The sequence below is a fragment of the Leptopilina heterotoma genome, unplaced genomic scaffold, assembly GCF_015476425.1.
Source record: "Leptopilina heterotoma isolate Lh14 unplaced genomic scaffold, ASM1547642v1 Lhet_8, whole genome shotgun sequence".
NCBI classification, from domain to species: Eukaryota; Metazoa; Arthropoda; class Insecta; order Hymenoptera; family Figitidae; genus Leptopilina; species Leptopilina heterotoma.
Genome location: NW_025111180.1, coordinates 183,467 through 467,890, shown reverse-complemented (window position 1 = coordinate 467,890; position 284,424 = coordinate 183,467). Strand labels below are relative to the sequence as shown.

At 28.6% G+C, this 284,424-nt stretch overlaps 7 protein-coding genes and 1 long non-coding RNA gene across 15 annotated transcripts; 3 read left to right on the top strand and 5 right to left on the bottom strand.

Annotated features, from left to right (window-relative positions):
* Positions 1–8,075: 8,075 nt before the first annotated feature.
* LOC122510981 (protein tramtrack, beta isoform-like) lies at positions 8,076–97,436 on the bottom strand. Of its 5 annotated transcripts, none has more exons than XM_043625946.1 (6): positions 97,016–97,436; positions 96,679–96,931; positions 95,791–95,910; positions 64,359–64,654; positions 61,113–61,457; positions 8,076–9,110 (listed from the first exon to the last, which is right to left on the bottom strand). In XM_043625946.1, exons 1-6 carry the CDS (start codon positions 97,079–97,081, stop codon positions 8,478–8,480), a joined length of 1,713 nt encoding a protein of 570 aa, XP_043481881.1. In that variant the 5' UTR covers positions 97,082–97,436; the 3' UTR covers positions 8,076–8,477. The 5 variants fall into 5 exon arrangements, with proteins under 5 accessions (XP_043481881.1, XP_043481885.1, XP_043481882.1 ...); XM_043625950.1 differs by lacking the exons at positions 95,791–95,910; positions 96,679–96,931; positions 97,016–97,436 and adding exons at positions 65,173–65,548; positions 93,893–94,094; positions 94,163–94,575; XM_043625947.1 differs by lacking the exons at positions 95,791–95,910; positions 96,679–96,931; positions 97,016–97,436 and adding exons at positions 65,173–65,582; positions 93,893–94,661.
* LOC122510983 lies at positions 9,780–15,214 on the top strand. Of its 2 annotated transcripts, none has more exons than XM_043625954.1 (3): positions 9,780–10,685; positions 14,356–14,409; positions 14,720–15,214. In XM_043625954.1, the coding sequence occupies exons 1-3, from the start codon at positions 10,596–10,598 to the stop codon at positions 15,149–15,151; spliced, it is 576 nt and encodes a 191-aa protein (XP_043481889.1). In that variant the 5' UTR covers positions 9,780–10,595; the 3' UTR covers positions 15,152–15,214. The 2 variants fall into 2 exon arrangements, with proteins under 2 accessions (XP_043481889.1, XP_043481887.1); XM_043625952.1 differs by having other exon boundaries at positions 14,356–14,607.
* Positions 73,771–76,709, bottom strand: LOC122510982 (tigger transposable element-derived protein 4-like). Its single transcript, XM_043625951.1, has 2 exons — positions 75,643–76,709; positions 73,771–75,321 (listed from the first exon to the last, which is right to left on the bottom strand). Exons 1-2 carry the CDS (start codon positions 76,325–76,327, stop codon positions 74,456–74,458), a joined length of 1,551 nt encoding a protein of 516 aa, XP_043481886.1. The 5' UTR covers positions 76,328–76,709; the 3' UTR covers positions 73,771–74,455.
* Positions 97,437–102,290: 4,854 nt separating the features above from the next.
* On the bottom strand, positions 102,291–218,068 carry LOC122510976 (putative fatty acyl-CoA reductase CG5065). 2 transcript variants are annotated; one of them, XM_043625938.1, is made up of 6 exons: positions 217,901–218,068; positions 140,518–141,086; positions 107,918–108,166; positions 106,762–107,111; positions 104,387–104,983; positions 102,291–103,345 (listed from the first exon to the last, which is right to left on the bottom strand). In XM_043625938.1, exons 2-6 carry the CDS (start codon positions 140,728–140,730, stop codon positions 103,204–103,206), a joined length of 1,551 nt encoding a protein of 516 aa, XP_043481873.1. In that variant the 5' UTR covers positions 140,731–141,086; positions 217,901–218,068; the 3' UTR covers positions 102,291–103,203. The 2 variants fall into 2 exon arrangements, with proteins under 2 accessions (XP_043481873.1, XP_043481874.1); XM_043625939.1 differs by lacking the exon at positions 217,901–218,068 and adding an exon at positions 156,284–156,483.
* A 15,614-nt stretch (positions 218,069–233,682) lies between these two features.
* On the top strand, positions 233,683–237,643 carry LOC122510978 (chitin synthase regulator 2-like). 2 transcript variants are annotated; one of them, XM_043625943.1, is made up of 5 exons: positions 233,683–234,170; positions 234,469–234,753; positions 235,088–235,303; positions 236,447–236,894; positions 237,556–237,643. In XM_043625943.1, exons 1-4 carry the CDS (start codon positions 233,898–233,900, stop codon positions 236,882–236,884), a joined length of 1,212 nt encoding a protein of 403 aa, XP_043481878.1. In that variant the 5' UTR covers positions 233,683–233,897; the 3' UTR covers positions 236,885–236,894; positions 237,556–237,643. The 2 variants fall into 2 exon arrangements, with proteins under 2 accessions (XP_043481878.1, XP_043481877.1); XM_043625942.1 differs by having other exon boundaries at positions 236,447–237,643.
* Positions 237,644–239,992: 2,349 nt separating this feature from the next.
* LOC122510979 (ADP-ribose pyrophosphatase, mitochondrial) lies at positions 239,993–241,651 on the bottom strand. Its single transcript, XM_043625945.1, has 2 exons — positions 240,878–241,651; positions 239,993–240,755 (listed from the first exon to the last, which is right to left on the bottom strand). The coding sequence occupies exons 1-2, from the start codon at positions 241,263–241,265 to the stop codon at positions 240,121–240,123; spliced, it is 1,023 nt and encodes a 340-aa protein (XP_043481880.1). The 5' UTR covers positions 241,266–241,651; the 3' UTR covers positions 239,993–240,120.
* A 20,877-nt stretch (positions 241,652–262,528) lies between these two features.
* On the bottom strand, positions 262,529–274,367 carry LOC122510980. The gene is made up of 3 exons (XR_006302480.1): positions 274,293–274,367; positions 273,205–273,314; positions 262,529–262,953 (listed from the first exon to the last, which is right to left on the bottom strand). It is a non-coding gene; the product is annotated as an uncharacterized LOC122510980 (long non-coding RNA).
* A 19-nt stretch (positions 274,368–274,386) lies between these two features.
* Positions 274,387–277,986, top strand: LOC122510977 (lysosomal Pro-X carboxypeptidase). The gene is made up of 7 exons (XM_043625941.1): positions 274,387–274,581; positions 274,942–275,082; positions 275,386–275,666; positions 276,363–276,520; positions 276,789–276,961; positions 277,207–277,556; positions 277,649–277,986. The coding sequence occupies exons 1-7, from the start codon at positions 274,438–274,440 to the stop codon at positions 277,884–277,886; spliced, it is 1,485 nt and encodes a 494-aa protein (XP_043481876.1). The 5' UTR covers positions 274,387–274,437; the 3' UTR covers positions 277,887–277,986.
* The last annotated feature ends 6,438 nt before the right edge of the window (positions 277,987–284,424 follow it).

Genomic DNA, 284,424 nt, shown 5'->3' with positions numbered 1-284,424 from the left:
CTTTTTCTATCTCTAAACAGTGGCGTCATCTAGCAACAAGTTGCGGTACTACAAGTAACTAAGTATCTTCGAACAAGTAAAATGAAATATAACTTTTGTTTTCCTCATTGCAAAATATAATCAGTTTCTATACCTTTCGACAATTTACTCAATACATTTGTAAAAAAACATTTAGTTTAAACATCCCTATATTAAAGAACCAGTAGAACCGGGTAGAATCAGGAGCCTACTTGCTTTGAGTTGGTTATTGTCACGTAAGTTCCAATTTCAAACCAGTAGATATGTATTTTCAGCTGGTTTGAATTCGGAATGTCGTCAAGTTCAAAATGAACTGGTTTCAGTTTGAACATTACAGTCAACCGGAAATTCCAAGTAGGTTACATTGTACAATATGAACTTGTTTCAACTTGGATATCGATTCATAATTGGAAATCTAAGGTGATTACAATTGAACAGATAGTTTTGAAAAAAAATATTTGTGGAAAAAATAATAAAAGATTCTTATGACCATTAATAACTTCATATTCTTAGCACACTCCAAACATACAAACATTTTCATTAAACTGGAAGAATTAAATTAAAACTTGTACCCTATGGGAATCGAACCCCGCACCTCCCTACTAAAAATCCCTGTATAAGATCTTGTACAAGAAAATGCACACGTTCAGCAGCTGAACTTGTACAAGTTCTGGTAAGAACATGTACAATTTCTTGTACCAGGATTTGGAACAAGTTCTTGTATTAGAACTTGTACAAGAAAATGTACGAGTACTTGTACAAGAAAATAAACTTGTACAAGATCTTGTACAAGTTCTAATACAAGTATTTGTACATGAACACGTTCATGTTCTTGCACAAGTATATTTATAAATAATTTTTTTTTAGAAAATTGGATCAAGTAAATTAATAAATAATTTTTTTTTTTTTAAATTGGCATTTCAATAACTTCCCAGTAAAAAAAAAAGTATTCAGAATAGAGAAAAAGTATTGGTGGAGACGTTCGGTGAATGCGTTTTCGCGACAAAACCGTATTGGTGGGTCACGGTGAATACATTTCGCTTACCGTGAATACTTTTTTTTTAAACTCTCGATTTAAAGATTCCTAAGCAAAGTTGAGAATATTTATAAAGAGCGTAAGTGATCTGAAGTATAAAAATGACGATTGCGAGAAGGAAATAAGAAATTTTGAGAAAAAACGAAAAATTAAATGTGACAAACCTACAACGTATGATGATGAAAAGGAACATTGACGATACCGACAGAAACTTGAGAAATCCAAGTAAATGTATGTGAAACAGTAAGTTCCGTCGGTAACGTCAAAGTTCCTTTTAATCATCATACGTTGTAGGCACAGAAAAGCATATGGTAATTGATCAACATTTGACAATCTGTTTGTCACATTTAATTTTTCGTTTTTTTTTTAAATTTCTTATTTCCTTCTCGCAATAGTCATTTTTATACTTCAGGTCACTTACGCTCTTTATAAATATTCTCAACTTTGCTTAGGAATCTTTAAATCGAAAGTTTTTAAAAAAAGTATTCACGGTAAGCGAAATGTATTCACCGTGACCCACCAATACGGTTTTGTCGCGAAAACGCATTCACCGAACGTCTCCACCAATACTTTTTCTCTATTCTGAATACTTTTTTTTTTACTGGGTTATAAGCATTAAGACTCTCCACTTTAGGCAAGCCAAAAACTATTGCGCAGCTCTAAAAGCTTATAAAAGCTACTGCGCAGCCTTTAATGTTTTTAATTTTTACAACTTAAAAATAATGTTTAAAGAAAATATACAAGTACTTGCACATGAACCCGTACAAGATCTTGTACAAAATCTTGTACGGGTTCATGTGCAAGTTTATTTTCTTGTACAAGTACTCGTACATTTTCTTGTACTAGTTCTAATACAAGAACTTGTTCCAAATCCTGGTACAAGAAATTGTACATTTTCTAACCAGAACTTGTACAAGTTCAGCTGCTGAACGTGTGCATTTTCTTGTACAAGATCTTATACAGGGATTTTTAGTAGGGCTATGACCTATCTATCTAAACGCTTAACGACCGCGGCTATCGAATCGACGTGAGAAATATTTTTCGACCTGTCTATATAAACTGCAACTTTGAAAAACGTAAGTTTATGTAAAATATTATACTTTTTGTAAGTACCTATAAAAATGCAAGCAGAATTTAAGATATTTATATAGATTTGCAATATATGCTATTATGTTAAAAATATTAATTAATCAAATATTTAATAAGTTTCTGCTCAAATGTCATTTGACCGCGTTGTAATTTTTTTGCAAAAATTTGCAAAAAATAACATTTAGCGAAATAAAAAACAGAACATTCATTACAATTAAAATGACTCAACTGTGTTAAAAAAATTCCATTGATTGTGAACTACAGATTTTCATAAAATTACAAAATTCACAAAATTACAAATAGCAATAGTAACAAATTCATAAAAATATCAATTCGAGAAATGCAAATTCGCAAAAATAAAATTTGCAAAACAACAATTAGCAGAAATAATGATTCACAATAAAGCAGTTTCGCAAAAAATAACAATTAGCAAAAGTATCTACCAATTTGTAAAACTGTCAATTGCGAAGAATGCAAGTTTGCAAAAATAAAATTTGCAAAATAACAGTTAACTAAAATAAATATTTGTAAAAATGTAAATTTGTAATAATAATTCTTTGCAAAAATAACAATTGGCGAAAATGACAATTTTATGAATTCCAATTAGCGATTAATCAAACTCTTTAAATTTGAACTTGAAATTCCAAATAGAATGCATCCCCGATTCAAATTAAACCAAGATGACATTAATCCTTCACTGTGCTATATAAATTTAGAGTTGGAAGTTCCAAACTCAAGCTTGTTGATTTTTAATTTGACAGGACAAGTGAAATGTAGTATTCGAGAATCCAAATTGAACCCAGTAGATACTTGAACTTAATTTTGTATTTGGAAATGCAAGCTGATACTTGTAGTACGTGCGAACTTGGAAATACAAGTAGAAATGATAAGATTGGAAATCCATGTTAAAACAAGTCAAAAAAAAATTGAAGAGGACAATTCAAGATAGAACCATTTCAATTTTATCTTGGATATCCGTTTCAGTTACATAAATAGGATTTACAAGTTAAAACCAGTAGAATTGCTACACGGAAAAGTTTTTCAATTTGGAAAGCAAGTTGACACCAGTAGATCCATGTTCAATTTCTACTAGTCTCAACTGGTTCTTTAATATAGGGAAAAAAAACTCGAAAAAGTCACTTTTTTTTTTTTTTTTTTTTTTTTTTCTTCACTCGAAAAAGTGAGGTTATGTTAAATAAAAAAATCAAGTTTTCAAAACATTTTTTGTTCCACTGTTGGTTAATGACAAAATTATATTATAAATATAATTAAAATTGCATTCGTGTAATTAATTTTTATTTTTGAGACCGAAAATTAATTTTATTAATTTTATAATTTAGAATAAATTACTACATATTTGTAAGTTTGTGTTAAAACTAAATTTTTGTTGATTCCTTTATACCTGGTGATTAAATTAATCTATTTGTATAAATAGTAATAATAGTAATCTATTGTTATTAATTACAGCTAATTTATTATCTGACGGGCCAAATAAACTACTTTTTTTATTTGGCCCGTCTTGAAATGTATGGAACTGGGGTGACGGGCCAAATAATAAAAGTAACGTATTTGGCCCGCTGACGGGCCAAATAGACACTCCGATAATTAACACCATTTTTACTGATTTAAGTCATTATTTTTTATGTAATTTTCTTCCTGTTCCTGACGAGGATGTGTTCCGTTTAAATGTCACTGAATCAGACACAAGAAAAAAAATTGTTGAAATTAATACCTTTTTATTAATTTATAATAAATCCTATGTCTAAATACATATTTTAATTGGAATAATTTTAATATTTTTCTAATTAAAATTAAAAAGTTATAAACAATGATTCTTGTTTAAAATAATGTACAATAATGGACAGTAATATCTGAATAATGGAAATGTCTTGAAAATGTTTTAGAATAATAATTTTATGGGAGTAGTTGACATTAATGCTTGAACAATAATAAGAATTTAATTAATATTTTGCTATTTAAATTTTTAAAAGGAAAAATATGTAGATATTTAGGTATATGTATTAAATAAAATAAATATGGAAGAAGAACGTTTTATCTCTTTCTTATTTTCTTTTTAATTCATAAATAATTGATTGTTGAAATTTTCGTGTCGAAGTTTTTTCGTATTTTTTTTTGTTTATAATTATCTTGTATAATTTTAATTATTAATCTTTTCTATTTTTATTTTCTTTAGTTTTACTAATTTTATTAATAATTGAAAAACTTGAACTATTAATTTTTGTTGCAAATGAATTTGTAATTTCCAATTTCAAAATAATTTTATTTGGCACAAAATTTTTTAAAGAAATATAAATAAGAATTCGGTTATGTTTTATTAAAATTTATAATAAATTATTTTCTAAAATTATAAAAAATCCTGTGAAACAATTCAATTTATTTCAATTTTTAATAAAATTTTTCGAAAGATTTCAATTATTTTCTATATTTTAATAAAATTTCTTAAATTAATTAAATTATTTTAGACAAATTGTAATAAAATTCTGAGAAGAATTTAATAATTTTCTAAAAATTTTAATAAAATTTAATAATTAAATTGTTTAATTTCAATTATTAAGAAACACGATTATTTTAAAAACTTGAAAGAAATTGTTCATAAAATTCAATTACTGTCATATTTTTTAATTAAAATTATTAAAGAAACTCCTTTAATTAAAAAAAATTGGAAGAAATTCTTTAAAAGAATTTAATTAGGATTTTCAAAAATTTTAATAAAATTCTAGTCAAGAATTCAATTATTTTCATAAATAATAAAATTCTTCGAAGAAATTCAATTATTCCCAAATTTTTTATAAAACTCTTTGCAAGAATTTAATTATTTTCATAAATAATAAAATTCTTCGAAGAAATTCAATTATTCTCAAATTTTTTGATAAAATTCTTTGCAAGAATTCAATGATTTTCAGTATATTAATTTTAAAATTGAAAATGCGTATTTAAAGAGAAAGATTATTTAAAAAGTTAGAAAACAAAGAAGCAAACAAAAACTAACTGCGATCAAATTAACGGAATACAACGATTGTTCATTATTAGAAAAGAATTAATTATACTTTTCGGTACTTACTCATTAGGATTTATCAAAGATGATCGAATGAAGATGATTCACCTCTTCGAATCTCATTTTTTTTCTGAACTCTCACGAAAGACTTCGATGCAGAAAAATGCGACACTTACAATAATTTCGTATTTTAAAAAGAAAAAGATAGATTAAATTTTAAATTTGTTTTAGTAGAAGCGTAAGGAATACAATTTCCAATAATGTAATCAATTAAAAGTTGCATTTGAATAAAAATTTAAATTTTCTAATAAGACAAACGAATACAATTTTGTTATTAAGAGATATTTTTTAGTTTACGTTACATAAATCGTTTCTTATTGTCAGAAAATTGTAATTTTTATTCAAATGCAACTTTCAGTTGTCTAAAATATTGAAAATTAAATTCTTTAACTTTCCACTAAATAGAATTTAGTGGGTTTAACTTTTTCTTGTACACTGAAAAAAAAAGTATTGAACCAAGAAAATTTTTCTTGGTTGAAGCAAATCGTGGGATTGAATACGGCCAAGACTATTAAAGTATTGATTCAAGAAAACGATTTTCTTGACATAGGATATTTGGGAGAAGAACATATATTCTTGATCCAAGAAAATATGGAATTTGACCAAGAAGTTAGTCTTCTTATACGAAGTATGAAATGTATTAAATGAATAAAATATTTTCTTGTTCTAAGAATATATATTTTGATTCATTCAATTTTTTGTAACATTCGTTCAAGTAATTCAAGATTTAAATGAAGAAAACATTTATTTTGTGAGAGAACGCAGATATTCTTGATCCAAGAAAATATGGAATTCGATCAAGAAATTAAGTAGCATGTAAGAAATGCAGAATATATTAATTCAAAATCATTTATGTATCAAATCAAGAAAGTATGTTCTCTGTCCGAGAAAATATTTTCTTGATTTGAGAAAATTTATAGATTTCAATCAAAAAAATACTTTCTCAATACAAGTAAATTATTTACTTAAACTAGCGCCTCAGACGGCCTTCGGCCGTCTTCGTTGCTTCTATTCCTTCTTCATTTTTGTTCAATTTTTAAAAGTTCTAATGTTCAGTTTTTTAATTTAATAATTTTTTATATAAAACCAGAGCCCTCGTCGACCGCTTGGCGGTCGACTTTGTTGCTGCTTTATTCTTAATTCTATTTTAATTTTTAATTAAATTCTATTTTATATTTTTAATTATTATATTTTTATTATTTGATATCCTTCTTTTTTATTTATGATTTCATTTTATTTATAAATAAAATCATTTTATTTATAAATTTTTCTTGAGATAAACCAGACAAACCTAAGACAGCTCCATCTATTTCGTTTACATTTAGAGTGTGAGGTGCGCTATCTATGTTCTTTTTTATTCTCTATGCTTATTTCTTGCTTCGATACTTTTCGAGTTCGACTTTTTTCAATTCGAGCTTTTTCTGCTTTGCATTTTTTTAGAAAGGATTACCCCTCCCCCCTTACCCCCATCCCATCTTTTCTAATACTTAGGTCAAACATTTTTATTATTTAATTAATTAACATTTATATTTTTTATTTAAATAATTAAATAATTGTTATTTTACATATGTATTTACATTTAATTATTACTTAACACAAATACAACAAATATACCTTGAAAGAAAATTTTCAACGGTCGGAGGAATTGAACTCGGGTTGCACGCACCAGAAGCCGTCACGCTACCACTATGCCATCCTAGCCTCAATGGACAGTTTTCGAAAACTGATATTTAAGTTGCATATACATTTGAAGAAAAATATTTTCTTGGATCAAGAACACTGGCATTGTGTTAAGTAAAAAAAAGTTTTAAAGCAAATAAATAAAATGATTCGATTCAAGAAACATGAATTCTCCACACAATACTTTATTATTTCGCTTAAGAACATGATATTCTAGATTCAATACTTTTTGGTACTTCGGAAAAGTAAAATATTTGGTTGAAATAATTACATATTGAGTTCTGCCAAATACTAAATTGTTAATTCAAGAATTCTGTTCAATGCTAATAATTACTTGACAAAAGAAAATGAATTTCTTTCTTCAAATAAATATGGGATTAATTGAATATAATTTTTAATCAACTTGAAACAAATATTTACTTATATTAACCTTCGTATTTTCTTAAATCAGGATTATATGAGCGTTGAATTAAGTAAAAACTTTTTTAAAGGAAACAAAAGAATGATTTAATTCAAGATCTTACACTTAATTGAATTGAATAAATAAAATATTTCATTCCAGAAAATATAACATTCTCGCAAGAAATTAATGATTTTGAAACATGAGAATATAGAAATGCTTCAAGTAAAAGTAATGCTTAGATTAATTAATATTTCTTTGAAACAAAATAATTTTTAATTGAGTTGAAACAATTATTAACTTGTATTAATCTTCCCATTTTCTTGGCTCAAGACTATGGGTGTTAGATGAAATAAATAGTTGCTTTAAAAGAAATAAAAAAATTATTTGACTCAAGATACCAAATGACTCAAGGTAAATTACTTGACGTGAGAAAATGATATTCTTGATTCAATACTTTTTCGAGACTTGGCGCATGTAAAACAGTTCGTTTGAAACAGTAAGATATTTACTTATGTCAAACCCATATTTTCTTATTTCAATAACTTTAATCAATGCTCAAAATTACTTGACACAAGAAAATAAATTTCTTCCAATAAGAAAATATGGGTTTGTTTCAAATAAATCAGGTCAAGAAAATGCATTTACTTGATTCAATGAACTTTTTTTTTCAGTGTATAAAATACGAAATTATGACATTTGACTAACTTTTGTTCCAATTCTTTGTAGAATACTTCCTAAATTCGAATATTTTCTCAATTATACACAAATTAGCGTTGTGTTCATAAGATATATTGCTTCTATATATATCATTACATTGTACATGTACTTTCTGATCATCAATGACGATAAACTTTTAGTTTTTCGAATTCTTTTTAACAGATCTGTATTATTATACATATTACAAGATTAAATTAAAACTTTTTATTTTATTTTGTTAATTACTTAAGTGAAATTTGCAACACTACACAGAAATTCTACACAATTCACTGCAAACGAATTCTCTTGAAATTGTACTTGGTACCTTAATACAAAATACCAAAAATAAAAAAAAATCCTTAGATGAAAAAAACTGAAAATGTTACTTTTCCTTTAAACTTAAAAGATGAAAAACTAAAACTAAAATTACATTTCTTGTGACAAATATTGTCACTTGTCCATTGCGAACAAAATTTCTATCACACTTCATCTTTTTTTATTATTAATTTCTCCGCCATTAGTTTATTGCTCTCCTCGAATTTAGCTCTTTTCTCAAATTTCACTTTATCGTCAATTTCATATTGATCGCAGTCTTCGCTATATCCTGATTTTCTCGATTCCTCATCGCGTTCACTTAAACACGCCTCGGGTTCAACATCCTCGACAATATCGTGTTCCTGATCCAAAAAATCCGAGGGCACAAATTCCATTTGATCATCGGCGTCCGTTAAATCCGAGGGACCGTCAATTGTACCAAAATTCATGTCACGATCGTCGTCATTGTCCTGAATACTCCCGCCGGGATCCTCCTCCTCATGAAGGTCACCCATGAGATTATTGTCCGAGAACATTCCTCCAGGACTCAATGGTATATCAAGTGGTTCGAGTTTAATTGTCGTATTTGGCGATTCCGGTGATGTGGGCCGTTGAAGACGTATTTTCGTGAAACCCTTTGGCGAATCCAGTTGATCGGTTAATTGTCGTTTTTGGGCGCGTTTTGGACTAGAAGGCGTTGTTCCGGACGATGTTGATGGACGATTTTCTTTGGTCTCGAGTAATCGCTGATTAACTGGTTGTTTTGTCGGTGGAAGTAGAAGAGGAGGTCGTGAATTCTGTAAAGAAAAAGAATTTTAAATTATTATTATTAACTATAATAATCGTCTTATTCTTTCTTTCATCCTGTTCACGCCTGAAGTTAGTCATGATTATTCTTTTGTTTTTGCTTCCTCGTGGAGGAAGCTTTGTAGTCGTTTAATTTACAAAATTATTAAAAATCCTTTTAACAAATTTTCTTCTAGGGTAACGGGTACAGTGACCGACACCCATTCCGTGAACGACACCCCCAATTAAAAATCATGTACAAATTGCAATAAATATAAAACAAAGCATTATTAATGTATATTTGAAAAATGTTAATATTATGGATAAAATTTCAAGTTCTATGGAGATAACCTCAAAATTCACTTTTTGAGGTTATCTTCACAGAAAGTAAAATGCTGTTAAAAATAAAAATAAATTAAATATTGCTACTACTTTAATAGCTTCCATTTATTGTATTTTATAATATTAATATTTTTAAAATATTCATTAACAATGTTTTGTTTTATATTTATTGCGATTTCTAATTGGGGGTGTCGTTCACTGAATGGGTGTCGGTCACTGTACCCGTTACCCTATATAGGATTATGTTATATAAGACCCTGAACAATTGTCCGGATGTGTGTGTGTGGATCCCGTTTTTTGTGAACACGATAACTCGAAGATGTTAACGAATTTGGCTAAAATTTACCAGGTATATTTATCATAAAAATATCTCGAAATGGATTATTAGACTTTAAAAAATCCTCAGAAAAAATTTTTTTTTATCCCTCAGGCACGAAAACGGCACTTTTTCATGCGTCAAAAAGGGCGTAAACTAACTCATTTTTCACTGACGGTGAAAAAAGATTCTTCTTCTCCCTAGGGAAAAAAAGCTGGGTAAAAATGAATGTTCTCGTCAAAAATGCTGCTTTTTTACCTCTGCGCATGTATTTTTGACCAGGACAATATCTGTTTTAGCAGGGACAAATAATGCTGAACGGGTAGTAGCTTCTCAATTCAAAGCAACCAATCGCCTCCGATTCACGTTACACGCTCGGGAGAATTCGAGTATTCTCGGATGAAACCGTATATAACGTGAATGAACGCTACTCGGAAAATTGCAAATGGCTGCTTCTGTATTCTGATTCCCAAGCGTCGCCGGTTATCGTCTTTAAAGTTAAACATGAGTGATAGTGAAAATTGTTTCGATGGTGTGCCACCTGAAATTGCAGAAATTGCTGATTCTGCATTGAATGAAATTCTGCCAGAAAAGTCAAGACAAATCTATGAAAACATTTACGATGTGTACGTTGAGTGGAAGAAATCAAAAAAAGTTGAAAAAACCAACGAACAAGTTATTTTGGCATGTTTTAAACATTTATCAGAGCATTACCAACCACCCACTTTGTTTTCACAATTTTCGATGTTAAAGGCGATGATAAACCTAAATGAAAAAATAGATATCCAGAAATATGTCGAAACTCAAGCGTTCATAAAGCAAAAAAACCGTGGCTACTATGCAAAAAAATCCAAAGTATTTTCTGCTAACGAAATACATACAAACTTTTCTCAACGATGCTCCCGATCTTCATGACTTGGATAAAAAGGTAAAATTGATAAAATTATACAAAAATTTACACTTATCAGTGAAATTCTATTATAATCATATTTTAATTCGCTTTCATTACATTTATTTAAAAAATATGATTTAAAATGTGTTCATAAAATATAAGATCTATGAAAATATAAAAATATCCTTATTAATAAAATCAGACTTTTGTCTGTACATTGCATAGAATTCAAAATTTCTATTATATTCCTTCTTTTTACACTCTAAGGAATGCGAAAATACTATTAAGAAAATTATGTGTGTATGTGTATATGTGTGTATGTGTGTATGTGTGTATGTATGTCCGCAAATTTTCGACCGCGTATCACGGAAAAACGGTTCGATCGTTTGAAGTGAAACTTGGCAGTCTTTTAGGCATTAGCCTAACTTAAAATCCTAGCGATAGTAGATTAAAAAATATTAATATAGACGAAAGTTATGCCATTTTTTCAAAAATTCGAAAATTCGAAATTTTTAGTTTTTTCATATACTTTAGTGAATTGTACTTAAACTTGGTACAGGGTTAATTTTAGTGTTTTTTATGAAGATTTAATCGTCAGAATAATAACATTTTGAATAACAAATAAAAAGTGTTAGATTTAAATATTGAAAAATTAAAAGTTTAAAAATTGAAATTTTTTTGTAATTAATTTTTATACGGTTGTATTTCTTAGGTCAACAATAAAAATTTGTTGTTGAAATCATAAGTTTACTTTCTTAAAAGAATTCTATTAGGTCAGAATATTAACAATATCCATATAATTAATATGAGACTTTTGTCAGTATGTTGCACAGAATTCAAAATTGCTAATATATTTTATTAATTAATGATCAAAAAATGAAAAACTCAAATTTCATTCTGATGACTAAATTGTAATAAAAAATACTAAAATTAACCCTGTATAAAATTTAAGTAAAATTAATGACAATAATTATTTCAAAAGATAAATTTTGAATTTTAAAAATTTTGAAAATATATAGCACTAGCTGTCATGTCGTACCCGTCTTCGACGGGTTTTAGTTTCTACCAATACATTTAACAATGTTTCTACCAATCTGCGGAAAATCAAAAATACCCGGGATAAATTAATTAATAATTAATAATTAATAATTAATAATTAATAATTAGTTAATTAATAATAATTAATAATTAGTTAATAATTAATTAATTAATAATTAGTTACCATTAGCTATTTCGGTAGTATAATTATACTATTTGAATAGTCTCCACCCTTTAGCAAAAAATCAAAAATTATCAAAAATTCGAGAAACCGAATTTCTTAAAATTTAACATTTTTTTCTTCTCTTTTATATCATTAAGCTTCATTATTTTTGTACTCTTCAAAAATACTTTACTTATATTTAATAGTCTCCACCCTTTGGTAAAAAAACTAAAATTATGGAAAATTAGCAAAAATTCATAAAACCGAATTTATTAAAATTCAACATTTTTTCTTCTCTTCTATGGCTTTTGGCTTCATTATTTTTGGGCTCTTCAAAAATACTTTACCTAATTTGTTATCTCCACCCTTTGGTAAAAAATCTAAAATTATGGAAAAATAGCAAAAATGCAAAAAAATGAATTTCTTAAAATTAAACATTTTTCCTTCTTTTTATGGCATTTAGCTTTATTATTTTTGTGCTCTTAAAAAATACTTTACCTAATTTGTTATCTCCACCCTTCGGTAAAAAATCTAAAATTATGGAAAATTATCAAAAATTCAAAAAACCGAATTTCTTAAAATTCAACATTTTTCCTTCTTTTTTATGGCATTTAGCTAATTATTTTTGTTTAATGTAGCAAATTTTTTACTTTACATACTGATCTTTAAATAAAAAACTTTAATAACTTTTCCTGAAAAGCTTGCTTAAAGATTAAAAATCACTATTTTCTTAGAAAAAAGTTGATCTAAAAAAACGAAAAAAAAATTTCAAAATACATCTTTTTTAAAAATTTTATCGTAGAAATGGGTTGTATTTATCTGAAAAAGTTAGCTAAGGATAGTTTTTTCATTCATTTTACAAAAGATAAAAAATTTGCATTTTTTTGTTTTTTTGAATTTTTTGGAAAAATGTCATAACTTTTGTTCAAGTTAATATTTTTTAATCGGATAAGGCTATGATTGTAAGTTACTTTAATACCTAATAGACTGCCAAATTTCACTTTAATTGGTTGAACCGTTTTCAATTGATGCGCGAACAAAGTTTTGCATACAGACAGAGACAGACAGACAGAAATTTTTTTTACATTTTTAGAATTCTAATGTTTCAAAACGAAAAAATATATAAAAATTTTCAAGTTTGGAGCAATGTACAGATAGTAATCTGATTTTATTAATATAGATAATGTTCGTTCACATTAATAACTTTTAGTTTACTATAGCTACACTAAAAAAAGTTATATGATTCAAGTAATTATAATTATTTGAAAAATAATATCTTATTTAAAAAGTTTTTATTTCGATCTAATAAGAATTTATTTCGTTTAAATAATTTTATTTAGTTGAATCAAATAAATCTTAATTGGATTAATTAAATAAATACTTGACTCTAATAAATAAATTTATTTAACACAAATCATTTCTAAATTTTATATTTTTTCATGGATTGCTTCTAAACTTTCTATAGTTGAGTATTACATGTTATTTAGTCACATTTTAGCATAATTTTTCAAAAATACTTTCTTATAACGAAGATGTAAGTATAAAAATGTTTTGAATATCAAAAAATTGAAAAAATTATAATTGATACCAATTGCTATGAAGCTTAATTCAGTAGTATTTGTGGGCTCTCTGATTTAACTTTTAGAGATATCTTGATCAATGTAAAGACAAAAGTTAAACACGGTGTTTATTTTGGTTTAAAACAATTTCCGGCTTTGTCCAAATTTTTCCTGGTTTACTGGACGGGTTTTTTTTAATAATACATTTAACAGGGTGTTTACCAAACAGAAAAGACGTAAAATATCAGGGAATTTAATGTAACCGAGAAAAACTGGATCTACTTGCTATACAATTAGTTCGAATTAGACTGTACTATAACTCAAAAAACTGGAGGAAATTTTAGATTTATTTTAATACATTATATTGATTGAAGTACTACAAATTGAGAAATATTGTTTTCTGCATTTGAATTAGTTAAAAATAACTAATTTGATAATAAAAAGTCGGTCACTGTTTCAAATGGTATTATTTTCCTAATGAAATAGACAATAGTAACTAATTATTATTTTTTCCCTGTCAAATCAAATTCCCGGCTATTTTCCGGTTTTCTAGGTTGGTAGATACACTGTTAAGTGCATTATCAGAAACTACAACCCGTCGAAGACGGGTACGACAGCTAGTAGTATATAAAAATAATTAATAAATAAATATATAGATATATAATGTGTAACATGCATAAAATATAAACACTAGTAAATATTATTTACGTGCAACTGAACAATAAAAAAAGATAAAATAGTTAAAAGTGCATTTAGTTATTTTGAAAATTATTTAAAACTACTAAATTAATATAAAGAAAATTATTTTAAATAATTATGTTTTTAATAATAATTAAAAAATTCTTTTTAATATTAAACAAATAATTATGTTTTTAATAATAATCTAATAAGTGTTTTTAATAATAAGTAAATAATTAGTTTTTTAATTTATAAACTATGTATTTAGGTCATTGCAATTTTTGGGATATTTGGAGCTCTTCGTGGAGATGAACTGGTCAAGGTAACTACCAAAGATGTTGAACGCCAAGGTTCCCTGTATTTAATCAAAGTTCGTGTAACGAAAAACTTGAATCCGCAATCGTTTGTTATTCCCGAGCAATTTAGCTCGTATTTAGAAAAATATATAAACCTCCGTCCGAAGAATGTCACTACCGACCGATTTTTTTTAAATTACCAATCAGGAAAATGTACTGTTCAGGTATAATATATTTTTTGCAATTATCTAAGAACTTAACTATCAAAAAATTAGTGGTTTTAAAAATAAGACAATAGTACATACTGCTACTTATATTATGTTTCATTGTTTATAGGTTATAGGCAAAAATAAAATTGCCAAAGTGCCGCAGAAAATTGCACAATTTTTAAAGCTGGAGGATTATAAAAATTACACTGGGCACAGCTTCAGGAGGAGCTCAGCTACGATATTGGTGGATGCAGGTGCAAATATGACAACCTTAAGACGGTTGGGAGGTTGGAAAAGTGATGCCGTGGCACAAGGCTACATAGAAGAATCTATGTATAATAAAACCGAGATCAGTAATATGTTTTCTAAAACGATTAACGGCCCGTCATCTTCCAAGCAAACACCGATTGATGTTTCATCTTCCAAACGTCTTAAAATTGACGATAAAAATACTGATGAGTCTGATGAACCATCAGAATTCTTGCCAAAGGACACTTCGCTTCAAGAGAAAAAATTTAAATTCGAAAACTGTAATATTACAATGCATTTTAATAATTGAAAAAATCACCTTCGTGTTGTTTTATGCACTTTAGTTTCTTTTACATTAATATTATATTTTGTTTAATAATTGGCTTTTTTGTCAATTCTACGTTTCTTTAGAGTTTTTTTATTTAAATATTTATATTATTTAGGACTTTTCTGTATTACACGTATAATTAAAAATAGTAAACAATTGTATGTGATATTCTACTAGGTCTAAGTGACATGTATAATTAAAAATAGTAAACAATTGTATGTGATTTTCTTCTAGTTTAAGTCTAACTAAGAAATGTTGGCACTTTATAGTTTATTCTAATGTTCTTGTACTGCTTAAACAATTGAAGACTGTTTACTGTATTATTTTTCTAATTAAAAATATTATAATCAGATTATTTTTTAATATAAAATATTATAATCAGATTATTCTTTAATAAAAAATTTTTTTCAAATAGTCTACTGTAATAATTTATTGTTTGCTTAATTTTTTTTGTTATTTGTAAAAGTAATTATTTTACCATCGATATTCATTTTCTAAAATCAACTTTAAAAAAAGTTTTAAAAATATCTTTAAAAGTTTAAAATAATCGTAAGCGCTACGTGGGTAAAGCCTATCATTTATTTTCGAGACTGATGTTTGCAGCACGAGTTGTAGGCGCCCTCGCCTACAACTCGTGCTGCAAACATCAGTCTCGAAAATAAATGATAGGCTTTACTCACTAGCTGCTTAATATACTATTATTGACTTTTTTCTAAAAAAAATTTTGAAAAAAATTTTTTTTAAGGTGGTTATTGAAGTTAATTTATAATGAAATCTTATTCTTTGCATCAAGACTAATCGATTGGTCGATACAAGGTATAAATTATATGAGAATTTATAGAGTTAATCACAATTATAACTGAAAAATTCGCATTTTTATAAAAAAATGAGTTCTTTCCGCAAATATATGTTTCTGTATAAGAAAATCTTACTCATTTATTTCCAAAATCTTATTCTTTGCACCAAGACGGATCGATTGGTATATATAAAGTATATATTGTATTTAAATTTTTAAATTTTAAATTAATTTAATTTATTTTTTTTTAAATTATTTTTTAATTTTAAATCTAAAATTTTTTTTTTGCTGTTCGTAAAGAGGAAGCAAAATGTTCATGTAATGAACATCTGGATTTACAACTTGTTTTTAATATGAAAAACTTTAATATGAAAAAGCAATTGCGCTTGACAAAATTTTGACTTCTTCCCTGACCCTAAAGAATATTCTGATCCATTCTAAAAATGATTAGATACTCCAAAAAATATTCTATAAATTTTAATCATTATTATTTTCCTACAGGAATCAATTATTTTTAATACTTTTCGAAGAAAGTTCTTTGAGAATTTTAAAATCCATTTGTTTATAAATCAATTTTACGAAATTTAAATTATTCAGAAATTCTTCAATTAAATACGAGTTAAAAAATAAACACTTTAAATAATTTCAGAAAAAACTTCAATTAAACTTTTTTAAAATAATTAATTCTTCAGAATTGTTAGTTATAAGTATGAAAAATACAAGATTGAAAACCATTTTAGAATTTAATTATTTATTAAAATTCATGCTATAATGCTTTTAATATTCAATTATTATGTAAAACTTTAACTCAAATTCATTTTTAAATAAATTTTTATTAGACAATTCAATAATTTGTATGCAAAAATAAATAATTTATTGAATAATTAAAATTTCTTAAAATTGAATTCTCATAAAGAATTTTATCAAAACATTTTTAAATAATTGTACATATTCTTTTAACGATTTTTCATAAAATTTTTAAGAACAATTACATTTTTTCGAGGAATTCGATTAAAATTGTATTAAAAATAATTAAAAGTCTGCGATGAGTTATATTAATGAAAGTAATTAAATTATGGAAAAAAAATTTATAAAAATTTTGTAAATAATAAATTTCATATAAAATTAAGGAAAATTTTTGAAAATAACAAACAAACAAGCAAACTTCCGTTTGTACACTCGGATCGAACAAACGCGTTATTTTTGCTTGTGACATTTTGTTCTGTTTTTCGAGATAATTTGTGCTCGGCGGTGATCAGATTGATACTCAACCAATACTAAGTTATCTTTTGAGATTTCATAGAGTATTTATATATTGCCTATATTTTTATCTTGTGCGCTCCCCACATAGCACAATAGTATGAGGTAAGGTTATGTTGAATACTAATCGTAAGGCTCATAAGGTTACACGATATTTCTGTGGTAGACCTAAGGTGAACTAAAAACTTCCGCCATGGAGGTAAGGTTACATGTTAGGGTGTGGTAAGTATATATGATAAGGCTATGGTAACCGTACACGTTAAGGTTGAGATAACCTTACACGTTAAGGTTGAGGTAACGTTATACATGTTAAGGTTGAGGTAAGGTTATATGTCAAGGTTGAGGTAAGGTAATTAATAAGTTGTAAGGTTAAGGTAAGGTTGTGATAAGTTTACCAGTTATGGAAAATATTGACAAAATAATTAATAATATAATTAATAAATAAATATTAAATTAAAAAGTTAGGTTTGTTACCTACTCTTCTCTATTTTGGAAACCTGACATGAAGCAGAAAATTTTGAAAACAAATTTGGGGGGACTGGGATTCGAACCCGGGATCGACGCGCATAAACCAATCATTCTAACTAACTGAGCTAAGTACAGAACTGTCAGAAGGAAAATCAATTTTGCCTTTAAGGTGAACCAAGAATATGATTAACTCCTTAAAGGCAAAATTAATTTTCTTGCTACCAGTTCTCCACTTAGCTCAGTTAGTTAGGATGTTAGGTTTATGCGCGTCGATCCCGGGTTCGAATCCCAGTCCCCCCAAATTTGTTTTCAAAATTTTCTGCTTCATGTCAGGTTTCCAAAATAGAGAAGAGCAACAAACTTAACTTTCTAATTTAATATTTATTTATTATATTATTAATTATTTTGTCAATATTTTCCATAACTGGTAAACTTATCACAACCTTACCTTAACCTTACCTCAACCTTACAACTTAATAATTACCTTACCTTAACCTTGACATATAACCTTAACTCAACCTTAACGTGTAACGTTACCTCAACCTTAACGTGTAACTTTACCTCAACCTTAACGTGTAAGGTTACCTCAACCTTAACGTGTAAGGTTACATCAACCTTAACGTGTAAGGTTACCATAGCCTTATCATATATACTTACCACACTCTAACATGTAACCTTACCTCCATGGCGGAAGTTTTTAGTTCACCTCAGGTCTACCACAGCAATATCGTGTAACCTTATGAGCCTTACGATTAGTATTCAACATAACCTTACCTCATACTATTGTGCTATGTGGGTCTCTTCTAGGTTAACGCCAGCCACCGGGCTGTGCGTGTTATACCGAAGCTTCTTCTTCTTCTTAAATGACTTGAGGCTTAGCCAACTGTCAGAACAAACACTTAAAAGAATAAGAATTAAGAATCAAAAGTGTCCATGAAATTGGTTAATGTGAACAAAAAAAATGGCGTCAATCGCAATTCGGTAAACTATATATAAATCTATGGCAGTTGATGAACATGTGTTGGGAGGTAAAGATGTGAATTAAATATTTATACTATTGCAAATATGAGTTTAAGTTAAAAAAAGTCAGTTTAGAATCATTTCCTCCGAATACTTGAAGTAAGACACTTTAAAAATACAAATAAGTCAAAATTAGAGAACTATAGACACTGTGAGGTAAATCCTCACTTAAATTGATGCTTGAGAACTGTACTTGGGTACGGTCAAAACCGAACTCCTGATACCGAAGCATGGACTCGGATACGTCCGATATGCTTATTGACGATATGAATGAACATACACACATTGATCTGGAAATGGAGAAAGCTGCGAAAGGTTTGCTTTTCATTCAATGTAACGGCAAAAACCGTAGAGATCGCGTCATAATTCAACGTCGTCAAATCCAGACCCCTTAGCAAAGCGGGTTTGCGATGCAAGCGATAAAATCAAGGTACAAACTATTTCGACAAATGCTTCCGATAAAGCCGACGGAAAAATTCGAAAACCTTCGAAATACGAGAACTCAAACAAGGGTAATTGTCCGATTTTTATTCAGCGTGATTCGAAATCACCAGATGCATCAAAAGATCTTAACCACGTGTCGGTTGGTAAGATGCTTGACACTCTTTACCCCAGTAAAATTGTAAGTATTCACCCGAGCGGTCGCGGTAAAGTTCGTGTCTTGTTGAACGGCGGTAGAGCAGCAAATCAAATCGTGTCTGACCCTTCTTTAAAATCAAAAGGCCTAATTGCCATAATTCCTTCTAGCTTTGTTACGTGTCAAGGAATTATTAACGGTATCAGAACAGACATTTCTATTGACGATATTCCCGAGAACGCGGAAATCTTGGGTCATATTAACAAAGATGGCAAAATTATCAACGCAATGAGATTTAATCGCAAAAAAATCGTAGAAGGAAAACCCACTTCCTACGAACCTTCGACTACCATCCTTCTCACTTTTCAGGGAGAAGTGATGACTCTCCCAGAGCGTGTTGCCATCTTTAAGGGCTCTAGCCTGGTTTGTCCGTACATTCCTGACCCTCGCATGTGTCTGAAATGCCTGCGTTTTGGGCACATTGCTAAACACTGCCGGTCCAAGACTAGATGCCGTGAATGCGGTAGCTTGACGCCACATGGCGATGTGAATCAATGCGCCAACGCATCAGGACCTCCCAAATGTGTGAACTGTAATGGCCCACACAAAGCGACTTCAAAACTATGCCCGGAATTTATTTTTCAAAAGGAAGTCCGCTATTACGCGACACTTCACAAAACCTCTTTCGATGAGGCCAAACAAATTCTGCGACCGAAGAAAAACTCGAATTTATCGGGTACCTTCAACTTCTCGAAATTTCCTGATCTAGGTGATTGTCCAACTCCTTCCAGACCCCAAACTGACAATCACGATTCTCAAAGACGTACGTTCTCACAAGTATCGTCTCAAAAGAACTACACACAATCATCTTCAAAAGATCATAGATCTTCAAAAAACGCGAAAAACACATCATCATCTTTTTTCGCCACCAACTGGAACAATGGCAGGTCGCCAAGTCTCTTACCCAATGGTTTAGCAATTTCCAACCCTGCAACTAGCTCTTCAACTCACACACCTCCTCCAGTTAGTCCTTCTCCCCCCTTAGAATCCCTCTACTCCTTCCTTTCTTGGTTGAACAACCATGTCACTAACCTTTCCTTCAAATTTCAGCAGGCTAATAAAGAAGAAGAAGATTAACCTTTCCTCCAACTCCTCTCCTGAAACTGCTAAATTCAAACAATTTACACTCAGGAGGATGTACTTGAGACCTTAGCTGTCTCAATAGAATCCTCTTTAGGTAAACTTTTAATAATCTCTATTTATAGTTCCAGGAAAGCAAACGCCTGTTAACTGTTGGAAATCTCTCTTCAATTCTATTAAAAATTCAGGCTTCAGATCTGTCTTCTTAGGAGGTGACTTTAATTGTCACAGTACTTCATTCTTTTAAATAACGGTTCCTTCACTCATATAGGCCGTCCTCCGAACCCTGGTTCGGCGTTAGACCTAACTTTTGTTACCTCAGATTTATACACACTTTCTTCCTTGTCTGTTCATGATGATGCATTGGGTAGTGATTACTTCCCAATTTTTACATCTCTAGGCATTTCAATACCAATCAAAAACGTGGACGTTTTCTTTGCATAAGTATAATCTTAAAGCGATAAAAGAAAATCTTCGTTTATCGATAAACTCTAATCCTGACATTTTAAACACTTCAGATCCAATCTCTGACCATAATAATTTCACAGACCTTGTCGACAATTCAATGAACAGTATTTGTCCTCAACGTAAACCTATTCATTCAACTCAGCGTAACAATACTCTACCCAAAAGGTCATTTGTCCCTGCGCCTCACAGTGGGGCAAAATGTAGTAAGAGGCGTCAAAATTCTCTAACCACGTCAATTTTTAATGAAAATGAATGCACTTTGGTGGCATGAAGCTTCAAGTGTCACAGAATTTGAAACCCTTGCCGCATTTACAAAATTAAAAATGGCGCCTGTGCTATAAGGGCCTACAGTTGGTTATTTTCGTATTTTTTAAAAGTTATGAACATTAAAACTGAATAAATTTGCACAAATAAATTCTAGAAATGTTGCTAAAGGTATATTTTGCGACTGAGGCCGAAACTCGTTAAGAATCTGCATTGCAACTTTCAAAATTCAAAATGGCTGATCCAATATGGACGATCAAACGACAAAAATTCTTATAAATGCATATTAAAAGGAATTATTTTCATGAAAGTCTATACTCCGAGGTTATTTTTGCCGCTGATTACGAATCTGAGGTCAGATTTTCAAAATGGCTGATCCAATATATCCAATATTTAACCAATGTCCGGTCAAAATTATGAAAAATTAGGCAAATCATTCTGATACTTAGTATGCTAACAGTTTTCCAGTCGCTGATTACGAATCTGCAGTCAGATTTTCAAAATGGCCGATCTAATATGTTTGTCGAAATTATGAAAAATTAGGCAAATGATTCTGATACTCAGTAATTACGAACTGACGATTAACAATTTTATTTAACTCTTTACCATGGTAACAAAATTAGTGTAAAAAATAATGTCTAGATAGATATTTTTTATTTGTACGAAACTTCATGTATTCAGACAGTCTTTTTTCTTAAATTTGAGTGGACTTCGTTGATGCTGTTGACGTTTTTAAATTTTATTCTCCATTTTCTCATTCATGCTATTTCTTAATAACAACCTATCTTCAATTATTTTTTGTTAATATTTATTACTTTGTTCCTTTACATCATATTATGTTCAGAATTATTTTATTTTGAAATTGAAGCTTCTCAATGTTTACTGCTTACTTTTTATTGTATCTATTTTGATTTTTAAATTAAAAATTAAAAATATCGAAAGATATTTTGAAGGAAAAATTAGAATATAAAATCATCTGTATACAGCTCTGAGAATTTTAAATCTATCATTTTTGTTATTCATACAACGAATAAAAATGATGTTCTCAAACAACTTAACAAAGATCAGCTCGACAACCTCCATTAGTGCAGAAACTGATTTTTAGAAACAAATATCAATAATCAACAAATCCTTCCTTCATGTTCTAACGACCATTTTGAATTTTGAAAGTCCGACCTCAGATTCGTAATCAGTGGCGAAAATAACCTTGGAGTATAGACTTTCATGAAAATAATTCCTTTTAATATGCATTTATAAGGATTTTTGTCGTTTGATCGTCCATATTGGATCGGCCATTTTGAATTTTGAAAGTAGCAATGCAGATTCTTAACAAGTTTAGGCCTGAGTCCCAAAATATACCTTTAGCAACATTTCTAGAATTTATTTGTGCAAATTGTTGCAGTTTAAATGTTCATAACTTTTAAAAAATACAAAAATAACCAGATTTAGGCCCTTAGAGCACAGACGCCATTTTAAATTTTGGAAATGCGGCAAGGGTTTCCAATTCTGTGATACTTGAAGCTTCATGCCACCAAAGTGCATTTATTTTCATTAAAAATTGACGTGGTTACAGAATTTTGACGCCTCTTACTACATTTTGCCCCACTGTGCGCCTTGGTGGGATAATAAATATGTGAAGAAGCAATCAAAAAACGTAAATTAGCATTATCAAATTATAAAAAGTCTTCCAATTACACAAATTTTCTTGAATACAAGAAATCGGAAGCAATAGTTAAGCGCACGATTAATGAAGCTAAATCATTTTGTGAAACTCTTAATAGACATACTTCTCTTTCAAAAATTTGGTCAGTTATCAAAAGCTTTAAGCATCGCTTTACTCAACCACCAATAGCTTCATTCTCGGCAGATAAGGAAGTAATAAATAAACTCCATTCCTTAATCGATGAACTCTACTCCCCAACGGTTTTCCATGACAATTTTCCTAGCAATTTTGCTCACAATCCCTTCTTAGAAGCTCCCTTTTCTTTAAAAGAACTTAAAATAGCAATTGCTTCAGCTAAAACCAAATCATCTCCGGGTCTCGACAAAATAGATTACAACATTATCAAATACTTCCCAGATGAAGCCCTTTCAGCCTTTTTATCAATTCTTAATAGAATCATTTGTAAGTCCAAAATTTCAAAAATTCATAACTAGAAAATTTGGACAATTAAAGAAAAATAAAAAAATACGTATCTGTTTTTTTCGATACATAATAGAAAAAAAAATATTTTTAGCCGATTTTAAGAGGTCAACTTAAATCTCACGTGGAATTGCCCATATATAAATATAGTTTTGTTTGATTTCAAAAAGATTTAATTAAATTTATTCTGAAATGTGAGAAATACATTCGGGTAAAGTAGGTCGCAATAAGTCGGGGTAAAGCCGATCACTTAGTTTTTAATTTAAAATTTGGAATAAAATAATTTCACGTATTATATTTTAACAATAATAAAATTTATAACTTCTTAAAAACAAAATTGTAACCACATTTCACATTCTCTTAATAAAATATAACATTATTTAAATCCATATTTGTAATTCATGAAACCTACCCCAGTAGCACGTAATGTTCCAGTAACATTGACAACATTGACGCAATATTGGTAATGTTAAGGCAGTGTTCTCAATATTGCTGTAATATTACGTGCTACTGGGGTATATTCATTATTTATTGTTTATACAACCTATAGTTTATCAATAACAGGCCGACAAATTTTCATCAATTGCATGTTGCTTAAGGACGCTGCACGGTGGGAAATATTTAAAAGTACGCATAGGCGTAGCGAGCGATTTCTCCTCAACTTCCACTCTTTTCCCCTGTTTTCACCTCTCTTGGTGCAATTTTTTGACTTTGATAATTAATTTTAAAAAATCCAGATTGAAAATGAAAAAAAACCGGACAAGTGCGAGTAGAACTCGTACTAAAACCGAGGGTTCCGTACACTGCAAAAACAGGTGTCTATATTTGAGACACTTTTGTCCTTATTTTTAAGACGTTTTGGGATGTCTTTTAGGAAGACATTAAAAGTGACTATTTTGGAGACGTTTAAAGTGTCTTCATCCAGATGAAATTTACTGCTTGAATCGATACATAACCTAAAAATGCATGTATGCATTGATATTGCGCGGGAAACTTTCATCGAGACGAAGCAAGACGAATATTACCGAAGATACTCGAATACACAAAATGTCTTTTATTCAAAGTGTCTTACTTCGAAAACGTCTTAAATTAGCAAAAATGACTTAAATATAGACACTTTTACCGTCTACATTACATGTCTTAAATTATAAGCACTGAAAGTGACTTGTTTACATTTGTAAGACGCAAGAAGTGTCTCAAATTTTTAGACACTTTGCATAAAAGACAGATGAATTAGTCATTTATTCCAGACTAGACGTTTTCAAAACGTCTAATGTCTTAAAATAAGACGTTTTGAAGACGCTAGTTTTTGCAGTGTACCCACGTTTAAAACTTCTACTTTTTTGCTGAAAAAATATAAAGATCAACTCCAATATTCGTTGCTGTATTTTTTCTGTAATCTACAGGTGAAAATAAATAAATAACCAATTTTCATCTCTTCAGATAAAAAACTGTGGGCGCTAGGGCTAATCATTTCTACTATATTTTTCCTGTAATCTACACGTGAAAATACAAAAGTGTACCAATTTTCAGCTGTCTAGGTAAAAAACTGTGAGCGCTAGGGTGAAATACACGCTTTTTTGACGAAATTTTTAAAAACTTTGAGTTTTTCGCTGAAAAAAATATGAAGATCAAATCCAATCATGTTCGCTATATTTTTCCTGAAATCTACACACGAAAACACATAAAATAAGCAAAACTGCAGTCCAATAGGCCAAGAACTGTGAAAACCAAGGGGGGGGGGGGTACACACTTTTTTTTAAAACGAAAATTTTTTTTAGTTTTTTGCAAAAAAAAATATGAAGATGAATTCCAATAATTTTTTCTGTATGTTTGTTGAAATCTGCACGAAAAAACAAATAAAAATTTATAACGCCAGTCCACTAAATTAAGAATTGAGAGAACCAGCAAGGGTTAAAGTCATAGAGTTATTAGAATAGAGTGCGCAAGCGACCAAAATGTTTCTTAGGCGCATAGACGGAGACAGCCATACGAAAAGAAGACCCCTTTCCTTTCTTTCTCTAATAACGCATGCGCGATAGTGAAACAGCTGATGCATCGAAACAACTGTTGCTTGCTTGCAATTATATTTTTCTTTTATTTACATGACAAATAAATAATTTAAAATAAATTTAAAATTAAAATAAAACATTTATAATATTTAAAACAATTTTTCATGCGATCTTTTAGACAAAAACCTAACCAAAAACTTTCATTCTTGCACATGCGCCAATAAACAAGGTAAGAAAAGGGGTCTACTTTCATGCTTTTGTCTCTTTCTATGCGCCTAAGAATGCCTCTCACGGTAAAAGGTATAACTCGCGCACTCTATTCTAATAACTCTATGGTTAAAGTATTTTCGAGCTTGCAAAAAGAGATTTTAGTTTTTTGATGAAAACACCATGAAAATAAATTCTAATCACTTCCGCTATATTTTTCCTGTAATCTATGCGTAAAAACGAATAAGTATGCCAATTTTCAGCTATCCAGGTAAAAAAATGTAGGCGCCAGGGGGGGGGTACATGGGTTTTTTTCGAAATTTTCAAAATTTTTGACTTTTTCGATAAAAACAGAATGAAGATCAATACTAAATGTGTTCGCTATATTTTTCCTTTAATCCATTTTTGAAAATACATATGCATACCAATTTTCAACTTTCTAGGTAAAAAACTGTGGGCGCTAGGGGAGGGGGGGTACATGCCTTTTTTTGCGAAAAATGGCCAAAATTTGATGTTTTTCGTCGAAAACTCTATGAAGATCAATCCCAATCACGTTCGCTATATTTTTCCTGTAATCTACGCGTGAAAATACATACGTGTACCAATTTTTAGCTCTCTAGGTGTAAAACTGTGAATTCTAGGGGGGGGGGTACATGGTCATTTTTGTAACCGTTCCAATAGGGTTCCTACCGGGTACGGAACCCTAAAAAAGGGGGCTATTTAAGGCCGCAGTCCCATGGCAGCGTTTTGCGTTGCGTTGTAATGAGAGAGAATGCAGCAAACGTATATTTGCGTCTTTTTCTCTCCCATTACGACGCAACGCAAAACGCTGTCATGGGACTCCACCCTAAGGAAAAATAATATTTAATAGTGAATATAAAACAAGTTTTCTTATGACGATTAGATGTTTCTATAGGCGTGAATATCAATCCGCGTTTTACAAAACATAGCAAACTGACAGCTCAATATGGGAGGTTAGTCATGGCCGACTATATCAGGTTGCACCGTTTGCGTAGTACAGTAGGAATGAACGTGAGGAACAAAAATATTAAATATCAATTACACTTATTGTTTACTATTATATTTATTATTTGTTTATTTATTTATTATTGTTATTATATCTTATTATTATTTATTATTATACTTACTTTTTAAAAATATTATTATGAAAAAGTATTAAAACAATAAAGGAAAATTTTTTATGAAAATATTATTAAACAAATAAAATTTCTAAACAAAAAAAAGTAAATAATAAAAAATTATGAAATGTATAATTTTAAAAATTTTTAATGGTTATTTTTATTATTGATATTTTTAAGTATATGAAAAATCTAATTTAAATATTCCACAAAATTAGTTTTAAAGTAATTTTTTATAAGGAATTCAACGGTCATAAAATAAAAGCGGACAGAAAATATTTTGACCCTTTTTCAATTATCATTTTTCTTAAAAATTGGTGGATTTCGAAACACACGCGTAATTTGGTAGAAAATATGTTTTTAAATCCATGAAAAGAATTCCAAATGAAATCGATGATTTTCATAATTACCTAAAAAAGTATTGTTTTGAAAAAAATCTTTGTTTTTAAACTGAAAATTCTAAAAATAACACTGTTATTCAATTTTTCTATATGGAAAATTATTTGTTTATTTATTTAATATCTGATCAAAAGTTGATGTTAATTTTTCTGTATTTTCTATTTTTCATGAATAAAAATTATGATATGAAATTATTTAGAAAAATAAATTTTAAAAAATGCCCTTTTTAATAAAAAAAAGCAGTAATGTGTTGAAAAAAGACGAAAATTTAATAATCGACTTCAAAAATTGTTAGAAAAAATTTGCAAACATCAACGTCGTTTTCTCAAGACAAAAATGGTTTTCGTAATTGGAAATAAATTCTGAGTACCTCTGTGTTTCGTAAAAAGGACTTTTTTCATAAAAAGATCCAATTTTATGACAAAAATTATGTTTAATAATATTTTCATAAAAAATTTACATTACTTTTTTTTATACTTTTCCATTATAACATTTCTAAAAAATAAGAATAATATTAAATAATAATAGATAAATAAACAAATAAATATAATTATTTATATAATATTAAATAATAAAAGTAATGACTTATTATTTTTGTTGATCATCTACGTCCCTACACTACCATAGCGTAAACACTTTCAACACAAAAACGGTGCAACCTGTTATGGTCGGCCATGTCCTACATCGAGCTGTTGCTTTGTTTTTTAAAACGCGGATTCATATTTACGCTCCTAAAAACATCTAATCGTCATAAGTAAGTTTGAATTATATTCTCTATTAAATATTATTTTTCCTTAAATCGCCCTTTTTTGCATTTTCTGTCTAAATTTTTAAAAATTAATTATCAAAGTCGAAAACTTCCCCTCTTTTGGTGTAATTTTTGACTTTGATAATTAATTTTTAAAAATCCAGACAGAAAATGAAAAAAGGGCGATTTAGGGAAAAATAATATTTAATAGAGAATATAAAACAAGCTTTCTTATGACGATTAGATGTTTCTATGGGCGTGAATATCAATCCGCGTTTTACGAAACATATCAAACCGATAGCTCAATATGAGAAGTTGGACATGGCGGACCATAACAGGTTGCTCCGTTTGCGTGGTACAGTAGGGATGAACGTGAGGAACAAAAATATTAAATGTCAATTACTCTTATTGTTTACTATTATATTTATTATTTGTTTATTTATTTATTATTGTTATTATATCTATTATTATTTATTATTATACTTACTTTTAAAAAAAAAATTTTTAAACAAAATTATTTCAAATACCAAGATTAATTTTTTTTATAGACAATAATAAGACGCATGCATATCCCTTAATCGCCAAGTCGTCGAATGATAAAATAGTCGAATGCCAAGTAATCGAATGGACAAAACGTTGAATGCTAAAAGCATCGAAGCATTTATAGTCGAATGGTAAAACATTGAATTGTCAATACGTCGAATGTTCAAAACGTCGAATTATCAATTCGTCAAAAGTTAAAAACATCGAATCATCAATACGATGAATGTTCAAAACGTCGAATGCTAAAAACGTCAAATGTTCAAAACGTCGAATCGTCATTTAGTCCAATGGTAAAACCATCGAATAGTCCATTCGTCGAATGCTTAAATAGTCGAAACACCAACTGTTCGAATTTTCCAGTAGTAGAATGGTAAAGTTGTCAAATGTTCAAAACGTCGAATCGTCATCTGTTCGAATTGCCAAGTAGTAGAATGGTAAAGTTGTCGAATGATGTTCAAAACATCGAATCGTCATTTAGTCGAATGCTAAAATCATCGAATCTTCATTTAATCGAATGCTAAAAACATCGAATTTTCCATTCGTCGAATGATCAAAACGTCGAATGCTAAAAACATCGAATCGGCATTTAGTCGAATGCTTAAAACATCGAATTGTCAATACGTCGAATGTTTAAAACGTCGAATTATCAATTCGTCGAATGTTAAAAATATCGAATCGTCAATATGACGAATGTTCAAAACGTCGAATTATCAATTCGTCGAATGTTAAAAACATCGAATTGTCAATACGTCGAATGATAAAAACGTCGAATGCTAAAAACATCGAATCGTCATGTAGTCGAATGCTGGAAATATCGAATCTTCAGTTAATCGAATGCTAAAAACATCGAATTCTCAATTCGTTGAATGTTCAAAACGTCGAATGCTCAAAACGTCGAATCGTCATTTAGTCCAATGGTAAAACCATCGAATAGTCCATTCGTCGAATGCTTAAATAGTCGAAACGCCATCTGTTCGAATTATCAAGTAGTAGAATGGTAAAGTTGTCGAATGTTCAAAACGTCGAATCGTCATCTGTTCAAATTATCAAGTAGTACACGGAAAAAAAAAATCAGCCTAATAATGCATGGAGTTTATTGGTTCGATTTTTACATGAGCCCATTTTGCAAATATCACACAGGAGTTTACTAAAAATGCATGGCATTTGTGACTTTTGCCACAGCACCATGCGAAAATAGGATGGATTCCAAGCTAATCACGCATGGTAGTGTGCGTGCAATATACACAACAGACGCTCAGGTGTTTTTAGCCTAGTATTTTTTTCCGTGTAGAATGGTAAAGTTGTCGAATGTTCAAAACGTCGAATCGTCATTTAGTCGAATGCTAAAAACATCGAATCTTCATTTAATCGAATGCTAAAAACATCGAATTCTCAATTCGTCGAATGTTTAAAACGTCGAATGATAAAAATGTCGAATGCTAAAAACATCGAATCGTCAACATGTCGAATGTTCAAAACGTCGAATTATCAATTTGTCGAATGCTCAAAATATCGAATTGTTAATTTATCGAATGCTTAAATCATCGAATTTTCCATTCGTCGAATGTTCAAAACGTCGAATGATCAAAACGTCGAATGCTAAAAACATCGAATTCTCAAATCGTCGAAACGCCATCTGTTCGAAATGTCAAGTAGTAGAATGGTAAAGTAGTCGAATGGTAAAGTAGTCGAAACGCCATCTGTTCGAATTGCCAAGTAGTAGAATGGTAAAGTAGTCGAATGTTCAAAACGTCGAATGATAAAAATGTCGAATGCTCAGAACATCGAACTGTTAATTCGTCGAATGCTCAAAACGTCGAATGATAAAAACGTCGAATGCTAAAAACATCGAATCGTCAAAAGTTCGAAAAAGTTCTTTGTTTTAAGTTAATGTCTACTGAAGACAAAGAACATTTTCGAACTTTTGACGATTCGATGTTTTTAGCATTCGACGTTTTTATCATTCGACGTTTTGAGGATTCGACGAATTAACAGTTCGATGTTCTGAGCATTCGACGTTATTATCATTCGACGTTTTGAACATTCGACTACTTTACCATTTTGCTACTTGGCAATTCGAACAGATGGCGTTTCGACTACTTTACCATTCGACTACTTTACCATTCTACTACTTGACATTTCGAACAGATGGCGTTTCGACTATTTGAGCATTCGACGATTTGAGAATTCGATGTTTTTAGCATTCGACGTTTTGATCATTCGACGTTTTGAACATTCGACGAATGGAAAATTCGATGATTTAAGCATTCGATGAATTAACAATTCGATGTTTTGAGCATTCGACAAATTGATAATTCGACGTTTTGAACATTCGACATGTTGACGATTCGATGTTTTTAGCATTCGACATTTTTATAGGCCTAAGCACAATAGGTTCGCGAAAGTCGTTTGCGAACGCAAAGCATGAGTTAGAAAATGACAGAGATATATTTGTGTCCTTGTCTGTCTCATGCGTCTCGTTCGCGAACGACTTTCGCGAACCTATTGTGCGTTGGACTTATCATTCGACGAATTGAGAATTCGATGTTTTTAGCATTCGATTAAATGAAGATTCGATGTTTTTAGCATTCGACTAAATGACGATTCGACGTTTTGAACATTCGACAACTTTACCATTCTACTAGTTGGCAATTCGAACAGATGACGATTCGACGTTTTGAACATTCGACAACTTTACCATTCTACTACTTGATAATTCGAACAGATGGCATTTCGACTATTTGAGCATTCGACGAATGGACTATTCGATGGTTTTACCATTCGACTAAATGACGATTCGACGTTTTGAACATTCGACGTATTGACAATTCGATGTTTTTAACATTCGACGAATTGATAATTCGACGTATTGACAATTCGACGTTTTGTCCATTCGATTACTTGGCATTTGATTATTTGATCATTCGACGACTTGGCGATTAGGGGATATGCATGCGTCTCACAATAATATATAATATTGACATATTTAGAAAAATTAAATTTTAATGGATAATTTTTTTCTTTATTCTTTATCAACTATTCCTAAAAAGATTATTTTTATAAAAAAAATTTGGTTTTTTTATTTCTAATGATTTAAATATATATTTAAAATAAAAGTACTTTATTTTAAGTTGCTGCGGACAAAATGATATCTAAATGCATATTATTTTGGCCTCAGAAATTGAAGGCGCTCGCACAGCTCTACTGCCTGCAGGTAGTCATGGTAACACATAAGAGTAAGAGAGTCAGAAAATTCAAATTGAATGTTTTTTCTCCCTTACTCTCATTGCTCCTGCCTGCCCCAGGCAGAAAAGTTGGAGATGTGCCAGCACTAACGACTGGCATGGTACCGAACCGGTTGTAAAGTCAGACTTATGCCGGTACCGGCAAAAAGGTACCGGGCCGGATATGAAATAAATACCGGCCCAGTGGTAAATGTGGATTTGTACCGGTACTGGAGTGTGTACCGGGCCGGTTGATAAAAAATATCTGGCCCAGCACCGGCCCGGTACTATAATTTACTTCTGTTTTTATACCGCCGAAGGAGATTTGCCGGTGATAATATTTTTACCGGCCCAGCACCGGCGTAGCACCGGGCCGGTACTGTCATTTCGTTCTGTTTTATACCGCCGGAGGAGATTTGCCGGTGATAATATTTTTACCGGCCCAGCACCGGCGTAGCACCGGCCCGGTACTGTCATTTCGCTCTGTTTTATACCGCCGGAGGAGATTTGCCGGTGATAATATTTTTACCGGCCTGGTACAGTCATTTCGCTCTGTTTTATACCGCCGAAGGAGATTTGCCGGTGATAATATTTTTACCGGCCCAGCACCGGCCCGGTACTGTCATTTCGCTCTGTTTTATACCGCCGGAGATTTGCCGGTGATAATATTTTTACCGGCCCAGCACCGGCGTAGCACCGGCCCGGTACTGTCATTTCGCTCTGTTTTATACCGCCGGAGGAGATTTGCCGGTGATAATATTTTTACCGGACCGGTACAGTCATTTCGCTCTGTTTTATACCGCCGGAGGAGATTTGCCGGTGATAATATATTTACTGGCCCAGCACCGGCCCGGTACTGTCATTTCGCTCTGTTTTATACCGCCGGAGATTTGCCGGTGATAATATTTTTACCGGCCCAGCACCGGCGTAGCACCGGCCCGGTACTCTCATTTCGCTCTGTTTTATACCGCCGGAGGAGATTTGCCGGTGATAATATTTTTACCGGACCAGCACCGGCCCGATACTATAATTTAGTTCTGTTTTTATACCGCCAAAGAAGATTTGCCGGTGATAATATTTGTACCGGCCCAGCACCGGCCCGGTACCACCATTTGGTTTTGTTTTTATACGAACGAAGGAGATTTGCCGGTGATAATATTTGAGCCAGCCCAGCATCCGCCCAGTACAAAAATTTACTTAATACTTTCTACTGGCCCGGTACCGCACCGGTTGAATATTAGTGCCGGCCCGGTACTGCTGCCAGGTGGAATGTCGGTTGGACTTTATAAGCTCACTTTGCATTTACTTTCCATATGCAGGTTTAGGTTAGCGGATGTGGTGTCGACTTTGCAGCCTCAGAGTCCTGAGTTCAATTCCTCGAGTCTTCAGATTTTTCTATAATTGTTTATGTTTCTCTGTTTTAGCATTTAATATATTTACTGTTTCCAATTTAAAATTAATAATAACATTGATAATAATAATAATAATTAAACAATTAATCAGACTGACATGTAATTTTTTTAACGGCCCGGTACCACACCGGTTGTTTTTTAGTGCCGGCCCGGTACTGTGTCAGATATTCATCAGTGCCGGCCCGGTACGGTTGCCGGATACCTACCGAAGTTATCATCCGGCAATTTACCGGTACTGCGCCGGTGGAATGAACAGATTTATGCCGGTACTGGACCAGTACCTAGCCGGTTGTGCAGCCGGTAATAAACCGGCACTAAATGCCTTCCTACAATAACCGGTGGACAATTCGGTACCGGCCCGGTACGTATGCCGGATACCTGCCGCAGTTATCATCCGGCAATTTGCCGGTACCGAGACGGTAAAAATTACGGTCTTATGCCGGTACCGCCCCGGCACTTATAATCCGCCGTTTGTACCAGGCCGGTACCATCCCGGTCGTCAATTTCTACCTGGGGCGCAGGCAGGCAGGCAGGCAGTAGAGGTGAGAGAGCAGAGCTGGGTAAAATGGTTTTTCATATCTATTTAAAATACAAAACGCCAAATAGGTTTATAAAACCTATTTAAAATAGATTAACATAAAATGCAAAATGGTTTTTTTAATTTTTATTATAAAATATGTATTATGTTGACAGTTTCAAAATAAAATACCGTACCACGGTCAAAATTGTAAGTCCATCCATTTTCAAGGAAATAAAAAAAGTTTTTAAAAATAAAATTTATGAAAACTAAAATTTGTTTCGACATATGGTTTAAAAGATGATAAAATTTTGAAAATAATAAGACCTTACAGAAGTAATTTGGCCAGTTTTTATTTAGATGTTTTTAAAAAATAATAATTTTCAATGATATGGTGTAGATTTTTTAAGAAAATTTAATAAAAAAATATGTTTGAATTTTATAAATTATTTTTCTGTTTAAAAGATTGTTTCAAATTTTTAAAAGTTTTTTGGTCTAACTTTGACGACCTGCATTTTCAAAGAAAAAAATTATACGTTAATGCATTAACGTATAATTTTTTTCTGATAATTCTGCAGAATGAATGAATGAATGAAAATACGAAGATTATTATATGTAATATTACTAGAAAATTTTACGCGCGGAACGTGATATTCAATTTATTATTGTTATGCAAATTACAAATATTTTTAATCTTCAAATATAAATTTTTAAAATAATTTCATAATCAAAATTTAAAAAATTCACTTATTAAACAAAATTAATTATTACTGTTCATATTTTCTAAAATTTTAATAAATCCTTCAAAAAAATTCAATTATTTTTATGAATAGTAAAATTCTTCACAAGAATTAAATTATTTTTAATCAAATTTAAATAAAATTACATGAGAGAATTAATTTAATTATTTTCAAAAATTTCCATAAAATGCAATTTCAACAAGAATTTAAAATTCTCTAAAAATAATTTAATTATTCTCAAAATATTTTAAAAAATTTTATATAAAAATTAAATTACTTTCAATGCAATTTTTAAATATATTCGTCAAAAAAATTGAAAGAATTTAATTATTTTCAAAAAAGTAATAAAATTCTTGTGATGAATTCAATGATTTTAAATATACATAATTTTAATAAAATTCTTTAAAGAAATTCCATTATTTTCGAAACAACTTTAATTGAATTTCTCGAAAAAATTTCATTATTTTAAAATATTTTTATAAAATTCTTCATAACTAACAATTTAATTATTTCTTAAAATTTTTAAAAATTCTCGCGAAACATTTTAATTATTTTTTATAAATAGTAAAATCTTTCTAAACAATATTCAATTATTTTTTTCAATAGTAAAGTCTTTACAAAAATCCATGATTTTTAAAACAATTTTAATTGAATTCCTCGGATGAATTCAAATATTTTTAAATATTTCCATAAATTTCAATTACGTCCAAAAATTTTAATAAATTCTTTGAAACAATTATTATAAATATTAGTAAAATTCTCCGCAAGAATTCAATTATTTTCAATTCACTTTTAATAAAATTCTTCTTCATATAATTCAAATGTTTTCAAAATTTTCAATTAAAATTATTAAAGAAACTCCATTAGCTTAAAAAAAAAAAATTCAAAGAAATTCTTCAAAAGAATTTAATTAGGATTTTAAAAAATTTGGATTAATAAAATTCTTTGTGAGAATTCAGTTATTTTCCTAAATAATAAAATTCTTTGAAGAAATTCTATTATCATCAAATTTTTTGATAAAATTCTTTGCAACAATTCGATGATTTTCAATATATTAATTTTAAAATTGAAAATATTTGAAAAGAAAAATTATAAAAAAGTTAATAATAATGCAATTTATGTTGCATTATTTTTTTTATGAATCACAATTTTTTTAACAAAATTATTATTTTGTTTTAGAAAAAGAAGAAAAATATTTGCAAAATTCCTATTTTTTAATCTTATTTTTGGAACAGGATTTTCCACAAGAATTAAGACATTCAAAAATTTCGAATTCAAACCTTTTTTAAATTAAACAACTTATAAAAGTATTTGTTAAAAAATATGAAGATATATCGATTGCTCCGAGTCAAAGACTCGGAGTGATCGATTTCTTCATTTTTTATAATAATTAAAGATGACCAAGTAATAAAATCATTATTTTATATTATTATAAGAATATTGTTACTGTAACTTTATCAAAATTATTTTCATCGTTTTAATTCAATTATTATTTTCTAGAATTTTAAATTATTTTTTATGAAAATAATTAAATTCTTTAAAAAAATTTATTATTTATAAAAATAATAATTGAATTCCTGTGAAATTTTTATTATTTATGAAAATAATTAAATGTTTGCATACAATTGTATTAAAATTTTTTTTAAATAATTGAATTTTTTTGGGAAATTTTATTAAAATAGTAGATATTGAAAATCATTGAAATTATAGAAAAATGCATTTTATTTTTGAAAATAATTGATATTAGGACAAGAATTTTTTTGACATTCAGGAAAATAATTAAACTTTGGAGAAGAATTTTGTTACTTATAAAGATAATTGGGATTTTTACAATTTTTTTTTTCAAATTTTGTACATAGTTGAATTTTATAAGAAGAATTTTATTTATTTTTTTTTAAATATTTGAATTTCTGCAATTATTTGTAATTTCTCCAAAATTGAATTTTTTTTAGTGTTTTCCACAAAAATTTGAATTAGAAAGTTTTCAAATTCTATTATTTTTAAAATTGTTAATTTTATTTAAAAAAGGCAGTAAGAAGTTAGCCGCGCGCTTTATTGCGCGAATTGTTGCTACCCGTGTGGAAATTGCCAAGGTTTGACAATATTGATTATTTATTGGGTCTATAATGGTCCTGGCTTGGAATGTACCTTAACCTGGCCCTAGCTTGATAATAGCTACACTGTTAAAAAAGATTGTAAATTTACAATACTTTAATACAAAAAGTGATTGAAAATTGACAAATATTGTATATGAAATAATTTCAAAAACGCGTGTTTGAAAGATTTGTAAATTTACAATATTTTCAAACAAAAGTGTTTGAAATTTTCAAAAATTTTTGTATGGATTAACTTCAAATACATATGTTTGAAAGATTTGTAAATTTACAATATTTTCAAACAAAAATGTTTGAAATTTTCAAAAATTTTTGTATGGATTAACTTCAAATACATAAGTTTGAAAAATATGTAAATTTACTACCTTTTCATAAAAAAGTGTTTGAAAAATTTATGTGTAAAGTAATTCAATGCACATATGTTTTAAAATATTGTAGGTAAATTTACAACTTTTTCATTGAAAAGTACTTAATTTAAATTTTTTTGAGTTTTTATACAAAATAGCTTCAAACATATGTGTTTAATAATTCTGTAAATTAGTTTAAAACAATATTTATAAGTAAATACATTTTCAAATGTTGAAATAACTAAAATTTTTTTTAATCAGTTTAATTAGTTAAATTTGACAAAACTTGTTAAGAGAAAAAACATTTTGGATGATATAATATAATTAATATAGTTAGTTATTTTGTACAGATTAAAATTTAAAAACTGCTGAATTAAATAGAAAAATATTTTTCCATAAAAAATCTTCTGTGTATAAAGTATTGTTTAAATATTTCTTAAACATCTTAATACATATATCATAAATTTAACAGAAACGTGAAGAGAAAAAAAGTAAAGAATACTATGAATCGGTTGGTGAAGAATTTTAAAGATATTGAATCTTTAGAAATTTAGAAGAAGTAAAAAAAAGGGAATGGTCCACATGTTTCTCACTACTGATACTTTGCAAGAGATTTTCATAGCCTCCCTTGGTCGAGCGCGTCTAGGCGCAGCTCCCAAGGTTGATGGCTCCATACAAGACACACTATACACAGACAACACTATATACGACTAAGGGTTCAAATCGTAGTGTCGCATTTCCGTAAAAATGCTAATGAAACTTTTTTTTAAATTAATTTACATTTATTGTAACATATCAAAACACAATATAAACAGTTTAGATTTTTTATTTAAATATTTAAATCGTTTTGGTATTTCAAACAGATTTGTTTGAAATTTCAAACAGTTTTGTTTTAAATTTCAAACAAAACTATTTGAAATTTCATTCAAACACTTTGTATTAATTTTACAAAGAAAAGTTTGAAAATTTTAAAGAAATGTGTTTTAAAATTTAATAAGAAAATTTGTATTAAATTTAAAAATGTGTGTTGTAGTTTTCCAAAATTGTATATGATAATTGCTTCAAACATTTTTGTATTAAATTTGTAACAAAAATTTTTAACAGTGTAGAGCTTCTTGTTAGATTATAAGTTATAAATATATTTAAAAATATGTATTAGTAATTGTTTATGTGTAATTTGAAGTAATATTTAAACATCTCATAGCAAGATTGAGACAATATTGAACTGAAATGTTTATACTTTTAACTTTTCATTTGTAAAATTTTACAGATTATCAGTAGAATTCTACTAATTGCTATTATCAGAATTGAGTTACTGATAACACTGGTCGACAAAATTAAGGTTTTTTTATGCTACAAGAATAAACGAAAGTGATTCTTACAGGATTTTTGACGTAGATTACGAATCTGAAAGTGAAATTGTCCCATCACGTCTCAATTTTGAGAAAAACGGGGTCAAAGTGCCAAAAAATGGCTTTTATGGCACTTTTTGAAGTACAATAAAAATAGAACGCGACGTGATAAAAAGCTCAAATATGGCTTAAATGAGAGCTCAAACCCTCAACTTTAACATCCAAAAGCAAAAAACCATGTAGAAATAATTCAAAATTGTGGGGAACAACTTTTCGCTAAAATCGCTAAAATATCACCAAAATAATAGCTGTTTTACGCGCATGCGGTAAACCGTTGTTCTCCACAATTTTGAATTATTTCTACATGGTTTTTTGCTTTTGGATGTTATTCTCATTTAAGCCATATTTGAGCTTTTTATCACGTCGCGTTCTTTTTTTATTGTACTTCAAAAAGTGCCATAAAAGCCATTTTTTGGCACTTTGACCCCGTTTTTATCAAAATTGAGACGTGATGGGACAATTTCACTTACAGATTCGTAATCTACGTCGAAAATCCTGTAAGAATCACCTTCGTTTATTCTTGTAGCAAAATTTTGTCGAACAGTGTAATTAGTATAGAAAGTTACTGATTCGATTAATAAAATATAAGTTACTGATTCAATCTGTTGTACAAAAATATGACATAGTCAAATTTACTAATTTATCAGTTGAATTTAAAGGTTATGTTGATTTCTCCTTGGCCACCAGTATATTTACAGCATATCCTTAGTTCCGAAGCTTATGAAAGTTAAAATAAATCTTTAAATGTCTGCAGTTTTTCAATGTTGGGCGCATAAGTTGACTAAACATTGCATGATGAATGTTTACGGATTACGTTCACGGATTTGTTAACTTTTGTTAAAATCATATTTTGTTGAATGAAACTGAAGTTTCCAACGTTTACGTCGACGAAATGAGATAAAAACTTCAATTTTTAAATAACAATTGACTTTCCCTCCCCGATTGGATAAAAAATCTATGCAGGATGTAATGAAAAGAACAATTAAGTTTTTTTATCAGAAATTATTTGCATCTTGATCTTTAAAAAAATTCTTTTCTCATTTTGCGTCAACGAAAATGTTACTGACTTCAGTTTTATTATTTTGAGGCATTTATAATGGAATAGTTCATATGACTTATGATGACAAGAATAACCTGAAGTATCATGCAACGCATCGTACCGAGCGAGCGTGGTTAAGTGGTTAGGTTATCGGTTTACGAATGTTAGGGTCGTGCGTTCAACTCCCAACGTGTGGGGATTTTTTCTCTGTTAGTATATAGGAATTAAGTATTATAAATTACATGATAACAAAAGTAGGTAAAAAAAGATGAAATAATGAATCTCAATAATAATAAATAAGAATAAATAATTTTTTTTAAATAGTTAATTAAACTGTTCCTTTTATTGGGCCTAACTAGATTCTCTAGGTAGAACCAGGCTAGAAGAGCGTGACGTTTCAACCTAGGGCCTACAAGGATAAACAAGCTAGGACCAAGTTAATAAAGGGGAAATCTAGGTAGAACCAATAAGGGGTCGTCCATATACCACGTGGACATTTTTTAGGCACTTTTTTACCCCCCCCCCTCCCCCTCGTGGACAATCGTGGATTTTTGACGAACCCCCCCTCCCCCTGATTGTCCGCGTGGACAATCGGGTTTTTTTATTTTAAAATAGTGAATAATAAACAGATATTTAATAAGAAATACAATTCAAAATTTTTTTTTATTTATAACAAATTTCTTTAAAATTGAATAAAGATTTAATTATCTTAAATTGTTATTAAATAGATAAATACCATTTTTAGTATTATAGACAGGACTTTGGCTGCAATACATTGCCGCGAAATTTGAAAGTTGAATAAAAAGAAAAAAAGATATAAAATTAAACTTTTGTGTCCACGTGGACATTTGTATTGACCCCCCCTCCCCCCTCGTGGACAATCGTGAATTTTTGGCGAACCCCCCTCCCCCCTAAACTGTCCACGTGGTATATGGACAAAAAATTTTTTTTCTAAAGGGCTATTAGAAAATTTCCACACGGGTAGTGGTATAAATTAACTTGGATTTAGAGAATAATTTTCTAGATTTTTACCGATCTGACAAAAAGTGAACGGGTTTACCCCAATCTCCCCTATTTTTATAAGTAAATTTTTTTAGCCATTTGTAAATTTATTTATGGTTAAAATTCAGTAAATTTAAATTTGATGAGGAAAGATAAACCGGGAAAAATTTGGACAAAGTCGGAAACTTTTTAACATCTAAGTTTTTACCCAGTAGCATAATTCTTGTATCGTATCACAGGTGACTTACAATTCTTGACATCCTGCAATATCATTTTAATCATAAAATATCTCCATTTTCAATATTTCTGAAGTTCTTGCAATTAAAGAATACATTATTAATTGGATAAAAAAATAATTGTGAATTGCATAATTTTGATGTCCAAATCTTAATCAGAGTCCCCAAAAATACTACTAAATTAAGCTTCATAGTAATTGATATCAATTATAATTTTTCGATTTTTTGATATTGAAAACATTTTTATTTTTACATTTTCGTTATGAATAGTATTTTTTGCAAAATTATGCTAAAATGTGACTTAATAACATGTAATATTCAATTGTAGAAAGTTTAAAAGATATCCATTTATAAATGTAAAATTTAGAAATTTTCGATTTTTTGAAAATATTTTTATATTTATCTTAGTTATATAGGATAGTATGTTTAACAAAATTATGTTAAAATGTGACTAAATAACATGTAATACTCATCTATAAAAAGTTTAAAAGCAATCCATAAAAAAATTGAATATCTCCCGTTCTAATTAATATTTTCTAAATCTGTAAATTTATAAACCTTCCTTGGGTGAATACTTAACGATCTGCAAAATTTCATTCAAATCGGTCCAGGCGTATTTTGTGTGATTGGCGCACAAACGCCAATCATGTATGTATGACAGCCATACATATACATGAAACTTTTTATGCACTTCTTTACATTTCTTGATGTCTAAAACAACTGTTTATACAGTAAACCCTCGTTAACGCGTACTCGGTTAACACGAATTCTCTCTTAACACGAACAAAAATTGCGGTCCCGGCAGAGATGCATATAAACTGTATAGAGACTTCCTCGGTTAACACGAAACTCGAATAGTTTTTGCGGTCCTTATTTCGTTTTTAGCTCTGTTAACGCGTACAAATTGGTACCATCACACTTAGAGTTCTTTGTTCCAAATATTTTTTCACCCCTTAAAATATTTTTGATAAATGTAATAATTCTATTAATCGTTTGATCAATTAGTATGAAAACGTATTTCCGTCAAATAATACAAGAAATAGTGTTTACATTACTATGAGTGAAAGAAAACAATCGAATATCGACCTAAAAGCAAAATTATTAATTATGGTACTTTATGTTATTTATTATAAATGCCTCGATAACACGAATTATTTTAACACGAACCGCTAATTTTTCGGTCCCGTCAAGTTCGTGTTAACGAGGGTTTACTGTATTATAATTTTCAAGTTTTAAGCAATGTACAGACAGAAATGCGATTTTATTTATAAGGATAAAGTAATGGACTTGGACAAGGGATACATAAAAACTAACACTATAGACGGCCGTCGGAGGCGCTAGTATTTTAAAAAATGAAGAATTTTCATTAAATTTCAAAAAGAAAATTTTTTAAAGCATGGGTAAAGAAAATTTCACGCGCGCTTGCGCGCGTGTAGTTTTACTACTACGTTTATGCAATTTTTAAAAATAATTAATTATTCTAGATATGAATTAGGTATTTATTGTTGTATTTAAATAATTGAATTCTGATAAGAATTGATTTAAAAAAGAATTTTAGTTAAAACTTTAGAAAATAATTATATTTCAAAAAGTTTTTAAATATATATGTCGTAGGCAGATAGCAGAATCCGGCAGTATGCAAACTACCTAGGCAGTTTGTAAACCGCGGGCAGTTAGTAAAATACCTAAATTTGAATGTATGAAAACAGGCAATATGCAAAATGCCTAGGCAGTTTACATACTGCCAAAGACGTTTCAGGCAAATAGAAGAATGTATTGAAAGTCGCAATACTCAATATTTAAAATATGAAAATATTATTGACAGTAACCGAAAATTGTAATTGATTAAGATTTATTAATATAGCATGTACAAAATAAACTAACATAATATTGATAGAATTTATTGAAAATAATACTATTGTTTCTTACATTTATATATTACTGAATTATTTGGGCCCTAATTATACTTTAGTTTGCAATTATCGTTCTTAGACTTCAGATTGTCTATCTATAATTTCTCAATTACGTTTATTCTTATTAACCATTTTTGAAAATGGAAGAAAGTGCAGTGAACGAGATGCAATTTCAAGAGAAATTAATATTAGCTTTTAAACAGCAAAGTGGAGCAAGAGCAATGTGGGATAGGGCACGGTTAGACAGTGTTAAATGCGGATCAAGATGTCACAAATCTATAAATTGTTGCAACAAGTAATAACAGGATAAAAGTTGTATTTCCTTTAGAATAAGTTATTCTAATTAAAAAAATTTGCGACTTTCAATACATTCTTCTATTTGCCTGAAACGTCTTTGGCAGTATGTAAACTGCCTAGGCATTTTGCATATTGCCTGTTTTCATACATTCAAATTTAGGTATTTTACTAACTGCCCGCGGTTTACAAACTGCCTAGGTAGTTTGCATACTGCCGGATTCTGCTATCTGCCTACGACATATATATATATATATATATATATATATATATATATATATTTCAATCTTTAAAATTCTAATAGCTATAAGAGTATCATAATATTTAAATATAAAAAATAATTAATTTGTTAGCTTCCTTAAAAACTACAAGTTTTGAATAATATTATTCATAAATTCTAAAAAAAATAATTGAATTTTGGAAGACTTGCAGTTTAAATTTTTATAAAAAATTTTTCCAATGGTTTTACATTAGGTCCATTCAAGTATTACGTAAGCATATTTTAGAGGTTTTAAGACCCCCCCTCCCCCATCGTAAGATTTTTTATATGCATTAGCGCCATTTACTTTAAGCAAATAAAGAATAATAAGTATTTATAATATTTTATATAATAATATACACTGTTAGAAATTTCTGTAATTTTACAGCAACTTTACAGTACAAACGTACTGTGAATTTACAGTTTTTGCTGTAATAACACATAAATAACACATAGTAAATTCACAAAAATGTTGTAATTTTTACAGTAAAACCTTACAAATACAGCAAAATTTCATTGTATTTGAATAATTCACAGCAAAAAAAAATTGTACTTTTTATTTACAGTAAATTGTTTGCGAAATCACAGTATAAAACTCAAAGAATTTTACAGATATTCATTTTGTGATTTTAGCTGAGGTTTTTTACATTATAACTATAGCATTGACTGAATTTTAACCTTATAAGAATATGATTTTAAGTCCTAAAAATATAGCTGAATCATTTTTTAAGCTTAAAAATAGTTTCAATAAAAACTATTTTTTAAGCTTAAAAATAGTTTCAATAAAAACTATTTTTTAAGCTTAAAAATAGTTTCAATAAAAACTATTTTTTAAGCTTAAAAATAGTTTCAATAAAAACTATTTTTTAAGCTTAAAAATAGTTTCAATAAAAACTATTTTTTAATTATATTGCATTTTAGTAGTGAATAATTTTAGACTGAAAAGAAGAATAGAGTATGGTACACATGTTTCTTATATTTGATACTGTAACAGATTTAGTTTATTTTTATTTTTTGTCTCATGCAAAATTTTAATTTAACTTTACTTTAGTTCGGAGATGTGTAATTTTAATAAATATAACATTAATTTTTATAATTTGACAAAAAGATAATATTTTATTTCTTATTAATTTGCGATTATTACATTAAATTAATTCATTTTTAACTGTCGATCGAAGAAAAGTCATTCAACATTCATATAATAAATAATTTGATTATTATAATGACTATTTCGCATCGGGACAATATATACATAATACTTTGCAAGAGACTTTCATAGCCTCCCTTGGTCGAGCGCGTCTAGGCGCAGCTCCCAAGGTTGATGGCTCCATACAAGATAGACAACACTACACAGAAAAAAATGCGAATGGTAAAAACAACCACATTTGTGTAGTTAGAAAAAAAGTAGTTAAAACTACCATATTGAGCAGCATTTTAACTACACTTCCTCAGTTAGTGGAACCAAAAAGAAGTAGCTGGTTTTATGTAGTTAAAATAACTACTTTACTTAGTTGAAATAACTAACAGATGCTTGTAAATGGCTCAACTATAGTGTAGTAGTAAAAACTATTATTAAAAATAGTTAATTTTACTATTGTGGTAGCAAAAATAACTATTTTGTATTAGTTGCAAACAAAATGAGACTTACTGTTTTTATATAGTAAATACAACCTCTGAAAGTTGTTACTTTTATGATTTATGTAGTTAAAACAACTATTTCTTACTATAGTTGCAGAGAAAGAAAGAAATTTACTGTTTTCATATAGTAAAATCAATTGTTGAAAATAGTTATTTTTACTATTTATGCAGTTGAAAAGATCATTTTTTTCTACAGAGAAAAAACGTGAGTGGTAAAAGCATCCACATATGTGCAGTTAAAAAAATATAGTTAAAACTAATATATTCAGCAGCATTTTAACTAAACTTCCATAGTTAGTGGAACTAAAATTGAATAGTAGGTTTTATGTAGTTAAAATTACTACTACACGTTATGATTGTGAATAACTCAACAATAGTGCAGTAGTTAAAAGTACTGTTAAAAATAGTTATTTTCGGAATTTCTGTAGTAGAAATATCCATTTCTTGCTATTTGCAAACACGGAGAGAAGAGTTATAGTGAGTTGTACTATTACGCATTTAGTAAGAAAATTTGAGTTGTGACAAATAAATATTAAGTAAAGGTTACAAAACAGCGTTCAATTTTTTTTTTTTGTCGATCGAACTAAACATAGTAGTAAGGATGAATGTCTGCTCAGTAAAGCAGACAAAACTAATTCTGTTTACATTTTTAATCTTATTATCAATTGAACTTTAAAAAAAATTTTAAAATTAATTAAAAAGCTACCTATTAAAAATTAAACGAAATCGAGAAAAAATATTATTTTTCAAAACTTTATTTGCAGTGTTATACTTATTATTTATGCTTGTTATTACAACAAATATTAGGTTATTGTTATCATAATAATTATAAAAAAAAGTTTAGCTGTTTATTCAAATATGCGACAAATATATTTTGTAAAGAAATAATTATAGCTCTTATAATTTTTTCTATTTAACTAAACAATTACAGAAATTATAATTTTTAAATTGATTTATTATTGTTACCTTAAATCACCGTCAGTGTATTTTTGTAAAATATTACTTGATTTTCTTCTCGTTCCCCATATATAATAAATTTTTGGAAAAATAATTAATTAATAATAATTATTTCTAAATAATTAATTATTTATAAAGTGTTAACTATTATATTAATTATTATAAAAGAGGTTAAATTTTATTTTGGTAAATTGTAAACAGAATCGCAGATATGACAATTTATATCGTAGACGATACTAATGAAGTTAGTAGTCTTAATAACTAAACGGCCGTTTAGTGAAGTTTACTTTTTGTTTTGTTGAACGAAAATGTCACCATATTGTTTAGTAACTATGACTCAGGGCTGAGTGAGATTGACTACTTTCTTCTCTCCGTGAAATGAATTAAAATTTACTGTTCCAAAGAGTAAGAACAACCGCTGGAATTTGTTATTTTTGTGTTTAATGTAGTTAAAAGAACCAATTTCTTACTAGCTTTTAATAATTTATCTCTATGGTGGTAAGAAACATTTATTTTTATAACTACAAAAGTCATAAAAGTAACAATTTTTATGTTATTTTTACTATATGAAAATAGTAAGTTTAATTTTTTTATAACTAGTAAAAAGTGGATAATTTTACTACAGAAATTCTGAAAATAACTATTTTCAACAGTACTTTTAACTACTGCAATATCGTTGAGTCATTTAAAATCATATGCTGGCTACATTTCAACTAAGTCCTTGAGCTTAAAAAATTAGTTACTGCAACTAAACGGAGTAGTTATTATGACTGAATCTAAGAAGAATGTCCTCAAGTACAATGCCAGTCATCGTAGCGTGCGAGCGTGGTTAGGTGGTTAGGTTATCGGTTTGCGAATTTTAGGGTCGTGCGTTCAATCCCCGGCGTTTGGGGATTTTTCTCTGTTAGGTGTATAAGAATTTAATATATAAATTATATATGAACAAAAATAGGTAAGAGAAAATGTAAAAAAATGGACCTCAATAATAATAAAAAACAAATAAATAATTTCATTTTACTACTTTAAATAGTTAATTTAACTATTTTTTACAGTTGTTACAACTACAATTTGTTACGGGCGCCTATAGGAACTATGAAAATTTAGTTACTGCAACTAAATGAAGCAGTTAGTATGACTAACAACAAATAGTTAAGATAACTGTTTTAGTAGTTAAATTTACTGTAAAAATGGTATTTATTACTACATTTTACAGTTAGACTAACTATTCTGTCATAGTTCATTTTACTAAATAATGTTACGGGCGCCTATAGGAACTACAGGAAATAGTAAAAAAGTAGTCAAATTTACCATATTTTTTTTTGTGTGTATATACGACTAAGGGTTCAAATCGTGGCGTCGCATTTCCGTAATAATGATAATAAAATGCTAATAAAACTTTTTTTTTAGTTAATTTACTTTTATTATAACATATCAGAAAACAATATAAACAGTTTTGATTTTTTATGTAAATATTCAAATGGTAGAATTTCCGAATTAATAGTAGGGAATATTTCCGAAATACATGGTATACTGTAAATTTACAGCACTTTAGTGAAGTAAAATTACATTATTATTTTGATGGATAATTGTTTCTTGTACTTTTGCTGTAAAATCACAACAGAATTTTCTAACAGTGTATATATAATAATATTTATAATAATAAAAATTTTATTTAAATAAGTATGTAGTATATGAAATTATGTAGGGGAGAGGTACAGATACAGATTTAGGTTATAATACCAAATAGTTTATTGGCATTTTGTTGTATCATTAATACCAAACTTTTTATTCAATAGAAGCGCGATAACTCCTGTTTTTTTCGGTAGAACTAGAGCAAACCAATTTTTTAGTTAAAAAGTGGTTTTCAGGATTTCTGTTTAGTGCATTTAGAGTATTTTTTAGTGTCAGAAAAAAGTGGGGATAACATGTACATTTCTGTTTAGTTTATTTAGAGTATTTTTTTGTGTCCGAAAAAAGTGCGGATAACATGTACATCTCAATTTTTGTTCTACTTTAATGTTCCGACGGAAATTTAGGCATATGTTAACATCTACCAATAATTTCAAAGCATTAAGAAAATAACAACTTGGTCTGCACTGACATGCTGTGGTACGCAGGTTGAGACGCTCACGGTGTGAAAATAGTATTATGTCATTAAAATTCATTTTGAATCCACAATTTTCAAGTGTTTTACATTTTCTGCACCTGTAAAAGTTGCGAAGATGAAGATTTTGATTAATTATTTTTGTTCAAGATAAAATTTTATTTTTTATTCCCTTCTTTAAGTTAATTTTTAAAGTTTTAATTTTTTTTCTTTGGGCTAAGACCAAATACGTCATTATTCATTTTGTCTCAATTTAAAATTGTTAGAGATTCAAATTCCGAACGTTGTGATCCAACCTCTAGTTTCCGGCGCTAGATGTAGTTCATCTCTCAATTGGCCTGTGACGCGCCGAGTCTGATTCGCGCGGTAAAACTCTCAAAATTCAAATTTCAATTGTGAATTTAATATACTTTAGAGTTAATTTTTAGAATTAAATTCTAAGCGGAATCCTCGACGATGAATGTTCGTTTTCCACAACAAAGAGCTAGGAAGCTCAACTCCCGCGGTGAAATATTTGATCTACTGTTTTATCAAATGAAAATGCAAGTTAAAATTAAGGATGATTTGTTTAAAATGAAACTTCTAAGTTCTTATAAATTTATCTTTATTATTATTATCTCAAAGTTAACGTTCTTCCAATTCCGAAGTCGAACAGTATCTGACTTCTCGTTTTCCTCCGAGACCCTACGGTCCCATCCTGGGGGCCTCCGCCCCCATCCCCGAGTGCCAGGAAGGAAGGCGAAAGTACGCCTCCTTTACTCTAATTCGTTAAAAAGAGGAAAAACCCAAAAAGGCGGAAAAAGAAGGTGTTTCAGATTTTTTCTAACTAGTCCATGCAGCAGGGATGACGAAACAAAAGCATCCCCTTTTTATTACTCAGGCAAAAAGGGTCTTGAAATTTTATGGTAACCAGATGAGCGATTTACTCGAATTTCTTTAAGAAGCAATATAACCATAAAAGTGAATTTCTAAAACGTGACAATTAAATAAAACGTGTATTTATTTTTGGTGTTATACCCAAAAATATTCCCAAAAATAATCCCAAAAATATTTATTGGGAAGGATTAAGTTTCGTCACCCTCTGTATCAGAGTTTATGATTTTTTCCACTTAAAGTTTTACTGTGGGAAAGTAATTTTTTGTCGATTTACCCATGTTGCTTGCCAATATATTTTAGTTAAGGAAAACCCAATAATTTGAATGTTTTATGTTAAATTATTATTTGAATCAAACCGCGCATTCAGTGCTGCCTCTATAGAGAGAGGAGCGTATCACACACATACGTCACACTTACGTGCGTGCCTAATGAACACTTTGTGTGTGGACTTTTTACGTTTAAACCTTTTATATCTTTCACTGTAGTTTCTTGAATATATAAACTTTAAGTAAAGTATCTAAATGTCTTTTCATTTGCCTGGATTTCCTCAACAAAAATAAATTGTTTATTATTGTCCAAAAAAATTATTTTCTTTTGCAATGTTGTAGCCCTGACAATACTTTTTAGAAAGCATATAGAATTTTTTGTTAAATTTTGTTTGTCTAAAAATATTACTAAAAAACAAAACCCGTCTCAACATGCGTACGTCTCCCCTAAAATTTTATATTTTAAAGAATTTTATTTTGTCATCTTTAAAAATTATCTATAAATATAATTGTATTTTTGAAAAAACATTATTTTATGAATTTACAAAAATTATTATATTTAAATAATTCAATTCTCGTCGTTGAATTATGTATAGGAATTGATTTTAAAAAAATTTCAGTTAAAATTTTAGAAAATAATTGAGTATTTAACCCATTAAGGACCAGACGGACGGAAAATTTCCATTGACTTTGAGGACCTCGTTTTTTAATAAAATGCATATAAAAAAATTTGCACATACCATTTAATGTAAAATTTACTCCTCTTTCAGATTCTGCTGCTAAAATTTGTTTTTACCGAATTGTTAAAAAGTTATAAACAATTTTTTCCAAAAAAACACGATTTTTCGAGAAAAATATTTCATTTCAGACATATTTTCACCGGAAAAAAGTAGAAAGATACTCTCAAAAGCTCCAAATATCGCGTCCATGGACCCTCAGCAACAAATCTCTGCAGCGATAAATTTTTTTTAAAAATGGCGGACACTGATATGGCGGCTAAAACTAAAAAAATGGCTCACATATGAAACATAGTGCTTCAACTTTTTCAAGTCACTGAAATTGCCTGAAACTCGTTACTCGGGGGTTCTTGGGGTCGCTAATTACAAATATGATGTCAGTTTTGAAAAATTCAAAATGGCGGATCCAATATGGCGGACGAGTTTTGTAAAAATTAATTGGACTCACCTGAAACTCTCTACTCGGGGGTTCTTGGGGTCGCTGATTACGAATATGATGTCCGTTTTGAAAAATCCAAAATGGCGGATCAGTTTTGTAATAAAATTTGGATTCACTTGAAACTCTCTACTCAGGGGTTTTTTGGAGGCGCTGATTACGAATATGATGTCAGTTTTTAAAAATTTAACCCTTAAAGCGCACCCTGGGTGTGCGACACTCATATTCTAGCTTTTTACTCATATATCTCGTTTAAATTCGTAAAAATTGAAAATGTATTGTTATTGGACGGTACATTTTACTTTATGTTCCGTGAGTGACATTATTGTCCCAAGTGTCTTTGTGTATTTGATAACTTTATGAAGTTGACGGGGAAAAATTTCTATGTGGCTGACGCCCAGTTATCGGTTTAAGGTAATTTCAGTAGTTTAAGAAATTTTTTTTGTAGATATTAAGATTAAATAAATTATTATGAAACCTATTTTTCTTCAAAATAGATGTACTGAGCTACAATAAATAATTTTTATAAAAGATAATATCCTATTTTAGCTTGAAGAACACACAGTAAAGTCCCCGGGTGTCGCACACCCAGGAGAAAAAACAAGGCTTTTCCCCGTGACTTCAATTCATGCCTTTTTTAGGTAGTAGTTTCACCGGATTTCGCGATGAATTTCTTGCGTTTAGCGGTTAGGCCACGCCTGAGCCCTTATTGGCCTAAGCTCGTTGCAAGAATCTCACCGGGAAAAACCGTGAGCGTCCTGCATTTGTACTGTGAGAAATGTTAAAATATCGAATTTGATCAAAACTCGTCACTCAAGGGTTTTTGGGGTCTGATTACAAATTCGGTGTTACTTCTTCAAAATTTTAAATACAGTTCCAATATGGCAGAATTTTTAAAAATTATCCCGATTGACCTAAAACTGTTTACTTCTAGATTTTGAAGATCACTGATTACAAATCTTATGTCAGTTTTCGAAAATTAAAAATGGCGGATCCAATATGGCGGACGAAAAAATTTTAATGTCGTCTATTTCACTGGATACTCGTCACTCTGGGGTTTTCGGAGTCGTTGATTTGGAAACTGACATTATATTCGTAATTAGCGACGCCAAAAACCCCAGAGTGACGAGTATCCAGTGAAATAGACGACATTAAAATTTTTCGTCCGCCACATTAGATCCGCCATTTTTAATTTTCGAAAACTGACATCATATTCGTATTTTAGCGCCCACAAATAATAGGCCAGTCGGTGAGTGCAAAAACTGCCCAAAAATGCAAACAGCAAAGTCTCAACGGTTTCTGGTAGTTTGGGGGCTCCTTATAAGAGCCCCACAGTTTGCCCTCGATTTCCGGGTGCGAAAAACAGTGTAAACAATCGCCAAAGTTTGTAAAACATGGTTTTTCGATGCTCGTTGCTTCCGGTTAAGTTTTAGGGGAAAAAGTTGTTATTGAAAGTTATAGAGCTTGGAAATACCTTTCAAATGATGGGTCATATGTTAAAAAAGGTTAATTAGTTTAGTTGCAAATGAATTTAAACCATTAAAAATAGCACTTCTTTAATTGTTTAATAACTTTGTTAATAATTATCGAATTTGTTCATAACTTACCAGGAATGTTCTCCTTGCGTAGCTGAATAAATCCAAAAAAAAATTAACTAGATCGGAGAAATAGTTTATGCATAATTCCATTTGTTAACTAAAAACATGTAATTTTTCAACGGAATTTCCCCACTTTTGGTACATCGAATTTCGATTTTTTTTTTTGGAAAGTACACTTAAGAAGTCAAACTTTCATCCTATTTAAATGGCCAATTGATTTTTTTTTATCTAAGTGCATAATAAAAAGGGTTAAAAAAGAGTGTGTTTTTTTGTCATAAACAAATGGAATTACTCAGCCAATTTTCACTTTATCAATTAGCTATAAACGGCATATAATTCCATTCCACAAAATATTAATAATTAACTTCTCAGGAATTTTTTTTAAAAAAAAAGTTAACTCCCCCCTCCCCTTCAAGTTAAGTCGGATTTTTTTTTTCAAAAGTTTTGTGGAAACAAATGGAATTATATGCCGTTTATAGCTAATTGATAAAGTGAAAATTGGCTGAGTAATTCCATTTGTTTATGACAAAAAAACACACTCTTTTTTAACCCTTTTTATTATGCACTTAGATAAAAAAAAATCAATTGGCCATTTAAATAGGATGAAAGTTTGACTTCTTAAGTGTACTTTCCAAAAAAAAAAATCGAAATTCGATGTACCAAAAGTGGGGAAATTCCGTTGAAAAATTACATGTTTTTAGTTAACAAATGGAATTATGCATAAACTATTTCTCCGATCTAGTTAATTTTTTTTGGGATTTATTCAGCTACGCAAGGAGAACATTCCTGGTAAGTTATGAACAAATTCGATAATTATTAACAAAGTTAATAAACAATTAAAGAAGTGCTATTTTTAGTGGTTTAAATTCATTTGCAACTAAACTAATTAACCTTTTTTAACATATGACCCATCATTTGAAAGGTATTTCCAAGCTCTATAACTTTCAATAACAACTTTTTCCCCTAAAACTTAACCGGAAGCAACGAGCATCGAAAAACCATGTTTTCCAAACTTTGGCGATTGTTTACACTGTTTTTCGCACCCGGAAATCGAGAGCAAACTGTGGGGCTCTTATAAGGAGCCCCCAAACTACCAGAAACCGTTGAGACTTTGCTGTTTGCATTTTTGGGCAGTTTTTGCACTCACCGACTGGCCTATAACCCCCAAGTAGAGAGTTTCTGGTAAATCCAAATAATTTTTACAAAACTCGTCCGCCATATTGGATCTGCCATTTTGAATTTTTGAAAACTGACATATTCGTAATCAGCGACCTCAAGAACCCCCAAGTAGAGAGTTTCAGGTGAATCTAATTAGTTTTTACAAAACTCGTCCGCCATATTAGATCCGCCATTTTGAATTTTTGAAAACTGACATCATATTCGTAATCAGCGACCCCAAGAACCTCCGAGTAACGAGTTTCAGGCGATTTCAGTGACTTGAAAAAGTTGGAGCACTATGTTTCATATGTGAGCCATTTTTTTAGTTTTAGCCGCCATATCAGTGTCCGCCATTTTTAAAAAAAATTTATCGCTGCAGGGATTTGTAGCTGAGGGTCCATGGACGCGATATTTGGAGCTTTTGAGAGTATCTTTCTACTTTTTTCCGGTGAAAATATGTCTGAAATGAAATATTTTTCTCGAAAAATCGTGTTTTTTTGGAAAAAATTGTTTATAACTTTTTAACAATTCGGTAAAAACAAATTTTAACAGCAGAATCTGAAATAGGAGTAAATTTTACATTAAAAATTGTATGTGCCAATTTTTTTATATGCATTTTAATAAAAAAACGAGGTCCTCAAAGTCAATTGGAATTTTTCGTCCGTCTGGTCCTTAATGAGTTAAAGCGTTATAACATAGAAATTTTAGGAATTAATTAAATTTTAAAAACATTTTTTTATAAAGTCTTTGAAAATTTAACCCTTTAATGGCCAGTGGTACACATACGTACCACCTACTTCAAAAAATCATAACTTTCCTAAAACTTCCCAGGCGCGAAAGACCAATGCTGACGATGGATTGAAGATTTATTGAGCCTTGAACGCCCAGCCTGGGTAACCCAGTGTTGAAGCAGTCTTTATACCACTGTCACTCAATGTTGATTCAGCATTGGACACCAATGTTCGTTCCATGCTCGATTCAAGACTCGGTCAATCTTCGTGAGTGAAGCTCGAACATCTGATCTTAATTCAAGCCTGAATCAATCTTGACAGTTTATTTATTGACATGTGCACTTAAAAATATTAAATATAAATATTTATAAATTAATTAATATTAAAATATTTTTTATGATAATTTTGTATACTATTTAAAAATTATTATTATTATTAAGATATCAAGTGGTAAATAAATATTAATATTTATTTAGTGTATAATATTTATATTAATTATTAATTTATTAATAATAATAATAATAATAATAATAATTATTATTATTATTATTAGGTATTATTATTATTATTATTATTATTATAAGAATAATAATAATTATTATTATTATATTATTTATTATTAGATATTATTAATTATATAAGATTCATATAAATAAAGTTAAATTATATATTATTTTTTTTCTTGCTCAGTGTCAAATTATTGTTTTCAAAGTCCAAGAGTTTCGTTTGTCTGAAAAATTTTCAGTAAAAAAATGTTCATTAGTGTGTAATAAATATTTATGCCTAGTAGTTGTACACTAGGATCAACTGTTTAGTAAATATTATCAAAAAACTATTTTTTGTCAAACGCGTGCGACTAAATGCAAATAACCTTGAGACTTTAGCATTGCCAACTCAAGAGTTGAGTTGGTAATGCTGGAGTTTCAAGGTTATTTGTGTTTAGCTGCGCGTGTTTGCTAAAAAATATTTTTTTGATAATATTTACTAAACAGTTAATCCTAGTGTAAAAACTACTAAGCATAAATATTTATCACTACCTAATGAACATTTTTTTCACTAATAATTTTTCAGATAAACAGTCATAATTTTTCAAAGATAAATATCTTTGAAAATAATAATTTGACACTGTACAAGAAAAAAAATAATATATATAATTTAACTTATAAAATTATCATAAAAAATATTTTAATATTAAAAAATTTATAAATATTTATATTTAATATTGTTCAGTGCACACGGTAATAAAAAGAAAGTGAATATTCTATCAAGATTGACCGAGTCTTTAATCGAGCATGGGACGAACATTGGTGTCCCATGCTGAACAAATATTGAGTGACGCGCCGTATATACAGAATATACGGCGCTGGCATTGAAATAGTAGATTAGGCGAGGTGCCTTCCAGCCTTCTGTGGCCGAGCGGTTTAAATGCGTGCGTTGAGAACTTCCGGTATGCGTTAGGGGCGGGGTACGTGAGTTTCGATCCCACATGCGAGCGAATATTTTTCATTCTTTGTTTTAAGCGTTTATATATAATAATAAATTTGTGTGTTGTGCTGTGAATAAAAAATGTGAATATGTTTGTAAATAATATTAAAAAGTCTGCTGAAAAATCGAGAAAAAAATGTACCGATTAACAGAAAAATTGTTTTCTTTTACTAAAATTATTTTTTTAATATTACTATTTTAAATGACATTTACTGTTAGTAATATATTATTTATATGAAAATGATATAATTATTATAATAGTAACTTAATGCCATTAAATTAACAAACGCATATAATATGAATAAAAATAATAACAATAATATTCATTACTATTATAATAATAATAATAATTATTATTATTATTAATATTATTATTAATATTATATACAATTCATATATTCGTATTATATTGAATGGGCGCGAGAGACGCGTAAATTTGGGAACAGTGGAAGCAGCCTTGTTTCAGTCCTGCATTAGGGTTCCGCAGCATTGATTGAACATTGAACGCGAATCTTCAACAAGGACTGGAGCGTCAGTCTTAAATAAGTGTTACATTATAGCTAGAAACAACCTTCGTTCCGCCGTCCCACCAAGGCTTGATCAATGTTGACCAAGCCTCAACGAAGGTTCCGTAAAGCCTGAATCCACCGTCAGTTCTCACCTGGGTTAACGGATCAAATCCGCAAAGGTCTCATTTTGAAGGGGTGAACGAGAGTAATTAATACATATGCTTCTCATTTTCCAAAAAACTACCCTTTCTGAAATACACCCCTTTAAAAAACGCGAAAAATGACAAAAATTGTAAAAAAGGTATAAAGGGCTTAGGGGGTTAAGTGTGCAAAAACTGCCCCCGCATCTATTTTTCTCAAATTTGGCCCATATATTACTATCCAGATGACTATAACTTTCTGCAATTTTGAACTCAAAATTCGCTTTTTTGGGGGAGTTATGGAGGGGGAAAGCAAAATCAAAAAACTTATTTTTCTCGAAAACTACTGAACCGATTTTAATGAAATTTTAAGAGGTTGTAAATATAGATAAGACGATTTTAGAAAAAAAAAATCAAAATTTTTTTTTCAAAAAAAATTTTTGAAAAAAATTTTTGAAATTTTCAAAATTTTTTTTTAGGGTTATTTTTTGAAGTGACCACTTTCTCTTTTGTTGTAAAAAGTACCTTATAATGTCCCCTTTAACATATATTTTTTCTAAATTTTTTAAAAATATAGTTTTTGAGTAAAATGTCAAAAACCATGGTCATGCTATTTGCCACGTACGGTAATGCACATATATATACATATGGGCAATTTCATGTGATAGGGTATAGCCAAATAAGTATGGAAAAAGTGACCCGAATATATTTTTCCCATTCATTCCTACCCACTTAAAAATAACTTTTTGAAATTTTTAACTCAAAATTTTGAGTTTTTTGGAACTTATGGAGAGGAAAAAAATCGAAAAACGCATTATTCTCAAAAACTACTGTATGCATTTTAATCAGCTTTGAATATGTTGAAAAGACAATTAAAGAGATTCCAAAAAAAAATTTCAAATTTTTTTTCAAAAAATTTTAAAAATCTTTTTTTTTTGAAAATTTTAAAATGAAAATTTTTTGAAATTTTCAAAAAAAAATTTTCTAGTTCTATTAAAGTGACATTTTTATGTATTTTCTCATTTCATTCTCTTATGTGATCTACTTAATAAAAAAATTTTGTCCGACATGATTTTAGGGTGTAAAATTTTATACAATATAAAAATGTACCGGGTATGTTTTTGAGTTATTTACCGTGACACACCCTAAAATCATGTCGGACAAAATTTTTTTATTAAGTAGATCACATAAGAGAATGAAATGAGAAAATACATAAAAATGTCACTTTAATAGAACTAGAAAATTTTTTTTTGAAAATTTCAAAAAATTTTCATTTTAAAATTTTCAAAAAAAAAAGATTTTTAAAATTTTTTGAAAAAAAAATTTGAAATTTTTTTTTGGAATCTCTTTAATTGTCTTTTCAACATATTCAAAGCTGATTAAAATGCATACAGTAGTTTTTGAGAATAATGCGTTTTTCGATTTTTTTCCTCTCCATAAGTTCCAAAAAACTCAAAATTTTGAGTTAAAAATTTCAAAAAGTTATTTTTAAGTGGGTAGGAATGAATGGGAAAAATATATTCGGGTCACTTTTTCCATACTTATTTGGCTATACCCTATCACATGAAATTGCCCATATGTATATATGTGCATTACCGTACGTGGCAAATAGCATGACCATGGTTTTTGACATTTTACTCAAAAACTATATTTTTAAAAAATTTAGAAAAAATATATGTTAAAGGGGACATTATAAGGTACTTTTTACAACAAAAGAGAAAGTGGTCACTTCAAAAAATAACCCTAAAAAAAAATTTTGAAAATTTCAAAAATTTTTTTCAAAAATTTTTTTTGAAAAAAAAATTTTGATTTTTTTTTTCTAAAATCGTCTTATCTATATTTACAACCTCTTAAAATTTCATTAAAATCGGTTCAGTAGTTTTCGAGAAAAATAAGTTTTTTGATTTTGCTTTCCCCCTCCATAACTCCCCCAAAAAAGCGAATTTTGAGTTCAAAATTGCAGAAAGTTATAGTCATCTGGATAGTAATATATGGGCCAAATTTGAGAAAAATAGATGGGGAGGCAGTTTTTGCACACTTAACCCCCTAAGCCCTTTAAGAAAAAAAAATTTTTTTTTCGCTTACGCAGTAACAAATGTTTAAAAATATTGTAATCTTTGTAAAAAAAAATTAATAACAAAAATTTTCCTCGGGGTAAAAAGAAAATTAATGAAAACTACCCCCAAAAAACAAAACAATTTAAAAATCTACCGAATTCGCCTAAAATTTATTACTCGGGGGTTTTCGAGCTCGCTGATTACGAATCTGATGTCAGTTTTCAAAAATTCAAAATGGCGGATCGAATATGGCGGCCAATAAATTAAAAATTCATCATATTCGCCTGAAACTTGTTACTCGGGGGTTTTCGGGGTCGCTGATTACGAATATGATGTCAGTTTTCAAAAATTCAAAATGGCGGATCCAATATGGCGGACAATAAATTAAAAATTCATCATATTTGCCGGAAACTTGTTACTCGGGGGTTTCCAATGAATCCTTTCAGTATGGAACGATAAAAGAAAAAAGGAGAAAGGAATAAAAATTGCAAAAGGTAAAATGTCGTAAATTGGTTAAAATAAATATAAATTATCTTTTTCCAGTTTTCAGAATCACAATTGTTCAACATTGATAAAAAAATATATCAAACCATTTACCCAATATACAAAGATAATAACAAATTTCTCCAATAAAACTATAATTGTATCTACGAACAGTTATTAAATAGGGGTGAGTTCTGAGGATGCTGTTTATTATTATTTTTATCTATAACTGTGTAATTCTGAAAAACATTTTATGATTTAAAATCAATTAGAATTAATAATTTTTAAAAATCTAATACAAAACTTTTTATCATGAAAGGGTGGCTATTTGACCTTAGGGTTATTTTTTTAAGGGTAGTTTATATTTACTATCATTACCCAGTCACCATAAAAATATTTTTTCGTATTTTCGAAACGTATAGAATTAATAAAAATGACTTTTTTAATTGTTCAAAACTATTGACAGTATGTAAGAATAATTATTAAATAGGGGTGAGTTCCAAGGGGGGGGGGGGTGATTAACATTATTATCCATATCTGTGGCACTTAGAAACATTTTTTTATAATTTAGATGCATTTAGAATCTATAGATTTTTTTTAAATATTCACAAAAATTAATATCGTCAAGAGGTGATTATTTGACTTTGAGGGTGATGTTCAAGTGGTTATTTATAATTCTTTTGCATTTTTTAACAACCAGAGAATATTTATAAATAATTATAAAGCTGACAGGAGCTTAAAAATATTTAATTTATTACTTAGATTAATTATCAATTTTTTAGGGTACTAATATACGTTAGGGGTGGTTTTAAGGGGTGGAACATGTTAAAAAAATTGTTTTTTCATATTGAATAATAGAATAATCGAATTTACTAAACATTATACGTTTATAATAACGGCAAAAAACTCGGCCATTAAAGGGTTATGGGAAGCAAAAGTATAAAAATATTAAAATTTTTATTTTAAAAAATTATTAATTACCTACATTATTTTTCTATAAAAATTCTTAAAGTTTTTTAAAAATCTTATTCAAAAATTCTAAAAGAGTAATTGGATTTTGGAAGAATTACAGTTGCAATTTTTAGAAATAATTAAATTTCATGAGGTGACAATTTTATTGTCAAATTTTATTTAGAAAAAAGTGTCTCAGTTTTAAAATTGTAAATTTTATTTAGAAAATATTAAGAAAACAAGTTGTTCATTTCATGACCATTTAGCTTCCTCAATATATAAATAGAAATTCGTGAGGTAATTCACGTACAAAATTTTGAAATTGAAATTCAAAAATTCAAAAATTTGAATTTTTTGTGAAAAAGAAAAATATTTATTAATTTTATAAATTTTAATAAAATATATACTTTGTATACATCAATCGATTCGTTTTCTTGTCAGGAATGTAATTTTAAGAATAATTAATAAAAATATTAACAAATAAAACAATTATTTCAAAAAATACAAAAAAAATTTTTTTCTGAATTTTAAAAAAATTGTATAAAAAAAAATTTTGGAGATATTTTCGAAAATCCTTGTGTCAGATTTTAGGTATTAATGACTGCAATAAACCTGCAAAATTTCAGGACAATCCATCAAAATTTGTCTGAGATAATTTGTACACAATTTTTGTGACATACCCACACACACACATACACACATGTGACGCGCTCCCAAGAAAGGTACCTAAGAAGAAAACGAATTCTAGGTTAGGTTCGTGTTACATTTATCTTGATTAAAAGTTTATTTTTAATTATTTGAATTTGAAACAAATTTTCATTGGATATTTTGGATATAATGAAGACTTGAAGATCAATAATTTTTAATTAATAATTGATTTTCTTTCTGTATTTTCACTCAAAAAATTAAAAACCTAACCTCAAATTTTTTGCTTCTTAGGTACCTTTCTTCGGAGCGCGACACACATACATCTGGATATTTGCTCAGAATTGAATATACATAGGGGAGAGTGGGGTAAAATGGGGTAGGCGGGTCAAATGGGGTACCTCTGTTTTTCTATGATAGGTACTTTTAAGTTTTTTATCCTCGACATATATCATTCATGTTGATAAGAAACTGTTATTAATTATGAAGACACTCCAAAGAAAATTTTTTTTTTAAAGTTATACAACTTTTAAGTTTTAAGCAAAAAAAATATGAATTTTTTTCAAAATTAAAGTGCTTACCAAACTTTTTGGGACAATGCATTTAATTTGGCAAGTGTGGGATCTTTTTCAGTACTTATTCTAGAGTAATTTTCAATAGAATAGATTGTTTAATTGTTTACAATAACTTATGAACATTGCATTTTGTTTTAATATGCAGTGTGGGGCAGAATGGGGTACCTAAGTGCGGGGCATGCCGGAAGCTATGCTGTTTCATTAAAACTATTTCAAAACATTATATTATGAATATTTAAAGGTTTCCTGTAGAAGAATCGATATTTTTGTTTCGAGGCATTTATGCTATCGATGTTTCACTATCGATATATCGATATTTTGCAATATCCATGTTTTTTTGTTAAATTCTAATAAATATTACTTGTTTTTCCATAATAATAAAGAATCCTACTTTTTGTTTGTATTTATAATCTCATACAACAAGAATTTAATGAATTTTGAAAAAAAATTCAATGTTTTGTACAGTTATTTGATGTCACCCCATTTTGCCCCACGGGTGGGGCAAAATGGGATTTTAGCACTTTCTCAGAAAATACGATATAAGTTCTTTCAAAAATTTTTTTCTCCGCTATTATCATAATTTCCTCAAAGCTAAGTGTACAAAGAAGAATTCTGAAGTTTAGCTGAATCGATTTATTCGTTTGGTTCTCTGTAAACAGCCAATTTCAAAAAGGTACCCCATTTTGCCCCACTCTCCCCTATGTTTTAGATGAAAATGAGTCCATATAACCTTGTTTTGAAAAATTGAAAATCGTCACGAATGCAAAGCTTCCTCATGAGGAAGCAAAAGAAATAGAAAAGAGATTTAATTCATTTAAGAGTCGATTTAATTAATTTAAATTTATAATATGTTAAAAATTAAAAATATTTTCTCTTCTTGTGGGTAAAAATTTTGAAATGTTACTTGTGAGGAAGGTCCGGCGAGTCCCTTGATTTGCAGTGCCTCCGCGGCATTTAGAAGTTGAGGTAATTTTTCATGAGCGACATTAACTTCGCCACGATACATGAATTTGACTAGTGCCTCGACCTCCCAGAATTTGAGGTCCTTCATCAGAATAATGGGATGCTGACAAGGATTCTCGCGCAGCAATTCCGCCAAGTAATCGCTGCAGGTCGAAAGAATCATTTTGTGACACTTTAGTGAACGACCCTCACAGGCAAGTGTCACGTCGACAAACTGTTCTGAATCCAAAAGCGATGGGAAACTATTTTGCATGTTACTGTGATAACTATTCCACCTCAAGCAAACCTGGAGAAATATTCAATTTTTATTATTATTTAATTCCTTGTAAATTCGACATATTTTTAAAATATTTTCCTATTTCTCTAACACATGGTGGCTACAAAAATTTAATGTTGTTTCTTTCTGACTTTTTTTTACTGATTTTCATAGACAACATTTTATTTAGTTTTTCTCATTTTTTATTCGGGAAATTTTATTAAATTTTATCAAAAATAATGGAAAAAAATCAAATTATTTTGGAATTACTAGGGGAGTGTTGTTAGAGTTAGGCATAGTTTTGACTTTTCTTCATAACTTCCCCTGTAGAACGAATTTCGCGATTTCGCGCATATTGTTGGAAAGATCAACTCAAATGCAATTAGAGCTGTGCAAAATAATTCGAACCGAACTGTTCGAATTTTTTCGCCTAGTTCGAATGTCGAAAGACCGACATTCGAGTTAGCCTAGTTCGAATGTCGAATATTCGACATTTCGGCGTCCCAAAACCGAACTAAACTCGGTTTGGTTCGAATTTTGCACAGCTCTAAATGCAATGTTTTTGCTGAACATTGTAAAAAAAATTTGACCAAAAGATTCAGAGTTATAAGCAATTTAAAAAAAAAATGTTTTCAGAGTTGAACATGGTTGCCAGAATTGGGCCACAGTAGAAAATCAATGAAATATTTAGGTAAATGTTTAAAAATGACCTTCAAATGATAGAATGACACTTGGGAATGAGGAAAGGAATCATGAAATTAAAATAAAATCCCATATTATGCATTTTCATATAACTTTAGATAATTTATTCCTCATAGACGAAATCCAAAATTAAAAAAATTAAAAAAGGTTATCAAAAAATTTTTTTCCCTCTTCTACATTTAGTTCTCTTTTTTTGACACCACAAAAAAGTTTTTGCTGAGCCTACATATATCACAAATTGGTACGCTGGTCAAGTATAGGTTCGTATACTTAACTGCGACTCATATGAAAAGATGGCTGACATTAGTAGCAAGAATTTTCGTAGAAAGATAGATGGCGCTAGTGCGATAAAACGAAATAAACGCGGTGGCCGCGGTGGCTCAACCCTAAACCCTGTCCAACTCTGACAACTCTCCCCTACAATTACAATTTCTGCTTTTTTTGGTATTCTAAAAATATTTTTGAAATATTTAAAAATCTTGAATTTTTCTTATCTTTCTTTTAGTTACAAACTTTTAAATCACAACGATTTTTAAAACAATACGTTCTAATTTTTTCTTGTTTCTCTAAATAATTAAATTCTAGAATAAATTTCTTAAAGTTAATAATTTTAATTAACTTCAAAAAAAAATTCAGTCAATAACAGTTGTAATTTTCAGAAATAATTGAATTCTAGAAGGTTTTAAACTAATATTTTCGAATATTGATCTGGATAAATTAAAAAAAATTAAATATTTATTTTAAAAATTATTTCAGTTTTTAATCATTTTATTTGAAAATCTCAAAAAAAACCTGTAAACAATTTTAATTCAATTGTTTAAAAAACATTGAATTTTAAAAAAAATTTTATCAAAGAATAATAATTTAATTTGAAATTTTGAAAAAAAGTTTCTAAAAATTGGAATTCAATTATTTATAAATACTTGAATTTATAAAAAAATGTTATTAAAAAATTATCAAATTAATTGAAATTTTGGGAAAGTTTATTGAAATTATTAAATTTATTTAAAGAAAAAATTTTAGAGAAAATTTCTAAATTAGAGATTTAATAAATCGAATTTTTAAAGAATTAAAGAATTTTTTTTAATTAACAATTAATAATTTTAAATAAATTTTACAAAGAGTGACAATTGAATGTATCTAAATAACAATAAAGTAAATAATAAATCATCTAAAATAATTTAATTATGAAAGATTTACAATTAAAATTTTCACTAATTACTAATTTAAAAAAGATTTAAATTCAAATTTCTTTTAAATAGAGTTTTCGAAACATTTTATTTAAAATTATGGAATTTTGGTTTTTCAAATATTTCAATACTGTTTTTTCGAAAGATAATTGACAGGGTTGCCACATGTCAGTAAAGTTAGGAAAATGTCAGGGAAACAAATTTTTTGTAAGTAAAGTAAGGGAAATGTCAGGAAAAAAAGTTTTTGGCACGAAAATTAAGAAAATTGCGACTTTTACGACTTTTCTTCCAAACATTGCAACAAAAAACAACAATTTTTAGTAAAAAAAAATGCAACTTATTTTGATTTTTATAATGCGAAAAATAACTATAAACAAATCTTTCAAAAATTGTTATTGAATCATTTTTTAACATAATTAAATTTTTCAAATATATCTATAATAGAAATCTTTTTGAATAGTTGAAATTTTGTAAGATTTAATTGAAAATAATTAATTTATTTCAAGTATTCATTTACAATTTTTCAAAAACAATTTTTGAAGAATTTTATTGTAAATTTTGAAAATAATTGAAATATCAAAATTTTTTATGAAAAATCTTTAAAGGTAAAAATAATTTTTTAAAATTCAATATTTTCAGTATTTTCAATTACATATTTCCAAAAATTAAAATACATACAAAAATAATAACATTTTGGAGAAAACAATTATGTTCAAAATTTTTAATTAAAATTAATCAAAAAATTAATTAGTTTTTATAAATTATTAATTAATAATTAATTGATTCAGAGATGAATTTTAGTTGAAAATTGTAGAAAATAATTGAATTCAGGAAGGGTTATAATTATAATTTTTAGAAATTATTAAAATTCATAAATTTTACTCATTTTTCGTAAACATTAATATTTTCCTGTAAAAAGAATTTTGTCAGGGAAAATAATCGAGGGAAGTTTGGAAAATTTGTAAAATTCGATAAATCGTTAAAGTTGGAAAAAAATGAAAGATATGGAAGAAATTAATTTAGAGAGGAAAAAACTCACTTCAGCTGGTTGTTGTGGAGCCTTAATTTGTTGAGTTGGTTGTGTTACTTGTCGAGGGGGCATTTTGATAGTAGTCGGCGCCACTTGCTTCACCTTCAAAGGAATCGTCTTCAGAACTAATGTCTTTGGTTGTTGTTGCTGCGACTGCTGCTGCTGTTGTTGTTGTTGACCCTGTTGAGTAGCCGAACTCGGTACGAAATTAGACGGTGAAATATTTTTCATCTTTCTCGAATAAGTTTGTATTGGCACTCTCGATTTTGTGGGAAATGAAGACTTCTCCCGTTGTTGCTGCAATACTATTTAACAAAAAAAAATTTAATTAGTTTTTTGTAATTTTTATTCTTAAAATAAAGAATTTTTCTTCTTCTTCAAAACAAAATTTTAATAGTCTTTTTTTATAATTTTAATTAGTGAATCTTTCTTCCATTTATATTTTAAAAGTAAAATACTATTATCTCAAGTGATGAGAATGAAAAATTTAATAAAGCAAATAAAATAAAAAAGATAAAATAGAAAGAATTAAAAATTAATAAAATAAAGAAAATAAAAAAAACAAATAAAATAAATGGAATAAAAAATAAAAACAAAAGAATAAAAGAAGAAAGGAGAAAAGAAATAAATGAAACAAAAATGAAAGAACCATTTTCTCAGAATTTTAAAACACATTATTTTCGTTTCTCGTTTTCAATTTCATTTTTGCGATTGCTTGTTGTTTTCACGGTGGAAGTAGGAGGAAATAAATTTTCTCCCCTTCTCGATTTGCTCTTTTTTGTTTTTACGTCGGGGAAAAAATGGAGATTGAAGGGCAATTTACCATGATATCTTCGTCCAATGAGCCTACCACCGTGATGAACTCTGAGATGTCGATGTAAATTGGTTGTGCCGCATTGTCGTGGATTGGCACCGCCACGTACAACAACGGCACCGCAAATTCGGCACTGAGCACGTAGGGGATCATTTGTGCATAAATCAAAGTGCGCCCACACTGCACTTGGATTGGCCATTGCTCGAAGACTTCGTGAATGAGAACGTACCCGATGACCCAGAGCACTTGGCGATGGTAGTTGTAGGCCTTCTTCTAAAATATCATCTTCTTCCTCTGGCTCTTGTTTCATTTTCAAGACGGACACTTTCAGACACCTTTTTCTCCACTCTTTCTCTCTCTCAAGCGAATGGAAGAAATTCCTCTTCTTGGTTAGAAAAACAAAATAATCCCCCTATTAACTAAATTTCTTTAAATAAACCTACATTTTTTTCCAAATCACAAGTTGGTGAAGTTCACAACGTTTATAAAAGATTTAATAGAAAACGTTTATTTTTAAAAACATTTATTCCAATTTTTGGCTAAAAAATTTTTCTAATAATATTTTTCTTGTCAGACATTCATAATAATTAAAATTTTGTCAACAAAAATATTTTTTTCGCCATAGACATGAAAAAGTGTCTTTTTGGGACCTGTTTTGGGCAAATAAAGTAGCACTTTTTCAAGCAGTTCTGGACAACTGCCGTAAAAAGACTTTTTATGGCAAAAAATTTTAAATAACTGATTTTTTCGACTAATTTTATGCAAATGTTAATTTAAATAATTAAATTCGTGAGAATTTCATAAATTACATTCATGAGAAATTTTTATTATTTACTAAAATAATTTAATTTTTACAAAGATTTTGACAAAAAAATGTTTAAAAAATTGAATTCAGTTTTAAAATTTTATGAAAATAGTAGATATTGAAAAACATTGAATTGCAAAAAGTTTTCAAAAATAATTAAATTTTACAAAGAATTCAATTAAAATTTTTGACAATAATTAAATTCTTGCAAATGATTTTATTGAAATTTTTTTAAATTATTGAATCTCCAAGAAGAAATTTATTTCTTTTAAAACTAATTGAATTCTTGCGATGAATTTTATGATTTATGAACAAAATTGAATTTTACAAAGAATTTTATTGAAATGTCTCAAATATTTGAATTTTCAGGAATAATTTTTTTAGTTATCGACATAATTGAATTCTTTAGAAGAATTGTTTACATAAATAATTGAATTCTTGGGAAGAATTTTATTACAATCTAAAAGAATAATTGAATTATTTCAGAGCAATTTACTGAGAATTGAATTTAAAAACATAGATTTCTTTTGAACAATTTTATTAAAATATTTTAAAATAATGGAATTCCTGTAAAAAATTTTAATACTTTTGTAAATAATTGAATTCTTTTAAAGAATTTAAAAAAAATATATTTTTTTAAATAATTGATTTTTCGAGGAATTGAAATTAAATTTTTATAAATAATTACATTTTTCTTATCAATTCCTGTAAAATAGAATTCCTGAGAAAAATGTTTTATTTTTGGAAATAATTGAATTCTTTATAAGAATTTTATAAACAGTGTTTTAAATATTTCAATAATTAATTAATTTTTTTTAGTATAGTTTTTTGATTTCTAGTGTTAGCGAATTTAAAGTAGTATTAATTCTAAAAAATAGAAATAATACAGGGTTGCCACAAAAAATTAATTTTGTTTTTCCCTGATTTCCAGACAAAATTTTAACTTTTTCCCTCACCATAAAGAATATTCTGATTCTCTAGAAAAATTATTAGATACTCAAAAAAAAAAACATTCTACTACATTTACTTACGAATTTCTTAAATTTTAAAATTATTCGCAAACATACCTAAATAACTAAATTTTAAAATAAGTATTTAATTATTATTTTTCCATAAGAATTAAAATTCTTCAAAACATTCAAATTCAAAAATTGTTTAAATTAAACAACTTACAAGAATATTATTATAAAACATGAAGATATCAATTACTTCGAGTCTTCCACTCGGAGTGATTGATATCTTCATGTTTTATAAAAATTTTAATTTCCATTAAATTTAAAAAAAAATTAAATTATTTACAAAAATTATAATAAAATTCGTTGCAAGAATTCAATTATTTTCATAAAATCATAAATAATATTAAAATTCTTCACATGGTTTCAATTATTTGTAATACAATTTTAAATAAATTTCTCGAAAAATAAAATTATCTTCAAAAATTTTTTGCAACAATTAAATTAGGTACACTTCACGAATATAATGAAATTCTTCGTTGAAATTCAAAATTTTTCAAAATTTACATTTTTAATACAAGTTTTCGAAAGAATATAATTATTTAAATAAAATGTAATAAAATTCGTTGAATAAATTCAATTATTTTTAAAAAGTAATAAAATTTTTCACATGAATTCAATTATTTAAAAAAAATTGATAAAATTCGTTGTCAGAATTCCATTATTTTCATAAATTATAAAATGTTTCTGAGGATTTCAATTATTTATAATACAATTCAAAGTAAATTCCTATAAAAATGGAATTATTCTCTTAATTTTTTTTGTAAGAATTTAAGTACATTTCACGAATATAATGAAATTCTTCGTTGAAATTCAAATATTTTCACAATCAACTTTTTTAATAAAAGATCTCAAAAGAATTAAATTATTTAAAAAAGTGTAATAAAATTCGATGCATAAATTCAATTATTTTCATAAATAATAAGATTCTTTACATTATTTCAATTATTTAAAACAAATTTGAAAAAATTCATTGCAAGAATTCAATTACTTTCATAAATTAATAAAATTCTTCACAGAATTTCAATTATTTTTAATACAATTTTAAGTAAATTCTTCAAAAAATGTCAATATTTTCAAAAATTTTGTTAAAATTCTTTGAAAGAATTCAATTATGTATTTTATCAATTATGTATTTTTAAAAGTTCATGCTATAATGCTTTTAATATTCAATTATTATCTTAAATTTTAACTAATATTCATTTTCAAATAAATTTTTATTAAAAAATTCTATAAGAATTCAATTATTTAAATACAAAAATATATAATTTACTGAATAAATAAATGTTTTTCGAAAGTAAATTATCATAAAGAATTTTATCAACAAATTTAAATTTTTTCGAGAAATTTTAATAAAATTTTCAAGAATAATTCAATTTTTCGAGGAATTCAATTTAAATTAAATTAAAAATATAACTGAAATACAATGATGAATTTAATTATTCATGAAAATAATTGAATTTTTGTGAAAAATGTTATTATTTATGAAAACAATTGAATTATTCCGTAATTTGCTTAGAATTTTATCAAAATTTTTTTTTTAATAATTGAATTCTTTTGAAAAATTTTATTAAAACTGTATAAATATTGAAATTCATTGAGTTGAGAAAAATTATTTGAAAATAGTTGAAAATTAGCAAAGAATTTTATTAAAATTTTTGAAAATAATTGAAATTTGGAGAAGAATTTTATTATTTTTAAAGATAATTGAATTTTTATGAGAATTTTTTTAAATTTTTGAACATAATTGAATTTTCGCGAAGAATTTTATTACTTTTGAAAATAAATGAATTTCTGCAATTATTTGTAACTTCTCTAAAATTCAGTTTTTTCCAGTTACTTAAATAAAAATCCCCGACTTTTCCCCGATTTCTCTGAGCAATTTTAATTTACCTGACTTTTCCCTGAATTGCCTGATTTCCTTGACCCGGTAAGAAGCGAGGAATTGAAAAGAATTCAGACGTTATTTTTTTTGAATGGACGAATTTCCAAAATAATCCAATTCCTCGGTGGAGCAAGGAAAAGTAGCAAAATCTATTATTCTTAATTGACTTCACCAAAATATGAAACGCGCATTCAAAAGAGTGAGAGAGTACAACAAATCAGTAGAAATTTCTATTCCACTGAATTGCTTTACTATCACTCAATATTTCACTTGAAAAAAGGTTAGGTTTTGAAAACTTGACGTTAAACATTGAACATTTGAAAATTTCGTTCATTTATGTCAATAAGAGAATTTTTTATTTTATCGTAAGCACTGTGCGTTTTTAACCATATTTTCACTAGTTTTAATATTTCATTTTAATAATTTAGCACTGAAATCACAATGAAATTCACACGACGCGAAAAATAGCTGTCACTGCGTTTTATTTTAAGACAATAACTAGAGGAGCTCCTACAAATAATTGGAAAGATTAGGCTTTTTCAAATTGTTTGTCAAAAGTTCTATTCCTTTTAATGCGTTTCTAAAATTCGGTAATGTCAAAGATTTTTGAAAAATTAGTACACAGAAGACTGGAGCACGAAATTGAATCCAGAGATCTTATCCCTCATCAGCAGTTCGGATTCCGTAAGGGTAGATCTGCTGTTGACTGTGTTGCCACCTTTGCTGCGGAAACTTCGGCCGGTTTTTTAGACTCCTTTAACACCCTTGCAATTTCAATCGATATCAAGGGAGCCTTTAATAACGTTAGACCGGACTTACTTCACGACATCTTGACTGACCTTGACATACACCCCTGCACAATTAACTTCATAAACCACATAACTTTTAATAGACATATTTACTTTGGCTCATCAACCTCCACTCCTAGGGAATGCGGGGTTGGTGTCCCTCAAGGAGGAGTACTCTCACCCTTACTTTTCAATCTATACTTACGAAACTTAGGACTTCATCTACCCGAAAACATCAAATACGTCATGTACGCGGACGATTTACTCCTCTACATAAAATTTAAAAAAGACGAAGACATTACGGACTTGGTTTCAGATGCGATTAGGGTCCTTTCTGACTGGTTGAAGTCCATGGGAATGTCTGTTGCTAAAACCACTAGCTGTGTATTCTCTAGATCTCGCACCAACTTTGAGAATCTACAGATTCTCGTGGATAACACACCAATGAATTGTACGACAACGATGAAACACCTGGGTATTATTCTTGACCGTAAATTCACCTGGCATGCACATATTAAATATATTGCTAACAAAGCTACTAAGGCATTAGGTATTCTTAGGATCATTTGTCGCGCCACCTGGGGAACTTCCCCTATACTCACGCTGATGGCCTAAAGGGGTCTCATTAGATCGATTCTTGATTGGGGATCACCCCTCTTTACTGACTCCTCAATGACCCTACTGAAAACTCTGGATCGAATCCAATCAGCAGCCTTAAGAACCTCTTTGGGATGCCTTAGGTCAACTCCCATCCCAGTTCTTTTGTCAGAAGCGAATGAGCCCCCTCTTGAACTTAGGAGAATACACCTCTCCAATTCTTTTATAGTCAGAAATGCTAAATGGCAGGACAACCCTCTTGCTCCTCTCCTTAAACTTCTAAAATGTAAAACAACAACTACGAGATTGAAATTTAATATTAAAAAGATCCCTCTCCTTGAATCCTTCTGCAGAATCTATCCCCTAACTAAAATCTGTTATATATTGGGAAAACCTGCATACTTTGACTGGAAACTGACTACACTTATAAAATCACCCAAATGTGACATTACCACCGGACACACACTTAAGAACTTAGATAATCCAGACCTTAAGTTACGCAATATTTTACAATCAGACTTTCAAGATTTTGTTCCCATTTATACAGATGGCTCCTAAAATTCTGATACAGGACTGGCAACATCGGCATTTCATGACGAATATAATGACTACACTCAAGCCATTCCTTTGCAACCTTACCAAAATTCATAATTCTCATCTTTCTCTTCATAGATTTTAGTTCTGACAGTCGGCTACGCCAAAAGTCATTTAAGAAGAAAAGAAAAGAAAAAAAGAATGAAGTTAGATGCTTTTCTTAACCCTCTGCCTACGCTGACTTATCCCCACTCTAGCGCTTTTGAATGTAATTCCCATAGTCCCCACCATGCGTCCAAATAGACGATTTTAGACGATAACGGTCACATGAGTAGGCAGAGGGTTAAATTGACAAATTGCATTGAAAAGCTTATTAAATTTCCAATAAAATTCCACTATTTTCATTTGTATTGCATAAATAGGAAGCGAGATATCATGTTATAAACACAAAAGAATAATTCTATTTTTTCCGCAATTTCTTACCCTGACTTTGACTCCTGGGAAAATTTAGAAAAGTTTATGAAAAAAATTGTTATTTTCACAGACTATTCCTTGTAATCTAAGCTTTAAATAGAGACCAAGAACAGCAAAAAATATTAACGGTTTCCCGAGATATTACAAAAAGAGTTGGACTGTGCGAAGCAAAATTTTTAACCATCGTTTTCTCTAACTCGTCGTTGAGTCAGTTGCGTGGCTGTGAAAAAAGTGTCGAAAATGAATTTTACCAAGTACATTAATAATATAATATTTTTTGCTGTTCTTGGTCTCTATTTAAAGCTTAGATTACAAGGAATAGTCTGTGAAAGTAACAATTTTTTCATCAACTTTTCTAAATTTTGCTAGGAGTCAAAGTCCTTTGTCAGGGTACACGGAAAAAAAAGTTCCCAGATGTTTCAGGAATTATTTCCTAAGGGTACAGTCCCATGTTGAACAGAAAACACAATGCAAAGCAGAATTTCGTGAGAGTGGAAAGGATAGTGATATCTGATTATCTCTCTTGCACTCACGAAATTCTGCTTTGCATTCTGTTTTCTGCTCAGCATGGGACTGCACCCTTACTCTCGGATACGTGGTAACAGCTGTGAACTAGCGACGAACATTCAATGGTAATCAATGAATGTTTGAAAGAAATTCGGGAACTGTATTAGAAAAAGCTATAAATAGTCCATTAGTCTCTTTTTCATTACTTTCTCATGTAAAGTTCATGGCGCTGGCCGCAACTGTTTCTGAAATTTTCGGGAACTCGTCAAGGAATCTTGGTGCGCAGAAACAGTGCGCACCAGTCTCAACAAGTCTCACAGTCAGTAAGACTTGCGTGTCTTATATATTTATTTTATGCTGAGGTATTTAACTCGCCTGTTTAGCTCAGCTGGATAAGACGCCGGACTTCTATTCTCGGGTACGCGAGTTCTGTTCCAGCCGCCGTCGATTTTTCTCTAATATGGTTTTTTCTATTTCAGAAACTTAATAAAAAATAAAAATTGTATGTGACCTTCAAGGATAAATGTGTATGTGTGTGTGTGTGTGTGCGGACGTGTCAAGGAGGGGAAGTGGGAGGGGGGAAGCAGAATCCATTTTTTCTTGCATTCGCCTAACTTTTCGATTTTCTTGAACAGTTCCCGACTTTTTCAAGAACAGTTTGCCGAGAAGTGGTGAAATAGTTATAATTTGTAGAGAAATAGTAAATGACATATTTAAACGACCCAATGGGAAATAGCCATTAGTTTACCATTGGTGCATTAATGGACCAATATTGGGAGCCATTGGTTTTCTCTAGGTTTATTATTGGCACCCAATAATGGACCACTAATGGTAAAATCGTGGGATGTCCACGCCGATGCCAATAATTGGCAACCATTATTGGTACATTATTGGCTGCCATTAAAAAACCATGAATAAAAAAAAATTTTTTTTATTAAATTTTATTAAATAATAAATGTATTTATTTAATAATTATTTCATTTATTATTTATTATTAAAATATTAATTTTTTTAATTAATTATTTTATAGAAATGGTTATTATTTTCTATCACATCGAAATGTGAATAACCCTTTCGTTCAGAGTCTAAAAATTATTTACCTCACATCCATCAGTGCAAAAATAGGAGAGGACGGGCAGAATAAAATTCCACAAATATTCGTGAGAATGCTGCCTCCTTATATACTTTTCAAGTTTCATGTTAGTTGCGAGAGAGTTTTAAGCAACACCTTCTATGGGGCGTTGAGCGAACTACATACAATTACTTACCGACGCTGCAGAAATTATCATGTAGTAAGTATGTAGTTCGCTCAACGCTCCGTAGGAGGTGTTGTTTCAAACTCTCTCGCAACTAACATGAAACTTGAAAAGTATATAAGGAGGCAGCATTCTCACGAATATTTGTGGAATTTTATTCTGCCCGTCCTCTCCTATTTTTGCACTGATGGATGTGAGGTAAATAATCTTTAGACTCTGAACGAAAGGGTTATTCACATTTCAATGTGATAGAAAATAATAACCATTTCTATAAAATAATTAATTAAAAAAATTAATATTTTTTATAATAATAATAATAATAATAATAATAATAATAATAATAATAATAAATGAAATAATTATTAAATAAATAAATTTATTATTTAATTAAAGTTAATAAAATTTTTTTTTTTATTAGAATGGTTTTTTAATGGCTTAATGGTTTTTTAATTATTGGCCCAATAATGGTTGCCAATTATTGGCATCGGCGTGGACATCCCACGATTTTACCATTAGTGATCCATTATTAAGTGCCAATAATGGGACAATAATGGAATGGTGTCTCCCATTATTGGGTTATTAATGCGCCAATGGTTTTTTTCCCATTGGGGAGGCAACATTTAGTTATCTGTGTACTACCCGCCGTATCCAAGAGTTAAGAACGAAGTTCCCGAATAATCCTCGAACTTTTTTTTCCGTGTAAGAAATTGCGAAAAAAATAGAATTATTCTTTTGTGTTTATAACATGATATCTCGCTTCCTATTTATGCAATACAAATGAAATAGTGGCATTTCATTGGAAATTTAATGAGCTTTCCAATGCAATTTAAAAAATCATCTAGCTTCATTTTTGACGGAGTTATCACTCTTTCTGTGCGCGTGTGTTTTTTAATAGCTCGAAGTGTTAGCGTCGCACAATTTCCGCCGGTAGATACTTTAGTACTGTACTATATACTTTAGTACAGTACTATATACTTCAGTACAGTACTATATATACTTTAGTACAATATAGTACAGTACTTTATAGTTCATTGATATCTCGTACACTACAGTACTAAATAGTACAGTACTGTATAGTATAGTACTTTATTGTATAGTAAAGTACTATATATTGTAGTATAGTATAATAATAAGTAATATAATATAATATAATATAATATAATATAATATAATAATAATATATAATATATAATATATAATATAATATAATTATAATACAGTCAAACCTGGATAAGCGAGAGTTCAAGGGACCGACAACTTTCTCTCGCTTATAGAGGTTTCTCACTTACCCAGTTTTCACTTACAGAGGTCTAAAAGCAAATTTTTCTCACTTACAGAGGTTTATGAAAAAATGTTATTCAAATTAATATTTTATTGTACATAATTATATAATTTATTAGTTATTTTCTTTTAGTTCACATTATCATTATCATTTATTTAAAATGCTTAAAAAAGTCAGTCATTTTCGTTTGTTTTTTTATTCTAATATTGTCAACTTCTTTCTCTAGAGCATAAATTTTATTGAAAACAGACTTATCAACATTTTTAGAAAATTCCAAGAAACGATGAACAGTCTCTAAAGCTTTTAAAGTTTCTTGTTTATTTGGAAAAAGTTCTTCTCTTTTAGTCAAATTTTTGTTTTCTTCATTATCATCTTCATTATCATCATCATCATCATCGTCATCATCATCATTTTTGGCCGTGGTTAAATTGGCTATTATGTCGTTATCCGTGAGTTCTCCTGTAACTGTCACATTGTCATCTACTCTAACAAAATCTTCGAAAGTTGGATTTTCAATGTTATGTTCACAAGGCAAGAGTGTATTCCAATCCTCGATACTAGGGACTTCAACATCATCTTCTTCTGTCTGGTTTCCCACGTCAGTGCAAAATCCAGCTTTTTTAAAGCAATTCTTGATGGTGACGTCGCTTATTGAGTACCATGCTTTGCTAGCGAACTTTATAGCCAGAAGTACGTTTATTTCAGGCTTCATATTTTTTTCTAAACATGTCAAAACATGCTTCACCACTTCTTTGCGATAATGTCTCTTAAAAGCATGAATTACTCCTTGATCTAATGGTTGCAAGTGGCTGGTAGTATTGGCAGGTAAAAAAATAACATTCACATTTGCGAGAGTTGGTAAATCTGTATGTGCAGTGCAATTGTCCATAAAAATAACAATTTTTTTTTTTTTGGTCTTCATATTTTTATCAATTTTCTGTAGCCACCCTTTAAATATTCCTCTTGTCATCCAAGCTTTTGAGTTGCTTTCATAATCTACAGGTAGGGTTTTTACACCTGCAAGTAAAAATTATGTATTGAATTTTAAGATAATAAAAGACTTGACTGGACTTAAAAGTAAAAATTACTCTCATCATTTTTTGACAGGTAAAATAGTTAAAAATAAGGTTTAAGACGAGTTTCAATTTTATCGTTTTAAAAGACTCAGTTTAAGTCAGCAAAAGGCTAAAAACTTGCAAAATCTTGCGAACCGTAGTTTTATAACTAAAAGAAATTTCAAACAAAAAAATTTTTATAATTTTAATAAAAAATTAATTTTTTTGTTACTTTTCAATTAAAATAGGAAATATAATACACAAGAACATATAAAAAACAAACCTTTAAAACATCGAGGTCGTTTTGATTTTCCAATGACGAGTAAAGGCAATTTATTTGTACCAGTCATATTTGCACATTGAAGAATAGTAATACGTTCCTTACTTTGTTTTCCTCCGTGGCACTTTTCTCCTTGAAAGGCAAATGTTTTGTTTGGTAAACACTTAAAAAACAAACCAGTCTCGTCTGCATTATAAATGTCCTCTGGGTCATATTCTGTTAAAAGATTCGGTAGATCTTTAGTCCACTGATTGCATACACGTACATCCACAGATTTGCTTTCTCCAGATAATGTCTTAAAAACTATATCATGCCGTCTTTTAAAACCCTCAAACCAGCCGTTACTAGCTGAGAAGTCTTGTATTCCTATTTTTGTCGCAAAATCTCTGGCTTTTTCTTTTAATAACGGGCCATCCATGGGAATATTTTTGTCGCGGATTTCTTTTATCCATTCTAACAGACAATTTTCAACGTCAGAAAATTCAATTTTTCGGTTTCTCTTAATGTTTCCATGTCCTTCAGCACATCGACTCTTTATTGAATCTTTTTCTTTTAAGATTTTATAAAAAGTAGACTCCGGCAAATTAAACTCACTCGCTATTTCTTTTCGTGATTTTCCGCGCTCGAATTCATTTATTATTTTAAGTTTATCACTCAGAGAAATCACGTTAATTTTTCGTTTGGGCATTATTAATTCACAAGAGACTCTCACTGCCAAGTTAACTATTCAAAATTCGTTTATTAACTGAAAAGAAAATTGTTTGCATTGTATACACTGGGTGTATATCTACGGTAATGGCTAATTATCTTTATTTTCATTTTAGAAAAGTAAGCAAATGCTATTAGAGACAAAAACAAAAGACATTTTGATAAAATTTTAGGAATATATACAGACAAGTCTCTCTCGCTTATAGAGGTCCGAGAGCGACTTCTCTCACTTATAGAGGTCCGGACGAGCAATGACTCTCGCTTACAGAATCTCACTTATAGAGGTTTTTACATGTAAAAATGAAGGGACCGAGAAATTTCTCTCGCTTATAGAGGTTTCTCGCTTATCCAGTTCTCGCTTATCCAGGTTCGACTGTATATATAATATAATAATAAGTAATATAATATTTTTTTAATATAATAATAATATAGTATAATTATACATAGTATAGTACAGTACGGTATAAGTACAGTACTAAATAATAGAGTATAGTAATTTTTCATACAATTGTTGGATCATCAGGGTTGCTACGCAACCTGGAAACCTGGTAATCCTAGAAATGTCAGGGAATTTTATAAACCTTAAAAAACCTGGAAAAGTCAGGGAATTTTGATCGAAGTCCTGGAAAATTGTTGTTTTCTAAAGTTATTGTGTTTATTCTTAAAATCTAATTTCACTTAAATATTTCAAAATTAATTCAATTTTAAAAGAATTGCGTTTACAATTTTCATAAGTAGATGAACTTCAAAAGACTTTGATTTAAAATTTTGTAAAATTTCAATTTTAAATGAATTTAATTAGAAATATAAAAAAAACTTAAATTTAAAAGAAAAATTAATAACTAAAATTGAGCCTCCGGAAATTATAACCACACATAAAATTCTGACCTCCATGCTAATTCAATGGGCGTCAGAATTTTATGTGTGGTTATACTTTCCGGAGGCTCAATTCTTCTGAAATTATTTAATTTTTTAATATATTTAATTAATAATTAAAAAATTGGACAAGTGCGAGTTGTACTCGCACTGCAATATCGGGTTCCGCACACAAATATTAAAACAATACTTGCAACATTGATCGGTAATTGGTAGAATTAAAATAAACAATTATAAAAATAATTAAGGAAGATTTCGACTATATCAGCAATTAGTGACATCTATTAGACGTCAATTGAACTCTTTGGTTTAGAGTCAGGTGTTATTCTTAAGATAATTATTCCGATATGGTTGTCGGTAAATAATTATATTTTTGAATTTAATTTTTGATCTGAAAAAATAAGCTGCGTGAACGACTGCACTGTGCATCTGTGAGGACTCGAACCCCAGTTAATAGCTGCCTTTCGCGGGACTAACGCCTACCAATGCACCATGCCAACACAGCCTGGACGTTCACGTTTCTTATAATCTCAGATCAAGCCCATACACTAGTCGAAGAGCTGTATAGTTAATGTAGGAAATTATTTGCTGATTGAGAATTTTAATTAAGGAAGATTTCGACTATATCAGCAATTAGTGACATCTATTAGACGTCAATTGAACTCTTTGGTTTAGAGTCAGGTGTTATTCTTAAGATAATTATTCCGAAAAAAAAAAAAAAAAAAAAAAAAAAAAAAAAAAAAAAAAAAAAAAAAAAAAAAAAATTAAATTCAAAAATATAATTATTTACCGACAACCATATCGGAATAATTATCTTAAGAATAACACCTGACTCTAAACCAAAGAGTTCAATTGACGTCTAATAGATGTCACTAATTGCTGATATAGTCGAAATCTTCCTTAATTAAAATTCTCAATCAGCAAATAATTTCCTACATTAACTATACAGCTCTTCGACTAGTGTATGGGCTTGATCTGAGATTATAAGAAACGTGAACGTCCAGGCTGTGTTGGCATGGTGCATTGGTAGGCGTTAGTCCCGCGAAAGGCAGCTATTAACTGGGGTTCGAGTCCTCACAGATGCACAGTGCAGTCGTTCACGCAGCTTATTTTTTCAGATCAAAAATTAAATTCAAAAATATAATTATTTACCGACAACCATATCGGAATAATTATCTTAAGAATAACACCTGACTCTAAACCAAAGAGTTCAATTGACGTCTAATAGATGTCACTAATTGCTGATATAGTCGAAATCTTCCTTAATTAAAATTCTCAATCAGCAAATAATTTCCTACATTAACTATACAGCTCTTCGACTAGTGTATGGGCTTGATCTGAGATTATAAGAAACGTGAACGTCCAGGCTGTGTTGGCATGGTGCATTGGTAGGCGTTAGTCCCGCGAAAAGCAGCTATTAACTGGGGTTCGAGTCCTCACAGATGCACAGTGCAGTCGTTCACGCAGCTTATTTTTTCAGATCAAAAATTAAATTCAAAAATATAATTATTTACCGACAACCATATCGGAATAATTATCTTAAGAATAACACCTGACTCTAAACCAAAGAGTTCAATTGACGTCTAATAGATGTCACTAATTGCTGATATAGTCGAAATCTTCCTTAATTAAAATTCTCAATCAGCAAATAATTTCCTACATTAACTATACAGCTCTTCGACTAGTGTATGGGCTTGATCTGAGATTATAAGAAACGTGAACGTCCAGGCTGTGTTGGCATGGTGCATTGGTAGGCGTTAGTCCCGCGAAAGGCAGCTATTAACTGGGGTTCGAGTCCTCACAGATGCACAGTGCAGTCGTTCACGCAGCTTATTTTTTCAGATCAAAAATTAAATTCAAAAATATAATTATTTACCGACAACCATATCGGAATAATTATCTTAAGAATAACACCTGACTCTAAACCAAAGAGTTCAATTGACGTCTAATAGATGTCACTAATTGCTGATATAGTCGAAATCTTCCTTAATTAAAATTCTCAATCAGCAAATAATTTCCTACATTAACTATACAGCTCTTCGACTAGTGTATGGGCTTGATCTGAGATTATAAGAAACGTGAACGTCCAGGCTGTGTTGGCATGGTGCATTGGTAGGCGTTAGTCCCGCGAAAGGCAGCTATTAACTGGGGTTCGAGTCCTCACAGATGCACAGTGCAGTCGTTCACGCAGCTTATTTTTTCAGATCAAAAATTAAATTCAAAAATATAATTATTTACCGACAACCATATCGGAATAATTATCTTAAGAATAACACCTGACTCTAAACCAAAGAGTTCAATTGACGTCTAATAGATGTCACTAATTGCTGATATAGTCGAAATCTTCCTTAATTAAAATTCTCAATCAGCAAATAATTTCCTACATTAATTATAAAAATATATTAAAATCATTTGATAAAAAAAAATAACTAAAAAAAATTAAAGTATTGTATATCTAATATTGTCAACAATAATAAGCAGAGGAACTATAATAAATTTTGAAAATTTTGTTCCTCTGCTTATTATTGTTTACAATATTAGATATGGGTGATTCTCCTGAAAGGGACCACTTCACGTGTCTCCAACATGAGGTTCATTATTTAAATTAATTTTTCATTAATATTTTATCAAGTTTAAATTTTTTGAAAAATTTATTTATAATCTACGAAGATTTATCTATCTTTATATAATCTTCTATTGCTTATATTTAAATTTCTTCCTATTTAAAAAACATATTTAATTTTGTCATCGAATTTTGGTTAAACAGAATGTATATTTTATAATTATATTTTAACGTATTTAACCAATTTCAACATATTTATGATATATATCAAATTAAAGTTTAGAATATAAGGATTATTTTTTACTTACATTTGTTTAAAATAAGGTAAAAAAAGTTATTTAAATTATTAATTAAAATAGTATTATCAATGAGAGTAAAAATTAAATTCATCTCCGAAGCCTCATTTTCTATATAATAACATCATATTTTTTAACGTTTTAAACATAATATGTAATCGATGTGAAAATATTTGATGATTAAAACTAAAAATATTGTTTAAAAAATTGTAATATTTTTAAAATTAGAAAAAATGAGAATTTTTTCATTAAATTATCAATTCATCTCCGAAACCTTTTTTATATTTGATAGGCGTTTTCTTTTGTTTTTAATTTTTTAATCATTGTTTTGAAATATTTAACCCTCAAATTAAATTATTAATTTAATAAAAATAAAATATACAAGCAAAAAGTGCAATAAATTAAAACATAACAATTTCTGAAAATTAATTTTGCGCAACTTATATTTTTATCTTTAAACATTTTCTAAACTTATTTATGAAAGAAAAGTAACAAAAAAAGAATAATTTGATTTTTTGGAAATTCAACCGAAAAAGGGTCCCTTTCAGGAGAATCACCCATATATACAATACTTTAATTTTTTTTAGTTATTTTTTTTATCAAATGATTTTAATATATTTTTATAATTGTTTATTTTAATTCTACCAATTACCGATCAATGTTGCAAGTATTGTTTTAATATTTGTGTGCCGAACCCGCCATTGCAGTGCGAGTACAACTCGCACTTGTCCAATTTTTTTTTATTTTTAGTTAGGAAATTAAAGTCAGAAAACAATCTCTCATTTATTCTCTTAAAATTTCACTCTCTTCCTTAAAATATTTAATGCCACGTGTTTAAACTAAAAAAAATTAAAAAAAATTTTTTTTTTGATTTTTTTTCAAAAAGTTTCTTAAATAAATTTTTTGTCGTCAGACTGTAATAATACACTAGGATACCAATTTTCAGCTCATTAGGTCAAATAATGTAAAAGTTAGGAAAAAAAATTTTTTTAAAAATTTTTTAGTTTTTCCTTGACAACGCTATGGCCATCATTACATATCAAGTTCTCTATATTTTTCCTGTAATATTCGAGTAAAAATACACCAGCATGCAAAATTTCAGCTCTCCATGTCGAATAGTTTAGAAGTTAAGGGGGGGGGGAAATGGTCACTTTTTATGCATTTTTGGCCAAAAATCTTGTTATTTCCTTGACAACGCTATGCCCATCACGTCCAATCACATTCGCTATATTTTTCCTGTAATCTACGTGTGAAAATACATATCTGTACCAAATTTGAGCTCTTTAGGTCAAATAGTTTAGCCGCTAGGGGGGGGGGACACGATTTGGCTACGGACAACAGAGTCTCACCAATAGGGTTCCGCCGATACACCGTAGGTGTACGGAACCCTAAAAATAATGAATTTATAGAAGAATTTTAGTTAAAAACACTAAAACAAACTTAACTTTAAAGCAATTACAAATTATTGCAGAAATTCAATTATTTTTAAAAGTAGTAAAATTCTTCTCAGAAATTCAATTATTTTCAAAAATTTTAATAAAATTCTTGGCAAAATATTAATTATTTTCAAAAACTTTTCTCAATTCAATGATTTATAATATCAACTACTTTAATAAAAATTAAGAATTCAATTAGTTAAAAAAAATTTTAATAAAATTTTATGCAAACGTTTCATTATTTTCATATAGGAGAGACTGGGGCGAAAGGTTAAATTTTACATAAATGATTTTTTTAGACAATATAATCCGCTTAGATGTAAATATTTATATATCTATATTGTAGGGCAACTTGTTCTCTACAACTTTCAATAAAAAAGTTTCTGATATTTTCGCATAAAATACATGTTTTGTCCTTTTTTGAAAATTTTGTTTTTTTTAACATTTCGCCCCCTCCCTAGGGGTTTCAAGACCTTGCCGTTAGTGGGAGGCGCACGAGGGGCTTTTACCCAGTGGGAGGCTACTTCTCGATATCTCTCGTGGGGACTGAGGGGGCGAACCCTTCAAAATGGGTCGGCCGCTACAAAAACCGAATCTTCTGTGTTTCGCTGGGCACTGTCTCAGGGCACGGGGACTTAGAGGGATATCGAGAGAGACGGAATGGACAGAGGCTTAACCGCGGGTCCATTCCGAAGACTTCCTACTGGTGGAAGTCTGACCAAGAAGAAACCCTTCCATGGTTACGTTGGCTGTGCCATGGCGATTGAGGCGCGAGTCTCTGCCACCCAATCCGTGATGAACTCGTGTCCATGGATGAATGATACTAGGGTTAACAAATCCGTCGGGTTCTTCCGTGGGGAGGGGGTTGGACGGGGGACGACCTTCGCTGGGCACAATTAACCGTAAACCGTAAAGCTCGGGAACGGTTGTGTTACAGGAAGGGCCCGTCTTCTGGACGACCCGTCCCCGGGGTGGGGCTCGAATGGAGGTATCTTGAACGAGACTCTGAGATACCAGGCGAACTTTCAGATGTAATTTAGCCTTTTCCTTAAATAGAGGCTCTTTAAGGATTGACCTTTCTTTCCTCTTTTCTCGTGGGACCATAATGGATACTACAGAAATTAATAAAAATAAAACCACACACGTGAGCGTCGAAGAGCCCTTTTGGGGGATCACGATGCTGGCGATCAAGGTGTGGACGCGACAGAGGGGACCGTGAGTCAGTCTTAAATATGGCTGCTTCCGGGATCCACTGTATGCAGATTAACTTGCATCATTGTAAGGGCGCTTCGGCGATTCTAGCCAAGAACTTTGCAAGGATGCAGGCAGCTATGGCCTTTGTTCAAGAACCTTGGGTTTACAAGGGTAAGATTAGAGGTCTAAGTGGCGGTGGGGTGCTAGTTAGTTCACCACAGGAACCAGTTCCAAGGGCTTGTCTGATCTATAAAGGTCTAGATGCTTTCCCTCTATTGGAATTAACTACCAGGGACTTAGTTGTTGTTAAGGCTAAGTACCTAGAAAAGAACGGAAATAAAAGGGAGGTTGTAGTAGCTTCCGCATATTTTCCGGGATCGGGGGATGACCCCGCACCACCTGCAGATGTGGAGAAGTTAGTAGATTACTGTCAACGGCAAGGTCTCCCATTAATAATAGGTTGTGATGCCAATGCGCACCATGTCGTATGGGGCAGCACTGACATTAACGATAGAGGCAGAAGACTTTTAGATTTTCTGTTAGATACAGATTTAGATATTTTAAATCAGGGTAATGAGCCGACTTTCGTTACTGTTAACAGAAAAGAGGTGTTGGATATTACGATCTGTTCCAAGTCTTTTTGTGATGGCGTGAGGGACTGGAGGGTGTCTGATGAAGATTCCCTCTCGGACCACAGGCTTATTACGTTTAGATTGGAATCGAAGGATCGGGAACAAGAGTGGGGACGTAATCCTAGGAGTACCGACTGGGCTTCATATAGTGAAGACCTCAAGGCCTCCATGGCATGCTTCCCCACTTCCTATGGAACGATGGAGGAGTTAGAGCTTGCAGCGGAATATCTGCGAGATTCTATTATCTGTTCCTTTGAAAGGAACTGTGTAGTTAAGAAAATGAGCTTCAATGGGGGCGGTAAATGGTGGACCCCCCGTTTGGAGGAACATAGGAAAACTGTAAGAAAGCTTTTTAATAAAGCCAAGAAACGTAGGCATCAGCGAGCATGGGATGAATATCATACCGCTCGCGATTCTTATAAGAAAGAAGTAGATAGGGCAAGGGGTGTCAGCTGGAGAAGTTTTTGCGAGGAAATCGAGAGGGTACCAGAAGCTTCAAGACTTCATAAAGTACTAGCTCGAGACCCAATGGCAAAATTAACTACTATTAAGCTGCCTAATGGGCAGTATGCCCAGGATAAAAGGGAGTGTCTAAAGCACCTGATGGAAGTAAACTTCCCGGACTTTAGAGAAGGTTTGGAGAACAGCCAGGGCATAGGACCAGGTAGGAACCGAGGATATCGGGAACACTGGAAACTAGCAGCCAGGGTTGTAACTCCGGAAGGGATTGATTGGTCAATAAGCACTTTCAAACCATTTAAGGCTTCAGGGGGGACGGTATATATCCGGTTCTTTTGCAAAAGGGATTGGATTGTATTAGAGTACCCCTGTGTAAAATTATGAGAGCATGTATAGCTCTTGGTTATACACCGGAGTCTTGGAAAAAGACGAGGGTTGTGTTTATTCCGAAGGCCGGTCGGTCAGGCTATACTGCGGCGAAGGACTTCAGGCCAATCAGCCTAACTTCCTTTATATTAAAGACGTTAGAGAAACTGGTGGATAAGTTTATTAGACAGGAATGTCTTAGAGATTTTCCCCTACATCAGGGACAGCATGCATATAGAGCAGGCTTCTCAGTAGAAACAGCCCTCCATTCGGCAGTAGGTAGAATAGAGGGACAAATTAGCAGTGGTGGTTATGCGGTTGGTACTTTTCTTGATATCGAAGGTGCCTTCCCTAACACCTCTAGCAAAACTATCTGCAGGGCAGCCAGGATGCGAGGCGTGCCCGAGCCGCTAGTTAAGTGGATCGACAGCATGCTTCGCGAAAGGGCCCTGGAGGCAGAGTATGGTGAGGCCAAGGTAACCGGCCTTGTCTCAAAAGGGTGCCCACAGGGAGGAGTTCTCTCTCCTTTATTGTGGTGCTTAGTGGCAGATGAGTTAATTAGAAACCTCAATAGCCAGGGATATTATACGCAAAGTTATGCGGATGATTTCCTTATAATTATAAGAGGGCACTCAATTGAGACCCTCTTAGAACTTACGGAACGTGCGCTTAAGATTGTCAAGGATTGGTGCAATCTGACTGGACTTTCTGTAAACCCAGAGAAAACGAATATAGTAGTTTTCACAAGAAAATATAAGGTACCGAGTTTGAAGAAACCGATATTTTATGGAAAAGAGATTTCCTTTTCTGAATCGGCTAAGTATCTGGGAGTAATCCTGGATAAAAAGCTGGTTTGGAGGGAACATTTCGAATATCAGTATAGCAGGTTTTGTACCGCGTTTTGGGCGTGTAGAAGGGCGATAGGGTCATCATGGGGACTAAGGCCTAATATGGTCAACTGGCTCTATCAGATAATCTTAAAACCAAGGTTTCTTCACGCGGTGGTTGTCTGGTGGTCTAGGACTCAACTGATAACGGTTAAAGAGAAACTAGGCCAACTGCAAGCAATGATTTTCAGGGGTATTACGGGGGCAATGAGGACCACGCCAACAGCTGCGTTGGGATTCATGCTTGCCGAGGTACCTCTGCATATTGCCGCGGTGAAAAAGGCGGCTCTCACTATGAGCAGGTTAACTGCGCAGGGAAGGTGGAAGGTTGGTGGTATACACACCAAGCTTCCACGCTCAATTCTATCAATACCAGAATTAAGTATGGTGCAAGATAGAATGATCAAGAGGGTGAAATTTAAACCCCGCTTTAAGATCATTACACCTTCCAGAATGGACTGGAAGAAAGGTTTTCCACTTGGGGACGAAGTCTGGTATACAGACGGCTCCAAGATGGACTGCGGTGCAGGCTTCGGAATTTATCTGAAAACTGGCTGCATTAAAGTGGCTGAGTCATTAGGACAACATGCCACGGTCTGGCAGGCAGAGGTCTGTGCGATTTTAACTTGCGCCCAAATATCCATTCGAAATGGAACAAAGGGCAAGAGGATTAGTATTTGTGTGGATAGTCAAGCGGCCTTAGGGGCTCTGAAAAATCCCACAATAGAATCAAAACTCGTCTGGGAATGCCGGAGCGTACTAGATGAGTTGGGTTCAGCAAATAGACTTTCATTGATTTGGGTACCGGGTCACTCGGGAATCAAGGGTAATGAAAGAGTAGACGTCTTGGCGAAAACCGGTTCCGAGACGAAATTTATAGGTCCTGAACCAGCAGTGGCAATAATGCCATGCTTGGTTAAGGGAGCCATAGAAAGATGGGGTGAAAAGGAACATGAGAAGTATTGGGCGAACGTTGGGGTGGGAAGGCAAGCGAAAACTCTGTTGGGGTTAGCACTCAACAAGAGGCGAGCGAGCGATCTCCTAAAACTCGATAAGATCAGAGTTAGAACCGTAGTTCGTCTACTTACGGGTCATGAACTACCATCAGCATAAAATAGGCAGACAAGTTTCACCTATGTGCAGACTGTGTGGGGAAAGTAACGAAACTTCGACTCACATATTATCTGAATGCCCAGCGTTAGCTAGGATCAGGCTATCTAGCTGGGGTCAAGCAATTATTGACCCTAAGCAGGTGAGCAACCTATCGATAGAAGAGATTCTGGACTTCTGGAGAAGAACAGGACTCTAAGAAGTTGCTATAAACGAGCGAACTGGAGTCTGGTACAATGGGTTCTATAACCTAGGTGCTTACTTTCCCCTCTTGAGGAAAATCCAGCTCGATCTCGGTGTCAGATTAGATTAGATTAGATTAGAACATTTCGCCCCATGCTGGGGCGAAATGTTAAATTCTATTTCTAGCCTACTAAAACTATTTTCTGATATGTGTTAAGTAGTAGATAAGTTAAAGCATACGTTAGCAAGTGATTTAGTTAATAAAAGATCTGTGTTTATTTAACAAAAGCTTTAGAACAGCTACACCCAGAGAAATGGTATATTTGTCTCAGAACCAACTAGACTTTTTATTTGTTTGAAATAAATTTTATTTGGTTTAAATAAAATTTTATTTATCTCAAATATATGTTTTATTTATGTCGAATAAAATTTGGCGCGACTTCTTATCCCATATAGATGATTTACTAGAATATTTGCGAGATATTATTTTATTTCTCAAAACATCACTTTAGTATAATTTTAGCTCTAAAAAATAATTGTAAGACAGAATGCTTATAGGTAAATAATGTCTTATTAAGTAATGAATCATTAATCAAATTTTAAGTAAAAATACTTTTTAAACAACATAAGTCTTAATTGAAAGAATTTTTTAGAATAAGAATAATAATTAAACAAAAATATCTTTAAAACTAAAATAGATTTGAACGATATTTTATAGAAAAAGATTACAATTTGTAAAAAAATTTATTAAGCAAATATTTAAAGTCTCAAATTCTTTGTTTAATAGAATATTTATGTGCCAATCTTTCAATTTTCAAAAAATCTTATTTGTTGGAATATATGTTTAAATAAACTTTTATTAATACAATGTATTATTTAGAAAAAATGATATATGAAAAAATGTATAATTTAATTAACTCTTGTATGACAAAAATTTTTCTTAGGCAAATGGTAATTTTATAGAATGTTAATTAAAAAGAATATTAATTTACAAGAAATGAAAGTGAAACGAATTCTAATTTAATAGAATACTTAAATGTCTGAATTATAATTTGGCAGCATGCCAATTCGATCGATTTTATATTTGTAAGAAATTCAATTTGACATAATATCAATTTATAAGAAACACTTTTTCGTAGAATTTTAATTTATCAGAATTGTAATTTTGTAGAATATTAATATTGCCAAATCTAATTTTAGTAGAAATCTGCTTTATCAGAATGATCAAATGTTCGAATCCCCAAAATTTCTAATTTCATTTCTACCCAAAATCAATGTGACATAAATATTTGGCGCAAATTTTAAAAATTTAATTTCTGATTGGTCAATTTTTAAATTTGCGCCAAATATTTATGTCACATTGATTGTAGGTAAAAATGAAATTAGAAATTTTGAAGATTCGAACATTTGATCATTCTGATAAAGCAGATTTCTACTAAAATTAGATTTGGCAATATTAATATTCTACAAAATTACAATTCTGATAAATTAAAATTCTACGAAAAAGTGTTTCTTATAAATTGATATTATGTCAAATTGAATTTCTTACAAATATAAAATCGATCGAATTGGCATGCTGCCAAATTATAATTCAGACATTTAAGTATTCTATTAAATTAGAATTCGTTTCACTTTCATTTCTTGTAAATTAATATTCTTTTTAATTAACATTCTATAAAATTACCATTTGCCTAAGAAAAATTTTTGTCATACAAGAGTTAATTAAATTATACATTTTTTCATATATCATTTTTTCTAAATAATACATTGTATTAATAAAAGTTTATTTAAACATATATTCCAACAAATAAGATTTTTTGAAAATTGAAAGATTGGCACATAAATATTCTATTAAACAAAGAATTTGAGACTTTAAATATTTGCTTAATAAATTTTTTTACAAATTGTAATCTTTTTCTATAAAATATCGTTCAAATCTATTTTAGTTTTAAAGATATTTTTGTTTAATTATTATTCTTATTCTAAAAAATTCTTTCAATTAAGACTTATGTTGTTTAAAAAGTATTTTTACTTAAAATTTGATTAATGATTCATTACTTAATAAGACATTATTTACCTATAAGCATTCTGTCTTACAATTATTTTTTAGAGCTAAAATTATACTAAAGTGATGTTTTGAGAAATAAAATAATATCTCGCAAATATTCTAGTAAATCATCTATATGGGATAAGAAGTCGCGCCTAAAATTTTTATTTAAAAGAAATAAAAAGTCTAGTTGGTTCTGAGATAAATATACGTTAATTTAATTCAAATAAAATATATTTGGTTTAAATAATATTTTTCTCTGGGTGTATAAAGTTAATAAATTAAAATTTCAAAAAAAAAAATTTTTTTTGGCTTATTTCATGTGAACGGTCTTGTTTTTTGACAGAGTACTTGCCTAATGTCAAATAAATAATTTTTAAACAAATAAACAAGTAAATTATTTTCAAAAATTTTAATGAAATTCTTTGCGTAACAATTCAATTTTTTTCAAAATAATTCTTTGCAGAAATTATTCTGAATAATTTTATTAAAATTTGTCAAGAGAATTCAATTATTTAAAAATTTGTTGATAAAATTCTTTATGAAAATTCAATTTTAAGAAACATTCAATTCTTTAATACAAGATTTATTTTTATAGTTAAATAATTTAATTCTCGTAGAATTTTCTAATAAATATTGATTTAAAAATGAATATCAAATTAAAATATTTGAAAATTTGAACTTTTCATACCTTTAACCCGTTGCCTGTTTGCGACCCAACGGTGGGTCGTGAAAAAAGATGGCCCAGATTGTTTGCGACCCAACTAGGGTAATTTTAGGTCGCTGAATTCGAATTTCATATTCATTTTTAGAAATTCTGTTTGAAATTGAAAAATTTTGTCCGTCATATTGAATTTTTTTTCACGTCATATTTGAATTCAGCGACCTCAAAAACCCTTGCATACTAATTTTTATAAATATTTGTTTAAAATTGAAAAATTTTGTCCGCCATATTGAATCCGCCATTTTGAATTTTTTTGTCGTCATATTTGAATTCAGCGACCCCAAAAACCCTTGTATACTAAGTTTCATAAAAATTCATTGACCAGATTTTGCTGGACATTTTGGGTCACTTATATGAATAATTTTTCAAACAGGGAAGGGGTTAATTAAGAATTTTATAGAATTAATTTCTCTCAATAAGTTTAATGGAATTTTTTTTAATTATTTATGTAAAGTTTTTAATTTCTAATATATTTAATTCAAGAATGTCAGTATAATTGAAATTTCGTAAAATTAAATTGTAAACAAAAGAATTTGAAAAGAGCAAAAGCGTGGCTTCTTGGTCTTCTTGGTTGTGAACTTCACCCAGGTATTTATTTTTTGTTCGATATTCTTTTTGACATTGAAAATTTACTCCAAGGTGAAAAAATATGTTTTTTCGACAAAACTTAATGAGGCGCATGCTTATTCCAGAAATCTTTTTTGACCAAATAGTTATTTGCTATAAAACTACTTAACTTAAAATTCACATAATATGAACATTATTTGTCATAAATTTCATTGCACACAAAAACGATTTAACATAAATATCATTTGTCATAGAATTCATTTAACAGAAATATTATGTTACATAAAACTCAGATAACTTAATTCCCATTTGACATAAAAATTATGTAACATAAATTTCTTTGATAAAATTCATTTAACGTAAATTTTATTTGTTATAAAATTCATTTGACATCAATTTCATTTGGCATAAATGTCATTTAACGTAATTCTCATTTGACACAAAATCCATTTGACATAAATATCATTAGACTTAAAATTCGATTGACATAAATCTCATTTGACGTGAATATCATTTAACATACATAATTATTATTTAACATAAAATTAAATTGATATAAATTTTATTTGGCATAAATGCCATTACACATAATTCTCATTTGACATAAAATTCAGTTGTCATAGATTTCATTTTACATAAAGATCATTTGACATGAAAATATAGGCGCGAATTTCAAAATTGGCGAATCATAATGTTGTTGATAATATCTAATTGGTTACTTTTAAAATTCGCGCCGATATTTTTATGTAAAATGTAATTTGTGTAAAATGATTTTTATGTCAAATGAGAATTTTGTTGAATGACTTTTATGACAAATGAGAATTATGTTAAATGTCTTTTATGTCAAATGAACTTTATGTAAAATGAAATTTATGTTAAATGAGAATTATATTAAATGACATTTATATCAAATGAAATTTATGTCAAGTGAAATTTATGTCAAATGACATTTATGACAAATGAATTTTAGGACAAAATAAAATTTATTAAATGTATTTTATGTCAAATGACATATATGTTAAACAAATTTTACCTCAAATTAATTTTATGTCAAATAAAACTTATGTCAATTGAAATATATGTCAAGTGATTTTTCTGTGAAATAAAATTTAAGTCAATTGTATTTTTACGTTAAATCGAAATTATGCTAAATGATTTTTATATCAAATAAAATGTATGTTGAATTAATTCTATGTCAAATGACATATATGTTATATAAATGTTATGTCTAATGAAATATGTATCAAATGGATATATCATATTAAATGCAATTTATGCAATATAAATTGTATGTTTAATGAAATGTATGTCAAAACCATTTACCATAAATTTCATTTGACAAAAAATCTATTTGGTATAAAAAACATTTAATTTGAAATTTATTTGACATTTATGTCAAATGACTATTATGTCAAATAAGATTTCGGGAATAGTCATGCGTCTTAACTTAATATAAAATAAAGTCTAAAATTTAAAATACAATACAAGAAATTACAATCTCGAGAATCGTAAAGAAATTATTTCCCCTTCTTGACATTTCTAGAAATTATATTTCTATATAAAAAATATTTACTGTATTATCGGGCTTTTATAAATATAATTTAATGCAAAAAAATTATTTCCTAAAAAAACTTAAATACAATTAACTTAAATGCGATTTCATTATCGAATAATTTTAATTTATTGACTCTATTTTAATTAAAAAAAGAAGACTTTTTGAATCTTTTAAGAGATTATAGAAATAGAGATAAAATCGATACAGTCTATGAAGTTTCCAGAAATAAAAATATTAATGAAATATATAAAGCTCTCTTTTACAAAAGATTTAAATATAATATTGCTTATTTATCGATAATCACAATTATAATTTAATATTAATAAATTAATAATTTGTGCGATTTGCTAAATATTTTTTAGTAAATAAAATTTAAATTTAAATATTATAATATTGGCTAATATACATTAAAATTGAATAATATTATCGATATTATTAGTCACAATTAAAATTTAATGTTATTATTACTATTAAATTAATAATTTGTGCATTTGCAATTAAAATAATTGTTTTAGTAAACAAAATTTGTAACTTACATGTGTATCTATTTAAAAAGAGAAAAATGAAAATATAGTTTACGTTTTGTCAGAACACGTGGTGATCATCGCATGAAAGTTTCACTGAATATACATTATACATATAACAAAACGCACAAAGGTGACGCCACTCGTGCGCACATTTTCAAAACTTCTAGATACCACCATATAATAGAATTAAAATAGAGTTCTGTTTTTTCAATAGAGAAAAAGTGAAAGTATCAAAATTCAGAGCTTTTTCACACAAGAAGATAATAATATTTTGAAAACTTTATATATTATTATTTAGAGTAAATAGAAATAAATTTATGAAGAGTGTTATATGCAAATTTTAGTAATTTGCAAATATAAAAAAATAATTAATAATATGTAAATATTAATTAATATCCAGTAATAATATGAAATAATTAATATAAATAAATAAATATAATAATTCATAAAAAATTAATTAATACTAGGTAATAAAAATTTTTAACAAAAACAATATTAAAATAATTAAAATAATATTCAAATTTCTTCAAATTTTCATTCCCATTAAAATTGAAATTTTGATATTATAAAGATAATAATTCAAATTAGTGAAAGAAATGAACATTTTTACAATTATTCGAAATTAAAATTATTACTTTCATAAATTAAAACACTGACCTCAATTCAAATTAGTCTAAATTATATGTACTTGTCTGTATAACATTTTTTTCTTATAAATATTTTTACCGCATTCAACTTGAATTGTCGAATTTTCAAAAAAAATTTGCAATTTCAACTTTTTGGTTTGTTATAATTTAAATTATTATTATCTATTAATGTATATGTCAGAATTTTAATAAAAAATGTGAATTTCTTCCGCTAATTTAAATTATCATTAATAACAAAGTCTCAAATTTTGGAAGAATACAAATATTACATTTTGTGGAAACTTAATTAAAAAACGATAATAATATTGAGAAAAATAAAAAATAAGAAATTTTGTTTTTCGTGCGAAAAATTAAATACGAAATTTATGAATTATAAAAAATATGTATATATAAAAATAAAATTGCTACGAAATCTACGAATTATAGAAAAAATAAATAAAAAAATCAACGTAAAAGAATAAATTAAAAAATACAATGAAAAGTATTTTTAAAAAATATAATGAAAAAAATGATTCACATTGAAATTGTAACATTCCCAACTAACGATCTATTTCGCTCCAAAATGTGTGATGGTCACTATTATTATCAGCATATGCGAGCTCGACGCCATTGAAAGACCGTCGTCGTCGTCGTTGCCGGTCTCTAAGCGAAGCGATTCTATAAAAAGCTACTATAATCTCCCCGAACCGATAATAAGTACATATATATATTTCTTATTTCGAAATGTTACTCGAATATTCATCAAGTGTGATATTTAAAATTGCTGTGAACAAATTTTCATTTTTTCTTACGATGACATGAAAAAATCGGTAATTTTCGCCACAGAAAAGTGGATTTCGCGATAAAAAATCTAATTTTTTCATTAATTATTGAAATATTTGTCAACAATATCGTTAATGAAATTATTTTTTCTAAAATGCATTTTCCATTAAGAAAAAGTATTTTTTAAATAGAAAATGCAATTTCCAAATAGAATATGTTTTTTTCAAAAAGAAAACGTATTTTTCAAATAAAAAATGTATTTTCCAAGGACAAAATATATTTTGGTATTTTTATAAATTATTTTTCCAAATACAAAATGTATTTTACAAAATATATTATATTATATATATTATTATTATGTGAAAAATATATTTTCTATTTGGAAGTGTCCAAAATAAATTTGCCAAGGACAAAATAAATTTGTTTTTCTTAATTCAAACCTTTTTGTGAATTAACAGAGACGGAATAAAATTATTAATGACAATCAGTGTTTTTTTCCACTCGCGAATGTACTTTCAAGTTTACATTCAAGCTTCAATATTTTTTTTCCCATCAAATATTTTTCCAAATATACTTTTCTGTTTCCTTCCTTATATTTTTGTTTTGCTTTGTTTATTTTTGTTTTATATGTATTTATTTATTTTTTGAGTAAATTTTGGAGTAAATTTTCAAGCAAAAAGAAATTGACTTTTCGTTTTAAGCATTTTCTCGTACTTCCTCTTTCTCTCTCCTAAAGTTGATTTGGGGTTGATTTCTCCCTCTCTTGTCACAGATTCTCCCCTCTTTCCTATCTCTCTCTCCTCTTCCTTGAGCTTTTGCCGGTTATATGTGTGGTGAATTCACGACTATGACGACGTTGACGACTCGTTCTCACTTCAATATTTCGACGCACTTGAATTTCTTGCTTTTTTCCTCTCTACACACAAACTAAAAATTATCATTAAAAAAAATTAATTACTGCCACAATTACAAAATTACTCATACGCCTCTCTCTTGTATCTCTCATCCATTTTCTTTCCGCAAGCTCGTGAAATTAAAAATCAATTGTTTTTGTCAAAAAATGTGATCACGTTTGATCTCTCGGAAAATGAAAACAAATATGAAAATCTTATTTTATTTTTCTGTGTTAGTAGAAAAAAAATGTATTGCTCTTTTGAATTTCTTTTTGAAACTATAACACTGAAGAGGAGAAAACGATTTTCCCTCAAGCCGAACCCGGGAATGACTAAAATCGAAATCGGTGGCCCTTAGGATAGTGTTTTGAGGACGCGCATGTGCGACGGCGCCGCCGGTCGTCGACGCATTATATCCAGTGCTATCGTGAATGCGCACCCGGGTTCATCCTACTATCCAACCGGTTAACATCGGCTCACCCCGCGAATTCTGCATCGATCGCGAACGACATTAAAAAAGACCGGCTACACATTCAATGTCTGTAGATACAAATACAAGCTTGTGTAGAAACGTAAATATGTGCGCGCACAACATATCGGTGATGCGTTATCAAGATTTTCGACAATTACTATATTGTCATTGTTAAAATTTGATCCTCACCGAGATCCTCACGATATAGATATTAAATATACATATTGAACTGACAAACGCGCGCAGGAATGATCCAACTGCTGGTCAGGTCAGGGGGTGAACAGAATCAATTACCTCGATAATAAACCAAGATTGATTATAGGCCAAGCTATTTTTTCTCTCTTCTCTCTATTATTTCCCTACTATTTTTCCTCATCTTTCTCTCAAAGAAAATTCTCTCTTTTTTGAAAATAAAAAATTATACTTTTAAAATTATTAGGAAAATTAAAAATGATAATTAACAGCAATAGTTAATAGTTAGAGACAGCTGTCCCGCCTGTAAATAAATTAATAGTTTTTTTCGCTAAGATTTTTAATTTTGACGGATGTTAATATAATTATCTCAGAGAGATTGTTTTCTAATTTATTTTAATTTAATTTTCGACTCATTGTTTTATTATTTTCGAATAAAAGATAATCTTTTGCATTTTATCATTAACATGCGAATATAATTAGTATTCTCCTGATTCGAAAATGAAATTGATTAAAAACGAGATTAAATACGTTCGTTCGTTCGTTCGTTTTTGGTTCTGAAATGGAAAATTGTCGATTTTTGAGACAAATTTTTCATTTAAATACCGAATGTGCTTTGATATAGTGAGAAATTTTGGCTTTTTCAGTGGCGGATCCAGAATTTACTCCAGGGGGGGGGTCATTTATAGATTCGACGAGCAACGACCATAATTAGCTGACCTTTTTTTTTATGTAAATTTTTCGCCCACTGGGCTTTTTATATATCTTTTTGAAATTGAGAGTAAAAATGTATATTTAAAGAATTATGTTAGGATTAATATTAAAATATGAATATTATTATTTTAATATTAACTAACCAACTAAGTAACCAAGTTTTAAAAATTATTAACGAAACTAAACCAAACCTAACTTTATTATTAAGATGATAATATATTATTAAATAACATTAAATTTAATACCGTTTAATATTATTTTAATATTAATATGACAATATTAATAATATAATTATCATATTAATGTCAGTATTTATATATTAAAGATCGGAAAATATTTACCAGGCAATGAATTAACGTCAACTTTCTCCTCTTGAATCTCTATTGGTTCCTCTTGAAAATTGTTGAATTCAACTGGTTCTTGCTGGTTTTCTTCTTGTCTTTCTGCATCATATTGTTGCACTGCAAAGGAAATAATTATATAAATAATAATGTCAGAAAAATTGTCTCATAAATTAAAATTTACATCAACTAAATTAATATTTCAGGAATTAAAAATTTAATTACTTTAAAGTATAAGTGAAGATTTCCCTTTCAAATTTAAATAAATAACTTTTTACAATTTGTTTTTGTTTTACTTTTCAAAAATAAATTAATTACAAAAATTTGAATTTATAGGATTAAAATTAAAATTTATTTCTATTTAAAAATTTTGATAATTTGAATTTTGGTTAAAAAAATTATGCTACATTAAATTTTTGAATTTTAGATAGAAATGAAATTTTTTATCATTTTAAATTTAAATCGATTTAAATCCGTTCTACAATTAAAATTTGAATAAAATAAGATTTAGATAAATGGAATTTTGGAAAAATAAAATTGGAATAGATTATTATTCAGGAAAATGATTTTTTTAACCAATTTGAACTTAAATCGAATTTTTGTTCTAGAAATAAAATTCGAATCGATATTGAAAAGTTAAAATGAAGAATTAAAATTCAAATAAATTGAATTTTCTATAAAATAAATTTTTCTCAGATTAAATTGTGCCCTAAATTAAATTTCCGATTGATTAAAATAAATTAAACTTTTCTATAATATAAAATTTGAATAAATAACATTTTGAATTGATTAAATTAAAAATTTAGCTGGAGTTAATTTACACTTTAAAAAAAGGAAAAAAAGGAACAAAAATTTAAAAGAAAAAAGTTGAAAAATGTTGATATTTACATTCCGCTATTGCAGGTTTTCCTAGATCCCTATATCGTCTCCTCGCTGCTTTCACGGCAATATAATCAGGTTCATGATTGTGCTCCATATGAACTCGAGGCTTTTTACAATCCGCTGTTGTTATTAAACTACCACGACAATAATAAGATCTCGCCACACATCGCCATCGAATATTAAACGGATGTTTCTTATGTAATGTGTACATGAAATTATTATGTATTATTTTTGGACCACCTTTATTCGACAGGACCACCTAGAAATAAAAAAAAAGCAATTTCACAAATTAGTATATTTAAAACTTTATAATAAACAACAAAAACAAAACTATTTCTCTCACCTCTGTTTCACCAGAATCCTCTTTTTTTTGGTTATGATAAACAACATCTCTCTTTTTACGCTCCATTTTACGCTATATATTCACAATTTTTTGTTTCCAATTAAAAGAAAAACAAAATAATAATTCCTCTCTTGTATCAACAATAAAAAGTTTGCCACCTATTTATCCGAAAATGTTTCGTAAAATGGCATTTATCTATATTTTCTATTACCAGTCGTTGATTCAAGTAGAAAACATGTCGTATTCGTTATTATTGTAAAAATTGAATTTTAAACAAAAATTCACACTGTCACTGCTGGTAAACAATTTTAACATTTAAGTATTGTTATTTTAGTTTTAAAAACAATAAAAGGCAAAGAGAACAATGCACGATACTTTATAGCGTAGTAGATAAAATCATGTCAGTTGATGCTAGGTTGCTAGGTTGTCAGTTGAGAAATGGAAATATGGCACCACTGCACTCGAGAATCAATAAATGGCACCACATATTTCAACTATTTTAAACCACCGTAACCTGGGATTAAAAATTATTCAAAATATTATTATATCATTAATAACCATAATATTGCACTTTATTAAGCAAATAAATTAGGAAAAATAAATAAAAACCTGTTTCTTTAATATTCATCAATTCATCATTACATTGCAGCTAGTGTGAAAGCCCTTTTAATACAGGAGCGAATAATTCAAAATATTTTCTCTTTCATTTTTTTTATAATTTCGTAGAAAAAAATTCCTATATACCTAATACCTATTCAAAATTTTTTCTTTCGTTTTTTTTATATTATTTAACTTAGGGAATTTTAAATTAAAAAATTCACTTAAAAATTTTCTAAACTATAAATATTTTTAAAACTTCACTTTGTTTTTAGTTTTTATTTATGCTTTCTCGTGGAGGAAGCTTTGTAGTCGTTTAATTTACAAAATTTTTAAAAATCCTTTAAACAAGTTTTCTTCTATATAGGACTATGTTATACAAGACCCTGAACAATTGTCCGGATGTATGTGTGTGTGTGGATCCCGTTTTTTGTGAACACAATAACTCGAAGAGGTTTTAAAAAATTTGGCTAAAATTTGCCAGGTATATTTATCATAAAAATTTTTTTAATTTGGTTATTGAAGTTAATATAATTATAATAAAATCTTATTCTTTGTACCAAGACGAATCGACTGGTAATATATAAAGTATATATTGTATTTAAATTTATAGAATTAAAACAAATTATTATAGACAAAAAATTTGCACTTTTAATAAAAATTAATTTTTTCTTAAAAATCATGTTGCTGTGCAATAAAATGTTATTATTTATTGAAAAATAAATCAAAAATCTTATTCTTTGCATCAAAACGAATCGATTGATGTATATAAAGTATATATTATATTGAAACTTATAGAATTAATTACAATTAAAGTTGAAAAATTCACTTTTTTACTAAAATTTTGTTGTTTATTTAGATTCATATTACTATATAAGAAAATTTTATTCTTTCTATTAAGACGAATGAACTTTATTAATGTTAAATTGTATTAAAAATGATTTAAAAATTAAATATACGCGTCGTTAATGCTTCCTCCACGAGGAAGCAAATTTTTTTTGCTGATCGTAAAGAGGAAGCAACTCTCTAAATCTGAATAAGTGAAATTTTCACTTTTTTCATGTGTGAACCTTTTTCTCACTTATTAATAAGTAGAATCTACTTATACATAAGTGAAATATTCACTTTTTTATGTGTGAACTTGTTTTCACTTATCAATAAGTGAAATCCGCACTTATGTATAAGTGAAATATTTAGTTAAAAAGAAGTCCATCTGCGCATTATATTACAATTTATTATTTATACCAACTTTTAAATGTTTAAAAACAATGTTTTTATCATTTCAGTTAATATATTAGAAATTTTTTATTTTATGTAGTTATAAAAATTGTCATTTAAAATTTAATAAATTTTTTAAAAAATATTCAGTTAACTTTTTTATGTGTGAACTTGTTTTCACTTATCAATAAGTGAAATCCGCACTTATGTATAAGTGAAATATTTAGTTAAAAAGAAATCCATCTGCGCATTATATTACAATTTATTATTTATACCAACTTTTAAATGTTTAAAAACAATGTTTTTATCATTTCAGTTAATATATTAGAAATTTTTTATTTTATTTAGTTATAAAAATTGTCATTTAAAATTTAATAAATTTTTTAAAAAATATTCAGTTAAATATTATATTAACAGTAATCTAATAACTAACTTTTTATTTACTAAGTATTTATATACATATATAATAAGAGAAATCTTAAACAAAACGTGAAAGTAGAACACAATAAACTAACTCTTTATAAGTATCACCCAATAATTTTCTACGAGTATAAGGCAACTTATTAAGTGGCCTGTGGCATTGTAGTGTTTCTCGTTGATCATAAAAGTTAAAGCGACATTGCTTGCAGTTAATATTAGGATGGGTGACCGTTTGGGAATTTAGCTTAAAAAAGTTGAAAAATTAATATGTTTATAAGTTTCAGACTGATAATGAGAAGAGAAGAGAGTGTTAAATAGTTGATAGTAAATAAATATTTTTTTTATATAATACTGATCCTGATTATTTATTTACATTCACTTCTTAATGTCTGAGTATTCACTTATCTCATAATTGAATATTCACTTATTCATAAGTGAATTCACTTATTCATAAGTGAATATAATTCACTTATTTCATGTGTGAATATTCACTTATTCTACGTGGAAGAGTTTTGAAACATGGAATAAGTGAATATTCACTTAAAATAAGTGAAATTTCACTTATTCAGATTTAGAGAGAAAATGTTCATGTACTGAACATCTGGATTTACAACTTGTTTAGATATTTAGTTAGTATTATTAGAAATCGATCATTAATGCTAATTTATAATTGAAATAAAAACAAATAAATAAAAAAATATAGGTATTTCTAAACTAAATTGTTTTTGAACTAAACTTTGCATTTAGTCTTTATTTCTTTTTTAGCTATTTACTTTTTATTTTTAATTAATCTTTTATCTTTATTGACCTTTTTCGTGGACTTAAAGGATTCTTAAGTCCACAAAAAGGTCAATAAAAAAAATTATATAAATTATAGCGATGGACGTAAAAAATAATTACTAATATTTACCCTTTATTTTATTTAGTTAGTAATTAAAAATCGATTAATAATTCTAATTCATAATCAAAATAAAAGTTTAGTTTATAGAAAAAATTTAGTTATTTTATTCTTTTAATTTGTTATTATTTCATTTATTTGTTTATTTATTAATTAATTAAAGATCGATTAATAATGAAAATTCATAATTAAAATAAAAACTAAATAAAGTTTGGATCAGAAAAAATTTAGTTTTTATTTTTTATTTCGCTTTTATTTTATTTATTTACTTAGTTTTTATTTTTCTTATTTGTTATAATATTGTAATGTACTCATTAATTAAAAATCGAATAAAAACGCTAATTAACAACTAAAAAACCAAAAACCGAAAAAGATCATTTTTAATATTAGTTTAGTAATCAGGTTTCTAGAGTAAACTAAAAAAAAGATTTCCTTTTCCAATGTTTCATTGTGTTTTAATTTATTTTTATAATAGTACAGTATAATATTAATTAAATCAATTATGTTAATAAATATTCTGTCATAAGCATCATGTGACCGAATAAAATTTACGGACGAGACTAGCTGATGACCTTTTGCAGCGCTATCATTTCTTATTCCTCTTTCTCCATTATTAATTTTTTTCTTTGTATTTTTTTTTGTTTTTTCAGTCCCTTATTCTAAGTAATTTGTAAATTTGTTTTTGTTTCTTTTTTCTGTCGACAAAAGCAAAAAATCGTTGATTTTAATTTATTCCTGGCATTTCTTTTTGTTTTTGTTCACAAATTACTTCCATTTTTAAAAACCTTCCCATAACCACAAACCACGCAGATCATAAAACATTTTATTAAGGGGAAGCCCGCTCCGACTTAAATAACAGCTTAAGGCAAATATCTTTTGGTACAAATTAAATAATTATTAATTAAGACATACACCTTTAGCTTTATTGTATCTCAAAGGCATCATGATATACGTGGCACGAATTCTTCTTTTTTTTCTTATCAAGAATAAATATACAAACACTGACTAATAAAATGGAGTATGTTTTATTTTTCAAGTCGCTTAGAACTATTAATTTGTTTAAAAAAACGCACAGTAAAATACAAAATAAAAAAACAAATATCACACAAAATTAATTTACTTTCCTAAAATTAATTAAAAAAAACATAATCTTGGAGGAAATAAACCCCCCATGCAATCAGTCTAAAAAAAAGTGAATCCACTTTTAAGATTTAATTACAAATTCAAATTATTTATAATCGATTTAGAAATTAGTCTATTTAGATAATAAATCGTAAGTGGATCGACCTTTACTACAAATTAGCATTAATCAACGTACGATTCTTAAAGCTGAAACTCCGACAATTAATAATTACTAATTAAATTTATAATTTATAACTAAAAATTTAAATTACATAATTACTTAATAATGAATTAATAATTAAATTACTAATTAAAAATTTTGTATTAATTTATAATTAGTAATTAGTAATTATTAATTAGTAATTTATAATCAGTAATTTATAATTAATAATTTGTAATTAATAATTCGTAATTAATAATTTATAATTAATAATTTATAAATAATAATTTCAAATAATTTATAACTAATAATTTATAATTAATAAAAAATAATAACAATCTCTCTCTATTTCTAAAAACTTTATAATATTAAATTATTAATACTAAAAAATATATTAAAAATGTATTTTTTCTGCTACTGTTAATAAAGAGACTCACTGGTATAAGGAGGGAAGCGCATAGAGTCCAATAATCTTGGTAGTTTTCATTTTTTAAATTACGAGAAATATACTTCGATATAGTCACCGATATTTCACCTAAACAGAATATTCACGAATACACAATAATATTGGTTAGTCTTTTTTTTTCCTTTTTTGTTTATTTACACACATCCTATACGTTAATCACTTAAACGTTAATAATAAGAAAATCGCAAAGAGATTGGAATTTTCTTTGCGCGATAGTTTTTCGTAAACTAGAAATGAAAAAATCATCGATGCCTTTGAGAAACACAAAAAATTCATAAAGCTTTGCTTATATAAAAAAAAAATTGTGAATAAGATACGCGTGGAGATGATTTTTTTCGAAAAATTCTCGAAAAAAAGGGCGTGTGACGAAAATTGTTCCTTTTTCTTTGCTATAAAACAGCAAAAAAAAAAAAAAAATATATATATATATATATATATATAATCTAAGTAAGAGGGAAATAATGCCTGATACCATATTTAAAAACGAGACACGAGATTTACAAAAAAGAAAGATTCACATCTCGGAACCAATATAGATTTATAAGAAAATCGGAAAAAATTAATCGGTACGATAAAAATGATTATAGCGACTTAATAAATGTGTGCCTCTTTTTTCTCTACTTTTTTGAGATTTTTATTTCTTCCTTTTTGTCGATGAGGAATTAAATAAATAAATAAAGAAAAAAAATGTAGAAGGATTGGACTAGGATGAAAGCGTTATGTTATTCTTCAAGGAATTCGCGTGTACTTGGTTCAATAAGAAAAAGTAGCAAAAACCTTTCCCTACAATTCCATGACGGATGCTAAGTAGTTTTTTCTTCTCTTTTTCTCTTTCTTTTTCTCTCATCTATTGTTTTCGCATCCAAAACATTTTCTTTTTTCTCTTTAGTTGCGATGACTTTTTGTTCGGTACCCGACATTCTTCGAATAAACATACGTCTCTAGTCTTCGCTAATATGTATACGAACGAACACGAACATCGGGAAGGCCAATTTATGGGGATAAAGATAGCGTTTTTTTGTTGTTGTTTTTCTTGTTGCTGTTGCAGTTGTTGTTGCTGTTGTTGTTGTTGCTGTTGCAGTTGTTGCTGTTGTTGTTGTTGTTGTTATTGTTGTTGTTGTTATTGTTGTTGTTGTTGTTCTGGAGACTGATGATGAGCAATGAAACTTAAGGACAATTTGTACCTTAAGATTTTGCTTTTTGGCCAGCTCCGAAATTTTGTGACGTTTGTTGCAACCATTATCATCATCAACTTCATCATCATCATTATTATTAACATTATTATCATGATTCAGGGTTCTGAGCCGTCAAACAATCATTCGGCATAACCGAAGAACCAGAGATAGGAGGGAGAACCACACTGATTGGGCCAAAGTACTGCGCGACAGCAACAGACGTAAAAGAATTACGAGCGCTCCAAATTGCACTGTTCTGTTCAACCAGTACAATCTGTTGAAAAGAACAATAAAATTACCTTAAAAATTTTTTTCTTATATTTCAAAATATTTTTAAATTTTACGTCTAAAAATTGAATCTAAAAAATTGAATTTATTTTGAATTTATAAAATTACTCAACTTGAAAAATTAACATTTTCTTTTATTTTTACAGCATTTTTTAAAAGCTTAGGGGAAAAAAAATGTTTCTTTAAAAAAAACCAGCAAAAGTTTTCGTAAAAAATTCTCAATTTTCATGAATTTGTAAACAGAAATAAATCTAAATAATAAATAAAAAATTCTGACCCAAGAAACATTTAGAAATCTTAAAAATTGACGAATTTAAGAAGCTTTTAGAAAAAAATTAAAAATAATTTGTTTCAAATAAAAGAAATTTATGGTTTTTTGTGAAAAAGATCCTATTCCTGTTATTATTTTCAACATTTTTCTTCTTTCAATGCATACTTTAAAAAAGCGTAAAAATTGAAAAAGAATATCCCAGTAGCAACTAAGAAGCTTAAAAATTTAGGAAGTTGCGAGCTTTTAAATGAAAAATTTGCCAAAAAAACACTACATATTTTTTGCGTTATAAGTTTAAAAGTAGGTTAATAATGGCAATTAAAAAATGCTAAAAAAATTACAAAAATTATAAAAAAGTAAAATTTGAAAAGAAAAAAATTTTAAAAACAACCACTTGGAAAAATAGTCTCCAGCTTTGATTGAATATTTTCCTAAATCACAATTTAAAAAAGAAGAAAAAAAATGAGAATAAAAATTGGCCTGAAGCCAGGAATTGTTTAAAAGTCCAAAATTCGAATTCGTCAGAGAACAAAATAGTCGTAGAGTAGAAATTTCGAATTATACCAATAAAAATTGGTTAATAGTGCAAAAAATTGACAAAAGAGCAATAAAAAATTATTTAAAAATCACAAAAAAATAGGTTCACAATAACGAAAATAACAAATCAGGAGAAGAAGGATGCAAATAAATAAAAAATTAATAAAATATGTCAATAAGAGAATGAGTGAAATTAAAAAAGAAAGTGAATAAAATTACCTTGTAATATGTGAGCGGGCGGCTGGCAGTGTCTCTGGGCTTTCTTTGAGAATAAACTGCCGAATTCCTAAAATATAATGCTCCAAATAAGACGGCCAATCAATTTGCTTAACATCAAACGTAAATGTTTCTCTATCCTGTTGACTGAGTTGTGCATCCAGTCTTCTAACATTATCGTCCTTAAAATTCCATTGTTGTGTGCTAAAATACTCTAAACACGAGGCCGCTTTATCGAGTTTCGCTTGAATACGAACCATAAATGGTTTCGATCCTTTCAATTTGGCAATAAAATCCAAGATGTGAGCGGGCAACGTATGTTGGAAAGCGACAAATATTTTGTTCAAAATTGAGGAACTTCGTGCACGACCACCTGGATACCATATTGCATCATTCACTGGATGCATTCTTGTATATTTAAATGCCAAATCAACAAATTTCTTCCATGTTATTGGATTTTGTTGACCGGTACAACAATTATAAATCATGATACTGTCAGTTGGATGTGTTGCAGTTCTCCATGCCGCGCATATCATTAAATTAATAACAATATCGACTGGCACCAAATCGGCAACTTTTTCCTCATGGCACATCATTGTTCTGAAATTCAGAAATTTCAATTGGTTATAAATACTTTCTTCAAAAATTATTCATTTGCTAGCAAATGTTATGACAACAAAAAAGAATTACTCGTTACGCCTATTATTATAAAAATTACGAAATTTTTTTATTTTTAAATATCTGAATAATATTCTATTGAATAAAAATTGAATCTAAATAATTTCAGGTTAAAAATTAATTAATATTTGAAAAATATATTTAATCTTTTAAAATTTTAATAAATTCACTTATTAAGGGCATTTGAAACTTGATGACGTCACACATGCTTTGCACAAACTGAAACGTCATCAAGGTTCAAATGCCCTTAAAGCAAATTATGGAAAATAAAATCAATTTTTTCCAAATTTTTCTTCAAAAAGTAGTATTACAAAACTTTTAATCTAAATCTCAATTTGTAAAAATTGTAACTAATTAGAATTTTATAACGAATTATTCTTCGTTTTTGAAATAATTAAAATTTAACTAATTTCAAAGTAAAAAGTAAATTACTAATTAAAATTACTAATGATTTTAATACATTTAAATTTAAAAGTCAATTAATAAATAAAATGACAGACCAATTTTTGACATTTACTTTTTTTTGACTTATTCTCCGTTTTTGAAATAGTATTAAAATTTACCTACTAATAAATTAATAAATTTTAAAAAGTCTTCATTAGTAAATTTTAAATAGTTTAAAAGCAAAAAGTCAATTACTATACCTAATTAAAATTAGTAATGATTTTAATACATTTAAATTTAGAGAGTGTATTAACAATAAATAAGATTTTTTTCAAAAAAAATGAATATTTTAATAATTAATAGGATCACATAGAATAAGACATTAAAAAAAATTAAATCCAGTATTTCTCAGTAAATAAATAACATTATATAACTTTTTTTTTGCATGGAAAAAATTTAGTTTCTCTTCAATAATGTACAAGTAACTGTTTTTATGTTTTAAAGTGTTAAATTTAAATTAATTAAATTGGTAATTTTAATTCAAATTTTTACTAATTCAGATTTAGAGAATAAGTTCTGTGATACTATTTTTGCAAGAAAAATTAAGAAATTATTTTTATTTTACACAAACTGGAGTGAATTTTTTTCTTTAAATTTCTGTCATTTTTATCATTTTAAATCTGAAAAAATTTAATTCTTTTAGAGAATTTTAATAGAATTCTTAGAAAATATTTGAATTGTTTAAAAGTATTTATTAAAATTGTTAAAAATAAATACTTAAATTCTTTCGAAGAATTTTTTAAAAACTTTTTGAAAATAATTTAGTTTTTGCCAAGTATTTTATTACTTATGAAAATAAGTAATAATTGAATAATAATAATAATAATAATAATAATAATAATAATAATAATAATAATAATAATAATATTCAAATAATTGAATTTTTGGAAATAATTTTATTATCTTTTGTGAAAATAATTGAATTCCTGAGAAAAATTTAATTATTTATATCAAAATAATTGAATTTTTGTAAATAATTTTAGTTAAAACTGTATTGAAAATAATATAATTGATTTGAAGAATTTCATTAAAATTTTTGAAAATAGTAAATAAAAATTAATTAGTTAATAAGTGAATTCTATTAGAATTTGAAATCTGAAATTACAAAAAAAAAAATTAAAGTTGATTTTAGAAAATAAAAAATTTTCTAATTTGCGTATAAAAAAATGAAACATCGCGTTTCGAGGGTAACATTTGCTATAGTCTATAAAAGATTGACTACTGATGAAATTATCGATTAAGAAAAGAAAATTCACCTGAAGAAACCTTTTCCAATTGCGGCAATAATTCCAGTTGGTCCGTTCCAATTGTCAACCCAGCCGGCAACTGGCTCTTTAAATGATGAGAGAACAATCGATGGTCGAACGATTGCAACTGGCAATGTACCACTTTCACAAAGAAGCATTCTCTCCGCCAGGGCTTTTGTAAATGTATAGGTATTTGGCCTTCCAGCAATGAGCTTTGGTGTCAATTCCTCGACGAGCTTATCGTCCATCCACTTGGTAAAAGAGATCACTTGTTCCGGATCCAAAGGGACTGGATAAATTTCTTCATTAACATCAGTTCTATCGCAATTGCAATAAGCCGTCGATACGTGAATTAGGGCCTGAAATTTTATTCATTTTTCATTATTAAACGAGCTTTCGCAAGAATAAAATATAGAAAAAAGTTTTCATTTCCCTCCGTTCGGATGAAAAGAACTTTGTTGAAGTTCATAATGCTTATAATCGCTTATAATCAACAATTCAGAAGAAAAAAATTTATTTTTCGAGGCAGGCAAATTTTTACAAACTTTTTTTACAAAAACTTTACAAAAACTTCTTTTTAAAGTTACTTGATCCATTTCCAGAAAAATATTTCGAATTAAAAAAACTATAAATTCTTTAATTTTTATTTTTTAAATGTTAATCATAAACATTGTGAACTTCATCACCAAGGGCAAAAAATTAAATTCACTTCTTTGAAATGAACGAAACAATTGTAATAAATTAATGTAAACTTATAATTTTAATTTATCCCAATAAATAATTTTATAAAACAATAAAAAAAATTGAAACGAATGAATAATTATTCATTAAGTACAATTACTATATAATTCTGAGTAGTGAATAATTCTAAGTAGTGAGTAATTATAATTACTATATGAATAATTCTGATTAATTGAAGAATTGTAATTATGGAACAATTCTGATTAATTGAACAATTGTAATTAAACAAAATTAATGAATAAAAAATAGCATCCAAATGTAATTAATTAACAATTCTAATTACCAAACAATCGTAATTAAAAACCAATTTTCAATAAATAAACGAAACAATTATAATCAATCAAGAAAATCAGAGACGATAAATAATTTTTGGATTAGCCTATTGAATTATTTAAGGAGAGGTCACAAGGGGTGAAAAGCTCACCTCTAAATTGTGCATACGGTGGCAAAGCTCGACAAGTTGTTTCGTGCCAAGCATGTTAATGGTGACGGACAATTTTAAGGCCTCGTCGAATTTAACAGTCGCTGCGGAATGAAATACAACTGACACACAGTGAATAAGTAGATTTTGATCCTCTTCCGAGATTCCAAGTTCCGGTTCCGTAACATCGCCTGCCACCGGTACAATTTTCGTCAAATCATGAGGCGAGTCCCGGCGTATTTTCCCAAATAGCTGCGAAATAATTTTGAAAACCATTAATTTTTTTTGTGCAAAATAATTTTGAAACTAAATTTCTAATTTTAAATTAATTTTTTAATTAAAAGTAGACTCATTTTTTGAAATTAAAAATTAAATAATTTCATTAGAGATTAATATTGCATTTTTAAATAGGAAATGATTCAAAAATCGTCTAAATTCCAAAATTAGTATTTAATTTTAAAATTAAAGATTTTGGAAATCAAAAATTAATTTTGTAATTAACAATTCAGTTCAAAATTGATGATTAATTTTGAAATTAACGTTTTATTTTCAAATTAAAGATTAGTTTAGAAATTGGCAATTTATTTTGTAGACACATGAATATTCCATTAATATTATTGATTATAATATTTATTGAAAAGAATGTTTATACACCTGAATATAATAAATTCGATTTTAAATTAACGCGAATTTAAATTTAACAAAACTTTCTCTCAACAGAATATTAGGTCACCAAATTATTATTTTACAGACATTTTATTTGGCAAAATTTCTAATAAAAAATTATTATTATTAATAATAATTAGTTGTAATATATAAAAATCAAAATGAATAGAATTATTATTATTATTATTATTATTATTATTATTATTATTATTATTATTATTATTATTATTATTATTATTATTATTATTATTATTATTATTATTATTATTAACTATAATAATCCTATAATTAATTCTTTCATTCTGTCCACACCTGAAGTTATAGTCATGGTTATTCTTTTGTTTTTTATACGTTTTGATAGAAAATACAGAAATAGAATAGAATATAAAAATAACGATTTTTTAACAAAATTCATGCTTTTTTTATATGTTTTGATAGATAATGCTTATTACATTTCTTTATTTTTTTTTTAATTTAATAATATTATTTTTATTTCTCAAATAATTCAACAATATTTTTATTAATCTAAAAAAATTATTAATGTTATTATAATATTCATTATTTCCTTTGTTTCTAAAAAATTAGTATTTTGTAACAAACATTTTAGATAATTATCAAATGTAAATCCTGCAAAATATTTTCTTTTTTTTAATATGAAAAACTTTATTACTTGACAAAATTTTGACTTCTTCCTTGACTCTAAAGAATATTCTGATTCACTCTAAAAATGATTAGACACTCCAAAAAATGTTCCATTACATTTATTTACGAATTTCTTTAATTCTAAAATTATTTGAAAACATCAATAACTTCTTTTCTAAATAAATGTTAATCATTATTATTTTCCCACAGGAATAAATTATTTTTAATAATTTTTGAAAAAAGTTCTTTGAGAATTTTAAAATCCATTTGTTTACAAATCAATTTTACGAAATTTAAATTATTCAGAAATTCTTTAATTAAATACCTACGAATTAAAAAATAAACACTTCAAATAATTTCAGAAAAAATTCAATTAAACTGTTTAAAAATAATTAATTCTACAGAATTCTTAGTTATAAGTATGAAAAATACAAATTTTTAAAGAATTTGATTTGGAACCATTTTAAAATTTAATTATTTCTTCAAATTCATGCTATATAGTGCTTTTAATATTCAATTATATTATGTAAAACTTTAACTGAAATTCATTTTTAAATAAATTTTTATTAGATAATTCAATAATTTAAATGCAAAAATAAATAATTTATTGAATAATTAAAATTTCTTAAAATTGAAGTCTGATAAAGAATTTTATCAAAACATTTTTAAATTCATTTTTTAAAGGCACAAATATGACATTTTATGCAAAGTTAGCAAAGCAGTGATATATTTTGTAAATTTCAATTTTTAACAAAATTCATTTTTCTTACTAAATGAAAAAATAATTGGGAGGCTTAAAAATGAAATTTTGTGCAAAGTTAGCAAAGCATTCAAAATTTTTGCTCACAAATTTTTTTAGTTTTTTTGTTACACTGAAACCCCACTTATTTGAACATGGTCCACGCAATTCGACACGAAGTTTATTTGTATTTTGGTCGACATAACCTATTTTGGTGACGTAATTCGATAAATTGACATGATTGGTTAGTTTTGTTTGAACTCAACCAATGAGAATGTAAGTATCTTTCCATTGGTCGCGTACTGCGCATGAGCTAAAATAAGTGGGGTTAGGGCTGATTCTAATTAAAAATAACTGAAGCAAAAACGGGTTCAAATAAACGCGACTTTAAGTAAATGAGACTTTAAATAAGTGGGGTTTCAGTGTATTTGTATTAACAACAATTTGTCGTAACAAAGTGATTGAATCATTCGTAAAGTAAAACTGAAGTAACATTTCAAAAAACTTTAATTAATTCATTTTTTGAAGACACAAGTACTTATAAAATTTAAAAAAAAAAAGTTAAAAAAAAAGTTAAAAAGTCAAAGTTAGCAAAGCAGTGATAAATTTTGTAAATTTCACTTTTTAACGAAATTCATTTTTCTTACTAAACGAAAAAATAGGCATAATTTTTATTTTATAATCATAATTTTTGCACAAAATTTTGTTTTTTTTAAATATTTGAATTATTTTTTGTGATTACACATGTGTAGGTACCCGTTCTTATTGTTAATAGGCATTATTATTCATTATTATCTATTGATACTAGGAGAAACCTATAATAATTTCAAAAGATAACATTTTTGTAATTTTTCATAAATTTTTCGAAGAATTTTTTATTGAAATTTTGTAAAGATAATCGAATTTATTTTGAGTAATAATAATAATAAATTAAATACTTCGTTTGGCAGGCGTGACATTTGCTACCTACTTATTTATATTATTTATAAAAAAAATTTTAAATAAAAATTTAATAAAATTCAATTATTTTTTTAATTTTTAAATAAAAAATTATTCCAAAATAATTCATAAAAAATAATTTTTTCTCGATAGTTTTTCAAAAATTAAATTATTTAAAAAAATCAATTTTAAATCTGTAAAGTCTAATTATTGTTAAAAACAGGAAGAGTTTAAAATAATTAAAATTTTTTCAATTCTGAAGAATAACATTCAGAATTTTTTTATGAATTCTTGAAATTAAATATTATTCCAGCACTTTTGACAAAATTCCCTGACTTTTTCCTGATTTCCCTAAATAAATTTAGAAAAATAGTGATTTTGTGTAGAATTCTTCTGAATAGTTGAATTTTTGAATGTTAATGACATGAAAATAATAGTAATTAATTTTTGACTATAGAAAACTATTAGAAACAAAATAACAAAAAAGTAATTAAATGTAATTTATTTTTGATAATTAATAAGTCAAAAATAATTTAATGAACATATCTTCCATTATCGTCTCATTGGCATTCACGCTTTCCTATGAACAATACACTGTAAAAAAGTACATTGCTTTATAACACACGTCGTGTAATTTTACTCAGCAAAACTACAACGTCTGATGTGATAAATTTACGTTGCTACACGTAGTGATATAACCTACAAGTGCAATTCTACACAACTTTGTGTAACTTTATGACGTCCTGTAATGTTATTTAACTCAGATCTTGTAATTTTACCAAGTGGGACATTGGAAATAATTTGCTTCACGTCCGACGTAGTAAATTTACATTTTCATGTAAATGTATTGTAAGATTGCAATAATACATCGTTTGTGTTATTTTACAATCGGGTGATTATTTAACCTGTCGTGCGTGTAAAGAAACATGTCGCTTATTGTAAATTCACATTTCACATAACAAACGCGCAGCATACACACTGTAAAAAAATCTGGTGTAAATTTACTATGTCCGACGTTGGAAAGTTTGGTCACTATGTCCGACGTGGTATTTTTACACGCCGACTGTAATCTACATAACCTGCAAATATTTTTTGAAATAATATTTTCAGTCGTAACTTTTTGTATTTATGAAATATAGCCCAAAACTTTTTGTAATATTATTATTTACTTATAAATTAGCATATACTTTCTATAAATGTACATTATATACACTTTTTTAGAGTTATTTATAAAAACTTGAAAATTTTTTGAAAATCTTAAAGTTTTTTAAAGTTTTTTTACAGTGCACTGTAAAAAAATCTGGTGTAAAATAACACGAAACTTGTAATTTCACACATCAAAATTATAGGTTGTACGTAGTAAATTTATTTCGTTCCAAAAGTAGTTTTACTATTTTTAATAATTTTACATTATACGACTATGTAATTTAATAGTTTTGTGTAAATTTACTACGTCCGACGTAGGAAAATTTGATCACTATGTCCGACGTGGTATTTTTACATTGCGTGTATTTCTACACTTTGACGTAATATTACGTCGCACGATCTGTACAATTACATGGCGAATGTAATTTTCTTATTCCTTTAAGATTTTCAAAAAATTTTCAAGTTTTTATAAATAACTCTAAAAAAGTGTATATAATGTACATTTATAGAAAGTATATGCTAATTTATAAGTAAATAATATTACAAAAAGTTTTGGGCTATATTTCATAAATACAAAAAGTTACGACTGAAAATATTATTTCAAAAAATATTTGCAGGTTATGTAGATTACAGTCGGCGTGTAAAAATACCACGTCGGACATAGTGACCAAACTTTCCAACGTCGGACATAGTAAATTTACACCAGATTTTTTTACAGTGTAGACGCACAGCATATATTGCAACTGTTCACAAGTTTACAATAATGTGTGGTGATTATTTTTGTTCAAACAGCAAGATAAGCCAATTTTAATTCTTTTTGCCAATAATGTAAACCTATGCAGTGAAATATATATTAGGCAATGTTTCCTATGTTATATACAAATTAGAAATAACTTTAGAATAATAGAAAATAATGCATAATGAATTCGATAACATTAGAAATCAACATATATCATTTCACTGTATATTAATAACTGTAACATGAAAGTTTTGAAAATTAAAAAGTAATATTAGATATATTTAATAATAATTTAAACGAAAAAGAAATATAAATAAATTTGTAATAAAAAAGATATATATTTGTTTCAGTGTTCAATATTTGAAACGCGACACACGCTGGAGCTGCTATATGTATATATATTTTATTTTGTGTAATAAATAATATGTTTAAAAAAACTTTTATAAAATAAAAAATATGTTTAATTTAATTCAGTTTGAAATTTTCCTGTGTTTTTTCAGTGATAGAAATTAATTTCTATAAATTTTTAGAAAAACACGCGAACCGCTTACATAACCTTATTTATAGTAATACAACCCAATTTTTTGATATATTTACACACGGCATGTTTCATAACGCAAAAATTGTAATTTTACTTTGAGGTTGTGCAATAACACGCGGATTGTTTAATTACATTTAGGTCGTGTTTTACTACTAGCAGCTTGTAAGCTTACTACGTTGGACGTGAAGCAAATAATTTCCAACGTCCGACGTTGTAAATTAACAACGGAATTTTTTAGAGTGTAGTCAACCTTAAAAGATAACATGCTTAACGGAATAAAAATTTAAGTCTTATTTTCATGTGACGTATAATGTAAAAATTACATATAATAATCGACAAAATCTGTCCTCACCTGAAGTTAGTGTTTTTTATTCCATAGCAGTTTAAATTGTTATGTCAAAACTTTGACAGTTAATTTTACAAGAGTTCTGGGCACTTAAGCAATAGTTCTAGAGTTCTCTAACGATTATTTAAATAGTTCTAATAATTAACAATAAAAAGCGACAATGAAAAATCATAGTGCTAACTTTGCATAGCACTATGATTAAAAAAAAGAGTTCTGAACTAATATTCTGAAAGAGAATAAAGAGTTCTAGAGTTCTCTACCAAAAAAACAAGAGTTCTGCAAAATTTCAAAAGTTATTAACAAATTAAAAAAAGTTAAGAAAATAATATTTTGCGAGTTCTGAGTAGAGTTCTGGCATCATTGCTAAGAGTTCTAGAAGTATTTCTAATGACATTTTTTTCTAAATCCAAAGTCAAAAAAAATTCGAGACTTTGAAATTTTCTCCAATTTTCAAAATTTTTAAAATTCAGAGTTCTGAGAGTTCTGATTAGAGTTCTGGCATCGTCATAAAGAGTTCTATAAGTATTTCTAATGACATTTTGTTTTAAATCCAAAATCAAAAAAGTTACGGGACTTTGAAATTTTCTGAAATTTTCAAAATTTTAAAATTCAGAGTTCTGAGAGTTTTGAAAAATGTTCTGGCACGGTGTTTACGGTTTTGACATCGGCATAAAGAGATCTTTAAATAACCCTTATAAAGTTCTGATGGATACTCAAATGCCAAAGAGTACAGTAATTATAATTTTTTTAAATTTCGAAATATTGCCTTTTATGTCATTGTTGTCTGGTTTTGAATATTCTTCAGCTGAGTTAACTATTTATGATTAAGTTTTTTTCAGGTTAAAATTATTGCTTTATCTTATTTTATTTAGTTAATAGTAGGGTAGAGTGGGGTAAAAAAGCCATGGTGTAAAAAAGCCATTTGAGTTTTATTTAAAAACTATTAAGCCGATTTATCAGCTGTTTAGAATATAAATACTATTAGGTAATACGCAACTTTTGAATCTAATTTGAATGTTGTACCTAGATTAATATTGTTTTTATTGTAATTTTAATTTTTTGTTGGTTTTTTGAAAACATTTTGGTGAACTTTTCAAACATATTACAATTTGATTAAGTGAACGAATAATAAAAGTAACCCAGGTAGAAAAATTTAATGGAAGCCTAGATATATGCTAGCGCCACCACTGGAATTTGCATGGCAGTTTATCTCGCCGACGTCTTCTAGCGCCTTGCATGGCGCGAGCACTTTCCGCTAGAATGCAACATAACCTCAAATTTCTGTTGCATAAAGGCCAACGCAGAATAGATCTGTAACCGGAACCGCAATCGTAACCGTAAGCGTAAGAATGAGTTAAAGAAGGATAAACAATATACCTATCCTTCTTTAACTCATTCTTACGGTTACGCTTACGATTGCGGTTCCGGTTACAGATCTATTCTGCGTTGGCCTTTAAGTGTCAAAGGTGTTTGTTTTTATTTTTAAAGTAAAAGTAAATGTTTGCTTGTAGAATATTGTGGCATTTAAAAACAATAATAGTAAAGGATTCTAAGTATTTATATATTTGTAATTGTATTAAATTTAAATATAAATTGATATTGCATTATTATAAATTTCTTGTTCATTCGTTAATTTATACACTTATTTATAAAAGAATTTTTAGTATATGAATGTCTTATTCAACCTGCAAGAAAATTTTTAAATATATTTTAAGTAATTAATCTAACGATTTATCACCAAGAATAACAATAAATACTTTTTTATGGATCAAATATATTATTAATTTCTCTCCATTCGAATTAGAAAACATAACCTCAAACTGGATTTATTTTTTCTTTATTTTTAATTGACCTAGGTCATTTTTCTGTCAGCTGACAGAAAAAATTTACTGATTTTAAATAGGAACTTAATTTTTGCAATTATTATTATTATTATTATTATAAAAAAATTAGTTAATTTCAAAAATTTTAATTTTAATGTTTAACATGTGTAACTATTTTTGACACTGTCCTTTTTGTTACTCTAAAGAAATAAATAATTTTTTATGGAAATTTAATAATAATTTATTCTTAAAATTTCCATATTTAAAAAACAATTTTATGCAGCAAATAATGATCAAAATTATTATTAGGCTTGGGATTAAGAAAAGGTTACCGTTTTCTGAATTAAAATTTTACCATAACTTTAAACGAAACGTGTATTAACTCTTCAAATACGTTAAAACTTCATTGTTGGCAGATAATTAGTAAATGTTTTTTATATGTACACGATTTTTTTAATTATATTCGTCAAAAGAAATGACATAGGAATCATTTTTTAATTCGTGAAATAAAGTATTGGCAGGTGAGGTTATGTTCATTCTAGCACTGTGAGCAGAATGCGAGAAAGGCGCTAGACTACAAAAGTGTTTCAAATGCTCTCAGCGCCACTACAGCGCAATGGAACGCGAGAGTGGCACCATGCTAGCGCCACCAAATTTTTCTACTAGGGAAATGTTTGTACATAAGGAGAAAAGTATACCGAAAACGTATACAATGTTAATTTTTGGAAATTGAACTGAATTAACAATTTATTTTTGCTTTTTTTAATAACTGGTCTTGGGTGTAAAAAAGCCAGGGCAAAAAATCCATTGAATATTTTGTGAAATTCACTTGTTTTCTATTTAAACTAACCTTCTTATTTTACAAAATGTCTCGTGTTTATTTAATAAATTAAATTAAACACGACGAAAAAGTAGTTCAAAGTGCATTTAAAAAATAAACAATGAATAAACGGTTGCAACGAAATATGTTATCTGTGGTAAAACTTAAAGAGAACTTCTAAAAAAGGTACGAAAAATTGGCAGTGCAAATGGAAAACAGGTAAACTTAATATAATTTTCAATTTTGCTTGCTAAAGACTCTTTCATAATTATTAGAATATTTTTCAAATAAGACTATTTGTCATATAAATAAAGGGAAACTATAAAAATACCTAAATTGATAACATGTTTTGCTAAAATCGTAGGGTGGCTTTTTCACCCCACCAGGTGGTGCAAAAAAGCCACTTGCAGTGCTTTCGTAAAACTCTTATAACTTAGTCCTTTCATGAGATAAAAAATATTTCCGTCAAGAATTTTCAAGCTTAATAACTAAACTTTCAATAACAATTGGAAATTTGAGAAAAAAATTTTAAGTACAGATTTTACAGCATCAAAAATAAAAATGTGGCTTTTTTACCCCACTCTACCCTATAATTGGATTTTGCTTTGTTAGATGGATTAGCTGTTATGTGAACAATTTTTTTATAAATATGTCTTGAAAAATGATAAGTCGAATAGGGTAAACAACAAAAAAATGTTAAAAATTTAACTACATTTTTAAAAAATTATTATTTTGGAAGTGAACAAAATATATTTTATACCTATTTGATGGAACAATACATCTTTTTGTTACAATTCTAACGTTTCCCATTGAAAAAATGTCATAAGAATTACTTCTAGAACTCTTTGCAATAATGCCAGAACTCTTTTCAGAACTCTGAATTTTGAAATTTTGAAAATTTGAGAAAACTTCAAAGTCCCGAATTTTTTTGATTTTGGATTTAGAAAAAAATATCATTAGAATTACTTCTAGAACTCTTCGCAATGATGCCAGAACTCTATTCAGAACTCGCAAAATATTATTTTCATAACTTTTTTTAATTTGTTAATAACTTTTGAAATTTTGCAGAACTCTTGTTTTTTTGGTAGAGAACTCTTGAACTCTCTATTCTGTTTCAGAATATTAGTTCAGAACTCTTTTTTTCAAAAATCATAGTGCTATGCAAAGTTAGCACTATGATTTTTTATTGTTAATCTTCAGAACTATTTAAATAATCGTAAGAGAACTCTAGAACTATTGCTAAAGTGCCCAGAACTCTAGTAAAATTTTTGATTTTTCAAAAAAGTAGTGCCAACTTTACACGACTTCGGAATACCTTGTACCAAATACCGTGGATGATCTTGTAAGAAAATTACGTGTATGGGCTTATGTCTAAAGCGCCTGGTAGATCCCAGGCGGAAATTTCCAACCGGCGCGGATCCTACCCAGGCAGAAAAGTTGGAGATGTGCCAGCACTAACGACCGGCATGGTACCGAACCGGTTGTAAAGTCAGACTTATGCCAGTACCGGCAAAAAGGTACCGGGCCGGATATGAAATAAATACCGGCCCAGTACCGGCCCGGTGGTAAATGTGGATTTGTACCGGTACTGGAGTGTGTACCGGGCCGGTTGATAAAAAATATCTGGCCCAGCACCGGCCCGGTACTATAATTTATTTCTGTTTTTATACCGCCGAAGAAGATTTTCCGGTGATAATTTTTTTACCGGCCCAGCACCGGCGTAGCACCGGCCCGGTACTGTCATTTCGCTCTGTTTTATACCGCCGAAGGAGATTTGCCGGTGATAATATTTTTACCGGCCCAGCACCGGCCCGGTACTGTCATTTTGCTCTGTTTTATACCGCCGGAGGAGATTTGCCGGTGATAATATATTTACCGGCCCAGCACCGGCCCGGTACCACCATTTGGTTTAGTTTTTATACGAACGAAGGAGATTTGCCGGTGATAATATTTGAGCCGGCCCAGCATCCGCCCAGCACAAAAATTTACTTAAAGGTGCCGTCCCATGTCGGCGTAAAAACGTCAAAGCGTCGGCGTCAAAACGTAAATGCATGAGAGTGAAAGAAACAACCTTATATCACTATCTCGTTCACTCTCATACTTTAACGCCGACGCTTTGACGTTTTTACGCCGACATGGGACGGCACCTTAATACTTTCTACTGGCACAGAAGTTTTGCCGACAAAAATATTATTACTGGCCCAGTGTCGTCCCGGTTGTTTGCTAATGTTAAACTAGCCGAAAAAGAATTAAAGAAGAGAACAAAAATTTGAAAATTAATTTATTAATTAACTATATTAATCTTCGTATTCCAAAATTCATTCTGTCTGTCAGAGTATGAGAGAGAAAGCACGATACAGAGTAAGAGAGGGAAGTATCGTCTCTTCTTTCAGTTTAGAGTAGGAGCGAGAGAGAGGCGAATAGTTAAGAACGTAACGCCTACTTTTTTTCGTTTACAGAAGAGCATAATGTTTTCTCCATTTTCCGTGTTAGGTAGAAAGAGAGGAACAGAAATTGGGAGGGGAAGGAAAAGTGGAAAAATTTCACTTTCAAGTCAAAATACGAAAAGAGCGTCTTATTTCCTTATTGGCTAATTATTTATCTTTTCTCACTCACAGATAGATTAAGGAGTGAAGGAGAGGAAGATCGAAAACGAGGTAAGAGTGAGGGGTATAACTTTTATCGGTATTCCATATACTGAATGGACATTTTTCACCAATTTCTGACCCCCCCCCCCGCCTCTGGTTGTGGACAATCGTCTTATTTCCTTATTGGCTAATTATTTTTCTTTTCTCACTCACAGATAGATTAAGGAGTGAAGGAGAGGAAGATCGAAAACGAGGTAAGAGTGAGGGGTATAACTTTTATCGGTATTCCATATACTGAATGGACATTTTTCACCAATTTCTGACCCCCCCCCCCCCGCCTCTGGTTGTGGACAATCGTCTTATTTCCTTATTGGCTAATTATTTATCTTTTCTCACTCACAGCCCAGTAAAAAAAAACTAATTCAAATGAATTGAAACGAATTAACATTTTTGGTAGGCTCCAATTCGTATTTGTCACAAAGCGGGATTCACTCAAGCTCTTTGTATATTCAATTGAATTTAATTCAATATGTACCAATTTGTCCAAACGAATTCGCATTCGAAAGAAATGGCCAAGGAATGCATTGAATTCGTGCTAACGAATTGAAAAAAATTAAAGGCTCAAAACTTGTCCAGTGAATTGGTACGGATAGAAGGTTCGGAAGTTCAATACAGTTTCACGAATTCAGGAAAATTGCATCATGGCTCCAATTCGTATTTGTCACAAAGCGGGATTCACGAAAGCTCTTTGTGAATTCTTTTTAATTCATTTCAATTAGTTTTCGTTTACTGGGAGATAGATTAAGGAGTGAAGGAGAGGAAGATCGAAAACGAGGTAAGAGTGAGGGGTATAACTTTTATCGGTATTCCATATACTAAATGGACATTTTTCACCAATTTCTGACCCCCCCCCCGCCTCTGGTGTGGACAATCGTAAAAATTTGGCAAACACTCTCCCCTTTACACTTATCCACGTGGAAAATGCACATTTGAAAAGTATGTAAGTATTTTTTTTAATATTACTCCTGCATTTTAAAAAGTAATAATGCTAATAGTTTATTTAAATTATACAAAAAATCTATTAAGAAATTTGAATTCCTTATAGATTTTTTGTATAATTGTATTTTTTCTATTTTTTAAAAATCCTATTTTTCAAAAATTGCATTAAATTTTTTTTAAAACTAATTCGTATAATTATTTTATAATGATTATTTAAAACCGACAGATTAGCTCAGTCGGATAGATGCCTCGCTTGACGGTCGTTTAAGGGCCAAGGGTATAAGTACCCTTGGTTCGCGCCCATTTGGCTTGGTATTTTTCCAGCACGTGAGATAATCTGAGCGGGAGGTTTGACGTCGAGGTATAATGATGTGCACTGTCGATTATTGTCCGGTACACACCATTAGAACTCGACTGTCGATAAACGAGTTGTACTCAGGAGAGGTTTTCTACAGTTTCCCACTTCTCTGGCGAGAAAACCCATTGACGGGTGGTCCTAAAATGCGAGTACTCCTAATAAAGTCGTCTGTAGACGCAAAATTAGGTTAATATATAGAAAAAATTTTCAAAGGTAGAATGGTTATGCTTAAGGAGGAATGGGACAAAGAATGTGACAAAAAGTTAATGACGTTTAGAGAAAATCTCTATTTTGAAATTAACGCTATGTAGAAAAGTTTAAATATTAAGAAACAAAGATGGTAACTAATTATGACTGAAAAACATTAATTACATTAAAATGATATTGTTTTTTAAAAGATATTAACATTTTTTATCAGTACGAAACAAAACTTTTAGAAGTGGTTGTACTAAGATGTAACCTAAGCAAATGAAAAATATTGAAAAATAAGTTCGAATCAATTAGTAAATGTAATGCACATACACTTGAAAAATATTTCATTTGTAAAATTATAGCACATAATGAGGTAGTACATTTTTTTTATTAATGTAATTATTTATTTATTAATGGTTTTAATGAGCTAAAAAACGTGACAACGTTGTAAACTAATATCTTTGTTTTTCAAACGTTGGTAGCACTGTCATGACGGAAATAGTTATGGGAGTGAATGAGAGAGATATATTAAACTGCGTATCTATGAATGGATAAATAGTTATCTTCTTTACCAGCAATAATTTTTTCTTTACAACGTTGCCATGTTTTTATGTGCAAATGTCAAAAATCTTGTGTTTTTCTACTTTTTAAATTATTTTCTTTGTTATTTAGTCTGTAAGTATATAAAAGTTTAATTATTTATTAAAGCTGAGATATTGAACTTCAATATATATTTAAGACAAAAAAAGTTGACTTCTGGAAATATCATTTTTATGTTTGATAAGAACCGAGTACAGTCAGTTCCCGCAATATGAATATTTCGCTATCTGACGAATTTCGTCAACTGACTCTTAATGGGCTTAAATCGGTTTCGCTACCTGACCAACCGTACTTTCACTTTTGACGCGCGCTCAGTGCCGAAAGAGCCTCCTAGTTTTTCGTGGTTACTCGTAGTGACAAAGCGGCATAAAAATTTTGTTTAGAGCCAAAAAAAAGTTAAAATTTGCTAGGACTACGTCCTACGTTCCTGAAATTGCTAGGATCTTGGTGGAGGGGGAGCGCTTGACGGGATGGTCATATACCGAATAAGCCACCAAGGAAAAATTCGAGACTTTAGTCAGATTGCGGGAACTCACTGTATTTGAATTTTCCATAAGAGACAATGTTAAATTAATAAATTTATAACTTTTAAACTATTCAGACAAAAATTTTCAAACTCTGTGAGCTGTTTTATAATATTATTAGAAACTCATCCTCAAAATTTGAAAAGTTTCTGACTTTTTTTAATATGTGTCCCATTCCTCCTTAATCCATAAATACCCAATGGGAAAAAAACCATTGGCGCATTAATGGCCCAATAATGGGAGCCAGGCATGCCATTAATGGCACCCATTAATGGACCAATAGTGGTAAAGTAATGGGCTGACTACGTCGTTGCCAATAATTGGCACATTAATGGCTGCCAATGAAACGCCAATAATAAAAATTTTTTAAATTAACAAAAATTATTTATTAAAATTATAATTAATTAATTATAAAAATTAAAAATTGTTTATTAATTTTTTTTTTAATTATTATATTTGTAATAGAAAAAAGTCATCACAGTAATTAGTGAGATCTTTTCTCTTTCAAAAAAATTGCCTCACATCCTGTGCAAAAATAGGAGAGGCAGGGAGCAGAATTATTAAATTCTACGAATGGACCTGAGGAGTTCAGCCTTTATATACACGGGCTGGAGTAACTTCGATGCGAGTAGAACTGATGTTTGCTCGCCCTATGCGGCACGGTTGGAACTAACTTCCAAGCACAACGCGCACACGTGTTCACGCATGCGGGAAGATTTGAATAATTTTCAATTATTTGCCTATTAATTCCAAATCTATTCTATTCTAATAAAATAAATAATAAAATAAAAAGTAGAAATAAAATAAATAATAAATTAATAATATCTACTATTTTGAATTGTCTTAAAAAATAAAACAGAATTTTATTTCTTTTCAAGTATTTCTATAACCCAAAAGAAAAAAAAATGCTGAGTATTCTTTGAAAATAATATTCATACTTGTATATTTATAGAAATCTATTATTATTCATAAATTGTCATAAATTGATTTATAAATAGAAATAATGTCCTTTTTTTATTTATTAAAAATAATAGATAGAATTTTGTTAAAAATCGAAATTAAAAAATAGTTTTACAATTTATTTTTTTAACTCACATTCTAAAAAATAATTGGGATTTTTTTTTTAAAAAAGAATTTGATAACTTTTTTAATTTTAAAATTAATTTTGAATTTAATAATATTTTTAAATTTGAAATTTAATGAATTTGTCAATTTCTTAAATTTTGAAATTTATTAAATTAGACAATTTTGAAATTCATTCAATTTTTTTTACTCAAAACGAAAATTCAACAAATATCGTAAAATTTAATACTAATAAAAACATTTTGACAAATAAAGAATGAACATTATTGCCAAATTTCGAAAAACAGCGATATTTTATAAATTTTATGCAAAATTTGTTGAATTTTCATTTTGAATAAAAAAATTTAATGAATTTGAAAATTTACTAATTTAATAAATGTCAAAATTACATTTTCCAACAAAATTGCAAAAAAAAGTATTATTTCCAAAAATTTTACAATTTGAAAAGTTTAATTTCTTCTGTTAATATTAACATAATTTCTACTTAATAATCATAATTTATTAATAATAATAATTTTTTCTAATTAAAATTTGAATATATTAAAAGAATATTCAACATTTTTCTTTTCTTCTTGATTTTAGTAAAAGAAATATTTGAAAAGAAAATAAATTTTATTTTATAAAATAATTGAAAACAATAGATATTAGTCAATTTTGAAATTCATTAAATTTTTTTTACTCATAAAGAAAATTCAATAAATTTCGCATATTTATAAAATATCACTGTTTTTAGAAATTCGTCAATTACTTTCATTGTTTATTTGTCAAAATATTTTTAGTAGTATTAAATTATACGATATTTGTTGAATTTTCGTTTTGAGTAAAAAAAATTGAATGAATTTCAAAATTTAAAAAATTGGCTAATTTAATAAATTAAGAAATTGACAAATTCATTAAATTTCAAATTTGAAAATATTATTTATTATAAATTACTTTTAATAAATAAAAAGTGGACATTATTTCTATTTATAAATCACAATTTATGAATAATAATAGATTTCTATAAATATACAAGTTTGAATATTATTTTCAAAGAATGCTCAGCATTTTTTTTTCTTTTGGATTATAGAAATACTTGAAAAGAAATGAAATTCTGTTTTATTTTTTAAGACAATTCAAAATAGTAGATATTATTAATTTATTATTTATTTTATTTCTACTTTTTATTTTATTATTTATTTTATTAGAATAGAATAGATTTGGAATTAATAGGCAAATAATTGAAAATTATTCAAATCTTCCCGCATGCGTGAACACGTGTGCGCGTTGTGCTTGGAAGTTAGTTCCAACCGTGCCGCATAGGGCGAGCAAACATCAGTTCTACTCGCATCGAAGTTACTCCAGCCCGTGTATATAAAGGCTGAACTCCTCAGGTCCATTCGTAGAATTTAATAATTCTGCTCCCTGCCTCTCCTATTTTTGCACAGGATGTGAGGCAATTTTTTTGAAAGAGAAAAGATCTCACTAATTACTGTGATGACTTTTTTCTATTACAAATATAATAATTAAAAAAAAAATTAATAAACAATTTTTAATTTTTATAATTAATTAATTATAATTTTAATAAATAATTTTTGTTAATTTAAAAAAATTTTATTATTGGCGTTTCATTGGCAGCCATTAATGTGCCAATGATGGCTGCCAATTATTGGCAACGACGTAGTCAGCCCATTACTTTACCACTATTGGTCCATTAATGGGTGCCAATAATATACCAATAAAAAATCAATGGCTCCCAATATTGGGCCATTAATACGCCAATGGTGACTCTTGGCAGTTTCCCATTGGGTAGTATTTCTCGGGGACTCTTGTCGAAGTGCGTAAGGACAATAGGGAAGGAGTATAAACAATAAAAAAAATTAAGAAAAATAATAATAATGATTATTTAAGATTTAATTATCTTCGATAAATGTAAATAAAAATTTTTGAATACTTACTTTTTGGACTTATTGAAATTTTTAACAAATTATGGTCCTGTTAATAATTAAAATTCTCAAAGAATTTGATCATTTTTATTAATATTTTTTACTAATTCTATTATTGAATTTTGAAAAATTAGAAGCCAATTTTCATTAATTTTTAAATTTAATTTAAACAATTTTCAAAAATTGTAACAAAATACTTAAAATAAATTAATTATTTTTCAATTAAATTTTACAAAATTTCAACTATTCAAAAAGATTTTTATTATAGATATATTTCAAAAATTAAATTATGTCTTAAAAAATGATTCAAAAATAATTTTTGAATGATTTGTTTATAGTTACTTTTCGCATTATCAAAATAACTTGCACGTTTTTACTAAAAATTGTGGTTTTTATGTATTGTCTCAATTTTCTTAATTTCCATGAAAAAAAATTCTTCCCGACATTTCTCTGACTATGGTGTTAATATAATATTATAATAATTTAAAAAAAATAAAGATTTTAACCAAATTATAGTGTTCATTTATTATGTTAGTGATTAACTCATTAACGCCTGAAAAAAGAAAATTCTTATCAAATTTTATTTTATTGAGTGTCCTCTTTTCGATTCCTGTGTAAAAAAGAATTTCGTTCAACACAAAAATTAAATATAGCGGTTATAATTTCAAAAACTCAAAAAAATTTCATTTTTTTAAGTTTGATAATTTTTTTACCCTTTATCCCCTTCCCAGTGTATGACGTCTATAGAGGCAAAAATAATTCGTGCCACCAGTGTGTATGACCGCTATAGTGGCATCTAAAATGAAAATTCGGTAATAAATGAAATATGAATATCAATGAATATTCTAAAGTTTTGGGGTAGCTTAAAATGCTGGTTCGGGGGATTTTGAGGTTTCTAAATCCAAATCTTTAGTCAAAATTTAAAAATTCAAAATAGTGGTTCCAAAATGGCCAACGAAAAAATTTAAAATCAGTAAACTTTTTTAATTTTTAAATTTTGATTATGCTGATTACGAACTCGATTTTAGTTTCCAATAAGTTAAAATGGCGGATCCAATATGGAACAAAATTTTTACTTTATGCAATTGATCTTAATTTTGTGGCTCGGTGGTTTTTAAGGAAGATGATTACGAATACGATGTTTGTTTTCAAAAATTCAAAGTGGCTAATATAAATATGAGGAAGAGAAATTTAAAAAAATTTCTATTCACGCTCGCTGGTTGTGAGTCGGCGCAAGTGCTAAAACAGAAGTCAATTGTCAGTGAGCGCTCCTAGGACATTTACACCTACCTGACTGGTATAAGAACTCCCGAGTAACAAAATTAAAGTCAATTGCATAAATTAAAAAGAAAATTCCGCCATTTTAAATTTATGAAAACTTACATCTGTTCGTAATCAGCGACCCTAGAAACCACCGAGTGACAAATTTAAGGTCAATTGCATAAAGTAAAAATTTTTGTTCTTTATTGGATGGGGGGTGGTCAAACATTGGTGAAAAATTGTCCTCGTGGTTTATGGACGGCCCCTAAGCTTATACCGCGGCTTATATCATGACTATCAATAAATCTCGGTGTCAATCTTTTGACAAAGAAGGAAGAATACTTCAATAAAATAATTCTTCTAATGTGTGATGAATTTATATAAAGTTTTTCTATCGCTTGACTAAATTAAAAACTGACAATTTAAGGAAATAATTATAAAAATAAAAAAATATTATATTTATGTCGTGAAACTGCTCAGTATGTTAAATTTAATTTTTGGTTTTCGTGTTTTATGTTTTTTTAAAATTCTTCAAAAAAACATTTTTATATACACACAATGAAATAAGGTCTTAAGTATAATAAGACAAAAGTAGAAATATCGCGCGCGCTTTAGCGCGCGTAGCTCTGCTAGTTAATTTATTAATTTAATTATTAATAATAAATTAATTAGTTAGTTATGCCGGCAATTATATTAATACCGAGTAGGTTGCTTATTGGTGCCGGCCCGGTATTTAGCCGGTGAATAGGGCGGTTATTATTATTTATAATTACTATTTTTATTTATTTATTTTTAATGATTTAAATTGAATTAAAATAAATTAGAAAATACAAATACTGGCCCGGTACCGCACCGGTTGAATATTAGTGCCAGCCCGGTACTGCTGCCAGGTGGAATGTCGGTTGGACTTTATAAGCTCACTTTGCATTTACTTTCCATATGCAGGTTTAGGTTAGCGGATGTGGTGTCGACTTTGCAGCCTCAGGGTCCTGAGTTCAATTCCTTAGTGCCGGCCCGGTACGGTTGCCGGATACCTACCGAAGTTATCATCTGGCAATTTACCGGTACTGCGCCGGTGGAATGAACAGATTTATGCTGGTACTGGACCAGTACCTAGCCGGTTGTGCAGCCGGTAATGAACCGGCACTAAATGCCTTCCTACAATAACCGGGCCAGTACCGCCCCAGTGGACAATTCGGTACCGGCCCGGTACGTATGCCGGATACCTGCCGCAGTTATCATCCGGCAATTTGCCGGTACCGAGACGGTAAAAATTACGGTCTTATGCCGGTACCGCCCCGGCACTTATAATCCCCCGTTTGTACCGGGCCGGTACCATCCCGGTCGTCAATTTCTACCTGGGTAGCCCGTACTGACGCCGGTATAACTGTACTGGCTCGGAACCGCCTGCCAACCGAATGTGAACGGGCATTCTACCGAATAGTGACTAGGCCAGGAGCGCGCTGGCAACCGGCTCGGAACTGGCATTCTACCGCCCGCTGACCGGCCGGGAGAAGCCGTTCCGTGTATAATTTAACCGGCTAAGATCTGGCACTCTATAATTAATAATATATCAATAACAATAAATTTATTATTATTAAGATATTAATTAAAATTATTAATATCATTACCTTTAATATTATTATATTGAGAAACAATTATTCAATTATTATTGAGATATTATTAATTAATATTATTATTAATATTAATAATTTATTATTAATTCTCAATAATATTAATGTTAATTAATAATATATAATATTAATTAATAAGGAATTTTTTTAATTATTTAATTTTTAAAAAAGTCTCAATAAATAATTACTTAATATATTGATTAGATTCATTTATTAATAATTATTTTCTAAAATAATGCAATTACTTGTAATAATTATTTAATTTATAATGTGACAATAAATGACGAGATCCGCAGTCGGATCCGCCCCAGTACCGAGCCAGTACAGACTCAACATATCCGTCATTCTTCCGACGCCGCAGAAGAATAAGATCCGCCGGCGGAAGAAATCCAGTACTGAGCCAGTACTGACAATAGTGGGAAGACGGTTCCGACAGTCGGAGCATAATCTGTACCGCACCGGTTGCTTTTTCAGATCCGAATCGGTACAGACCGTCGGTACTTGCGGTCTGTACGGGCGCGGATCCCAGCCGGTTGTAAACTCCGACGTTCGTCCGACTTTTCCGCCTGGGATGACAAATTTTAATAGTGATTTGGTGTCGTGAGGTTTCGTAGAAACCGATCGTGAATTCGGGGAAAAGGCAAAGTATGGGAGTAATCTCTAAGAGTTGACAAAATTGCGTTCCGTCCGATTTTCCTCCTCATTCGCTATTCACATTCGGAAAGGGGAGTTTTCCGCGCCATACCTGGGTGTCCATCGCCGAAGACCTCAAGGTAACTGAGTATAATTTCGAACAATCTTTTCTTTTTTTTGTAGAGTACATATATTTATTTTTTATTTTCGTTTATATAAAATTAGTGTGGCGTTAATTTACCATTAGGCGGAATTTGGGTCTAAATTCTTGTGAGACGATTTATGAGAAGGAGAATCGGAAGGACGCTGATTTACAAAATCCAGTTCGAGTGAAAAATTATCGTTGCGCAAATCACTGTACCTGGGATTATTCGTAAGGAGGAAACAAAAGACCTCAGAATAAAATAAAAACAAAGCTTCCCTTCTCAAAGCGATGAGTATTTTATAAATTGTATTGTCTAAATTTCCTATCTTCAAATTTCATTTAATAATTGCCATTTTTCTTATATTCTTTCAATTTTCTGTGTATTTTTTATGATTATCATTTATAGATCTTATTTATAATTATTAACAGTGTGCGAATGTATGTATGTGTTGGACGTGATATAATTGATTTTGATAATCCTATTCATTTTACCAAGTTGAAGTCCACAACGTTGATCAACGAAAAAAAATTGTTTACTTAGTAAATTAATTAAAAATGACGCAGCAATATTAACACAAAAATATTTAGAAAAAAATATTGATGTTTATATTTTAATAATAATTATTTTACAATTAAATATTAAATTAAAAATAGTACTTGAATGTATTAAATAATTTTTTTTCGTTGATAAACGTTGTGGACTTCAACTTCGTTTTATTTTGACTCGAGTCTTTAATTTGTGATTTTGTTCAAATATAAATTTGCATTGTTGTTAATTATTTGTGTTTTGTTTTTATTATAATTTGCCATCTTAAATTATATTGATTTGATTATTGTTTGAAAATTTTATTTATTTTTTTGTCTAATTTTTAATTATTTATTTCAACTAAATTATATTACAATCTAAAGTCGGGGACAAAAGAAAGGGACTCTGGCTTTTTTTGTTTATATCTCATTGAAAAAAAATCTCTCAACATTCTGGTAAAAAAATTTATGAAAGCTTAAAGTCTTGAGAATGAAAAAAAGTATATTTCGAGATCACAAAAAATTTTTTGCAGTAGCTATGACACAAAATGTGCCAAAAAACACAGTTTTTCAGCCCTTTTTTACAAGTCTATACTTTCACCTGTTCCCCACAAGCGAAACTGCTAGTAGGAAAAATTTGAAAAAATTCACAGATATTCTTTAAGGTGTGTACAATTAATTTTTGTTTTTGAAATTAAAAAATAATAATTAATTTATTGTTTACACAGCTTTATTCAGCTTAATGCTATCTTTTAAAAAAATAGAGATAAAATGACGTTTTTAGCTTAAAATGTGCAATTTTATAGTAGGATAAAATTACATAAATTAAAAACTAAATAAATTGAATATTCTTCTCAAAAAATGAATATACATATTTTGGGCTTTAATGAGAATCGACGTGTGGCTGCCATAAAGCAAAAAGTTGTAGAAAAAAAGAGTTTCGAGTGTACAATAGAAAACCCAGAAGAAAATCGCCAGATGTGGGATTGCACTCAGGGATGTCTCTACGCTTAACAGATAAAATCCTTGAGTGGCTCCTAATAAATGAGACAAAATTTTATGCAATTTATGAAAAAATAAAATTCTTTAAAATGTAAAATTTTACAAAATTTCCAATTGTTTCAATTATTTCAAATTCAAGTACCTTTTTCTTTAAAAAATTTTAATTACTAATTTTCAAAAACCTAATTTTTCAAAATTTCCAAATTAAATTTTTCAAAATTTTAATCACTTGTTACGTCAAAAACAAGAAACCTTTTTAAATATACCTAACGTTCCTCGTTTTAAATTAGTTTCATAAATGAATCTAATTTGGGATGAGGATAAGTCACTGAGCCTACTAAATGTACTGAGAGAATAATTTATTTAAAAACCAACAAGAAAGAAAAGAATTGACAAAATACAATGAGTATAATTGAGTTTAGAAAATCTCACTTTTAAAGAATAACGATTACTGGTGTTGTATGAACTGGTGGTTGTATCTGGTTGTCCGATCTCCAATGGTGTTGAGGGCTAGACGCAATGGGGCCTGTGACAGTTGTTCTTAATGGTTGAGTGTTGATCCTCTTGTTTACACTAATGAGATAGTGTATTGTATTTTGAAAATATCTGCTTTCTTCCAGACAGTTGTCGCCTCTTGAACAAATCTCGATGCTTCGAAATTTGTTATACTTCGATATAAGATTTGTTGAAATTTGGAACTGCGTTTCAATATTAGACTTTCGTTGATACTTGGGTTTATTTCCACCCAGTGAGAAATTTCTTACCGGTCCAATATCGGTCCAATATTGGGAGCCAAGAGACCAATCATCGGTCCAATAAAGGCTCCCAATATTGGACCAATATGGGCTGATGCTTGGGATGTAACGGGTTCACCAAGCATCGGTTGTTAATATTGGTCCAATATTGGCCGAATATTGGCAACCAAGAGAAAAAAATTTTTTTAAATAAATTTTTTTAATTAAATAATAATAATAATAAATTAATGTTTATAATTTTTGTTCAATATATTTATTTGTTTAATTATTTATTTTTAATAATTCATGTAAATAATAAATAATTTATTATTTATAAATTATAATTATTTAAAAATGCAGCAACTATTAGGAAATAATCGAAATAGCATTCTGCAAAAAAATTCTATCATTGAAAAATCAATGATAGGCGAGAGATATCCGCGTCATTAAATAGATTCGCAGATATACTCTGGTCTCGCGACGAATCTCTCGATACTTTTATACACTGGAGTCGCCGTGTCAGTTGCGAGAACGGTTACAGCGTCTCTCTTTCGGCAGAGATAAGAATTGTCACGTAAACTGCGGGTATAATAAGGCCGTCGGTAAAGCGATTTAGCAGTTTACGTGACAATTCTTATCTCTGCCGCAAGAGGGACGCTGTAACCGTTCTCGTAATTGACACGACGACTCCAGTGTATATAATAAGGCCGTCGGTAAAGCGATTTAGCAGTTTACGTGACAATTCTTATCTCTGCCGCAAGAGGGACGCTGTAACCGTTCTCGCAACTGACACGGCGACTCCAGTGTATATAAGTATCGAGAGATTCGTCGCGAGACCAGAGTATATCTGCGAATCTATTTAATGACGCAGATATCTCTAGCCTATCATTGATTTTTCAATGATAGAATTTTTTTGCAGAATGCTATTTCCTAATAGCTGTTGCATTTTTAAATAATTATAATTTATAAATAATAAATTATTTATTATTTACATGAATTATTAAAAATAAATAATTAAACAAATGAATATATTAAACAAAAATTATAAACATTAATTTTTTATTATTATTATTTAATTAAAAAAATTTATTTAAAAACTTTTTTTTTCTTGGTTGCCAATATTCGGCCAATATTGGACCAATATTAACAACCGATGCTTGGCGAACCCGTTACATCCCAAGCATCAGCCCATATTGGTCCAATATTGGGAGTCAATCGGCGCCCAGCACGGCAACCAATATTGGACCGATTAAAGTCTATTGGCAATTTCTCACTGGGCAATTTAATATTTTTTTGGAAATTATTAAGTTGTACTTTAAAATACTGATTCGAACTTTGTTTCAAAAATAAAACTTGAAGATGTAATTCACTCGTTGATGATATACTCTTTACACTAGAGCAATACTAGATCGATGTGTGAGTTGATTCCCAAAAAATTACTCTCTCTACTGAAGATGTTATGAGGTTGGCTTTCAAATTATTACTCTCTGCACTGAAGATGTTATGAGGTTGGCTTTCAAATTATCACTCTCTGCACTGAAGATGTTATGAGGTTGGCTTTCAAATTATTACTATCTGCACTGAAGATGTTATGAGGTTGGCTTTCAAATTATTACTCTCTGCACTGAAGATGTTATGAGGTTGGCTTTCAAATTATTACTCTCTGTCTGAATGAAACTGCTTGCCCTTTTTATATTGAATTTTCATAACTGTAATGATCCCGAAAAATTGTACGCGTGCTGAAATTCATTTCTCCTTGTGCTAGTTAATAGCGAAAGAACTTTTCTATGCATTGTTGATATTTCCTTCAGGAGATTGTACGTATCGCCTTTAGTTAAATTTCTCGGCGCTTGTTGTTCTCCTAAGCTTCTCGGGGTTTGCTGCTTTTCCTTTGTTTCGTCCGGCCTACGTTTTAGAAGGTTGTCAAATTGTCGCTTCATCGTTATTCTTTTTACATGAGTAATATAATAATATTACTTTCCTTTCTTAGAGTGTTACAGTTTCAAAATACAAAGTAAAATACATACAATAATTAATATGCAAATAATATATGACAATAGAATACAATATTAAAATAGAAAAATGTATTAAATATAATAATAAAATAGAAATGTGTATAAATGATAATTACAATATTTTAATAGAGAAATATACTGAATATAATGCAATAATTAAAATATAGATTATAAGAGTTAAAAAATATATAAGGTATAAATACAATTATTATAAGAGCACACATACATTAGTAATATAACTTATAGAGTAATAGGTTACGGACGTAACACACTTTTGTAAAATAAATATTTAAATAGGGGAGTATAGTCTAGGTTATATTCAATTTTTGGACAATTAAATGTAGTGTTTTTATGACTTCGGTACAAAAAAAGCTCAAAAAAAGTTTCGTGCATCCTGTGAAAAACCATTAATAAAATATAAAAAAAACATGGAATCGTCAAGGCAAGCATGCAGAAATTTTTTGGGACTCATGGTTGAAAAAAAAACAAAGTGAAAAATCGAATCCGAAAACATATCTCTTTTTGGTTAGAACAATTCGACAATGGTGCATTTTGTCAAAGTCGGGCCACCATTTATAATTGTACATGAATTTGACAGATTCTTTTTTAATAAATATGCAAAAAAACATTGGTAAACACACATACTCACACATTTTGCCAAAGATATTAGAAAAAAAATATTAAATCCTGTAAATTTTGTTAATTATTTCATTAAGTTAGTTTTTTGTAACAATAACGTTTTACTTTTTTGTTTTTTGTATTTGTAACTCTTTACAAATTGTAAACAATAAAGGATACATTTTTCGTAACGCTAAAAATGTTATTTTATTTTTTAACGGTAATGCCCTTTGAGTTTCCAACATGGTCCGACCTTGACTGTAAGGGCCAACCTGGACTACAAATTTTTTTTTTTGAAATCTTTATAACTTTTTTATTTTAAAACCAATCAATTTACTTTGTGCAGAAAAAACATTCCTATTAAACAGAACTTTCCAACAATATAATTCAATTGACCAAATTCATTTTTAAAAAAACGTTATAAACAAAAATCAAAAGGTGGTCCGACCTTGATTATTCCCTTCTACTTATTGTTCTTTATTTGTTTAAATTTCGAAATACTTAAAAATTTGAACTACAAGACTTCTAAAATTCAATTAATTTTCTAGAATTTTTGAATAATATTATTCAAAACTTTAAAATTTTAAGGAAGCAAACAAATTATCTAATAATTGTTTATATTTAAATATTATACTACTTTTACAGCAATTAGAATTTCAAAGATTGAAATTTAAGAACTTTTTGAAATTTAATTACTTCTAAAGAATCCTACTTTAACACTTTTAATTATGTATTTCCTAAAGTTTTAACTAAAAGATAATCCAGTAGTGTTTGCAAATAAATATAAATTTTTAATTATTGAAAAAAATTCATGAACTTGAGTATAAGAAAAAATCACTTTTTTCTGTTTTGCAAGAAACTATTTAAAATCATTAAATTATATTTCTAAAATATGCCACTTAAAGATAAAAATTACTGCTAGATTGTATTAATTATCAAAAAATTTGAAAATTGTATAGAAGGAAAAATCGTGTTTTAACACCGGTTGCATAAACTCTGGACAATTTTAAGAAATGCGAACTTTTATAAAGTAAAATAGAAATATCAAATTAAACATAGCTGGCAGTTGGCAAAAACAATACAATTTTTTCTTCTTCAAACCCTACAAACGCTAAAATAGAAAAAAAAGATGGGGAAACAGTACACGGAAAAAATAAGTCGCGGAAATTTTCCTCGACTTTGTTGAAGACTCTCGGATTTAGTGGAAAGTGTTTTAAAAATCATATTCACAGTTTTTGAAGAAATAGACTACATTTGAAGAAACTTTCCGCGACTGTCGAAGAAAATGAAGACTCCACGCGCATGTAAACGATTCCGCCACAGTCGCGGAAAATTACAAACCTGAATTTACTCTACAGCGTTCTAATTTTTAATTGACAGTCGCGGAAATTATTTAGAATTTTTTAATGTATATATTAATATCGACACATTGAATAATAAAAATAATAATAATCTTGACAATCAATTGTCATAAATTGTTAAAAAAAAATGTTAAAAAAACAGTGTTTATTGGTTTTAACGCGCGCAACTTTTGTGCGCACCATTTTCCGCGACTCGTCGACGAAACCTTCTATGAAGTGTTAGAATAATTCCGAGACTGTTTTCCGCTACTAGGTTTCTAGAAAGTCCTCGAATTTTTTTGGAGAATTTCTGCTAAAATCGTAGAACATTTCTAAAAGTCTATAAAAGATTCGTTCATATCCGAGAGTCTTCGATTAGTCGCTGAAAATTTCTGCGACTATTTTTTTCCGTGTAGTTCTTATTTTTTTGTCACGGATTTTCCGAAAATCCAAGAATTTCAAGTAAATTAATAATTCCTCCCTTCCGTAGCAATTTTTTTCTTTTGATAATTGCTTATTTTAATATTAGACGCTATTTAAAAAAATTCCAAGCTGTTCCAAGTCGGGGAAAGCATTGATTTTTGTTATTGAAATGAAATTCCGGGATTTTTGGAAGATTTACAATAGAAAAATTCAAAATCACTGCTTTCCCCGCCTTGGAACCACTTGAAAGTTTTTTTTAAATAGCTTGTGACATTGAAATAAACAATTATTAAAAGAAAAAAATTGCTACCGAGTCGAAGAATCATTAAGTTGAAATTTAAGATCCTAAAGTTCTGAACGTTCAAATGAACGAAATTTATTTATTTCTTCTACAAATTAAATTTTTATTGCAATTATTTTGCGTCACTATCCAAAAATGTAATAACTGAGTTTCTAATCGTAAATATTTCAGTTTTTAAATTTTTTGTGATTAGTAATTTATAAAAATATCTTCAATAAAAAATATTTCGTTCATTTGAACGTTCAAAACTTGGGGATCATTGAAATTTCGAAATTTTTAGAAAATTCGTGACACAAATAAATTCAAAATCACTGCTTTCCCCGACTTAGAATCACTTGCAATTTTTTTAAAAGGCTTCTGACATTAGAATAAATATTTATGAAAAGAAAAAAATTGCTACCGGGCAAAGAATTATTAATTTACTTGAAATTCTTGGATTTTCGGAAAATCTGTGACAAAAAAATAAAAACTAAGTACTGTTTCCCCATCTTTCTTTTATTTTAGCGTTTGGAGGGTTTACTTGGGTTAAAAATTAAGAAGAAAAATTTGTAGAGTAAATGTGGGTATTACCGTGGGTGCATGAGTTACCGTGGTTTCGCTATTTTTGGCAAATTTTGTCATTTATGACTTAATTTGTTAACCCAAAAAATTCAAATAGTTACTTTCATATTGTACGTGTTTTATATAAATCGCTTTTTTTATTATTAATACTTTTAAACTTGTAAATTTTTGTATATTCGATTAATTAATGTATTTTTAAAGTCAAAACTTCGTGGTAAATTATGATTCAACGTATTTTTATTTTTATTTTATCAACACGGTAATTGAATAACGTTTTCAACTTGTGCGCCAAATACCGTGGGTCGTTATTATCATTAAAAATATTATGTAAAGTAACAAATCGTGCTTTTCAAGTTAAAGGAGAACCGCAGGAATTAAAAATGGTTTAGACCAAATACTAATAGTTCTTTTAAAAATAATTACTATTTTCATAAAAAAAAAAATTAAATGTTATTAGGTACTAAATAAAAGCACTAAATAAATATATTAATAGATTAATAACGAATTCTGTGATTATTATTAGTATCTGCTAAAATATAAGAATATTTATTGTTAAATTAATAAACCATTGTTTCAAATTTGCTTAATTTCATTCAACCGTTTGCGAATTCTACAAGTTGAAATGTTTGCGGTATAAGGCATACGGTAACTCGTTCTGGTACAAAAGGTCCAAATCAAAAGATCCAAAAAATTAAAAATCCAAAAGGGCAAAAAGTCCAAACAAAAAAAATATATTTTCTATTGTTTTTATTTCATTTTTTTTAATTTAAAAATTCAAAAAGATAAAAAGTGCAAAAAAATATATGTTCTATTGTTTTTATTGCTTCCTTATAAAACCCATTTTTTAAAATTGCTTTACGATTTTTTAAAAAAAAGTTATGTATATTTGAAATTTTTTTATTTAGACAAATGTAGGTATAAAGAAGTTCAAAATGGCATTTAATTTCAAATCTACATAACTTTTTTTTAAAAAAACGTAAAGCAATTTTGAAAAATGGGTTTTAAAGCTTAGATATAGTACTATACGATGCAATTTCGCAAATTGAAAAAAAATTTTGGTTAACCAAAAAAAATTCCGAAAAGTGGCCAAAATAGCCATTTTTTGGCTATTTAAGTCAATATTACAAGAAATCCTGACGTGATAGGCCATTTTGGAAATCGGATTCGTATTCTACGTCAAAAAAGCTATAAGAATCACCTACCACTTTTTCTGTAACAGAACTAAGCCAAAATTTGCAGGCCTGTGTAATTATACATATTTTGGACAATTTGCAATTTTGGACTTTTTGTACTCTTGGATTTTTTGTACTTTGGATAAATAAATTTTTGGACCTTACACAGAAAAAAAAGTCTTAAAACTGTGAAGGGCTAATTTTAAAATCAGGCTTAATTTTAGTCTGTAACGATATTTTAGCCTCATAATTAACTTAAGAGTATTGTTAACACGCCTTAATCTTAAAGCAATAAATATTTATGACTTAATTTTATATGTGAGTCTTAAATGTAGTCTCAGCGAGACTAGTAGAAACTTTAAGAACTCAACAGATAAAATGAATTCGAAATGTAGACTAGTTTTTAGTCCCCTAGCGTCTATAGTCCTCTGGAAGGGGAGACGCGCTTGGGCGTGATCAGGTGACGTGTCATTAGTTGTCGTGGCGTTGCCTTGAGTGTACGTGTTTCCTTTATCTGTTAATCACCTATAGATTTTCATATTTTTGTGTACCGAATAAATAAAATAAAAAAATAAATAAATAAATTCATTGCTACAATATTATTCAGAGAAAAAGTTGCGCAGTAAAAATCGAAAAGTATCGAAATGCTTATACAAAATGGTGACTTTTATATATTGTTACAACTCGTTTATATTTATACATAGAAGATAAATTTAAAACAAATATGTATGAAAAGTTTTTATTATATTATGTGCAAGCATAGTTACACTGAACTGAAATGAATTTGATTCAATTAACCGATTTCTTGTCTATTATTAAATAATGACACTTATAAGGTACATGTTAACAAATGTCATCATGAAAGTAGATGAAAAATTAAACCTCAATAATAAAAGAATAAATAAATAATTTCATTTTATTATTTTAAATAGCTAATTTAACTTTTCTTACAGATGCTTATATTAAAATCTGTTACCGGCATCTCCTGATATAGTTAATAACTATAACTTTATATTCAATAGAAAAATAAATTTGAACTGTATTATTTACTACTTTTAAGTATTTAAGAAAGCTTTATTTTAGTCACTATATTGACTTGCGAGTAAATTGAAGTTTAAAAGGAAACTACTTTTAAGTCCACTTTTTGGCTATCGGCTATTTTTAAGACTACATAGCGACTTCATTCAAGCCTGAGTACCGACTTTTTTTAAGACTCTTTTTACAAACTAATTTTGAGTCTAGGATGACTACTTTTTGTTACATCTTAAAATTAGCTCGTTTGTAGACTTTATTCAAGACTTATTTTTTTCTGTGTATGGATTGGACCTTTCGTCTTGGACCTTTCAGATTGGATCTTTTGTACCCCAATCCATAAAACACATTAAGTATCAAATAATTAATTACTGTAACATTACCTGTAATGTTAAAGTAATATTGATTACAGGTAATTACAGGTAATATTACATTACAGGTAATGTTACAGTAATTAATTATTTGATACTTAATGTGTTTTATGTAGTCAAATTTTCCTTAGAAAAAAGATTAAATAATAAATGTATAAAATTTTGCTTGGGAATGTAGCATAATTTATTATAAATTAATAAGTAGTAGTTTAAAAAATTGTTCTGGATAAAAATATTATTTGGGTAAGACTCCGTCAGAAAAATTACAATTTGCATGGGGTCTTCGGATTATTCTGTAATTTGGTGAAGTTGTTATATTTGATAACAAAAATAAGTGTACCAAAGGATTTTTAAAAATTTTCAAAATTGTAAAAGTTACGCCATTTTGAATTTTTTTATAAGATTTTTTTCAAATGTGAATATTTCCGAAACAATTTAACGGATTTGAATAAAATTTAAATATGTTATAGTTAAAATCATGTCCTTTCAGAATTTTTCAGAAGAAAAAAAAAATTTTTGTTTTTTTCCAAAAAAAAGTAAAAAAAAAAATTTTTGAATCGATTTATTAAGCACGGGACCGATTTTTGAGTATTTTTCGATATATAATAAAATATTCCTTATAATTTCACCTTTCATTTACAAAAAAGAAAACGATGGAGACATTGATAGTTTTCGAGATATTGCAATTTTTGTGGAAGCGCGACCGCGTTTCAGTGCCAGCGCAGTATCTTTTACAAAAGAAAATAGATTATTGGTTATACAATTATTAATAACAATGATAATTGTTAACTTTCAAATCATTTTTTTTTTAAAATAGACATACATTACTTAAATAAACATAAATTTGTCTACAAAAAAAACAATTTTTTAAAAAAAGACCAAAGTTATCTATTTGTTAATTTAAATTGTTTTTTTTAATAATTTAAATAAACTGTATTATGCATTATTATTTGTCAGGTGGTCAGACTAGACTAATTTAAATTGATTTCGATCTTGTGCAATGGAAAAATAAAAAATAAACAGTATTTTATACAAAAATATTTTAAATTGTTAACTTTGAGTAACAAAAAAATAAATAAACAATTAAAAATTCAAAAATCGGTTTGAAGAGATCTCTTAGAAATTTTATCCTCTTTCATTTAAGACCAAGAACATCAAAATCCAATAAAATTTGTAGGTTCTAGACAATTTTGAAGAGTAAAGTGTAAAAAATCCCACTGTGAGGCGTCCCGGGTAAAAGATACTGCGCTGGCACTGAAACGCGGTCGCGCTTCCACAAAAATTCTTTTTTGTAAATGAAAGGTGAAATTATAAGGAATATTTTATTATATATCGAAAAATACTCAAAAATCGGTCCCGTGCTTAATAAATCGATTCAAAAAATTTTTTTTTACTTTTTTTTGGAAAAAAACAAAAATTTTTTTTTTCTTCTGAAAAATTCTGAAAGGACATGATTTTAACTATAACATATTTAAATTTTATTCAAATCCGTTAAATTGTTTCGGAAATATTCACATTTGAAAAAAATCTTATAAAAAAATTCAAAATGGCGTAACTTTTACAATTTTGAAAATTTTTAAAAATCCTTTGGTACACTTATTTTTGTTATCAAATATAACAACTTCACCAAATTACAGAATAATCCGAAGACCCCATGCAAATTGTAATTTTTCTGACGGAGTCTTATTATAAAAATAATTCAATCGTTTCGAAAAATTTATTAAAATTTTAGAAATTAATTGAATCTTTTCGTGAAATTTTATTAAAATTGTATTGAAAATAATTGAAATTATGCAAAAAAATTTTACTACATCTACTATATTATACTGTCAAGTAAAATTTTTCCTAGAGAAAAATTCGGTTTAATTTAAATTCGAAAACTTAAAGATTTAACGATTTAAAAATTACATCTAAAACAATTCTCTTAAATAATTATTTCAACCAATAATTTTTATGACATATTCATGAGCTACTGTATTTTAAAATTAACGTTTTATTTTTAAAAATAAAAATTAATTTTCAAAATTAACGACTCGTTTTGAAATTAACGGTTCATTTTTAAAATTAAAAACTAATTTTGAAATTAAAATTTAGAGATTAATTTTCGAATATTTAATTTTCAAAAAAACGACTATGAGATTAAATAATTAATAATAAATCTACTCACGGGCGCATTGAGAAGTTCCTGTAACCTTTGCTGAACGTTTTGTCCCTTTTTGGGTCGCATAAGAAGATAGATATTTTTAATTCCGGGACAGGACCTCAGTAATTTCTCAACGAGGACTTTGCCCATGAAGCCAGTGCCTCCAGTGATGAAAATTGATCGATCTCGATAAAAGTCTTTAACAGATGTGTACTCTCCACAAGCCATTGTAGCCATATTTTCTTTGATGCGTCTTTTATTTTCTTTGGAAGCGTTTCAGTGAAAATTAATTAGTCAAAAATAGTAAAGCTGACGACGTTTGTCAATAAAAAGGAAGCAATTAGAATTCTTTGATTTTTTTTGCAATAAATGACAAAAAGAGACGAGAAGAAGTCGACCTTTTTTTTGCTTAACAGGAGAAACGAGCAAAATGTTCCTTCTGCTATTTTTTGTTTGTTCTTTGGAAGATATTCTCAGAGAAGAAGACAATCGTTATATGTTTCTAGATGTTTCAGTTTGTCGCCTTTCCTAGATTTGGCAAGCGGACACGTGGAAGCGTTTAAATTCATTTCGAATCAGTATGCTCTCCTTTCCTGAAATCAGAAAAAAAACTATTTTAATTTCTATTTACAGGAAAGAAATTTTTAATTTTTAATTAAGGAGTATTTTACAAATTTTCATAATGACTATTTTTTTATTCAATATTTTATTAATATTCATTTTATTACTCACTAAAAATTGAATTTACAAAAAAAAATTTTACTCTCAAGAATATTTTTGGGACATTTATCTTAAAACAATCTCAAAAGTTATTTGATTGTCAATTTAATAAAGACAATAAATTGAACAAGTGATGTTGCTTGAAAGATGAATTCAAGGCTTTTGTAAGTCTTGTAATGTATAGATTCACCTTGAATAAAATTATTATTTTGTAATCGACAGATGTATTGTCACACATGGCAAAATGATCTTTAGAAATTCTCTCCATCTCTTTCTCTCATACTTATAAATACATAACGCAGAAAATGCCTCGCTACCTATTAATGTTTATCACTACAGTGCTTTTTAAACTCTTTATAAAATAACGGATATAACTCTTATGTAATCGTCTATATAATTACACGCATAAGGAACAAAAATAAATTATTATGAATTTTCATTTATTATTTTCGCTAAAACAATTTTTTATTCAATTTAGAAAAAATCATCAAAACAAATAAAAAATAATTTTTATTCTAGGTACTACTATTAAATTTTGATAAATATTATTTCAAATTTTCTCTCATTTTTTCAATTTTAATTCTCAAAATTTCATATAAAATATTTTTCTCATTATTTTTTTTCCACCCAAAAATTTATTGATTTTTTTTACTTATATTAATATTTATATGAATTTTCGTAAATTAAAACTGAAAAAATGTGAGAAAATTTCAACTACACGGAGAGAAAAAAAAGTGAGCCGTTTGATTTGGCAAGAGAGCGCTGTTTTCCCTTTATAAAGCGCAGCAGTTGCGCCGCAAACGTCGAACGGTTATACTTTTTGAGGAGTATCGGTTCTCTTCTCCACACAAATAGAGCCGCTTACTTTCCAAAAAGTGTACCCGCTTTTCCCAAAAAGGAGAACCGTTCTCCCCTCGAGAGTAAGCAGCGTGCTTAACCTCAAGTTGAACGGCTGTTTCGCATTTAACGCAACCGCTCTACCGACAGGTAGAGCCGCTTACTTTTTTTCTCTCCGTGTATTTCAGGAAAATTTAATAAGTAAAATAAAAAATATTTCCCCCACTATTTTTTTTTCATCGAAAAATTAGTTTGTTCGGATTTTAATATTTTATTACTTTTTACTTATGATAATAAATATTTATATAAATTTTCGTAAATTAAAACTGAAAAAATGGGGAAAAATTTAAAATATTTTATCAACATTTAATAAATAAAATAAAAAATATTTTCCCCACTGTTTTTTTTCCACTGAAAAATTAAATTGTCCGGATTTCAATAAATTTATTAAAATTTGATAATATTTATCATAATTCAATAATTTTATAATTAAATTTCTAACGAAAGAAAATTATTGAACAAAAAGAAAATTCGATTGAGATTATAAAATTTCTTTAGGACGCAGAAAATAAATTCTGAATTCTTCATTTCTTGCAATAAGAAAGAAAATTACAAAATACTTTTTCTTAAAAGAAAATTTTCTTTCAATTGTTTGTTGATATAAAACAGTGTTTAAAATGAAAAGAAAAGAGTTCGCTCCCTCGTCACCTAAAATACCATAGAATTTTATATGGATTCCCATAAGAAAAATGGAAACAGGCAAAGCCGGAGTATTACACGATTTTGTATGGATTCCCATTGGGGGGATTTTCCTTTCACGAACTCCTTTCTACAGAACGAGAATTTTCTATGCAGATATGGAAACGTTTTATTTTGCATTGAAAAATTATTATTATTAGTATATTCAAAATTAATTATTGTCAAAATTGAAATGTCTCTAAAAGTTTCTGAACGTTCAAATGAACGTAATTCATTTATTTCTTTTTCAAATTCAAATTACGCCACCTATTAAAAAATAATTTATAATTTTCATTTTTATTAATAACTAATAAAAAATAATTTTAATTTTTTAATAATTGATTATTTATTATTATCAATAATACATATTTGTTTTAGTTTATAAAATATTTTCTGTCAAAATTTCTTGCAACTTTTGGATATTTATTATGTCAGCATTTTTTGTTTTTTTTTCTTTTATAAAAAACTATTTTTTCCATTGGTTTTTTCTGACGAAAATTAATTTTCGGTATACGGGGAAAGATAATTTCTACTTATTAAATTTTGATAAATATTACACTGTAAAAAATTTAGGGAGTTAACGGACTCGGGAGTTAAATTTTTCGAGTTAAAAATCAACTCCAAAAGAGAGTTAATTTCTAACTCCCTTCATTCAACACCCGCGCGAGTTATTTTTTCTTTGGGGAGTTAGCATTTGGGTGTGAAATTTAAACTCTCTTTATTTAACTCCCCTGGCATTAACTCTCCAATGGGTGCGACTTTTATAGAATCCCCTGGGAAGTTAAAATTTAACTCCCTTTTTTTACAGTGTATTATCGATTTACCTATTTACCTATTTCTCGTCTAAAAGTGAATTTTGAATAACTATAAATAAAAAAATAATATATTATCCAATTCCGAGGAAATTAATTTTTCGGTAAAGAAAAGAAATAAGAAAACATTTTTTGAGGGGAGAGAATATATTACTTAATTCGTCTCTATTCGTCTCTTTCTCTCTCTATTTCTGGTGTAAAAGTGGATTTTGCAGAGGCGAGCATTATGCGTAATGTAAGGGAAAAGATCAGACGATGGTCGAGAAACGGATTCTGGTTTAGATTCTAGGTCAGCGTCCCGGCCTTTTGCGGTCACCAAGTCACGAAGTAGGAGGAAGGCCGAGGACCCGTCCCCATTACATGAAAACCCGTTATACTTGTATTATTGATGATGAGTCTTCTCCTCTTCTTCTTTTTTTCCTTTATATACCCGTGGATAATTTTTTGTCTCTCTCTCTCTCTCTCTCTCTCTCTCTCTCTCTCTCTCTCTCTCTCTCTCTCTCTCTCTCTCTCTCTCTCTCTCTCTCTCTCTCTCTCTCTCTCTCTCTCTCTCTCTCTCTCTCTCTCTCTCTCTCTCTCTCTCTTTCTACTTCTTCCTATTTTTTTCTCTTCTCTTTCCACACAGTTGCGATTTTATCCTTCTTCCTCTTTTTTCTCCATTTTATACAAAAAAAAGCGCACAACTTTTCTTCTTACAAAGAATGAAACAGAGAGGAAAAGAAAGAAAAAATATAAACGAGAGAATTACATTTAGAAAAAGTGTCAACAACTTTTTAAATGGCCATTAAGCAAATTTAATTCTTTATCTAAATGAGAAAAAAACTTTCACTCTTTTGCGGGTGCAAAATAAAAAAAAATTGTCAATGATATTTTAATGAAAAATTAATCTCAAGTTTTCTCCCTCGAAAAATTTGAAAATATTTTTAATAATCCATTTAAATATTAAACGGTAATTTAAATTAATAAAATATTTAATTTAAATGTCAATAGTTTTATTTATCTTTATTTAAAACTATTATTAATCTACTACCAGTTTTTTTTATTATAAATTTATTAAATTTTAAATTTAATTTCAAATTCAATTTTTTTTTAAATTTCAATTTTTCTATTTAATTACTTTTTACGAAATTAAATATTAAAATTAAATATTAAATTATTCTATTGTTTTTTTATTCGAATATTCAAAATTTTCAATTTTTTATCGCATTTGTAATACATGAATTTTCAATGAGTGAAATAGAAGAAATAAAATGTCATCGGTTCAAGTTTTTTGAACTATAGAAATAAAAGAAATAAAAATAATCTATTCAAATTGATAATTTGAACGTAATATTTTATTTTATTTCTTCAATAAGCATCTAAAAGGGGAAGCAAAGAATTGTCAAGTTATTGTCAAAAAAAGAAAAAAACAGAAACACGTGCATCGATACATTTAATTTCAAGAGAAGTAACAAAAACATTTTCTATTCACGTTTTCGCCATATCGAAAAAGAAAAAAAAATTAAATGATTATAAATTTATCATCGTTTATTTAAATTTAAATTTTTAATTTAAAATTCATAGTGTAAAACGCAAAATGTATCTTTTTCTTTTAAGTATGTAATTGATTCATACATTAATCAAATAAATAATTGAAGAAATTTAAATTACATATTATACTACTTTGTATTGTAATCTGAATAAAAAATGAATAGAATTATTAATTACTCAGTAGGAAAAGTTGAATTAAAATTGACGGATTTAATTATTATTTTATGAGCACGTCATGACACAATCAATTTTTTATTGATTATTATTTATTATTATTACTCTTTAAATTTTAATTTTAATCAATTAAAAAATAATTAATTTGAAAGTAAAAGTCAAAATAATTTTTATATTAAAATATTACTATTTTGTTTAGAGATTATAGTTTTCTTTACTAAAATTTTAGAAAAAAATGACTAAAAAGAGAGGTCTTTGGTTTCGATACTGAAATTTTTTTCAAATACAATTTACTTGATTGAAATTAAAAATTATTTGATGCAATTAAATATCTATTAGATAATAGACAAGTAATTGGTTATTTAAATCAAATAATTTTTTTTAAGTGGTAACATAATTTGACAAACCTTTTTTTTAAAAATGCAGTTAACTTTTTTTCTAATGGAAGAAACTATGAAACTAAATGGACTCGAAATATTCGAATACTGAAGACGCCACTCACGGGGCGTTTATGTGTGGTTGAAACTAGTTTTACAGGGAAGAAAAAAAAAGAAAAAAAATGTATATATACATTTTTTTTCTTTTTTTTTCTATATATATATATATAACAAGGTTAAGTTTGAGTGAATAGTGAATTAATTACGATGTGGTATGTCAAAAACGTCGAAGTAAAGTATGTCAACCGGTCATTGACTTTCAAATCTCAACAATGTACATGTAGAGTTCTAAAATTTCCGAGAATATTCTCATGTGTATATACGAGAAAGTTTAATTTCAAGCTTGTATTATATGTACATTTTATTTTTTTTGCAAATAGCTACAAAATTCAAAATTAAATGTGCCAAAAAAAGGGCTTTTGCAATACATGGAGAGAAAAATATTTATTTGGTTCAAATAATTTTTTAATTAAAATTATTTGAACCAAAACCAAAATTTTCAGTCAAATAAATAACTTTTTTCTGAACTGAAAAAAATAATAGGCAGAATGTGCTTTTTACTCAGGCAATTTTTGCCTAAGAACAAAAGCAATACACGTAAAGCAATTTTTTCTTTGAAAAAAAAGTAATTTTTGCCTAAACTAAGGCAATTTTTGCCTTTATTGAAGGCAAAAATTGCTTTCTTTAAAAGAAACAATTGCTTTACGCGTATTGCTTTTGTTCTAAGGGAAAAATTGCCGGAGTAAAAAGCACATTCTGCCTATTATTTTTTCCAGTGTGGGTGTAATTAACGATTTAATTAATTTTACTGTAATTAATATAGAATTTCTAAGTATGCGTATAGAAAAGTAATTATAATTATTATTAAATATTAACCAGAGAGGACCGAATGATTCAAATACCATGATCCTAAAGTTCTAAACGTTCAAATGAACGAAATTTATTTATTTTCTTCTTTAATTTAAATATTTATTACAATAATTTTTTGTCGATATAAAATAAATTAATTATAAAGTTTCTAAGTGTAAAATTTAAGTTTTTAATTTTTATTGCAAACATTAAATTATAAAAACATTTCTAATAGAATGTGCTCGAGAGTTAAAATTGAATTTTAACTTTGATAATACAATTAATTTATTTATTCATAACCGGGCAAAACCTAATCGTACCTAATCTTTTTGTACCTATAATCGTACAAAAAGTACTAATAGAAAAATAAAATAAAGATATTGATCTTTATTCACACGGAAAAAACCATTCAACTAGAACAGCTTCAAATTTTACTACACGGAGAAAATTTGTTCCTTACATTTTACCGAATTTTTCAATAAAGTTGGGATATAGTAGCATAATCGTAATTTTTAATAATTTTTATATTATTTTTTTGGTAACAATATTTAAAATCTAATGTGATATCTTTATTCCTTAAGAACTAGTACTGTAAAAGTTGAAAAAAAATTGAAACTGAACGTTTAATGTAAATTAAATAAATACCTCCTTGATGGGCACTAACGTTTCAGGAATAGTTCGGTAAAACTTTCTTGACTTGCTTAAAGTGTTAGTTTTCAGGAATAGTTCGGTAAAACTTCCTTGATTGCCTAAAGTTTTAGTTTTCTGGATTGAAATACTTTATTTCAAGTGTCCCGCAGCCAAATGAAAGACTTTCACACTAATAGTTGATTTTTCCAACTTATTTAGACTTAATTAATAATCATTTTATTATTATTTAAATTAAAATTCAATTAATTAATTATTTTAAACACTTATTAATTGCCAAATATGTAATAAATGCTTTTAAATCATGTAAAAAGAAAATATAAAATGGCAATAACATACTTATTTTTTTAACATATAATTTATTCATTTTAATTAAATATGAATAATAGTAAGTAAGTAAGCAAGCAATCAAGAAAGCAAGTAAGTAAGCAAAAAGGAAATAAATAAGTAAGCAATTAAACATATAAGTAAGTATGTAAGTAAGTAAATAAGTAGGTAAGCAAGTAAGCAAAAAGGAAATAACTTGCTTGCTTACTAGCTTACTTTCTTATTTGCATACTTACTTGCTTATTTCTTTCTTGCTTACTTTGCTTACTTGCTTACCTACTTATTTGCTTACTTCCTAATTTCCTTCTTGTTTACTTGCTTGTTTCCTTTCTGCTTATAAGGAAGTAAGCTTCCCCAGGCGGAAATTTCCAACCGGCGCGGATCCTAGCCCGTACTGACGCCGGTGTAACTGTACTGGCTGGGAACCGCCTGCCAACCGAATGTGAACGGGCATTCTACCGAATAGTGACTAGGCCAGGAGCGCGCTGGCAACCGGCTCGGAACTGGCATTCTACAGCCCGCTGACCGGCCGGGAGAAGCCGTTCCGTGTATAATTCAACCGGCTGGGACCTGGCACTCTACCGACCGTGGATTTTTCATTTAATAGCCAGCCGAGCGCTGGCATTCTACCGACTGACAACCGGATCGGATCCAAATGATAATTTCAACAAATATCAATAAAAAAATAATAATTAATTGCAAAAGATAAATACTGATGACAATTCATTGACAGTTCACTTTACACATTTTTTTTATTTTTTTATATACTTAAACGCAATTTTTTATTACATACACATTTGAAAAATCCTAACGCTTGGAGGTACGAACCTACGCCTAACCGAATATTTACGCACCGAAATCTCGCACGCTAACCACTATGCTACGCTCGCATGGGACTCTCAAATCTTAAATACTCTCAAGTGTCACAAGCTGAAATGAAACTTGTCGAATAACTACGCGTCAATGCTACAGCTATATTTTTATTATTATGTAATATATTAAATAATTGTATCTCAATATAATAATATTGAACATAATAATATTAATAATTTTAATTAATATCACAATAATAATAAATTTATTATTATTGAGATATTATTAATTAACATTAATATTATTGAGAATTAATAATAAATTATTAACATGAATATTAATATTTATTAATATTAATAATTTATTATTAATTCTCAATAATATTAATTAATAATATCTCAATAATAATAAATTTATATTAATAGTATAAATTTATTTATAATAATTATAAACTATAAGTGCAAAACAAATTTTTTTAATTGTTTAATTTTGAAAAAACTCTTAATAAATAATTACTTAATATTTTGATTAAATTCATTTATTAATTAATCATTATTTTCTAAAATAATGCAATTAATTATTGTAATAATTATTTAGTTATGACACATTTATTAAAAATAAATTTATAATGTGATTTATAATGTGACAATAAATGACGACATCCGCAGTCGGATCCGGCCCAGCACCGAGCCAGTACAGACTTAACATATCCGTCATTCTTCCGACGCCGCAGAAGAATAAGATCCGCCGGCGGAAGAAATCCAGTACCGAGCCGGTACTGACAATAGTGGGAAGACGGATCCGACAGTCGGAGCATAATCTGTACCGCGCCGGTTGCTTTTTCAGATCCGAATCGGTACAGACCGTCGGTACTTGCGGTCTGTACGGGCGCGGATCCCAGCCGGTTGTAAATTCCGACATTCGTCCGACTTTTCCGCCTGGGTCCTTATATGCTTACTTGCTTATTTCCTTCTTGCTTACTTTGCGTTTAGAATGTACTGTAGGCAGGTGTATCAATTAGTATTTGTTCGTAAACAATTGTAGGGGGTTTAGGTAGTGATTAAAGTAGGTAAATTGAGAGTTACGACAGTATTAATATAGATCTACTGAAGTAACATTATTTTTTATTTTTGTTCTTCAAGTTTTAACGAACTTTCAGTAAATTGCAACTCGTCAGTTTTACCGAAGACTTTATCTTACGTTTTACCGAACTATTCAATAAATTGCAACTCGTCAGTTTTACCGAAGACTTTATCTTACGTTTTACCAAACTATTCAATAAATATGAATGTAGCGAGCACTTGGCTTACGTTTTACCGAACTGTAACTGAAGCGCTAATACATGTATCGTGAGCTTTATGATTTTTACATTATTTTTCAATGCAATTTCTTTTACAGTCTAGTTCTTGAAAAATTACTGTTTTGACACTTCATCCCAGTTTTACCGAACTAAATTCAGTAAAATTTCAGGAATAAATTTTCTCCGTGTATATTATATTAATGAAATTTTTAGTTATTTTAATTTAACTAATACTTTCGTTACTCCAAATAAATTTTGTCGATGATTTAAAGAAAAAAATCAAATTTTTTTAATTTGAAAAGATTTTATGATTTTTACAGCTCTGATTATTTATCAATTAAATACTTACTGGAATTAGGGATGGGTAAGTCCTACTCTTGAAGAATCGATTCTCGATTCCTACGATTCTGACAAAATTTTCGATTCTAAGAATCGGAAAATCGAAAGTAAGAATCGATTATTTCAAAGAATCGATCCCGATTTTTTAAAAATTTTGATTATATTAAAATTCGAATTAAAAAAATTAATATAATATAAATAATATTTTTTATAATAATGAACAATATAATTTAAAGAAGCGCGTTGTATGATCTTTTGAAAAAATTGTAATTTTCATTAGAGTTAATATATTTGATTCGTTGACGTCCAATTTTTTGAAACTTTTCTATCGGCAAAGACAATCAGCGACTATGTTCGATTCTCTACAAAGAATCGAATCCGTAATCGACTTTTACTATTTAAGAATCGATTCTAAAAAATCGACTTTAGGCCGTCGAGAATCGATTCTTCATAAGAATCGGAGTCGATTTACCCATCCCTACTAAGGTCCACTAAGTATGACAATTTTGTTTTCCTCCTTTTGGAAATGTGACAATAACAGGAAAAGAGACATTTCTCCCGAAACCGAACCAGTTGTGCTTAGGCCTAAGCACAACTGGTTCGGTTTCGGGATATGGGCTTCCTAACCTCAAAATGTATGTAAATCTTACATATCCCGAAACCGTCTCCCGAAACCGAACAGTTGTGCTTAGGCCTTAACTGGAATCAAGGAATTTTTATTTGAATCAATTAAATGGTTCAAATACTATTTAATTTATTAAAATAAAAATTATTTGCTTCAAGTAAATATTTAATTGATTATTATAAATTAAATATTTACTCAATTTATCAGTTATTTGAATCAAATACATTTTTTCTTCAGTGTATTAATTAATCAAGAAATTATAATTAATATATATATCTCCCTATATTACAAAAATATATCGCTGTCGCCGCTGTTTCAAGATTCCATCCCCCCTCCTCAAAGGTCAAAGGGCAAACATAACCTCAAAAACCCCTTCCCACTCAAGGTCAAAGGGCAAACATAACCTCAAAACCCCGTTCCCACTCATAGGTCAAAGGGCAAACATAACCTCAAAACCCCCTTCCCACTCAAGGTCAAAGGGCAAACATAACCTCAAAACCCCCTTCCCACTCAAGGTCAAAGGACAAACATAACCTCAAAACCCCGTTCCCACTCATAGGTCAAACATAACCTCAAAATCCCCTTCCCACTCAAGGTCAAAGGGCAAACATAACCTCAAAACCCCCTTCCCACTCACAGGTCAAACATAACCTCAAAACTCCCTCCCTACTCATAGGTCACATAGCAAATATATATATATGGTCACAAACCCCCTCAAAACATTACCTTAAACCCTCATTTATATTATTACATTACACCCCTTCTTCCCACTCACAGGTCACAGGACAATCATAACCTCAAAATCTCCCCTCTCCTCTATTCTCACTCACATGTCACACGTCAAATATAACCTCAAAATTGCCCCTCCCTCTTTATCCCCAAGGACAGGTCACAGGGCAAGTATAACCTCAAAGGCCTCTTGCAAGTGAAAGCTATAGTATATTCAAAACAACCTTTTTTTACTTTTATATTAATTATTAATAAATTATAATTATTATAATTAACAATAATAATAAAATTCATAATTTCAACATAGAATTTTATGTTATTTATGTTATTTATTTATGAATTTTATGTTTTTATTTTTTTTTTAAACCAATAATTATAATTTTTAAATATTATAAAATACTATTGACGTAAATTATTAAAGAAAGAAGAAGAAAAAACAAGGGGGTTGGCGCGCGAAGCGCGCAGTCCGCCCCCTAGTATATATATATATATATATATATATATATATATATATATATATATATATATATATATATATATATATATATATATATATATATATAAACTATTAAATTCTGTTGCTTTTTGAAAATTACTATTTTCAGTATTTACATCTATTTCTAAATTAAACATGCAAATATATTAACGATTTCGTACAGTAATATTATTAAAAGTCAATTACCCTGATTTAAATCCAATTTTTTTTCTCTCAAATATAGAGTAAATTTTTTTTTTCTAAATTTCATAATACATTAATAGTGATGAAATATTTTTCACTTTCTGCAACAATTTACATTGCGTGAGTAACAAAATAGTATATCATTATGAATCACATATATATATGTATGTATATAAATATGAGGAAAAAAATGTAAGTTGTGTATATATATAATAGTTGAAAGAAAGCGATATATGAACCGTTCGCTCGAATAACGGCTTAAGTGTTTTTGAGGCATTTTGGAAAATCTTAAAATTAACACTAATTTATAAATTATAAGTAATTTAAAGCATTACTATTTAATTTAATAGGTTTTGCTTTAAACAATTCCAATCAAACATTATAATTTAGATGTTAATTAACAGGATGGTAAGCGTCTTTTGAAAAACGGCTTAAATCAACTTAAGCCGTTATTCGAGCGAACGGTTCATATATTATTATAGTAGGATGCTGTTTTTTCACTCACGCATGGCACTTCAGTCACTTTTGCTGTTTCAAATTATTCTAGTTCAATTGAGTTTATTATCGAGAGAAGTTAAAGGTTAACTTTTCCGAAAATTCAATTGGCTACACGTGTGTATTGTTCTTTATGTAAATTATTATAATATATTTTATTCTTCTTAAATGATTTCATAATAGAGGAATTAATTTCTACATTTGCTTGAATTTATTATAAATGAATTAATTTTAATTAAAGGGGATTTTAACGAGTTAAACCAAATTTTAATGCAAGTTTTTAAATGTTAAACAAAGTTTTTTTAATTTAAATATATTTTAATTACTATAATTATTATAAAATTATTATTAGTATTTTCTTTAATAATTATAAATAATTGCATTGAGAAAAGAGTTTGGTTTTGATAAAAAAACTTTTGGTTGGTATTTAAGCAACCAAATTTATTTTTATTTTGTCAATAATTGACTCAAATAAAAATTATTTGATTTCAGTAAATGTTTAATTAATAATAGTCAAGTAATCGGTTATTTAGTCAAATAAAATTTTTTTTCAGTGCATTAAATATTAATTAATAAAAATAAAATCAATGAATTTAATCAATATGTAATAATAATTGATGATGATGACATAATGGTTCAAATGCCCTTAAAGAATTATTTCTTTAATAATGAAAATTTTTTTTATTTAAAGAACAAATTTCTTGGATAGAATAAAACATTTATTTAAATCAAAGAAAATTTGTTTAAATCAAATAAATTTTATTGGTGATAATTAATTGTTATACAATTAATATCCAAAGATATGCAAATGAACTGCTTGTAATTTTCATAATTAAAACAAGCAAACATTTTTTATACAATCATACAATACAGAAGAAACACAAGTCAAGAATTTGTTTTCTTCATCATGCATTATGACCATTTCCTTTTCGTTTTTCTTTTTCCATTTTTTCACATATTCATTAAGAGAAAACATTTCGAGTGTAATTGTCAAGTGAAATTCAAGAGCAAGAATAAAGAATTAAATGGTATTAGTAAGACGAGTAAAGTACCGCTAGAAACGACAGTAACAGTTTTGTGTCATATACGTATATATACATATGTATAAATATACATGTAATATTTATATTCATATATGTGTTGTCGATATCCTGTGACCGATTTTTCAAACATTTGTTCTTACTCTCAGCTTTTAAATATATGTTAATCAATAATGAACTACTGACCATATAATGTCTAGGAGAAAACTTCTTTTGTTCATAAATAATGTAATAATAATAAAAACTAAAACATCCGTAATTTTTTTTTTAATGTCACTAATAAATAAATGCTAATTTTTCAAAAAAAAGAAAAAGAAAAATTATCTCTAAGTACTGAATTTGATTTTCATCAACTGACCTTTTTTTCTCTGTCTCTCTAGGCACTAAAAATTTATGAATTTTTAATGAACATAAGTGTAAGTGCAAAATAAATTAATACTTATTAATGGATAAACAATTTTACAAAAATACATATAATACGAGACAAATTTTTTTTAAGAAAACTAATTCATATTTCTCACAACTGGTATAAAAATTTCGAAGAGTATGAAAATATACTTTTAATTTAAATTTCTATTTTTTGTTGCAATAAAACCAGAATTAATGGAATCGAAAATTTAAAGATAAAGAATTGAATTTATTAACTTGACAATAAATTGTTTAAAAAGAAATATTATATTGTCGATTATGAAATAAATATTTACTTGAATTAAATAATTTTTTTTTATTGTATAATTTATTATAAATCCCGTTTATCTTTGTAAATAAATAATTAAACATAAATAATTATGTATAAAATATTTTGAGTCACAATTATAAAATTGTGCATAAAAATAAAGACAAAAAAATTATTAATATTATTATTATAATAAAAATATTTATGTATCATTTTTTTCAAATTAGGAAACAAAAAAAATTTTCTCGAATTTTCAGTATTTTTAGGAATAATTTTGTACAAAATAATTTTAACAAAATTTTATTCAAAACAATTTTCGTGCTTTTGACACTTACACGCACACAAGTTATTGTTAATTTAATGGCACATTTTTCCTGATAACACTGCTTAAACTGGTATCTCACTCGTGTCTTAAAATGAGTTGCTTTAAATGTTTAAACCATTGAGATACAAAATCTGTTTTATATTGAGACATTTAATTTCATCTCGTGTCTCATTTTAAGACATTGAAGGTAACTCAATGCGTATAAGACACGTAAAACGTCTTCTTAGTGTGAGACGGATACTCGAAACACATTTCGTGTCTCAAAATGCATTGCTAAATGTGTAAGACACTTTGAAACGTCTTAAAATGAGACACATATCTGTTTCAAATATGTGGACTAAGACATCTTATGTGTTTCAAATATGGGACAAAACGTCTCAAAATGAGACACTTGTTTTTGCAGTGAAGAGTTTAACGTTCACGAATTATCACGCAGATTTCTGTCAGGATTATTCTCTATTTTCGCTAATTCGCTAATTTCGCTAATTCACTCACGTGAATAAAGTAGTTTTGAAAAAAAAATTGTACACAAATAAAATTATAACAATGAGCATTAATTAAAAAAGAAAAACATTTTTTAAAAGAAAAAATTCGACTTTTTTTCATTTAGTATTTTAAATTTTACATATTACGATGTTTGAACGTTTTAAATATTAACGGTACAAATAGCTTTCTTTTTTGTAAAAAAAACCACAAAACGCTGTATATTATTGTAATTTTTATAACTGTTGACAAGTCTACTATTTTTAATTTTTCAAAAATTGTTCAAAAATATTTCAAAAGTAAAAAAATTCGAAGTGCAAAAAAATGTATTTTAGTACAAAAATGAATGTAAAACGAATGTATCATTCAAAGATATTTTAATCATTTTTGATTTAAAAAAAATGACGATGCATTTGAAATAAAATTGACTTTTTAAATTTAATTTCCATTTCAATTTGACACTATAAATAAATATTTCTGTCAAATTTTAGGGACTCGTAACGATTTCCAACGTAATTTAAAATTAAAAGTGAGATTTTATTATTCACTGCAATCATTTTTTTTCTTTTTTTGGTTTAATTTAAAAGAATTTATTTTTGACAATTTTCCGGAAATTTTGAACGTTCGTCAAAAAAACAGAATTTTTTTTACTATAAATATTTTTTTAAAAATTAGACACAGAGATTTCTTTAGGTTTTATTTAAGGAAAAATATATAACAAGTATAAAACTTTGATTTGTTTCAAATAAAATTTTTTTGAAGCAAATAAGTATTTGTTTGAACCAGATAAAATTTATTTCAAGTAAATAAAGTTTTTGCTTGAACCAAGTATAATTTATTTAAATCAAATAAATAATTAGCTAAGCTCTAAGTGAATTATATATTTTCTCAGAGTATTCTGACTGTCAATAAAAATAAAAATTTTAAATCGAAACTTTGGAAATTTGTTTTCAATGCCTGACGCAATACAATTCCAGCAAACTTTGATTTTTTAGAAGAAATAAACGAATTTCATCATTTATTTTTAAAGTTCAGAACTTTGAGGGAAATTTTGACATTCCGATCGTTAAAAAATGGAAGAAAATCGATATTAAAATCTACAACTACTGTATTTAAATTAAAAATATTTTTAATAAAATATCTATATATGTAAAAATTGAAAAAATTATTTATCTAAGTAAGTAAATACAAAAGTAGAAAAAAATGATACGCACTGATAAGATCCTTTAGTGTTGTTTCCATTTGATATCCGCACTTTTAGTTTCGACACTAAACCAAACTGAACTTTTATAAAAGTTTTATTTAAAACTGATATATAACTTTTCAGAAAAATTGGTTTATCGCACTATTAATGGAGGGGAGTGAGAAAAAAAATTATCTCCACGATGCACACAGCATTTCAAACAGCAAGGAACTGATAGTGCTGGGCCTGGCTGGACACCTTATAACTCGTGAATAGAATGCCATAAGGCCCCACCATCCATAAAATGATACACAACATTGTATATATATATATATATATATATATATATATATGTGTGTGTGTATCTCCACTTATTTATTTATTATTTTTATTATTATTAATTATTTCTTTAACTTATCTGATTACTATTCACTAATTATTTATTTACTTATTTGTTCATTTTTTATTTAAGTAATAAATACTCATTATTTACTCATTAAATTTGAATGAGTTAAAAATAACAGTAATTTGTTAGTAAAAAGACTTTGAAAAAAACATTTTTCTATTCAAATTTTTATATATTTTTGTACAAACAAATATTTTTCATAGTTTTTTTATCAATAATTTGAAAAAGAAAAATTTGAAATAATTAGTTAATAATGACTAATTATTATAGTTTAGTTTACTACTATTTTATGTTAAAACAACTAAAATTTTTTGTGACTATACTTTAGTCAAATTTGACTATTTTATTAGTTATTAAATTTATTTATTTTCTAACACTAGTAATACTGATAACTACCAGGGCTGTAAATATTTAAATCATAATTTTAAATCAGAATTTAATTAAATGACATGTTTCTATTTTTAATCAAATGATTTAAATCGAAATTTTACTTAAAAATAGCTTTTTTAATCAACTCTGACTTAAGGAAGAATCAGAACAAAAGATGAAACTAAAGTCACCAAAGTTTACATTGACAAAATTAAATAAAAAAAGCTTAAATTTGTAGTAACTATTTTGTCTTTCCCGTCCCGATTGGATTGAAAATAATAATTAAGTTCCCTTTCTCAAAAATTATTTGCTTCTTGGTCTTACATTTTTTTTCTCTTCTGGTTATGTTAATAACATGACCTTAACAAAAACGTTGGTAACTTCAGTTTCATAATAAAAGTTAGACCAATCTCATGATTTCGTTATGAAAAAAAAAAAATTAATAAATTTAAAATTCGGTTTAGTGGAGGGATAAAGAATTTAATTTTCAATATTTTAAAAATCATTAAAAGTTGCATTTGACGATTACAATTATTGCTGTCAAAAAGAAACGATTTAAGTAACATAACCTAAGGTTTAACAAATATTTCTTATTGACAAAAAATTGTAATTTTTATTCAAATGCAACTTTTAATTATTTAAATTTTTGGAAATTAAATTCTCTACCTTTATACTAGTACTCTTGTTTAAAGTTTTAAATTCAATAGGAAAACGAATATATCTTATTAATTATAAAGGCTATTAATTAAACAGAAGATAGTCATTTATTTTTTAACATGTTCGGTTAAATAGTTTCTTAAGAAAAATATAAATATTTATTCTTTGTTGCTTCCATTATAAAATTAATTTTCTATTATCATTACTAAAAAACCAAGCTCCAGGAAAAATAAATAGATTTAAATAGAAAAAAATCATGATATTTAGCAGCTCTGATAACTACTAATAGTTACTCATATCCTACCGCAATAATTAATTATTTCTTTTACTACTAATTAGGGGTGCATGAAAAGGCCCTCAAGTGAATTTGTTAGAATTTTATTCCCTAGAATATTGTTTTAGCAGAATATTATATAATTGTTAAAATGTTAGCTTGACGGAATTTCCAGAATTTTTGGACGTAAGTATATAGTAATGTGATCGAAATTTAATAATTTCGAAACGTTGTTTGAATTACAATAATTTGGCAGAAAGTCCACTTGATTGAATTTAAATTTGTGAAATATTTAATTTGACCGAATATCAATTTAAGGAAAATATTTTTTCGTAGAATTTTAATTTAGAAGAATGGTAATTTTATAGAATCTTAATATTGTCGTAAAATATTTTGATAAAAATTTACTTTCTCAGAATATATGTAAATATGTTTGAATGTTAATTAATAATTCAATTTGTCCGAATATCAATTACGTAAACTGATTTAATTTTTATTTGACTTTGACCGCGTTTCAATTTTTTTTGCTCTAGACACGTGTTTTATAGTGACAGTTTGTGTCGAAATGTCAAAACTCGAAAAAGAGCTTTTGTTTACAAATTCTTGGTTGACTCTTGGGGTTAGACAAACAATGTGAAAAAGTGTAAAGTGATTTTTTTTATTTATCAACAATACGAACTGTCACTGAAAAAATTGAAATGTGGTGAAAGTCAAAGTCAAGTCAAAATCAATATACGTAATCGACCCCCTGCTATAAAATAATATTCTAGAGAATACGTCTAATTAAATTAATTATTATCTTTGTCTATTTTTATTGCTTATTACTATTTATTCAGTGCAAAAAATAAATCTTACACTTACTTTTAGTTCCCTTTTGACTAAAACCGTTTGAGTTAAATAAAAGTATATTCGTCTCAGAGCCAACTATAGGTTATTTATTTGTTTTAAATAAAAATTTTATTTGAGCCAAATAAAATTTATTTGAAACAAATAAAAAGTCTATTTACAGCTTTGAGTGAAATAAATCTTTTTTCTGGGTGTATACAGATATTAATATTGGACTTTAAAAAAACTATAATTATCTTAACACTATTTTCAAATTAAATTAACTCTACAGGTACTTAAGTGATAACGAGCAAATTGTATTATTGTCACCAGTTTTACAGATATAAGCGTCACGTCTGTAAAATTGAACACTTATTATGCCTTAAGTCTTACGTTTTAAGTCTAACGGTTTAATTCTTATGTATAATATGTATATCGGTGAAAAGTGAAGAATTTTATGAAATCCGCCTTTATCGAAAACACATGTTTCAGATTAGTGTTGCCGCAAGACGAGACAAGACGAGATTTTTTTCAATCTTGTCTCGTCTTGCAATGTCAAGACCAACAAAGAGTCTTGTCTCCAAAAAGTCTCGTCTTTTGAGACGCAGAATCTCGTCTCGTCTTGAAGTCTCGATATTTTTTCAATTAATAAGGCTATTATAGGTCCGGAAAACAGGAAATTTAGTAATAAATTAGGATAACTATAAAATTATTCAAGGAAATCAGAGAATATTATCAAAAATACTGGAGTAAGTATTAAATTTGTAGAATTGAAGGAAAAAGATCTGATTTTTGATGCCCAGCAACCTTTGAAGATATTAAAAACATTTAATTCTTTTTGAATTTCCTATGTTCTGCTTATAAACTTTAAAATGAACCACAAATATTAATGCTAAACTTTAAATTTTTTTCATTTCTGACAAAAAAATTGATCTTTACAGAAGTTGAAATTAATTTTATTTTAAATAAGTTAAATCTTGAAGAAGTTTCATAAAATTGTTATTTATAAAATATTCGGAGAATCATTCTACTTAAAAATTGAAAAATAATTGGATTTTAGAATAGTTGAGTTTACATGCCATTTGTATAAATTATAGAATTTCAAAAGGTTTTAAATTGTATTCCCTGAAAATATTCTCGAAAGACGCAAAAAGTAAACTTCAGGAGTACCAGTTGTTGATGACATAATTTTATCTTGAGATTTTGCTATATGATCAACAATTTAAAAACTTTTTTCTTTCTTTAAGTAATTAAAGACTTACATGGTAGATTAAAAAATGGCGAAAAAAATTAAGTGTTAAAACATTTTATTTTTTCCATGAATAGAGATTTTAAATTTATGAAAATTTTGGTGGTCTTATATTTCACATTAAACTACAATTTTAGTTTTATAACTAAAATTTACAGAGTAATTCCATAAAATATAGATGTAATTTTACTATATTTTATGAAATAACAACTTATTCAAGTGCTATTTTTTCGTATTTTTCTAAACGTACACTGTATTTAACGACATTTTTCGAGTCTTGAATCTTGTCTTGGTCTTGACAGTTACTGTCTCGTCTCGTCTTGAATAGATAAGACGAGAAAAAAGTTCATCTTGGTCTTGGTCTTGACGATGATTGTCTCGTCTCGTCTCGTCAATCTCGAGTCTTGCGGCATCACTATTTCAGATAAGATAATAATTATATAATTTTAAATGTGAGTCATTAAATATAACAGGGGAAATCTCACGAAATGGGGACAAATTGGGTTCTGAGATATATGTGCCACAAAAAGCTTCCATATTGCTAACCCGCACATTTTTATACATTTGCTAATACTATATCGCGACTATGAGATATAAAAAAAATTCTTGTTAGTAAAAATTAAAGAATTATGCACCTGATTTATTCATTAAAATTGTAGAAATTGAGAAATTCTTGACGTAACTCGGATAAAATCGAATTTTCATTAAGCGATAACTTTTTAAGCAATTTTTTTTAATGTTTGGGATTTTTTGTCATTTATCTATAGGTTGTGAAGGGTAGAAAAAGGTAAATTAGATAAGTGTGCCAATTATAATATTCGAGATAATAAGCTGTTTATAACTGTAATTGCATTTTCACCTTTTTTTGAAAATCATTAATTTTCTTATAATACACTGTGAAAAATTTCTGAATTTTATCCGATAATATAAACGGGAATTTTTCCGAAATTAGGGGGAAATCAGTTTTTCCGAATATTGAATAGGAAATATTTCCGAAAGTAGGTGGAAAAATACTAGTCGCATAAAAACCGGAAATTATTCCTTTATTTTCGTCAAAGTATCCGAAGATCGCGGATTTTTTACCAGTTTTACTATAACAATTTCCAAAGTTAAATGGAAAAATAATTTTTCCGACAAAAGTCGGATATTATTCCATAATTATTTGTAAAGTTTCCAAAGATAGTGGATTTTTTACCAGAATTATTATGAAATATTTCTGAAGTGACCCAGGAGGAAAAGTCGGACGAATGTCGGAGTTTACAAGTGCCTGGGATCCGCGCCCGTGCGGACCGCCAGTACCGATGTTTTGTACCGATTCGGATCCCAAAATTCAACCGGCGCGGAACAGATTAGGCTCAGAATTTTGGATCCGCCTTTCTACTTTCGTCAGTACTGGCGCGATACTGGATTTGTTCCGCCTGCAGATTTCATTCTTCTACGCGCGTCGGAAGAATGACGGATGTTAGGTCTGTACTGGCTCGGTGCTGGGGCGGATCCGACTGCGGATCTCGTCATTTATTGTTATAGTTAACATTATCAGTATAATCATAAATTTATTTTATTATATATATATATATCATAGCTAATTAATTATTACAATAACTAATTGCATTTATTATAATAATAATAATATTATTATTATTATTATTATTATTTAACCAATAAATAAATTAATTGTATTGATGCAAAGGAAGAATATAAGAAACTTAATTTTTTCATTATATTTATAAAAATCCAACTTTATTAATGTGCAATTAAATAAATAATTTTTAATAAATAATAATATTAACTTGAAAGAAAATGTGTTCAATATATAATAATACCTACAATAAATAACACATTAAATAAATATATAAAAAACAGATTATTAATTAATTTATTTATTGTTAATTAATTTATTAATTAACAAATTAATAAATTAATAAAAAAATAAATTAATAAATTATAGTATATAAATTAATGTAAATTAATAAATTATAATTATTTTATTATTAATAAATTAATAAATTAATAATTTTTTTATCTCTTTTTAATTTAAACAATATATTAAGTAATTATTTATTGACACTTTTCTGCAAATTAAATAATTAAAAAAATGTGTTGTGCATTAAAATTTTATTCAATTTAATACTACACTCGATTCTCGTTATAACGACGATCTCGGGACTTCAAAATCTCGATATTACGACGGAAGGAGGAATCCTACTTCACGTTCTATTAAAACACATGAATTTATCTGTGATTAACAGAACAAAACGTCAAATACGTGTAAAAAATTTCGTAAAGTATGTTTATTTATATTAAAAGTTTCTGCATTATGGAATCAGTTTAAAGAAAAAGTAAAAATTTTTAATAATAATCAGATCACTAGATTCTTTAGGTTAAATAAAGTTAAGGTTTGATTAACTTAGTCGTTTTTTTTAAGTTAACCAAAATTTTGGTTAAATTAAATTCTTAAATTCGTTCGTGTTTTTTTTGTCGTTGTATCGAGAGTTTTAATGTTCGTTGTAACGAGAGAACGTTGTAACGAGATTCGTTATAACAAGATTCGAGTGTATTACTTATATGTTATAAATTGTTTTGCAGTGAAGTTATGTTCATATTATTCGATATATTATGTAATAAAATATTAAAAAACATAATAATAAAAATATAACATTTTTTTTTAAACGAAATATTGAAATATTAATAAATACACATTCAGTAAAGTATTGAGAATATACCGGTATTACATCAGTTCGTATTTCCAAATTGCCTATTGCCGCGTAGTAATTTTACAATTTTTATTTCAGCTAGTGAGACTTGAAAGCATTTAAGGTTTGAGAGTTCCATGCGAGCGTAGCATAGTGGTTAGCGTGCGAGATTTCGGTGCGTAAATATTCGGTTAGGCGTAGGTTCGTACCCCCAAGCGTTAGGATTTTTCAAATGTGAATATAAAAAAATACCGTTAAATGTATAAAAAAATGTGTAAAGTGAACTATCAATGAATTGTTATCAGTATTTATCTTTTGCAATTAATTATTATTTTTTTATTGATATTTGTTGAAATTATTATTTTGATGCGAGCCGGTTGTCAGGCGGTAGAATGCCAGCATTGCCAGCGCACATCTGGCTAGGAAATGAAAGATCCGCAGTCGGTACAGTGCCGGGTCCCAGCCGGTTGAATTATACACGGAACGGCTCTTCGCGGCCGGTTACCGGGCGGTAGAATGCCAGTTCCGAGACGGATTGCCAGCCAGCTCCTGGCCAAGTCATCTTTTGGTAGAATACCAGTTCTCGGGCGGTAGGCAGGCGGTTCCCAGCCAGTACCACTACTCCGGCGTCGGTACAGGCGAGGATCCGCGCCGGTTGCAAATTTCCCACTGGGGAAGTAAAAGAACATTTCTCCCAATACTTAATTGGAAGTATTTCCGAAGTTAAGAGGAAATACAGATTTTCCGAATATTTAGTAGGAAATATTTCTTCTTTTCTAATCTGAATTAGTAAAAGATTCAACTTTGAAAGCAAAAATCAGTAAAAATTGTCTGTTAACTGATTATCGAAATTTGACTTTTTAACCATTTGTTAAGTATATCAATATAGTATATTACGATACTAGGCCAGAAAGTTGGATTTCCTGGCCGGCGTGATATATAAGGCCGAGGCGAAGCCGAGGCTTTATATATCACGCTCGCTAGGGTATCCAAATTTCTGGCCGTGTGTCGTATACAATTTTTCTGTATCCCCAGCCGAAAGTACGTTAAATAATTATTGTTTGAATAATAAAATAGCTCAATAAGTTGCCCGCCCGACTTTTGCAAAGTCGAGGCGAAGCCGAGACTTAGCTGGTCGGGGCGGGCATGAAAAAAAAATTATAAGTAAAAAATAATTGGAAGTAAAATTTAAAAAATAGTAAACAAGAAATTTTCTTTTACAAATAAATATTTAATAATTAAAAAATAATAAAAGAAAATAAGAAATTTCATGCATTATTTTGATGACTGTCAGTTGTTTTCAAAACGAGAGCTCTGTAAGTAACGTGTCTGTGTGGTTGCTATGCTAACATGTACGTGTGTTGAAATTCTTGTAACCAATCAGAGCGCTCGTTGGGTCTGTCGAGCCGGCCACAAAAGTCGCTATTCCCGGAGCCAAATCAGACCGGAAAGACAGTACTTTCGGCAAAGGGATACAGAAAAATTATTTTTTTCACATTTAATTTATAATTATTAGTCAACGTTTTTTTCACTAATTACTAAATAAATTTGTTTATATTGTGGCCTTGGGTCCATTTTGTATAAACAAATTTATTTGACAAAAATTAAGGTCCTGAAAACATTCTAAGTTACTAATTACTAAAGAAAAAAATCCGATATGTGTATTTATATACTACTCTTTAAATCTAAAAAAAAGTGAAAATTTACTTAGAATACATTACTGATTTAAATTTAAAAACTGTTAAATTAGAAACATAATTTTTCTATAAAAATGTGTCTGTGTATGCAGTAAATAGTTCTCAAATATTCCTCAAAAATCTAAATATATATATATATTTAGATAAATGTGAAAAAAATGTTAACAATACTATGAATCGGTTGGTCAACAGTTTTAACCCTTTAATGGCCAGTCCCAGGTGCGAAAAGTTGGTCGGGCCATGGTCGCGCCGACCAAGTGGATAGTCGTGCCGACCTTGGCAGCCAAAGGTCGGCCGAACTAGTGAATTGTAACACCCGCCGTCCAGTGGCTAACATGGTCGGGCCGACCATGGGTGCCAAAGTCGGGCCGACCAGGGGTGCCAAAGTTTTCCCGACCATGAGAAAGAAGGTCGGCTTCATTTTGGCAACCATGGTCGTGCCGACCTTGGCAGCCAATAGTCGGCCGACCGTTTGCAAAAAATTATTAACTTTACAATTAACAGATATTAAGTGATATCTTAATATTCATTATTTATTTATTTATTTATCGCATTCATCTTAACACTAGACGCAATCTTATACATAAATACAAATTAAAATTTCTAACGCTCGCAGGGATCGAACTCGCAACCTAACGCACCGAAGTCTAACACGCTAACCATTACGCTACGCTTACATGAAAGCCTAAGAACAAAAATGAATTTATAAGCTGCAATTTAAAAAAAGAAATTTGTAATTCATAACGATTAATAAATCAGATAACGTTTATTAGTTTTTGTTTAATCCATTTTAGCTAAAATAATTAACACAAAAACTTTTAATTTCTACCATGGCAGTATAGAAATGTTTTTTAAGATGGTCGGGCCAACCGTGGCCAGAGTCGGCCCGACCAACAGAAATTAGGTTTTTTACACTCTGGCTGCCATAGTTTTACCGACCATCGGCCCGACTGAGGCCAGAGTCGGCCCGACCAACAGAAATTAGGTTTTTTAAACTCTGGCTGCCATAGTTTTACCGACCATCGGCCCGACTCAGGCCAGAGTCGGCCCGACCAACAGAAATTAGGTTTTTTTCACTCTGGCTGCCATAGTTTTACCGACCATCGGCCCGACTCAGGCCAGAGTCGGCCCGACCAACAGAAATTAGGTTTTTTACACTCTGGCTGCCATAGTTTTGCCGACCATCGGCCCGACTCAGGCCAGAGTCGGCCCGACCAACTAAAATTAGGTTCTCTAAACTCTGGCACCCATAGTCGGCCCAACCTTGGGTGGAAACAGTAACCAAAGTCGGCCCGACTTTGGCTGCCGACCTATTGGCAGCCATAGATGGGCCGACCTGGGCCCGACCTGCCAACTCTGGCGGCCGACCAAAATTCGCACCTGGGGTGGTACACATACGTACCACCTACTTCAAAAAATCATAACTTTCCTAAAACTTAACGGATCAAATCCGCTAAGGTCTCATTTTGAAGGGGTGAACGAGAGTAATTAATACATATGCTTCTCATTTTCCAAAAAACTACCCTTTCTGAAATACACCCCTTTAAAAAACGCGAAAAATGACAAAAATTGTAAAAAAGGTATAAATTTAAGAAAAAAAATTTTTTTTCGGCTTATGCAGTAACAAATGTTTAAAAATATTGTAATCTTTGTAAAAAAAAATTAATAACAAAAATTTTCCTCGGGGTAAAAAGAAAATTAATGAAAACTACCCCCAAAAAATAAAACAATTTAAAAATCTACCGAATTCGCCTAAAATTTATTACTCGGGGGTTTTCGAGGTCGCTGATTACGAATCTGATGTCAGTTTTCAAAAATTCAAAATGGCGGATCCAATATGGCGGACAATAAATTAAAAATTCATCATATTTGCCGGAAACTTGTTACTCGGGGGTTTCCAATGAATCCTTTCAGTATGGAACGATAAAAGAAAAAAGGAGAAAGGAATAAAAATTGCAAAAGGTAAAATGTCGTAAATTGGTTAAAATTAATATAAATTATCTTTTTCCAGTTTTCAGAATCACAATTGTTCAACATTGATAAAAAAATATATCAAACCATTTACCCAATATACAAAGATAATAACAAATTTCTCCAATAAAACTATAATTGTATCTACGAACAGTTATTAAATAGGGGTGAGTTCTGAGGATGCTGTTTATTATTATTTTTATCTATAACTGTGTAATTCTGAAAAACATTTTATGATTTAAAATCAATTAGAATTAATAATTTTTAAAAATCTAATACAAAACTTTTTATCATGAAAGGGTGGTTATTTGACCTTAGGGTTATTTTTTAAGGGTATTTTATATTTACTATCATTACCCAGTCACCATAAAAATATTTTTTCGTATTTTCGAAACGTATAGAATTAATAAAAATGACTTTTTTAATTGTTCAAAACTATTGACAGTATGTAAGAATAATTATTAAATAGGGGTGAGTTCCAGGGGGGGGGGTGATTAACATTATTATCCATATCTGTGTCACTTAGAAACATTTTTTTATAATTTAGATGCATTTAGAATCTATAGATTTTTTTTAAATATTCACAAAAATTAATATCGTCAAGAGCCCAGTAAAAAAAAACTAATTCAAATGAATTGAAACGAATTAACATTTTTGGTAGGCTCCAATTCGTATTTGTCACAAAGCGGGATTCACTCAAGCTCTTTGTATATTCAATTGAATTTAATTCAATATGTACCAATTTGTCCAAACGAATTCGCATTCGAAAGAAATGGCCAAGGAATGCATTGAATTCGTGCTAACGAATTGAAAAAAATTAAAGGCTCAAAACTTGTCCAGTGAATTGGTACGGATAGAAGGTTCGGAAGTTCAATACAGTTTCACGAATTCAGGAAAATTGCATCATGGCTCCAATTCGTATTTGTCACAAAGCGGGATTCACGAAAGCTCTTTGTGAATTCTTTTTAATTCATTTCAATTAGTTTTCGTTTACTGGGAGGTGATTATTTGTTTTTGAGGGTGATGTTCAATATTATTTATAATTCTTTTTCATTTTTTAACAACCAGAGAATATTTATAAATAATTATAAAGCTGACAGGAGCTAAAAAATATTTAATTTATTACTTAGATTAATTATCAATTTTTTAGGGTACTAATATACGTTAGGGGTGGTTTTAAGGGGTGGAACATGTTAAAAAAAATTGTTTTTTCATATTGAATAATAGAATAATCGAATTTACTAAACATTATACGTTTATAATAACGGCAAAAAACTCGGCCATTAAAGGGTTAAAGAGATTGAATCTTTCGAAATTCCATTGAAGTTAGAAAGAACAGATTTTACTCCACATGTTTCTTAAAACTGATACTTTGCAGCAGACTCTCATAGCCTCCCTTGGTCGCTTGGTTGAATACTCCATTAAAAAAAACCCTACGCACAGACAGCACTATAAGGCTGAGAGATAGATAAATAGGTACTTCCGTAAAAATGTAAATAATAATTTTTTTTTAATTAATTTACATTTATTTTAATATATCAGAATGCAATATAAAGAGTTTTGATTTTTTACATAAATATTCAAATGATTTAAGTAGAATTTCCGAATAAATAGTAGGAAATATTTCCGAAATTCATGGAAGATAATTCCTTTTATTTATTCGGAAAAATTTCCACCGTTTGGGGTTCCGTGCTGTCCGTATTTTTTCGGAAAAAATTCCGAAAAAATTTTTACAGTGTACTTGTTGAGCGATCATTATTTAAAATTCGCCCATATATTATTTATATTTTTAGGTATTCAGGAAAAGAATTATGGGTACAGAACATTGTGCCACTTAAAACATCTACGAAATCGTTCTGCGAAAACGCGCAACGAGTGCGTAACTCGTTGTCAAAAAATGGTTTTTTGACGAGCACAAGAAATCACATTTAAAAAAATGTATTCACCTTCGTGTAATATCTTGGTTTAGTGTTAATAAATATGTGTGCAAAATGCTCACCCCTAAAAATAATACCCAGTAAACGAAAACTAATTGAAATGAATTAAAAAGAATTCACAAAGAGCTTTCGTGAATCCCGCTTTGTGACAAATACGAATTGGAGCCATGATGCAATTTTCCTGAATTCGTGAAACTGTATTGAACTTCCGAACCTTCTATCCGTACCAATTCACTGGACAAGTTTTGAGCCTTTAATTTTTTTCAATTCGTTAGCACGAATTCAATGCATTCCTTGGCCATTTCTTTCGAATGCGAATTCGTTTGGACAAATTGGTACATATTGAATTAAATTCAATTGAATATACAAAGAGCTTGAGTGAATCCCGCTTTGTGACAAATACGAATTGGAGCCTACCAAAAATGTTAATTCGTTTCAATTCATTTGAATTAGTTTTTTTTTACTGGGTATTTGTGGTTGATATTGAATAATTTTTGTACGAGATAATGTTACTTAGTCAATTATAGTGCCATTTTAGGAAACAATATATTTGAACTATATATCGCGTGTAGATTTTTGATAAATGTAAGTTTAGGTATAGATAAAAGAAAATGTTTTTTGAAGGGTTGTAAAATATTGTAAATTCTTGAAGATAAATACGTTTTACCTGCACTCATAACCATAAATATGAAAAAAATAGTTTAAATAAAGTAGCAATTAATAAATATGAATTACGCCGGTTAAAATATACTTCTATTTAGTCGAAGAATAATAATTTATGGTAAAAAAAATGTGCCACTAATTTGAAAAATAAATTTTTTTACAACAAAAAGTCCCCATTTCGTGAGATTTCCCCAATAATATAACTAAACAATAGATTAGAAATATATGTGACGCGGACAGTGAAAAGGGACCTTACGTGCGAAAACAAGTTTTTGAAAAAACTGCAGTTAAAGTTTAACTTAGAAAAACCCTTGTAACTTTTTTAAATATTAATATTTTTTAATCAATTTAGGCTTATTTTCTTCACCGTGAATCACAGTATCTAAATAAAAAACATACAAGTAATGAAATTTTTTTTTTTTAATAATTGTTTATATAAATTAATAACAAACTCCCCAAACATAGAAAAAATAATCTAAGTTTTCTAACTATAGCAACAATAAGTATAAATAAGTGACACATGTTTGTAAGGGTTTTCGAGGCCGCTGATTACGAATATGATGTTAAATTGACAATTTGACAGTTGACAGCTGTCAACTTCTCTAAAAAGTGATCGTTTTTTGTAAAAAAAGACAGTAATAAGGTTTTTGAGGTCCCTGATTACGAATATGATATCAAATTTGAATTTTAACTGTTGACAGTTGTCAAAGAAACTGTCAACTTTTCTAACTAATAAAAAATTATCGTCTTCGTTATTTTAATTTGTATAATAACAAAAAATCAGTTTTTTCGTATTTTTACTCTTGTTTCTTTTGACTTTAAAAAATTGTTTTTAAAACTTCTAATCAACTTATGATTTTTTGGTTTTCACCATCTTAAAGAGCGTTTCAAACCCTATGAATCAACAAAAAAGTAAAAAATGATTTTTTGACACGTAAGGTCCCTTTTCATAAACCAGGTCACATATCATTTTTCATTGTTATTTATTATTTATACTTTATTATTATTATATACTATTATACTTTTCAGGCCGAGTAGATGGAATTAATGTCCGCACAAAAAGTCTTTGCCCCTCAGAATTTGTTAACTTTGCAAGCTTATATAAGTCTTTTAAAAATTTTTTTTTAATTTTGGAATAAACAGTTAATAAAGCGTAGTTTATCTGTGCAAATAAATATATGCTATTCCTAAATGGAAAAAATTTTGTTCCTAATTTGTAATCAAATATGTATAAAAATGTTCCTTAAAAATGATACTTTATAAAATGTATGTACTTTCACTAGTCCCTGTGATGTTATTAACAATGGAAAAAATTTACAAAACGTATAGCAGATTTGTTAATAATTAACCTTTATATAGAAGTTTAAAAAATCCTAGAATTATGTTAATTATCGTTGTAATGAGCATTTTTATGCTAATGTGTATGTAATGGGCTTTAGAATGAAGATACAGCTTTGCGACAAATTGTAAAATATCCAGTACAACATTCAAAAATATTTAAGCTAAAAAGTTGTTAATTAATAATTTTAATTTTTAAGAAAAACGGCATTTTTTAGATTGAATATTGAATTGAAAAAAAATGTCAGAAAAAATTTAGTGCCACTTGCTGCTCGGAAACATGGCTCACCAGTAAACTATACCTGGGCTTTGGGAGTCAGGGATGTATAATGGAATATTGCAGTAGGTGAAGCCCCTTTAACATAAAAATATTTACGACTATTCTGATTTTCCATGACACATCCCTGAGTTTAAAAACCTACAAAGGTTTGGTCTTGAAATTGACCGTAAGAAACTCTCCGGTCGGCAAGTTGCACTTGTCTATGCGACCCTTTTTTTCTACGTTTTTTTTGCTAAAAGTGAAATCGACACCTCATTAAAAATTGAAAATTTTCTAAAGGGATAAAGAGCACAATTTAAATTGCATTCAGATACAAGTCTTCAAATTTTGTTTAATTTTCCAAAATATACATTTTACAATTTATCGCAAAGCTGTATCTTTATTCTGAAGCCAGATAGCACATTAGCATAAAAATGCTCATTACAACGTTAATTAACATAATTTTAGGATTTTTTAACCTTCTTTATAAAGGTTAATTATTAACACATCTGCTATATGTTTTGTAAATTTTTTCCATTGTTAATAACATCACAGGGACTAGTCAAGAAGGCTAGAGACAGGAGGTGAAACTTCGGTATTGGGGATGAGTCAAGAACCTTTCTTTAACCAGGCGTTTTTCGTTTCGAAAAGTCGCCGGCGCGGTGCTTCTGCACATCACTCACACATTCAAATTCTTGTATACCATATGTTTTACATATGTGTATGATATGATTTTAATTTGAGGTTAACTTTAAAGTGCAATCAGTGCAATCGAGACACAATTGACAATGTGTGTCATAACGGATATATAGAAATAATGTGAGTGATTATTAAATTAACCCAGGTGCGAATTTAGGTTGGCCGCCAGAGTTTGAAGGTTGGCCCAAGGTTGGCCTAACTTTGGCAAGCAAAGTTTTGGTTGCCAGAGTTTGCCCAACTTTGGCAAGTACTTGTGCCCACAGTTGGCCCGACTTTGCAAGCCAACCATTAAATGCAGAGTTTAACCAACCGTCGGGCCAACTTTGGCGACAAAGGTTGGCACAACTTATCCAAACGTAGTTTAAAAGACTTTCAGTTTCGGTTGGCCGAACTCTGGGCCACGGTTGGCCCAACGGTTGGCAAAACTATGTGAAACACAGTTTAATTGACTTACATTATTTTGGTTGGCCGAACTCTGGGCCACGGTTGGCCCGACGGTTGGCAAAACTCTAGAAACGCAGTTTCATTGACTTAAACTTTCTTGGTTGGCCGAACTTTGGGCCACGGTTGGCCCGACGGTGGGCAAAACTTTGTGAAACACAGTTTAATTGACTTAAACTTTCTTGGTTGTCCGAACTCTGGGCCACGGTTGGCCCAACGGTTGGCAAAACTTTGTCAAATGCGGTTTAAATGACTTAAACTTTCTTGGTTGGCCGAACTCTGGGCCACGGTTGGCCCGACTGTTGCAGCTTAAATATACATTTTGCGTTATGCACTCCCATGTGAGAGTAGCGTAGTGGTCAGTGTATAAGTCTTCGGTGCGTTAGGTTAGGGGTTGGATCCCAGCGAGCGATAGATATTTTCGAAAATGTATGTATGAGATTGTGTTTAATAATAATAGGTAAAGGTTATATCTGATGTTTCCGCTAATAATAACGTGTTAATTGTTTAAATAATGTAGTTTTTTAATAATTTTTTACCTTTGGCTGTTGAAGTTGGCCAAACTTTGAAAATTGTGGTTGGCCCAACTTACGCATCTAAAGTTGTGCCAACTTTGGCGTCAGTCTTTGGACCAACCATTGAAATGTATAGTTGGCACAACATATGCATTGTAAGTTGGGCCAACTTCCTTATGAGTAGTCGGGCCAACCATCGTCGCCATTAGACGGCCGCCGTTATCATCTGTATAGTTGGCCCAACTTCTGGCACGAGAAGTTGGACCGACTTTGTAAAAGTTGGCCCAACTATGGGCCGACCAAAAAATCGCACCTGGGAAGTGTTATTCAAATAGTTAAAAATTCCGAAAACGTGCTGTGTGAAAAGTTGTAACAAGAAGAAAGATAAACACAACACTATGACTATTACTTTTTGTTAACTTTTAATATACTTCATGCTACAGTTTACACATTCTTTTGTTTTTAAAACGTTTTTTTAATAACTGTAAGATGTTTGAAAATATAAACACTTATATTTCATATTGTATTTGTATAGAATATATTTTCCCGTGTTTACGTGTGTTAGATTGCGCAGAAGTCCGTCTGGTCTACTGCGGCGAAAACTTTTTTGAAAGTAAACGCCTGACCATACATCAGCTGAGCGACTCAGCATTGCCATACCCCCACTACCGAAGTTTTACCTCCTGTCTCTAGTCTTCTTAGGACTAGTAAAAGTACATACATTTTATAAAGTATCATTTTTAAGGGACATTTTTATACATATTTGATTACAAATTAGAAACAAAATTTTTTCCATTTATGAATAGCATATATTTATTTGCACAGATAAACTACGCTTTATTAACTGTTTATTCCAAAATTAAAAAATTTTTTTTAAAAGAGTTATAAGCTTGCAAAGTTAACAAATTCTGAGGGGCAAAGACTTTTTGTGCGGACATTATTCCATCTCTGCGTAGTGCGTAGAAAAGGGTGGAGTCCCATGACAGCTTTTTGCGTTGCGTCGTAATGGGAGAGAAAAAGACGCAAATATACGTTTGCTGCATTCTCTCTTATTACAACGCAACGCAAAACGCTGCCATGGGACTGCGGCCTAATACTATGCAGAGATGGACTAATAGCATCTACTCGGCCTGAAAAGTAGTGGTGGGGGTCCGATGGAATAAGTCTATTAACCGCCCAATGATATAATACTAGCAGATTTCTTTCCGTGTGTGTATTCATATTAAATGTATTTTTTTGTTTTAAGTACAATTTTAGCTTATTAATTTCAATTTAAAATTTTATATTAAAAAAAACAATAGGGGAGGATGAGGCAAGGATAGTTAGTTGCTGTTATGCTTTGACGGCTTGCTCAAAAATCGCGTAATTCATGGTATATTCGCGTCTTAATACCTAAAGATGATAGTAAAAATTGGAAGGCAATCTGTCACCATTTGCGAAGTTAGGAGTTTATTTTTGAAAAAAGTCTGTTTTGCTAAAATGTCAACGTAATGTTTATCATATTGTTTTCTATATGCAAAATCGATAAAATCTTGCTTCCTTTTTCCACGTCAAAAGAAAAGAATTACTTTGTAGTCGTTGTAGGTTTATATCCACAAAGATTGATTTAAAGCCGATATACCTTTTTTATTCTCTCAATAAAACCTTCCCTTTTTTATTGCCTTCTATCCCTTCTATTTTACATCTATTATTGCTGTATATATATACAGTCTTTTGAAATTTTTTTAGACAATGAAATTCAAAACAGATTTTTTTTAAGACAATGAAATTAAAAGCAGAATTTTTTGTTAAGACAATGAAATTGACAACTGAAATTTTGTTCAGATAGTGAGATTCAAAAATAAAAATTTTTTTCAGACAATGAAATTAAAAATATACAATTTTCTTAGACATTTAAATTTGAAAATGGAATTTTCTTAGACGATGAAATTCAAAATATAATATGTTTTTGGGCCATAAAATTCAAAATAGAATTTTTTTAGACACTGAAATTGAAAATAAAATTTTGTAGACACTAAAATTCAAATTGAATTTTTTGGACACTAAAATTAAAAATAGAATTCTCTTTTACAAATTCTTCGATTTAATTCATAAGATTAAAAAAAACAAATTACACTTTAATGATGAGTACATTAAAAGAAAATTCTAGAGAGAATATCAACGAATTGAATCGCAAAATTTGCACTTATTCAAATTAAAGAAACAAATAAGAAAATAAGATGACAGATGTTTTTATTCAAATTTTTAAAAATACAATAATTGTAATTCAGTTATTTTTTCCATTAAATTCTTGCTTGTTTTGTCATTTTTAACAACTTGACAGTTTGCAGTAGCGATTTGATGATGAGATGAATATTTATGAAATTATACGCACATGCGAGATTATGTTTATTAAAAATAAATCATTAGAAATAGAAATGAAAAGAAAAATATTTATATTTTTATTTGTCCGTTTTATGTAAAAACGTAAATTCTGTTAAATTTGAAAATAATTAATCATGAAGATAGGACATTCTCCTTAATGTTGTTTTGAACAAATGGAATTAATTTATTTTTTTGAAAATAAAAAATCCGCTTTCATGAATATTAGGGATTTTACTAGAATTTCAGGTTTAGAGATAAATTATTTTCGATTATTTCGGAAATTGATCTCTAAACCTGAATAATTCTAATTTAATTTTCGATTATTTCGAAAATTTAAACCTGAAATTCTAATAAAATCCATAATATTCATGAAAACATATTTTTTATTTTCAAAAAAATAAATTAATTTCATTTGTTGAAAACAACATTGGGAAATGTTGATGATCATAAAGTTCTGAACGTTCAAATGAACGAAATTTATTTATTTTCTTCTTTAATTTAAATATTTATTACAATGATTTTTTGTCGATATAAAATAAATGAATTATAAAGTTTCTAAGTGTAAAATTTAAGTTTTTAATTTTTATTGCAAACAATAAATTATAAAAACATTTCTAATAAAAAGTGTTTCGTTCATTTGAACGTTCAAAACTTGTGGATCATCATTGGGAGAATGTTCCTATCCTCATTTTTTCTTCCAAATATTCATAATTTTTATTATAAATTATAACGAATAAAACATTTTATTTAAAAATTTTGAATAATACATACACGGAAAAAAAAGTACGTGAATCCTTCCTTGAAAGTGCTTGACTTTTGGATAGGACACAAAATACAAGGCTGTATCATATACTTTTTATTAGAAAATATAGAAAAGTCCTAGAGTTATTCTAGTACTAGTATGGGCAACAGTGTTTTTTAAATTTTAACGAAAAGTCATTTGTTCAGTTTTATAAAGTACGTGAAAGATTAGTTGACTGCGCTTGAAAATTCTGTAGAGCATGCGCAGTGTGCGTTGCGCGTTTCTACCCAAGGTAAATGCCAGCTTATCGTCTGTTTCCATTTGTGTTAATTTGAGATGTGAATATACTATTATTTTATGAAAAACAAATAGTGTTAATATATATTTGTCTTCAAGAATTGACTTTCAAAAAAATATTTTTTATTTTGTGTTTCTCACAAAACAGAATGTTATGTAAGTCTCAGTTTTCAGTGAAATAGCATGTCTCAGAAGTCGTGAAAAATTTCACCATGTGGTATATAAGAACAATTCGATACGTACTTTTAAGTGTTAACTGTGTGTTTATATTTAAGTTATACGCGAATATATGTGTGTGTTATAGGTTAGTTCATAAGTGTTGACGAACGTCGAAAAGGGGACGCATGAATAATTCCCCACATGGAACTTGCAACAATTTTTGTGGTATCGAAATAAAAAACTTAAAATATCTACTTATTAGAACTGCAATAATTCAAGTTTTCTTTTAAACAAATTTTTATCACCAGAAATTAGTATTTGAAGAAATATTTATTAACTACTTTTTTTATTTGACTGTATTTTAATTTATAAAAATATCCATGTAGGGAAATATGAAAAATAGATCATTTAGTTTTTCAGAGTTTTTTACAGTATGTATTTTAAAAAATAAAAATTTTGCTTAAATAAAATTTTAAATACATAAAAATTTATATAAAGGGATTATAACCTAAATGATTTGTCAATTATCAGAATTTGTATATCGCAGCATTTCTATATTATCGAATTTTTATGTAACGTACTCTAATTGTAGCCTGACAGAATTTAAATTTAACCATATTTTGGTGTACAACCATTAATTTATAGTTGAAATTATATTTAAAATAATTTTCATTTAACCAAATTTTTATTTAACCATATTTATAGGCAACCTAATTTTCGTATGAGTGAATATCCAAAACACCGAATTTATAAAAGATTGAATTTTTAAAACGTCGAATTTCTAAAGCACTAAACTTTCATAGTGTCGAATTTTCATTTGTCCTAACTTTTTGTCACTATAGAGTTTACTATCTATGCTGTTAGTCGGTAAGGTAGATTAAAATTGCGCGCGAAATTTGATTTAACATATGATTTCAAATTTACCGCACAATTTAAATCAACCATATCTATAAAAATTATAGAGAGGAAACTCTTGTGGCAAAAAAGTTAGGACAAATGAAAATTCAACATTCTAAAAGTTTTGTCACGTGCCCGTAACTTGTTATAAATAATATAAAATATGATGAAAATTATAATTAAAAAATTGTCCAAAATTAAAAGAAAAGAAGATATGTCACACATGTCACGGGTGTTGATTCATAAGGCGCCGGCTAAGAAACAACGGAAGTATACCTGTAGTGTGTTATCGATTATTCTCGCTAGCGTGCTATCGATTAAATAGCCCAGCATGGGCTCCCACCTAAAAAACTTGAAGAAATTGTGACTATAAAAGACCCCCATTTTTGAAGAGTGACCAGTAGTTAATTTTCCTCCGTTTCAATTGTGTCATCAGCAGTAGTCAATTTTCCTTCGTTTCAATTGTATCTTAAATAGTAGTTAATTTTCCTGCATATATTTTGTATCTTCGGTCTCCTCTAATATTTTAATCTTACTGATTAGTAATTATTCCGAAGTTAGTACCTTGTTAATCTTCAATTCTCCACTATATTTTAAATCCTTGTAAAATACTGTTAAAACTCTTGACAAACAATCAAATAATTGTGTGCCAACCGTGGGACAACCTTGTGCCAACTGTTCGCCAATCTTGTGCTAAAGAAGTACCAATCAATTGTCAACCAGATGCCAATCTTATGCCAAAGAAGTACTAATCAATTGTCAACCAAATACCAAATCAATTGCCAACCAAGAGCCTACTAATTGCCAACCAATTGTTGATCAACTATCTACTTCTTTAAAGAGTTTAAATTATTCAAGGAATTTAATCTTGGTAAGTAAACCAAATTATTCTCTTATTTTAAAGATTCTTGAATTAAGTATACTAAGGTATAATTCTGCTTTCAGTGGAGTTATACCGAGTTTTGGGAAAACTACTCACCTGCCAATTTCTTCGAGAACCTGTGTATTGTGTGATAAAATAAAAAGGACAGATTATCTTTAACCTAAGCGTTTGTTTTCTTAGCCTGTTCCCTTAGTTCAAAGCTTTCCGCTTTGTAAATAAATCAGGCAAAAACTTTACATACCAGTACTGGTCTCCTTCTGAGACGTAACAGTTTAATGCTTTAGAAATTCGACGTTTTGAAAATTCTATGTTTCATAAATTTGGTACTTTGGAAATTCACTCATACCAAAATTCGGTTAACTACAAATATGGTTAAATAAAAATTTGATTAAATAAAAATAATTTTAAATATAATTTCAACTAAATATAAATAGTTGTACATCAAAATTATGTTAAATATAAATTCTATGAGATTATAACTCGATTACATATATTTTACGTTACATAAAAATTCGATAATATAGAAATACTACGATATAGAAATTCTGATAATTGACAAATTTTTTAGGTTATATAATCCTTTTATATAAACTTTTATGTACATAAAATTTCATTTAAGCAAAATTTTTATTTTTTAAAATACATATACTGTAAAAAACTCTGAACAACTAAATGTTCTATTCTTTCATATTTCCCTACATGGATATTTTTATAAATAGAAATACAGTCAAATGAAAAAAATATTTAATAAATATTTCTTCAAATACTAATTTCTTGTGATAAAAATTTGTTTAAAAGAAAACTCGAATTATTGCAGTTCTGATAAGTAGAAATTTTAAGTTTTTTATTTCGATACCACAAAAATTGTTGCAAGTTCCATGTGGGGAATATTCACGCGTCCCGTCGAAAAGTGATACAATAATTGTTCTTTGTTTGTGTGATTAATTATCCAAATATGTGAATGAATGAGTGAATTTCAGAAAAACTGTGTGAACAAGTGGAAATTATTTTTTTTATTTTACAATTTTTTTTAAAGTCAATGAAATTCTCAAGCAAGGTACTAGAAATTTTCATTGACTGCCCAGTAAACGAAAACTAATTGAAATGAATTAAAAAGAATTCACAAAGAGCTTTCGTGAATCCCGCTTTGTGACAAATACGAATTGGAGCCATGATGCAATTTTCCTGAATTCGTGAAACTGTATTGAACTTCCGAACCTTCTATCCGTACCAATTCACTGGACAAGTTTTGAGCCTTTAATTTTTTTCAATTCGTTAGCACGAATTCAATGCATTCCTTGGCCATTTCTTTCGAATGCGAATTCGTTTGGACAAATTGGTACATATTGAATTAAATTCAATTGAATATACAAAGAGCTTGAGTGAATCCCGCTTTGTGACAAATACGAATTGGAGCCTACCAAAAATGTTAATTCGTTTCAATTCATTTGAATTAGTTTTTTTTTACTGGGTGCTTTTGAAACTCTCATGCAAAAGTACTAGACTGTTTTTAGTATTTTGTGTCGTATCCAAAAGTCAAGTACCGAGTCAATGAAAATTTCACGTACTTTTTTTTCCGTGTACTCTTAATAATTAATTAATATCTACTATTTTGCAATAATTATTTCTGGTTTTTTTGCAGTCTGGAATATTTAAAATCATAGTTTCCGTTATTTTTTTTATGGATTTTATTCTATAGGAAATTCTATAGGAAATTGAGAATTAAAAGAAATTATGATTAATTAAAAAATAACTTTATCTTTTTCATATTTTTTTCCAATTAAAACTACATAAAAAACATTGTAGAGAGTTCACTCACATTTTAAACATCAAGATATCGTGGTACTCTATAATTTATCATTGTTCTTACAATTATTTCCGTTCGTTTTACTGTAATTTAAAATTTTCTCTAAACCAGTATAACAATTCTTTCCGGTTGACAATAATTTTGAAGTTTATATATAATAATTTATATTGTTATATTATATTTATGTAAAAATGTAAAATAATAAAATAAAAGAAATATAATAGTAATATCTCCCAAGTAGCACGTAATATTACAGCGATATTGAGAACATTGCCTTAACATTACCAATATTGCCTCAATGTCGTGGCATATTGCTGGAATGTTCCCAATATTACGTGCTGCTGGGGCTCATTTTATTAATAAAATAAGAATAATATATTTATTTATTAAAGATATCATTTTATAATAATATCTTCTTTAGCAAAATTCAAATAATGTTATAAATCACTAAGGAAAATTTGCAGTTTTTAATAACATCTATACACCAAAATAATTTTGTATATATTAGAAAATAATTATCCGTATAAATTATCATATTTTCATAAAACATTGTAATACTTAAGACAAAAATGTGAATTTGTATAATAAGAATTTAGTTTGTCTTTTTAATACTTTAATAATACGTTTTTATTCTTCAATGTATTTATTTTGTTATTTTTCATATTTATTATTTTCTGCAAGTTTAACCGTTTCTTAATTTCTACTATTTAATATTTACTATTATTTAATAGTATTATTTTATTATTTAATATTTACTATTATTTCTACTATTTTTTTATTTTACCTTCTACTAATTTTAACCTTCTATATTTTTTACCTCTTATTAATTTTTACTATTTTTAATTTCACTTTTACTTTTACTGATTCGAAAATTTTTATTATAATGTTTCATTTAAAATTAGCTCTCTTATTTTCTCTATTTTATAGTCAGTGATCATTTAGTAAATAAATTGTTCGGAAAAAAAATCCTAAGCGCTGAGATTTGAACGCATGATTCTTAAACTCACAAGCAGTTACCATAACCCCTTGACCACGATGCACTCTAATTACACTTTATATAATACACAGAAAGCACTTCTTTATTTATTAATAAATAAACCAATAAATAATAACCAACGTTTACGTCAACAAAATGTAAAAAAAGTAATCGGTTATTTGAATCAAATAAATTTTTTCTTTAGTGTAATTATTATACAATCATAAAAAATATATATAGTATTAAAATAAGATATAGTAGGGGAGGATGAGGCAAGGACCTTTTCGGATCTAGCGGCCAAACTTGAATATATGTATATCTGCAAACGAAAAGTATTTTTGGAAAGCCTGGTTATTTGGCTATATAATTTTACTATACATTATTTTACTGTAGACTCAAATCCCTACGAGATAGAAATGAAAAAGTAAACAAAAATTTTTAACTAGTAAATTTTCGTTTCTTAATTTTATTGAATTTAGACTATTCAATATTGATATCTCAAGTATTAAAAATATGTATTGAACATTTTCTGAATTTCAATTATTGTATCAAAATTCATCTGAACTAGAATCAGAGGTTTAACCAATTTTCTTCAGACGACCACCAATTTCTTGGTCAATAAGCTTCGTTTTCCGTATATAATTACTCACCATTATGTATATCAACCTAAAAAGAACAATTAAACACTTTTTCAAAATTTGCAATGTCATTAACAGGATTTTACCGTGCCGTATCACTGATCTCTATATTAACTGGATGGGCGATTGCTGTAGAAAAGTGGCTTCCGGTGTGAAAATAATTGAAACCCTCTACGCCACGCTTTAGATGCCGGTGTAACAGCGTAGAGCAACTTTGATTGTGTGAGTTGCCGTGTGAGTGTGCTTTTGATATAGTGTGTGTGTGTTTCCAATGTTTTGACATCTCAAGTGCTTTAATAATTTTAATTTAACTTTTGTGATATAAAACACAGACAAGGTGTTAATTTGTTTATATTGTGGAAAAAAAGAAGCAAAGGGTGTTTCTTTTCACATGAAAGTACTGTAACGAGTTTCCGTCACACAGAAAAATATAATTATAAAAATAATAAAATATAAATTAAATAAATTGACAAAGGCAATTAATACAAAAATTAAACAACATTTAATAAAAAATCACGAGAAAAATCAATTCATTAAAAGGAAATAAAAAATAACATAAAATAAATTCAATATAAAAACACAATCAAAATATATTTAAAGAAACTTCAATGATTATGATGACTCGAGTCAAATAAAAACGTTATACATTTGAGATTTTCTGCCCGCGTTATAATAACACACTCATACGCATTTTCTGCCCGCGTTATAATAACTCAGTAATAAGGGGTAAATTAAAGTGGATTGGCACTTTTATGCTCTTAAATTCCAAACCAATTCCGTTTTTGTCCGCAATCTTAATGAATTCCTTTTCTATTGTTAAATTGATAATTTCTATCCAATTCAATTCTCTGTAACCACGTGACCAGAATTTGAAACCCCTTTAATGCCCTTTAAAGAATTCAATGTTAATTAAAAGGCATTAACTCCACAACAAATAATTCCCTTAAACGGCATTAAAGGGGATTCAAATTCTGGTCACGTGGTTACAGAGAATTGAATTGGATAGAAACGAACAACTTAACAATAGAAAAGGAATTCATTAAGATTGCGGACAAAAACGGAATTGGTTTTGAATTTAAGGGCATAAAAGTGCCAATCCACTTTAATTCACCCCTTATTACTGGGAACACACTCATACGCAATCACACACAAAGTCAATTTATAATAAATAATAATTTAGGACATATAATCAACAAAGAGAACAATTATCAAATAACATATCAAAATCATATAAAACAGTCAAATAAAATGAATTTTCGAACATATGAAAATTATATAAGTAAAATACTCATCGCTTTTTTCATTGGCGGGAAATGTCAAACGGCGTGGATTCGGAGATTATTGTAGGCCTTTTTGCACACCAAAATATCCTTGAGGTCTCGAGTTTTCCTCCTTTATTTTAATTTCAAGTGAACTAATATTTATAGCATTGCACTTGAACAGGATTGCATGTCACTTGAATTCGCCCATCTAATTCTCCATTTCACTCCTTAATTTCGCCCGACATATATTTCCGCCCATCGCATTATTAAAAGCGCCACACTAATCAACATTTAAATAATACAAAAATAAATAAACGAACCAAAATGAATTAAATAATAAAAAGAAACTATATCGAGATTGTAAAATTTTACCTTGAGGTCTACGGCATCGGACTTTGCGTATGGCGCGGTTTTTCCCTTATCAATTTTTGGGAAGCGAATGAGAAAGAGAATTAGAAGGGCGATTATTTAATACCGCGAAAAGATTTCCCCCCAATTCAACCCACTCTCCGAATCCATTACGCGATTCCCCGAAATATTACAATTTTGACCGAATTTGAACGATGACCGAGACGTTAAGCAGGTTGCATATATTTAGGTATATCTCGACAAATATAAACTCAAAAACACAACTTATTAATTTTCCTACAGTACATATTTAAACAGTAAATACATAATTATTGAAGTGTATATTTTTAGGTTATATTTTGTTTCCTTTTTGCGTAGAATATTTTACACACTTTTGCGTATTGTTAAACACATAATAGTGTAATGCTGAATAATTTTAATTTCCTTACCAAATTAAAAAAATATTGTTTTTAATCAATTATTATTTAAAAATAAAAATATTATTTCAATAATATTTGAGTTTATATAATGTTTCAATACTAAAAGTTCTGTTACTATATTAATTAATCAGTTTTTAAAATAAAATAAGTGAATAATAAATTATTTAATTAAGAAAGTAATTGACGGTTAATTAATTATTAAATTTAAAAAATTTGCTAATCAGTTAAGTACCCGGTAAGAAGGTGTGTATTAAAATGAATTAAAATGATATCACAAAAAGGACGAAAACGACATTGGTTTGGATTAAAATGATTGAAAATTCATAGCATATTTGTAATCAGTTTAATCCATTTCAATCCAAAAAAATTAAAATGTTAACAATGTTTATGTTCAAGAAAGGATTCAAATGATTTCACTTTTTAAAATTTCCAGAAAGCATTAAACTGGATTAAATTGATATCATTTTTCGTCATTTTAACAGATTTGAAATGTTAACAGGAATTCAACTGAATTTAAGTGTGTTCAAATAGATTACTGTGATTGGAATAAATTTATTGATGGACAAAAATGTCATTCGTTTGGATTAAAATGATTTCAAGAATTCAGCTATACACGGAAAAAAAAAGTTCCCAGATATTTTAGAAATTATATCCTAACTCTTGGATACGTGGTAACAGCTCTGAACTAGCGACGAACATTCAATGGTAATCAATGAATGTTTGAAAGAAATTCGGGAACTGTATTAGAAAAAGCTATAAATAGTCCATTAGTCTCTTTTTCATTACTTTCTCATGTAAAGTTCATGGCGCTGGCCGCAACTGTTTCTGAAATTTTCGGGAACTCGTCAAGGAATCTTAGTGCGCAGAAACTGTGCGCACCAGTCTCAACAAGTCTCTTATTTATTTTATGCTGAGGTATTTAACTCGCCTGATTAGCTCAGCTGGATAAGACGCCGGACTTCTATTCTCGGGTACGCGAGTTCTGTTCCAGCCGCCGTCGATTTTTCTCTAATATGGTTTTTTCTATTTCAGAAACTTAATAAAAAATAAAAATTGAATGTGACCTTCAAGGATAAATGTGTGTGTGTGCGGACGTGTCAAGGAGGGGAAGTGGGAGGGGGGAAGCAGAATCCATTTTTTCTTGCATTCGCCTAACTTTTCGATTTTCTTGAACAGTTCCCGACTTTTTCAAGAACAGTTTGCCGAGAAGTGGTGAAATAGTTATAATTTGTAGAGAAATAGTAAATGACATATTTAAACGAGGCAACCTTTAGTTATCTGTGTACTACCCGCCGTATACAAGAGTTAAGAACGAAGTTCCCGAATAATCCTCGAACTTTTTTTTTCCGCGTACTTGTAATCATTTCAATCGATTTCAATACACTCCTTTTTACCGGGTACTTTTCTATACAGCAAAACGTATATCAATCTCACTTTTATATTAGATAGATGAACAGATATCAGGTTCTCACTCACTCACATGGTTTACGCTTTACGCCGACGCTTTCACGCCATCATGGGACGGTACCTTAACTATCCTTGCCCCGTGAGCCCATATTTCAGTTTTTTCTAAATTTGATGGAACAACGTGAATTAATTTGAAAATAAATACGATATTCGTGTTCAGCAGGAAATTCCACTCCGGAAAACACTTAAGTAAATAAATATTCTAAAACTCTAATATACACGGAAAAAAAAAGTTCGAGGATTATTCGGGAACTTCGTTCTTAACTCTTGGATACGGCGGGTAGTACACAGATAACTAAAGGTTGCCTCGTTTAAATATGTAATTTACTATTTCTCTACAAATTATAACTATTTCACCACTTCTCGGCAAACTGTTCTTGAAAAAGTCGGGAACTGTTCAAGAAAATCGAAAAGTTAGGCGAATGCAAGAAAAAATGGATTCTGCTTCCCCCCTCCCACTTCCCCTCCTTGACACGTCCGCACACACACACATTTATCCTTGAAGGTCACATACAATTTTTATTTTTTATTAAGTTTCTGAAATAGAAAAAACCATATTAGAGAAAAATCGACGGCGGCTGGAACAGAACTCGTGTACCCGAGAATAGAAGTCCGGCGTCTTATCCAGCTGAGCTAAACAGGCGAGTTAAATACCTCAGCATAAAATAAATATATAAGGCACGCAAGTCTTACTGACGGTGAGACTTGTTGAGACTGGTGCGCACAGTTTCTGCGCACCAAGATTCCTTGACGAGTTCCCGAAAATTTCAGAAACAGTTGCGGCCAGCGCCATGAACTTTACATGAGAAAGTAATGAAAAAGAGACTAATGGACTATTTATAGCTTTTTCTAATACAGTTCCCGAATTTCTTTCAAACATTCATTGATTACCATTGAATGTTCGTCGCTAGTTCAGAGCTGTTACCACGTATCCAAGAGCCTAATTATTGCTCGAGTCCGCCTGAATATTAGGCGGAGTCGACTGATATTCAGGCGGACCTCTTATACTTTTCGCTAGTAAGTGCTTATGCTATATTCATAACCTCTACTCTATGCATTATTCGCAACAGATTTTTCTCCGTGTGGGAACTTTTTTTTTCCGTGTATAGTGGGTATTAAGGATGAGACTCAACTGTTTTCCTATATGATGATCAGGCCTCGTATCGACTTTTGTAGTTGAAAAAAGTCGAAAAAGGTCGATTGTAATCTTGAAAAAAGTCGAAAAAGTCGATTGAAATCTTTAAAAATGTTGAAAAAGTCGATTTTAATATTTTGAATATTTCCAATTCAAATAACAAAACAAATGTACTCTAGGAACATAGGGTTTATTATTACAATTGAATAAGAAAATTTTGACATAAAAAGTTATCTCAAGGGGGTAATTACTGATTAAAATGGTGTACACTTTAATACACTAAATTTTCCTGCTATTACGCGTATTATCCAGTATTACAGGGTATTACAGAACTATTACAGGGTATTACTGATTATTACCTCTATATTATGTGGTATTACACTGACGTAATAATGCTCTATTACACTCAATAACGTGATTATTACATGACTATTACGTGAGAAGTGTGTACGCTAGGGTGGTCCAAAAATACATGGGAAAAAAATAAAATCGGAATTTTAATGCTCTTACCCCCTAGGAATGTTCTATATGGAGAAAAAAATACCCCTATTTTTTTTTTAAATAAAAAAATATTTAGAGGTCGCTCAAAGCGCTGGAAGTTTCCCATGTAAAATGCATGGGGAAAAAACACTTTTTCGTAGAATTGGTATAGAATCCTTGAAAATCAATATTTTTCATTCAGCAAACTCTGTTTCTCTTCAGAAGACTTCAAAGAATAGTGCTAAATTGTTTATTTAATAATTTTTTAAATTAACTATTTTTTATAATGCCCCAAAAAAACCCCAGAAATTTCAAAATTACAAAAAAACCATTAAAAAATATTTTTTACTATTTTTATTAAAGTTTTTTCCTAGATTTTGAATAAATAACACAAATATTGATTTTTGAACATTATTCTATGTAATTGCTAATTTGTTTAAACAAATTATTATTGTTTATTTACAACTTTTTATCTAATTGAGCTAAAAAGTTTCGAATTTTTCTCAATTTTGCAACTTTTCAGGCCGAATGTAACCAGTCACTATCAACTAACTAAGAATATTAATTTTACCAATTGTTTAAACAAATTACTATTGTTTAATTTTATCTTTTTATCAAATTGAGGGGACGCATGAATATTCCCCACATTAAACTTGCAACAATTTTTGTGGTATCGAAATAAAAAACTTAAAATATCTACTTATTAGAACTGCAATAATTCAAGTTTTCTTTTAAACAAATTTTTATCACCAGAAATTAGTATTTGAAGAAATATTTATTAACTACTTTTTTTATTTGACTGTATTTTAATTTATAAAAATATCCATGTAGGGAAATATGAAAGAATAGAACATTTAGTTGTTCATAGTTTTTTATAGTATGTATTTTAAAAAATAAAAATTTTGCTTAAATGCAATTTTATGTACATAAAAGTTTATATAAAAGGATTATATAACCTAAAAAATTTGTCAATTATCAGAATTTCTATATCGTAGTATTTCTATATTATCGAATTTTTATGTAACGTAAAATATATGTAATCGAGTTATAATCTCATAGAATTTATATTTAACATAATTTTGATGTACAACTATTTATATTTAGTTGAAATTATATTTAAAATAATTTTTATTTAATCAAATTTTTATTTAACCATATCTGTAGTTAACCGAATTTTTGTATGAGTAAATTTCCAAAGTACCAAATTTATAAAACATAGAATTTTCAAAACGTCGAATTTCTAAAGCATTAAACTTTTAGAATGTCGAATTTTCATTTGTCCTAACTTTTTTGGCCACAAGAGTTTTCTCTCTATAATTCTTATTGATATGGTTGATTTAAATTGTGCGGGAAATTTGAAATCAAATGTTAAATCAAATTTCGCGCGCAATTTTAATCTACCTTACCGACTAACAACATAGATAGTAAACTCTATAGTGACAAAAAGTTAGGACAAATGAAAATTCGACACTGTGAAAGTTTAGTGCTTTAGAAATTCGACGTTTTAAAAATTCTATGTTTTATAAATTTGGTACTTTGGAAATTCCGGAAATTCACTCATACGAAAATTCGGTTAACTACAGATATGGTTAAATAAAAATTTGATTAAATAAAAATTATTTTAAATATACACGGAAAGAAAAGGTCTGGAAGAGATATCCATAAAAATATTGTTGAGCAGAATATTGTTGTGTTATCCAATTCAATGGAAGAGACAACTTTCAGAATCCCAGTAAAAAAAATTCGATACACGGACCGCGGAGTTTTAAAGTAAATGTAGATAATAGAAATGAATTTTCAAAGTAAACCCGAGTAAAAAAATAGTACGGCCTATGTATTTACTACGTAGTTTTTGTGTAGGATTAAAATAGGCCTTCTATGTAGGCCAAGTTATGTACATTCTATGTAGAGTGTACGTAGATTTTCCTATGAAGGCCTATAAGATGTAGTATCTATGTAGGATATACGTAGGCCTTTCTATAGTCAATTGATGTAGGCCTCACAATGTAGTGTCGACATAGGTTTTGTGAAGACATATCTATGTAGGCCTGCAGTTTCTGAATCTAGGTAGGATCTACATCGACATTTCTATGTCTAACAGATATAGGTCGCCCAACGTAGTATTGAGGTGATATTTGGGTAGGTCTTTCTATGTAGGCCTATAATTGTTGTATTTATGTAGGATCTACATCGGTATTCTTATGTCTGACAGATATAGGCCACCCAACGTAGTATTGACGTAAGTTATTGGTAGGTATTTCTATGTAGGTCCATATACATGAAATTTATGTAGGATCTACATTAGAATTTGTAAATAGGAAAGATATAGGCCACTCAACGTAGTATTGAGGTAAGTTTTTAGTAGGTCTTTCTATGTAGGCCCATATACATGAAATTTATGTAGGATCTACATTAGAATTTGTACATAAGAAAGATATAGGTCATCTAACGTAATGTCGAGGTAAGTTTTGAATAGGCTTTTCTATGTAGGCATTTAATTTTTAAATCTAGGCAGGATCTTCATCTGCATTCATATGTAGGAAATATACAGGACAGTCGACGTAATATCGAGATAAGTTATGAGCAGGCCTTTCTATGTAGGTCTACAGATGTAATATTTATATAGGATATACAAAGACTTTTAAATGAAAATAATGATTGAAAATAAAATAAAACAAGCTATTTGTCTGTTAATGAAAGATATTTTTATCCTAAATTTTATTACAAAATTTTGACTATCAAAAAGTTAGAAATATTTTTATAACTAAATTAGCATTATATTATATTATATTATTCTAAAAATTTCAATTTATTTAAAAATAACTGTTAGTTTTTATAAAATAATTATTTATCAAAAATCATTCTTTCTTAGAAATGTAATATAAGATCGTATAAGTTTTTCTTTTAAACTGTTTATATATTGAGACGACAGGACGGCGGACGGCTATCAAATTTTGTAAACCATTTTTGAACAAAGACTATTGCAGAAGTATTAGGCTTATGTGAGTCAGTTTTCTCTGGTTCTGTGATTTCCATTTTAGTCTTAATTGATCAGGCAAAGAGTAAAGATTACATGCATCTTCCAAGTGCGTATTTAATAAAAGCAGAAGTTAAAATATAATATTGTTTCTTATTCTATTTTATACCCATAATCCTAAATAATAACAATTATATTGTAAACAAATAAAAAATTACATTTGTTAATTTTATTGTAAATGGTAAATATTTCTTCTCTAAAGGCAAAATATATAAAATGTTAAAAGAATTTTCTTATTTTCAAGAGTTTGTCACATCTGGTTAGTCGTAGTTGACCATCTTAAGGGTTCCTCATTGTAAGAGGGGGACTATTTTATAGCTTTTCTACTTCTCTTTTTTCTTATAGATTTACTTAGACAAAAACTTAGAAATTTTTCAGATAGAAATATACAGGGCAAATGTTCAGGAACTTTAAATATTTTCTGTAAAATCTTTTTCCGAAGGTCTTTCGAGCGTCAGTTGCTCTTTAGCATTCGTCACAAAGAGTCTAAAACCGTGTGTGTCAATATTATTTTGAAGTTAATATTTTTTGTGAAGTGAATTTTTTCGTAAGCAGAATTTTTTTTGCATTAAAATGGATATGTGAAAAGTGAATTGTAAAGTGAATATTAAAGTGAATTGTTTAAGTGTTCTTGTGTAATAAAAAGTTTTAAAGGACTGATATATATTTTAATTATATTTTGTGGAAATTATTAATTTCATTTATTCAATAAATTAAGAAAATTTATGTGTATGAAATAATTATAATTAAATTGAATATAATAACTACTTATTTAATTTATAATTACAATTGTAAAGGAATAGTAGACTGAATAACTGAAACTGAATGAATCTCAATATACTTATATATAATTGAATATCATGTCTTAATTTTATTCCGTAGTTTGTTTGTTTATTAGAACTACATTAATTGAATTCCCGCATGTAATGTGAAAACCAAAACTAGATTAAATATAAATCCCTACTTAATTTCCTTCTAATTTAAATTGTGTAATTTTTACCAAGTGATAAATTCATAAAAATATAATTTTTTACTTTTTGCAAAGAAAACATTGCAGTTTAGAATTTTTTGTCAACAATTACTATCTAATAAAATTATAGAATTTCAAATTTATTTATATATATATCTTGTGTGATTATAAATCTATGTAGAAAGTACTTATTAGCACTACATAGATCTTATAACAATTGGCCTACATAGACTACATTCAAAATTTCTATTTACATTCTACATAGTCAGGCCTATGTAAATATTACAGAAAAATACTACGTAGATTCTATATAGCGTGGCCTACGTGGAACATATGCACTTCTGCTACGTGGGCTCTACATATTCTGCCATACATAGAGTAGATGTAACCAAGCGATTGTAGATCCTACATAATGTGGCCTATGTACAACCTACAGTAAAACTGATACGTAGGTTCTAGCTTGTTGGCCTACGTAGAATGTAAAGCGACGAGCGTTACATTCTTACGTAGAACATACATCATGTGGCCTATGTACGACCTACATTAATACTGATACGTAGGTTCTAGCTTGTTGGCCTACGTAGAATTTAAAGCGACGAGCGTTACATTCTTACGTAGGCATTACGTCCGATTTGACTCGCAGGCCTATGTCGCCAGGTAGGCCAGCCAACATAGATCCTACATACTGACGACTTTAATTTTTATTCGGGAAACGAAGCTAAATTTATAAGGGAAGTGAAGTTTTAAGAAAAAAAGGATAATTTTATTTAAAAAATTTATTCACACTGAAAAAAGGTTAGAATTTGATAATTCCTTGTTACTCTAACTAACCGACAATAGATATTTCTCGTATACGGTAAGCAGATTTTGTATTAAATTTAATTATTTTATATAAGAACATTTATATAATAAATAAATAATAATATATTATTAATTAGTAATGAAAAAAACTTATTTATTCTACCGCCAATACAAAATCGTGCTTACTGCATCCGAGAAATATCTAATGTCGGTAAGTTAGAGTAACAAGGAATTATCAAATTCTAACCTTTTTTCAGTGTGAATAAATTTTTTGAACAAAATTATCCTTTTTTTCTTAAAACTTCATTTCCTTTATAAATTTAGCTGCGTTTTACTTTAAAAATTCATTTCTATTATCTACATTTACTTTAAAATAGTGTTACATTCATAAAAATGCTTTAAAAGTCACCTCGTACACAAGCATCTATACACTTCTCATTACGGAAAGGGCTCGTATGAGAGATTTCTCATATTTCTCATACGAGCTATCGAGCTCGTATACGAACTCCGCGGTCCGTGTATCGAATTTTTTTTACTGGGTTTGTAACATAAAAATTTAGAATCTATGGTATTTTACGATTCCAAATATCTAAAATTTATTTTAAAAAACATTTGTTAAAATAAATAATAAGGTTTGGGTGATAATTAAAAAAAAAAGATTTTTAAAATAAATTTTAGATATTTGGAATCGTGACGACCTTTTTACATAAAGGAACAAGAATACATCCCCAAAAAAGATTTTTTGCTATGCTATAAAAAAATTCGGTGGCAGTCATAGAAGTTTTCATGATTCTTGGCAGTATTTTGAAGGGTTCTATGTCTTTTTCATGTTTTTGAGCTGCAATTGTAAGAAAAACTGCTCAAAAACACCAGAAACTCTGATTATTTTTCTGATGTTTTGTCATTATTTTTTTTAGTAGGGATGGGACTACACCCTCAGGGTGCGATCCCATGTGAGCAGAATACGTCGACCGAAAACAGAAAATCATGAGTGTAAAAGAGATAGGTAGATATTGTTGTTTTTTTCACTCTCATGATTTTCTGATTTTAGTTGATGTATTCTGCTCACATGTGATCGCACCCTTACGTTTTTTTCGATATTGAGATCAGAAATGACGTGAAATGACACATCACTGTACCTGCTTTCGGAAACCATTTTAGTTTTTTATCTTTTTCTATCATATGCACCAGAAAGAGATAAAAACTAAGAAAGCTCCGAAAGCAGGTATACAACATGGCATATCGTAGTATTTCAGATTCCAATATAATAGACCCCTCATATATGTTGAGTTCACAATCAATAAAGATTTTATAAGGTGAGATCACATGTATAAGTATTAATTTAAGTAATTAAATATAAATAATAAATAAAATAAACCATAAAATAATTAATATAAAATATTTTACAAGCATAGTTTCTAAAGCACTCTCATTATATTATCGCAATAGAGTAAGAACATTTTTGAAACCTACTGTACAAATTTCATGGAAATGCGGGTGCTCAATATTATAGAGACGTAATATCAGAAAATAATAATTACTTAAAAAATATGAGATGTGTATTAGTAAAATATATGAAATTTATTTAAAAGTTATATAAATATTAACTTAGAAATGTAATGAACAATTAAAAATTAATTTGAATATTTAAAATAATACCTAATTAAAAATAAATCCACTTAACTGCTTAACAACTTGAATGAAATAAAACTCTAAATAGTAATAATATTGAATTTAATTATTAGCAGTGGGAATTGTTATTAAAAAATAAATTTGAAAATTAATATTAACAATTTTTCAAAATTAATTTCAACATTAATTTTAATTTAAAAAAGGAAGTTAAATATCATAAATTTAATTGATTTTATTGCTTTTATAGGTGGATTCATGTATTTTAAAAATCACACAATTTTGAGAAAATCATTACACCACAAAGGGACTAAATTCTATAGAAATGAAGAATGCATGGGATACAACTTTTACGTGTAGTGTATGAATAAAGTAAATAGTGCACTACAACCGCCTATAATGAGTGTGCTCATTCTAGGAAAGAACTTTTGAAAGTATAAAGGTGCTATCACACTTTTTTAAGACTTAAGGCGCTAGCACAGCTCCTAGCCTGCCTGCCTGCAGGTTGTCATGGTAACGCATAAGAGTAAGAGAGTCAGAAAATTCAAATTAAATGTTTTTCTCTCTCACTCTCATTGCGCCTGCCTGCGCAGCAGGAAGGAAGAGTAAGGAGACCGAACTCTGCTTCTACAAATGTCTGAGAAATATGCACGAAAAGTGCCAGACTCACTGTGTTCTAGTTGATCACCAATTAAGTCGATCATGCGCATTGAACTAAAGTTCAGTGTTGACATAGATGAAAAGTGTGGTTATGTCAAGGTAAATATTACATAGTTTAAACAGTGTTAATTTTAAAAGCAAATTTATTTATTTACAATTGTGATATTATTTAGATTTTTAAAATAATTTAATAATATATTTATGAAAAGGGAAAAATTTTGCAAAAATGGTTAAGAAGAATTGTGTTTATAACTAGAGTATATTTACATACCGTAGAAGGATAGAAGAGACTAATGTTTTTAGACTCTTTTTCTTTCTTTACATCCTGGCACACAACACGACATTTTTTAAATAAAATAAATAAATAATTATTAAAACGAAATGTATTGTATAATTATGTATGTATCTCACTAAGACCGGCTAAATGTAAACATTAGATCTTACATCTCACTCGCACAATTTTTACGAGAAATAGAGACACAACACAGCTTATGCGCATGATCAACTTAATTGGAGGTCGACTACAACGCAGTGAGCCTGGCACTTTTCGTGCATATTTCTCTGAGATGTTTAAAGCGCTTTCTACACAGAGTTTGGTCTCCTTACTCTTCCTTCCTGCTGCGCAGACAGGCAGGCAGTAGAGGTGAGAGTGTATTTTAAATGTATGTCCGAGACCAAAATTTTAACGCTTGTGAGACTTTATTTTATTGGCCATGCTAAATATTCTATTTACACAATTCTATTTTTAAAAACTAATCGATATAGAATCTTTATCACAAAGATTGACAAAAATGACAGAGGTGCAAAAGAACCTTGAGTGATTATGTTTACATTCTAATGATTTCTTTTGTTTTACTTGCCTGCGTTTGTATTGAATAATAAGAAACAGAAAGTTAGACATATACTTATATCCTTATTAAACTGCTTAACGAAAAAACGCAGCATTTAAACGCAACCATGTAAACATAGGCTGACGGTGTGACAAGGATAGAAGTATCTCTCTCTCTCTCTCTCTCTCTGTCGACATATTCTGCTCACATAAAAACGCACCCTGAGAGTATTTCGGATTGCGTTTTTTAATTAGGCAATAAAGGTGCACTCTCATGGCAGCGTTTTACTTTGCGTTTTGTAATTAGACCATGAGTGCAAAATATAGCGAACATATTTGGACATTTTTCGGTAAATTTTATTTCTACCGACAAAGATATAACCTTTTGTTTTCTTTCATAATCATTGAATAGTTACAAATTGTTCTCATGTAGACTAAGAACTAACGCACAATAGCTTTGTCAAAGTCGTTAGCGAACGAAATGCATGAGTTAGACAAGGACAAAGATATATATGTGTCTTTTTCTATAACATGCATCTCGCTCGCGAACAACTTTCCCAAACCAACTGTTTGTTGGACTATAGAAAAGTCTGCGCTTTGATACATGTTTCACTTTTATGATTTTCTAATGTAGGATAAATTTGTGCCTCTGTTAGAAGACAATATATTTACCAAAAAATGTAGAAATGACGTTCACTTTTAGTTGTACAGAATTTTTTATAAATTCAAGGTAATGTAGAAACACCACGTCCTTGTCTATCTCATGCGTCTCGTTTTGGAAAAACCGTCTTGTCATCTCAGTTAGGTGTAAACGCGTTTATAATATTTTTCTGTACATTTTTTTTCTTACGACAAATGTTTAAATGTACAGCAATAATTTTTTTACACTGTAAAAAAATCTCGGTCAAAATGTCTCAAAATGAGATAGATCACTGTACCGACTCATTTTGAGACGTCTTTTTACAGTGTATTACATGATGATGCAGTCTCATGTGGTCAGAAAGCGTAAAACCAAAAACAGAATTTCATAAGAGTGAAAAGGATAGTGATAACGACTATTTCTCTTGCACTCAGTATTATCTGCTTTCAGATTTACGCTTTTTACTCTAATAAAATTGCACTCTAAGAGTAGAAAGGATAGAGTTAACTGGCTATTCTTCTTGTAACTATCAAATTCTGCTTTGCGTTACGTTTTCTGCTCTGTATAAGGTTCGCAATCAACATATTTCAATGTAATATGTAATTAGAGTAAGATACCTACGCATATTATCGTAGAAAATTTGAATTGTTATCAATTTTAAAGTGAAAATGTAATATTTGTCATAGACAATCAAATTTATTAGTACGACCATGAATATTCTTCGACTCGAATTGCTTGACCAAAATACCGGAGGTATGTAAGCACCTTTACACTACAACTTGAGAGTGAGGTTAGAGTCCCATGGCAGAATTTTGCGTTGAGTTTTTGTAAATATGTCAGGAGTAAAAAAATATAGCAAACGTATATATTTTGTTTTTATTGTTGAACTAAAACAAGTAACTCAATATGAGAGAATAGTGCAATAATGAAAGTAGAAAATTATGAGAGAAAAGCAAAGAGCAAAGACTTTTTGCTCCTGTATAAAATAATATTGCACTTTTGTAACTAACATAAACCTAATTTATTGAGATTTATATTTTTAGCATGAGTGGCAGCATTTCTGCATTATAATATTTTATAATATTTTTACTTATAAAGTTTTTGAACTATTATTTTATGCATACAGTGAATCTACTATGAAAAATATGACAAGTATAATTGTATATTCTTTATCAGAAATTTTCATTTATATTATCAATTTTATTACAAAAATTTTTTCTTTCTTGGTACAATAGAGCTATTATAAAATTTAAATTGAACCATGGCTGACACTTTCTTGAATATTTAATTTTTAAAAAAATTTATTCGATTTGAAACTCAAAGTATTTTTTGACAAATTTTATAAAATCTGAATTTCTCAATTTTTTATATCTGTCACACTACATATATGTCTTAGACAACAATCAATAAATCATAAAATATAATGAAAATGAAATTGTTATTTACAATAAATTATATAATATACATAATATTATTCTTTTGTTATAAATATCAATTCAATTTGAATCCTTATTATATATATATATATATATATAATTTCTTATTATTATTCTTATCATTATTTACATAATTTTTCATCTCATTAGCTACTTTTTAAACACTGTTCAAAACAGATGAATTCAACATTATTTGTAAGACGTGACTTTATAGACTATAGCGCCCTATGCATGTGGCCGCTTTCAGAAACATATCTGCAGCGAAATGTTACACATATTCTTATAACTGCTTTCTCAATAGGTTTGTTCTCGCTAGCTACACCGCTACACTCGAGTGTAACAAGAGTGTAAAACGGAGCATGCGCACTTAAACAATGTACAAAATCTAGCGAGAACGCAAAAGTGTAGAGAAAGTGCACGAAAAAATGAAAAAAAATTAACGCTATCTTAATTGTAAACTGCATACAATCTGTAATATAGTTAGGTTTTATAAATAAATATATGGGTCATTTTATTTAAAACAAGCCACCTTATAAACAATTGCCATTGTGAAGCAATTTTTAAATAATTATTTCTCACATTTATTAAAGCCAAAATTTATTTACTATTAGTGATTTTAAGAGAAAAATTTATCAGTTTTATGATGTTAAAATTTTTTTTTAAATAATAGGATTTATTCCTATTATTCCCTGTAAACTTTATAATGGGCAATTCATGGAAATTTGAGACATTAATTAAATTTTACAAGAATTTCGAAGGTTAAATGTATATGTACCGAGCAGAATTTAATTTTTTCAAATTTTTACACAGTTTAAACTCTGACATCTTTGTAAAATTTAATTAATTTCTTAATTTCAACCGATTTGCTCATTATAATGTTTACAGAGAATAAAACTAGAATTTTTAAGCTTCATTTTCACATAAGTTTCAAGAAAAACGGAAGCGACATGTTTTGAAATATTCTAAAGGTTATCTTTCAAACTTAATTTTTTTCATAAATTCTATTATTTTTTAAAAAATATGTTTACCATCATAAAATTAAGAAATTTTTTTTTAAATTCTATGTTAATAAAGTTTGGTTTTAATAAATGGGAAAATAATTATTTAAAAATTGCTTTACAATGTTAATTGTTTATAATGTGGTACTTTATATAAATATTAACAAAATAAGAATTGCTTACTAATAATTTTACAAATTAAAAGTCACTAAGAAATATATTATAATTTTATGTTCATAAAATAATTAATGCATTTTAAATAAAATGTCCATTTACCGCCATTTTAATCAGAACACTCAATTACACTCGCTCGCAATCGGGTGTAATAAAATAGGGAAAAGTGCACGGGCTTCTAGGGAGTTAGGTGTACACTATTGCGTCACTTCTGGTAACGAGAACGCCGTAGTGTACACTTTTGTACAAAGTGTAGAAAGTGTAGCTAGCGAGAACAAACCTATTAACTGTGTTTATATTTATTACTCTAGTAAAAAAGATGGTTGACAGGAATATGATCTGTCAAAAATTTCGTGAAATATTGGCCTTGGATTATGCCTTGCAGCATAAATAAATCATGATTCCATAAAGAAAAAACAAAAATACAAATTATAATACAGTGTCGTTACTATATGGTTTTTTTATCTGCTATCAGTTTTATGTAATAGAAATTAGTTTTCTCATCGTTCTAAACCATTGAGTTCCCGCTTATCAAATTTCATCTTCAGAAGACCGTAAAATATCCTATAATTAGTTTTTTCGCAGCTAATTAATAGGCACATTAATATTTTTACTTACTTTTATCTTTTACATATCCTTTTAAACATGTTTTTGGCACATTCTTTACTCATTGATGGAATATTCTGAAATGGAAATCTAGTGATTTTTTTCAAACGCTAAGTCCAACATCCCAACACCCTTAAAATAGTGTTATATTAAGAAAAATGCTTTAAAAGTCACCTCGTATACACCCAGTAAAAAAAAACTAATTCAAATGAATTGAAACGAATTAACATTTTTGGTAGGCTCCAATTCGTATTTGTCACAAAGCGGGATTCACTCAAGCTCTTTGTATATTCAATTGAATTTAATTCAATATGTACCAATTTGTCCAAACGAATTCGCATTCGAAAGAAATGGCCAAGGAATGCATTGAATTCGTGCTAACGAATTGAAAAAAATTAAAGGCTCAAAACTTGTCCAGTGAATTGGTACGGATAGAAGGTTCGGAAGTTCAATACAGTTTCACGAATTCAGGAAAATTGCATCATGGCTCCAATTCGTATTTGTCACAAAGCGGGATTCACGAAAGCTCTTTGTGAATTCTTTTTAATTCATTTCAATTAGTTTTCGTTTACTGGGCAAGCATCTATACACTTCTCATTACGGAAAAGGCTCGTATGAGAGTTTTCTCATATTCCTAATACGAGCTACCGAGCTCGTATACGAACTCCGCGGTCCGTGTATCGAATTTTTTTTACTGGGATGGAAGCACATTCCATACTCAATGGATGAGGGAGCTATATTATATTGTTGAATCAAATATGGATGTGACATCCATATGCATGGTTGGGCTTACAATTCATGCTATGGATTTTCACATATGGGTGATTCTCCAAAAACCGGTCACTTTTAAGTTGATAAAATTTTTTTTTTTTAATGTCTAAAAATTGAACTTTCTTTTATTAATTACTATTCATTGGTATTTAAATAAACTATATTTGAAGTAGGTACGCTACAAAACTATTTAAAGTTTAAAAATATTAAAATTATTTAAATTTCACCAGGATCATTTTAAATTTTTTCACGTCGCTCTTTTTCGACATTTGCTTTTTTCTGTTTGTTTAATTATTCTTTTATGTTAGACAATCCATATCAACTATATTTATTTTAAATTACATTTATTAATAAACATTAGTTTTCGTGTAATTAGCACTTTTCGCGTAATTGAAATGAGATGTGAAAAGTAAACAGGAAAACTAACCTCATCAGAGGCGTAACATCGAGGGGCACTGAAATTCATATTTCTTCTATATAGGTATTATTAATTGAATTAAATGATTTATTTTTATTATTTTTAAAATTATATTTAAAAATATATGAACAGATTCGAAAAATTTCAACTTTATTACCTATTTTAAAAAAAGTTTTAGGCACGGGCACACTTTTTACTTGTTTCGCACCTACCACGTGCAAATGTTTTGACACGACAAAGGACTCCACGACAATGGAAATTTGTACAAAATCCATTAATACATATTTTAAACAAAAGTAAATAAAAAAAATGGCTAGGTATACACTTTTGTCCTACCAAACTGTAAGTTTTCATCCGTTTTTTATTGATATTTATATTGAAATATTAAAGTTATGACAGCGCACGACAAAAAAATGAATAAAAATACGCAGTGTTTTTCTAGTGCTTTTTCTTAAAAATATGAAAAATATAATTTATTTTCCAATTTCTCTTGAAGATTTGAAAAGTGACATGTTTTTTCTTTAATTTCCAATTAATTTTGATATAAAAAGTGCACGTCTTATAGTTTATTTATACACGTTTATCCTTTGTCGTGCCAGCATGGAGATTTTTAAAGACACTTATATTTTAATAATTATCAATAACTATATTGATGTATTAAAAAATTTCATCGATAAAAATTGAAGCTTTTGAGTTAATCTTTCATAATATTTATTGAATAATTAAAGATAGTTCTTTTTTTATAAGTAATAGTACTTTAAAGTTTGGTACTCAGAGGTAAAGACATATTAAATTGCTGTTTTCCAGCTGTTAAATGTTGTTTTCCACTAAATTTGTGTTAAAAAATTATCGTTTTTTATAAAGGGTATAATAAGTGATGTTTAAGTAATATGTTTGTCCAATGTTAATATTTAAATGTTAAGTTGTTTAGAAGATATAATTCAAAGACATGAAATTGCCCACTTTCAGGAGAATCACCCATATATGGCTGCCTCATCCATATAAACTTTGGTTGGGAGATCCATAGTTAGTTCAAAATTTCGATATATGTTGCGCGCAATTCATTATCATGGCATCCATTTAAAAATGGTCGTCTCAATTTGTCCGTCGCGTCGGTTTCCTGTCACGTCTATATAATCGCGTTGTGAGTTTATTGTGTATAAATAGTGTTATAATTGTTTATTATTTATTATCGTTATTGTCTATTAGTTTTTATGTAAATTCATTTTCATGAAATATGTGTAGAGTATATAAGGAATATTATATGCTCAAGTATTGTAGTTGCGTGTATAGTGTAGTGGATAGCGTTAGTGTTTAGTATGCGTTAGGTCTAGGGTTCGTGTCTCCCCCATCGGTTAATAATTTATTTTGTTAATATGCGGTTATTCAATAAGTGGTGTGTATTAATTAACAAAAATGTGTATAAAATATCTCAAGTGACATTGAATTTAATTAATTGAGTGATTCCAATTTTTTTTTTCCCATTTCCATTACTATGGATCACCCAACCATAGATCTTTTGCTGCTCCAACAATATACAGCCAGCCATAGAATATGGATGCAGCAACCTTAACTATGGATATCCCGTATTTTTCAATATAATATGGCTGTGATATCCATGTATCTGGATGTGTCAACTATTCCTTTTTTTCCGTGTAATTTCAACTAAATATAAATAGTTGTACATCAAAATTATGTTAAATATAAATTCTGTGAGATTATAACTTGATTACATATATTTTACGTTACATAAAAATTCGATAATATAGAAATACTACGATATAAAAATTCTGATAATTGACAAATTTTTTAGGTTATAATCCTTTTATATAAACTTTTATGTACTTAAAATTTCATTTAAGCAAAATTTTTATTTTTTAAAATACATACTATAAAAAACTATGAACAACTAAATGTTCTATTCTTTCATATTTTCCTACATGGATATTTTTATAAATTAAAATACAGTCAAATGAAAAAAGTAGTTAATAAATATTTCTTCAAATACTAATTTCTTGTGATAAAAATTTGTTTAAAAGAAAATTTGAATTATTGCAGTTCTAATAAGTATATATTTTAAGTTTTTTATTTCGATACCACAAAAATTGTTGCAAGTTCAATGTGGGGAATATTCATGCGTCCCAAATTGAGCTGCAGAGTCGCAATTTTTTTCTCAATTTTGTATTTTTCGAAGCCAAATGTAACTAAAGTTACTAACAACAATCTAAGAATTACAATTTTACCAATTGTTTAAACAAATTGTTATTTTAAATTTGAAGCTAAATATGTTTCAGATTTAAAAAAAAATTTACAAGATATATATAGTTGTATAAAAGTTATGCCACCGAAAAAATTTTGTGACTTTCAATACATTTTTCTAATTACCTGAAACGTCTTTGGCAGTATGTAAACTGCCTAGGTATTTTGCTTATTACCTGTTTTTATACATTCAAATTTAGGCATTTTACTAACTGCCCGCGGTTTACAAACTGCCCAGGCAGTTTGCATACTACCGGATTATGCTATCTGCCTACGACATATACATCAATCGATTCGTCTTGATGCAAAGAATAAGGTTTTTGATTTATTTTTTCATAAATAATACCCTTTATTGTACAGCAACATGATTTTTAAGAAAAAATGAATTTTTATTAAGAGTGCAAATTTTTTGTCTATAATTGGTTTTAATTCTATAAATTTAAGTACAATATATACTTTTTCATAACGCAATCATAAAAATGGCGTTATTTGTCTCTCCGTAGGCCAATGTAAAGTTATTCTTTTTAGTACGTAGTTACGAAAATACTGCGAATGACAGTTCAGTTCAAAAAAGAGCTTTGTTTGTGCTTGTTCGAGTATTTTTGTAACGATCGAGTAGTTGCAATTCCGTCCAGAAGAGGCGTGATTATGTTTTCGATCAGTTAACTACATTTACCGTGTCTTACAGCAGCCATGGAGTAGTATAAGGAGACCGAACGCCCGTGATGAATCCGCGTCAAACGTGGCCGCATTTTTCATAACAGTGATTCCTCTAGGCTCACTTACATCGATAGAAGAGCCTCTCGCGGAGGAGAAGATCATTATATTTAAAAACAAAATAAGACATGACATAACCTCTAATTTTGTTTATAAAAGTGATTGTTAGTTCAATGAAGCATGTAAAAAATAAATTGTGAGTGAAAATGCCTGCTGCTGTCTGTGTAGTGAAAAATTGCAATTCTTCTCTCTTAATTATAGAGGGAATTTTAGTAACAATTAAGTTATGTATATAAACAATATTAATCGCAACAATTCTCACATATACTTACTTATTTATCTCTTTTCACTTCCAACCGAGCACTTTCAAAATTAATATTGAATAAATAATAATATATTATAATTATAAGATAATTATTAATGATAATTGTCAACTATTTCCAAACAACACTAACCTATAAAAATACCAACTGCACTGTACAATAACAATTAGCAGACGATTATTAGTGACATTTTTCCCCGTTGGGGGCGCTTCTATCGATGTAAGTGAGCCCAGAGGAAACACGGTAATGAAAAGTGCGGCCACTTTGCGTGAGTGGCGTTCGGTCTCCTTATACTACTCCATGCAAGCAACTATGGCGAGTGACGCGTGCTATGCGTTTGGTCGCTAGCAACTTTAAACATTTACCATTTCGACACTAATTAATTATTAACCTTATTATTTTCCAGAAAACTTTTTTGGATCATAATGAACAACTTTCTCACTGAAAGTTCTCTGTTACTCAAAATTCGCCCGTTAAACGAGAGCCGTGAAGATTGTAGTTCGTGATTTTTACATTAATAAAGAAAAAAATTAATAACAATTTTGTTTATAAAGAAAACCACTTTTTTCTTTTTTCATCATTCGTAGAATACCTTAAGACGTATTTTCATTTTTGTTTCATTGAAAAATTTTTAAAATTTTCTGAAATATCGCGAGTTGAAGTGAAAAATGTCATTAAATTTACAGTTTTCAAAAAAACAGTTTTTCCAAAATATTTCGAAAACGGTAATAGATAGAAAAAAATTTCATAAGAAAAAAAGATGCGGAATGAAATTTTCTATAAGGATGTGTATTTAAAATATTTAAATTCAGAAGTTGAATTTTGAGTGTTCAGGGGACTTAGATTTCGCTCGAGAAAAATTTACGTGCCCTTCTACGATCCGGCCGCTCAAATGAGAGATTGTTTTCTGACTTTAAATTCTTTACTAAAAATAAAAAAAATTGGACAAGTGCGAGTTGTACTCGCACTGCAATGGCGGGTTCCGTACACAAATACTAAAACAATACTTGCAACATTTATCGGTAATTGGTACACTGAGAGAAGAAAAGCACAGATTCTGAAATGGAAAAGTTCAGCATCTGTACTCGAATTGAACGCAGCAGCAGTGCCACTGTGTGATAGGTGTCGTGCTAAAATGTGAAACGGATTTTGACTTTAGCTTGAGGTACAGATGTTGTACTTCAAATGCTACTGTTTAGAAGTACAGTATCTGTCGGTCGCTATTAAACAGATCCTGTACTAATTAGTTCGTACCGCCGCCGCGCTGCTTGAGCATAGTATCTGAACTATGAATGACACCACACGGAGAAACTTTTTCTTCTAATATTAAATATATTTGGTTATCTTTATTCTAAAAGTACGTTAGAATGTGAGGATTTTTTGTGCGTTGTGCTAATAATTTCAACATTAATACGAAAATATGATAAGTTCGTTATATATTAAGCAACCTTCGGTGTACAAAAATTACTATCTGCATTAGATGATACCAAAGTTTTGAACGTTCAAATGAACGAAATTTTTTTATTTTCAAATTTCCTATTGGAAACTTCTCAAACTGATGCCAGAATACAAAATACATTGAAAAAACAAAAATTATTAAACAATAGGGGTGAAAACAAGCACCCCTAATAGGGGTCATATACTATCAATGCAAAAAGTAACTGAACACAATAAATTTTTGGGAATTTTTCAACGCAGAAAATTCTTATTTACTTTTCTGAACAGTATCCAAAAAACTAGAACCTTCGCTCTCGATCCCTTTCACCCCCTATAATGGGGGTGATATACTAAAAACGACAAAAGTAACTGATCACAAAATATTTTTGGGATTTTTTCAACGCAGAAAATTTTTAATTATTATTCTTAGCAATATCCAAAAAACTAGAACCTTCGCTCTCGATCCCTTTCACCCCCTATAATGGGGGTGATATATTGAAAACAATAAAAGTAACTGAACACAATAAATTTTTGGGAATTTTTCAACGCAGAAAATTCTTATTTATTTTTCTGAACAGTATCCAAAAAACTAGAACCTTCGCTCTCGATTCCTTTCACCCCCTATAATGGGGGTGATATACAAAAAACGCCAAAAGTAACTGATCACAAAATATTTTTGGAATTTTTTCAACGCAGAAAATTTTTATTTATTTTTCTGAACAGTATCCAAAAAACTAGAACCTTCGCTCTCGATTCCTTTCACCCCCTATAATGGGGGTGATATACTAAAAACGCCAAAAGTAACTGATCACAAAATATTTTTGGGAATTTTTCAACGCAGAAAATTCTTATTTATTTTTTTGAACAGTATCCAAAAAACTAGAACCTTCGCTCTCGATTCCTTTCACCCCCTATAATGGGGGTGATATACTAAAAACGCCAAAAGTAACTGATCACAAAATATTTTTGGGATTTTTTCAACGCTTAAAATTTTTATTTATTTTTCTGAACAGTATCCAAAAAACTAGAACCTTCGCTCTCGATCCCTTTCACCCCCTATAATGGGGGTGATATATTGAAAACAATAAAAGTAACTGAACACAATAAATTTTTGGGAATTTTTCAACGCAGAAAATTCTTATTTATTTTTCTGAACAGTATCCAAAAAACTAGAACCTTCGCTCTCGATCCCTTTCACCCCCTATAATGGGGGTGATATATTGAAAACAATAAAAGTAACTGAACACAATAAATTTTTGGGAATTTTTCAACGCAGAAAATTCTTATTTATTTTTCTGAACAGTATCTAAAAAACTAGAACCTTCGCTCTCGATCCCTTTCACCCCCTATAATGGGGGTGATATACTAAAAACGCCAAAAGTAACTGATCACAAAATATTTTTGGGAATTTTTCAACGCAGAAAATTCTTATTTATTTTTCTGAACAGTATCCAAAAAACTAGAACCTTCGCTCTCGATCCCTTTCACCCCCTATAATGGGGGTGATATATTGAAAACAATAAAAGTAACTGAACACAATAAATTTTTGGGAATTTTTCAACGCAGAAAATTCTTATTTATTATTCTCAGCAATATCCAAAAAACTAGAACCTTCGCTCTCGATCCCTTTCACCCCCTATAATGGGGGTGATATACTAAAAACGCCAAAAGTAACTGATCACAAAATATTTTTGGGATTTTTTCAACGCAGAAAATTTTTATTTATTTTTCTGAACAGTATCCAAAAAACTAGAACCTTCGCTCTCGATTCCTTTCACCCCCTATAATGGGGGTGATATACTAAAAACGCCAAAAGTAACTGGTCACAAAATATTTTTCGAATTTTGTCTACGCAGAAAATTGCTAATTATTATTCTCAGCCATAATTAAAAAAACTAGAACCTTGGCTTTTTCTTCGTTTCACCTCCTGTAATGGGGGTCATACTAAAAAATTAATAACAAATATACACATTAATTTTTCCAATTCCTTTAACGCAGAAAATTTTTAATTATTTTTTTAAACAACTTGCAGAAAACTAAAACTCTCGGTAACGTCTTTTTTTAACTCTCTGTATAATGGGGATGATATACTAAAAAATCGAAAAGTAGGGGAGACTGGGGCGAAAAGTTAAATTGTGAAAACAGTTAAAATTCATTATCTTTGGAACGAAAATAGTTAGAGCATTGCAATTTTAATTATAGAAGGGTGTTATCACCCTAAATAAATGTCCGGAGTTGTGTGCAATTCTGTTTATTTTTGTGGTGTCGATATTGAAAGTTTTTTTTCAACCTACTTTTGAAAATTTTTTCGAAAAAGAAAATATCAACTTTTAAGTATAGTTTTTGCATTTATTCTCATAGCGATTTTCTTACTTCATTATTTGGGTCCCCTGAAGAGATACCTAAAGGTATTTGCTAAATATCTTTAGTCAGATTTTTTATATTTGTTGTTAAAGCTAAAAACGCACCCTGGGGCGAAAAGTTAAATAATGGGTGGGGCGAAAAGTTAATTGTATTTTTACATGTTATTAAAATTTTTTTTTTATTTTTCGTTTTTTAGGGTTTATTTGTTTAAACATTATTTATTTGACATTGGGCAAGTACTCTGTCAAAAAATAAGCCGGTTAACGTGAAATAAACCGAAATTTTTTTTTTTTTTTGAAATTTTAATTTTTTAACTTTACAACTATTCTAAAGCTTTTGTTAAGTAAACAAAGATCTTTTATTTACTAAATTACTTGTTTACGTATACCTTAACTTATCTACTACTTATCACCTATCAGAAAATAGTTTTAGTAGGCTAAAAATAGAATTTAACTTTTCGCCCCAGGGTGGGGCGAAAAGTTAAAAAAAACAAAATTTTCAAAAAAGGACAAAACATGTATTTTTTGCGAAAATATCAGAAACATTTTTATTGAAAGTTGTAGAGGACAAGTTGCCCTACAATATTGATTTTTGTCCAAATTAATAGCAGTCTTTATTTCAATTTTTGCTTTATAATTTAAATTATTTTTTCACAAGTTTGGCAGGTAATTTAAAATTTTCATAAATAATTTTTTCAATGGTTTTACATTGAAAGCACTTTAAAAATAAGCAAATAAGGAGCAATAAGTTTTTTAATATGTATTTTAAATTCAATTAATTAAAATTTTTTAAAGATATACTTGGGTCAGAATTTCTCAAACGGATCACCTAAAACTAAAAAATTTTCTTTTTGAACCAAAATAGTTTTTTTTGACTCTTAATATGGTTAAGAATAATCCCTGAAAATATTAAGCCAAAAAAAATTTTTTTGCAAAAGGTTATAAACAATTGAATTTTTTATTACTGCTAAATTAACAAATTTTTTTCTCGAGTTCCAGTTGACGGATTTTAAAATTAAAATATGGGTTTTTTCGTCTTGAATTTCACTATTTGAATATATTTTTTGTTTTTAAATTTCTTTATTTTTTATAATTTTTTATATAATTTGTTTATAAAATGTTAATAAACAAATTATTAATTATTAATTTTAATTATTTATATTTATTTAAGTAATCTATGTCGATTTTGATAAAAAATTATTTTAAATTTAATAATTACTATTGTTATTAACAATCATAAGGACAATAATCTAGTTAGCAATAATTAAGTAGAGCTTTACATGACTTTAAACTCGTTAAAATAGGAAAAATAATTTTTCTTTTTGCAGAAATAAGCCAATTATTTGTTTAAAAAGTAAATAATTTGTTTACAACAAATGTAATTGTTTATGCTAAGAAATTTTTAAAGTTTTTGAAAGAATGTACATATTATATAGACATTTTATGTTTGAAAAATGCCTAAAATGTTTACAAATGTCAAAGAAACTAGATTATTGTTCATATGATCGTTAATAACAATAGTAATTATTAAATTCAAAATAAATTTTTACCAAAATCGACATAGATTACTTAAATAAATATAAATTTGTCTGAAAAAAAATTTTGTTTATAAAAAAGAACCAAAGTCATCTATTTGTTAATTAACATTGTTTGCAACAATTTAAATAATTTGAATTATACATTATTATTTGTCTGGTGGTCATGCTGGACTAATTAAAATTGATTCTTATCATCTGCAATGAAAAAATAAAAAAGTAAACATGATTTTTTCTAAAAATATTGTAAATTGTTAAATTTAAGTAACAAAAAAATATAAACAATACAACATTCAAAAATTTGTTTAGTGGGATCTCTTAGAAATTTTATCCCGTTTAATTTAAGACCAAGCCCATGAAAATTCGACAAAATTTGTAGGTTACAGACAATTTTGAAAAAAATGCAAATGCGCGCGGGTCGAGTTTAACGTCGCATATAAAGCCCTACACGGCTGCAGTTTTTAATTAATAACTTTTTTTCTAATTATGGCTCATTTTTTTTAAACGGTTTTACACTCGGAGACATTTGAGAAATAGAATACAATTTTAATTTTTTTGTTAGGACGTGAAGAACATATTTGTTTATTAACATTTTGTAAACAAATTGATGCAATAAAATGTATATTTTTAATAATAATTTAATTTTTTTTCTTAAAAATATTAGAATATTATTAGAAGTTTCTAAAGCGACTGACAAAGATACGTTGTTTCTGCACGGAACAGAAATATACGTGGTTTCTTCACTGAACGTGGAAGATACGTAACTTCTAAAATGTTCTTTAAACATACGTACATTCCACTTGGAGTGAACGAATTGTTTATAACTTTTACAAAAAATTTTTTTTTGGTTTAATATTTTCAGGGATTCTTCTTAACCATATTAAGAGTAAAAAAAACTATTTTGGTTCAAAAAGAAAATTTTTTAGTTTTAGGTGATCCGTTTGAGAAATTCTGACCCACTTTAATACCCGAAAATAAATTTATTGAATAATTAGAAATTTCGTATAAAAGATTTGAGCTAAAATTTTAGAAAATAATTGTATTCAATTATTTAAAGCGTTATATCAGGAATTTTTTTACAATTAATTAAATTTCAAAAGATTTATTAATTAAATTCTTTGAAAATTAATTACGTTTACAATTTTTAGAAATAATTAAATTTGATGATATTTTCCATTGACTTATTTGAACTTTTATTTTTTGTGAAAAATAAATAAGAATAAGTTTTTAAATTTTTGTTTAACAAAAAGTATTAATGTTTTGAGTAATTTAATTCATTAATTCTAAAAAAATTGTTTCTTTTGAAAATGTAATTAAAGTTTTTCAAAAATAATTGTATTTCTGAAAACAATTGTAAAAAATTGAAAAATAGAAAACGTTGTCTTGAAATAAATTTTATACGTAATGAATTTTAATTGTTTACTTTTAAAAATTATTTTGAAATATAACCGTATTTGTGAATAATTTTAATAAAAATCTAAATAATTTGCAATTTCTACTAAAATTGTATATTTTGTTGCAATATTTGGAAGAAAATATTTTTAAAAAAGTCGTAATTTTTATATTATACTGTCCGCGACAAAAGGGACCTTAGCTCCTATGTATTTACATGGAGCTAAGGTCCCTTTTGTCGCGGACAGTCACATATTCATAATATCCGACGCCTCCTTTTGATATGAATCTGGCGGAAGACGAGTGATTTTGTTGCGGAGAGAACTTTTGGCGGCGATGGGCGGGGAGAAGAACAGCGATGCGACGTTGAGTGTGGTATGTATGTAGTGGGTCCTACATCGGATCAGTTCGGCAAACCTCGGATCTACTCGGCTGTATAGCCTCGCTAGTCGCTGCGTTGACTCAGCACACCGAACGAAAAAAGGCTGGAATGAATGAAATGCTTTTCTGAGCTATTGCAGCCCTGGGATCGACGGTGGGATAATTGTTTCTGTAATTCTTGAATTCTCTTTTAGAATAATTAAATTATTAATTATAGTAGTAGTTTATTTATTTTTAAAAAATTATAATAATATTTTTTATAACTGTTTTTAAATCTTTTTATAAATAATTTTCGGACGATAATAGATTTTTTATTTAAATTAATTTAATTAATTATAATTATATAATTGTAAATTGTTATTTGTAATTATAATTAATTAGTTTAATTAATTAGTTATTAGAAGAATAGCAGTTAAATTTTTTTAAAAACATTTATTTCTTGAAAAAATAATATTCAGAATTATTATTAACTTTTTGAAGAAATAAAAGTTTTTAAAAAATTTTAATTTGCTATTCTTCCAATAATTAATTAATTACTTAAATTAATTTAACTAAAAAGTCTATTACCGTAAGAAAATTATTTGTAAAAAGATTTAAGTAATTAATTAATTATTGGAAGAATAGCAAATTAAAATTTTTTAAAAACTTTTATTTCTTCAAAAAGTTAATAATAATTCTGAATATTATTTTTTCAAGAAATAAATGTTTTTAAAAAAATTTAACTGCTATTCTTCTAATAACTAATTAATTAAACTAATTAATTATAATTACAAATAACAATTTACAATTATATAATTATAATTAATTAAATTAATTTAAATAAAAAATCTATTATCGTCCGAAAATTATTTATAAAAAGATTTAAAAACAGTTATAAAAAATATTATTATAATTTTTTAAAAATAAATAAACTACTACTATAATTAATAATTTAATTATTCTAAAAGAGAATTCAAGAATTACAGAAACAATTATCCCACCGTCGATCCCAGGGCTGCAATAGCTCAGAAAAGCATTTCATTCATTCCAGCCTTTTTTTGTTCGGTGTGCTGAGTCAACGCAGCGACTAGCGAGGCTATACAGCCGAGTAGATCCGAGGTTTGCCGAACTGATCCGATGTAGGACCCACTACATACATACCACACTCAACGTCGCATCGCTGTTCTTCTCCCCGCCCATCGCCGCCAAAAGTTCTCTCCGCAACAAAATCACTCGTCTTCCGCCAGATTCATATCAAAAGGAGGCGTCGGATATTATGAATATGTGACTGTCCGCGACAAAAGGGACCTTAGCTCCATGTAAATACATAGGAGCTAAGGTCCCTTTTGTCGCGGACAGTATAATATAAAAATTACGACTTTTTTAAAAATATTTTCTTCCAAATATTGCAACAAAATATACAATTTTAGTAGAAATTGCAAATTATTTAGATTTTTATTAAAATTATTCACAAATACGGTTATATTTCAAAATAATTTTTAAAAGTAAACAATTAAAATTCATTACGTATAAAATTTATTTCAAGACAACGTTTTCTATTTTTAATTTTTTACAATTGTTTTCAGAAATACAATTATTTTTGAAAAACTTTAATTACATTTTCAAAAGAAACAATTTTTTTAGAATTAATGAATTAAATTACTCAAAACATTAATACTTTTTGTTAAACAAAAATTTAAAAACTTATTCTTATTTATTTTTCACAAAAAATAAAAGTTCAAATAAGTCAATGGAAAATATCATCAAATTTAATTATTTCTAAAAATTGTAAACGTAATTAATTTTCAAAGAATTTAATTAATAAATCTTTTGAAATTTAATTAATTGTAAAAAAAATTCCTGATATAACGCTTTAAATAATTGAATACAATTATTTTCTAAAATTTTAGCTCAAATCTTTTATAAATCCATTGCTATCAGAATTTAACTGCGAAAATTGAAAAATTTAAATGGAATAATTTTTGTAAATTCAATAAATAATGTATTTTAAAAAATACAATTATGTAGAATGGTCATTTTTTAAAGAAGAAAAAATAAAAATCTTTAAAATATAACATTTTACAAAATTTCTAATTATTCAATAATAGTATATTAAGCAACAAGGGCATAAAGGCAGCCATTTGTTTACGGTGATTTTTGTGACACGAGTGGAGGTCGAGGGCGCCCCGAGACCGAAACAAGTGTCACAAAAATCATCGTAAACAAATTGAGTGCCTTTATTCCCGTGTTACTTACGATATTTTTTATTCCTAATGCACAAAAGTGGCGATTTCAGATAGCAGACGACAGGGAGTAAAAGTCATTCACTTGTTCGACTTGTATGAAAATGGCGGCCTTTTTTTTACCTTGGGCAAAAAAAAAGCATGGGACCAGCTGTTTTTTTGCCCTTGGGGAAAAAAAGTCGCCATTTTCGTACGGTCGAACAAATGAATGACTTTACTCCCTGTCGTCAGCTATCTAAAAGCGCCATTTTTGTGCATGTGGGATAAAAATTTATTTTCGGGTATTAAAGTATATCTTCAAAAAATTTTAATTAATTTAATTTAAAATAAATATTAAAAAACTTATTGCTCCTTATTTGCTTATTTTTAAAGAGCTATCAATGTAAAACCATGGAAAAAATTATTTATGAAAATTTAAAATTACCAGCAAAATTGTGAAATAATAATTTGAATTATAAAGCAAAAAATTAAAATAAAAACTGCTACTAATTCGGACAAAAAAATTACAACCTTTCAAGTTTCTGAATTTTTAAATAATATTTTTGATTTCTTGGGGTCAATTTGAAAAATAACGAAAAGTTTCGAAAGGGTGATAAAACTTTTTTTTACGTCCTCAGGGCATGGACTGTTACCAATTTGCACAAAAAAATGTGGACTTTCCACATTCTCTGTTTATAAAAATAGTTTTGCGATAAAAAAGTTTCAAAAAAATAACGTCTTATATGGTACTTTTGGATTTTTTAGTATTTCATCTCCATTACAGAGATTTAAAAAAAGACGTTACCTAGAGTATTAGTTTTCTGCAAGCTGTTTAGAAAAATAATTAAAAATTTTCTGGGTTCAAGGAATTGGAAAAATTAATGTGTATATTTGTTATTAATTTTTTAGTATGACCCCCATTACAGGGATTGAAAGGGAGAAAGAGCGAAGGTTCTAGTTTTTTGGATATTGCTGAGAATAATAATTAGAAATTTTCTGCGTTGAAAAAATCCCAAAAATATTTTGTGATCAGTTATTTTTGGCGTTTTTAATATATCACCCCCATTATAGGGGGTGAAAGGAATCGAGAGCGAAGGTTCTAGTTTTTTGGATACTGTTCAGAAAAATAAATAAAAATTTTCTGCGTTGAAAAAATCCCAAAAATATTTTGTGATCAGTTACTTTTGTCGTTTTTAGTATATCACCCCCATTATAGGGGGTGAAAGGAATCGAGAGCGAAGGTTCTAGTTTTTTGGATACTGTTCAGAAAAATAAATAAAAATTTTCTGCGTTGAAAAATTCACAAAAATTTATTGTGTTCAGTTACTTTTATTGTTTTCAATATATCACCCCCATTATAGGGGGTGAAAGGGATCGAGAGCGAAGGTTCTAGTTTTTTAAATACTGTTCAGAAAAATAAATAAGAATTTTCTGCGTTGAAAAATTCCCAAAAATTTATTGTGTTCAGTTACTTTTATTGTTTTCAATATATCACCCCCATTATAGGGGGTGAAAGGGATCGAGAGCGAAGGTTCTAGTTTTTTGGATACTGTTCAGAAAAATAAATAAAAATTTTCTGCGTTGAAAAAATCCCAAAAATATTTTGTGATCAGTTACTTTTGGCGTTTTTAGTATATCACCCCCATTATAGGGGGTGAAAGGGATCGAGAGCGAAGGTTCTAGTTTTTTGGATACTGTTCAGAAAAATAAATAAAAATTTTCTGCGTTGAAAAAATCCCAAAAATATTTTGTGATCAGTTACTTTTATTGTTTTCAATATATCACCCCCATTATAGGGGGTGAAAGGGATCGAGAGCGAAGGTTCTAGTTTTTTAAATACTGTTCAGAAAAATAAATAAGAATTTTCTGCGTTGAAAAATTCCCAAAAATTTATTGTGTTCAGTTACTTTTATTGTTTTCAATATATCACCCCCATTATAGGGGGTGAAAGGGATCGAGAGCGAAGGTTCTAGTTTTTTGGATACTGTTCAGAAAAATAAATAAAAATTTTCTGCGTTGAAAAAATCCCAAAAATATTTTGTGATCAGTTACTTTTGGCGTTTTTAGTATATCACCCCCATTATAGGGGGTGAAAGGGATCGAGAGCGAAGGTTCTAGTTTTTTGGATACTGTTCAGAAAAATAAATAAAAATTTTCTGCGTTGAAAAAATCCCAAAAATATTTTGTGATCAGTTACTTTTGGCGTTTTTAGTATATCACCCCCATTATAGGGGGTGAAAGGAATCGAGAGCGAAGGTTCTAGTTTTTTGGATACTGTTCAGAAAAATAAATAAGAATTTTCTGCGTTGAAAAATTCCCAAAAATTTATTGTGTTCAGTTACTTTTATTGTTTTCAATATATCACCCCCATTATAGGGGGTGAAAGGGATCGAGAGCGAAGGTTCTAGTTTTTTGGATACTGTTCAGAAAAATAAATAAGAATTTTCTGCGTTGAAAAATTCCCAAAAATTTTTTGTGTTCAGTTACTTTTTGCATTGATAGTATATGACCCCTATTAGGGGTGCTTGTTTTCACCCCTATTGTTTAATAATTTTTGTTTTTTCAATGTATTTTGTATTCTGGCATCAGTTTGAGAAGTTTCCAATAGGAAATTTGAAAATAAAAAAATAAAAAAATTTCGTTCATTTGAACGTTCAAAACTTTGGTATCATGCATTAGAAATAGTCTTATTTTTATTTAGAAAAGAATAAAATGCTAGTTTTTGTTTGTGAAATAATACGGTAATTCTAACCTTTTTTCCACATATAGATAGAATATATAACAGACATTCTAACGTAACATACCAATTTTGGAAGGACTGCGGGCGGACTTAACCGATTTCACCCGAGCATCACCGAGTCCATCACCTGACGTCGCGAACTAACCCTAATGTTTTCGAAGTTGAAATTCTAAAGAAGAAGAAGTTGAAATTCATACGTGTATGAAAGAAAAAACCCTTTATTAATAAACGTGAATGTCTCCTCATGCCAAATTAAATTCAAGAACTGTTCCTGAATATAACATAATTTTTTTCACGACTTTTACTTATTTACATAATTTGATTAGTAATTTATTTTAAAAAATGCTCTCTCTCGAAGGCACATATTTTTCCACTCGTTTAATATATAAGGACGATTCAGCTGTGTACTTCTAACGAATCGTGCGATCTTTCGGTTTCCGTGACCAATCGTCGTGTCTTTAGTTGCGTGTGCGTGTGTGCGTTAATAATATAGGTTAGCTTCTTACGTCGTGTTAAATATATTTACCTACAGTTACAGTGACATACACTAATGCCATCTACCATCAGATCCAAGTATCACTATCGTCTCTATCAGTATCTATAGACAATTAATTTGTTGTGTTTCTTTTTAATTCATGGCTTTCCCAACTTTGCAAAAATTATTATTTTCTTTCTAAAACAACATACTAATTTTCGTTAGTTTCCTTATGAAGAACTGTAAAATATATACTGAATGAGTGTTTTTGATAGTCTCAATAGCAATTTCTATAACCTATGTCGTTTTTCCCTTGAATCTAACCTAACATACTAAAATGTCTCACCAGTTTTAAGAATTAGTGGTATTAAAAGTTTCTCCGTGCAACTGAATAAAATTAAGAACGGGCACTGACACGCATTTTACACGGCCGGTGTTTGTGCTTCAGCCGGAATGATGCGCCACCTAGGATTTTAATTTTTTTAACTATGTGGTACCCAATTAAAAAAATCGACAAAAATATTTCTTAAAAGAACACATTTAGGAGAATTTTCTGTACAAAATCCAAAATAGTATCTCCAAAATAAGACCAAAAAAATTTTTTTTTAAAATTAAAAAATTTTTTTTTTTTGGTTTTTTTTCGGGCAAAATTTTTTGAATTTTTTTTTTAAATTCCTCTTATTAATTTATAAAACACATATAAATTTCATTAAAATCGATCCAGTAGTTTTCAAGAAAAAACAAATTTTTGATTTTTCTTTCCCCCTCCATAACTCTTACAAAAATACATTTTTTGAAAAAATATTTGGTGAAAAATTTTATCTTAATGTTGCTAACATGTAACAAGAATTTCAAATTTTTTTGCGCGGGGGCAGATTTTGCATGCTTACTCCGCTAGGCCCTTTTAGAAGGGCAACAAAAATGTACCGTTCTTTTATCCCTATTCTCTGACTACAGTTTTTTCCGCACCTTTTTTCCCCCAATATATATTTTCTCTCCTCACTCGTCTCTCTATATAGTGTATTCAAAACCTACATATAAAGAAATGTTCATTATTCATGTGCTTACACACCCTCTTTTTTAACACCCCCCCCCCCCCCCCACATCGATTCAGCAGCGCCACGAGAAAAAGAAGGAAGATTATCTCTTTACCACCGTCGGTATGAATCATTGATCTCTATATATGAACTTCTGAATTCGAAACCCTATATACTCACTATGTGAAAAGTAGTGATGAAATTTCAAAGATGAAAAAACTGTTATTATTTAACAGCAAAATGTAATAATAATAAAATAAATTAGTGGAAAACTATTAAACAAAAATTAAACAGTAAAAAAACTAATTAGAGGAAACAATTAATAAAACGTCAATTAGTGAATTGCAAATTTAGTTTTTCTAGAAATTTTATCCGTTTGAGAGAGAAAAAAACTTTCCCCGTTAAAATGCATTTAATTAAACCAAGAAAAATTACAATAATAAAGTCTATCAATTGCAAATAAAAATATTTGCAATATTTTATTTGGCAACGCTAAAAAAATTTAAAAACATTTTTTATTCCACATAAATATTTCTAGTAAAAATATAGTCAATTATAATTAATAAATAGAATTAAAAAAAAGTAAATTAAAAAATTTTTTAAAGAAATAAAAAATTTATTAACTGAAGAAACTATTATTCGACTATTGTTAACTGTTCTTTAACATTATTTCCATTTAAATAATATTTACATTTATCCCATTTATCTAAACTTTTCTTAACTTCTGAACAATATTTGGAAAATCATTAAAATTAGTGACTCATTTTTCGATAATTTAAAGTGCAATAAACAATAGTTTACTATATATTTCAAATTACCATAAAAAAAGGATTACTTCCGTTTGAAAAAATATGCGCGAGGTTAAAAAAAATAATCATTAAGAGACTTATTTTTTCTCTCGAGATAAAATTTAAAAGAAAAAATTAAACTGACATTGACATTAATAGTCATTAATTTCTAGCTTTCAATTTTAAACGACAAAATTCTACTCCTTGAAATTTCTATTTAAAATTATGACTGAACACTGACACAAATTATTGCACAATGTTAAATTGAAAGTTTTATTTTTTTCTTGTTTAAAAATATCCAATTCTTGCAAAAAATTATATCCGAAAATTTTTTACTCTTATTATTAATTGGACAATTTTTGAACAAATGTTACAAATTTAACAAAAAACAGTTAACATTCAAGTTTATTGAACCCTGAAATTTTATTCAATAAAATGATTATTAGTTGTTAGATAAAACTCACATTATAGAAAGAGAGGGGGGGTGATCGTTGACACTTAACAAGAAAATTCTACTACCGAGTTTAAAAATGAGCAGTAACATGAAAATGTAGAGTAATCAATTATATTTAATTGTTAAATCTTTAAAAGCTTTGAATAAGGCCCCTATAAAACTGCAACAGGCCCTGCAAGCTGGTTGAACATACAATCTGCTTTAAGGAGGTATGCACAGATGCCGCATGTGACACAGATGAATATCGACGAGTTAATAAAATTATTGAATTAACCAAGGTATAACGACCACTGGGAATGTGAATAATGCCGGTGATTCACCTTTATCAAAAAACTAAACTCACACTATTTCTAAGTAAATTCATCAACGAGATGAAATGAAAGACGGGGCGCGATTGTCTCATCTAGCAGACAGATTTTCTCCCATTTGATTATTGCACATTTGCCTAAGGGAGGAGAGAATAAACTACAAGTTAATATACGACTAAAAATTAAAGTCAACGATTAGATCACAATTTCACTAGCTATAATGATAATTAATTTTTCATTTCTTGATAATAAAGAAAGAAAAGTAATTAAGATGCAACGCGATTCAGCGCGGGACAAGCCTATCGTGCGTTTAAAGCAATAGGAGGTATAGGCGCGGCTTGGAGTAAATTTCACTAAGTAAAAGGAAATTTTTCAAGTTACCTTTCAACTTCAAATGGGCTTGAAGCTTCTATGACACTATCTTCGTCTCCAGACACCACAGACACGAATGGTTTAACACATAAATAAAAAGTATTCAAGATTTTTCACATCCCGTCGCATGCCAGCCCGAGTCCGCCATCTTGGGGAAACTGCCCTTCACAACTTTTCAATTTTTTCAAGTTGGTAGAACTGTATTTCACAAGTCTGCGCACGTGCACTGGTGAACCAAGAAGACTATATACAGGAGGAACAACTCGAGTATTTCCGATGGTCCCGATTTTAACGGACGATTGGGAGTACTACCTCGAGGCGCACTAGTCTTCTGCACATCTCAACACATGCATAACTGTGTATATTTTATATATATTCCATCTGACAGCTGTAACAGCTGCAAGTTTTTATTATCCCCTCATATTGAATAATAAGTGTAAATATTAAGTGAACTTAATATTTTTAATACAGAAATTTCTAAAAAAAGTGAGAAGTGTATTTAAAACTAGTGTTTTTAATTATGATTCGTATTGATGAAGAGTGTTAATTTAAATAATAAAAGTTGTAATGGGATTTTCATAACCATTTTTTATCTTACAATAAAAAAAGGGTATGTTATATTATAAATTATTATCTATCCTATTGTAATATATAATTTATTATATATTTATTATTGCTCCAATTATATTTATTTCTGTTATAGCATTGTATTTGAGGTTAACCATAACCTCCAAAGAGGAATTTTTCCAACTGAACTAAGTTTTCGGATTTAACGCTCTACGATATTTCAAAGATTTTAAAAGAGATTTATAAATTATAAAAACTAATGAAGATGAAATCAAGTAAAAATATTTCAGAAGATAAAAACTCTTTTGGGGCATTTCATTTAAGGCCAACGCAGAATAGATCTGTAACCGGAACCGCAATCGTAAGCGTAACCGTAAGAATGAGTTAAAGAAGGATAGGTATATTGTTTATCCTTCTCTAACTCGTTCTTACGCTTACGGTTACGATTGCGGTTCCGGTTACAGATCTATTCTGCGTTGGCCTTTAGTGTTTTCAAAATCAACTGTCACAGAACTTGCACATAACCAAGAAAATTGTAAACAAAACAAACACACATTATTTAAAGATACACAGATAGAGTTTATACAGTTATGCATGTGTTGCGATGTGCAGAAGACTAGTGCGCCTCAGGGTAGTACGCCTAGTCGTCCGTTAAAAACGGGACCACTGCTTACTATGAACAAGCAGGCGAGTTGGTTCTCCTGTATATAGTCTTCTTGTGGTGAACTTAAGGGATGCAAAATCTGACTACGCATGCGTTCATACTCCCACCTTATTGGTTGAATTTTTGGCGGGCGTATTTGAAACCCTTCTTAACCAATTATAATAGCACCTTTTCACTATATTATTTTATTAACAATTGAGAAAACTACATTTTAATTCCCCATTAGGCTGGAGTCCCATGACAGCGTTTTGCGTTGCGTTTTGTAACTAGGCCATGAGTGCAAAAAGAGCAAACATATATCTGTATCTCTCTCACACTTATGGCCTAGTTACAAAACGCAACGCAAAACGATGTCATGGGACTCCAGCCTGAGAATCCATCGAATCCATTTCACCAACAATTGTCACGTTCGACGATGACTGTTTTCGGCACTCGCCCCGAGTTAACTCCGGGTTAATGGTGATTGGTTAGACCAACAGAATGTTTTTCTTGATTGGATAATATTTAACTCAGGGTTAACCCTGGGTGAGTGCCGAAAACAGCCATTGTTGACACTCGTTCACAAACATAAACATAACCTATATAGGAGACCCAATCAACTGAAGCACAATACACAGGACAATTGCACTTGTAAATTTGTCCACTGATGCGCGCGCATTGAAACATAGAATTTAAAATTAAAAAAAATAAATAAATAAAAAATTATAAAAAAAAAATAAATAAAAAAAACAAAATTATAAAATAAATATTTTCTCTTCTAATTTTATAAGAATATTATTTTAATATTAACTTTTATGGAAAATAATTTTCTAAAGGCGCTTGCACACTTCCAAAATTTTGGGCGAGCAGCGAATTTTCATGGCTTTGAAACTCACATTACTAAATATGATTGGCTCTACAAAAAGCTGCGTGAAAATGTACTTTTGTCAGAGCCAATCATATTTAGTAATGTGCATTTCAAGGCCGTGAAAATTCGCTGCTCGGCTAAAAATTTGGAAGTGTAATTTTGTAATTTTTAAAATAACTTTTTTCTTTATTAAAATTTTCATTTACTCTTGTCAAAATTGTATTTCTGCCATGAAAACGAATCGATTCATGTATATAAAGTATATATTTTATCAATATTTATAAAATTAATCGGACGATATTTTTATTTTTAACAAAAAATTCAAATTTTGTATTTTTTGAAATTTTTTTTAAATACTTTTAAATAATTATTCTAGAATAAGAAATTAAGCAATTGGTATATATTATATTGTGGAAGCTAAATGATCATGAAAAGAACAACTTGTTTTTTACTCTACTACTCATTTTTTATTAAGGTTTTAATTTAAAATAATAGATATTAAGCTCAAAAGAACCTATGCGACATTTATATTTTAGGTTAGTTCAGTTGTTTATTTACATTCTGTGGTTAAGGCCAACGCAGAATAGATCTGTAACCGGAACCGCAATCGTGATCGTAAGCGTAAGAATGAGTTAGAGAAGGATAAACAATATACCTATCCTTCTTTAACTCATTCTTACGGTTACGCTTACGATTGCGGTTCCGGTTACAGATCTATTCTGCGTTGGCCTTTAGATTTAAGCGCCATAACCACTAGGAAATTCTAGGGAATGTAGATTAACTAAACGCGTTCATTTTAAACTGGGATTAGGCTGGTGAAACGCACTAGCGGTTAACTCTGACGATCAAGAGTTGAACGAGTTCAGTTGAACCAAGCTTAACCGCCAGTTGGTGAAACTGGCCCTAAGGGGAAAGGTGTAACGAGCGACTATTATTCTCGCTCGAATAATTTCGATATATCGACAATCGAAATATACGCGCTAGAATTGAATTATTAATTATTAATTAATTTATAATTTCAAAATATTCTTTCGGTTAGAGGCAGAAATCTCTGAGACACAAACAGGAAATCTTTTGTATGTTTGTCAATAGAATATTGTCACAGTTTAATAAATTCCAAACTTTTAGTTTTTATATTAACTACGAAGACATTTCTTAGAAATGTCGTAAATCAAGTAAAAGTTGGAAAAAGTAATCTCCAATTTCTTAAGTCATAAAACCAAAACCGTCAAGAGTTATACAAAAAATAAAACATCTCAAGTGCCCTTTTCCATAGGACAATAGAACATGTGTTCAACATACTTGAGACCGCAGGATTGCAATGGACTAGGTATAGGAGATGAGTCACAAAGGACTAGTTGAATAAAGATCTAAAATATTTAATAATAAATAATACGAATGGAATTATTAGTATAATAGTAGTTATTATATTATTATTATTATTATATTATTATTATTATTATTATTATTATTATTATTATTATTATTATTATTATTATTATTATTATTGTTCTTATATTATTATTACTATTTGAATGCAGCGTAAATTGCATGAAGTGTAGAGATGATCTCTCTTGAATGTGTGTGTGAGTATAGTTTCAATGTAGTGCAGAAAAGTATTGGTGCAACCGGTGCAACGATGCTGTATGCTACATAACGCATGCGCATTTCCACAAAAATGGACTTTAGCGGAGAACCTCTCTGCGGAATGAATAGTTATAGTTAGTTCTAAGTTACTCTCTGACTTAAAAGGTTGTTTTCTAAACTCCTTAGCCAGTTTGTATTTAACAAATATTTTAATAAACAATAAAGGGGGTTTTACTCACTCAAGAAAAACTAATTTCTCGAGTGGGCTTTCCTCCTTCCGTTAAACGGAATTAAACGTCTTTTAATTTAAATATTCCCGCTTCCTTCTTTAAGGATTTAATCAAGGTAGAATATCCGGCGAATCATCGCGAACACGGAGTAATAATAGGAGACTGTACTACCAGTGAGATACCGTGCCAAATGTCTGCCTTGGTTCACTGAGTAGTAAAGACTTCTCAAAAATAAAGCGCATGCGCAGTTTGCAACTATCTTCGTCACTCTTGAAAGAACGATGAGAGAGATCATTATTTTGACGTGCGAGTTAGAAAGTGTGGTTATGTTTTATTGTTGACAACAGCAACTATACGGGAAAATCAACATTTAAATAAGAAAAAATATTAATTAACAAACTGCAAAGAGAAGAGTAAGTACAATATATTATAATATTAATAAACTGTAATATAGGTGTTAGTAGATATTAATAAAAAGATTATTTTTGTCGAACCGGAGTAATTCTTTTCTTTGTATGATAAAGTGAATGAATACAATATAATATAATTCTATAATCGCTATAATGTTAATATAATTAATATCTACTCACACATTTCCTATATTACAATTTATTAATATTATTTAATAGTATAATATATATTGTCAACAGTAAAACATAACCACACTTTCCAACTCGCACGTCAAAATAATGATCTCTCTCATCGTTCTTTCAAGAGTGACGAAGATAGTTGCAAACTGCACATGCGCGTTATTTTTGAAAAGCCATATTACTACTCAGTGAACCAAGGCAGAAATCTCAGTTTGACTAGGGGATACGCTGGAGAGCAGTCTCCTTATTATTACTCCGTGATCGCGAACTATTAGAGTTACGTTATTAAAGGTAACGCGGCTCGTAACAACCGTTTCCCGAAACCGAACAGTTGTGCTTAGGCCTTTAGGGGATATGCATGCGTCTCGATGCAACGTGCCCTCTTTTTTCTCAGTGTAGGTAAAACATTTTTTTAATTAAAAACTTATCAACTATAAAATCAAATTTCAATTTTACCATTTACAAATCGAATCAATTTCAAATAAACCCGCCATTTTTCAACAAATCAATAAGGCTATTCAAGTTAGGTGGGGGAAAATTCAAGATGGATGCTAACTGGTGCACCAACATTGTATAGAAAGTGTATGGGATAGAGTCTAATTTTTTAAATATCTCGCTTAAACGAAATTTTTAACCAGAAGTTTATTAGGATTTTATGTTTCATTTTTAAAGAACTATTTTTTGCAATAATAAAAATCGATTTTATTTTTTTATTGATTTTATTATTGCAAAAAATAGTTCTTTAAAAATGAAACATAAAATCCTAATAAACTTATGGTTAAAAATTTCGTTTAAGGACGCTGCACGGTGGGAAATATTTAAAAGTACGCATAGGCGTAGCGAGCGATTTCTCCTTAACTTCCACTCTTTTCCCCTCTTTTCGTCCCTCTTGGTGAAATTTTTTGACTTTGATAATTAATTAAAAAAAATCCAGATTGAAAATGAAAAAAAGGGCGATTTAGGGAAAAATAATATTTAATAGAGAATATTCAACAAGTTTTCTTATGACGATTAGATGTTTCTATGGGCGTGAATATCAATCCGCATTTTCCAAAACATAGCAAACTGACAGCTCAATATGGGAGGTTAGCCATGGCCGACTATATCAGGTTGCACCGTTTGCGTAGTACAGTAGAAATGAACGTAAGGAACAAAAATATTAAATGTCAATTATACTCTCATTGTTTACTATTACATTTATTATTTGTTTATTTATTTATTATTGTTATTATATCTATTATTATTTATTATTTTACTTACTTTTTTAAAATATTATTATGGAAAAGTATTAAAACAATAAAGGAAAATTTTTTATGAAAAAATTATTAAACAAATAAAATTTCTAAACAAAAAAAAGTAAATAATAAAAAATTATGAAATGTATAATTTTAAAAATTTTTAATGGTTATTTTTATTATTGATATTTTTAAGTATATGAAAAATCTAATTTAAATATTCCACAAAATTAGTTTTAAAGTAATTTTTTATAAGGAATTCAACGGTCATAAAATAAAAGCGGACAGAAAATATTTTGACCCTTTTTCAATTATCATTTTTCTTAAAAATTGGTGGATTTCGAAACACACGCGTAATTTGGTAGAAAATATGTTTTTAAATCCATGAAAAGAATTCCAAATGAAATCGATGATTTTCATAATTACCTATAGAAGTATTGTTTTGAAAAAAATCTTTGTTTTTAAACTAAAAATTCTAAAAATAACATTGTTATTCAATTTTTCTATATGGAAAATTATTTGTTTACTTATTTAGTTTCTGATCAAAATTTAATCTTAATTTTTCTGTGTTTCTATTTTTCATCAATAAAAATTATGATATGAAATTATTTAGAAAAATAAATGTCAAAAAATGCCCTTTTTTAATAAAAAAAAAAGCTGCAATGTATTGAAAAAAGACGAAAATTTAATAATCTACATCAAAAATTGTTAGAAAAAAATTGCAAACATCAACGTCGTTTTCTCAAAACAAAAATGGTTTTCATAATTGGAAATAAATTCTGAGTACCTCCGTGTTTCAGAAAAAGGACTTTTTTCATAAAAAAGATCCAATTTTATGACAAAAATTATGTTTAATAATATTTTCATAAAAAATTTACATTACTTTGTTTTATACTTTTCCATTATAATATTTCTAAAAAGTAAGAATAATAATAAATAATAATAGATAAATAAACAAATAAATATAATTATTTATATAATATTAAATAATAAAAGTAATGACTTATTATTTTTGTTGATCATCTACGTCCCTACATTACCATAGCGTAAATACTTTCAACACAAAAATGGTGCAACCTGTTATGGTCGGCAAAGGCCTACATCGAGCTGTTGCTTTGTTTTGTAAAACGCGGATTCATATTTACGCTCCTAGAAACATCTAATCGTCATAAGTAAGTTTGAATTATATTCTCTATTAAATATTATTTTTCCTTAAATCGCCCTTTTTTTCATTTTCTGTCTGAATTTTTCAAAATTAATTATCAAAGTCGAAAACTTCCCCTCTTTTGGTGTAATTTTTTACTTTGATAATTAATTTTTAAAAATTCAGACAGAAAATGAAAAAAAGGGCGATTTAGGGAAAAATAATATTTAATAGAGAATATAAAACAAATTTTCTTATGACGATTAGATGTTTCTATGGGCGTAAATATCAATCCGCGTTTTACGAAACATATCAAACTGATAGCTCTATATGAGAAGTTGGACATGGCCGACCATAACAGGTTGCTCCGTTTGCGTGGTACAGTAGGAATGAACGTGAGGAACAAAAATATTAAATGTCAATTACTCTTATTGTTTACTATTATATTTATTATTTGTTTATTTATTTATTATTGTTATTATATCTATTATTATTTATTATTATACTTACTTTTTAAAAATATTATTATGGAAAATTATTAAAACAATAAAGGGAAATTTTTTATGAAAAAATTATTAAACAAATAAAATTACTAAACAAAAAAGTAAATAATAAAAAATTATGAAATGTATAATTTTTTAAATTATATTAGTTATACAAATTTTTTTAAACAAAATTATTTCAAATACCAAGATTAACTTTTTTTATAGACAATTTGAAAATTAATACACTGGGAATAATATTGACACATTCAGAAAAAATAAATTTTAATGGATAATTTTTTTTTATTATTTATCAACTATAGTTTATTTCTAAAAAAAATTATACATTTCATAATTTTTTATTATTTACTCTTTTTTGTTTAGAAATTTTATTTGTTTAATAATTTTTTCATAAAAAATTTTCCTTTTATTGTTTTAATAATTTTCCATAATAATATTTTTAAAAAGTAAGTATAATAATAAATAATAATAGATATAATAACAATAATAAATAAATAAAAAATAATAAATATAATAGTAAACAATAACAGGGTTCCTACAGAATCTGGAAATCATGGAAATGGTATGGAATTTTTAAAAGGCTTCTGGAAATCAGGAAAATAATGGAAAAGGCCTGGAACTTTTAAAAGTTTCTAAATTTTTTCTGTTTTCTATTTTTTCTCTTGAATAGAAATTCAAATAATAACAAAGCTAAATGGCATAAAAGAGAAGAAAAAATATTGAATTTTAAGAAATTCGATTTTTCGGATTTTTGATAATTTTATATAATTTTAGATTTTTTACCAAAGAGTCGAGAATATTAAATAAGTAAAGTATTTTCCAAGAGCCCAAAAATAATGAAGCTAAATCCCATAAAAGAGAGGAAAAAATGTTGAATTTTAAGAAATTTGGTTTTTTGATAATTTTAGATTTTTTACCAAAGAGTCGAGTCTATTAAAAAAGTAAAGTATTTTCCAAGAGCCTAAAAATAATGAAGCTAAATGCCATAAAAGAGAGGAAAAAATGTTGAATTTTAAGAAATTCGGATTTTTGGATTTTTGATAATTTTCCATAATTTTAGATTTTTTACCAAAGAGTCGACACTATTAAATAAGTAAAGTATTTTCCAAGAGCACAAAAATAATGAAGCTAAATTTTTGATAATTTTCGATTTTTTACCAAAGGGTCGAGACTATTTAATATTTAGGGTAAAGTGCGGATAGATGCCCCCCCAATTCGAAAATTACATCTAAATTCAACAAATATTAATATTTTTAATTGACTATTTGATTTTTACACACTATTACTATTTATCATTAACATATGTAAGGACCAAATACCTACAATAAATAATAAATTAATCAGAACGAAAATTCAAAAGGTCTGTATTTGGCCATATATCCCACCTGGGTGGGTAAGACGCCCCCCGCGGTAAGTTATTATCATTTATTACAACTATATTATTATAAAAAATGGAAAACGTCGATCTAATATGTTTCTCTGATTAAATTGAAACAATTAAATAATTGAAAATATTTTCTTACATGTTAAATATCCTCGATTTTTGTAATGAGGAATTTTGTCCAGCAGTTTGAAAATTTTTGGACATTTTCAGCAATCTGAAATTTTTACATTATTATAACTAATAACCCCGGGGTGCCAGCGAGCTGGTACTTTACAGTAAAATTGTTATGGCCAATAGGTATAAAAAAAACTAATAATCCATAAATATAGTTTCTTTCATATTGGAGAACTGAGAAAGGGGGCATCTATCCGCACTTTTCCCTAAAGTATTTTCCAAGAGCCCAAAAATAATGAAGCTGAATCCCATAAAAGAGAGGAAAAAATGTTGAATTTTAAAAAATTCGGTTTTTTGAATTTTTGATAAATTTTGATAATTTTAGAATTTTTACCAAAGGGTGGAGACCATTAAATAAGTAAAGTGTTTTTAAAGAGCCCAAAAATATTGAAATTAGATTTAAAATTCTATTGGAATTTCGTAAAAATTTGACCTGGAAATCATGGAAAAGGTATGGAATTTTAAATTCGGATTTCTGTAGGAATCCTGAATAAGAGTAATTGACATTTAATATTTTTGTTCCTCACGTTCATTCCTACTGTACTACGCAAACGGTGCAACCTGATATAGTCGGCCATGACTATAGTCATGGCCGTATAGTCTCCACCCTTTGGTAAAAATTCTAAAATTATCAAAATTTATCATAAATTCGAAAAACCGATTTTTTTAAAATTCAACAGTATTTCTTCTCTTTGATAATATTTAGCTTCATTATTTTTTAGCTCTTGGAAAACACTTTACTTATTAAATAGTCTCGAATCTTTGGTAAAAAATCTAAAATTATCAAAAATTCAAAAATCCGAATTTCTTAAAATTCAACATTTTTTCCTCTCTTTTATGGAATTTAGCTTCATTATTTTTGGGCTCTTGGAAAATACTTTACTTATTTAATAGTCTCGACTCTTTGGTAAAAAATGTAGGGGAGAGTCTCCAGTTGTGAGACGGGTTTTATTTTTGACCCGTAAATTTTAAACGGGTAAACAAAATTGTAAATAAAATACACCGTTCGAAAGGTAACAGAAATACGCAACTTTTATTAAAAGAAAGTATAGTGTTTCGTTGAAGTCAAAAAAATTTACGATACATTTTCCGAGCACATCGCTTTTTTCAAAAAAAAAATGTCTCCAGTTGTGAGACACTCATTAAAAATTGCTAAAATTTAATAAGTTTGACATAAAACGTTATGTTTAGTAGAAATAATTAAATATATTAATAATAAATATTATTATATACTAAATAATAATATTTATTCGCCAAAATATGACTATCAAATAAACACAATTTAATAGCTTCAACAAGAGCATTAAAATTGATTTCTTCTGAATCAATTGACTTTTTTCCACTTGACATGCCCAAAAATACTAGAAAAAAAATCAAAACAACATTTAAATAGTATGCCTGCAAAGTCGTATTTTTTATGCTGCCGAGATGGGTGACACCGTCTCACAACTGGTGATATGCTGTGTCTCACACTCAGAAATTGGCGCTATTTTGAAAAAGGAAAATTAAATTATTTTCAACCGCAGATTGGAACAATGCAATATTGCATCACAAAATATAAGGAAAACCCTAAAAGAAAATGCATTACATTTACCTTTTCCAATTAATTAACTTGGAAAAAAAGAACTTTGCATTTATTGAAAAAACGCTTTTTAGTCGATTATCACCCTCAGTGTTAGTATTTAACAAAAACAGTTTATATATCCGCTTCGGTGTACACGAAAAAGTTGGCTCTTATAAAAAGAAATGTTTTTATATAAACCAATCGGCTTTTTAATATTGCATGTTAAAAAAAATTGACTGTCTCACAACTGGAGGTGTCTCACAACTGGAGACTCTCCCCTAAAATTATCAAAAATTATCAAATTTCAAAAATCCGAATTTCTAAAAAATTCAACATTTTTTCTCCTCTTTTATGGCATTAGGTTCATTATTTTTGGGCTCTTGGAAAATACTTTACTTATTTAATAGTCTCGAATCTTTGGTAAAAAATCTAAAATTATCGAAAATTATCAAAAATTCAAAAATAAACATAAAACATGAAAATATAATAGCTTTTTTGTCGATATTTTACATTCGAAAGTTTTATTTACATAATGAAATGTAATTGTTAATAATACTTAAATGAGATCTTTCATAAGAATTTGTTTTTTAATAACAGGCTCATAATTTTGAGAAGTTAAATTGACACCTTCTTTCTCCTTATTATTTTTTAAAAAACTATCAATAACTTTTTATCAGCCATCTAATTTTTAAAAATGAAACGTAAACATTTTTTAGTAATTTACTAATAACAACTATCAAAATGGAAAAAATGGATTGTTTTTAGTCATATAAATTTTTTTAATTTTAGAATCCACATAGCCATAATTTTGTACAATAATAAATTATGAGCAATTTAATTCCAATAAAAAAAATTATAATTATTTTTCTAGATAGATCTTAAATCTTTATAAATGATATTTTTATTATTGAACAACCGACTTAAAACACTGTATTATTGAAAATACAATTAATATTTTTAAATTTGACATAAAGTTTGTAAACATAATATAATAAATAATCACGTTAAACAAATATTATTTTGGATTTTTAATCAAACAATTTATATAACCAAAAGAATTAAGTTTTCATTCTTAATTGATTTTTTCTATACTTGATGGAACTTTTATAAAGTCAAAAAAGGTATTACTATTAAATTATATAGTGAAAAATTTAGTTTTTAATTTTTTTAAGAAGCTTAAAGAATAATAAAATTAGATACGAAAAATTCGAAACGTTAAAAAGTTGTAATTTAATAAACATCCACTATTAGTAATTATTATAATATATTATAATCACGCGTCCAATAATAAATTTAATTCACTTGGCGGGTTTTTTGAAATCTACGAAATTCACCAAAAAAACTAAAATTCTTGAATTCTGTAAATTTTTTTTACCTTTTTTTGGAAAAAAGTAGCATTTAGTAGCTTTTTGACAAAATAAGTAGCAAAAAGTAGGCTTGACCAAAAAAAGTGGAAAAGTGTGTCACTTCGAAGCCTAGCTTCATTATTTTTGGGCTCTTGGAAAAAACTTTACTTATTTAATAGTCTCGACTCTTTGGTAAAAAATCTAAAATTATCGAAAATTATCAAAAATTCAAAAATCCGAATTTCTTAAAATTCAACATTTTTTCCTCTCTTTTATGGCATTTAGCTTCATTATTTTTGCGCTTTTGGAAAATACTTTACTTATTAAATAGTCTCGACTCTTTGGTAAAAAATCTAAAATTATATAAAATTATCAAAAATCCGAAAAACCAAATTTCTTAAAATTCAACATTTTTTCTTCTCTTTTATGGGATTTAGCTTCATTATTTTTTTGCTTTTGGAAAATACTTTACTTTTTTAATAGACTCGACTCTTTGGTAAAAAATCTAAAATTATCAAAAAACCAAATTTCTTAAAATTCAACATTTTTTCCTCTCTTTTATGGGATTTAGCTTCATTATTTTTGGGCTCTTGGAAAATACTTTACTTATTTAATATTCTCGACTCTTTGGTAAAAAATCTAAAATTATATAAAATTATCAAAAATCCGAAAAATCGAATTTCTTAAAATTCAATATTTTTTCTTCTCTTTTATGCCATTTAGCTTTGTTATTATTTGAATTTCTATTCAAGAGAAAAAATAGAAAACAGAAAAAATTTAGAAACTTTTAAAAGTTCCAGGCCTTTTCCATTATTTTCCTGATTTCCAGAAGCCTTTTAAAAATTCCATACCATTTCCATGATTTCCAGATTCTGTAGGAACCCTGTTATTGTTTACTATTATATTTATTATTTTTTATTTATTTATTATTGTTATTATATCTATTATTATTTATTATTATACTTACTTTTTAAAAATATTATTATGGAAAATTATTAAAACAATAAAAGGAAAATTTTTTATGAAAAAATTATTAAACAAATAAAATTTCTAAACAAAAAAGAGTAAATAATAAAAAATTATGAAATGTATAATTTTTTTTAGAAATAAACTATAGTTGATAAATAATAAAAAAAAATTATCCATTAAAATTTATTTTTTCTGAATGTGTCAATATTATTCCCAGTGTATTAATTTTCAAATTGTCTATAAAAAAAGTTAATCTTGGTATTTGAAATAATTTTGTTTAAAAAAATTTGTATAACTAATATAATTTAAAAAATTATACATTTCATAATTTTTTATTATTTACTTTTTTGTTTAGTAATTTTATTTGTTTAATAATTTTTTCATAAAAAATTTCCCTTTATTGTTTTAATAATTTTCCATAATAATATTTTTAAAAAGTAAGTATAATAATAAATAATAATAGATATAATAACAATAATAAATAAATAAACAAATAATAAATATAATAGTAAACAATAAGAGTAATTGACATTTAATATTTTTGTTCCTCACGTTCATTCCTACTGTACCACGCAAACGGAGCAACCTGTTATGGTCGGCCATGTCCAACTTCTCATATAGAGCTATCAGTTTGATATGTTTCGTAAAACGCGGATTGATATTTACGCCCATAGAAACATCTAATCGTCATAAGAAAATTTGTTTTATATTCTCTATTAAATATTATTTTTCCCTAAATCGCCCTTTTTTTCATTTTCTGTCTGAATTTTTAAAAATTAATTATCAAAGTAAAAAATTACACCAAAAGAGGGGAAGTTTTCGACTTTGATAATTAATTTTGAAAAATTCAGACAGAAAATGAAAAAAAGGGCGATTTAAGGAAAAATAATATTTAATAGAGAATATAATTCAAACTTACTTATGACGATTAGATGTTTCTAGGAGCGTAAATATGAATCCGCGTTTTACAAAACAAAGCAACAGCTCGATGTAGGCCTTTGCCGACCATAACAGGTTGCACCATTTTTGTGTTGAAAGTATTTACGCTATGGTAATGTAGGGACGTAGATGATCAACAAAAATAATAAGTCATTACTTTTATTATTTAATATTATATAAATAATTATATTTATTTGTTTATTTATCTATTATTATTTATTATTATTCTTACTTTTTAGAAATATTATAATGGAAAAGTATAAAACAAAGTAATGTAAATTTTTTATGAAAATATTATTAAACATAATTTTTGTCATAAAATTGGATCTTTTTTATGAACTAGCTCCTCCGACGGCCGCAAGCGGCCGTCTACGGTGCTAGTTTTTATATGTCCATTATCCAAGTCCATTATTTTATTAATAATAATATTCAAATATTTTCAGTTAATAATTTGCTTATTTATATTTGAAATGTTGACGTTTTTTTTGACAATGCAAAATAAGATTTATTATGAGTACTTTCTATTAACAAAAATAAAATTTATATATTCGCGCTCTTTTTAAATAACATACGACTGCAGCGCCACCTTCACATGTACAAACAATTTTAAAAACACCCTTCTATTAAGATTTTACATTCTCATTGCCCATTCTTTACTTCGATACTTTTCGATACATTCGACCTTTCCACTCCATGTCTTTTTTTTTTATGAAAAAAAGTCCTTTTTCTGAAACACGGAGGTACTCAGAATTTATTTCCAATTATGAAAACCATTTTTGTCTTGAGAAAACGACGTTGATGTTTGCAATTTTTTTCTAACAATTTTTGAAGTAGATTATTAAATTTTCGTCTTTTTTCAATACATTGCAGCTTTTTTTTTTATTAAAAAAGGGCATTTTTTGACATTTATTTTTCTAAATAATTTCATATCATAATTTTTATTGATGAAAAATAGAAATACAGAAAAATTAAGATTAAATTTTGATCAGAAACTAAATAAGTAAACAAATAATTTTCCATATAGAAAAATTGAATAACAATGTTATTTTTAGAATTTTCAGTTTAAAAACAAAGATTTTTTTCAAAACAATACTTCTATAGGTAATTATGAAAATCATCGATTTCATTTGGAATTCTTTTCATGGATTTAAAAACATATTTTCTACCAAATTACGCGTGTGTTTCGAAATCCACCAATTTTTAAGAAAAATGATAATTGAAAAAGGGTCAAAATATTTTCTGTCCGCTTTTATTTTATGACCGTTGAATTCCTTATAAAAAATTACTTTAAAACTAATTTTGTGGAATATTTAAATTAGATTTTTCATATACTTAAAAATATCAATAATAAAAATAACCATTAAAAATTTTTAAAATTATACATTTCATAATTTTTTATTATTTACTTTTTTTTTGTTTAGAAATTTTATTTGTTTAATAATTTTTTCATAAAAAATTTTCCTTTATTGTTTTAATACTTTTCCATAATAATATTTTAAAAAAGTAAGTAAAATAATAAATAATAATAGATATAATAACAATAATAAATAAATAAACAAATAATAAATGTAATAGTAAACAATGAGAGTATAATTGACATTTAATATTTTTGTTCCTTACGTTCATTTCTACTGTACTACGCAAACGATGCAACCTGATATAGTCGGCCATGGCTAACCTCCCATATTGAGCTGTCAGTTTGCTATGTTTTGGAAAACGCGGATTGATATTCACGCCCATAGAAACATCTAATCGTCATAAGAAAACTTGTTGAATATTCTCTATTAAATATTATTTTTCCCTAAATCGCCCTTTTTTTCATTTTCAATCTGGATTTTTTTTAATTAATTATCAAAGTCAAAAAATTTCACCAAGAGGGACGAAAAGAGGGGAAAAGAGTGGAAGTTGAGGAGAAATCGCTCGCTACGCCTATGCGTACTTTTAAATATTTCCCACCGTGCAGCGTCCTTAAGCGAGATATTTAAAAAAATAGACTCTATCCCATACACTTTCTATACAATGTTGGTGCACCAGTTAGCATCCATCTTGAATTTTCCCCCACCCAACTTGAATAGCCTTATCAACTCTCAAAGCAACCTAACCTAATCCAACCTAACCTTCCAATTTCCATAACAGGAATTAGTTTTTGTGTTCAATTTTGGTTTCTAAAAAAATAGAATTAATAAACAAAGAAATTCGGATGACAACAAAATTTACCCCAATTTTGAAAATATTCGCACCCGTTTCTCACTCTAACACCTGAATGATAATGTGGAAATTCGTGACACGGGGAATTCGTGAAACATTAGAACGTCGCGCAAATCGTCGAACAAATATTTATTCACAAAATTCACAAGAAAGTTCCGTCAAGTGTGAAATTAATACAAATTTAGTTTCTAATCAAAAAGTATTAACACCAACATTTTCCACATTTAATAATGGATTTTGTGATTCAACCAAATCAACTGGAGCAAAGGGTAAAAAAGAAGATTCCAAATGGGATGCAAAGCACAATTGGACCGAAGCTGTCGGTTGGGTAAATTATTTTCACACAACAATATGTTTAGAATTTATAACTTGTTTTGTTCACCAATTTCTATAAAAAATTCCCGAATTTGACAATTTTTTTTGTTAATAAATTACTGACGAACTAAAAATTACATAGGTATAAAAAAGCATTGCGAAATATTTCGTAATACCAATATAGTTAATAAGAATCTAATTATATATTTGAAGAATACTGAAAGGAATTCAAATATTATATAATAATTACGTAAAAATAAAAATTTAAGCACTATTTTAATGTGGGAAAATAATTTTCATCTTTTCTACAGACTGGAGTCCTGGCGGTAGGTTGGGTCGTCTGTCAATCTTTGTGTTTGCGAAGGAGATTCTTTGAAAAGGATCAAAGTCACGAGATAACGGCAAATTGTCAGAAGAGAGTTTTGCATTTACCGGAAGTGCATCTCAAGCGCTTGCTGGCTCAAGTGTTATGTTTGAAACCACAATTTATTTTTCCCGTCGTTCACGCTGTTTCGGATGATGTCAAAAAAGTTGACGTCGCCACAGAAACAGAATGGACCCCATCGAAACCTCATGGACCGCTCACTGCTGAAGAGGTGAGCATGTTAATGTGCAGACACTTGCTTGCATATTAATTTCACATTTCACTCTTCCCTTTTTTTAATTATAATTTTAAAAAAAGAATTGTAAATAATAATAATGTTATCACCAAAAAAAAATTATTTTTTCTTTTCCTTTTACTCTATTTAAAACTTACAAATTTACGAATTCACGAATTCACAAGTAACAGAAATCAATTTTCTACATTTATATTTCGGAAATATTTATAATTAGAAAGATAATTCATATTTATATTTAAATTAAACGAAACCTTTTGTAATTTAAGTATTTTTTTAAAAAAGTGCTAAAATTATATTGCTTCAAAAATAGGCTTTAAAAGAAGCGGAAGGTAAATTTGCTCACGCTCACAAACTCGCTTTGGGAGAATATGAATTACGTTTAGGAATAACAGCCCTAAATGATAAGCGTTACGAAGATGCCTTGAATAATTTTTCAACTGGAGCGAAATTATTTTCGCCAGCGAGCACCTTTAATTTGGCTTTGTGTCACGAATTAGGATTCGGCACAAAAGTCGACGACATTAAGGTAAGAAAAAGGATCTCTAGAAAAATTGAGGGCCTGGAACGGATAACCAGTCAGACAATATTGAGCGCCTCTAGGCCTCTCACTGATGTCTGACTGGTATAGTCCCTTTCAACCATGCGTTGCAGGCAGTTATCCGTTCCAGGCCCTCAATTAAACAAAATTCTACAGAATAATTATAATAATTAATAATAATTATTATATTAATTATTTTGCAAATTAAAAAATGTTATTTTTTCAAATATAGACATCAATTTTTGATTTTCAAATTCAACATTTAAAAAATTCAGTACACAATTAAATATTCTTGTTTATTATTATTTTCAAAATTTTTTCTCAAGAATTCAATTATTCTCATAAATAATTAACAATCTTTGGAAGAATTCAATTATTTTTAAAAATAGTAAAATTCTTCTCAGGAATTCAATAATTTTCAAAACAATTTCAATAATGTTTCACGAAAGGATTCAATTATTTAAAAGAAAATTTTTTCAATGAATTCAATTATTTCCTAAAATTTTGATAAAATTCTTTGTAAGAATTCAATTATTTTTAAAAATTGTAAAATTCTTCTCAGGAATTCAATTATTTTACATACAAATTTAAAAATAATTTTTAAATATTGTAATAAAATTTTTCTTAAACATTCAATTATTCTGAAAAGTGTTGATAAAATTCTTTGTGAATTTAAATTATTTGCAAAATTTTCAATTAAAAATTATTAAAAGAAACTAATTTTTTTCCAGAAATGTAAAGAAATCATTCATTACAAAAATGAATGATTAAAAGACTCCACTATTTTCAAAAAATTCAAATAAATTCTTTTCAAATATTTTCAAAAATTTTAAAAAAATTCTTTGAAAGAATTGAATTATTTTTAAATTTTTTGATAAGTATTTCACAAGAATTCAATTATTTTCAATACATTATTTTTAAAATTGAAAACGTTTAAAAAGAAAAATAATTAAAAAAACAGATTACCGGAATGTAACGATTATTAATACAGAAGATAATAATTAATAATAATTATTAAATTAGTAATTAATATAATAATTCATAATTCTACAGAATGAAACGAAATTTACAAAATAATTCTTTCCAGAACTGTAACTATGAACATGAAATAAAATAATTTTTAATTTTTAGGCAGCGAGATATTACAATAAAGCTGCAGAAATGGGACACGCGGGAGCAATGTATAATCTCGCAATTTTCCACGCACAGGGAAGAGGTAATTTTTCCGTTGACATTGATAAAGCGCGAACATTATTTAAGCGTGCGGCTGATTTAGGTCAGGAGAAAGCCAAAGAAGCACTCAAGATTGATGAACAATATAATATTGAATTAACAGCGAGAAAAAATGAGTCAATACTCATTAAACAGAAATCTTCTATGAAGAATATCCTTAAGAATACTATTATTAGTCACATGGCGAAATACGAAGACGTATTTATTTCAAAAAATAAAAAAACCGATTCCTATTTTACCAATGAAGAGACAATAAGTGAAAATTCGACAGAGGCATTTTTAAATATCCTCGGAATTAATGAAACACCATTGCAACCAATTGTCAATTCTTGTTAATTTTGTTTTCTTTTCTTTTTTAAATTATATGCATATGTCGTAGGCGAATAGAAAAATCCGTCGTTTAGCTTAATTCCTAGGCTTTAAGCTAAACGCGGGCAAATAGGAAAATGTTCAAGCAAATGACAATTATTCTTTTAATCGTCTGAATTCTTTAGGCATTTAGCTTGATGCCTAGGCGTTAAGCTAAACGCCCAAAGAGCGTTTGATGAATAATAAACATTGAAATGGAATTTCAATTAATAATATATTGCAGGTATTTTGAGTTAAAAAGCGTTTCTAAATTTTTGTTTATGAATCTTTGTTTTTAAATATTCTTAGTTGAATTTTTTCCAAAATTGTTAGAAGCTTTAAATTAAAAATAATTTGCAGCTTGCGATGCCACCAAAGCTTAACTTGCTGCAATAAATAAAATGTAATTTTTTTCCTTTGCAATTGACTTGAATTAATTACAATAAATTATTGCAATTTTGTGAAAAATATTTTTGTCTATAATTTGAATTTTTTTCTATTAGCCTGGCACTCTTTGGGCGTTTAGCTTAACGCCTAGGCATCAAGCTAAATGACTATAAAGAATTCAGGCGATTAAAAGAGTAATTGTCATTTACTTGATCATTTTCCTATTTGCCCGCGTTTAGCTTAAAGCCTAGGAATTAAGCTAAACGACGGATTTTTCTTTTCGCCTACGACATATATTTTAGTAGGCAGGATACTGCATGCGTCTAAAGTTGCCATATTTAAAGTATGCGTAATAATAACGGGGCGCATGATTATTCCCCAAATGTCATTTTTCCGAAATGTCATTTTACCGAACTGCACTTTTGCGAATAGTCATTTTTGCGAAAAGCCAATTTTGCGAAATGCCACTTTTGCGAATTGTCATTTTTTCGAAAAGCTATTTTTGCGAATTGTCATTTTTGCGAATCGCCATTTTTACGAATTGTCAATTTTCCGAAAAGTTATTTTTGCGAATCGCCATTTTTACGAATTGTAATTTTTTCGAAAAGTCATTTTTGCGAATTGTCATTTTTGAGAAATGTCATTTTTGCGAATTGTCACTTTTGCGAATCACCATTTTTACGAATTTCCATTTTTGCGAAAAATCATATTTTCGAATTGACATATTTGCGAATTGTCATTTTTGAGAAATGTCATTTTTGCGAATTGTCACTTTTGCGAATCGCCATTTTTACGAATTGCCATTTTTACGAATTGTCATTTTTGCGAAAAGTCATTTTTGCGAAAAGTTATTTTTACGAATTGTCATTTTTGCGAATCGCCATTTTTACGAATTGTCAATTTTCCGAAAAGTAATTTTTGCGAACCGACATATTTACGAATTGTCAAATTTCCGAAACGTCATTTTTGCGAATTGTCATTTTTGCGAAAAATACAATAGAAAACTTGTAGGTCTATAAATTCACTATTGTATTTTTCGCAAAAATGACAATTCGCAAAAATGACTTTTCGGAAAATTGACAATTCGTAAAAATGGCGATTCGCAAAACTGACTTTTCGGAAAATTGACAATTCGTAAAAATGTCGATTTGCAAAAATGACAATTCGCAAAAAAAGCTTTTCGCAAAAATGACAATTCGCAAAAATGACAATTCGTAAAAATGACTTTTCGCAAAAATGACTATTCGCAAAAATGACAATTCGTAAAAATGGCAATTCGCAAAAGTGACAATTCGCAAAAATGTCATTTCTTTAAAATGACCATTCGCAAAAATGTCAATTCGTAAAAATGACTTTTCGCAAAAATGGCTTTTCGCAGAAATGACATTTCACAAAAATGTCTTTTCGTAAAAATGACAATTCGCAAAAATGAGTTTTCGAAAAATTGACAAATCGTAAAAATGACGATTCGCAAAAATAACTTTTCGGAAAATTGACTATTCGTAAAAATGGCGATTCGCAAAAATGACAATTCGCAAAAATGACAATTCGCAAAAGTGACATTTCGCAAAATTGGCTTCTCGCAAAAATGACTATTCGCAAAAGTGCAGTTCGGTAAAATGACATTTCGGAAAAATGACATTTGGGGAATAATCATGCGTCCCAATAATAACAACAAAGTGACTAATTACAGTAGATAAATGACACGATTATAAAAAAATAGTCTTTTGAAATTATAATAATTGTAAAAGACTGAAAAAATCACGATTGTAATTCAATAGTCATCGACAGAAAAAACTCGTAGCTCGTACTCGTTTCTGACTGAAGTACTTAAAATCAAAGTAATTACTGCTTTTCAAGATCTCGATTAATTCTTATATTTATTATAATAATTACAATAATTCTAATATTATAATAATTATAACAATTTAAGTATTATAATCATTATAATAAACTCTATAATTCATCACTTGAATTAAAATAAGTGACATGTAAATTTTAATAACTCGATATTATTTGTTTGTAACTTTTATATTTCTTTAAAATTGTAAATTACAATTAGCCTCTTACATTTTTTTTCTTTGTTTAAAATATATGTACAACAATGTATATTTCAATTTGAAAAGCAGTATAGGACTCTAAGGACTAAGATTGTCTTCAAGAATTTAAAAAATTTATAAACTTATTTTTAGATAATATTCGAGACTTTCGTTTTTAGAAGTATAAATTGTATTTTTAAATTCTAAAATTTTTTATACAAAATTTTTATATTATAAAAATAGCTCTGTTTATCGAAATCTTATTCAAAAATGTTACCTGTGATTTAAATTTCGTTTGTTAATCTTTAATCCGATTCTGTAAAATATCCGTGAATACAATAATAAAGATATCGTAATTTTTTTAATTAAAACAAATGTTTCCTTATTGATAAGTTCTTTTTTAAATAATTTGCATTACTATTATTTAAAAAATACAAGCAAGAGGAACATTTCTTTTTGAAGAATACTTCCTCTATTAGGAAGCAAAATAGTTTTGTTTCGAAAATACTTGCTTTTTTTGGAAGCAAAACTTTTTTGCTTAAAAAATACTTGCACTGTTAGGGAACAAATCTGTTTTGTTTAAAAAATCAAGTACTTTTGAAACAAAAAAGTTTTGCTTCCTAATGGTACAAGTATTTTTTAGGAAAAAACAAAATACTTGCTCGATGATGAAGCAAAGGAACAATATTTTCATTTAAAAAACACTTCCTCCGTGAGAAAGGAAAATCGAAAAATATTTTTTTAGATAGATAGTATAAAAATATTTTGGTAAAGGCAATTTTTGTTTGTACTCTTCTGTTACCAATGAGCGTTTCTTTTGTGCACTGTTTGTTTAATAAAATCGGAATGATTTGCGTAGAGGATCATTTTTCTGTCGACGTCCATCCATCGCACATTGCCGGCATCGTCACCGGCTTTTAAATTTATTTCACCAACTGTACTGCCGTCTTCGTCGTGAAAATTCAAAGCCATTGTCTCCATCCAAGCATTGTCGGTATTTCGTGGATCATCCACGTAGCCCTGATAAATTTTATCATCACGATCAAAGAATTTTTTCAAAGCACTCTCCAATTCCTCCCGTTCCTCTGGTGTCTTATCGAGAGCATCGAGTGCTTCCTCCATAAATTCACGCTTTAAAGTTTGCGATATTTTTTCACCCTGATCAACCATTCCTCCAGGAATTGCCCATTCTTTCGAATCCTTTCTCTCTATAGCGACAAATTGGAGAATTGGTTTCTCCGATTTTCTGTCAATTTCCAAAGCGCCCGTGCCATTTCGCTTCCAACGGGTGACAATTGGATCGGCCGCATGATTCGGTCCCCAACGACCCAAAAGTCCTCGACCAATTATACCAGTTCTTCCAATTGGATTCTGAGGTACTCCGTCCACTGTTATTTCGTAATCTTTCACGTAACTCTTTCGATTCACTTTGCCTGTTGAAGAAATATTTTATTTTAGTTTTACTTGATTTTATTATTCTCGAAAGATAAGCAATAAGAAAGACGTAAAGTGACGTAAACAGAGCATAAGAAAAAACATGAACTTTGTCACTTACCGTCTTGCAAATTCCATTTTGGTTCGAACGAAGAATCATTTGTATCCGGATCTGCCCAAGGTTTTCCTATCAATACTGGTGAATTATATTCCACTGGTTGATATTCTTCAAATTCCACACTCCAGGGCACTTTATCCTCGGGAATTTCAAATCTAAGAATATTACTCGAAGGATAAAGTCCCTTTATACACTTATGATGAATCATTTTTGTCACTCCACTTAGCATAGAAAAAGTGCAAAAAGTGTCACAATTCTTTACTGATTTTATCGCCTTTTTAAGTGGATCACAATAATTTTCCGAAACACAACAATGGCAGGAATGTAAAATAATTACGAATGTAAACAAAACGTAAATATCTTGCTTGATATCAAACTTTGTTGTTAACATTAGAATTTCATTTCTTATTGGCCAATGGAACAAAAATATCTCTCAACCTTTAGTGACTTTTTTGTAAACTCATTAGGCAATCAAGAATAGTCAATTAGCTTGACTGCAAACAATATTTTATGGGTTGGGTCAGTTTAATTTAGCCTTGACAACCGCTAGCAACAAAAACACTTGTCGATTCTTTTGAGTAAGGTTATGTTGATAAATTTCATAAATTTCCTTCCAATTGGAAACGATTCACAGGAGAATATTGTAAATATTCTGCCTATGAGAGAACGTGATTTCTGACGTTTAACACTACAAAAACTAATATATATACGTTTGTGATAATTCAGTTTGTGTTTTTTGTATTTATGTAAACATTGCACGTGATATACAAACAGTATTGCCAACCTTATCAATATTAAATACGGATTAAGTACACGTGCGGGAATGATATATGTCACTTGGGGCCCTGAACGATGAAATTTTACTCTTTCTCCTATTTCTAAAATTACTCTCTTTAATATGAAACGATTTCCACAAATCATGTTATTTAAAAAAATGTTTAATAATAATTTTATATTAAAATTTCCGACAAATTTTAGCATTCTTCTTAGCTTTTAGCTTTTACCTCGTCTACATTTGCTACACTTAGGGACGTTCCTGTTTATGTATCAAAAATTGACCAATCTCTTTCAAGCAATACAGTTCAGAGTTTATATTTCTACGTTTGTAAGCTTGTAAAATTTATTTTTAATTAAAGAATTAAGAAAAATTAAGAAAAACCAAAGTCACCTTTGTATCCAAACGACAAAAAGAGTTTTCAGAGAAAATCGAATTAATTTGTTCAAATTTTGTTTCGGACTGTCCGATTAATTATGTTATAATAATAGTTAATATAATAATAGAGAAAAGGTTAAATAAGAAACCACTCACCGAACGATGACTCCATCAGATTGACAGCTGGACCACTCAAGAAGATCATTCACTTCTTCCTGCCATTTAGGATCAATTGCTAGTTGATTCCAATAATTGTTTTCTTTCCATTTCTTCTAATTAAAAGAAAAACTCGATAAACGTACTACACTACCGTCCGTGAGTATCAGAACGCCCCTTTTTTCATGAGTGGAAAAATGCTTAAAACGTAGAAAATAATAAGACTGACAAAAATTTGTCGTATTTTTTTCTGAAAGCTAATGAAATTATAAAAAGACTGACACCTGATCGAAGAATTTTCGTTGACTATTCTGTCAGAAACAGAAAAAATACTGGATTTTGCATGCTTTTCGTAATTTTTTAATTTCTCGAAAACTAATTAACTTTTTTTAGCGTTCTTGGTCTTGTTTCAATCTCTATTTAATGTAGAATCTAAATTATTAACTGGTATTGTGAATAGAGATTAAAACAAGACCAAGAACGCTAAAAAAAGTTAATTAGTTTTCGAGAAATCAAAAAATTACGAAAAGCATGCAAAATCCAGTATTTTTTCTGTTTCTGACAGAATAGTCAACGAAAATTCTTCGATCAGGTGTCAGTCTCTTTATAATTTCATTAGCTTTCAGGAAAAAAATACGACAAATTTTTGTCATTCTTATTTTCTACGTTTTAAGCATTTTTCCACTCATGAAAAAAGGGGCGTCCTGATACTCACGGACGTATATTTCATTATATTTATATACACGAAGTGTATTTCCGCTCACGTTTTGAAGAAAATTTCACTACAAAAAATTTACACTTATTAATTACTAGCTTTCGTGCTCAAAATCTGGTGTCGCCTGCCTAATAGTATTTTTTAAAAATAATAAACATTTATTTAAACATTGTCTTTAATATAGGTTTGTGAACCTCTTAATTAAAATTTTAATTTTTCCGTCATGAAATATTTCGGAAGCCAACTTCCGAAAGTTTTTAGAAATGAAAGCAAAATCAACAGAAAAATATTTATTGTCTTCAGACAAAGATAATGATTTGTTCAACACATTTTTTTAGTAATTCTTAAATCCCACCTTTTGGGATACTTTTTAAGATCAAAATTTTAACAATTCGAAGAAATATGTCAAACGTTAAAACAATTACTGTATTAAAAATTTTCTTATACTGTCCAAAAGATACCTAATTATTAGATCGAAATAAAAACTTTTTAAATAAGATATTATTTTTCAAATATGTAATTATAATTACTTAAACCATATAACTTTTTTTCAGTGTAGCTATAGTAAAGTAAAAGTTATTAATGTGAACGAACATTATGCCATATTTTCAAAATTTTGAAAATTCAAAATTAATGTTTTGAAATAATTATTGTCCTCAATTTTACTCAAATTTGATACAGGGTTAATTTTAGTGTTTTTTATTAAAATTTAGTCATCAGAATAGAATTTGAGTTATTCATTTTTTGATCATTAATTAATATAATATAATAGCAATTTTGAATTCTGTGCAATATACTGACAAAAGTCTCATTATATTAATTATATGGATATTGTTAATATTCTGACCTAATAGAATTCTTTTAGGAAAGTAAACTTATGATTTTAACAACAAATTTTTATTGTTGACCTAAGAAATACAACCTTATAAAAATTCATTACAAAAAATTTCAATTTTTAAACTTTTAATTCTTTAATCTTTCAATATTTAAATCTAACATTTTTTATTTGATATTCAAAATTTTACTATTCTGACGACTGAATCTTAATAAGAAACATTAAAATTAACTCTGTACCAATTTTCGAATTTTTGAAAAAATGGCATAACTTCCGTCCATATTAATATTTTTTAATCTACTATGGCTAGGATTTTAAGTTAGGCTAATGCCTAAAAGACTGCCAAGTTTCACTTGAAACGATCAAACCATTTTTCCGTGATGCGCGGTCGAAAATTTGCGGACATACATACATACATACACACACACATATACACACATAATTTTCTTAATAGTATTTTCGGATTTCTTAGAGTGTAAAAAGAAGGAATATAATAGAAATTTTAAATTCTATGCAATGTACAGACAAAAGTCTGATGATTTTATTAATAAGGATTGTTTCAAAATTGAAAAAAAATTATTATTAAGTTAAATATCTTGAATTTTAATGCCACAGAAATTTAATTAATAAGTTTAATATTCATAAATAAAAAATATAAATTGTTGAAATTGTTTGTTAGGGGAGAATGGGGTAACCCCGAACACTAAAGCTTTTTGGTTTTCAAGTTTTTTAAAAATAGTAAATAAAAAAACTGAGTCAATATTTCAAAAATAAAAGTTAATTTGTATTAAGTATAATTTATAATTTATTTCAATAGTAAAAATACATTATTATATTACACTGAAAAAAAAAAGTATTGAACCAAGAAAATTTTTCTTGGTTGAAGCAAATCGTGGGATTGAATACGGCCAAGACTATTAAAGTATTGATTCAAGAAAACGATTTTCTTGACATAGGATATTTGGGAGAAGAACATATATTCTTGATCCAAGAAAATATGGAATTCGACCAAGAAGTTAGTCTTCTTATACGAAGTATGAAATGTATTAAATGAATAAAATATTTTCTTGTTCTAAGAATATATATATAGTTAATTGAATTATTTTATTTGATTCATTCAATTTTTTGTAACGTTCGTTCAAGTAATTCAAGATTTAAATGAAGAAAACATTTATTTTGTGAGAAGAACAGATATTCTTGATCCAAGAAAATATGGAATTCGACCAAGAAGTTAATCGACTTGTACGAAATATAAAATGTATTAAATGAATAAAATATTTTCTTGTTCTAAGAATATATATAGATAATTGAATTATTTTATTTGATTCATTCAATTTTTTGTAACATTCGTTCAAGTAATTCAAGATTTAAATGAAGAAAACATTTATTTTGTGAGAAGAACAGATATTCTTGATCCAAGAAAATATGGAATTCGACCAAGAAGTTAATCGACTTGTACGAAATATAAAATGTATTAAATGAATAAAATATTTTTTTGTTCTAAGAATATATATAGATAATTGAATTATTTTATTTGATTCATTCAATTTTTTGTAACATTCGTTCAAGTAATTCAAGATTTAAATGAAGAAAACATTTATTTTGTGAGAGAACGCAGATATTCTTGATTCAAGAAAATATGGAATTCGATCAAGAAGTTAAGTAGCATGTAAGAAATGCAGAATATATTAATTCAAAATCATTTGTAAGGCTATGAGTCATGACCAATACAAAATATTCTGTATTAGAAGTATGGATGGTGAGTGGGGAATATTTCGATGATTAATAAATTCGACGTTGTACGACTAGCATTCTCTTAATGACTGTATAAATATCAAGACGTGTCCCGTAATGAATGTAATTCGGTGACTAAATTAATTTTTGAAAGAAAGTTTTTATAAAACAAAGTTTTGTGTATCGTATGATAAGTGTCGACCCGTGAATTATAAGGTAACAAAATGCATTATATTAATTTGTGTTTATATATGTATTAATTGAATTGTATTGTAAATTTTTTTCGAAATATCTGTTCATACAGCGGGTCGTTAATTTTACTCTAAATCATTGTATCTGCTGTTTTGGAACATATTCGTCTCCAGGAAATATCGCTTCAATTATTGATGTCACAACTTCTGTGTAAGGAAAAACATCATTATAACCAGTCCCCAGGGCAGCGAGAACAAAACCGATAAATGGAAATTCTTCGTGCCTAATCCCCTCCAAGGTTATATGTGTATGTAAAGCATATTTTTGCATAATTTTATTGTGAGTATCATAATAAGTTGAAGTGATTTTTTGGCGATATGCGGAAATAATTTTTTTTTATGATATATATATATGAATTTGGTGCTTAGAATCCACATCAATATACATATATACATATATGGATAATTGAAGGTTATTACGTCAACTAACAAAAAGAAAAATATATAATTGTGAGAGGATATGAGACAATTTAATTTTTTTATTTTTTGATCGATTGCATTTTGTTTTATTAATTTTAGATAAAAACAAAATAAAATCACAATATCTTAATGGAATATTGGAAAAGTTATAATTTTTGAGAATCGCTAATTTTAATGTTTTTCTATTATTTACAATTTGTTCACGTGATGAGCTCATCAATATTGTTTATGTTATTTGAATAGAGTGTTTTGTATGAGTGAATGAATATGATTGCTAATTGACTTGAATATAAATTATACTTTTGAAAAATATTGTTGAAAACTTTCTTATTCAAATTATCAGAGAAATAAAATTTTGTAAATTAAATATAATACATTCTTTTTGTTATTTTTTTTTTATTGAGTAACAAGAAAGGAAGCAAATTTGTTACATTTTGGGGGCTCAACCGGGATTTGCCAATCTCAAATTAATTTTAGTATTATCATTTCTTTTTCTTTGTTGTCATAAATTTTTACATATAATCATCAATAGTTTAAAAAAAAAAAAAAAAAAATCTCTGATGATGGAATAATGAAATATTGAGTGATATGGGTTTAGAACGTTCACCAAAAAATAAAGAAAAAGAGTTAATAAATTTGAGTGGTGAGGGTATTACCACGCGATCTAAATCAGTTCAAAAAAATTTAGTAGAAAAATTAAATAATACAGATAAGATGACAGACACGGAAGTAGGTAATGAAAAGTTTAGAAGATTAGAATTAGAATTATCAGAAATGAGAAAATTAATGTATGAAATGAAAAAAGAACGTGAAGGTTTATTGGTTGAAAATAAACAAATGCGTATTGAAAATGAAACTTTGCGGTCTAATAACGTAAATTCTCAAAATGATAAATCCATTATGTCTGACAAAGAAGAATCTTCTTCAACTTCTGGAATTATTGACAAAAATTTAATAATTGATCAACCAATAAATCATAATAATGGAAATAAAAAAGTAATAGATAATTCGATAAATAGTAATTTTCAAATGAGTCGTGTTCATTCATACGAATCGCATTTTACTCGAATAGATATTAGAATGCCGCGCTTTGAGAATGAAAAGAAACAAAATCCAGTTGAATTTTTGCAAAAGATTGAAAATTATTTTCGGGTAAAAGGTGTTTTTGGATTCACGCGTTTAATTGTTCTTGGGGAATCCCTTGAGGGACGTGCGCGTGGATGGTTTGAAGCTATCTCAGTGGAATCGTTTGACGATTTTAAAGAAATGTTTTTGCAGGAATTTTTTTCCATACCAATTCAAGTGCGTTTGAAAACTCAGTGGTCATCGCGAAAATATACATCTCAAGAAGGGTTATTAGTCGAATATCTTGAAAAACAAACAAAAGATGCTCGATTTATAATACCGCGGTTATCAGAATATGAAATTCATTACACAATTGCCCAACAATTCCCAGATCGTGTGCGCACGGCGTTAATTTCTGTTGACTATCATTCTTTTCAATCTATGCATCACGCTTTATCCCAATTGGATCTGATTTATGCGGATAGACCAAACCATCAATATAGAAATCCTCCTCCTCACGGTCAACAAAATGCACACGTTAGGCAGGTATCGGTGGAAAATCAATCGGTGAATAAAATAAGTAAAGGATCTGCGAATGCCCGAGCGAATAGTGCCTCTCCGGTATCAAATTTTAAATATAATTTTTTACCTGATTTATCACGTCCTCCTCCTCCGTTACCACAAAATGTACAATATCATTTAAACAAGTAAATAGTGTTTCGTGCGGTCCGACGAAGCACTCATCAAATTGTGATTTGATCGAGGACCTACAAAAGGAATTTGAGAATAATGAAGGAAATAATGATAGGGAAAAGCAGATGTTTTTTCATAAAAGTCCTCATGTTATTGCAAAAATATTTAATATTCCGATTCCGATGTTAGTTGACAGTGGGAGCCAAGTGACGTGCATTTCTGAAGTTTTTTATAATCATTTATGTGAAAATGGGAAAATACCGTTATTGCCGGTGAATAATATTATGATTGTTCCGGCCATAGGGCGAAAGCAAACTCCTGTAAAGCATCAGGCATTTCTCGATCTTGAGATTGGAGAAAATCGTTTTGTTTTTCCATTTTTGATTATACCAAGGCTCAGTTCGAATATTATTTTAGGAAATGATTGGTTAATAAAAAATCACGTCATACTAGATTTTGAGAACAATTTAATGAAAATTAACGGTTATTTAGTGCCTAATAATTTAATACGATACGGAGGAAATATGTCAGATCGGATTAATTCATCTTATAAAGATGATATTTTATTTATCCAAGTAGTCAATTTTAGTAATGAATCAATTCGAGACAAGGATATCATAAATCGTGATCAAAATAAATGTAAACAAAATGAAAAGAATGACTTTATAGATTGCAATAAAAATGAAAATATCGAACAAAATTATAATGTTAATAAAACAACTAATGATAAAGAAAATAATAATTCAAAAAATTGTTCGCCAATGCTTGTTGACAAAATAAATTTAGATAAAATTAGCATCCTAACGGAGAATGATTTTATTGGGGATAATAATAGTAATCATAATATTTCTTTAGAGTTTGAAGACAATGATGAGGACTCTGATAGGGAATTGTGTACATTCGAGGAAAATGATCAAATTTTTGAAATAGCGCACGTATATGCCGAAAATGAAGAAGAACGATTTATAAATGATGTCAAGGATATTGTAAATAATATTTCGACTATAGATCAATTACAAAAAGAAAAATTGTTTGCAACGCTATGTAAATTTCGGAAACTATTTTCGGAGAAAGAAGAGCCGGGGGGGAAATATGAACACGTAATTAAATTGAAAGATGAAAACGCAATAGTTAAGAAATCTTATCCGGTTCCTTTTGCGTTGCGTCCTGGGGTGGATAAAAAAATGTTCGAAATGTTAGAAAAGAAAATTATAGAGAGATCAACAGCGAAATTTTGTAGTCCACTTAGAATTGTCGTAAAAAAGGATGGTGAGGTGCGTGTGTGTCTGGACGCACGTTTTATCAATCAAGTCATCGAGGATGATCATGAATCCCCTCCCTTAATTTCTGAGATCATACAACAGTTCTATGGTTCTAAATTTTTTACTATCACCGATCTGGCCAATGGGTATTGGCAAATACCACTGTCAAAAGAGAGCAGGCAATATACTGCTTTTCTCTATAATGGTCAAATGTACCAATTTACTAGGATTCCCTTTGGTTTGAAAACGGCGGGAAGTGGTTTTTTACGATCGCTATCAATGACATTAGGAACCTGTAGTGCAGATGGTATAGCGCGATATATTGATGATTGTTTATACGGATCAAGGGATTTTGATTCTCATTTAAAATTATTAGACGAAAATTTTACAAAATTACAAGATGATAATTTTACTTTAAGGTTAGATAAATCGCAATTTTTTGAAAGGAGTGTAAAATTTCTTGGATTTAATGTTTCGGGTGAAGGAATTGTGCCGGCAGAAGATAAATTGAATGTGATTTTGAATTTTAAAGAACCAAAAAATCGAAAACAATTACAGAGTTTTTTAGGGGTATGTACATACTACAGGCAGTTTATAATTAAATACGCGACTTTTGTAGAACCGTTTCGAAATTTATTAAAAGAAAAGGCTCCTTGGATATGGACAAAAGAGCATAAGGAGGCTTTTAGTGAATTGAAAATAAATTTTACTAGTTGTATTCGGTTAGAACATTTTCATCCCAATAGAAAGTTTCGACTTCAAACGGACGCGTCTCATAGAGGTATCTCGGGGATACTTTTTCAAACGGACGAAAAAGGGTTCCATCATGTAGTGGCAATAGTTAGTCGCGGATTACAGAAGGCCGAATATAATTACTCTGTTTCTGAACTAGAGATGCTGGCTGTTGTTGAATGCATGATAAAGCTTCGTTCATTTTTGATAGGATCGCGTTTTGAAGTCATTACTGACCATAAAGCATTGACCTTTATTAACTCGGCTGAATTTAAGAATGCTCGGTTAATTCGATGGGGTTTAATAATACAACAGTATCAATTTGATATAACATACGTGCCGGGGAAAATGAATATACCTGCCGATTTTTTTAGCCGCAATCCCAATGGTGAGTTTGAAGAATTGGAAACTCGTGACGCAGATATTTTGATTCCTTCCTTAAATAAAATTGTGTCGAAACAACCACAAAACAATACTAAAGAAACAAAAATTTCGGTAAATAAATTAGAAGTAGAATTCGATATAAAAGCATCCATTCATGAATTAGATACAGTGCAAAAAAATGACGAAGTTATAAATAAAATTATACAAAAGCTAAATTCAGGGAAAAAATTGCCGCAATATACAATTTATAGAAATATTTTATTTCGAAAAAATGAGAATCAGAATAACTTTCAGGTAGTAATTCCTAGAGAATGGGGTCGGTCTATTTTTGATAAAGCGCATAATCATTTATGTCATCCAGGCGTTTTTAGAACATTTGCATATGTTAGTCAATTTTATCATTGGGATCACATTCGACAAGATATAAAGAGTTGGGTGTTAGCATGTGATGTTTGTCAAAGGACAAAAACTTATGCTCACTCAATGAATACGGAATATCGCATGGTAAAATCGGAAGAACCAGGAGATTTAGTCTCGGTGGATTTATATGGTCCTTTGCCAATGTCTCGGGGGGGAGTTCAGTATTTGTTTGTTGTGTTAGATGTATTTTCTAAATTGGTTCGTCTATATCCTATAAAAAAGGCTACATCTTATATAGTAACTAAAAAAATATGCGAACAATACGTTTCTAAGGTGGGAAAACCGCGACGAATATTAAGTGACCACGGTACCCAATTCACATCGAAGCGCTGGAAAAAATCATTAGAGGATTTGGGAATACGTGCTATTTTTTCTTCGATACGCCACCCCCAAGGAAATCCGGTCGAGCGCGTAATGCGTGAGCTTGGTCGGATGTTTCGAGCATTGTGTTCCGAGAAACACACATCGTGGGCCACGCATGTCTCGACAATCGAAAATATTTTGAATTTGTGTACGCATTCGACCACGGGGTTTGCGCCGCAGGAATTGCATTTTGGTATACCGGTAAAGGATGACATCCAAAAAATTATAAAATTCCCAGAAGGGCAAACTCTCTCAAGGGATGAAATTTGCTTGCTTGCCTCTGAACGAATGGAAAGGGCTTTTCTCGCGAGAAAAAAGATTCAAGGTGGTACGACCAAAATATCTTTTGCAGAAGACAACTGGGTTTATTTAAAGGTTCCGCGTATTTCGAAGGCAAGTGATTCAGTAACACATAAATTTTTTGATGTATATGAGGGTCCATTTGTGATAAAAAAGGTTTTGGGAAATGGAGCATATGAGTTGCGAGAAATTGATAATAATAATAAAAGCAAGGGAGTGCATCACCACTCAAATTTGAGACCATGCTTGCACGAAAAACAAAATATTGAAACTCAGGCGACAACATAATGATGTGCATTATGACGAAACAATTGTATCAAATTAAAATTTGATGTATGTATTGTGATATATATAAATTTATGTGACTTAATTCATGGAATTGCATTTCCAATAATTCGTCAAGGGGGGTATGTAAGGCTATGAGTCATGACCAATACAAAATATTCTGTATTAGAAGTATGGATGGTGAGTGGGGAATATTTCGATGATTAATAAATTCGACGTTGTACGACTAGCATTCTCTTAATGACTGTATAAATATCAAGACGTGTCCCGTAATGAATGTAATTCGGTGACTAAATTAATTTTTGAAAGAAAGTTTTTATAAAACAAAGTTTTGTGTATCGTATGATAAGTGTCGACCCGTGAATTATAAGGTAACAAAATGCATTATATTAATTTGTGTTTATATATGTATTAATTGAATTGTATTGTAAATTTTTTTCGAAATATCTGTTCATACAGCGGGTCGTTAATTTTACTCTAAATCATTGTATCTGCTGTTTTGGAACATATTCGTCTCCAGGAAATATCGCTTCAATTATTGATGTCACAACTTCTGTGTAAGGAAAAACATCATTATAACCAGTCCCCAGGGCAGCGAGAACAAAACCGATAAATGGAAATTCTTCGTGCCTAATCCCCTCCAAGGTTATATGTGTATGTAAAGCATATTTTTGCATAATTTTATTGTGAGTATCATAATAAGTTGAAGTGATTTTTTGGCGATATGCGGAAATAATTTTTTTTTATGATATATATATATGAATTTGGTGCTTAGAATCCACATCAATATACATATATACATATATGGATAATTGAAGGTTATTACGTCAACTAACAAAAAGAAAAATATATAATTGTGAGAGGATATGAGACAATTTAATTTTTTTATTTTTTGATCGATTGCATTTTGTTTTATTAATTTTAGATAAAAACAAAATAAAATCACAATATCTTAATGGAATATTGGAAAAGTTATAATTTTTGAGAATCGCTAATTTTAATGTTTTTCTATTATTTACAATTTGTTCACGTGATGAGCTCATCAATATTGTTTATGTTATTTGAATAGAGTGTTTTGTATGAGTGAATGAATATGATTGCTAATTGACTTGAATATAAATTATACTTTTGAAAAATATTGTTGAAAACTTTCTTATTCAAATTATCAGAGAAATAAAATTTTGTAAATTAAATATAATACATTCTTTTTGTTATTTTTTTTTATTGAGTAACAAGAAAGGAAGCAAATTTGTTACACATTTATGTATCAAATCAAGAAAGTATGTTCTCTGTCCAAGAAAATATTTTCTTGATTTGAGAAAATTTATAGATTTCAATCAAAAAAATACTTTCTCAATACAAGTAAATTATTTACTTAAATACCCCCCCCCCCTTACCCCCATCCCATCTTTTCTAATACTTAGGTCAAACATTTTTATTATTTAATTAATTAACATTTATATTTTTTATTTAAATAATTGTTATTTTACAAATATATTTACATTTAATTATTACTTAACACAAATACAACAAATATACCTTGAAAGAAAATTTTCCACGGTCGGAGGAATTGAACTCGGGTTGCACGCACCAGAAGCCGTCACGCTACCACTATGCCATCCTACACGGAGAAAAAGGAATAGTTGACACATCCAGATACATGGATATCACAGCCATATTATATTGAAAAATACGGGATATCCATAGTTAAGGTTGCTGCATCCATATTCTATGGCTGGCTGTATATTGTTGGAGTAGCAAAAGATCTATGGTTGGGTGATCCATAGTAATGGAAATGGGAAACAAAAAAATTAGAATCACTCAATTAATTAAATTCTATGTCACTTGAGATATTTTATACACATTTTTGTTAATTAATACACACCACTTATTGAATAACCGCATATTTACGAAATAAATTATTAACCGATGGGGGAGACACGAACCCTAGACCTAACGCATACTAAACACTAACGCTATCCACTACACTATACACGCAACTACAATATTTGAGCATATAATATTCCTTATATACTCTACACATATTTCATGAAAATAAATTTACATAAACACTAATAGACAATAACGATAATAAATAATAAACAATTATAACACTATTTATACACAATAAACTCACAACCCGATTATATAGACTCGACAAGAGACCGACGCGAAGGACAAATTGAGACGTCCATTTTTAAATGGATGCCATGATAATGAATTGCGCGCAACATGTATCGAAATTTTGAACTAACTATGGATCTCCCAACCAAAGTTTATATGGATGAGGCAGCCATATGTAAAAATCCATAGCATGAATTGTAAGCCCAACCATGCTTATGGATGTCACATCCATATTTGATTCAACAATATAATATGGCTCCCTCATCCATTGAATATGGAATGTGCTTCCATTCTAAAAGTTGTCTCTTCCATTGAATTGGATAACACAACAATATTCTGCTCAACAATATTTTTATGGATATCTCTTCCAGACCTTTTCTTTCCGTGTAGCCTCAATGGACAGTTTTCAAAAACTGATATTTAAGTTACATATACATTTGAAGAAAAATATTTTCTTGGATCAAGAACACCGGCATTGTGTTAAGTAAAAAAAAGTTTCAAAGCAAATAAATAAAATGATTCGATTCAAGAAACATGAATTCTCCACACAATACTTTATTATTTCGCTTAAGAACATGATATTCTAGATTCAATACTTTTTGGTACTTCGGAAAAGTAAAATATTTGGTTGAAATAATTACATATTGAGTTCTGCCAAATACTAAATTGTTAATTCAAGAATTCTGTTCAATGCTAATAATTACTTGACACAAGAAAATGAATTTCTTTCTTCAAATAAATATGGGATTAATTGAATATAATTTTTAATCAACTTGAAACAAATATTTACTTATCCCAGGCGGAAATTTCCAACCGGCGCGGATCCTAGCCCGTACTGACGCCGGTGTAACTGTACTGGCTCGGAACCGCCTGCCAACCGAATGTGAACGGGCATTCTACCGAATAGTGACTAGGCCAGGAGCGCGCTGGCAACCGGCTCGGAACTGGCATTCTACCGCCCGCTGACCGGCCGGGAGAAGCCGTTCCGTGTATAATTCAACCGGCTGGGACCTGGCACTCTACCGACCGTGGATTTTTCATTTAATAGCCAGCCGAGCGCTGGCATTCTACCAACTGACAACCGGATCGGATCCAAATGATAATTTCAACAAATATCAATAAAAAAAATAATAATTAATTGCAAAAGATAAATACTGATGACAATTCATTGACAGTTCACTTTACACATTTTTTTTATTTTTTTATACACTTAAACGCAATTTTTTATTACATAGACATTTGAAAAATCCTAACGCTTGGGGGTACGGAACCTACGTCTAACCGAATATCTACGCACCGAAATCTCGCACGCTACCACTATGCTACGCTCGCATGGGACTCTCAAATCTTAAATACTCTCAAGTGTCACTAGCTCAAATAAAACTTGCAGAATTACTACGCGTCAATGATACCGCTATATTTTCAATACTTTATTGAATGTATATTTAGGACTATTTCAATATTTCGTTAAAAAAGAAACTTGTTATATTTTTATTATTATATAATACATATTATATTGAATATAATTGTTTTTCAATATAATAATATTGAACGTAATAATATTAATAATTTTAATTAACATGTCAATAATAATAAATTTAGTATTATTAAGATATTATTAATTAACATTAATATTGTTGAGAATTAATAAGAAATTATCAATATTAATATTAATTAATAATATATCAATAACAATAAATTTATTATTATTAAGATATTAATTAAAATTATTAATGTCATTACCTTCAATATTATTATATTGAGAAACAATTATTCAATTATTATTGAGATATTATTAATTAATATTATTATTAATATTAATAATTTATTATTAATTCTCAATAATATTAATGTTAATTAATAATATATAATATTAATTAATAACGAATTTTTTAATTATTTAATTTTTAAAAAAGTCTCAATAAATAATTACTTAATATATTGATTAGATTTATTTAATAATAATTATTTTCTAAAATAATGCAATTACTTGTAATAATTATTTAATTTATAATGTGACAATAAATGACGAGATCCGCAGTCGGATCCTCCCCAGTACCGAGCCAGTACAGACTCAACATATCCGTCATTCTTCCGACGCCGCAGAAGAATAAGATCCGCCGGCGGAAGAAATCCAGTACCGAGCCAGTACTGACAATAGTGGGAAGACGGTTCCGACAGTCGGAGCATAATCTGTACCGCGCCGGTTGCTTTTTTAGATCCGAATCGGTACAGACCGTCGGTACTTGCGGTCTGTACGGGCGCGGATCCCAGCCGGTTGTAAACTCCGACGTTCGTCCGACTTTTCCGCCTGGGATATTAACCTTCGTATTTTCTTGAATCAGGATTATATGAGCGTTGAATTAAGTAAAAACTTTTTTAAAGGAAACAAAAGAATGATTTAATTCAAGATCTTACACTTAATTGAATTGAATAAATAAAATATTTCATTCCAGAAAATATAACATTCTCGCAAGAAATTAATGATTTTGAAACATGAGAATATAGAAATGCTTAGATTAATTAATATTTCTTTGAAACAAAATAATTTTTAATTGAGTTGAAACAATTATTAACTTGTATTAATCTTCCCATTTTCTTGGCTCAAGACTATGGGTGTTGGATGAAATAAATAGTTGCTTTAAAGGAAATAAAAAAATTATTTGACTCAAGATACCAAATGACTCAAGGTAAATTACTTGACGTGAGAACATGATATTCTTGATTCAATACTTTTTCGAGACTTGGCGCATGTAAAACAGTTCGTTTGAAACAGTAAGATATTTACTTATGTCAAACCCATATTTTCTTATTTCAATAACTTTGATCAATGCTCAAAATTACTTGACACAAGAAAATAAATTTCTTCCAATAAGAAAATATGGGTTTGTTTCAAATAAATCAGGTCAAGAAAATGCATTTACTTGATTCAATGAACTTTTTTTTTCAGTGTAGAAATTAAGAGTTTCGGGGGATACCTGCTGTCCGGGGCTATACCCAATTCTCCCCCCCCCCCCAAATTTATTGTACAAAAACTTTTTGCAAAAGAAATAGAAATTATTTCATTTTCTATAATTTTGGGTCTTTAACTGAATCTTCATTAATTTAAAAATGTAACATTTTTGATATATGTGATTAATAATTATCAATCAATCCAAGTCAGGCAATATTTTTGGTAATTTGCCCACATAGCACAGCATTTTTCTGCAAGTTCGCAAGTTTGCAGCAAACTTACATACAATTAATTTCTGAATTTTAATATTTTAAATACACATCCTTATAGAAAATTTCATTGCGCATATTTTCTTCTTATGAAATTTTTTTGTATCTATAACCGTTTTCGAAATATTTGAGAAAAATTGATTTTTTGAAAACAGCAAATTTTATGACATTTTTCACTTCAACTCGCGATAATTCAGATGATTTTAAATATTTTTCAATGTACCAAAAAAGAAAATACGTCTAAAAATATTCTACGAATGATAAAAAAGGAAAAAAGTTATTTTCTTTATAAACAAAATTGTTGTTAATTTTTTTCTTTATTAATGTAAAAAACATAAAATACAATCTTTACGGCTCTCGTTTAACGGGCGAATTTTAAGTAACAAAGAACTTTCAGTGAGAAAGTTGTTCATTATGGACCTAAGAAGTTTTCTGGAAAATCACAGGGTTAATAATTTATTAGTGTTGAAATGGTGAATGTTTAAAGTTGATACCGTCCAAATGTGTAGCACGCGTCACTCGCCACAGGTGCTTGGGAGTGTCGTTTCATACAACACTAATTAATTATTAACCCTGTGATTTTCCAGAAAACTTCTTTGGTCCATAATGAACAACTTTCTCACTGAAAGTTCTTTGTTACTTAAAATTTGCCCGTTAAACGAGAGCCGAGAAGATTGTATTTTATGTTTTTTACATTAATAAAGAAAAAAATTAATAACAATTTTGTTTATAAAGAAAATAATTTTTTTCCTTTTTTATCATTAGTAGAATATCTTTAGACGTATTTTCTTTTTTGGTACATTGAAAAATATTTAAAATCATCTGAAATATCGCGAGTTGAAGTGAAAAATGTCATTAAATTTGCAGTTTTCAAAAAATCAATTTTTCTCAAATATTTCGAAAACGGTAATAGATACAAAAAAATTTCATAAAAAAAAAATATGCGCAATGAAATTTTCTATAAAGATGTATATGGGTGATTCTCCGCTTAGCGCACGATTTGGTTTATGAAATTTAAAAAAATTTTTTTATTGTTATGGTTATTATCAATATATTTTTTTGAAGATAAAGGCTTTAAAAAGAAACATCCATAGCGGGCCGGAAAAATTATTTATAATTTTTGTAGTAAACAAGTGTAGTAATTAACTAATTCACTGTTTGGACACATTCTGTCAAAAAAAATTTTGCGGTAATTTAAACAATATTATAGCGTAAATCTCATTTAAAAATTATTATTTTGGTAATTTATGGAAATTTTCGCGATAATTCATAAAAATATGTAAAATTTCAATTATTATTAAAAATTTGGATTTTGGTAATTTATGGAAATTTTCGCGGTAATTTATGGAAATTTATAAGGTAATTTATGGCAATTTGTAAGGTAATTTAAAGAAATTTTGTCCGTAATTTTTAAAAATGTGCAAAGTAGAAATCACAATTGAAAATTTTTATTTCGGTAATTTATGGAAATTTTTGCGGTAATTTATAAAAATTTTCGTGGTAATTTATGGAAATTTATTTAAGTAATTTATAGTAAACTTTCCTGAGCTATAGGTTTTTTTTATTCCTTATATATGTGGCACCATAACACTACATTTGCACTAGGTTCTTCGTATTACGAAGGTAGGTGGAAATTCTGAGGTCGGTGGAAACTCAGGCTGGTGAGAACTTTTTCAACCGACTTTGGATATTTTAATTTTTTGAAAGAAGTATCATTAATTTTCAATCGGTTTAAAGTGGATCTCATTCGTATTGACCAAAACAATATAACTACGCTTTATTTAACCTTTTTTATAAATAATTGTTTAATTTGTGGTAAAATATTTAAGGGTCGGTGGAGATTATTTTGTGATTCCCTTATCAAATTTCCAACTTAAAATGAGTGAAAAATGAATAAATCAATTAGAACATTGATTCTTTTTCCTGAATTAACTTAAGGAAGTTATTTTTTGTGTTTACAAAAGTAATTTTAAGTTAACATTTGATTTTCATTTAAATAATTTACTGTTTGTTAATAAAATAATGAATAGCATCCAAATTTGCTGTCAAGCATTGTTATGGTTTTTTCTGTTAGGGAGAGTCCAATTCTGGATGCTCTCGTTGTTTCTCGTTATTCTTCTCCTTTTTGGCCTCTTGTTCATTATGTCTAGTCTGGGATTGGTCGATCGCTCTCGTGACGTGTCAAAGGTTCCGCCCAGATCCTGTCCCCCTCTTTTTCCGATGTCGGCGCCAAACTGCTCAGCTCAGTTACTTTTCTCTCGTCTTGCTGAGTGGAGCTGAGAGTCACCTGTGCTGACGTGAGCGTCACCTGCCGCCATTTTTGCCACGTGGGAACCTCTAGTCTCAACGACGCCATTCGCCACGTGCAACATACTATTCAATTTTCAACTCTTTTTTTGTAAGTTCTTACGCTGTTAAATTCTACGTTTGTGAAAACCAAAAGGTTAAAAGGAAATATACATTTTTTAATTAATCGACGAATCCGTTTATTGTCGACCCTTCTCTATTCGCAATCCAAGATCCCACCCTTTTTTTATTTTTCTATTTTTTTCGCAACAAGCATAAACTGAAAAAAACCTATATGAAATGAATTTTTTTTTTTTAATTTTTTTTATTCAACTGTACTAAAGTAGACGATACTAAAATGTCAATAGTAATTGTATTTATTATTGCATATTACTAAAATTATTAACTTTTTTTTCTAAACTTCCTGTGGGGACAGGTTAAATTTCGACGTTTTTAGCCTTAAAACCGCTTATTTATGAAAAATTATAATATTAGATACAAAAGTAATTATTGGTTTTTGTTTCTAAACATACAGTACCGTCCGCAATTGTCAGTCCACCCATTTTTAAAGGAATGACAAAAATTGTTTAACATAAAATTCATGAAAACTAAAATTTTTTTTGGTTTATATTTTGAAAGACGATAAAATTTTGAAAAGAATAAGACCTTACAGAAGTCATTTGGCCAAAATTTGTAGAAGATATTCCTAAAAATCGTCATTTTCAATGTTTTACAAAAATTTGAATAACTTTTAAAATAATGAACGCTTTTTAATAATCTTAGGCTTATTTTAAAAGGCTTTTTTTACGGAATAAGAATTACTTATAGGCATTAACCTGTCATTTTTAACTTGGAATAAGCATGACGTCAAAATTAGACAAAAAAATTGGAAAAATTTGAAATCAATTTTTTGTACTAAAAACTATTCTAGAACATATATAAAACATGATATGGTGTAGATTTTTCAAGAAAATTTAATAAAAATATATGTTTGAATTTCAAAAATTATTTTTCTTTTAATAATATTATTTCAAATTTTTTGAATTTTTTTGTCCAACTTTGACGTCATGCTTATTCCAAGTTAAAAATTACAGGTTAATGCCTATAAGTAATTCTTATTCTGTAGAAAATGGTCTTTAAAATAAGCCTAAGATTATTAAAAAGCATTCATTATTTTAGAAGTTATTCAAATTTTTGTAAAACATTGAAAATGACGATTTTTAAGAATATCTTCTACAAATTTTGGCCAAATGACTTCTGTAAGGTCTTATTCTTTTCAAAATTTTATCGTCTTTCAAAATATAAACCAAAAAAAATTTTACTTTTCATGAATTTTATGTTAAAAAATTTTTGTCATTCCTTTGAAAATGGGTGGACTGACAATTTCGGACGGTACTGTATAGATAACCTTTTCACGTTGGAATTGTAAAAATATATGAAAATTATTTATTATTTTTCCGTTACAACATGAAGAAAGCAAGTTCTGCGCTACGCGGAGAATCACCCATATTTAAAATGTCTAAATTCAGAAGTTGAATTTTGAGTGTCCAGGGGATTTCGATTTCGGCCGAGAAAAATTTACGTCCCCTTCTACGATCCAGGTGCTCTATAAAAATGTCCACCCTCTTGGCAAGTTTGTAGTGCGCAACTCTAGATGTAATAGAAAACTACTGCGCATACATTTAAGTTTTTAATATTTGACGCAAGTTTGCTACAAACTTGCAGTGCAAACTTGCCAAGAGGGTGACATTTTTATATGTATGTAAGTTTGCTGCAAACAACTTGCGAACTTTGCATGGCGAATTTGACGAAAAATACTGTGCTATGTGGGTGGTAACATTTTTGTTTTAAAAATGTTATAATTTTTATAAATCTTAAAATTTCGTCTCTAAAATAATTTAATTTTTGCATAGAATTTTATTGAGCTTTTTTTAAATAATTGAATTGTTTCAAAGAAATTTATTATAAATATTTAAAAATAATCACATTCTTTCGAGAAATTTAATTGAAACTGTATTGAAAATAATTTAATTGTTTCGAAAAATTTTATTTAAATTTTTGAAAATAATCGAATTCTTAAGAGAAATTTTATTAAAATTTATGAAAATCATTGAATTCATTCGAGAAATTTTATTCAAATTGTATTCAAAGTAATTGAATTTTTGTGAAGATTTAAAAAAAAATTAAGTTATTTAAATTCTTTCGTAGAATTTAATTAATATTGTATTAAAAATAATTGAATTCTTTCAAAAAATTTTATTATTTTTTTAAAATAATTTAATTTCTGCGAAGAATTTTATGAAAATTTAAAAAAAGTAATTGAATTCTTTTGAGAAATTTATTAAAATTTTTAAAAATAATTGAATTCCTCTGAAGAAATTTGTTATTTTTATGAAAAGAATTGAATTTTTGCAAAAAGTTAGAAAAACATTTTTTAAATAATACATTAAATTTATTCGAGAAATTTATAGAAATCGTATCAAAAATTCAAAATTGTGTATTAAAAATGATTTAATTTTCCCAAAGAAATTTATTGATTAAAAGCAATTGAATTTTTTCGGAAAATGTTATTTAAATTTTTTTAAATAATTGAACTGTTTTAAAGAATTTTTTTTAATTTTTAAAAAATATTAATGATTTACTTAAAAATATTCCCTTTTTAGAATTAGATTTACGTCACGATTTAAAGGAACAGACGTTGGTAACTCATAATTAAAATTTACATTACTCTTAAAGATCAAATAAACAACGTCAACAAGAGAAAACCTATAGTAAATCGATAGAGAAATATTTTTAATGTCAATTTATTAAAGTGTAAAATATTAAATTAAAGACTGACTTCCAATAAATTTTGAAGTTAAGCAATTACTTAATAGTTATTTTAAGCAATTACTTAATTTATTCATTAGACTAAATTATTTTACTTTTAAATTCAAACCTAGTTTATAATTCAACCTTTGCATATTCACATTTAAAAAAATTCGTCATATTTGTAAACACAAAAATAAAATTTGTTTTAAAAAATGAAGAAAGCAATAAAAATGTTTTGCATTTTCAACCAAAAAAGATAAAAGTAACTTTTTTTGTAAACAGAAAAAATATTTTTTCACTCACCTCATTAAGTTTCTACATTTTAATATAGATTCAGAATTCGTGTCTTTAATTTGGAAACCGATTTCATCTTTCATATTGGATCTTCTTTATATTTCTTTTTTTATTGACGCACAGAAGCCAGGCGAGTATTTTTTTCTCTTCTTTATTATGTCATTAATCAGAAATTATTAGTATATTTTTAACTTATGAAAGATATTCTTTTATCTACAAAATTTTGTTGGTATTTCTTCATTACGTCATAATTACCTGTTTGGCTTAAATAAAAAATTCTGAACGAATGAATTCTTTTTTCTTTTGTATTTTAAGCACAATGGTGTTTTTTTTTCTTATTTGGGCCCGAAACATAGCTGTTTGATGAAGCGAATCTCCTTCAGAGAAAATAATAATATTCTCAATATTGAAGTTCAGCTTCTCTTGCGCGGGTGAATGTTCTACAAGGAAAGGTCGATTCCTGCATCATGAGAAAACCTGAGAAGCTCATTCAACACTGGCGTAAGATACTTTACAAAGAAAAGCTCCACCTTAATTTTTAATTATCGAAAACAATAATATCCTTGAAAGTAATCTGAAAATTAAAAATAATTTTATTATTTTAATTTACATTCAAACCTGTTCAAACTAAGAATCATTAAAATGAAATAGAAAGAAGAACAAAGAAAATATTTAACATATTAATTATGAAATCATTTTATTGAATCTAGAAAATAAAAAAAAACCCGCTATAAAACTTGATTTCATAACTAGGCTAAAAATTACGAAATCGTATTTTATTTTAAATATGAAAAAATAGAATGATGCGTGGAAACATATAAAATTTCGTTTTATAATAAGGCTGAAAATATATTACAAATCTTATGGATTTGTTAGCCTACTTTAACGCACATCTCAAACAAAGAGTATTTTTTTTATTTCTCGATTGTCGAATACTTTTTCCAGAAAAATAAAAATTTTAAATCACGCGTTGAAACTTTAGAGGATGATACAAAATATTGTTACGCCTATGGTTTGTTGTCTAGCATCATCATTATCATCATCATCATCATCACGTCATTTGAATAGAATCCTCTCGAGCCTAGTTGGCTTGACATGATTTTAATCTCGATGATTTAAGTCACATGACGACACTTATTATTTAATAATAAAAACACCGATGATGATTTAAAAGGTTAAAATAACCTGAGGGATGTTAACTTCAACTAGTTTAATTTATAGAAAGCAAATGTCATTTTACTTCATAATTTATTATAATTTTCTTCTTCTCTATCACGTACATACTTATACAAAATTATTTTTTTACTTCATTTTTTTAAATTAAAATTGCCAATAAAAAATTTTTCTCGAAAATAAATTATAAAACGAAATTAAAACTATTTTTTAATATTTTACAATTTTTTCTAGTAATTTTTTACTTTGAATTAATTAGTTTTAATTCTTTTAGAATGGTTTTTTTTCTCTCCTAACGAATAATGGTATACCCGGAACCGGATTTCTATACTTCATCTTCGAAGGAAAAGAGAAGTCGTATAATTATTTGTTTGCCGCTAATAATTCAATTGTCCTCTGTGCAATCCCGTATCTATCTAAAAGATGTGCAAACTCTACAGTTTTACAGTCATTAGACATCATTTTAATACCGAATATTTAATTGATTCTCATGTCTAATTAACATTCCACTATCGCTCGTTAGAAAATTTTTTAAAATCCAAAAATATCAAATCCTTTTCACTATGATTAAATTTTAATTATTCAAATTAGACAATAAACTTATGTCTCTCTTGAAATATTACAAATATTTTTTAAATAAATTAATCGAATTCTAGTATTTTTGATTGAAAAATGATTTATGATTTTGAGAGAGAGAGAGAACAATTTTTTCTTGTTCTAATAAATATGTATTACAAAAAAAATACACTTTTCATATAAAACAATTAAAATAATTCTAAAGTAGGTAAATATTTTGAAAAGACAATTTCGCAATATTTTAATTTCTCTTTCTTGCAATTATGATTCATTTTTAGTGCATGTAAATAATATTAGGGAGAAGAAAATATAAATTATGCAAATAGATTAAGGACAAAAGTTCAAAAATTTAATAAGTAGAAGTAAAAATTATCTTTTGAGGTTTATGAAACAATAATTTTTTTTTTCTAAAATAAGTAAGTTGAAAATATAATAGTCAGGTAGCTCAATATTTTAATCGTGACGAAATATCATCGCCCACGAGGATGAGGGTATAGACGCAATAATGCAAACCTCGTGACTCTAATAGATTTGTATGAAAAAGATTGAAAACTCAGTATAAAAATAACTTAAGATAATAAACATAAAAAAATTGTTTTTATGATTAAAATTTATGATTAAATTAAAATATCTTCAGACTATTGAGTCCATCATAATTAATTTTTCCAAAAAAGTCGGAAACAAGTATAAAAATAAATATTAGAAAAATATTGTATTGTGGTATTAATTAAATTTAATTTTACCTCTAAAATTCAATTTTTTAATTATCATTGTATGATTTATTAATTTATTTAATTTATTCTAATATTATTTATTAATTTTAGGCTACAGTCCTGATCATACTTGTAAATAAAAAATTAATAAATAAAATAATCTATATATATATATATATAAAATCAGACTTTTGTCTGTACATTGCTCAGAACTTTAAATTTCGCACATAATTATTCGTTTTAGGCATCAAGGATTCCAAATATACCAATAAAAAATTTCGTGTATGTATGTATGTATGTATGTATGTATGTATGTATGTGTGTGTGTCGCTTATGTCACAGAATCTTTGTTCGCGCATCACTTAAAAACGGTTGAACCATTTGAAACCAAATTTGGCAGAATGTTAGACCTTGGGCCAAGAAAGGTTTATAAATTTACAGATTTGAAAAATATTAATTAGAACGGGAGATATTCAATTTTTTCGAAAAATTCAAAAACCAAAAATTTTCAAATTTTACATTTTTTTAAAAATGCTTTCAAACTTTCTATAATTGAGTATAACATGTTATTTAGTCACATTTTAGAATAGTTTTGCCAAAAATAATGTCCTATAACTAAGATGTAAGTATAAAAATGATTTCGAAAAATTCAAAAAATCGCAAATTTTCAAATTTTATATTTTTTAATGGACTGCTTTTAAACTATCTATAATTGAGTATTACATGTTATTAAGTCAAATTTTAGCATAATTTTTCCAATAATACTGTCCTATAACTAAGATGTAAGTATAAAAATGATTTCGAAAAATTCAAAAAATCGCAAATTTCCAAATTTTATATTTTTTAATGGACTGCTTTTAAACTAGCTATAATTAATCATAACATGTTATTTAGTCACTTTTTAGCATAATTTTGGAAAAAATAATGTCCTATAACTAAAATTTAAGTATAAAAATGTTTTCAAAAAATTTTAAAAATCACAAATTTTACATGTTTTGATGATTTGCTTTTAAACTCTGTATAATTGAGTGTTACATGTTATTTAGTCATATTTTAGCATAATTTTGCACAAAAAATTATATGACTAAGATGTAAGTATAAAAATATTTTCCATATCAAAAAATCAAAAAATTATAATTGTTATTAATTACTATCAAGTTTAATTCAGTAGTATTTTTGGGGTTATTTTTATTTTATAAAAATACTCTTTTTTAAGAAAATATGTTATATACCAGTACCAGTCTTTGACGGGATTTAGTTTACCATAATAGAATTGACAGAGTGTCTACCAATTGCGCGGGGGACCGATAAATAGCCGGGAGTTTAATTTGACCAGGAAAAACCGGGAATTTTCTTATCAAATTAAAAAAGTTTTATTATATTAATTTGATTTTAAAAACTGCTTTTTACTTTAATTTTTATTGTCTAATTGTCTAATTGTGACATAATTATTTATAATTAGACTCTTCTTTGACTCCAAAAGCTGGTGTAAATTTAGGATTAATTTTTAATACATTAATTGCAGTACTACAAACGCACATAGTACTACAAGTTGACAACTACTGTTCCTGAATAACAAATTTGATAGAAAAAAGTTTGTCACTGATTGAAATAGTAATATTTTCCTCACGAAATAGTTAATGGTAACTAATTATTCGTTTTTCCCAGTAAAATTTAATTCCCGGCTATTTCCCGGTTGGTAGAAACCCTATCAAATGTATTAGCCGAAACTAAAACCAGTCGAAGACGGGTCCGACAGCTAGTTTATTAATATTATCAATTTATTATTTATTAGATAATTTTTAAATATCAAAACGAAAAATATATTCCCGAATATTTAAATGGATAGTAGAATAAAAATAATAATAGCGAAAATTTAAGAAAAAAAAAATTAAAATATTAATTTGCATTTCTTCATGAATAAAATGAGAAGAAAAACTTTCATATCGTTCATTCGCGTGAAATTTGCACCTTGAAGATCATGCTCGAGCTATTCGTGTACACAATTCAACATGCATAATTCAACACATTTTCCTAAGAAGAACAAAGCAATAAACAATTTGACAAAACTATAATCTTTAAAAAGTTGATCGCATTCCATTTTAATTTCAAATAATTTCTCATACATATTTTTTAATATTATAATTAATAAAAATCAAGTATCCTGGCTATTCCCGGAATTTTCAAGAGCGTGCACCAGGCATTCAAGCGCCAAAAGAACGTCAGTTGTGACATCCAGGATGGCGTGGCGGTTTTGGAGAGTGCGTTCTATACAATTTGTAGGAACAGATTGTAATAAGGGAAAGAAGGTGAGCAAGCGCCCCAGGGAAGGCGGAAGCCCGGATAAGAGTCCTCAAGAAACGGCTCAAAGCGAAAAGAGAATTAAGCGAAAGGATGCTCCACAGCTTGATTCTGAGTCGCTAGTTGGAGCAAAAGAGGCGTCCTCAAGTAGTCCCAGCCAGACGTATGCTGAGACCGTCTTGAAAGACGGAACGGAAAAAGGGGATGACTTTAAGGTTGTTAAAGGGAGGAGGAATCGGGCTCCAAGGAAAAAGACCCCAAGTGAGGAAAAAGAGCTCTCAAAACACCCTTTGAAGCTTAGAACCACGGAAGCGGTAAAGATCACAGCAAGAGACCCAAAGTCTTATGAGAGTATCTTGCCGCTGATAAAATCAAAGGTTAAACCAGAAGACTCTGGTACCGTGATTCAAAAAATTAGGAGAACCTTTAAACAGGAGGTTCTTGTAATAGTGAAAAAGGGTGGAGATACCTTGAAGTTTGCGGAAGCACTGTCCTCGGCTCTGCATGGCGCCTTGCCATGTGAGGTTACTGCTCTCTTGAATAAAAAGTCTCTGGAGATCAAGGAACTGGATGAAGCCACGACGGAGGATGAGGTGATTTCAGTTCTAAGGGATAAGCTAGGCAAGCCCGACCTGAAGATGGAGTGCCACCTTTTGACGCGCTTTAGAGGTACTAAGGTCGCTCTGGTCCGCATGGCTGAGGCAGAGAGTAACATTCTGCTACAGCTTGGTAGGATCAAAATCGGCTGAATAAACGCTCCAATTCGTGAGCATGTTGAAGTAACTAGGTGCCAAAAGTGCCTAGGTTACGGACACAGAACCCTATTCTGCAAAGGCCCCGACAGAAGTAAAAACTGTCGGAGATGCGGCGGAGAGGGACACCTCGCGAAGAGCTGTAACGTTAAGCCGAAGTGCCTTACTTGCTTGGACCTGGGGAAGCCAGAAACGAATCATGAGTCCGGAAAGAGAGCCTGCCCGGTTTACTGGGAAGAACTGCAAAAGATTAAAAGGGCAAATCATTAAAATTTTTGCAGGTCAACCTGCATACAAGTAAGGATGCACAGTTGCTCCTAATGCAAACAGCAAGGGAAAATGAGGTCGATATCCTGTTCTGCAGTGAGCAGTATCAAGGAAGCGACCTCGCCCCTTGGTATCAGGATAAGGCGAAGAGAGCCGCCATAAAGCTGTGCAACCCAAAATTGCGGGTTGACAAGTTTCTGGAGACGAGCAGTGGGTTCGTGTGGATAGAGGTGGCTAATATACGTATGTATAGCTGCTACTTCTCACCCAACGACCCACTGACAAACTTCGAAGCCAATATAGAAGACCTAGAAGCGAGCCTCACAGAATCCAAACTGGATGTCATCATCACTGGCGATTTTAACGCAAAGTCGCCAGAGTGGGGTGAGACGAGACTCGACAAGAGAGGAATTCGTATTAGAGAAATGATCTCCAGAAACGACTTATTAGCTGCGAACCGAGGCAATACATGGACTTTTAGACGAGGTGCTATCGGATCAATTATAGATCTAACGATCGCATCGTCTAAACTATTTAGCCGCATAAGCGACTGGCGGGTCTCTGAGGAATATACCGCAAGTGACCACCAGTGCATTGAGTTCTCAGTCTCGATGCGAGACACACAAGGAGGAATAAGACAAGATGTTCCTAGTCGCAAAACCTCCTCGTGGAATATGAAGAGACTCGACAAGGAAAAGTTTGGCCGGTCCCTAAGAGAATCCCTTTTAATTGAGGACTTGGGCTGGGTGAAGAGACCGAGCAGTCTGGATGGGGAGGTTCGAGCGGTGAGGAATATGATAGTCACCGCTTGCAATGCGTCTATGCCACGCAAAGGCGCCATTCCCGTAAGAAAATCCTTTTACTGGTGGTCAGAGGAGCTAGCCTCCTTGAGAAAGGAATGCCTCAAAGCAAGAAGGACATATACCCGATCTAAGGGAGATCCCTTGCTGAAAGAGGCTTTCAAGGAGGCGAAAAAGGACCTCAAGAAAGAGATCCGCAGGTCGCGACGCCGTAGCTGGAAGGACCTAATCAAGGAAGTCGATAAGGAAAGAGATAAGGAAAGGAGAGTTCTTCCGCGACTGGAAGCGACAGAGGTTAGTCCTCCTAAGGAAAGGTGAAAAACCTCTAGATAAGGTTTCATCGTACAGGCCTATATGCCTGTTGGATACGATGGGTAAACTCCTAGAGGATATGGTTCTGCAGAGAATGCAAAGCCACTTGACCGGAGAGAATAGTCTATCGGATCACCAATTTGGTTTCCGTAAAGGCAAGTCCACAGTTGATGCCATCCAGGCAGTTGTGGACATAGCCAAAGCAGAAAAAACAAGTTGGGACCTGGAAAAAAGAAGAGCTTCTGCGCGTTGGTATCAATTGACATACGCAACGCATTAAATTCCGCCAGATGGAAAGATCTCATCGAGTCGATGAAAAAGAAAAACATGCCGCCCTACTTGTTGCGGATAATGGATAATTATCTTAGCGACAGGTGGGTTATATATGAGGGAGACACCTGCACTCTCAGGGAAGAGATGCAGCGTGGGGCTCCTCAAGGCTCGAGGGTGGGTCCATTTGTATGGAATGTATCTTACGATGATTTTCTGCGAATGGATCTACCCGAAGGTGCGGTGATCATCGGCTTTGCGGACGACGCGTTGTTCGTGTGCACTGCCGAAAGTGAGAAGGCTCTTGGGACATTAGTGAACGAATGTCTGCGACTAGCAAAAAGCTGGTTGGATACCAGAGGTCTTGAAATGGCCCTGGAAAAGACCGAGGCACTGCTGGTCACAGACAGACGCGGTTATGAGCTCCCACGAATCGTGATAGACGAATTCGAGGTCAAGTGGAGTAAGCAAATTAAATATCTTGGCGTGGAGTTGGATGGAAGTTTAAACTTCCACCACCACATGGCTACGGCGTCAAATAAGGCGATCGAGTGTGTGGCTAATCTTTCACGGCTAATGCCACATGTTGGCGGACCCCGTGAACAAAAAAGAAGATTGGTGGCGAGTGTCACCCACGCTAAAATGCTCTCTGTAGCACCAGCGTAAGCCCCATCCCTAAGGAGTAAAAGATGTGTGACCATCTGTGAAAAGATACTGTCGGCGCAGAGATCGATAACAACGCGTATCATCTCTGCATAATAAGACGGTATCTACGAGTGCTGGGCAGGTCCTTGCAAGTGTCCCGCCAGCAGATCTTTTAGCGAGGGAAAGGGAAGAAATGTTTCTCTTTTCTAAAAAAAGAAGTTCCTTGGATGAGGAAATAAGACCAAGCAAGGGCCTGATCCGCAAAGAAGCGGATCGGTGTTAACTGTCAGGTTACACCGGAGAACATGGTAGAGCTGATGACCCAGTCGGAAAAAAATTGGCGGCAAGTCGAGAACATTGAAATCTCGGTTATGTCGAGGAAGGATCTCGACGGTCGCCAAAAAGCGTAATTTAAACAGCTTTTAATTTGTTTTGTTTGTTTTTTATTAATTTATTTTGTGATTTAATTGTCCTTATACATTTTTTAATTTGTTTTGTGTTTTTTATTCGTCTTTGTACAGTTTTGTTTTTTTAACATTATAAACGTGTTTACTTTTTTTTTCTTTTCTTTTTTATATCCGTTTGCGATTTTATCTTTTGACTTTTAACATTTCTTAAACAATTTTTTTTTTTATTATTGTCGTGCTGTAAATTCCGCTTAGACTATGAAATAGTTTTAATCATCTTTTTAACTACGGACGCAGGAAAACCGCAGAGAGAAGAAGAAGGTCGCATTAGCGACAGAGTTGGAGCGCCACCCTCGAAGGCTAAAGTCTTACGACAGTTCCGAGGGAGGGTAAAGGGCTCCAGAAGAAGGGTTACGGGTTTTAGTGGGTCGGGCTGGTAGTAGGTAGCCAGTTTATTAAATTTATTATAACATTTATTTATTTATCTTTTTTTTAATATTGCCTTTTGTTTCATTGTACCAACCCCACATAACCTTGGAGTGCGGAATCTAAGGTACACTGTTAAAAATTTTTGTTCCAAATTTTATACAAAAATGTTTGAAGCAATTATCATATACAATTTTGAAAAACTACAACACACATTTTTAAATTTAATACAAATTTTCTTATTCAATTTTAAAACACATTTCTTTAAAATTTTCAAATTATTCTTTGGAAAATTAATACAAAGTGTTTGAAATACCAAAACGATTTAAATATTTAAATGAAAAATCTAAACTGTTTATATTGTGTTTTGATATGTTACAATAAATGTAAATTAATTGAAAAAAAAGTTTCATTGGCATTTTTACGGAAATTAAACACTACGATTTGAACCCTTAGTCGTATATTTGTCTGTGTATAGTCCCAGTAAGAAACGAAAAATTGAAAAGGATTGAAATAATTCAAACTCTGTATGGTGTAGTAGAAATTATCCAATACTTTTGAATGCCATTTCTGTCCAATACTTTTCTATACCATGATAGGACCACGTTTCGTCTAAAAATGAATGCTATTCAATTCTTTTTGTAATTTTTAACAAAGACAAAATTTTTTTCTGAATGCTTTCCAATCCCATCCGAAATTATTACAGCCTGTCATTATATCACTTTTCAATTTTTCATTGGAACCGCGTTTCTTATATAGCTCAGTACATCTATTTTCAAGGAAAATAGGTTTCATAATGATTTATTTAATTTTAATAATTAAAAAAGTGTTTTTTAAAACTACTGAAATTACCTTAAACCAAAAACTGGGTGTCAGACAAGCAGAAATTTTTCGCCGACAACTTCATAAAGTTATCAAATACACAAAGACACTTGGCAGATTAATGTCACTCACGAAACATAAATTTAAGTACAAAATGTACCATCCAATATCAACACATGTTCAATTTTTACGAATTTAACCGAAATATTAGAGTAAAAAGCTAGAATATGGGTGTCGCACACCCAGGGTGCGGTTTAAGGGTTAATCTTTGCTTTCTTACTGGGTATTCAAGAGGATTGATATCGTTACTATTTATATTGCTCTCACTGGATAGAAAAGTATTGGACAGAAATGGCATTCAAAAGAATAGAATCTTTTTAATACTTTTCAATTTTTCGTTTCTTACTGGGGTGTGTCTTGTATGGAGCCATCAACCTTGGGAGCTGCGCCTAGACGCGCTCGACCAAGAGAGGCTATGAAAATCTCTTGCAAAGTATCAGTAGTGAGAAACATGTGGACCATTCCCTTTTTTTGACTTCTTTTAAATTTCTAAAGATTCAATATCTTTACACATAATTTTTTCAAACACTTTTTTATGAAAAGGTTGTAAATTTACAAATCTTTCAAACATATGTATTTGAAGTTAATCCATACAAAAATTTTTGAAAATTTCAAACACTTTTGTTTGAAAATATTGTAAATTTACAAATCTTTCAAACATATGTATTTGAAGTTAATCCATACAAAAATTTTTGAAAATTTCAAACACTTTTGTTTGAAAATATTGTAAATTTACAAATCTTTCAAACATATGTATTTGAAGTTCATCCATACAAAAATTTTTGAAAATTTCAAACACTTCTGTTTGAAAATATTGTAAATTTACAAATCTTTCAAACACGCGTTTTTGAAATTATTTCATATACAATATTTGTAAATTTTCAATCACTTTTTGTATGAAAGTATTGTAAATTTACAATCTTTTTTAACAGTGTATCTGTAGGCAGATTTTCCAAAAGTCCCTAAGCAAAAAAATAAAAATCAAGTAAAAAATAATAGATTTTTTTAATAATAAAATAAGTAAAAAAGAATAAGTAAAAAAATAATAAATAATAATAAAGAAGTAAACAAAAAAATAAAATGTTAAAATAGAAAAAACTACACTTTAAAAACTACTGCTGATGACGAATGAATATTGAGAATAATAAAAGTTCTGTCTTTTTTTCAGTTTATTAAAATAGAATAACATTTCAATAAAAAATTGAAATTTATACCTATGAATTAAATGATTCATATATAATATTTCGTAAAGAAAATAAATTTTTTCGATTAAAAATAATAATACAACTTCTTTTTCTTACCTCAAAGAGTATTTTTGCCAGCTCCAAGTTCCTATTTTCCAATTGCATCACTGATTTTTTTATGCGCTGTCATTTCTTTTAATTCAAAAGTCATCCAGAATTCGGGACATCTGAAAGATATTAAAATTCTGTAAATTAAAGCGATTCAAATTTTTTACACTTTCTATTTACTGTCACAATTAAATCACACTATTTAAATTGCATCATAATTTAAATTAAATTTAGAATTAAAAATTCTCTAAATTTAAATAAATTAGTATATTCAGTGTAAAACACGAAAAATTATTTCCTATCAAAATTACAGTAATTAATTTACGAGGAAAATGAAACAAAAAAAGTAATATCAATTTAAAATTAAATATGCAGTTAAACTTCAACTTTAAACTTAAATATAATTATTAAACATTTAAATTATATTTATTTATTATAATTAAATAGTATTAAAATTTAAAATTAAAATAGTGAAACGTAAATAGTATATTACTTTTATTTCAGTAGCAAATATTATACTATGTAAATGAAACTTTCTTTTACATAATGTAATTAGAATTAGAGTAGATATTTAAATTTTAAAAAGGAAGTTACTAATGAGAAAAATATATACTCTCTCAGTGAATAATTTTCAGTTTCTTTATTTAAAAAACCAGTAATTTTTTCTTTATAATATTATTTCGTATTTAATTTTCGGAACTATTTTTTTAAGAGAATAAATTCCAAAGTATATTTTCCACTGTATTTTTTCAGTTAAATAGAAAATTACTTTTTAATAAACTACTCAGTAAATGTTTATAAAAGAAGTAAACACAAATTTCTCTCTACACAATTACTAAACATTAAAAGATTTTTAAATGTTCCGAAGAAATCACTTTCGTTTGTATAGTATATCATGATTCTATTTTCTCTTTTACTTTTTTTGTTTAATGTCAACATGTATAGAGTAATTACTTTTTTTCGAAAATCTTTAACAAAACAATAATATTGTTATAAATATCGTTCACTTAACTTTCAAAATCAGAAAAACTAGAAGTAAAAAATTTAAAAATTAAATAAATTAAAATGAAATTCAGTATTAAAAATCATATATTTACTTATATATATCTAAAATTCTTTTCTATGTACAATCAGAGGATGTGTATGTGATATTTAATACAAACAGATAACCATTCAGACTAGAGGGTCATTGAAATATGTACATTTAGTTGTAAGCTGGACAGCATTCAACATCTTTCAATAATGAAGTGTTCACTTCTCTTACTGGTTTTTCTCTTTCTTTTTTCGCAAAACGTCAGTTTTCGATTATCAATTTTTCCACATTCACAACCGATAAAAACAATCTCCCCGCAATATCAATATCAAATTAATTATTTTGAATCTCGGGTAAGTTGTATTTATTTTTTCAAAGAGTACTCAAATTTTATTTTCGTTATTCACTATTTTTTTCAAAAACTAAATTCCTAATTGTTTTCATTTTTTCATTTTATTTTCAATTTACTTCATTTCAAAACAATTAATTAAATAGAATAATAATTCTATAATAAATTATTAATTAATCACAAAACAATAATTGTAAATGTTTATAATTACGAAACAATAATAATTATTAAATTTATAAATATTCATATATTTATAACAAAATAATTGTAATTATTAAATCATTAACTATTTTTGTAATTTACTTTTTTTATTTTAATTAATTAATAGAAATTAATTTTCAATTAACTGTCTATTATAAAAAAGGTGGATCACTTCAGTTTTGCGGAAAATGCAACCTACAAAATGAGATATCTCGTGAATGACACTTGGCAAAAGGGTAATGATGCTCCAATTTTTTTTTACACCGGAAATGAAGGTTTTATTGAAGTTTTCGCGGAAAATACGGTAAATATTCTTCACTATCATTTAATATTTCATTCGTGTAGGTAAAAAATTTACAATATTAGAAAATTATTTCCAATTCAAAAATTAAATTTACAATAAAATTAAAAATATTAAATAAATGAAATAGAAATTAAATAAAAATTTGACAAAAATTAGAAATTAAACGAAAATAGAAATTAATAAAAATTAGTTTAAAAAATTAAACAGAAAATCAAAATTAAAAATAAATTAGTTAAAAATTAAATTCCTAAAAAGAAATTCATAATTATTTATAATCTAAAATTAAAAATTCCAAAATTTCAGGGATTTATGTGGGATATAGCGCCAAAATTTGGAGCACTTTTGATATTTGCCGAGCATCGTTATTACGGCGAATCATTGCCATTTGGAAATAAATCATTTTCCGATGCAAAATATCTCGGATATTTAACATCGGAGCAAGCATTAGCCGACTATGTGGATTTAATAGGATTTCTAAAATCACAACCAGGCAATAAAAACAGTCCTGTTATTGTATTTGGAGGCTCGTATGGCGGAATGCTCAGCGCTTGGATGCGCATGAAATATCCTCACATTGTTCAAGGGTTTGCAGACAAAATACTTTCAAAAATTTTTAAAAACATTCTTTTTAACAATTCAAAATCTTCTTTTCAATTATTTTGACAACTCGCGTTAAAATTTGCTTCTAATTTATTACAATTATTTGACAAAAAAGTATTTAATTATTTTTTCAATTTTTTTTTATTATTATCTTCATTCAGTTTTTTCTTTTCATTATTTTTTCTATTTTCATTATTTTTTTAATTTCACTATTTTCTTAATTTAACTAGGTTTTTATTTTTATTACTTTTTTATTCTCCTTATTTTTTATTTTCATGTTATTTTTTTAATTTCACTATTTTTTTTATTTTCATCCTACCTATCTTTTATTTTCCTTTTTTTTCATTTTCACTATTTTTTTAATTCCACTATTTTTTTATTTTCAATATTTCTTTTATTTTCCTTATTTTTTATTTTCAGTATTTTATATTTTTCTATTTTCATTATTTTTTTAATTTCACTATTTTTTCATTTTCATTATTTTTCCTTATTTTTTAATTTCATGATTTTTCGTTACTATTTTGTTATTTCTACTTCATGATTTTTAAGTAATTGACATAGTAAAAAACAATGAACTACATATTTTTAACTTTTAAAAACTTATTTTTCTAGAATTAGAATTCATTTGCTTTGTGTCAATAAAAAGTATTCGGAAAATAAAAAATATATTTTAATTGCAGGGCAATTGCAGCTTCCGCGCCAATTTTACAATTTACCGGTCACACCGATTGTGAAGCTTTCGCGCGAATTGTCACGTCAGATTTTCGAGCTGGAAATCCAACGTGTCCTAAGCTTATTCGTAAAGCTTGGTCCGCAATAGCGAACATTACTGCAAATGGTGAGGTTTTTTTTGCTTTTCAATAATTAATTAACTTTTATAAATCGATATTAAAATTGAATTCTTCTCATTATGAATAAACAATAAATAAAATATAATAAAATGTAATTAAATATAAAATAATAATAAAATAATAATAATGATAAACTATTAAAAGTAGTGAATGTTTACTGCTTCTTCCTCATACACAAAGCGTTAATTACTTGATAATAATTAAATTCCATCATTTAAAAAAAACTATTTGAAATTTTCTTGCTATTTTTCACAGCCGAAGGACTGAAATGGTTATCGGAAACTTGGAAACTTTGCGAACCATTAAAAAATTTAACGCAAGTTGTCAATTTGAAAAATTGGTTGATCGATGTTTATGGGAATTTGGCGATGGTCAATTATCCGTACGAAACAAAATTCCTAGCACCTCTACCGGCAAATCCAATATTTGTGAGTGACATTAAAAAATTTACCAACTTTTTAAATTTAAAACGTCCAATAAAAAAATTGGAATAAAAAATAATTTTGAACAGTAAATTAAAATTTTCAATAAGAAAAATTAGTAAATCGAAAAAAATAATGAGCAATTAATATTTATATTAACTGTGTTAGATATATTTTGGATAAAAATAGAAGTATACAGTTAACATAAATAAATTACCGTAAATGATGATAAAAATCGAATTTAATTTTAGGAAGTGTGTAAATACCTTAAAGATGATAATCTCTCGGGAAAGCCACTGTTACTTTCCTTATTCAAAGCACTAAGTGTTTATACAAATAGTACTGGTGAAACGAAATGCAATCGTATTGATGATGCCTCACCGCAATTAGGTGCATCGGGCTGGAATTTTCAAGCTTGCACTGAAATGGTAATGCCAATGTGTTCCGATGGAATTAATGATATGTTCGAGCCAACCCCCTGGAATATCAAAGAATACAGCGACGATTGTTATAAAAATTTTCAAGTAAGGCCGCAATCTAATATGGCATGCAATGAATATGGTTGTTCTCACCTTTCAACCGCCACAAACATCGTATTCAGGTAAACAATCATTTTCCACTTGAATCATTTAAATTCTTCTATTTCTCCTTTTTTTCTTCGACCGACGTTAATTTAAAAATTCTTTTTCGCAGTAATGGTCTACTTGATCCATGGTCTAGTGGTGGGGTTCTCACTAATATTTCATCTTCCACCGTTGCTATTATCATTCCCGAAGGCGCCCATCATTTAGATTTGAGAGGCAAAAATCCAAAAGATCCGTTTAGCGTTATTGAAGCAAGAAAGGTCGAGAGATATTCTATCCGGATTTGGATTGATGAGTATCGTCAGAAAATTCACCAAAGCAAAACTATAAATAAAATTAATGTGTAAAATTATTTTTTTACTAGTGTTTAATTATATAAATGTAAATCAAACTATTTTTTTCTACATTTGTAAATAAAACAAATAAAAAAAATTTTTTTTAATTAAATTAAACTGTACAAATAATTCGATTACTTCAATATTCATACTTTATGTATTTTTATTTATATTATACTCTGACGCACATTTAAACCTTTTTTTTCATTTTTTTCACATAAAAAAAGATGAACTGTTTGAGCAATCTTTGACAGTTATTACTTAGTTCTGCATTATTTTCAATTTCGTATTATCTTTTTCTTTTATTTCTCGTTTCCTTTATACCGACAATTTCCTTATAAACGCTTCTACTTATCACAGACATCTAAGAGTAATTGATATGGATATTTATTAGACATTTGTTTGCTACCATTCATTAAAGATTAAACGGACGTCGAACAATTGTTAGTTTAATGAAATTGTCGAATTATTAACATTATTGAAAAGAGAAGAAATTTTTTTTCCACTTTAGAAAAACTATTTTTCTTACTTTAAATTATAAATTTCCATTATTCTAAATTCCTATGCAAATTACAAAATTTTTTTTGCTTTCAAATATCAACTTATTATTTTTTTTAAATAATAAAATAATTCTTAGCAGGTATTCAATTATTTTTAGTAAAATTTTAATATAATCTCATGCAAAAATCCAATTATTTTCTGAAATTTTAATAAAATTTCTCGAAAACATTCACTTATTTTTTAAAATTTTAATAAAACTTTTCAAAAGAATTCAATTATTTACAAAATTTCCGATTAAAGTTAGAAAAAAAATACATTATTTTCAAAGAACGTAAAGAAATTCTTCAAAAGATATAATTAAATAATTATTTACGAAAAGTATAATAAAATTGTTTAAAAGAATTTAATTTTCTATGAGTAATATTAATAAAATTTAAAAATAAAATAATTACCTAATTTCAATTATTAACAGATTGATTATATTAAAAAAAATTATAGAAATGCTTTGAAAGAATTCAATTATTGGCGAAAACTTTTGAATTGAATTCAATTCTTTTAAATATTATAAGTAATATAATTCTTAGCAGAAATTAAATTATTTTCAATTAAATTTTAATATAGGTAATTCCACGAAAGATTCAACTATTTTCTAAAATTTTAGTAAAATTCTCCGCAAAACATTCAGTTATCAAAAATCGTAATTAAATTCTTGTCCAGAATTCAATTAATTTAATTAATAAAATAATACTGAGAAATTAAATTATTTTCTATTCATTTTTAATAAAATTTCTCAAAAGAATTCTATTATTTTCAATATTTAAAAAAAATTCCTTAAGTGAATTCAACTATATAAAAAAATTTTGATAATATTCTTCTCAAGAAATTAATAATATTTTCTAAATGAAAATATAAAAAAGTTTTTATAAAAATTTAATATCGTGAATAAAAAAAATACTTAGGTACTTTTCTTAGTAGAAGAAAATCGATGGACATAAACTTCTCATTGTAAATGATTACAGTGGAGTTGTAAGATAAATCCTACAAATTATAATCAATCGACGGAATATAATTTCTTAGAGTCTGCAATAAACTGTCATTTACAATTAGGTATATTAAATATCTGATTTTCTCAGTAATTAACAGAAATATGCCTTTCATAAAACTATAATTGCTAATAACAGAACAAGTCATATCTTACAGTTATCATTCATTTCAGATTCATAACTTTCAATTAATGATCAATGTACTAGCTGCTTCTTACTTTTTTATGATTGCACAAAGAAAGGTTGCGGAAATTTCAAAATTCAAATTCAAATGAGTAAACATGAAATTCAATTTAGTAAACAATTTAAATTTAGTAAATGAAATTGAATTTAATAAACGAAATTCAATTTGTTAAACAATTTTAATTAAGTAAATAATTTTAATTTAGTAAATAAAATTTTATTTAATTAAAATTTAAACAAGAAAAATAGATTGCCGATAAAATTTTTTCGTTTATGAAAAAAATAAAAAAATATTGTAAAGAGAATTAAAAAAATTTATTCTGTCGGCGTTTGTCCTGGTCGATTGAAAATGAAAACGGAAAATGAAAAGGTTTTCTAATCTGAATGGGGTTTATTTTTAATTTTCGACTGGAATACCTACTAAAGAAATGAACTATTCGTAATGAATAAAATATAATCAATATTTTTCTCCTGAATAAATAAAGTTTCCTTATTTTTTAATGACTTGGTGGAAAATAATATAATGAAATTGGAATTAATAATGAAAATTTTCGATTTTAATAAAATAAAATAGCTTCTTTCGTTTGTGAATCGCTACGTCCCTGATGGTCAGGACCGATAATTGTACCGTGGTAGAATAAGGTAATGCTGCCCGAGGTTGTTTGTGCCATCACATGATGGAACAAGGAAGGCCTCAGGTATCTCGGGTCTCTCTTCAACACTTTCACTGATAGTCCCGTGACTTGGTACCCTCCTCGCCCCTGGCCTCTTTACTTCCCATCATCTCTCTACCAGTTTTGTATATATAAGCTTCACCGTAAATAAATTGTCCATCTCTCATTTACAATTTCTCTTTTTCCTTCGAACCAATATTTTTTCAATTCATCACATTGCGAATGGAATGAGGAAAATGGCAGTGATATGTTTTCATTTTCAAGATCATGAACCATAAAGCAAATAGACTGAAATGTCCTTTCATCAAAATCACAAATTCTCAAAAGAACAAAACTTTCTTCTAGAATTCAATTAAATTAATTTTTTTAAACAAATAAAAAAAAGTCTATTATAAAAAAGGACAATTGTCTTCTTTTTATTAATACTGCTAATTTAATTACATATTACAATCTATCAGAACTTTTTTTCCTATTTCTATTTCCTATTTAAGTAGAAAAAGTCGTTCATTCAGACCGTAAGTGTATATATGTATACTAAAAAAATCCGTAACCACTGGTCTCTCTCTCTCGTATACTTTTGAATCTTTGGCTATTGAATCGGTAACAGTTCAAAATGCTTCAAATTATAATAAATTGCAACCGTTTTCTAATTGCACTCAATATATTCTTTGTAAAAGGTCCTATTATGTATTGCGAAATCTGAAAAAAGGAGAAAAGAATGTTAATTTAAGGAATTGTTTATCATCTAAACTGTTTTACCGCGCACGACAAAGAAAACGCACGTTTTTCGGTAAACCGAAGAAAAAAAGTTCAATTTTTTTCCATTATTTTTCACATTTTATTATGTGAATGTAATAATCAAAATTTCAGAAAAGAACTATCAATAACAATTTAAAATTGTCTCTTCCGGCATTTAATGAAGAATTTTAATTTTAATTCATTTGAAAACTAATGAAGGCGGAAATTTTTGATTAATAGGAATTTCAAATCAGTAACATGCTAACGACTCTCGAACGATGTTAATTATCTAATTTGCGAGTTATGATTATGAAAATAAATTTCTCAAATAATCTACTTCTTTTGGTTGAAATATCAACTTTCTGGAAAAATATAAATAATAAAATACACAAAAAGGAGGTGAATAAAAAAATATTTTAAAAAATCAAAATTCGGAGTTGCCACAAAAATTTAATTTTGTCTTTTCCTGACTTTTCCCTGATTTCCAGAAAGTATTTTGACTTTTTTTTCTTAGTTAAAAAATTAAAAGTTCAGATTTTCAAAGATTTTAATTTGAAACCTTTTCAAAATTCAATTATTTTTAAATATTGCAAGTATTCATTACTTCTCGAAAATTCAATTATATTTTTTTTAGATTTTTTAACTAAAATTCTTCTCTAGATCAATTATTTCTAATAATATTCCTCTAAATCAATTACTTTTAATAATTAAATATATATATATATTTTAAAATCAACTATTTTCAAAAGAATTGGAATTAAAATTTAAAAAAAAATAAGTTTGACAGAATTGTTAATTAAACGTATATAAAGATTCGAATTTTTAAAGATTTTAATTTGAAATCTTTTCAAAATTCAACTATTTCTAAACTATATTATTTGCAACTTCTCCAATATTCAATTATTTTCTAGAATTTTTTACTATTCTTCTCTAAATCAATTATTTTTTATAACTAAATATATATTAAAAAATTCAACTGATAATTTCAAAAGAATTTGAATTAAAATTTTTCAAAAAACTAAGTTCAACAAAATTTCTAATGAAATGCGTTCAAAATTTAAATCTTCTAAAATTTCATAATTTTATGTTAATTCTTGAAGAATTAAATTACTTAAAATAAATTATTGTCAAAAATATAAAAAACATAAGATTTTGTATTAAAATTCTTCATAATTTTAAAGTTTTAAGGCAAACAAAAAAAATCGGACAAGTGCGAGTTACACTCGCACTAAAATCAAGGGTTCCGTATACCAAAATTACACGGAAAAAACTGCTATGGTTGTGGCAACTACAATTTGAATGTTGCAAGAGATAGTGTTGTAATAACCATAAGTGTTGTTGTCTTAAATATTTTTTTTGTTTTCCCAAGAAAATGATGTTGTTGTGGGAACAACATGGTTCTAGTCGGAGTGATGTAGTTGCAATAACTACACCGAAAAAAATGCCTAGGACCCGTATTTACCAGGAATTGACTAGGTTTCCTAGTTACGAGAGGAGCCAACTATAGAATCCTGGTCAAAGTAATAAGATTCAAGCATAGTTAAAGTGACCAGGAAAATTAGTCGATGTAATCAGGAAAAAATAGTCAAATTGACTAGGAGAATAATATTAGATTTACACTGTGTATCATAATTATTTGAAATTGCTAATCAAATTCTTATTATCAAATAAAAGAGAAAAACTAATTAAAAGAAAAAAATTAATTATTGTATTTGAACATATTTATATTTGACTTTGTATTTATATACCTTAGAATTAATTTAAACTTATGAAATAAATATTTGACGCAGGGGGGACGCGAACACCTGAACCTAACGAATACGCACTTTGAAACCCGGAACGATAACCACTACACTAAACACGACTTGGTATTTTAATTTTTTAATAGACACTAGATTTTCGAGTCAAAATACAATACTTAATCAGATGATGTTTTATACATTTCGAGTACACAATTTTATACACTTGTCAAAAACTATTTATTTTTAATTATTTATGACATTCAAATGAAAATAAATTTAAATTCACAAATTATTGCAAAGGTAAATTTTCAAACACACTGCGCGATTAAAATAGTAAAAATGTTGTCACCATGTGCGTAAAAATTTTGACGATTTATATTGAAACCTAACCAAAAAAGTCTGAAAGAATTGACTAATATAATTAAATAGTTTACTTTCTAAAACATGGACTATCTATATTTCCAGAGGTTCCGAGAAACCAGCAATTTTGATGTATGTAAGAACTCCATTTTATGTACAAAAAATAGACGCGAGTAATGATAAAAAATCGTTTTAGGAAATCACGATAAATGACGCGAAAGATATAGAGGTAAACACTGTCAGAACAGAAGCAGACGCGTGCGCATTATGGAAATAGGCAAAATTACTAAAATCCTAGTCAATTTGACTAGGATTTGCAGGGTTGTTTTTGCCAGGCTTGAATTTGTTGAATCAACCGAGCGATCCTAACCATAATGATTAGGAATCCTTATTACTTTTACTAGATTAAGATTAACTATAGAGTCATAGTTAATAATACCATCGAGATTTTTTTCAGTGTACAGTATTTGTACCCTAACCACAGCTATGGTTACAGCAACATTGATATGATGTTGTTGTGGCTACAACATGGTTCTAGTTGAAGTGATATAGTTGCCAAAACCACAACTATGGTCACTCCAGCGTTTGTATGTTGTTGTGGCAACAACATAGCCTTACTTGCAGTAATGTCAGTGACGGATCCAAGGTCATTTCTGAATCATGGGGGTCAGAACCCCCTGGAGTCAGGAATATAAATTATATATGTATATATAAATTATATTATTATACAATTAATTAATTTTAACTAATAATTCAGATTTAATATTTTCTATCGTTAATTTCAGAAAAATAGAATGAAAAAACGAAATTTGATTTTAACACTGGGACTAATAATATTTCTTACAGCCCTATTGGGTTTTCCCCAAAACTGCAACAGACGCTTCGGATGTACCTGCCCAGCAAACATTGTTACATAAAAGTTATGTAACAGTTATGTCACAGAATATCACACGTGATATAACATGATATGAACATGTGACACGAAATGTCGTAACATGAGGGTCACAGTTACATAATTGTTACAAGAAGGGTGATATAACAATTATGTTGCAGCGTGATATTTAATTATTATATCACAGTTATGTAAATATGTTACATAATTAGAAGAATATGATACATAATTGCTATATCACACTTATATCACGTTGTGACTTATTATTATATCACAGTTATGTAAATATGTTACATAATTGTTATATCACACTTATATCACGTTGTGACTTATTATTATATCACAATTATGAGATTCTGTTACATAATTTGATGAGCTTGTTATATAATTGTAACATCACTAATATGACCTACGTGA

Bases quoted from the DNA above. Each gene is read 5' to 3' on its own strand.
- LOC122510976 (XM_043625938.1), bottom strand. From the start codon at position 140,730: ATGGCTACAATGGCTTGTGGAGAGTACACATCTGTTAAAGACTTTTAT. The intron at 108,167-140,517 runs GTGAGTAGATTT...ATTATTTCGCAG, and splicing joins AGGAACTTCTCAATGCGCCC to CTATTTGGGAAAATACGCCG. The intron at 104,984-106,761 runs GTGAATTTTCTT...TCTGAATTTCAG, and splicing joins ATTGGAAAAGGTTTCTTCAG to AACAATGATGTGCCATGAGG.
- LOC122510979 (XM_043625945.1), bottom strand. From the start codon at position 241,265: ATGTTAACAACAAAGTTTGATATCAAGCAAGATATTTACGTTTTGTTT. The intron at 240,756-240,877 runs GTAAGTGACAAA...TTTCTTCAACAG, and splicing joins AAAATGGAATTTGCAAGACG to GCAAAGTGAATCGAAAGAGT.
- LOC122510977 (XM_043625941.1), top strand. From the start codon at position 274,438: ATGAAGTGTTCACTTCTCTTACTGGTTTTTCTCTTTCTTTTTTCGCAA. The intron at 275,083-275,385 runs GTAAATATTCTT...CCAAAATTTCAG, and splicing joins AAGTTTTCGCGGAAAATACG to GGATTTATGTGGGATATAGC. The intron at 277,557-277,648 runs GTAAACAATCAT...TCTTTTTCGCAG, and splicing joins GCCACAAACATCGTATTCAG to TAATGGTCTACTTGATCCAT.
- LOC122510983 (XM_043625952.1), top strand. From the start codon at position 10,596: ATGCAAAAAAATCCAAAGTATTTTCTGCTAACGAAATACATACAAACT. The intron at 10,686-14,355 runs GTAAAATTGATA...CTATGTATTTAG, and splicing joins TTCATGACTTGGATAAAAAG to GTCATTGCAATTTTTGGGAT. The intron at 14,608-14,719 runs GTATAATATATT...CATTGTTTATAG, and splicing joins CAGGAAAATGTACTGTTCAG to GTTATAGGCAAAAATAAAAT.
- LOC122510982 (XM_043625951.1), bottom strand. From the start codon at position 76,327: ATGCCCAAACGAAAAATTAACGTGATTTCTCTGAGTGATAAACTTAAA. The intron at 75,322-75,642 runs GTTTGTTTTTTA...TTTTACTTGCAG, and splicing joins ACGACCTCGATGTTTTAAAG to GTGTAAAAACCCTACCTGTA.
- LOC122510978 (XM_043625943.1), top strand. From the start codon at position 233,898: ATGATAATGTGGAAATTCGTGACACGGGGAATTCGTGAAACATTAGAA. The intron at 234,171-234,468 runs GTAAATTATTTT...TCTTTTCTACAG, and splicing joins GGACCGAAGCTGTCGGTTGG to ACTGGAGTCCTGGCGGTAGG. The intron at 234,754-235,087 runs GTGAGCATGTTA...CTTCAAAAATAG, and splicing joins GACCGCTCACTGCTGAAGAG to GCTTTAAAAGAAGCGGAAGG.
- LOC122510981 (XM_043625946.1), bottom strand. From the start codon at position 97,081: ATGGAGCGTAAAAAGAGAGATGTTGTTTATCATAACCAAAAAAAAGAG. The intron at 96,932-97,015 runs GTGAGAGAAATA...TTTTATTTCTAG, and splicing joins AGGATTCTGGTGAAACAGAG to GTGGTCCTGTCGAATAAAGG. The intron at 61,458-64,358 runs GTGAGTTTTTTC...ATATTTCTCCAG, and splicing joins CTCCACAACAACCAGCTGAA to GTTTGCTTGAGGTGGAATAG.